Source organism: Solea solea, chromosome 21, assembly GCF_958295425.1.
Source record: "Solea solea chromosome 21, fSolSol10.1, whole genome shotgun sequence".
Classification (NCBI taxonomy): Eukaryota; Metazoa; Chordata; class Actinopteri; order Pleuronectiformes; family Soleidae; genus Solea; species Solea solea.
In genome coordinates, this window is record NC_081154.1 from 12,668,664 (window position 1) to 12,957,021 (window position 288,358).

A 288,358-nucleotide genomic window follows, 5' to 3' on the forward strand; every position below is an offset into this window, starting at 1 on the left:
GTCCAACACTGGATTTTTTGTTGAATATGTTTAATGAAAAACAACGTTTTCACAAAACAAGGAAACAACAATATAAACAATTATATGCACATTCAAATAAATGCACCCAGATATACCCCATCTATTTCTATTTTTTTTATTTTAAAGAATACTATATATATATCCACATACTATATCCCTCCCTTTCAGCTTTACCTAGATTGCATAGCAACGGTAACTGCAGTGGAAATCAAATAAAACAGGTGATTTTTTTAGGTAACAGTAATAATATATATATAATAATATACCAGATATAATCACTCTAAGTCATTAATCCTTTTGTTGTCACGTTAATGCAGTGCCAACTTAACTTAACGGGTTGTGGTTAAGGGTTATTTGCAATATTTATTCATGAATTATTTACCATATGCATTTATGTGTGTATTTTTAGGTATTTATCACTAGCGTTTTAACCTAGGCAGTTTTTATTCCCTGTATTCTTATTAATTAATTTATTTTTAGAATAGTTCGGCTCTACTTTGTAGCACCTTGGAATTTGTTTTTAATATAAGGTGTTGAACATTCTTTCCCACATGCCATGTAATGTTTCTTTATGCACTCTGGATTTGTGTCCCGGTGAATGGTTGCGTGTGGAGCGGTGAACCTGCAGAAACTGAATTGTCCAAAGGGGATAAATAAAGTTATTTGTATCTGTAACTGTAACAGACATAATCAAACTGTACATCTCTAGTCTCCATTTTCTCCATATTCTTTTCAGTAACAGTCGTTTTCTGCCCCAAATGTCATTATTATGTGATTTGAACATTTCAGTTGTGTAACAGTGGTTCAACCAGTCCCTCAGTTCAGCAGGGATGTGATAAATCATTTATAGATTTACAATGTCACTGTTTTGTGTTTGTTTTATCTGTGTCACTCTATATGTTTTATCTCTACCCCAGTGTGTAATTTAACCTGCACTTAACGGAAGTTTGACTTGATGTCAAATGTTTTTTGGGCCCTTGGTCGACCTGGTTCAGTGTTTTAACCAATAGAGAATAGAATTTGTCTCTCCCTGAAGACTTTGTCAGATGGCAGTGAAACAAGGACATCTGTTGGGAGTGTGTCAGTGAAGTAGCTCTATACTCCAGTTGTTTGAGTTATTTGAGACGTACTACCACTGATGTTTGGAATCATAAATGAACTTGATGAAGTTTTTCTCTTTTTACATTACAAGAATAAAAGTGACTTTGTTGTTGTATTGCATGGAAGTTGTTTAGTGGATTTGTTTCCAGCTTTAGTAGATTTACTAGATCAGATATCTTCATAGTTTGAAGCTCTGTGTATGTTTCTACTAAATGATTCAAACACCACGGACTCAATTAAAAACATTTTCATCTGTCCCTGCCTTATATATTTAAATGAGGCTGGAGGAACTGGATGATTTTCTCTTCTCTCTTCAACCTCCCTACAAAGTTTTGCACCCTAACAGACTGCCTTCAAATATGTGCTTTGTCAAATATGTTATTGTTATTATGTTATTTATGTTTTCTTGTCTGGTTGTATTCATGCGATATGAAAAAAATACTTTACATACATGTACAATATATCATGTTCAACCCTCTCAACAGTTTATACTGTACATATCAATACTGTATATAGTCTGGTAACTGTCTATAATGTACATTCTATTTTAACTTTTTCACATTCTATTTTAACTTTTTTACATTCTATTTTTTATTTTAAGGATATTTATTGTTAATATCCTTCTATATTATACTTTCACATTATGTGGAAATGCATGTTTATCATTTATTATGTTTACTGTCCCCACTGCAGGACTTGACTTATCTCATCTTATCCTGATCAGCTTTATTTTCTTTTGAAAACTAAAATTACCAGAGAGCAGTTCACAGAAGTTGATTTTATTTTTTTAGAATGATCAGTTTTTAGCTTCACAGCAGAGTGAAAGTCATTTCTTCTTTAAGCAAATAGAGTTAATTTATCAACAAAATACTATAATATCTTATTGTAACCTAAAAAAATAAATCCACGATTTCAACATTCAATGAACGTAGTGCCTTTCACATACATGTTGGATTACGAATACAATTATTTTCTCCGCCCACTTTAACACTACACTGTGGTACAATAGATACAACGACCTAATTTACTCGCGTTTTATGAACAGGACAAAGAGAAAAACCACAAATATTACATTCTTTTACATGTATCAGTCCAACAAGACAGCGAACACCACTCAGACTCACATTATTAGTAAAACATGGAATAATTCTAGAATAGTACATCTTATCCACAGTTTGCATGACTTTATTTTAAGGCATTATTGTCTTATACTTTAAATATATTCTATACTATATGAACATTTAGGCTCTTGGCGTGACATATAAAAATACATCTAATATGTAAGAATAAACATGCGCGTGTCTCTGATGTGGCGGACATTCACTTTAGAGGGAAATCAAACACGGATGAGGTGGCGTCACGACAAACAACAAAGTATCTCCACACTTTCACCGTCGAGCTCCACTGATCTAATAAACTACCACGAGTCTAAACACACGACAGACGTTTGACTCTCACAGCATGCATATGACGTCGTTGATTGCAATAATGTCACTCCAAGGTTTCTGAAAAGGAACCATAGGTCATTTCCTTTCACATACAGTAAGCTCCATGCGTCGTATAAAGTGATCTAGTAAATTGCACATACATATACAGTATAACCCTCACTGCACTTACAGTTATTTTATTGCACACAATTTCTTACTGGACGACGACGACACATCACGACCCTCATTTAACATTGAAGTGCAGATAAAAAGCACTTATGTACACATGAACACAGTGGTTTGCCTCACCTATAGTCACCACTGGACTATCTTGTTAATAAAGTAGCACTGGCCGTTAGACTCTACACCTGACAACTATTGCTGTAATTTCTAACACACACACACACACACACACACACGAGAGCAACGAGGCGACTTCGACTGTGCCACTGAAACCATATCACATGTGTCTTCTCTCTAAACACGCACACGCATTGTCTATGTTTTCATTAATCGCTTTCAATAAATATCTTAAAGTGCCTCTTCACACGGACTCCACATTTGCACAACATCTTTGGCAACTCACTAATGTCAGGATGTGAGGATTTTACACGACAATGTCAAAACAACTTGAAAATGGATCTAAGAGCAACATTGATCCGCTTTGTTGTGAACACAGCAGCAGCAGCAGCACACACATTTATAGGACGTCGTGATTGTGAGACTACATTTACTAAAGCACACTTTTGACTTAAATCTATCGTGTCTATGACACTACTACTCTACAGGTGTGTATGTGTGAGATACAGACAGGTGACAAATAGTGGGATGGCGGGTCACTTGCGTGTCATGAACCTTAGATTAATGTGGATGAATACCTCTGTGTCAAAAAGGTATTGCCTTAAAGTGACGATCAAACTGCTCATTGACCCTCCGTGTCCGGTGGATGTCGGGTGTCGTTAACCTGTAACTCTTCTCATTTGTCACCCGTCTGTATATACTGGGGTCACACAGTTTATTCACTCTCTGACTGAGGAGTCTCTCCTCACATCAGTGCTACAAATCAGACATGGCTTCAGATTCCTAAAGGCAGCAGACTAGTCCATTTTAGTCTGCTGAGGGGGTCAATTTTGACCTTTCGAGCGTTCTGATGACCCAAAATGATATTTATTTATTTTTTTAAATTTATTTTGTATTAAGGCTTTGTGTTTCGTTCTAAGGTAAAACTATTGCACATATAACAAAAAATACACACAAATCTCAAATGACTGAGTCTAAAGCTAAAATCTAAGTTCTTAAAGTACAGTGAGGAGCAGCTGCGTAGATTATGCTCCCTCAGTATGGCTTACTTTCCTGATTTATGAGGCTGGCCGCCTCCCTGGCTGCTGTCAGCCAGTTTGGTAGCTGCAGCGCTGCATCTATTGCACAGGTCCCTGATCTCCAGCAGGCCCTCGTTTAGGGCTTTGACGAAAACGGCCGAGCTCGTCTCGGTGTTCTCCCAGAAACTGGACACGCAGAAGAGGATGTGGTGCGACTGTGGGTCGTAACAGGCGCCGTAGCCGTTGGGAACCACGGGGCCGTAGCAACAGAACATCTCCACAGTGGTCGGAACCTAGTGGCAACAGGACACAGTTCAGTTAGCCAACAGGGAAGACCCATAACAATGTTAAATGCTCTTGAGTCCTGCACAAACAAAAATTAATTATTTATTGAAAATGTTGTTGTTTTACTGATCATAGACTCTTCCCCAAGAGTCTGAATGGATGGATGGATGGATGAATGGATGGATGGATGGACTTCAGTTGGCAGGAAACATGCTGTTGGTAGTGAGTTTATCTTTCTGAAAAAGGTACAATAAGCATCGTTTTAAAGTTGTTGTAAATTTAAAAAGTTGGTGGTTTACTCAAGAGAATCTGACGATTTGTAGTTAAAGGTACACTGTGTGCAAATAACTGTGCGTGTTACAGCTGCGTATCTCTCACCTCATCCTGCCCTTTCAAGCATTCATGCAGGAGAAACTAAGGTAGCCTGCAGTTATTATTAAAACTCAAAAGGTGTTTAGTTTGTCCATGAAAAACATGGTGGTCCTACACGGCGACCTCCATAGAGAAGACCCGCTCCTGATGTAAATAAAAAAGAGCTCACGTTCAAAAAACATCAGTGTCATTTTATATTCAATTTCTGCCAAAAGGAAATTCTTTAATCACAATCTAACACACTGTACCTTTAAGTGTTGAAGGAACTTAAAACATTCCCTTGTTTCTTCATAGCTTTATCAGGCCGAGGTATGTGATGTATAATCCACCTCTGATGCTCATGACACATTTAGAAGAAATGGAAGCGTATAGGCATGGATTCTCAGAGTGAAAAGATGTTAACTGGATTACTTGTTACCTGACTGGTGGAGAGAATGAATCGGTTACTGGCCACATACGTCTCATCACAGAAGATGTCTGGCTTCTCCATCTTGAGCTCCTTTGAGATCCTCAGAAGCCCGAGGAGATGATTGTCTATTGCCATTCCCGTAATAGCCTGAAATACACGTTTGTTTTTTAATCAGTGCTCATTAAATCTTTTGGAGGAAAAGTGGGCTTTAGAGTTTGCTGTTTCTCATATTAACAGTTTCTCTATACATTTGCCAACACGAGGACTTCTATCTTTCCTACTCCTCACACATTTAAATGCAACATCATTGTGCATGGGATGTCATTTATTATTAAAAACTGGTTTAAAATACTTACTGCAATTGTATAATCCGTCTGGGCTATAAGTGCGTCCTTCAGTCGTTTCATTTTCTCTGAATCCTGTTGGAGAATGAAACGGAAAACACATTTTTTCATTGATCCAATAACTCTGCAGGGAGATCATCTGTTTGGTGTGCCGATGCTGCCAGACGCACCTGTTTTAAGGCGGTGTGATGAGCAGTGATATGGGAGTTGCTCAGTAATTGGGGTCAAAGTGAGAAAAATGACTCACGGTGAAAGTGACCCTCTCGTCTGTCATGGACTTCACAAAGGCCAGGGCCTGGAGAGTTGCAGAGCGGATGTTGTCTACTCGACCTTGCTGGAAACGCCGCGTGGACGCACTCTCGTAAGTGGGCACGAGTCTTCCTCTGCATCTGAGAACATTAACATGGTCGAGGCGATATCAGCGCATTTAAACGGCTACTGGAATAAAAAATTGAAGCGCAGATATTTTTTTTTTTTACTTGAAAAATGCAAGTTGTAAGGCGACTTGTATAAATGCATCCGGACTCATCCTCTGCTTTTTGATGAACTCTTTCCCATAAGCTTTGAACGTGAGAACATCCATGTCGAGATTATTCACCAGCCTACAGAAGAGAAGACAAATGACGTGAGACCTCATGTCTTGGTAAAGACTTTGAATGAAATGTGGATATTTGTCCTTCTTGCCTCTGGAGTCTGTCTCCGGATGCTGCTAAGAGTCCCTGGATGTGTGGGCTGGATTTCCACAACAGCCTCTTTGGAGGAGGGAGCTCTCTGATGCTGGACGCACTCGCCATCCTGGAGGGACTCCCTGTTCTGTGGTGAAAAAACAACATTTACAGTAAGTCTTCAACATTTTATTCACTGTACAGTCACTGCCAGGGTTTTGAACTTCAACACTTTTGTGGTATTGACTGAATGTTAAACTTCCACTGTATGTAATGTTGGATATCGGTTATCAGTAAAGAGTTAATCTCATCAGCATCAGTGAGCCAATAAGCATGCAGCGTGCTGTTTGAACAAGTTAAAACTGGAGACTAGAGACAGACAGAAGAGGAGGAAGATGGGGATTAACACGTGTGTGTTTCTATGTTGTGTTGTGAGAGTCCTGCTCTTATCAATCAATGAATATCAGTACTGTATTGAACATTTTAAATCAATACCCAGTCCTGTTCGTGCCTTACTTACATATATTTCATCAGGTATTCAGAGCACTGCACCAGAACTATCCCCTCGAAAGGTGAGTGCTCGCACACCACTCCACAAATCCCATCCATTCCTATGACAAACTGAGATAATCTGGATTAATAAAGAGAGCAAGCTCTTTTTTCCGTTGAGAGGTAAAGCGCCTTGAGCATGCTCCTGTACCTGCATTGACTTGTCATACCAACGGTTTGAGCCGCTTTTCTCGGGGCCGCCGCCGTGCAGCATCAGCAGGGCCCTGTTGGTGTCACTGGGCACGAGGCCGCTTGGTTCATCCAGACACACCACGCACAGGCAGCTCTCAATCTGAGCCAGAGAGTCTCTGTTGGTTTGATCTGCGTGGAAGAAGAGGAAGAAGAGAAAATACTGTATTCTCTATATTTTCCATCGGGTAATAATTTACGTCGTTCAACGTGTTTAAGCTGAGACCTTTAGTGAGCACATCCCTGGCTTGAGCCCATTCTGTTCTCCCATCGGATGTCAAAATACCAAAAGGCGGAAATCTCTCTTTAGGATTTTCCGTCATTTTCCAGATCCTCTCCAGCTGGGACAAGATCTCTGTCTCATTGAGCTGCTTTCCACATGCGACGACATCCAACACGAAAAACTAGAGAGGAAAAATATACATAACATACATAACATCATGTTACGTCCACATATTGTTATTATGGTTTTGTGTCACCAAAATAACATACATGTGAGACATTAGAAACAAAAATATCACTGGGCTTTGTTGCTGCGATTGGTCAGAGATGCTTTTTGATGGAGATCGCGGAGAAGTGGAACAGTCAGTCAACAGTAATTGAATTTAACGCCTGTATCTCCATAGGGACGGGCCCTTATGTGCTAAAGATTGATAGTTCCCAGAAGCATTTCACTGTAAGACTGCCCACTAACTGTGCCTTGTTGTGGCGTCATTCATAGGCACAGCGTGACATTTTGTGTTTTTCGTAACAAACACAAAATGTTGATTTTGCATCCATAACCATTTCCCTAAAACCTTCAGTCTTGTGTCACACACACACACACACACGCTCAGACCTGCCTCTCTCATCCCTGTAAAATTCAGCCACTGATTATATCAGTCAAATGGTTTCCTGCAGCAATAATAGTCATTCTCCAAATTTGTGGAACAGTATTTGTTTAATGATTTCCTTGCCCTTTTTCTGCAAAACGCATTACATCATATTGTTTTGCAATAGTGAGTTTGTTAAAAAGAAAAAAGAAAAAAACAGCTTTTTGCTTATTTTAACTATAAAAGGGCCAGAACATGTCCTCTGAGTAAGTGTTTTAGCCCATTTTTATAACATATAATATAATAACTTTCAATATCTGGCAGTTATTTACAATTTACTGCATGTTAAAATAGTGTAACAATTCAAAATGATTTTTCTAGTGCCACTTAATACACATTACCTTTGCATTGCATTTAGGTTCATGGAAAATGTTGCATTGTCAAGTAAAATATCAAAAGAATAAAAAAAATCCTATTTCATTGTCTGAAGTGAAGACGTGTACTGGCAAAATGAATATTATATTAAAATATCCTCACATTCACTCATATTTTCTCTCAGACTGAGCGTCAAAAGTCTCATGTATGGTGTTCTGACCTGAGACCTGCAGGCCACGACGATGTGCTCCTCTGCTGACGAGGCTGCCTTCACCTGCACCTTCAGCGTGTCTGTCTTCAACCCCGGGTAGCGGTAAGAGGTGAAGAGGCGGTAGTACTGCTCCATGCACAGAGGGGTTCCCGCTAACTGGCCACGGCCCACATCCGCAGGCAGCGCTCGCCTGGCAGACACAATCACACAGCTTCACATTACCTCTGAGGTCTCATCGTTACTCTTTCTCTTTCATTTCCACCCTCCATTTACTCACTCTCCTCTGGAGACGTGGTAACTTACTCGTCAATGAGTCTTTTATACTCCAGCAGCCCTTTGATGAGACGAGCTGCAAATCTTACAAGAAAGAAAAGAAGACACAGAGTCACTGTAACCAGCCAGTGATTATAATTACAGTACAGTCTGGTCTCTCAAAGGGGCGTACGGTAATCACATTATGGTAAATGACTGGATTACAGCTGTGGGTTTTTCTGTGTTTGTGAGAATGAAGCATGTCTCTGTGTGCGAGTGGGCGCTGTGGGCAAATAGGGAAACACAGAGCCCGTGTCAGATCTCATGTTGTGTGTCATTTGTCTTGTTGTTATTACGCTCAAAGCTGGATCAATACAAAAAGGAGTCAGCAGCAGCAGCAGCAGCAGCAGCAGCGGTGCACCACACCCCAAGACAAGGCCTGACACAGAGAGAGTCTCTGTGGAGAGCTTGGCCCTGTCACTCCCAATCTAATAAGTGACTGTGTCAGTAAATAACCAGCTGCTCAGGGTGCTCTGGAAATATTCACTAAGTGCACCACAGAGCTGACAGAAGTTAATGGTGAGTTATAGGGCTGGACGGACTGGTGTAATGTCTGCTTTGACCATGGCTCATTTAATAACAGGCAGGGATTTGGCCCGAGACATGATGCCAGTGATTCTGTCTGAGTCTGTGATGCAGATGTTGATCTGAGTCTGTGTCTGCGGAGGAAACCATAAACCCTGTCAGCAGCAACAGAGCTGGACCATATGTGTATGTTTTGTATTGTTCGTGATGAAGTGCAGGAATCAGTCGTTAAACATTACTGTGTGGTGTTTTTTATTTTTTTCCCCCACAGTGCCTGAATGTAACTGCAGAAGGAATTTTACTGAGCATCACATGATCTCAACAAATCTGACATGAGGTGCAATTATATGCCTTCATTTAAGTCTGCTTTGAAATCTGTCAAAGAAACAACCACTCAGCCTTTGGATTTCACTTCTATTAATTGCAACACATTTGAGAATACATTTGCCAGATTTTCCATCACCAGACGTCAATGTAAACTCAACATCATTGGTTTATGCCAGGCATGTCCAAAGTCCGGCCGTCCTCGGTCAGATTATGTACGGCCCGCAGCTTTTGGTTTAATAATGTATTATTTATGGCCTGGTATGGAGTTGTACTTTGAAACTAGAGTCCCAGCTGTGACAGTCAGATACAAGATGTGAGTTGAATTTCTTCATCATTTTTTCACTCCTGCGTGGCTTAGATTTTGGTGACATTTAAAAATGATAATTGTGTCAATGAAAATAAGATTATTATAAAACAGTGCATTTGTGTGTAACGTTTACTGCTAATAATAAAAAAAAAAGGTCTGAAGGAATTCTTCACATTATCAAATGTTTGTTGTTTGGACGCCCCTGGTTTCTGCTTTGTTGATGGACAAAGAAAGTAACTTGATGTTTACTTGGACTCATTTTGCAGACAAAATCAATTAATTAACCAAGAAAGTAAAAGTAAGATTAAATGTATTTGTTTTTAAATGCTGCATTTGTTGCATCCTGGTCTGTTGTGGCAGTTTCCATATACATATATGTCTGTCTAAATCTAAAACCCTTTGTTGCAGATATACATTTTTCACCTCTTACACTACATTTTTGATAATAAACTTGATTGATTATGCTGTCACATACAGTTAATTGCAAATTTAATTGACTCATAATGTGAAAATTATTATTATGATTCAGCACCTACCTCAGGGAGTCTTTATGGTCTCTGAAAGTCTGTTTGGGAAACACCATGACAGGACTGGAGTTGACCGGCAGAGCCAACCTGTTGTTCAAATACATGTCCTCAAGCCAGTAATCGTAGACCTGAATATAAACAAACACACACACAAACAAACAGGCAATTTGTGTTGTTTTGTAAAGTTTTTCGACTCAAGTCGTTACTTTCAAAGTGGAGACCTGTGGGCAGTAGAGTAAAAAAGCCCATTACAGTGTATCACTGCCAGATGAAAGAAAGAGTGGGAGAGAGTGTCAGTGTGAGAGTGGGAGTGTGATGGATTTCACTGAGCTGGATGAGTTGTGGACTGACCGATGAGATGCAGGAGGACAGACAACAAAGGATGAACAGAGGCACCATAAATCTCTATCGTGTGCTGTTCCTCTTTTTTTTCTCAACTATTTTATGAACAGTTCTTAAAATAGTGATGAGAGGAAGCCATGCAAGATTCTTTTCTGTCCAGTTCATGCACCTATATGGCAAAAACCACTTGTTTTTACCCAGTTGATGGTCTTGTCCCGTCTCTCCAACAGCTTTTTCTGGAGAGCCTCTCCAACTCCTCCAGGAGCTCCAAACTTCTCCACAATGGCTTTAGTTTTCATGAACTGCTGCTCTGTGACCAGGTGCTGGACACACCTCAGGTACATGTCCAGGGTTTGCTTCAGTGGCGGCACCGGGACCTTTGGCAACACCTGGCGTCACATAACAGGTGGTATAAACAGAGATGAATGAAAGGACGGGAGCTGCTTAGCATGTCTTTCATTAAAGAGGTGATTCCCTCACGTCTTTTCTTGACACTTTTATTATTTGAAACACAGTTAATAATTGATCTTGAAAGCTTCGGGGCCTGTTTGAGAATAATTTCCATGGCCACCTGGGACTAGAAAACATCTTCTTTTTGAAAGGATGAAAAATGCAAATTGGTTATGTTTGAAGTTTGAAGTCTAATCATTTGAAAACTAACCTAATATGATAAAACTGACCAGCACACACTGGAGTTAAGTTGTAGATATGAGTTCCAGGAAATGGAGACTTAAGTTCTTAACTGCGAAGATAAAAAAGATAAGAAAAAAAAAGATAAATGTGAAACTTCAATGTTTGAAAAGAGGTTTCATAACACTGAGGGATCGAAATCCAGGTTGGTCATTTTTGATTCCCTAGCGGTAAATCAATGAAATTGCAGCAGCCCACGTTGCTGCGTTTTCAGCACCATGGACAGCGACAGCTGACAACTTGATGCGGGATGAGTAAATGAATGCAGCAACAATAAGAAACTAAAAGATATCTTTTCATACTTGGCTGCCTCGGTCTCTGGACGTCTCTCTCTCCAGAACTGGCATCTTTGCGTTCGAGTCCACTCAAGAAAAAGTGTTGTGGAAAACTCTAGAAGTGGAATGAATTCAGGATTCCCTGCACAAAAATGTTGAGACATTTGATAAAGAGAGGATCAAGAAAGTAAAAGCTCAATAAACAAAAGTAGAGCTACTGACAAATGGAGCTCTACGCGGTGCTGTCTGACACAGCATGGCTTCCATTCCTCCTCATTTCGCAGCCTAATGTAATTTACTGCTTGACCTTGAGTTCTATAGCTGCGCCTCTTCGCTCACCACAGCACACACATTTACATCTTCGTGCAATTTCGTCTTTAAAAGTGAAAATTCAATAAAGGATACATCCCAGGAGAATATTTGTACTTATTCTAAACGCAGGTTTTTAAATTTTTAAAAGATTTAAAAATAAATATCTACTATTAGAGGAAATGTGAAATTGTAAACATAGGAAAGCAAGTAAAATAAATAATGTTAGGAAAACTTAGACGACTTTTTAGCAGCTTTACACAAACACAAAACTCGACTTTGTTTTGGTTTAGAAAGAAAAGAAAGTTAGTCGCCTACCTTATCGGCGTGGGACCCATGAAGTGTGTGTTGAGTCGCCTCCCACGTCCGCGCCGTGAAATCCCATGTTCGAGTAATAGAGTTCCTCTCGTGCCTGCTGCACTGCTCCCACGTCCCCACGCCTCACCATAAGGCTGCGGCTCCACATTAAAGCGCGCCGTGGAAACGTTAAAAAAAGAAGAAAAGAAAAAGGATATGCTGAAGGTGCGTCCACCTACCCACCCTCAAGCTACGAGGCTCCTCCCATCGACATCTATTCGAGAAACATATGATCTGACAGCTAAGCCCCCCCACCCCCCCCCAGACACACACACACACACCCAACCACCCTCACCCACATGTGATAATAATGTTCAGAGGCATCAAGAAAAGGTTCTGATTCTGGCTTTGTCATTGGTGCAGGTCAGCAGGAATGACTTTGCTCCAGGAGCTGAAAGTCATTTAAGACATGTGTCAGCCTGACGGTGCGCAAAAATACTTGGATTTGTTCATGTGTGTAGTTTTTATCTCATGGTTTTGTGTGTTTTCTCTTTATTTCTCAACTTCCTCTTTTGTTGTTGAAGCAAAACTGGGGGAGATCAAATTGTCTGTGCGTGCCAGCGTTCATATAAATTCATCCAAGACATATTTTGTTTAAATCGGAGCAAAAATGAACAAAATATACATTTCCTCTCCTCTTTTTTTGGTTGAAAGAAGGATGTTTTTGTTGCGTTGGTATTAATCCAGCACTAAAAAGGAAGCCATCACTGTCACAGATCCAAACAAATTTATTAAAACGACAGAACAGCCTACATGTATGTTCATCTTAAAGATATCTTGACAAAAACTGTTCATACATTACTTACACACATACACACACGCGCGCGCACAAACGCACATTCTCTCAGTTTTAGAGGTCCACGTAGATTTTTTTTTTTAACAATTTACATTGTGCATTTTTATCCACATATGTACAAAATCCATTTATTATCATGTAGAATTTCAACCAACAAAAAAACATGAAATAAAAATAAAGCACAGGCCCATTTTTTTAAAGAAAAAGAAATAAAATGGTCATAAAATAAGAAATTGAGGCCTTTGATGTCTAAGTTGTCGAGACTAAAAATAGAGGCTATTTTTGTATAAGAGGGGGAAAGTGTGCTTTTTATAGTTGGTCCCATATAATCGTGTACATGAATCCATTTATTTATTTTACAATACTGAGACACAGAAACCTCTCACAAAACTCCACGTCCATGACAAACGATACAGAGACTCGTTGGACACAATGAAATCACAGTGAGAAATCAAAAAATAAACTTTGGGGAAACGCGTCACACAATCGTGATTGTGGTGACCGGGTGTTTATATTGCACATCGGTACTGACATAAAAGTTTAAAATCACTATAGCCAAATCTTTTTCAGGGGAATGTTTCAGGGGCGGTAAAGAGCGAGACCCGGTCTAAGTGAACTCCGGACCGGACGACTCTTCTGACAATGACCGCTGTGCTCGGAATGGGTCGAACCCGTTTTCATCTACTGCCAGACAGTTTCCAGCAGCACTGTAGCCCTTCTTTTTAGCTCTCCTCTCCTCCATCTTGATAGTGTCGTACAGCCCCTGCGGAGCCTCCTCTAACAGGTTATCTCTCTCGGAGTGGGACGGTTTCATTTGGCACACGTTGCGCAGCAGCAGCAGAGCTGGTGCGTAAAGCACATTGACGAGACCCATACCCAGATTGAGTTGCACGAAGCCGAGATTGTGCACTATCTGCCCGGCTACTATAGGACCCATAGCATATGCAACAGAGTACGAAATATCCGCTATAGCATAAATACTACCGTACACGGAAGAATGACGCATGTCTACTAGAAACGCCAGTGTGGGCAGCAGCGCAGTGTCTACGAGTGCAATGCCAAAACAAATGCCGCACAACGGCGCAATGAGCTGCCCAAAAGTTTTGCATGCGGGGACTGTGCAGGAGCTCGCGCCTATGATAACCATGCCTACAGCTCCGTAGAACCACTGTAAATGTGGATGCTTCGCTGCCAGTTTCACTGTAATGTACACACCGAGGACGTGAGGGACGAAGGCTGGTAGCCAGGTGAGGCCCATCTCCCACTGGGAGGAGTGCATGGTGCTCTCCATCCAGTTGGCGATGGTGGGTTCGAGAAAGGCCAGCGGGATGTTGCACACTGTGAGCGCCCCGGCCACCACTGCTATGTACGGGTCAATCATGAGTTTGTATATGGGCGTGCCGACCGGCATGTTCTCTCTAGTCCTGTTGGAGAACGGCTTAATGACGGTCAGCAGCAGAATGCCGTCCGCCAGGCAAATGCATGCCAACACGATGAAGGGAACTCTCTTGCCCACAAACTCATACAGGATTCCCCCGAAGGGAGGCGCCACCAGACTCCCGAAAGAGATGAACGCCAGAGCGATGCCGAGCGCCCTGGTTCTCTCTGCCTCCTCCGTGTACTTGTCAGCAATCATTGCGAGTCCGGACGTGTCCGCGAAAGCAGACCCCAGACCCTGTAAACTTCTGGCCACAAAGAGCGTGGCGTAGTTCTCCGCGAAAGCGAAGATGCAGGTGGATACAAACATGACCGTGAGTCCAATTAAAAGCGGGATGTCATATCCGACCCTGTCTATGAAAGTTCCCGACAGCGGGTTGACCATCAGCTGCAGAATGGCTTTGGACGCAAAGAGCACTCCTATCTGGACATCTAAATTGTTCTTGTTGCTTTTGTCTTGGCTTGTGCTGTTGGCTGCTGAAGTGTTGGGGTGCAGGACGACGTGGACGTGCTCTGACTGCTCACTCTCCAGGTCAGCGAGATAGTCTGGAATAATTGGCACGATTACCATGTAGAGCATATTGTCCAGCAAGAGAGCCACGCAAACAATCACTAATATGATCCGTCTCTGCCGGTGAGGATCCCGCATCGCGGTGCCTAATTGCTTGGTCCTTTGGCCCATCTCGGACAGTTTTACGGCGGCTGATTTAGCCAAACCAGAGGATCCTCCTTGTCCATCCATTGTGTGCTTTTATTGTTTTTTCTCTTTTTGTGTTAGTTTTAAAATAGTTCTTGTGCTTCTTCTGTCCGCTGCCACTGATCTCTCAGCACCTCTGGTGACTCATTGGTGTGTCCTCGACATGGATGTGATGCTCGCTGTCCTCACTCCGCCCGTGCGTAAAGAAGGAAGAGGCGCACAGGAACTTGGCTGCTTCATCAGTGGAGAAGCGTCTCCTCCGCTGCCTCAACTTGTCCTCGCCTCAGCCCCGTCCGGTATTGTTTCATGATCATCCGAGGAGTGACGTGATGGTAAGCTCGCAGACTTTCTGCACCGCGCAGATGAGGTTTCGGTCGCTAATCTCACATGGCAACGTTTTGTCTGGAGCTGTTTTCTCACTTATTTGAGGAACCTATACGACGCTCCAAGACTCTCACCTCTGTGCTCATGTCTCCTATCACCTGTGGCACTTTTGCGCTCAGCTCTGAGACCACCACTGACTTCGTGGTCTTTGGTGCACATTAACCCGCAGGTTCGGCGCTATACGTTACACCATTATTTTCTCTCTCCCTTTTTCAACAAGAGCTATGACGCATGCATCGCCAGCTTGCCCCCAAGTGGATCCCTTCGTCACTTGCCTCATTTATGTTAATTTCCAACCATGGCAGCAATCACTTCAACCAATAAGAGCCAGTAAGTTCACCACATCCCCTCAACAAGAGCAGGGAAGGAGGAAAAAAAAGAAATGTATTCTTAATATCCACTATGTGATTCCTGATTTGTTGTAATTGTTGCAGGAAAATGTAACATTTCACAGTCATGAATTGGCATCGACTGTATATGCACGTGTTACACGAGTTGGGATATATGCAAGATATATGCAATGCTAAAAGTTAATTTAAAACACATTAAATCACATACCCTATAACACTTATCTTTAGAGGACTAAATGGCATACGGTCACAAACCTAAATATCAAGAAAGATTGTTTGAGAGAAGTAAATTATCAGAGACAAAATGCAGAGGATCAGTAAAACATTCGAGTGAATTTACTGACTCAACTTAAAGAGTTTGTTGTTAAATATAACAGAAATTCTGCTCTGGAATCATCAACGAGCAATTGCTGCAGGAGCTGAGGAGATTTCAGCACCACGAGTCCGTGGACAGCTCCCTCAACCACGGACCTATCAGGAAGCCTCTGACACTTTTTCACCACTTCATCACTTCATTTACGTGATTCCCCAGAACAAAAAAAACACAACAACGACAACAATTAAAGTATCTTTTAACAGAGAATAAGACCTGTGCGTGCAGCTCGTCAGTCCTGAAAGCACAGTGCAGGTCATGAGGAGAGTTCCTCTCTTAATTTGGCACAAGACACAGGCGACACCTTGTGGTGGAATTCTGAAAGTACAAGCAAACTCCCACGAAAACAACCCCAGTCCTACCTAAACTAGGTAATAGGATCCACTAATTATTGTTTAGCCTATTATAATTGCATGGCAGTTTACATTATTTGGCAGCTTCGCATTTTATTTCCCCCCAATGTAGTATTAGTAAAATTTGTTAGTGTAAAAATACTTGTAGTGTAAAAATCTTTTCATCTTTTAAAAAAACAAACAAAAAAAAAACAAAAAACATTTATATACTGTGTATATATGTATACTGTTCACTTAAATTTTTTAAAAATTTTTGTATGCTTGTTATGCACCAATGACACCAGAACAAATTCCTTGTATGTGCAAATCGTACTTGGCAATAAAGCTCTTCTGATTCTGATTCTGATTCTGATAATACTACACTATAGTTTTCAGGATATTCTGTTTTTCTTTATGCATTTGTCAACAATAAGCTATAAGTCATTTGTATTATAAATGAGTGTGTGGACTTCATCTATCAGCATTTGCCAGTAGAGGGCAGCACAACACTTACAATGACAATGACAAATATTCATGATCTAATAATGTAAAGCCTTATTATATTATAAACAAAGGTTTAGCAACCGTATGACATTTTTGGTCAGTTATTACATCACTGACATTTAGTTTAGACATCATTGGCTGCTACACAAAGATAATGCTGATTTACATCCCACAAAACTGCACAAATACACAGATTAAATGCACAAATGAGGCTTCCATGAACTAAACCGGCCAATAAAAGTGATCACAGTTGCAGGTGCCATGTGATGGTTGGACGGTAATCTAGCAAATTAAAAACAGGGCAGATAAGTAATTAGATCTCAAAAGTTCTCCAGCTGTGTCTTGTATCTGCAGTTTGTGCAGCTTATGAAGATGATTTTCTCTTTTATAACATACACAATCTATGAGTGTAACATAACTATTCAAGCACAGTCAGCAACACAGTCCTCACTCGTCTGAATAAAAAGTGTCACAGTCAGATGTAGTTATTGGAAACATGTTTGAGGAGCTCAGCGTGGCTATATGTGTCTTCTCCTCTCTTCTTCCTGTGGGCTTGATGCCATTACTGCTGCTGCTCCTATCTACAGATCTGACTGAATTAGATCACTAGTCCAGTACACAGCCTCGTAATCAGCTGTCGGTCAGAGGGAACGCTCCTTCCAAGAAAATGGTGCTAATCTGCTGGATTCTTCAGTCCCAAGAAAATAAAAATAAACCCTCACCATCTCAAATAATCACACAGGAAGTGTGTGATTATGTTCAGCGTCTAACACCTGAGAGGACATGAACTGAAGAGTCACCTGCAACTTGAAAAAAAAAAACTATATGATCAACAATTTTGACATAACTTGGCACAAACTTGAGTTTTCCCATGTTCATTTATTAAAAAAATCTCTTCCTTCCATACTCCGAGGATGCAGCTGCTTTCCCTTCTGCACATATTCACACACTGATGACCTGTGATGAAGCACAGCATCAGGGCTGCTGCTGCTAATAAGTCTGCAGTGAAGGCATGAAAACAGTGCGTCGCTGTTCTAACTTTCAGGGGTCAGCGGGACTATTTCAGGTGCTGCTTCATTAGAGCTGACTCCTCCTCTGGTTAAAACTGGTGTTGAGTGACAGTGAGAGGATTTGGCCTGCTGACGACTGCCTGGCATGAACGTCAGTCACCTGTGAGGTTAGTGTGACACACTTGGTCTTATTTTTGGAGTGCGTGTGCTGAGCAGTTCAGAGATCAGCAGGAGGGCAGGCGTCTCTGCAGCATCACTGTCCCTGGAGCACTTAATGTGGCCTGCGTTTAGAAAAGGACAAAAAGAAATGTGGACATACCGTATTTGAGGTGTGGGGAAACACTGACAATATAATGCAGAAAAGGGCAATCCGATTAATAAATAACACAGGATATAGAGACCACACAAATTAAAAACAAATTTCCAGATCTGATTCAGTTTAAAACAGTGCCAACAATATTCAAAGCAAGACAATTTATTTTACTATAAAATAAAGACATTGTTTTCAGAGAGACAAGGGAGGATACAATTTAAGAGGGAAACTACATTGTGTTGAACATTGAGAATGTAAAATACGTCAATATTTGGTGATGGGATAAAGTAGTGCATAAATAGGAATGGGGTATAGATACATGTAAGTTTATACTTCTGCATACTCCTTTTCAAACATGTGACGAGATGTAAATGCTGTCATTGTAAATGTTGCCTCTATCTAAAGAATACAAATACATGGTGATGCTCATTTTTATAAATGTGGCTGCATTTACTTTATTCACAAGCATGAAGAGAGATCAGTCTTTTTTCTTTTTTTAGATTAGAAAGGCTCAGCACGAAAATGTTTTAAAGAAATCCATTGTCAACATGATTACATAATAGTTCCCAGTTTTCTTTTACCAATCGATCTATTTAACTATCACTTTCCATAATAATCTAATTTGAAAAAATGATTGATATTACATAATCTTAAATGTCCACTGAGTAATATTTATTTTTATTTGGCAGAAATTAAAGATTTTTCATAAACGTACAATTACCTGATTGTATTAATAGTTTATTATTAGAGTTTGAGCACAAGGTGCATAGAACCCTATTGAAACTGTAAGGGTTATTCTTATTCTTCTGATTCTTCCGCCCGCCAAATGAATCGCGTTTGAGGCCCTGAACATACCCCAAAACTCACCAATTTTTGCAACCGCATCAGACCTGATGAAAAATTACATCTATAAGTGGTCCATAGTAGAAAAATAAAAGCTTTAAGCGTAAAATGGTAAAGACAGAATTAAAAGATAAAATGAAAAGCCAGATGAAATAAAATAGTAAAAATACATCTCTAGTTAAAAGAAGGCATTTTAAAGCCAAGTAGTCTAATGTTCAGTGGCATATTTATATGCATTAGAAATATTTAGTGTTAGTGGCTAAAAATAAGGAAGTTGTGAGATGGGGGCAAGTAGCAGCATCACCATCGACTGTAGCATTCCCTGCTTTAGAGTCCAATTTATTATATTCCCTTTAAAATCTTGTACAAATCCATATAGGGTTTGAGTTTTCTGGTTAAGATCAACCGAACACTTGGAGCAGTGTCAAAAGGTGCCAAGTCTACAGTAACAGATCAGTGCAATTTGTTTTAAAAGAATTCCACATCTTTACGTTCAAAGCACTAACTTGTCAAAATAACACTCATCACTGAAAAAATACAAGTAAACCATAAAGTTAAGAACAAAAGTTTTACTTGATATAAAGAAGGCAATAAATACAAGTTTTCAATGTCTAACATTACCGGCTGAAAGTAGCAGTGTCTGCTACTGTCGGAGAAAAATACATGCATATCATGACAGGCCGGGTCACAAAATCAGATGGATCCTTGTCTGATTTTGGAAACTGCACAGCCATGGTATGCCACTCAGTCAGGATCCGTGGCCAGATTTCCTCACACACAGAGAAGAAGGAGAAGGACGAAATGCCTTACCATGTTACGAGTCGACTCAATTTACCTTGTTCTCTGTTGTGTGAAGAAGACCCAGCTCATAAAACCTTGACTGATTTAAAAATTAAGCAATTAAATAACTCAAACATTGATGCTGTTGGCTGAAACAGGCTGAAAGTAGCAGTGTCTGTATTTTAGTGTGGTGATGCATCACATGTACAGTGTTTTGTCATGTGTGGTTGTGGGTCAGTGGGGACGGAGGTGGGTTAAAGTTCATTTAATTTTTTCTCGGTGACCATGTCCTGATGGGCAGAGTGATGTAGCAGCCATTGAGGCATGTGTACAGTTTGTCAAGGTCCAGCATCTAACAAAAAAAAAAAAAAAAAGAAGAATCAGCAAACTTTAGTATTAAGTAAATATGGATTAAACAAATTGAGTACCACCTGAAAGAACATACCTGAAGCATCCCGTGGAAAAGGTCAGTTCATCTTGTGCGAAGTCCTCATAGAAGGGTCGGTTCATCTTGGGCGAAGTCCTCGTCGTAGAAGGGTCAGTTCATCTTGGGCTAGGTCATCACCGCAGCCATCCAGGATGGGACTTCTCCAGGTCGTGGTGTCCAACATGGAGTCCTCTGATCCAGGAATGTGCTGCAGCCTTCATCTCTTCAAAACAAGGAAGAATTTGATAAGTCACAAGAAAACAAAAAAGTAAACAAATGACAAATCTTCAGGTAGCTCACCTGGTCAAGTGTGACAGGTCCTCACATCCAGTCAGAGCTCACCGATGGATGCCCTCCCTAACCTATACCTGCCTTTCCTGTCCTACACTGACAGTTACAAGCAATCTTTGCCAGCCATTTGGGATGACGCTAACCCCAATGTCTTGGTTGGCTGCATGAAAAACTATAAACCTCCCAGTTGCTCAGACAAACATTCCTTCTGATTCCGTAGCCTTGCCACAAAAAGGTCCTCTGCTGAAACCCTCATTTTGCTAAGCATGAAATCAATTCCACTTTCCTGTCCTCAGATCTAATTTTCTCTCCCTGCAGCCTTTCAACAGCCATTGCTGTTGTAACATCTGCAAGAGGCAGCAATTTCACAATTCAGAGCTTCTTGTGTGTTTAGCAAGATGTGGCACCAGAGTATTGACAAAGCAGACACCTGAAAATGCTTGACTCCAATTGAAACAAATGCTTCACCATCTACAAGTGATGTGATTTACACTACAAACCTAACCATTCCAATCCTTTGTTTCGGAGGAAGATAAATGCATATCATGACAAGCAGAGTCACAAAATCAGATGGATCCTTGTCTGATTTTGGAAACTGCACAGCCATGGTATGCCACTCAGTCAGGATCCGTGGCCAGATTTCCTCAAACACAGAGAAGGGGAAGGACGAAATGCCTTACCATGTTATGAGTCGACTCAATTTACCTTGTTCTCTGTTGTGTGAAGAAGACCCAGCTCATAAAATCTTGACTGATTTAAAAATTGAGCAATTAAATAACTCAAACATCGATGCTGTTGGGTCATGCAGAGAGCTTGCGATCTTTTGCATGGTTTCCCAAACATTTAGAGGTCAGGTTACTAACCCCAAAAATGTCAAATTCAATCATTTTCTGTCCTAAACTGATGAACCATTTGGGTAAATTAGATCAAGCATTTAAAAGGTGTTTACATTGTTAGTAGTCTAATGACACTTCTTACCCAACACATGAAGACGCAGTGAATCAGGATACGGCTACCTTTAGCAGATGCAACAGCAGCAGTGGGTGGTGGAAGGCTGCAGGGAGAAAAAAATTTGATATGGAGACGAGTTGGAGGAATCATTTAATGCATAGCTCAACAAGAGTTAAAGCGGAGAGAAACTTTAGGGCAAATCTACAAAAACCAGAGGAGGAACTTCGCCAACACATCTAAGAGATAGCAGTTTCTCATGCAACCAACTAAGACATTGGGATTAAGCATCTTCCTAATGACTCTACAAGCTGCCTAAATTGTGAAATTTGAAAGAAAGTCATGGCTAATAACGGACTACAGACATTTGTTAGCTGAAATAGCTAGTGTATGGTGAGGTGTTAACCCTATGCTCTATCAAAAATCCCACTTTGGGCAAGCCATAAAATCCTATCATTTCAACCAGCTGCCAGCTTCGCAAATAAGAGGCAAAAGACCACTTTTGTTTACACGTTTACATGATCACTGTTAACCACAAAGCTCCAGACACCAAGTCAATCCAAGAAACAAATCAAATAAGGAAAAATAAATTAAAAAGCTGCAGCTGCTCACTCCTGCTACAAGAGGGTACTTGCTCAACAGTATTTAACATTAAGCCAAATTCTGTCTGATTTGTCTGAATTCAGCCCACAGAATAAAAGTTTTATTTCAAGTCCTCGTATCGAAAGATAAAAAGTTCTCACATTAGGCACAACTTTCACTTAGATAATCCAAATTGTCTCTCTGCCAGGTTTGTGTCCTCCTAAAGAAAAGAAACGCGCACTAATCCTGCAACCTACAATCTCATTTATGAAAGAAACTATGCAGGATAGCCCTGCATCCCTAAGGCGAGTAACGTATAGTTTTGCAGGGGAAGATAAAAATCCCCTGCTGGGAGGCCTCCCAACATGACGCGCAAAAACACTATGAACACGAAAAGGTTCAACTTCTTTAGAGGGAAATAAACTTGGCGAGTGAGACAAGTCAGCATTAATATTGAATTTGATTTCAGTTAGCGACTACAAAGGCTGATGGCAGTGCGTAAAGTTTAAGACTTAATGGATATTCAAAAGTGTGCCAACAAATGCCAGATTTAAAGTATATCATAACATTATCCATGGGCTGAATAACACCTACAATCTGTGACTACACTTGCATATAAAAAGTTTAGCTTCATAATCAAATCAGTAACCAGTTATCTTATCAAAGCAATTACCAGTTGAGAATAAAGGAAAACCTGGTATAGCTCATCATAATCAATTACTACATTTTTACAGCATTTTGAAAGAACTTAAGCTACAGTAAACGTTGATGCATTTACTACATGATTCATCAGCTTCCACGTTTGTCAACAGTCCAAGTTGCAACTATGATAACTGAGATTCAAGACCAAACTTACATTTTTAAATTAAAGCCATTTCAAAATAAGGTACCAAAATTTCCTGTAGAAATCAGACGCCTCAAGACTAATCAACTTCAAAATCATCCATTTAAGTTGAGACAAAAAAAAGTGACTAAATCCGACACACAGGACAGACAGACAGATACAAGACACACAGGACAGACAGACAGATACCAGACACACAGGACAGACAGCAAGAGAGACAGACACAGAGAGAGACCGAAAGATAGAGACACAGAAAGACAGACACCCCGGACAGACAGGCGGACAAGCCACAGACCAGACACGAGACAGGCGGAGACCAGACACACGAGACAGACAGCCAGTCTTGCAGCATACATTTTGTTCAGTCATCTCACACACACACACACACACACACACACACACACACACACACACACACACACACACACACACACACACACACACACACACACACACACACACACACACACACACACACACACACACACACACACACACACGAAAACTTAGTAGGAAAAACAGATCAGAAATGATAGACTGGCATAAACACCAAGTACAGTCATGACACAGTGGCCATGAAGAATCAAGATTAAGGTCAGAGCAGGTATAGTAATGGCACGGCGGCCAAGCAAGAAAGAAGAACTGCACTTAACATTTGAAATTTTACCGTAACTAAAACGCAATCTAATTAAGATGGACATGCAGGGATGTCGGTGCTCCTCTTGACTGATGCTAGAAGGAAAGTACAGGTTAGTTCACTTACTGTGCATGGACGCGGAAGGCACCCATGTTTGCCTATGTAAAATGACTATACGCGCAAGGCCAGACGTACAATAACACAAGTAGACCATGAAGGCGCGGGCACAGTTAGCGATCATTGCCTACTTGCAATTAAGGGACGTATGGCCATACAAAGGCAATGGCAGGGCTGCCATCCAAAGCCAGGTGCTGCGTTTGTAGATCACAAGGATCTATTTTAACGTTCTAGGGCTAACGGTAGATTAATGGCCACGATGGAAAAGAGAGAGAAAAAAAAAAGGCACAGCGGCCAAGAAGTCTAAGCCTTGTGACAGAGCGTACAAGGCACAACATTAATTTTACTCCTACCATTTAGCTTTAACTGTACACCAACATCCATTTAAACCTCATTTAAGATCTGGTCCTCCAACATCACTATATTTTAGTGCTAAAGAACAGTTTCCCTTTTAGAAGTGAGGAAAGGCCAGAGAGCCAGGACAGATCGACACGGCGGCCAGAAGAGCGATGGCCCGTGGCCTGCGTGTGACTTATCGTCTTAAGAAACAGTTGGAAAGAAAAAGTGGTTAAGGGCACAGTGGGAAGGCAAGAAGACGCCTCCATAGAGAGGTGTGTTCACTTTCAAAAAAACACACAAGTTTTCTTTTGTTTATTTCCCTACTCTGCCAAAGAAATAAAAAAAAAATGGACTCACCCTTTGTAGACAGACCTAAAAAGGAAATGTTAGTGCATTATAACTTATCAAGCAGCTAAGCCCTTCAAGACACCATATCTATTTTAATGTGAACTGCTGAACATAATCATATTCTCAGACCATCTTAACTATTCAATCCAGGCATCTCAGTCACACACAACCCATTCATTCAGAGAGAGAATTACAAACACTCCATCAGTCACCTCATTCTTTCAAATCACTTGCTCAGCAGTTCCACAAAAATATAACCAACAAGGACCAGATTTCAGACCACCCAATAAAGTGGACAGGAACATAAAAAAACCAACCTGTGGCAAATGCTCCATGTACAACCCTCAGCTATTTGACAGATGGAAAGCAGGAGAATAGAAAGAACGTGGCCATGTTGGACAATGCAGAGAGATGTAGGCACAGCGGCCAAGAAAGAGTGGGGACACGGCGGCCACCCAGAATTAAATCATGACACCTACTATTTGCAGTCTTCATGAAGATCAATCTGGGGGAAAAAAAACAAACAAAAACATGTTTGAGTCCAGTCTCCAGTCTTGACAATGTTCAAGTTCATACCGTTACAGGTGTAAAATAACTAGAGAAGGTGTTCTACAATGTGTTTGTATGAGGTACAGACAAGGTTCACCCAGCCTGAGATATAAAGACTCACTTTCAGTGAAAACATTGCTGCCAGCACAAATTCTATTCTAACAGTGAAACAAAGAAATTAACATAAGGGATGTAGAATAAAGTTGATTAAGATTTAAGGAATGCCTTTTAAGTTCAAGTATAGAAATGTCAGTACCTCATACAGACTCACACACTCACACACTCTTTAAAAACACAAAAAAAACTTATATTATACATGCGTGATTAAATGAATATGATATATTGCCATCAGTTAAATGCATAATAAAATTTAGCCATAACATTTTCAATGATGTAAATTATCTCTTAAGGTGTCGCTCACCTTTTTTTGACAGCCTCAGGCTTTTGTATATGGCGGGTCCGACCAGGTCTCCGTGAGCAGGAAGCAGGTTGTTCCTTTAACAAAAAAAGAAAGTTTGTATTTTAATAAATACATTAAAAGTTTAGAATTATAAAAGACATGTATAACCCTGTATCTGTGTTTAAACATAAAAAAAAAGTCTTTCCAGTGAATAACTCAATCGTAATAACCATGAGCAGAACAGTGAGTTAACATAGCGCAGCAGCCATTTTAACTTGTTTTTAGTCTTGTTTTGTCTATTTTGATAATGGATTGTTTAAGTGTTTGAGTTTCAGATATTCTTTATTTTGTTAAATGTGAATATTTCCTCATTTCTTTGCTCTATTTAAGCTATCATTGAAACCAAATAATATAAGAATATAACTGAAACAGTGAACAACATTTAACATTTTATGGACCAAACGTGAAAATAAATCACAGGTTAATGAAAATAGAAATTAGTTGCAGTCCCATTTAAACCAATAATTTGCTGTAACTGCTGTAACCAGACAAAACAGCTGCCAATTCAGAACTGGCTCTCAATGAGGCACAGCTTGAATATTGAGGTAAGGCTAATTTTGAGCAAATAATTAAGATAAGATTAAGCCAAAATTGAGCCGACAAAGGCAGAGCTTGGCCACCATTGAGCTAAGGCTAATATTGAGCAAACAAATTAAGCTTAAAATGAAGCACAGCTTGAGCAAAAGCTAAAACTGAGCAAATAACTAAGGCAGAATTAAATATAGTCCCGTAAAGTTGGAAAGATATTGACAGATTCAGACTTTGCGGTTCAATAACGTGTAAACGAAATGTTCTATAAACACAAGTGTGGTCTCTTAATCAGAATTGTGTACTTAATGATCTTAACTGTAGTGTTACAGAAACCACCTCATACAAAGATGACCTTCCCATGGTCACACTACACCTATTATTTTGGACAATAAATGATTTAAAACAATTTTGCTGAATTTTTGTTTCAAATCAGTTTCAGTAGCTTTTCTACTGTACATTGTACAGTCACCAAAATCATCTCATACAAAGATGACCTTCCCATGGTCACACTACAACTCTTATTTTGGACAATAAATTATTTAAAACAATTTTGCTGAATTTTTGTTTCAAATCAGTTTCAGTAGCTTTTCTACTGTACATTGTACAGTCACCAAAATCATCTCATACAAAGATGACCTTCCCATGGTCACACTACAACTCTTATTTTGGACAATAAATTATTTAAAACAATTTTGCTGAATTTTTGTTTCAAATCAGTTTCAGTAGCTTTTCTACTGTACATTGTACAGTCACCAAAATCATCTCATACAAAGATGACCTTCCCATGGACAACAATGATTTTTAACAATTGTACTGAATTTATATTTCAAATAATTTTCAGTAGCTTTTCTACTGTACATTGTAATTGTTTGAAAACATTTTTTTTTCAAAACCAAAAGGTGTAGTGTGACCATGCTACATCTTTGTTTGAGGTGATTTTAATGACTGCAATGTACAGTAGCGAGGGCTTCCCTGTCAACATACTACACCTGCTAATCGTGGAAAAGGGGACTCAGCCTATTTATAATATATTTTTATTGAAGAAAAAAATAGCTTAACTTTTATTGAATCCAATGCTGCCAAAATCACTCCACACATTGAGGGTCTCTGTAACTGCCCAGCTCTATCATGCAGGGTAAGCATCTCTCTCATGCATTCCCATTCATTAAAAATCATGGTGTAAAGTTACCTGTAACTACTGACCTGTTACCTAGAGTTTTGCTATTATCAAACGCATTGACAAAACGATTATCAGTCAATAAAAGTATTTTTGTGTCTACCTAGTTCAGTGTGGTTGTTGGTGTAATATTCTGTAAGTACAGATAATGTAGTCGCACCAATGGTGCATTTTATATCTATAAGCACAGAAGTGCATTTGGCTGTTCTGGCAACCCTTTCTTTTTTTAAATTAATTTTCGCATTGAAATTACTACAGCCATAAACTGTTAATTTTGAAGCTTATTTTTACCAACAGCTGGGAATTTGTAATGGTAGTCTTTTAACAACCTGAATATTGACCACCCCACCCCTAAAAAGGAATTCACAGTTTTTCCTTATGCACTTTTAATGTAATTCAGTAAAATGAGTTCATCCATAAAAAAAAAATGATTTGAAATAAAAATTCATCAAAATTGTTTTAAAGCATTTTCCTCCAAAATAAGAGCTGTAGTGTGACCATGGGAAGGTCATCCTTGTGAGGTGATTTTGTAACACCACAGTTAGGGGCAGTGAACCTATTGATTTTTTTTGTCGAGCTCGTGTTTTCAGCGACGCACTTCGCAGACGGTCCCTGGGCATGCGCCTCACACCCGTCTCGCTGCCGCTGTAGGGAGACACACGTTATTCTTCCGGCGCGAAATTCAGGTCACCTGGATGAACATGTTATTGTAGCTCATTAAGTACACAATTCTTATGTTTATAGAACGTTTCGTTCACACGTTATTGAATCTGTCAATATCGTTCTAACTTTACCGAACTAAATAATTGGCCAAATAATTAAGCCAAACATTGAACTTACAATGACACATACCTTGAACCAAAGCTGAAATTGATTTAGCCAGGGCTAAAAGATAACTTGCCAAAAGTTACTCACCATTCTGGACGGGCCACCAATCTGGACCAGGTCGAACACGCCATCCTGGAGCGCCTTGCTGCGTTTTTAATACAGGAGCTGATGCACGCGACCAACTTTTCGGCGTCTGACGTCACGACGCGGTAGTTTCCTTTTTTTAACTCTTCTTTTTTAAAAGTTCCCTCTTTCTTTTTTGAAGTTTTTGTGTGGTTGGTGCATTACCACCACAAGTTCCTTCCTCCAGGAACAGTTTCAGTAGTTAAGCAGCGACACTTTTTTCATGTCTTTTTTTTCGTTCCACTGCTCGTGCAGCTTCTCTTCAAAGTAACATCACGAAACTGTTGGTTGGATGAAGATTAAATAAGAAGAGGAGGAGGAAGCAATCAGCGGTCATCAGCTGATTGAAAAACACCTGCGTGAAGACGAGCAGGTGTGTCTTGTCACCAATCAGTCTCCTCTTTATGCTTCTTCCTCTTCTTTTCTGAGGTTTTATGGCGGTTGGCAAACAACGATTTGGTGCATTACCGCCACCATCTGGTATGGAGTGTGGATCGAAATGTTGATCTAACTGAACTATTACCTAAAAGTAAAAAATAATAAAATAAATAATAATTATATATCTCTATATACAGATATACATACTACAAAACACAAAAAAACAACCACCTATATATGCATACATACACCTATTCATACACACACACACACACACCCTATATCCTCCCAATCAACTTTGTGGTTTTAAGAAATTGAAGGAATATCTTGTAACACTCACTCCGGTTCTTCCACAATACATCTACCAACTCCAATTCCTCATCAATGTCTCTCAACTTTTTAATCATTACTTCTCTCTCCCTTTGGTATTTCTGACATTGTTTTTATAACATGATGCATGGATTCCTCCTGCCCACAGTGATCACATCTGTCTGTATGCGTTTGTTGATGTGAAATAATGTGTTGTTCAATCCTGTATGGCCAAATCTGATCCTCGATATTATATTTTCCTCCTTCCTGCTTTCACCTCAGTCTTCACAACAAAACCCAACACATTCATTATCTTAGTAAATTAGTCATTAGTCCACAGTGTTTTTATTATTATTATTGTGAATGGTTAAACATGGACGGAGGAGCAGTGCAGACAAATGACGTCAGAAAGAAATGAAACACATTTTGTAGATTAAGTGCAATGCAGAATGAGGGGACTGTTTCATATACATAAGACAATAATATTACTCCAGTACAGGTATCTAAATGTCACAAAGATGTTTCCTTAACCTAACAAAATTATTAACATTCTATCATAAGAGCAAAGGATGATTTGGTCTCAGAGGATGTTGACTTTTCCTTTTATTTTGACTTCTTAATAACTGGGTCGACAATCTTTTGTCCAGTGAGGAAATGCCAAACACCGCCTCGGTAGAACTCATTTCCAAACGTGTAGAGGAGAGCGTTGAAGATGGGATTTGTCTTGGCCACCACAGGGAGCACCTGAGAGACGAAACAAGGACCTCCATCATTTTTTAACATACTCAATTAAATTATACGTTTGTATAGGTTACGGCAAAGTCCACACACCAGAAACAAACAAGACGACAGTTTCACCACATTCTCTACATTTTAGACTGTTAAAAAACAACTTCTCACCATTCGCAGCTTTGGAGACACAACCTTCACATTCTCAAAGCAGGCGTAGATACACATGAGGACATACGGGCCCCAGCACATCAACATGACCCTCAAGGGTAAATTGGTGTTGAACTAAAATAAAAAAACAAAGGCTGTTGCATTAGAGCAGACATCACACATATAAAATTAAAATTAAAATGACATGACGGAGTGGTTCTGCATGTTTCGTACTTCCTTAGCCACATTTTGTAGTCATGACACAGCTACACTTTCTCATCTTCTGTCTTTATACTTTATATGTGTCTAAATGTGGTTTGTGAAGCACACAGCATAAAAAAACAACGATGTTTCAACTATTAATTCAGGATAAAACCGTTCCAATATTTTTTTCACTTGATTGCCAAGAGTGAGATGAAAATATTCATATCAGTTTCTTAGCTGCATGTTAAATATAGAGAAGGTGATAAGGTGATCAATATGAAGGACTTTGAACGAGGCAGGGTCTTGAAACAGGGTTTGAAACTTCAGTTCAGTCACGAGAACAGCATTGGACTAACGTAAACACATTCACAATAACATTATTTCCCACACTGCCACTGACAGCTGTTCTTTCACACTTTGTCTGGTGATTGAAGAACAGTTACAGTGGACTGTGTCCTTTAGAGAAACATTTACCCTGTGTTGATGGACTTTTTTGAAGTGCTTGTGGATGGCGCTGTAGCACGACAACATGGTGAAGGCGGGGAACATCAGGTAGAGCAGCACCAGCGTGAGCATGTACGTCACATAGTCCCTGTTGAAAAGTATAATAAACAATATAGAACACTGTTTCTGACAGCACATGCTAATTTTGCTGATGACAACCGCAGCAAACTGGACATTCTGGCCTACGCGTCCTTTTCTCTACCTGTCCCCTCTGGTGTAGTCCAACGTGCAGCAAGTCCTCATGGGCTCAAAGTCATAAACGCCCCATCCCATCAGAGGAACAGCTGCCCAGAAGATGGACAGAATCCAGATGATGCTGCTCATTGTCAGCGTTGTGCTCCAGAAGAGCTTCTGCCCTACAGAATAAAAACACACACGGCGTCACGTGATGATGACAGATTAGAATAGAGGGGGGGGGGGGGGGGACATGCTTTACACCAGAAACAAAAGCAGATATGAAGGACTATAATACATTCAGTTATAAACCACTGTGAAAACTAAGAGAAATGCCAAAGCACTTTGTATTTACTTTATTCCAATTAATGTTTTTAAAAACATCATTGACTCTTCTACACACAAAATTGAATGTGGGTCATAACAAATAACTTGTATCCTCACTAGTGCAGTACTGGTGATATCTGTCCCAAGCAATGGCAGCCATGAAACTGATTGAGGCCAGAACTGCTATCATGCCCTGGAAACCATGATAGGAACATCCATCTTGTCCAAATGGCCAATATCTAGAGACAAGAAAGAAAACAATCAATACATAATTATTATTATTATTATTATTATTATTATTACAACAACATTGTTATTGTGTGAATATGACAGGCTGAAAATGCTAATTCTTTAATTCTAGAGAAAGATAAGTACTTTATTGATCCCCATGGGGGAAATTCACATTATCCAGCAGCTCTTGATATGTAAGTATAAAAACAGACAAGTATCAAACAAAAAACAGATAAATAGTAAAAAAGCGGAACTAAATAAATATCTATAAATGCAAGGTACATCTATCTGTCTGAGTGTTTATCACATAACTGCCCAACAGTTTGCTTGACAGGCTTCAAATTTGGCAGGTGACTCATTCAGGGCACCGTTGTGTGGCAGTGTTTGGATAAGAACTGCAAGAGATTTCGGTAGAAATGCAACAGATGCTCACTTTAAAAACACTCAATGTCAAAAAGGTTTGCAGCAAAAAGTGAACCAAAAATGACACAGTGAATAATGTGGATTGTGAAACGTAAAGGGCTTATTTGACCTGTGGTACCAGTGGCTCGTATCAAACACTAAGCCTTTTTTGAGGGGGGGTTGCACACTACCCATAATAAGTAGAGGTGAGAGGAAACTGTATGAATGTGGTTGATACCTGATGTAACTGGCATAAGCAGCTGTGAGACCGTTAATGTTCAGGCTGATGTCGGCCAAAGCCAGATTGAAAACAAAGAAGTTACTGGGAGTCCTCATCTCCTTCACTGAGAGGAAAGACACAATGCTGACCGCATTGAGGATGAACCCGAGCATGCCTGCAAGTGAGAGAGAGAGATTTAGAGATTTAAATTTCATTACTGAAAATTCTGAAACTCTCCATCATTGTCCTTTTAAAAAATACCCCTAAATCATGTTTGTTTGTTTTGTATAATGTACTGTTACTCTGTTTTTATTTCAACTTTAATTAACAGGATTTCCCTTGAAACACCCTAATGGACAAAAGTATTTGGCTACACCTGTTAAGTGTTGCATTCAGGTTTTTCAATCAGGCTTTGAGATAGGACCCTTATCTCCACTGAAGGACAATCTTAATGCTTCAGCATGTCAATACATATCGGATAATGCTATGCTTTCAACTTTTTAACAGTTTGAGGAAGACCCTTGACACAGAGCCCTGACCTCAACCCCATCGAGCCCCTTTGGGATGAACTGGAACACAGATTAAGAGCCAGGCCGTCTCGTCCAACATCAGTGCCTGACCTCATAAAACCTGAATGGGCACAAATTCCCATAGAAACACTTCAAAATCTTGAGGAAAGTCTTCCAAGAAGAGTGAAAGCTCTTATAGCTGCACAATGGGGAACCAATGATATCCACTTTAAAGTACTGCATATGTATTTGAATACATCATTACAGTCCCTGTTGGTGTAATGATCAGGCGTCCAAATACTTTTGTATTCCATATAGTTCCATATAGTGTATTTCTCTTTTACAAGGGAGACAATGGACAAGACAGCTCACTAGTTACAGTACAGATAAAATAATAAACAACACAAACTATTGTTGTTGATCTCAATATAAAACAACAGTCAAATTTATGTGCATGAGGGAACAGTAAGGTTGCAATTTGAGATTATTGTCATAATTGATTAATCTGCAGATTATTGTCTCGATTAATTAGTTGTTTGGTCCATAAAATGTCAGAAAATGTTGATTGAATGTTGAGGATGGTCTTGAATATCTTTTTTTAAATCATTTTGTTGTAATATGTATCAAAGGATAGACAAATACAATAAAATAAATAATAATAAAACCAAAAAAAACAAACGCATCACATTTAACAAGTTGTTTTAATTGTCAAAAACGACACTCAAACCAAATAGTTGTTGATTAGTTATACATATATAGTAGTAATTGATTAATAATTGATAATCTGGAAAACAGAATAATTTCGATTAAAACAGCTGCACATTTTCTACCAAAACACGTTTTAACTTTCACACCCTACTATGATCCTACTATTCTAATACATACTGCTGCTAATAACACTGTTTTTAGGTGGTCTGGTTTGTGAGAGTTATTTTTAAGTTTATTCAGTACTTTATCATTGAGTTCCCTTTAAAGTGCTACATAAATAAAATGTATTATTTTTATGATTATTATTATTTTATTGGACTTTGAAGCTTGACTCAGCATATCAGCTTGGACTTATCACTTATCAGCACAGTCATGTGACCCTCACATTGTCCAGAACTTCACTCCCTGACCATGAAGTAGGTCAGAACAACAGAAACATTTGCATTTTTTTTTGTTTTTTGAAAACAGAAGTGGGTTTGTTCACTTGTACAAAAGTTCACTTTGAAAGAAAACAATGTCTTTGTTCACATTTTTTAAAGCACTTAATGGTTTAAGGGTGAACTGTCCCTTAACTCGTGTATAACCTCGTGCGTAAACATGTGTGCATGTGTGTCGTGTCCACTCACCCCCGACCAGCAGCGCTGTGCCGAATGTAAACATATCAAAATCCGTGAAACCCTCCGGTAATGTGTACGCCGCCATGGTGAAAAGCACAAATTCTACTTTGTCTTCCTCTCGCAGTTGTGTCGCGGAGCAGTGTGTGTGTGTCACACTGACGCCTTTATAAAGGCTCTTTCACGTGAAAAAGCATAAAGAAACTAATCTTGGTTGAAAAAAAAAAAAGCCCCTCGACAATCCTCGCAGGAATGTCCTAACGAGCTCACTTCCTACAAACTCACTCTCAACTTTCTGAGCGCTAAAGGTTTGCGCCTCTGCTGCGCAGCGCTTTGAAGAAAAGGTCAGAAGTTCAGTCTGTGACTTGACTCTTTGTTTGCTGTGAGATAAATGACAAAGTTTGAATGAAGCTGCACAACAACAACAACAACAACACAGAGGAGAGGAACTTGCATCGAAGCGCTCGTGTCGTTCAGCAGCTGTGGTTGATCACAAGAGAGAGTGGAACCATGGGAAATGTGGTCCTTCACGAGAAAAGACCACACACACACACACTGACCCACTGACTGATAAATCAACAGTCTGTATAAAGTATATAGAAGTATAGAAGTTGAAGTTACTTTAGAAAAAGTCTTACTGTACTTAAGTATCAAAAGTTAATTTTGTGATATAAAATGTACTTAAGTTTAAGAAGTAAAAGTATTAAAACAGTGAGGAGTTGGGACTAAGACATGGTAGATCAGTGGTAGGGCGAGTTGTCCTCTAACTTGGAAGGTTGTGGGTTCAATTCCTGGCTCTGCTCGTCTATATGTGTCCTTACCATATAAATACCAATAAAGTAAAGTACAAATATGTGAATTGTGTACATTAATGCAGTATTTGTACTTTGTTACATTACAACACTGTAAATCAGTGTGCTGTGTGTTACAATTTCAATATTTATTTGATTTCTCAACATCCCCCCACCCCCACATTCAAATACCATGTATTCAACCAGATGCTTAATGTTAGTCAAACAGCAAAGGTATACAATTGCACTCTTTTGCTTTTAAGGAGTTCATTCTGAACCAACAATAACAGGATTTCACATCTTAAAGGTCCAGTGTGTAAGCTTTATGGCAGATTTCCACTTTACTCTATTCGGATTGGGTCATTTCCATTACTATGTTACCTCCTCATTGTGGGCATAGTCGTCTTAGCATGGCTGCATGAAACTACCATGACGTTGTTTTATACGCGACACAAACACAAAGTGATGAGCAAAGCAGTTGTTTTCAGTGGAACTGAATCATTGAAATCAGTTAATTAAAAAAGATTTCTCAACACTTTCACTTTTGTGGTGTGACCTGTGTCCTCTTCTCACTGAGCATCACTGACATTACAAATGTAAGGGTAAAGTAACTGCAATCAAGTCATAAAGGTCAAATAAGCCTCCAAATGGTATTATAAAAACTAGAGTTGAAAAAAGAGGACACCAGAAATTGACCTTTGGCTCTCACAGCTTTTAAAATCTAACATTTGTCTGATTGCACCACTAATCTGTCCACAGATTAACCACAAACTCATTAACTATGAAGTAATGATGTGTCCCAACGGACTTATAATACCCTTTTCTGAAACTGCACATATTGTCCTGACTAAAAGCTCAGTGCCCCCAGTGTCCCCCTGTTGTTTTTTTCTTCCAAATAAACTGATAATTTGTTCATCAACACGTCTGTCAACTGTCCTCAGTCCCAACAAGAGGCCTCTGGCAGTGTCAGTGTCAGTGTCAGTGTCAGTAAAGCAGCAGGGAAACAGTTTAACAAAGCGTACACGTCTGTTTATCTATCGCAGCTGAATGTGTCGACACAAAAACCAGGTCGATCCGGCACCACAGAGGACATGAATGCAGTGGATTGATCAGCGGAAAATGATTAACTGTAAACCTGAGGACGTCTGTTGTGTCTTTTTTTATTGACTCCGACATCTCTAACGACAGGCAAAGTAAAAACTTTACTTTTGTTTGCCCTGCCATGACTTGATGTGCTCCTCTCCAAGTAACAAAACCTTTGGTAGTGAGTGACGTGAATCTCTCACAGTAATATACTCACACCCTTTGTAGTGACTGTGCTTTGGCGAACAGTCCATAGCACCGTCATAATCTGCTGGTGTTGTAATGAAACAAAGGTTTCACTTATGAAACTGCATTTGCACACAGGCTGAGGAATGGGAGAAAGATAACTGCTAATGCTAACAAATGCTGTTCATTCTCTTTAAAGTATTACATGATTAAGTTTTGCAGCAGTCTGACTTCACCATGTCTTTCCTTATTTGGGGAAACACTATTTTAGAGGAAGATATATGAATAGTTACTCCACAGCACATGTAAAATTATTATGTAGAGAAATAAACAGCCTTATTCTTTATCTGCATTTAGATGATTTATGTAATTTTCTATTTACACTGTTTGAATGCTGTTTTATTCGCTTATTATATCTCAAAAATGATCATTTTTCGATTCAAAAGTGTAAATATGGGACATTTTATATGAAGTTTCTCTAAAACTCTACAGTGTACTGTACAAATGTCTGATTTGCAGTATTATAGTAGTCATAGATGTCTGAACACAACCTAGAACTTACATTTTCTCTAAATTCTCTGATTTACTGCTAGTTGTCATATATGTCCTGAGCACAATTTTATCAGTTTTATTTTGAAAACTGCATGTCGATATCTTTACAGATAAGCCTGACTCATTGATCCACAGGTTTTTTACGAAGAAATCCTTAAAAAGGAGGGCGTTAAATTTTGACTGCAGTTGCAGACTACAGGGATCATTTTTCTCTTCTCAGTGAATCTTATTTTAGTTTTATTATGAATTCTTTTTTTTTTTTAATTAACCTCCTCCCAATCTCTGGTCAAAGATGCATCACTCTGGAGGTCAAACAGGGTTTGAGGTTTTTTTTCCCTGGTCATCCCCCGGGGAAACATCCAATAATAAGAGACACAGAGAGATGACAGGATTAAAGGATTTGAAATCCTGTCAGACAACCACGGCTTTAAACCCCTGCACCTGTGAAAACAATAAATAATTGTCAGTGTGTCACATTCTAACACAGTTCCATGAAACAAAATCACGTGTTCATAGATCTTCAGAAATAAGAAACTGACACCAGCAACATAATGAATACAAAAATGATCAGTTGAATGAAACTGGTGTAATTCCGGTGTAATTACAGATGAAGATGAGAAACTCACTGCCATCTAGTGGCGAGTTGCTGCTAGGTCACAGTCATGAAGAAAATGACTTTTCTAACTATAAACCCAACATGTATCTGTTTTCCTTCTTTGAAATGATGAGCAAAAGTCTGACAGCATGAGAGACAACATGTGACAAACGCCCACTCCAACTTAAAACCTTAACATCCCAGATTTTTACCTTTATGTTTAACCTGTATTTAGGTGCTGTTAGTCAGTTCCGCGCATAATTAACCACCCAAACAACTATTCGAGATCAACTCCCTGACAATTTTCAGCGAAAAACGGTGCAGCCTATCAGCTTCCAGGAAGCCGCAGTCTAATCGTGTGAATGAAAATAACCCAAGTCCTCACCACTAATCCCTGCCCATCCTTTTTATCTCAGGACTCTGAGCGGTGGCAGCAGAGCAGTGTGGAGCCGTGAGCCTGCCGAGCAAACCACCATGCATCACCCTGCGTCCTGTTAGACCGACCAGCAGCTCCTTCACACACACACACACACACACACACTGTAGTTTAGTTGCATAGCAGTTAGTGATCTGCAGGAGAGGAAACATGAGTGGACACATCAGTGCTGCTTTTTGTCTGGCTTTAGTTTTCCTCCCTGTGCTGGGATCAGCGTGTCCTGCACAGTGCAGCTGCTTTTACCACAAATTAAGCGATGGATCAAAAGCGAGGTAAGGACAACCACTATGATTTGATTTGATTAACCACAGAATGCCACTTTTATATATTATATATTTGTCTTTCTAAAAGCTTCCTTCACTTTAATCACGGTGTGTAGTGGGGGGGATTAACTTGGAGTTGCTCTTTAATCTCCTTTGCTTGTTACAGAACAATAGATCACTACGTTCCTCTAAACTGAACTCTGAACTAATGTATTTTGCTTGTTGGTAAATTCACGATTACAAACCCAAACATCTTCACTATAGCTGTACTTTCTATAAATGTTTATGTAGCTGGATAATTTAACACTTCAAGTTTATATATTCTTGTGCACAGTTTTATTCTTTGATTCACATTTATTCTTTTTATTATTGGGTACAGTTGTCTTTACATTCTAATCCACCTTTTCTATCTTGTTTTAGCACAATAGGGGCGTGTCGCAATTTTAATTTCACCGAAATGCACCAAGTACAATCTGGTGTGACAAATCAACAAATCGTGTATCTTCTGTTGTCTTCATGCAGGAGTGTGCTTTGCAACGACCCAGAAATCACCGCGGTCCCTCCAAATTTCCCCGCGGACACGTCGAAGCTCCGCATTGAGAAGACTGCGATCACAAGGATTTCCGGCAACAACTTCCACTACCTCAACAACCTGGAGTTCCTCTGGATGTCCTTCAACTCCCTGAACGCGCTGAGCGTGGACAGCTTCCGGGGTCTTTACAACCTGGACGAGCTCAGGCTGGACGGGAACTCCCTCGCCTCCTTCCCCTGGGAGTCTCTGAGCGACGTGCCAAACCTCAGGCTCCTCGACTTGCACAACAACAAGATCTCCACCATCCCCGCCGAGGCCGGCGCGTTCATCAAGAACATCACATATCTGGACTTGTCCAGCAACAGTCTGACGACCGTCCCTGCCGACGTTCTCATCATGTGGCTGAGTGTGAAGCCGGCGCAGGACACCGATTCCTCCAAACTGATTCTCGGTGAGGAACAAGCTGTGACATATTAAGACAGTGATTTAAGCTGCCTCGCATGATGACCACTGCTTTGACTTCAGAGTTAGGGATTAGTCTAATTATAGTTATTGTGTGCAGTTTGTCAGGATGTCGGACTATTTCTATTTATCTATAAGTCTTAGTCTTTCTTGAAGGACAGACAGTAAAGGACAGTAGTCCATATGAGGATGTTAGTTTCATGAGTTGTTTCCTCTACAGGGCTCCATGACAACCCGTGGCTCTGTGACTGCCGGCTGTACGATCTGGTCCAGTTCCAGAAGTCCCCATCATCGTCGGTGGCTCTAATCGACACTAGGCTGAAGTGTGCCGACCCAGAGAGTCTGTCAGGAGTTCTTTTCACTGAAGCGGAGCTGCAGAGGTGCCAGGGCCCTCGGGTGCACACGGCCGTGGCTCGCGTTCGGAGCTCACTGGGCAACAATGTCCTGCTCCGCTGTGGCACAGTCGGAGTCCCCATCCCCGAGCTGTCCTGGAGCCGAGCCGATGGCAAGAAAATGAACGGCACAAGTGAGTTCTGCTGAACTAACTGCAGATGTGCTCGGATTAGAACACTCAACGCGTTAATGAGATTTAAGTTATTTGTGCCAATGGTCCTTAACTCACTTCTCCTTTCTTATTTTACAGTTCAGCAGGAGATTTCAAAGGAGGGAATTATTTGGTCCATCCTGAGTGTGCCGGCGGTCTCCTACCATGATTCTGGGAAATACATTTGCAAAGCAACTAACTTTGTGGGCACTGCGGACGCCATCGTTTCCCTGGTGATCACAGATACTTTCCCGTCAGAGGAGACAGGTGGTGGTGGTGGTTCTTCAAAGAGAATCAAAGGGAAGAAATCTGGTGGCATGGGAAAAGCAGCATACCAGGAGAAACTCATCGCCAGATACATTCCTCCGCCGACTACCACAGCCGGACAGCCCATCATCGAACCTCTCAACGGCAAAGGTGTGACCGGAAAGTACGAGATCGAGAGCTACAGCGTCTCTGACAGTGCTTCTCCGGAAAAGGGCAAGGAGTCAGACTCTCAAAGTCCAGAAGAGGAAGAAGAGGTTCTGAGCAACTTAGCAGCCAATGCCTCATCCTTACAGCAAGCTCCAGAGAAAAGGATAGTGCGCTCAGTGAAGGTGATTGGCGACACCGACCACACCGTCTCCCTGAACTGGCGAGCCCCCACTGCCAAAAACACCACAGAATTCAACGTCCTGTACGCTGTATTCGGGGAGAGAGACATGCGACGCATCAGCGTGAGTGCGGGGAAAAACCGGATCACCATCGAGGGTCTCGTACCCAAAACAAAGTACATCGCTTGTGTTTGCGTCAAAGGCCTGATCCCGAAAAAGGAGCAGTGTGTAATCTTCTCGACTGACGAGGCGGCCAGCGCAAGCGGCACTCAGAAGCTCATTAACGTGGTGGTCATAACGGTGGCGTGCGTGATCGCCGTGCCCCTGACATTGATCGTGTGCTGCGGGGCGCTGAAGAAGCGCTGCCAGAAGCTGCTGGGGCGGCAGTCCAAGGAGATGCAGGACTCATACGTGACATTTGAGACCCTCGGCCCTGGGACTAAAGCCAAAGGGATGGAGGGTGAATTTCTGACGAGGTTAAACCTCGACGAGTCCAACAGGCTGCTCTCAGCGAGGTCTAGTGTTGACTCAGAGGCCACAGCGAGGACCGAGGGGCCTCCCAATGAGTATTTCTGCTAAAACCCAACGTATGCCTCAACCTCCGGAGGATGCACTTTGTTTTCTAACAGCCTGTGATGATGACGATGATGATGCTCAGAGACACAGATTATTCTCTCTGTGTGTCTCCAGAGGGCGATAATATTTCAGCGTGTGGATATGTGTTATTATTTTACAGCCTTGTGGGAGTAAAACACCACCGATTAATGGATGGGCAGCAAAAAAGGGAAAATGCATTTCAGTATTTACATGTAGTTTCAATGTGTAGTAAAAAAAATCATGCACTTTTAAAGGCGATGTTTTGCAGAGGGAATCGTCTTGACTTGTTTCCCTATGCTGTAAAATCCAGATATTTTTTCCAATATGTAACCTCTGCACTGTGTTTAAAACTTTATTCAAACAATATTTAGAGAAATTATAATGTAATTCCGCAGTTATTAGTCTTTTTTTTTTTCGTATTTTCTATTTTGTTAATGTGCCAGGTTTTACCTAAACCACTGTACATTTTTATAAGGTAAATATGTGTGACCTGAAATATGTATAATGTAATATGTATATTATATTACATATTATAACGTAATGAATGTACTGCATGAAAATAAATATTTTTATACTGATAAATGTTTACAGGCTTCTTCTTTTGTCGTGGCATCTCAGAATGATATTCTGAAAGGTGTTATTTACCAAACTAAATGTATTAAATCTAAATCCACTCAGAGCACAGATTGTTCTGTCCTTGCCTGCGTGTGATGATGTGGAGAACATTCATAAAAATATTCATTTTAAAAAAACACACTCATAAAGGCTTTTTATTGGTAATTTTCTTCCTGATAATCCATATACATGTTAAACTCAGGTGTTTGAAGACAGTAAAGGACATTTAGAGAGCTTGTTTTCACACTTGCTTGATTCTGCCTGAACCTGCGAGACGACCAGTGTTGAGATTATTGAGGTCAGGTTACTGTCGCCTACAGACATCTGTCTCTCTCTCTCCCCCTCTGTGCTGCTAAGCCTGACGCGTCCGGCTCTGTTTATACAGACACGTCTCTCCTGTAACGTCAATGCTCGCACTTTTGTGGTGGCACAAATAAAGTAAATAAGACTGATGCTAAGCCTCTCTGGGGTTTATACCTGAAAGTAAAGCAGTGACGACATTGCTCACTGAACATGGGTTCAACAACACAAGCTGATATATATTGTTTCGTCTGAGCAGATTTTTCTTTTAGACTAAGTGGACCATCGCTATAAATATACCTTTCCCTGTGATTGCAAAGGTTATTTGTTGTCTTAAGTGTTACGTCAAGGAGGATTAAGGTAATAGGCTTTCATCCATGCAGGCCACGGGCATGTGCCGCCCTCACAGGCCTATTTCACATGCTCCTCCAGGAATATGGACGCCTTTCGTGTCACATTGCATGTCGTGTTGTTATTTTATCTCATCACCCCCGGATCGACAACCTGTCCGAGTGGCTGCTCCTGCACAGACGATAACTTAGGAAGGTAAGTTCTCAGTTTACCTGAATAGATTCATAAAATAGGTTTCAAGTAACCTCTCAAATGTGTGTGAAAACTGACAAAAACATGTTCCATCTCACCATCCTAGGTCTTTACTATGTATGGAAACCTCCATGGGACAAATCCCACAAGATATCCCACGCGATGCCACGAAAATACGGATTGAAAACTGCCACCTGACGGAGTTACCGCAGCAATCTTTCTCTAACGTGAGCGCCTTGGAGTTCCTTTGGCTGAATTTCAACGAGATCACCCTGATGAACATTAAAAGCCTGGAGGGACTGGACAGCCTGACGGAGCTGCGGCTACAGGGCAACAAGCTGACTTCAGTGCCGTGGACGGTGTTTCAGGACGTGCCCAAACTCAAGATTTTGGACCTGAAGCACAATCAACTCGACGTCCTCCCTGAACACGCTCTGAGACACCTATCTGCCCTGACCTATTTAGATGTATCCTTCAATCAGCTCTGTGTCATCACTAAAGATGTTTTTGTGAACTGGCCTCTTTACCAAAGAGCAGAAAAAGAGTGGGGGAAAGAAGGACTGGTGTCCAACGTGGTTCTAGCCCTGCACGAAAACCCCTGGTTGTGCGACTGCCGCCTCAAAGGCTTTGTTGAATTTATCAGGACGATCAGCACTCCCATCATTCTGATGAATTCTTACTTGATGTGCTCGGCTCCCGCCTCCAAAGCCGGCAAGTTTTTCCACGAGATCCAGTTAAAGTCCTGCATGAAGCCGGAGGCGACTGCCTCGGAGAATAACATCACTTTACCTCTCGGAGCAAACGCAACGCTCACATGCTTAGTCAAGGCTCGACCAAGCCCTACCATTCAGTGGATGTACAGTCAGAAGATTATCAGAGGATTTAGTGGTAAGATTTTTTTTCTTTTTAAACCACTATCCATTAAACTGTCATGTACCTGCTGTGACAGCACGGATGTAGTGAGCTATGTCTTAAATCTTCAGGCTTCATCTTGTTTATGTAAAGATGTGGCAACAACATACTTTTTAAGATGAACGTACCATTTCTTTATCAAACGTTAACCAAGTGGCAACTGGTGAGAATCTGAACTCCTGTTTTGACCAGAACCATGTCCACAGACACTGGTGTCCACTGATATGTGGCGAGCCTTATATTTTTCCTGTAAATGGAAACATGAGCTACAAAACAGACATCATTCTCTATTGAAGAAGACCTAAAACTAGCAATTGGGAACATTAACTCCTCAGGAAAATGTTCAAATCTAGTGAGAAGTGGGTTCATTTTCACATAGACCTCCATCCAAATGCCTTTCGTTATGTCTATTTAAATGTCAAGTCCTTCGTTCGTTATTTTTGCTATTTTATTGTGTACCTCAAGCCGGGAGTCTCTGCAAAAATTTCATTATGTCTCATAATGACAATAAAACTTCTTGAAAAGGGAGTTGTTTTTTCAACCAGCAGGGTTTGCCCTCTGGTGGCTATTCACTATATTGTTATTTCCTTATTTTCCTCAGCCAACAAACCACTCTGTTTTCTCCTTTCAGCCACCGAGACTCACATAGATGCAGACGCTGTCACCTCCCAGCTGCTGATTCCCTCTCTTCACCTGGCGGACCGAGGTATCTACACCTGCACGGCCCACAACTTCATTGGCAACTCCTCAGTGAGCATCGTGGTCAACATAAGCTCCCCCAACTCCACCACTACACCCGTCCCCATGTTGTCGACCGAGGAAAACGCCTACATTGACATACGCATCGCCAAGCAGACAGTGTATGGCATCACCCTCGAGTGGTACGCTGTGACCGACAACCCTGCAGAGACCTGGTTCACCATCCACTTTGGCAAATACGATTCGCCGAAGGAGATGATCTACATCGGCCCTGGCATCAACAGCTACTCCGTCAGTGACTTGCTCCCTGTCACCAAATACAAGGTCTGCGTGTCCCTGAAGAACCATCCGCCGAGGGAAGGCCAGTGCATCGTCTTCGTGACAGGAAGTGACATCAGTGAGCTGGAGCAAAGAGAGAGACTCATCCACATCGTAGTCATCGTGTGCGCCATGGTGCTGGCAGTGCCGGCCGGCATGTTTGCCTGCACCACAGAGGGCAGGTTCAGCTGCATGGAGCGCTGCCTGGATCTGTGGAAGAAGCACAGGCGGCGCGGAGAGAACCTGCAGGGAACCTTTGACAGCCTGCAGGCCACGAGCGAGGAAGGCCTGTGCAGGGACTCAGAAGAAAGACCAAAGAAGAAGGAAGAAAGGTGCAAAGGAGGGAGTCAAGCTCACCTGTACTAAAGAACTGCACATACATGTACATATTTGAGTGTAGCCCCAGATTGTGCCTCTCATGTTACTTTTAAATCACATAACTATACTTCAGAGATTCTCAACAGCAATAGTCAGTGTGATCAAATTTGAATTCTTCGACTCGCTTTGACAAGTAGAAGCTGTGTTCTACTGTGCAGGCAACACAAGGTTAAAAACAACCAATTTCCTTTTAAAAATAAAACATTAACATCTGTACTGAGGAATAGATAATAGTGAGTTCTTTAAATTGGTTTAAGGTGCAAAAATGGAGAAAAATCCCCAAAATTGCATGAAAAACTGGGGTTTCTTTCTTTTTTTGAACCCAGATACATCGTGTAGTGCTGTGACTTGAATGTATTTCAGAACAGACGCAGACACATGACCAGTTGAAAATGGAGGCCTTCCTCCCTCATTATACAGGGAGTTTGTTTTTGTCTGTGTGAATGTGCTTCAATGTGCTTATATGTATAATAATATCATAACTACTATATAAACTATATTTACTTTGTCAGTGTCTTGTGGACTGAACACAGAGACATCCACTCTGAAATTAAACATGTGTATAATCAACACGGCACAATGTCACTGCTGGTTACTTTGATATTAAGTTTATGTTTCAGTGGATTAATATCTCAAGATAAAATTGAAATGAATTTCCACTGTCTTAAGATTTGCCGTCATAAAACAAAAATCCTGTTGGGTGTGGATTAAAGGAAAGCCAAAGACGAATGCTGAGACATATTCTGATTTGTTTCCAAAGTGCAATCACTCAAAGGATTTGTTACATAAGCAGCGTTTCCCCCGTGCATTTATACGTACACTCGTAAGCAGATTAGAGTGATTTTTTTATCTGAATCCTTTTCAGTGGGACATGATATTTCCATTTAATGACAGCATCTGGACCTCAGCTGTGCGCACACGTAGTCGAAGAAAAGAGAGGATGTGAAAAACATTACTTTGTTTCTGTCACAGCATACAAATAAGAGTATTTTAGCCGAGTCATATCCACAGTGAATCATTTATCACATATGGAACTTCATTTAAACACAAGACAACGTGTGAATTGCTGCTAAATATGATCATGTAAAATACATTTTCTACACTATTTTTTTAAACTCAGAGTAAAAAAAGACCTTAAAACCTGTATATTGTGCATTTATAGTATTATTTGTTGAATGTACTCAGAAAACAAGTCCCTTTAAAACACGGAAGAACAAATCTAGACAAGGGGACCAACATTCTTTTCAAATATTTATTCAAAATCAAGACGATACAAAGACAATACAAAGATATCACTAGAGTTCATAAGATATATCATTTGTCTCAACTTATCTAAGACAATTAATGAGTATTACAGTTAATCAATGTGCCTACATTTGAAGGCATTGGAGAATGTGTGTGGACCCTAAACACAGACTCTATATTTAAATATCTCTCTAAAAGATAATGTTCAAGCAAGTTATTTACAATCTGAGCTTGAAAAATAAAAAGGTTTTATGACCACTTATATATACTTCATTAATATCCAATTTGATACACTGGAAATGAGTGTGTGTATTTTCATATACTGTATGTATATTCACAATGATGAAAATAATACAGTGCTGCACCTCTGCGTGTAAAATATATAAAAGCATTTAAACTCTACAAACACGCAGTCAGACGAACAGAAGCAATCTCCGCTTGTGTTACTGTGAAAAGCGACAGTGGCACATAATTTGTAATCATACAAAAAGAGCAACGCCTCAGCTCTCGAGCGGCTGAAGTAACACAGTAAAAATATCATATAACACACGGACGGGTCCTTTAGCACTTCATAACAAGCAGCGTGTTTGTCACCTGCGATATTTCAAGATTTGTAGTTCAAGATTTATCGAATGAATCTCTTTTTCTGTGATGATAAAGTGTCCAGTATTACACTTTCCAGAGAGTAATGTAACTTGTGTAGACAGTGAAGTCTTTGTTATCCTCTCCCTGGGTAATTTACAGTGGTGCTTCTTACTATTAGGATGACGTCATCCCTCCTCAAGATGGCAGTGTTGAGAATGATGTAGGACTGCACCAGTGGCAGACTCTCAGAGCTCTCTCCTCTCTTTATCTGAGCCAGGTCAGCTGAGGATGCAGTGGACCCTCCTCGTTTTATATCTCACCTTAAGACATAAATATTTGTAAACCTTCCCGTTTTTTGTTTTTTTTTAAGCATTAACTCATGAGTGATGTGATGTCCACTCAGAGCTTCCGGTACTAACTCTCGGACGACAGATGAGGTTAAGAGCGGCAGAGTCGTCAGAGCATGGACTGCAACCTGACACCACGTGTGTCTAACAGTAATAACCCTGGTTGCTCTCAATGATTTTCTGCTCCAGCTTCATTTTGAGCTCGGACACTAAAGCAGAGCTGATGTTTCCTTCTTTTCGCCGATTTGATTTCGCTTTCTTGGAGCCTTTGGAGGCCAGTGTACCAGATATTGTTGGGACCGCGCGGGGCCTCTCACTGGCCCGCATGTTTGATGGTGGTGGAGGGGGAAGACAAGGAGCGCTGGGGGGTGAGGGTTTTGTCCTAGGGTTGCTGCCGTCCCGCTGAGGACTCTCTGGGTCGCCGATGAGGAACTTGTCCGAAGGGTTATAGAACTTGATGAGAGGCATCTTGAAGGTCCAGGGCTGCTGGTCCCTCTGTCGCCTCTTGATGACGCGACGCACGGGCATGATCCTGTTGGACTTTGAGTTGCGCATGTACATAGCCGTAGAGATCAAGACAGTCACCCCTACCAACACGCTAACGATAACCGTGACCATGCCTAAAGCTTTCATCGGATTGTCCCTACTTTTCATTAAAAAGGCCGCCATAGGCCCCTTGAGAGGCGTCTGTGAAAAAGCACAAATGAAATAGTTTAAATCAAGTCCAAGCGACGCACTCCAGATGTTACTGCAGCATTTGCCTTGAAGCATGCAAGCGTGAGAGATGGATGAGCAAAGCACTGACAGAGGAGGCCCAAAACAACATGTCTAGCAACACTCACACATACTCACACATACCCACTCATCCGTCTCCTCTGTCCTACATCAAAGGACTGCTGATGCAAAGCTAACAACTGAGAGCAACACTACGCTAGTTTGTCTGGAATGTGTCTGACAGTGCGGCGCGTCACAGCAAGAAACGAGGATGACGACAGTTCATGAGACCAACACAGAGTGAAGAGAATGGCTCGACAAAAGGTGTTTTAAATCGTTAAAGATGGAATATTTGAAGTGGACAAACTTTTTTCTTTTCTTTTTTTTAACAAAATAAAGAAAACATAGAATAGTGTGCTCCAGTACTTCTTAAACAGACACAAACCAAACCAGTAGAAAAATAAATATATGTTTAAAACTTGGTACAGGGATCAGCAGTTTTTCACTTGATTCTGCGGATCACTTTAATATAGTTACTCTCCGGGTTGATTCTGGACTTTTTCACGGCGTTACAGTACAGGATTGTGGATATGCAGATTGTTAGTAAAATGAGGGACGTGACAATGCTGACACAAATCCCAAAAACAGTCAGTGGACGCTTGCTGAGGCCCATGATGTATGAAATAATTCGACCTTTGATCTGAAAAGCACGATACACAACACAGAAACAGAACCAGACGTTATCTCATCATGAAGAGTGACTGAATGAACACACAATGAAAACATGAGGAATAAAAATAATGGGTATCAATGTGAGCCAATGACAACTTTAAAGGATATTGCTTTGGTTTGTTTGTATTTCAAAACTCGAAAAACTGCATTTTCAATGATTTTAGAAATTCATTGTGTGCCTCTAATTTAACAGGGACCTGGCACACAGAGGTTCTGACTGAAAATGAACCAAAAAAGAACGTCACGTTTCAGCTTTTACTGACGACAGCAGCAAAGAAACTAGTTTGTGGCACCACATTAAAGTGCCACAAATGCTTGATAAATGCTTTATTGGCCATTAATGAACATGTCATTAGCAAGAGCCACGTTTAAGTGATTAAGCTGTGAAAAAAAAGAAAAACAGAGTTGTTCAAAAATGTCCATTTTTCAACTTTTAGGACAGTAAACTTAGTAGTTTAACCCTTAAGAGAAAATGTTGTGTTTTCAGTGAAACGTTTTACGAGACCATGGCAGTTACAAATAATCATGTTTACTGCAGAAATCTGATAAGATAAAAAAATGAAATAATACTATGCCACTTTACACTTAAGTTAACTTGGTTTTTTTTATGCTATGTATTGTGCTAGTTTTACATAAAGGCATATTTGAGATTGCACTGTATGGTGTGTGCAGAAAATCAGTTTATTCTAATTCAGATTTAGATTTTGAATTCTGAAGTTACTCATGTCCTCTGGATGTTTAAATGGCGTTAAGTTAATGCTCCTTTCAAATCTTTAGGACATCAACAGAGGAAGAGTTACATAGTGACAGAGAATGGTTTCATCTCTTCATGGGGGAAAGTTGACAACATTATCCTTTAAAGAACGTGAGGTAAAAGAAAAGTGAGGATGCTAAATTAGCAGCTGCGTAGCGTGACAGTAATGCATTTTTATCATGGAACTGCTTCAATCTATAGCGCTGCAAGCATGCTGCGAGTCAGAGCGGGTCTTACCGCCTCAGTGATGTCGATGTTGACCACGGCGGTCGTGCTGAAGGACGGAGAACCTCGGTCGCGCGCCTGGACCACCAGAGACCACTTGCAGTCCTTCAGCTTGGTGATGTTCTGCACGATCTCCATGGACTTGATGTACGGCTTCAGGTTGATCTCGCCGGTGTCAGTGTTGATGTCAAACGCGTTGTCAGGATCGGCCGTCATGATGTGGTACTCGATGACGTTGTTCGGAGACTCTGCATCGTCGTCCATTGCCTGTAAAAAAAGGCAGCAGAACAGCACCATTACCATTTCAGTCATTTTAATTATACACTTTAATTATAACATCAGATACATTCAGTTTTGGGAGGAAAATGTTTGAATATATGAACGAAGGATTATAATTTCGACATAATCTGACATAAAACATTTTTTCTCTGACATTGTAGGTTATTTTATGGATTGTAAGGGAGAGGCAAAAATAAGACTTAGGCTTCATCTTATTTCTTAATCTCTATATTTAGTGATTGTATTGGTGTGATACTTATTTAATTTTTTGTCCGATGCATATTCCAAAAATTGTTATGCGTCATTATTTATAATGTAATGCATAAAAAACACACATTCCATGTCAAGTCATTAATGTATGATTAGAATGAAAATAAGAAAAGTATACAAGCCTTGTCAAACATGACAGTTAAAATTAAATTATTAAATTATGCATGTATAAATGTATGAATAAATTAGGAAGTCCTGGGCTTCCAAACCACAGTTTTATGATATTTACAGCTGAGTTATAACCTACTGATGATAGGGTGTACTGTATTTCACTATCAGGATCAAATGGATCTATAATATTGATAATTATTAGGTTAAAATGTCAGATAATTAAATATTAATCCCAGAAAAATTAAGAAACTAGTAAATAGTTTTAAAATCCCTCAAGGAAAACAACAAACACTTAAACAGAGAAACATTTCACAAATCTGAGGCAAAACGTTCACTGCAATACTGTGCGCATCACACTGACATACTGTACATTAAACCTCTGTTGTATTGACATTAAATTGCGTGATATTATATATACTGTTATTGAAATACTGCGTGAGATACCTCCACTCTGACTGGCGCGCCAATGATCATCGTCTTCTCCAGGAGTTCACTGTCAAATTCCGGAGGGTGGTCGTTCATGTCGAGGACGGTGACGAAGACTTCAGCCAGACTGTACTTCCCCTCCGAATCCTCAGCCTTGACGTAAAAGTTGTATTTGGATCGGACCTCGGCGTCCAGGCTGGTCCACGGCCGCGTGGAGATGAGGCCCGACGACGGGCTGATGGCAAACCTGCAGGTTCACATAAAGTTCCGACAGCGTATGAGTCACAACCACAGCTGTGTGTCCATTATGAGCTCTGAACACATCTCACCTCCAGGTGTTTCTATGATGGACATCTTCAATTCACAGTGCAAGTGATATTTACTTCATAACCTGTGAATCTCAACATGAGTCACTCCCTAATGGATTTATTGTATTGCCGCTTCCCTTTTTCTTTTCTCTTTATCTCTGGGAGCATGTTGCAAAATATACTGATGTGTGAAGAAGAAAAGTCAGATGACTGAACGTGCCAGAAATAGATGATTTGTCTGTGTAAACTAATGCTCAAATAATCATTTAATAGAATATAAAAATCATAGAAACCCGTCTCTAAGAATAAGTAATCAGGAGATGGAAATAATGCTTTTTCTAAATAATGTTTAATTTAGTGATTCTATTATTGAGTCGATTATCAAAACAACAGCAGCAGGGATTACAGTAACACTTTACAACCACTGGGAATATGCTGAAGAATAACCGGATAATGTGTGCTTTGCATTTCTTATGTTTTTATTGTAGCTAAAATCTAAAATTTGAGGTATGCAACCTTAAAATCGTTTATCTGTGTAGGTGCACACTCTTTGAAACTTAAGGCCACTGTCGGCTAATTATTTTCCTCCATAAAATGTCCTTATATTTTTTTTCCAAACACAGAATTTGCAATTTTGACCATGTGACAGGCTGCCCCAGCGTTCATCCAGATTTTCCTATTCAGTGAACAAAGTCTGTTTGCCTTTAAATCCATTTTAAACAAGTTATTATAATCACATAATATTTCACACGTGAGGGCACTAAGGAAAGGCTTGGTTATGTGCCTCTTGTTCCGACATCATGCTCATACTGCTGTTTTATTCATCCGTCTTCTCTGTCTGTGAAAATTCACAAGTCGCCTGGCTTCTGATAACTTTCGCACAATTAACTCAGCTCGCTGCCTGCACACCGGCATAAATTCTCACTTTTCCCTCGCTGCGCGCTGCCTTGCTTTGCAGAGCTGTTTCTGTGGCTCCAGCTGTCACACTGCATGCTAATTGGCTCTGCCTATATGAGACGGGCCAGGCTGACTATTTTTAACCCTCCAATCCAATTAGAAGATTAGTCAGTATCTCGCAGCCATTTTAGAGCGAGGTGTTTGTGTAGCAGCGGGGCCAATCAAACCGGTTACCTGCTGACGTCCTCCGTCAAAGGGACGAGGACGCGTCCTGTTGTTGGAGTTTGATAAACACGCTGAATCTAGGAGCAGACTTAGCATAAAAATAGCTTCTTCCTCTGTGAGAGGTGTTAATGTGCAGGAGTTGAGCCTCTGATCAAAGTAAATACAAAATGGCAGGCGTGGAGTTTTTTCTGTTTTACTCACAAATCTGATCCTGATCCATAAATTGTGTATTTGACTTCACCCCAAGGTCCTGAATCTGGATCATGAGCCTAGAAGCAAAACATGGTAGAAAAGGTTAAATTAGAAGCACAATTAGAAGAAAAAAAACAAAAAATACTTTTCATTTCTTTAATCTCATGTATGGTGGGTGGGGCAGGCTGTAAGTCTCTTCCTGTATGGAGGTGTAGGTCAGCATGATTAACCTTGGGGTAAAATAAAGCTTTTTACTCCGCACAGTTTGGCCATATTGTCTGCTGCAGGATTTAAACAGTATAAGATTAGTAGATTAAAGAAAACGTGTAAATGCTATTATTAATGACACGCTGTGAAAGCATAAGCCAACTCGTCACGTGGAGACATGAAGGAAGAACACAAACAAAGCCAGAGAGAGCGGATGGGTCTGGCAGTGACCACCTGCTTTCACCTAATGAACTGCGCAGAGTAATACGCACTTATTGCAGGATTGGTGGATGGATTATATAATCCCTTTGGTCAGGGGGGGTAGAGCAGTGTTTAATCATGATGGACGTACCGTCACAGAGACAACGCTGGAACCTCCGGGGGAGTTCTCAGGGACTCTGGCCATGTAAAAGTCGGACGTGAATTTGGGCGTGTTGTCGTTCGTGTCCAGCAGGTTGATCAGGATGTCCGCCGTCGCACTGAAGTGCTCAGGAGTGTCGATCTCCACCGCCAGCAGCTGCACACACACAGAGGCAAGGTGTGATTGAATCAGTGCTGTCAATCAACTGATAGGTTGACAGACATTAATGTCCATTTTAAAATCACTACCACATATCAAAATGACCGTAGGTTTTTCATATAGAGTTGTTGTGTTGGAATTATTATGACATTTATGTGCAAGGGAGTGGTTATTACATAAGAAATAAATGGGTTTGTCAAAATGCAAAGTAACACAACAGTAGGATGATGTGATATAATTCCTTTTTGAACTACTTAACAGTTCATATATCAAAGAAGTGGACAAACTAAATTATAATAACTGATTAATCAAAGTTTTGATACAATCACTTATGTCCAACTCCTTATGCAGCAAGAGGAAAAGTCAGTTTTCATTTTTAGCCTGGACTGAAGCTGAAGAATCATAATCACCTTTCCTTTATTTGAAAATTCATACACAACAACAAATATATCAGAAAAAGGAAAGCTGTGTCATTTATCGTGAGCTAATAATAGTAATAGCCCTGGATTAAACATCGGTGAGTCAAACCTTAAAAGCCAGAGTTGTTCCTTTTTCATAGTCGATGCCAGATGTGTCCTCCACAATGATGGTCACCTGAGCTTCGTTGAGAACAGTCTGGGGAACCACTCGCAGCACTCGACTCGGTCCCACAAGCCTCAGTTTAAATTTAGCATTAGCTCCCTGCAGAGACAATGAACAGCGGGACGTAGGAACTGTGAATCATTTATAGTAAATATGAGTGTAGCTGCTGAGAAACCCAATAAAGAATGGGAAGGATAATGTTTCATGTGTGATCGACAAAGGCAGGATGGAGAGAGCAAACATGAGGGCATGATGAGTCTTGAGTGAAAGAAAAACTGCTGGTACTGTGTCTGTCCACAGGGGAACAAATGCAACATGACATTAGAGCACATTAATGTCAAGTGAATGTCTTTTATAAACAAATGTTTAGCAGGAGTGTGCACACAAATACATCAAACCAAATGTGGGAATAAATCTACCTGGTCGGAGTCATTGACGGTGATCTTAAAGCCGCGGAGGATTTCTCCCGCAGGTGGATGCTCGTACATGGTCACCTCGAACTTGCTCTGTGGTCCGTTTTCTCCATAAAAGGTTGGCGGGTGGTTGTTGAGATCCACCACCCGGACAGTCATCGTGGTGACGTCAAAGTCCAACAGCTGCTCGTTTGGTCCGACCTCAGACGCCTGAAAGAGAAAATATGGCGTTCAGTAAGTAAGAGAAGCAAATGCACGGATATCACAGTGTGACAAACGTTACCTTGACTATAATTTCATATAATTCGTTCTTCAGCAGAGATGGATAAGTTGTCAGGGTGATGCATCCGCTGGTGCTGTTGATGTCAAAGACGCCATCACTGCCTGAAAGGTGACGACAGAAGAAGTTTTTAATGCGTTTAGAGACGGATCACGTTTAAATCTCTGTGTACTCGTTTCCTTACCATTCATGATGGAATAGTGTATGGGGTGAGGACTGTCTTGATCTCCATCTTTAGCATACACAGTAAATATTTCAGAGCCCTGGAAGATCAACGACAATGACTTAATGCAAGTAACATGACTGCAGTGTGCACAGAGTCAAAGAAAAGGACTTACAGGCACTGAAACTTCATAGACGTAGCCAAAGTAAGGGGTTCCAATAAAGGAGGGAGGCATGTCCTGAGCATCGATGACATTCACTGTGATGGTGGCAGTGGAGGTCAACACCTGATGCTTCCCTTTGTATTTTCCTCCTCCATCCTGAGGAAAAACAATTATGAGGCAGAGAGGAGTCAGGATTTCATTGCATTTGTGGAAATGTTAATGTTGAAATAAACATTGAAGTTACTTTCCTTTTACATCTTAAATTAGGGTAAGGGTTTATCTTTCTGCATCCTTCTTGCTGCATGATTAAGTATACTGTTACACTACAGTATATAACAATGAAGGCATTAAAGCTGTTCAGAGCTGCTTTACATTTAGGTTTTGCCATTCACTTACATTCATACATGGCATGACATTATAAAATAAACCAAAATAACCACACTCCATGTGTTTTATGTGGGTATGAATCATTAGTAGGATGTCGGCAGTCAGATTAAATTTTAATGTTAATTATGTTATGTCTTATGTGTCCCTGTGGCATGTTAATGTCTTTTCTCAGCGAAGATAAACTGACTGATTTGATATCAATAATTAAACTAGCATTTCATATGTAGTGTCTTATTAGCTTCAACCTCTCAGTATCTGATTAGTCTACAGTGAGGTAAAGTGTGCGGAAACGTAAGACCAAAGTCCTCATGACCTTTGACCCTCAACAGATTCTTCAGATACAGTAATGAACGCCAGTATTCAATAAATATCATTGTATTTTTCTGATTTGATTACAATGCAAATGGAATAAATGTCAAAAATGTTGTTGACTGTGTGTGTGTGTGTGTGTGTGTGTGTGTGTGTGTGTGTGACACAGAGAAACAAACCCAGAGGACAACTGTGGCCTCTCACCTTTGCAACCACTGTCACAAAATGCGTTGGCGTGGTCTCGTAGTCCAGAGTCTCGCCTGGTTTGACTCTGAGGATCCCACTGTTCCCATCGATGATGAACTTGGCAAATGAGGAAGTCTGGGGAGATGTTTATGACAACGACAACAACAGATGCATGTTTTATTTTGGCTTTTGAAACACATTTCCACCAGGAGAGTGTTGTCTCACAGCTGACACATAAACAGACTGCATCAAACTCTACTGTAAGCTCCTCTTGAGCCTTCAATGCCTTGCTCAAATGTAATTGAAATTTAATCCACAAAAGGTAACACCATTTCCAGACTGCTCTGTGGAATAAGATTAATCGTTCCCCCTCCACACACTGTCCTATCATTTGAATGCATGTTTATTCTCTCCACACGGCAGCAGCACAGCTTGACTTCTGGTCGATCCCTCACATGTGACTGCCAGATACGAGTGTGACGTTAATGCAGGTGTGATAATAAATGATACATTTTTAATTAATTGCAAAGTGTAAATGGGGAAAAACTATAAAAGTGTCGACTTAAAAAAGCAAGTGCAAGCGAAAGGATGAAAATAGTAATAAGTTAAATAAAGGTTTGAGAAGTGATAAGCATGTTGGCAGACTTCCACACAGTGGGACAGGATGTAGATAGAAGTAAAGTCCATTTAAATGTAAATAAATACATTCAAATTGAAAACAAAAATGTCTTCACCTCAACATAATGTCTGTTTAATGTTACACAAATGCACTCAAACAGACCAAATGTTAAATCAGAGTAGTATTTCCTTTTCTATGTGTGTTGATTTGTTTTCTTTTTCTTAGTTTAGTGATCTTGCTCATTCTGCCGTTTTTTTTGCTTAAGCTTGTTTTGTTTTATGTCTTAGTCTTGCAATGTCAAATTACTTTGTTCAATTAACACTCAATTGGTGACTAAAGAAATGAAATGTGTGGAGATTCAGCCTGAAGCCAAATTACGACAGCGCCGTTTGTGTTTAGTAAAATCTTACAATCACAACTGAAATTGTTATTTTAGGTCATTTTTATGACCTTGTTAAAGCCAATCTGCTGTTTTTGTGCATTAATGCAAGAGTAAAGGCAGATGTGGTGCGTGAAAAGGTATAAATTACTTTTGTATTAATTAATACAAAGTAATTTCAAAATCAAATAAGAATTATATGAGTGAACAAAACTGAGTGTAAAACCTATTCTACTACTTCTATTCAATAAAGCAGTTAAATTACCTGTAGATGATACGAGACGCTGCCTCCTGAGCCCAAATCCTTATCTAATGCTTGAACTCTGTAGATGCTATTTCCTGGAGTGGTGTCCTGGTAAAGAAACAAGATATTTTATTGTCCAAAAAAAAGAAATCACTATTTATTATTTGCTTGATTGAGATCAATATCATAACACGTGTATTTTGTACTTCTGGGACATCAATGGTGAAAGGCGGGTTTTGAAATTCAGGAGCTTCATCATTGGCGTCAGTGACAAACACTCTCACGGTCTCAACAACCTGAAAGGACGAACAAAAACACACAAATGTAAATCACATTGTGAACTTGCTTTCAACGTTAATATCAATATTTTTTTACAAACTGAACAAAGAGATTAAATGTAAATATAGCCTGTGCATACATTACTTTTCTTTCTTGGAGTAAATATCACACATAGTCTATTTATATTTGATTGTACAATTACCACCTAGGGTTATACCAAAAACTGTGAAAATATAATGGCCTGTTAGTGAAGAGGAAAGTCCGTATGGACCAAAACAATGTCACAGAAAAATGTGAGAACTTACTTTATTTCGACCATCTGTTATGCTCACGAGCACTGCGACTTCATCTTGTTTCTGCAAATAAAAGGACACGCGTCACGCTGAGCCACACTGGTGACAGATTCTCGTTAGGGTCTCGTTAACAGTCTCACCTCCCTGTCGAGCTCCTGAATTAGAGTCACGTTTCCGGACTTGGATTCCACCCTGAAATATTCTGTGGAGCCCATCTCAAAAGTCAGACCGTATCGCACCGAGTCACCCTCTGGATCTGTGCCGTTCAGGACGTATATGTGCGCACCTGAGAGGACACAGATGACAATGTGTAATTAATAAAAGGCTTAAAAATCCTGTTTACATTCAGGTGTGAACGACACGTTTGATAATCTAGTCAGATGAGCCACCACCCTTATTGTTTTTCCTCCTCCTAAGTCTTGAGGCACGTCACAATCCAAAAGGTGTTACAGTGATTAGCCGGAGCCTCAACCCAGTGCCATCATTTCATCATCTGATAAATATCTCAAACCTGGACTGAATTTCACCCCACAGTGAAATGAACTGGACCTTCTTTCTTCTTAAAGTCACCGTCAGAGGTGCATGTGACACTTACCAACTGGCGTGTCCTCGGAGATGCTGAAAAAGGCCATATTCCCACTGGTGCTGCTGGGTCCATTATCATAAAAGTACGGAGCATAGTCCAATTGCCCTTAACAAATAAACATGCTCCGAGTTATTAGAGTAGAATGAAAATGACACAACCTTACAATACAATTTACTCCACATACAGTACACCAATAGATCTATGTATGGTTCACTTTGTAAGGGAAATACTATGTGGTTAAGGGATAAATGAAGTGTTAAAGGTTGCACTCACTTGCTAAAAAGGGCAGGAACCGAAGGCAGGGAGGAGGAGGAGTGTAGACATGAATTATACATACACATACTTCAATTTCTACTATCAAAATAAGAAACAAACACATTTAACCACACTAGTATAAGCAGCAGGAACAGTCCACACTAAGATGGACATGCCCTCTGAGTGTGCTGGAGGATTAACCAGATAAGAGCGAGGCAAGGAGTCTTAACCACAAAGACGAAAGGCGAAAGAAAAACAGCACCTACCAAAGGTGAAATGAAGCAGGAGGAGAAACAGTAAAGCATTTGTTTTCTTTTCTTTCTTCATCCTGGTGGGGAGGTAAGGCTTGGCTGGCTCATGTGGAAGGCCTGGTGGAGGGAGAGCGAGTTGTGAGTGTCGAGCCCTTCGGAGAGCGTCGCAGTCACTCAGGAGGAAGAGGCTGGGACGAGATTCTCAGGCACTAATCCAGTGACGCATCCCTTTCTCCGTTCCTCAGGCATCTTCCACCACACTGCTCCCACTCTCATCTCTCCTGGAAAACTGGAGAGTTCAAGTTTTTCACACAGTCTGTGAAGAGGTGTGACCAACACTTCTCTGCACATATGACTATGTTCACTCAGAATAGATCACAAGGCAATAACAATTTAGGTTGAGAACACTAACACAGTGGTAAGCATTGTGTTACAGTGAGGTAATATTGTGGCAACACCATCCTATTTCTAATGCAACCCCCAGCTTTGTAATAACAATGATAATAGTGTGGTATTATCATAATACCATGTTATTATCAAAGTACTAGCCAGGTAAATCTCAGTATTGTGAATTACTGGTTTACCATCAGTATATTAGCTACACATGAAAGGTAAAAATGTATAATTAGTATAATTAATTAGTCAAAATTCATCCTACCTGATGTTCTGCATGCATTTTCCATTGTTAATAGCAATCTATTACAAGGTGATTATTATGTAGGCTATTACTTCCCATTACAACACTATTATCACACGGAGGTCAGGTCTGGTCAACGCAGCCTTGATTACACTTAAATCACAAACTTCAAAAGTTCAGGTGACACACACACACACACACACGTCACTGATCTGCAGCCAATGACAACTCTGTTCACAAAAATAAATGCTGAATCCATGGATGGTACAATGTTTACAGAGAAGTACTAGTTTTCCAATTTGTTTGCTATAATATGTGGTTCTATCTGTTATCAATTGGTCTATAGGTGGAGTTTATTACAATTATGCAGAAACAAAACAACTTTATTTATCAGGGTTTTTTTGTTTCGTTTTTAAACTAAAACACTTTTAAAAAGCTATTCTGCATTGTTTTAATTCCGTGTGAGTGATACATTTGATAATCTGGTGAGAAGATGATGATTCTGACTGACTTTAGGCACATGTGGCTGCTCTCTTTGACAGCAGCAGCTCAATGACCAACACAGGTCTGAGCTGTCCTTGTGGATCTCTGATGCACTCATTGCCCAGTGATCTGTCAATCACTCACAACATCATGTGACCCAAAACGGTGTGGGGATTTTTTTCCGATGCAATTTTCACTTTGGCCTCGAAGGAGTTTTTTTTTTTTTTAAATAATAATTATATTAATCACATTCCGCTATGAGCAGGTATCATGTGAGTATATGTTTGGCTGCTGGTTCAGCGTGATTTTCTCACTATTAACTTACTCACTTTGAGGTGTTGACTTGTGCCTTCCCGCATTTACACATATAAAAATAGCACATGACGTTCAGGTGACACACTCGTCTATGTCACTGATCGGCAGCCAATGGCAAATTTACTCAGTACACGAAAATAAATACTGAATCCATGCATGTTACACACTTTATAGTGAGAGGAGCACTACAGTTTCACTATTTTCATTAATGCAATGTGTGTTATATACATATCTGCAAATGTTTTACAATGATATTGTGATCACAGATTTATTAACAAATGGGTAAACATAATGTTTGGTGTTGTCAGTGGTCTATACTTAAATGAGAAATATGGTCATGGACACAAAGTTATCGCAGCCATAGTTTTCCCAATGCTTAGGGTTTGATTAAATAAGGATGATAAGTAGAAACAATATGATTAAGATATTAAGTTATGAGCCTCTATGATTTAAAATGCTTATTGTACACAGTATGGTGTTGTTGGTTATAATTTCTGTAACTTTGTTGAGGTGAGCTATTTTGGCCAGGTGTCCCTTGAAAACATGGTTGTAATCTCAGGGGACTTTCCGTTTAAATTAAGATTAAAGAAATACAAGTATTTTGTTCTCTTATTTAAAAATGTGCATCATCATAGTGTGTATCTGTTGGTTTGTCAATAACAAACTTTAAGTGGATTCAGCTGATTATTAGCTGCTAAATATATTAAATTAAAAATGTAAATTTAGACTTGTAGGTCAGCAAGTAATTTGTAAACGGGAATGTTTTGAAACTACTTGTGAAAAACATTTAATTTTTGGTAATTTGGGTTAATATAGTAAAATTGTGTAACTATAACACTTGTAAACACTTTTCAATTAGCAGTAAATACCTTGGTCATCTATTTGAAAATGCCTGACAGAAGGTGACTTTTATCTGCAGTAATGGCAGATCGCATTTTCCATCTCATCCAATCTCACTCAGCGCTGTTTATCCCTCCCGTCTGTGTGGTATTTTCAATTCAGTGTCTATACATCATAACTGCCATAAACACGAACATGATCTAAGAGATTGAAACACTGGCTGGCAGCTGTGCCATCCGTGTGTATGTGTTTTAATGAAGCACCTGCATATTTACAGATGTTAGCATCTGCTGCAAGTGCCCTGGTTTGGAGGTTTAATTCTAGAGGAGCAGGCAGATGGTGGACAAGAGGATTACTGCTAAGCCTTTGTCATCTGCTGCCCCATACTGACTGTTTGCTGGCAAATACAAGGTGGACCCCCGCTGGTCCCTCACAAGTCATGGTCTCTCCAGAAACTACTGTTTGTATGCATGTACAAAGCAGTGTTAGATTAACACCAACATTTCATTACACTAATTTTGGATGCAGCTCATTATTGCTTATAATTCCTGCTTAAGTTTGAGTTTTGGAAGCTACTTTTGCACATCTCTGATCTCATTTGAAACATCACTGCCTGTTGCTGTTTATAGGCTAGACCTTGATATAATGGACCTTCTTCCAAGTGTGTTGGAGAACCTTAACGCAGCTAGCATTCAGCAAGCATCAAAGCTCGAAAAGTAAGGTGTGTCTTTTGTGGTCCATTGTAAATTGTCACCATCGCAACATGGTTAAAATGGTGGTTAAAAACAAATTGTCAATATGTTTGTTGCACTTTGCAAACAGAAGAATATAAAAGCAGTAGTAATTTAAAAGTAAATTTATTCATCTTTTGATTCTAAAGAGTTGTTTTGAATGAAGTTGCCATGAAACAAGTTTCTGATGAATACATGGACTAAGCCAACCCAGAAGTACAGAAATGCAATATCACTGTCATTAACTGTGAGTATAGTCTACATAGTGTGACATTTCTGTAGCATACGACCGATTCTTGAATCTTCATGGAAAATAAATAGAAAACATATAGAGGAATACAAAGGACAGGTTAATACACACAGACAGATCAAATCCATCTGTAAACCCACACATAAGCCAGATACTTTTCTGTGTGTTATCAATGTACAACATTTCTTTTCAACTTGCACTGGTAACCTGAACCACAGAACCCAATCCTCATCTTCACACACTTGCAAAGCAGCCATGTTTATTTACTAGTTTGATATGAACTGCCTCTAAAATGACATTTGGTGTACGCTGCTGGTAATAAAACATGGCTTTGTTCTGTTATGTGTAGAGTAAAACTGAAACTAAAGTCAAAGTTCTGCCATTCACTTTCTTTTGCCGCCGCCACCGTTTGCCAGAATCATCACGAGCCTCATGAAGATGTTCAGTGTGTCCATGTAAATCCCCATACACCTGCAAGATAAAGAAATTAACATACATTCTTAGTCCCATATGATGAATACATATATTTTCACAAAGTATGGTTTATCTGAAGATCCATTTTTCCTATGTGCTCGATGCCATTTGAAGTGTGTGGTCCTGTTTCCTGGAGAGACTTACGCGTTGATGGGATCAAATTTCTGTACGGCATAAAGTGGGTATGTTTCTGCCTTCTTGATGACTTTCTGTGTATCATAGAGAAGGAACATGCTGAAAAGGACCAGGCCTCCGTAGATGGCAACAGAGTATAGTCCAGCTCCAAAGGCCGAGGTGGGAGGCAGGAACATTGATCCTGGGAAAAGCCGTGAAATAATCAGCTCCTTAGGTTTTACATCAACTGTATTGCATTTTTGCACTAACTGTCCTACAGTGTTCAGAAACTGAGCTATCCAAGAAAAATAACTTAGTCATGGCTGCAAGATTTTTGTCAACACAGTAACTGCCACTATTTATACATGTTGAGTTGAATGCATAGTGTTTCGTAATGGAAATTAACATTTTAAAAATACATTTAACATCCAACCGACAATAAAGTTACACTTGCTTAAAAAACCTTTGAAAATATATAATTCTATAATTATCTGAGCTTCATCAGACTTATTCAGGAACAACAATATAATCTAAAAACCTGTAATTCATTGACTCCCTGTCTGTAGAACAGCAAAGCATTTTCACTATTAACTGTAGCACATCAGAGTGAGACTTTAAGAAGTGCAACAGAGCGATACTCACCAATAGAGGAAGCAAAGACCACTCCAAAGCCAACAGCCAGTGGGCCACCCATATTAAGGAACTTCTCGCTTGGGGCACACATAGCTACAGTGGACAGACCTCCCACAATGCCTGCTGTGTACCAGGCAGCCCTCATCATCAGAGGCCCTCCCAGGAGAGTGAGAGGTGCGATGACAGCACCCATGACACCTTATCAAATGAGCAAAAATCACAATCAAAAACAAAAAGTAAACAGACCCGTGCCATGCACCTTGATCTTTGTAGGAAGAATACAAGTGCAGTAATTTCTCACTGATGTTGTATGTGACTGCCATCTAGTGTTAAAAAGAGGCAACTACAAAGAAGAAATAAAACTGAGTAGAACATTACACATTCATATTACTCCACAGGACATTGTGCTACAAACCTGCATGCAGCATCCACGCGAGATGTTTGGGCACTGGGCTATGCTCATATGAAATGGATCGGACCAACATGCCGGCACCAATCATGGCTGCAAAAGTTGCTCCAATTGCCTGATGTCAGAGGAAACAGGAGCCATTAATATTAGTAACCTAAATATTAATATAAATAATTCAAATATCTTTAGTTATTAGTTATTATAACAAGCTCTTTGGTGTATTAGCTTCCAATCTGGTGTAAAAATAAAAATGTAGCATTAAATAGTGAATTAAAATCTTCATCTGTGTGTTATTAAACTTACGATCCAGGACCCCCTCATCATCAGACCCATAAGTGCCGGGGTCCTGCTCACAGCTACAGCTGACAGAGCAGTCAGTCCAATACTGCCTGCAAAGTACATGTAGGTGGAGTGAATCCTGTCCTTCACATACTGAGGCCAGATCCTGCACAAAGAAGGAGTCAAACAAAGGTTAATAGTGGACATATTCAAATTGACCTTTGCGTCAAAATTGAAAAACAACCAATAACCTGTCCCAAAAAGATTACCCACACTGCTTTCTCAATGGCCCCAACTTCACTGGACATGCCAAGTCCATAGTAACACAAAGCTCCAAGGCCAACTGCTGCACCTCCAGCCAGAAATATTCTTCCCATACCGTCGACTAGGAAGACAACAAAAATACTTTTATACATTTTTCATTATCTTTTCACATTGCACCATAATGCAAACTCAATTACTTAACTGCCATTGCCAGATAATGTTTAATTTGTGCCTCATCACAAAAAAGTCATTTTACTTTTTTTACTCATTTTACTAAGGCTTCTGTCAATGATAGTAGTTTATAGTTTTGAATATAATTTAAAGTAATTCAATGTAGCAAATTAATACATAATTAAATATGCAACTTGTAAATGTCACAGTATTTACTTCTAATGGCTGTATCTGTCGCTGGCTCAAAAGCAGCTTCTTTGATCTGGTCTTTGGCCATCTTCCCACGACGAAAACCAAATCTGGCCTTAGATGAAAAACCCTGGTTCAAGAAGAACACGCATTAACAAACCAGCAATGACTGATCACATTTTAATTCTCAGCTTTTTAAAAATAAAAAAATCGAATAATCTCAGAATGCGGTGTTTGGTGAACATATACTGTAAATTGCAGACATTTTTAATGTACAGATTTATGGAAATGACTAGGTTGTGTTCAGGACCCCAATGACTACTACTGTGAGCAACTTTCATCAAGAGTGAAGATCAAATGAAACCAAACGACACTAATTAATCAGTTAGTCATTGAAACATTTATATCACTGCCAATATATCATATTAATAAAGATGAGAAATAGTCAACTACTAATTGCTTTGCTATAGCCCTTGAACCTGGTTGAAGCTAATGTTCAATTCGAGACTTCAAACTTGCTTCAGGGAATAATATTCTGTTTACAAAACAAAACAAATGGACGCATTACCTCACATTTGCTATATTTTCTAGTGAAATATTGTTTCTTATGTAAATGTTCGATGTTTTTTTAATAGTTGTAAATGGTAATGCAGTTTCTGATGAACACTTGTGAGGTGGCATTCATGTGTTTACTGTACCTGCTGGGGCCTGATCACAGGTGTACAGGTCTTCAGGATGGGAGTTCTCAGGGCAGAGGAGCCCTGCCTCAGCACGGGATGGAGCCCGGCCATAGGGAGACTCCTCAGGCACGTCAGTCTCGCGACCAGCATGTTTATTGTCTACTATCTTGTATCAACCTAAAAGATTAAAACTGCGTCAGACACAGAAACAGTGTAATTCAATGTTGTGATTATAAATTACTGTCTGTCTGAGCACGTGACAGTCACAAACACAGTTAGGCAATAAAGTTTAAAATAACACTAAGGTAGAACGGGCAAAAAAGTGGACACAATCAAGTTTTTATCATCATATTACACAACAGTTAAGTAAGCTAACCGCTAGCCAACGTTAGCTCGCATGGTGCGTCAACGTCTATACACATAAAGTCCCTTGGAAACCGCAGCTATTGTAGTTTTTATTAAACAGTATAAACGAACTAAACATCACCAACACATTCAATATTCGACCATGATACGTCTCGATGTAAGTAGCTGTTAATTTAACACACTTACCCGAAGTGGAGCGTTTGTAGTTTACCTTCCTAAACACAAGTGCGCAAGATTCTGACGCAACTGTTCTGCAACCTTCCTGAAAATTCTCTCTACGTCATCTTAAAGCGACGGGGTTACATTGTAGTTGGAAGCGTTTCAAAGTCAGTCCGCGTTCATAAAACCTTGTATTTAAAAGCATAACCGTGTCGTGGGTAAACATCAAAGTAGCAATGTGATATTACTTTTCACCAAAGGGCTAATTTACACAGGTCTAAAATGACAAACACTGGCAGATCCTACCTGTTTATGTAGATCTACAAATGACTTATCACTTTTAAGCATATTTTATTTTTATGCATTATATATCTGCAGGCACATCATTTTTGGCAAGTCCAAATTTTAAATTCAAGATATTTGTAATTTACCTAAATTAAAGACAGGGTTACAGCAACTAGTCAGAATGGCAAAAGTAGTTTTGACTATTCAAACAGCACCAAGATAGAATTAATTCAACAAGTAGTTTTTTATTTTCAGGCTATTGACAGAATCTTAATTGCTTTACTGCTAAAATAAATTGTGTACTTTTACTTTTACTGCTATAGTCATTTTCTGGTAAGATACTCAAGTATGCCTTAAGACTTCTACAAACCACACACCTGCTCCTACAGTTGGGACGCACTAAGTGCTTTTCACCACTAGGTGGAGTGCTGCCACTTTTTTCCTCACATCAACTCCTACACAAACATAAACTTTGCACAAATAACTACCGTTTCAGGACAAAACCCTGTTGTTTAGTGGGACGTTACTTACATGTAGTGACTTAGCGTGTCTGTGAACCGTTACTAAAGACAACAAAGGGCAGGGCGTGTGGGTGTGTGGGTGTGAGGGTTCATATAAAGCGACGCGCCTCCTGTCTGAAACTTGGACCAAACTTTTCCCATGTGATTCCCAGTGTTGGAAGTAACTTGAGCTTCAGTGTGACACGCATCCTCCACAATCATGATTCCACCTGATCAACAGGTTTCACACACGTTTAATTGCTTTGACATTTATGTGCATTGGATTACTCTTTGGCTCACAAGTGAAGAAATGGAATTAGTGTCTGTCCGGAGTCGCTTCTGGAAGAAAGGCTGATCAGCTTCACTGATGAACCAAAGCGGGACGCGGCAGCTGATTGTTATGGTATGTATTACAAAAAAAAACCCCGAGCTTGACTTGAACTTTTTTGTGTCACTAAATCCTATAAGATTTCGTGGAGATTCGTAAATAACGAGGCTACTACAGAGTCAGTCTCGAGATGGGACTCACTGACAAATAAGTCACTTAAGGGAGATGATTTGCATGAATCCCCTTATAATGAAAGCGTGACTTCAGTTTTCTTTTGTGCCGAGACCTTGTTAACTACTGCATGACTTTAATTCCTCATTTAGCCTCTGTTGAACTTAATAAATGACTTACTTAATGGCAAGTTTGCTGCTCTTAATTTACAGCATCATTATGCATGCATCGGCTGTGTTTTTAACTGTATACTAACCAAACTACTCTTCCTATATCCCCAAATATGAAACAAATGATCAACTATAACCAATCTAGTTAAACAAAATAAAAATAGTAATGCACTTTTGGCAATATAATTTGATCCCACACAGTTGTGAGTGACTGCATTAAAGGGCTTGTAACCATAGCACCACAACAACTATTTGATGATATCAGATATGGATAAAAAAAATAAAATAATAATAATAATGATAATAATAATAATGTGTAACTTACCTAACCATCAAGTAAGAGGACACAAAACAGAGCTTCATTGGTTTCCGTTGGTAAGTGGCCAGAGTATACGACACAATTTTAGATGTCCTTATATAGACAATAATGCTTTCTTATCACAGTATACATAATGTGTGGAACCCTATTAAAAGATAAGTCCACCGTGTATCACGATTGGAGGCTTTCTGTTAGATTAACTTAGGCAGAGTGTACAGAAGATAACATAAGCTGATTGTTTTTATTTGTTAAAAAACACCAAAAGACTCCAAGAACAGTTTTTGTGACCTCGGACACACCTCTCCCTGCCTAAACACCCCAGACAGACAACTTTAGCTTTAATTACAACAATTTCATAGTTACTTTATAATCATATTTAACCATTATACAGTATATTGAGTTACAAAAGTGCACCCTATGTGGGAAGTCACTATATACGGCTACCACATAAATGTATTCTAATGGCATAAAATGCAGTGTACATTACAGATATTACTAAGATAGACACCACTGTATAAGAAAAAAAACATTTAACATTTACAGCTGACAAATTCCAATCACACAATAGTTAAGTGTGACCTAACCCGACTCTGCTATTATATTTAAAAAAATGTCTGCAGGACGGCTTGTTATTTTTGTGTAAGTATAAATACATATACTTATTTATACATAACATAAACACAGTAGATGTGAAATAATGTAAGGAAAAATGAAAACTTCATGCTATTGGTATGGGACATTGAGAGACATTCACATCACAGTCTCAAGCAGTATGTGCTCGGCTGAGTGGTGTTTAATTTGCCTTCGTATGACATTAAGTCAAAGGCAGCTATTAAAAGCGTTTGATAAATAGTGCGGTGGCGGTTTTGTTATGAGCTGATGATCAAACATGGCATATGCCTCAGTGGTTTGTGAATATTCAAGATTGTCAGCTCATGTGTGTATTCTTTTTTTACTTTACACAGCAGATGTAATAAGCCGAGATAATTGGTCTACATCTAATTTACCATATAAATGACAAAACCTCAGACCACTTATTTTCTTGATGAATTGATGTAGATTTTTCCTTATTTCAGATCCTATTCAGAGAAAACTACAAATGCTTCAAATATAGTGTTGTACATGTAAGATATATCTTTGTTAGTAAGCACTCCCTCATGTCTTATTCACTAATTCCCAGTGTTTGTTTTCATTTGTGCATGTACAGACAATGCAGAAAGTCAAATGCAGAACTACTATACTGCTACCAGGAAAGTAACTGCAATTCTTATTCACATCCTCTGTTCGTTCTCCTAAATAACCTGTGATTATGTTCACACAATGTGAAATGACAACAAACTAACAAACTTCCTCTGATGCAACCGACTGACCGACCAGTTCCAGTTCTACATGACTTGTAACATCCAGGGGCTTAGCCACTGACCCAAGTGACGTGTGAATGACCTGGGAGTTTATGTTCTGTGATCTCAATGCACAGCTGGGTTTAGAGTCACTCCTGTGTAAAGGGACTATTGTGGTCGAGGCATGCGGCAGGGTGGTGCAAGATGGAGCTTATTTTTCCTCCCGGTGAAAACGTGTCCCAGCGTACCAGCTGCTCACCTTTTCATTACAAGCCGTTCCACGTCAACAGTGCTCTACTGGAGCCCGAAACTTACCATTCCCTCCCAGAGAATTTCACAGGCAGCAGCCAACCATTCCCCATGTTTAGACTGTAGTCACTCAGACTTGCTTCTGTGCTCAAAACTCACCCAGGACAGAAAGCTGCTTTGGGATGTGAGGACCTGGGCCTCCAGATGTGTTACAAAGACAGACAAAGATTCACGCTCATCACACTCCAGAAAATCCTGTTTGTGTACGTGGCTTTTCACTTCTGCTGCTTGGTTTATGTCAAACACGACAATGTTGCAGTTCAAATGTTGTTCTGCTGCCCATGACTCTGCTGATTATTAGCAGCAGTTTTATAGATGAGTCAGGCCCGAGGCAAGGTCTGCTACCATTTAACAGTGATCCAGAAACACTGAGGATTCTGTTTGCCCCCTTTCAAAGCTGGTATAGACATCTGTCCTTTTACATTACACTAAGCACAGGTCTGAACACTCTCGATCCTTCCTGAATGCGACCCCAGATCTGATCACAGAAACATGTGGCCACATTCCTGAGCTGCATGACAATCTGCCCTCAGAATGCAATAGAATTTGGCCTCCTGAGCTGACGTCATCTGACCAGCACTTATCAGTGGCCATTCGTTTATTTATTTGCAACCACTGCCAAAATATTAACACTGCTGCCATATGATTTCCTCTTCCTCTGTCTCTATCACTCATGCATAAACACACAAACAGCAGACACATTTGTGCAGTCAGACATGGTAAAAGACACCATTTTGTTCTTGCAAACAGTAACGACATCCGTGTACAGCCGTCATTCATGTGATTGGATCACGGAGGACAGATGTGTTACCATTACACCAGGTCAGGTCACCCAATGAAACAGACCTATGCTTATTACACTTAGACACACTCTTATTTTCTCTTTCTTGTGTCAAGATCCAGGAACACTTTGTAATAAGGTACACAAAAGGCTTACTAATTACAACACACCCTTTCAGGTGTAAGGCAGGATCATGTTAACAATTTGTCAGGGCCCAGTCTGAGCCAATCTCAAGAGAATGTTCAAAGTATTTCCAAATAGTCATAATGAAAGCCTCATCTTCGTTAGACTGCCCACTGTCTGCCCTCTGCAAACTTATAAATGTACTGAAACTCCTCCAGGCTCACTGCTCTACTGGCTCTCTCCTCCAGTCTCAACACCATGCAGCTTCACGTTTCTCTGTATTTGGACATGTGTTGCCTTCAGTCTCAGGCAGTACGTTAAAAGCACAAAGGCATATTATGTGGAAGCAGCAAGTCATTAGTCCATCACCAGCTGGTCTACTGTACCAGCAGCACACGTTGAAAAGATCTCCTCCCAGTGCTGACATAGAGGAGCGGCTGTTTGGACCACAGACCACACTGCTACCTATCAGCAGGAGGCAACATCTATCACTGTAACACTGTGTCAGACACCTCAGAACCTTGAAGCAAACTCTTGCACAACAGATCAACAAGTAATAAAATGACTTTTTCAATTCTTTAACAACTATTATCAAGCATTCTTTGCTTTTGCTATTGTTCTCCTTTCTTTATTGATATAATACTCCCAATATATTGTTCTTCGGCCAGTTTTCCATAAGCTGACCTCTCCTGCAGCAATACTATTTCTACTTCATAATTCTTTCTGTCCCCTCCATTTAGAGGGACTGAAGAGAGATGCTGCCTCTCATCTTCCTCATTTACATTTGATCCGTACAACTCAACAGCAACAAAAAAAGGTGCACTGCATTTTCAGCAGGAAACTACTCTAGTTATGTGACCATCAGTTCTCTTGTTCACACTTTTTTCCGCAGTCGCTTCTGCAAAGACTGACTCATTCAGTGCACCAGTCTAGCGTGGTGGGTGGGCATGTTCCTAAAATGCACTGACGCTCTTAAAGATAACAAGGACTTCCTTGTGGGAAAGACTGGTTTAAGTTCCACCTTTCCTATTTTTAACTTCTCGAGATATGATATTTTTGTGTCAAGGTAAGTTTTTGTCTTGATGCGTTTGCACAGTAAGTAAGAAAAAGACTACACCAAAACCACAACTCTGACACAGCTTCACAGTGCAGCTAACCACATGCAATAATAGACTCTCAACTTCCTGATTTCAGCGAACGGTTGAAACGAACACTAACAGCGTTCAGACAGAAAGAATTGAGACCAAGCAGGCACTCACAGTCATACTCAAATGTGCAAAATGTGTAACTGACAGGTTGATGTGCATTTCATTTACAGGGTGAAACATCCCCTACAGCGAGGAATACAAATAACTGGAAGGCTCTTTAAGAAGGCGACTGGAGACTTGGGAGATTGGCAGAACCTATTAAGAAGAAGTCTGTAAGAGCATATCCGGACACAGCTACTTCCAAGAATGAGGATCAAATACACAATATCCATTGTCTTTTTTGTGGCACTTGTTATCATTGAGAAGGAAAACAACATTATCTCAAGGTAAGTCCATTTTAGGGAATCAATAGAGCGTGTTTTATGTTTTTCAGTAGGATTGTGTGTTTATTTTTCCCTAAACTTTAAAGGTATAGTACAAAAGGTCCTCGAGAAACATAAAATTGCTTCAGACGTGGAGTAAAATAACAAAGTAATTTATTTATGTTGATTTTAAACAAGTGTCCCTTGTAACACTTGCAGGGTGTCAGATAAGATGACCTTAAAGGAGACACCTCAGACTCTACTACAGCAAAATGGCTTCTCCCGCATAGTGCTAAAGGACAATGTTTCATTTTCTTCACTCAGCAAGATGGACTCAGCCCTGACAATGCGGCGTCTGGAGAACTACAGCAAGCACCAGGAAGTGACACCAAGAGGCAAGAAACACATCCTCTTGTTAGCCGCCACAAGGACAGGTTCTTCGTTTGTGGGAGAGTTTTTCAACCAGCAGGGCGACAACATGTTTTTCTTGTTTGAGCCACTGTGGCACGTGGAAAAGATGCTCACACTGGACACTGGAGGTACTAACGCCACAGCGTCAGCCAAGGCGTTCCGGGATGTGCTCCATCAGCTCTTACTGTGCGACTTCTCCTTCCTGGAGAGTTTCATCCAACCCCTCCCTGTGGACCATATTACCACCACCCTCTTCCGCAGGGAGTCCAGCAGCTCTTTGTGTGACGAGGCGGTCTGCAGCCCCTTCATCAAAGGGGTTTTTGAGCGCTATCACTGCAGAACCAGAAGGTGTGGGCCACTTAACCTCACCATGGCGTCCCAGTCCTGCCTCAAGAAAGAACACATAGCCATCAAGTCAGTGAGGGTGCGCCAGCTTGATACCCTTCGACCTCTTACTGAGGACCCGCGTCTTGATGTGAGGTTCATTCAATTGGTTCGGGATCCTCGGGCTGTACTGGCCTCGCGCATGGTGGCCTTTGCTGACATGTACAAAAACTGGAAGCAGTGGGCCACAGATGGGGATGAAACCATTGATGAGGATAAGGTGAGGAAGCTGAAAGGGAACTGTGACAACATCAGGATGTCTGCAGAGGTTGGCCTAAGTCAGCCACCGTGGCTGCGTCAACGTTACATGCTAGTGCGGTACGAGGACATAGCTCGGTTTCCCATGAGGAAGGCATCAGAGATGTTTGGGTTCACTGGAATCCCGTTCACTCGAAAAGTGAGACACTGGATCTTAAGGAACACTCAGGCGTCCAAAGAGGCAGGAGGCATTTACTCCACACAGAAAAAGTCTTCAGAACAAGTAGAGAAATGGAGGTTTAGTTTACCTTTCAAAATAGCCCAGGTCGTACAGGATGCTTGTGGACCAACACTGAAACTTTTTGGTTACAAATTTGTGAACAGTGAAGAAATGCTGACAAATAAGTCTATTAGTTTGATTGAGGACAAAGTGTTCAACTTTTCATAGACTAAGGAACATGCACTCCTGATGCCGGAAAACCAACAGTTCTGAAAACTCTTGAATTACTGATATTTATTAGGGTCTTTTAACCTGATACAAAGAGCTCTGTTTTCCTACTTTACTCCTAAATAGAGCTCTATTTTCACACTTTGTCAGTGTGTTATTTAAAGTGATTTCTCACTGGTTTAAATAGTAATGGCAAAGACAATGTTTGTTTGAACTATTAAAGCAAGAATTTTAAATGTTGACATGGGTATGATGAAAACAGAGAGCCAGAGTATCTATCTGTTCTTTGCACTCCGAGTGACTTTCTCTGTCTTATGCAGTGTCATTGGCTTGAGCTAATTTTATTCCTAAGGTAGTAATGCAAACTGTTTATACACCAAAAAAAACTTGAAATGACTTGGAATGCATTGCAATAAAGAAAGAAATGAATGAACGCAGATAAGCAAACAAAAAAGCTTTGTAAAACAAGGGCTATTTCAACAAGTATATTTAGTTTTATCTTGCCAAGAAGTCATAAAGACTCTAAATCTGAATGTTCTCCACAGGTTTTTTTTTTTTCCTCCTCTGCAGATTTACTTTTCTTACGCTGTACATGCAAGTATTTGACTGACCAAAAATTGTTTGAATTTGTCCTCTGGATTGTGAGGGCCCTTTCTGTAAAACAGATGTTTACACTGCTACTGTATGCATGCATTCCATCTGCAGCTGGTTTGCAGGATTGTGTGAGGTTTGTCAGCAGGTTTCGGTCTGTTGACACAAGTCTCTTGGCTGGTGATAAAAAGGGGCCCCCGATATTCTGGCTTGCCAGTCTATTGGATGATCTTCCGGTCTGTCAATTATGCATTTTTTTCACTAACTTAAAGGTACTTTATGTAAGAAATGTATTATATTAAGTCATAAAATGACCATGCTATGTCATTGAGGTTAAGAAAACTGGCTTCACTCATAACAATGGTGCAGGTAGTATATTCACAAAATAAATGTTTTATTTGTGGGCCACAAACTTTGCTTGTGCTTTGGTTGGGTCATTTTGGTCTGTTGCATCAACTGCTGCCACCCCGTCCAATAATGCAGCTCAGAGCACTTCAACACCGGGGATGCCAGCAGAGTGAGCAGAGAGCAGCTATATGTTAAGCATCAGAAACGATTAACAGCATCAGACCTTAAAGGCTTTGGTACCCCTCTGACAAATGTCCCGACCAGAGGAAGAGAAACATTAGGGTCTACAGTGGAGACGCGCAGATGGTTGAAAGTTGAGAGGAAGTTGAAGACAGACATGCTGGTGTGGATACTTTAATCTGTATCAGGAAAGCCAGAGCAGGAAGGCTGTTCTTGCATTATGTCATTGACATCTTGTCGTCACCTCCTATTACGTGATAATTCTCTCTTTGATCTCTGCCTGTTCTAATTGCGCTAAAATTAACCAAATAGGTTCAATACTCACAGAAATGAAACAGATGGTAGGACAGCTTGTGCACGTGCAAGGGATCACCAAGGTCACTCTGGATATCTGCAACACATTTTTGACAAAATATTTTTACTCATAAACAAAAATGTCACCTCATGGAAGTGCAGGTGGAAACAAAGTACATAGGATTCATGAGCTAGAGACCACATACACACACACACACACACACACACACACACACACACACACACACACACACACACACACACACACACACACACACACACACACACACACACACAACACACACACACACACACACACACACACACACACACACACACACACACACACACACACACACAGACAAAATGTTGTAATACAAATATACTGGGGCCTCAATGACTTCCTGTTTGTTTGCTGCTCAGTACCTGCTTTGTGCTGAAGGGGATCTATAAAAGACGTGCACAGATCATTTCATATAGCTGCAGTTGTCAAACAACCACACTGATTTCCAAGCATCTTCAGTGCACCTCTTGCTTTTCTGGTCCTATCTTAACCAAATGTTTAGGGTTTGTACACACTGGCTGGTTTGTCTCTGAGGTGGTGAGAAGGAAGGATACTGTGGAGGCAGCAGCCTTGACATCCAGTGTATTTACCACTGTGGGCCTGGCTATTTAAGTCTCTAAACCTAGTAATTACCCCAGTTTTACATATAATGTGGTCCAAGTCATTTTGGTCCACCTGACCCCACCCACTTACAGAAATACAGTTTGTACATCTCTTTCTTCTCTCTCTCTCTCTGTTCCCTTTTTACAATAACTTTTTCGGCCCAGACTTCACTTTCACACACTGCTCAGGTAACATGCATGAGTGCACTTGAATCAACAGATCATGATATGATCAGTTTGAGCAGGTTGTTTTACTTTTTGGCAAAAGTGTTGTCAGGTCTGCCGCATCCCAGCGCAAACCTAATGAGGAGAGGTTCAGCGTTCATAAATGGCTTTATGTGGGACGTGCGGAGGGTGGAGTCACTGTATGGTTAAGCAAAATATAGAATAACCACTTTCCACTGAATTAAAGCCTGCTCAACCCCCTCCAACCACCCCCACTCAGCGGTGGAATGAGGGCATTTAGGTAACCCCACCCTCCTGCTCTGTTATATGGTACCCAGCCACATCAACCAAACGGGGTTTGAATTAGGTTAAACAGCCTGAATCTAAGACCTGAATGATGCCATGCTGTAAGAGCTCTGACAAACAGGCATCATCGTTGATGTGGTTCAGACTCATTGCCTGGCTGCACATAAAACTGTGCTGTTGTAGACAGTAATGATGGTTCGGGAGAAGACATAAATCTAAATTCACACTAAATTATCTCACACAGAGGAATCCAATAAAATCAGGTTGTTGCATGTGATAATGACTGAGGGTGTATGGAGTGGGGAAAAGACTTCCATTGAGCAGCACTAACGTACGAGCGTACAACTGATGAATGACGAGCAGACGGATGAGGCACTTTTTGTCTGTTATGTAAAGTCATATACTTTCTCATCTTTGACCATTTCCCAACTGTGCATACAATCTATACAGGCGGATCTTCAAATTCATCAGCAGAAGCTGCTCAGTTGAAAACGTTGCATAGGAAGCACTTCTTTCAAATAAAAGACGCGGGGATTCGTCAGCATTTATTGACACAAGATCAAGTGTCAAATAAGTTTCTCGCCGTTATTAAAGCCAGACATTTGTGCGATTTAGTGCTTAACCAGAAAAGGGGTAACCTGGAGATTTATGACTGCTGTTAATTTCGTTTTTTTAGTTTGTTTGAACCACATGCAACCACAGACAGACATCAAACATCTAATGCGGTTTGGCTTCACTGCCATGGCAAGTTTCTCAAAGCAGTAAAGAAACGCCAGTGTGTCCTCAACACAAACGAACATAACAGCCCAAACGTATCTACTGTATGTACTGTACATCTCGTAACCTCCTTTAATCCTCCACTGAGCAGAAACTCAATAACTGAAGGCTCTAAAAGTCCTTGTTGGGCAATTTTGTAATAAAGACATTATTTTGCACAACTTATTGAAATACTAAGCTAACATTTTCTTTGTGACGTGACATCTGACACTCTTTTTTTGGAGCTCTCTGGATGGAGGTTCAGTGTGGTTGACCAACCCATAAAAGCTTTTGACAGAGCGGAAACGGATGCCTATTTTCTCTGGATTTAGATTCAGCTTAACACATGAAAAGTGACGGCAAGATGTGGATGGAGGTTTAAGCTGTCTGACCACTGCAGCCACTGAAATGTATTAAGAAAGATAATAAGTTTTGTCGTGAGTGTGACATATCGAGAGCCTGATTTTGATCCCAACTGTTTTCAGAGGTGTTCAGAAAATTATACTATTAAAAATAATACTACTTGAATACAACCAAAACTTTTTGGATACAAATTTGTAAGCGGTGAAGAAAAGTTGGGTGTTTTATCCTGATACAGAGATCCTTATTTTTCTGTCAGTGTGTTTTTTTTAAAGTTATTTTTAACTGATTTAAATAGTTATGCAAATATTGACATGGGCATGATGAAAACAAAGAGCCAGAGTATCTATATCGGTTCTCTGCAGTCCAGATTAAAATCTCTGTTTAACACAAACACTGGCATTGGCTTAAGCAAATCTCATTCCTTGTAGTGTCTGTGTTCTTGTGTGTAGTACAGTATATGAGCTGTTTTTCAAACATTCCGGTTCCTCCTTTCGTTAAAGTTTGGTGTACAACTCCATAGGCAGTAATGCAAGCTGTTCATAAATATATAAATTAAACGGCCCTTTGTGTCCAAATAAAGTAAACGTCCTCTCCCACTTGGTTTTCTCCTGATTTGCCTTTGTTTTCACTGGAACGCACGTTATCATTTTCATTATGAACTCAGTGTTTATACAGTGCACACTGCCAAGCCCTCCACCCAGTCCACCTAGAAAACCTAAAGTGCTACTTCCACCCTTAAACCCTAAGAATAGCTTAAACATTTCATGGGTTTATAGCACTGAGCCCCCTGCAAGAAAAACAATAGCTTTGTGGGTTAAGGAAGAGTTTAAGTAAATAGCAGAGGTCAGGTCAGCAGGTGGTGTAAACTAGATGACAAAGTTCTACTCTGATTCTCAGTGAATAGGTGTCATTCACATATTTACTTACTGTCTCTGGCCTTTGTTCTATTGGTGGAAATATACTTATCATGCATGTTTGAATGCAGAGTCACATTCCTTTGTGAGGGAATGTAAAGCCAGAAAAGCCAAATACATTTCTGTGATTTATGTATTTTTTTTTTCGACTCTGCAAGTATGAAAATTAAACGCTGCTGAGACAAAAGTTGGTTGTAAGGGCACTGACGTTAACATTGTGCATTTTCGTCATTCAGACTTATCTCAATTTTCCGTATTACAGAAAACGATCATGTCTTTCATTTCCTGTCTGGCGTGTAACTAAAGTGCACAGCTCAAATAAAAAAAAAAGGACCTACTGTAGGTCTCCAGTACAAGATATGCCACCATTTGCATGTTGAATGAAAGGTTTGTGAAGGAACTGCTTCCTCAGCTAGATCTGGTGAGCATACTAATACAAAGCCTCAGTCTTTCCTTACATCAATACCTCCTTTTGTGTCGAGCACCAAGCTAGAGCAAAGAGGTCCTTAAAAAAATTTAGAGCTACTGAATGGGTCGCTCCATTTGTCCCACTCTGATGGCTTTGCTCCAAACTCCAAGTAAGTGGCCTTCTACTGCCACTACAAGGCACAATAAAACAGACATTACAGTTTAGGGCTAACAGGAGCAGATGGAGTGGGGTGACTAATGAGGAACATCAAGCATTGGAAGAGAATCTCCTCATTTGCCATAAGATGTGGCACTTATGCATTTACCCATTATAGATTAATCTCCTGCTTCTACAGTGCAATGACAGGCCTTTTCTTGTTTGATATAAAAGACGCCATGTGAGCACCACCCATGTGACGCTGTTGCGTGGCTGCTGTTGATAGAAAGATCCAAAAAAGTGCAGAGAAAGGTCTGTACAGCAGACCAGAATGACCACTGGTTTTACAAAAGCGGGAAACAGAACTGCAACCATCCAAAGAGTCAAAATTGTCGGCTTTCATTCCCACCTTTCCGCTCACTTAGACGTTTGTTTCTTCTTAAAGCTACAGAAACAAAGACTCATTTGTGTTCCTCAAGGCACAACATGCACCACTGACTGAGGAATGGAGACGGTTTATTTTGAGTTCAAGTTGAACAGTAATTATAGACTGTGGCGTCCTGTTGTTGGACTCTGAATTTAGAGTTGCCATAGGAAACGTGGAGAATTTTCTTTTTAATATATTTATTATGCGCAGATCATTTTAATATCGGTCAGTGACAAGAATAGAGCTGTATGAAAGTTATGCCTATGTACACATCTGACCAATGACCACTGTGCCAAAAAACTGAACTCACCCCCATCATGTGTGCCACACCACAGGAGGCGAGCAAAAAAAACAGAAAAGTCAGCTTTAATGTTGCCAACCTCCACTTGTATACAGTTGTAAGTTTTGATGGAAATAAATAAACCACCTACTACAGTGTGAACTAAGTCTGTGCTAACAATAAATCTGTCAGAGCATGAAATCCCTAAATGGCTTTCTTCTCCTTTCAAACGGCCTCCTCTCAAAGTAGACTGTAAAAAGCCTTGAGAGAAGTAAACACCACAGGAAACAAGGCAGCTCTTTCCACAGTGGCCACTCGTTCCCTCTGATTTAGGCAGCAGGAAGGGAACATTTTCATACCTTTGCCTCAGCCATTTTGCGTACACAGAGCTGCTCTATTTCTAGCGCACGCGTTTGTGGTCTTACATGGTCAGACGATGCAGATAAGGTGCATTGAGAGGCCAAAGCCTCTAAAAAGCTACTATTCACAGACTTACTGCAAGTTTCTTATCTCAAAATGAGAAAAAAAAAAAACATGTATCCACATTGTTTTCATCAAATCTTAACCGAAGCTCAGAGGGGACAGAGCTTTTTCTGTTTGTGGAACAATCTCCCACTGCATTTGAGACATTGGTTTTATCTTTATTGTTTTATTGTATGACTTGTTTGTGTTTTTATACTTTCTGCAGTATTTTATTGTTTGTTCTTTAGGTCTATTGGGTCTTATGTTTCTATATTGTATTTATATCTGATGTACTGCACTTTGTTTCTGCTGTTGTTGTTCATAAAAGTGCTTTATAAATAAAGTTGGATTGGATTGTTCCCATCTCAAGAAGCATCTGTCTTTGCCTCATATAGGTCAAGCTGGTTTATAGTTCTACTTACAGAATGAATCATCACATTTGATACATACAGAAATATAGTTAGTTAATATGGACGAGGAAATGTGTTAAAAGTATATGGAATTGATACAATTGTTTATGTTTGCATGGAATTGAATTAAAATAAAACAGATATTTGTCTATATTTAAATTGTATTGGGATGGATAAGGTAACGTCCATATGCTAAGTGAAAGAGGGGGTAGAAGTAAAAACGTGTCTTATTTGTGTGTGTGTATTATTTTACATGTTCAAATTAAAGGAATTACTAGCTTAGCTCTCAGATAGCTTCACACAACTAACCACTGCAGGGCCTCTGTCCAAAGCCAAAGTGCACTGAGATGAAAAATGGCATGTGATAAAGTCATCCCAAACAATCTGCGATGCAGTTCGCCAGACAGGATGGAAACTTTGGTAGGACAACAGGACGGGAGCCACAAATCCCACACAGGACAACCACGGCTGGCCCCAGAGCAGTATCGCCTGCAGCTACACAAACATCTGCGTGGCACTAGAATGTGAAGAACAGGTGGTAAAGGCCAGAGCTCTTCATTAAAAGCCTGATGACAGATATGCACAGAATTCAAACGTGCATATGACTCACAATGTATGGTTGTTCTCTTTAACTACGAGAAGTGAGCATTTACAGCCAGCACTTTATCAAGTACACTTGGTTAAAACTTACAGGCAACACTGTTTAATTTGTTCAATTGCATTAGTTTAAATTGCATAGATTTTATTTCACATTTACATTTACCTCTGTGACACCATCCTCTTAAATGGGTGGACAGGAGGAGTAACCTGAACTACAGCTGCCCCTTCATTCCTGTCTTGGCCAAAAAAATGTTTAAGTGCCTCCCCCCCAGCTCCTATTTACCCACCTTCAACCATGTTGGTACTTTGTTAGCTTGTGCAGGAAAGAGGCCCTTCAGAGGGGGAAGACACACCTCCACACTTTTCCAAGGACGGGAGCTGAAATTCAAAGATACTAGAACGCCTAGTCTCTCAGGAACTAAGGAAAACTGTGTTAAAAGAAGACAAAGCTGATTTATTTATTTTAAGGGATCAATATGAATTTAAAATGCACAGCAGGGTGTATCATAACACCAGATTTTCTCATACGATACTAATTGGTGTATATATAAAGTGGCTCAAAGACAGATGTAAGATTGAAGAATGATTTACAGGTAAACACACAACTGCGGTGAACCCTGTCCTCTCCCTCAGTGTCAGCCTGGCTGTAGGTCCCTGCACAAATGTCAAAGGAAAAGGGCAAAAGGGAGAATGGATGGAAGGATGGAAGGATGGAAGGAAACATACATAAGATTGTTATTGACTGACCCAAACTAATTGCTTTGATTATATTTTCATTTATGCAGATCATTTTAGAGATAAAAGCATGCCACATAAAAGTGGACACCAGTGTGAAATTGTGCAGGTCAATTAGTTTCACTTTTCAATGAGCTGTACTTAAAGATAAGAAAGTCACAAAGAAGGTTAAGCTCTGTCATCATATGTGTTATCATGTGAGAACATGTACGTTATTTAAAAAAAAACTTGTATATAAATGTGTAACACTTCATGTAATGATAACTAAAGGCTTATGTATTACACTAAAATAGCTATGATATATAATGTACATACTGTATTATCTATCTATCTATAACCTTTATTTATACAGGTTATCCCACTGAGACACAGTCTTATTTTCAAGAGGACAATCGCAGAGCTAGAGACGGACAAGATTCCCTCTCCAGTGACTCTAAAATAATTTTAAAATCCGCTGAGGGAATCAAGAAAGATCAACAGCTTGAGACTCCGGTGAAGCTTGTTCCAGGTTGAGGGGGCAGAGTAGGAAAATGCCTTTTTCATCACCAAAGTGATGAAGTCCTGGGAACATAAGCTATGACTGGACTGAGTAAGTAACACGTAGGACGATAGATATGTGGGCAACAGGCCTAGGATAGATTTCTAAATAAATGCCTGTGCACAGACAATGATGACCAGCTGACCAGAGAGTACAAGGTGCAATGATGTGTGAGCAGCCTACAGCCTGTAGTGAATCTATAACATGCAACACGAGAAGAGCTTGAGCAGAGGCATTCATATAAATGATATCTCCATAATCAAGAAGGGGCAAGAAAGCGGCAGCAACACCAAAAAATGGATCCAAAAATAGCCTTTACTTTATACTGGTATAATATAATACATGAAATGAATAGTTATGTATAGACACTGAAATAAAATGTGTGTTGGTTTCTGTAAGCAAGCTACTAAGTCGGAATATACTCAACATGCAGCTGTGCTGTTTGTTTTACTTGGTATGGTCAATAGAAAAAGTGTTAAGAGTATAACATACATTTAGCTTTCTAGACATCCCTGTGGGAAAGTGAAGGGAACTCTGTTAAGGCGGAATTATAAGAGATAATTCATACGTTTATGTTTTGACTCGCACGTCAGGAAAGCAGCGTAAACAACCGCAGCACAACTGCAGCCCTTAAAACTACCCCAAAAACTCTCAGCTGACGTGCAAACTTTAAACACAAGGGAAATGTCCAACCTTCAATTTAGCTTTACAAGTAAAACCGAGCAGTCTCTGGTTTTAGAGAGTCAGTGATTTTCAAACAAAAAATACAGAAAAGCTCTGATACAAACTCCCTCGCTGCTATATACAACACTGTAGGGTTGGTTTTGACAACATGCTAACACTTTTCAAGGCAGACCACCGGAGGAAAGTGAAGTGAAACGTGTAACATCCACTCCTGGAAAGTGCACATGACATATCTGTTCTAAAAAACCTGTTGTTTTTCATTGATAAAACAGTACATTCCTCTGTTTGAAACATTTGCTGTATGAAATTAAAAGGCCAGGCTGCTCCTGTAGAGGTCAGTGTACTCCAACATACACGAGTATTCGCTGAAACTGGTCATCCTCCATGATTCCCAGGCAGACTAACCTCTCACTAACTTGTATTCTTAACTTCTCTGTGTGACATCATGATGTTCCTGCCTCCAACAGTGTGTGAAATGAAGTGAATGTGAATGAGTTGTAGTTGACTCCACAAGCTTATAAACAACGAAGGATACAGAAAGAACAACTCGTAACTTAGAGGTGGAATTGGGTGGTATGATGGGTCAGAAGCATTTTCTACTAATTGTCATAGGTTACAAATACGCCACATTTGCACAAAGGCAGCAGCTACTCCGAGTCTTAATTGTGACTGCTAAAAAGCGGTCATGGCTTCCCCCTGTCTGCCTGAGCAATCTGCATGGTGTCTTCTATGATTGCGTCCCGATTTTCTTTGACGAGGAAGTGTGAGGAATACCTTCAAAGGCATGTGCGCCCCACCAGCACTAATCCCCACTTAATGGCCAGCAGAAGCAACAGACCCCAACAACCTCACATCCTGCACAAGTCTCATGACCATAATTCCTTTGCCAAGTTTTAAAAAAAAAAAGCACTCAGCAGCCTAAATTAAAGAAGAAAAAAATAACTGCGTCATAAGTCTTTCACACACGTGAATATGAGACAAAATTTTAAAAAAACAAGGTGGGTGCAGTAGAAAATCCACACCCAGAAGAATATACAGCATATTAGTTTAAGGAACAGACACCCTATAATCTTTTCAAATACATTATAGAACAATAGGGAATTCAAGGTGTGAAAAAAGAAACAGGTAGTGGAAGATATACAGATTCAAAGTTAGTTTCTTTTTGTATACAAATAATCTATGAAATGCGTGTTTTGATTCCACGAGATTAATCCACAATATTTGATAGAATACTGACATCAAGATTTAAGCATTTCAGGGTCAAATGTGGTGGAAATTCTGATGCATTTCTTTTCAAACTCAGACAGAATGAGTGTTAAAATACACCTTCTTTTTTTTTTTTTTTTTTACTGGGCCTGTTTGTTTTCGCACAGCCAATAAAAACGTGTGCAGTGGTGATTAGTGATAACTTCCCTGATGGCAGGGCTGAGGCTGTTGAAGTGGTTTGTTCCACTGACGCTGAGAAACAGACGCAGCTCTCCCTGCTGGCCCCAGGCTGAACCAACAGACCGTAATTGGACTCACAACCCACCAATTTACAGAATTAAGGAGACATCAGCCTGTCTTATTCTGCTGATTTGTGCCCAAGACAAACACATTTTTACAAGAAAAGGTCTGAGGCTTTTCTTGTTGACAAAAAGTACAACTGAGGTTCTGATATATATATACTGTATATATATATACTGTATGTATATATATATATATATGTATATATAGGCATCACTGCTGTGAGGAATTTTGTGTAGACCCTTTAATCAATTCCCAATTAAATAACATCCATTAGGATGTAGAATACTAACGCATAGATTTCTGTGCAGAAAGGGGGGACCCCCCCCAATTAACGCTTTAGCGCTTCAAAGTCAAATATTTACACCAATACAAGCACAATTAATTGGGATTAATATAGTGAAGCATGCATGTTGTTGCTGCACACATGTAGAACAGATGCCACTGAGCCTTGGGGAAGCGCAAACACTTCACTTTCACGTCGCTGATCTCTCTGGCTGCTTTGCAATGATTTAGCATTTGTTCAAATTATTCAGACATCACAGTTTGTGCCATGTGACCTGTCAGTGCTCGTTACACGGCGGAGATGCCTGAGGAGATCTGACACGTCCAGGCCACTGCAGACACTCGGATGGCTTGATATCACTAATGTTACAAACAAGTTTAAGATGATGTGTTAAGAAATGTTAAAAAATTGGTGGTTTTGAATAAATTATTGATAAAAAAAAAACGTCTATACTGGGCAAAGTACTTAATAGTTGAAATATTTCCATAATTTAACCATACAAATAATTTAACACCTCCATGATTCAGTGCTTTCCAATGCGTTACTTATTTATTGATGTATATAGTTGAAGAAAGTAATTTATCTCTAAGGTTGCAAACACTTTGATTGGTAATTTCTGACTTATTTGTTCCCCCTCTTACAATATTTATGGCGTCTGAAATGGATATCAAGACAGTTTCCAGCTAATGGGAGAAGAGCTTACACTCGAGCTCAGCAAGGAGATCGTCTATTGGTCACACTGCAAAATTGTTGAATCTTTAATCGCTTCACCTTTTGGCTAATTCATAATTTAGTGAAGTGGGAGTGAGGTGTTTCGCTTTTCCGGGCTATGGCCCGCTAAGTGAAATGGTGTGGAAAGTGTGAGGTCATTAACCTGTGCCAGGTATGTTCTCTCCTAATAGTAGGGGATAATATATTCCACCCAAGTGTGACAAAAAAGAGCAAAAACTTTCTTTTGCTCTTAATATTAAGTTGATGTTCTTCCTTTTTTTTCCCCATTTGCATATATTCTTTTATTTTGAAATTCTGTTGTCCAATGTACTGTGAACGAGTGGAACACACACTTTTGACATCATTTGGATGATAATGTGATTTTTCATCCAACTCGAGAAACACACAGATATTTCATTTACAGTGTGAAATACAGATATTCATTTTAACCGTATGTAATGCATATGATCAGAAATGCAGCTCTGTAGATGCTAATTTTCTTTATTACATGAAACCAGTCAATTTCAGCTACAAAATAAAATACAGTAACCCTAAAACAATAGCTCAGTTTTCCATTGATAACCTGAGTTTACATTTATTAATTTTTGTGTATGTGTATTTAAATTTCTGATTCTATTTTCACTTGTACATAAAATACCTTATTTGTTTTATATAGTGTAATGTATTGTAATGTATAGTTAACCACTCCCTGTGCCTTTTTTACTATATGTATTTAATCATATCAATTATAGTTCTACGGGATAATGCAGATTTGTGTTTCCATAATATCATATCTTTTCTTCGCCTTCACCTCCTGCATATTATTTCAATACGTTTAATGTTTTCGCAGAGGCCCCCGTGTGACAGACGAGGCCATAACTCTGATGTTTATCGATCCTTCAGCCTTTGTTGAATTTATTTCTACAAGTCTATACAAATCTGTTTCTGTGCAGCCTATTGTACCAGAGGGGTTAATGTATTATACAAAGTGTTCAGATCAGGGATTAGATTTTCCCCCCAATTCCATCAGTCAATTCTCGGTGCTCTCCGGAGCATTCATCATTTTGACAGTTGCAGATAAGGCAATTATTTTCCTCGAGCAACTACAAAATGTAGACAAGTGCTTCTTTGACAGTGTGTCTGTTTGAGGGGGGAACACAAATATTATTCCACCAGTCAATGATGGCACACATTGCTTGCTACAAAGCGATATCCTCTGTAACACAAACGGAAACAGATGTTACAATCATTTGTGTGTCCTAATGCACAAGTGCATTTCTTCTTTTTTTTTTTTTAACAGTGGATTGATGCCCCACGCTGCAATTCAATAAGGCATTTGCTGTTGATTTCTGCCTCTGTAGTGAATACATATTGGCCATGACTGCTTATGTTCTAATTATCATTAAACACCAATTTGATCAATTTCTACATTCTCTGTTTAAAAAACAAAAAGGGAAACGGATAAAATGTAAATAGAAAATATGCACACTAACAAAATACAGCATAATAAAATAATAATATTTTCACACAACTGTGCAAAGAGTTGATGACAGTGGTATAAAAGCACATAATGGTCACAGTGCTGACCCTAGATCTGTTTACTCAGGATCGGACACACAAAAGTTGTACCACATCAAATGAGTCCTACATGAAGCAAAGAGCTTTGTGCAATCTGCTCGACAAACCCCTGGGGGGCAGCAGACGACCTTCATTTCTACAGCAGAGTGTGTGACTGCTTATGACTGACTTACACCACTGCCACCCACACTGCTGAGACTCAAGCCAGGGACATGATTCACTCTGCTAATAAAACCTCCCAGACCAAAGTTTGCTTCTACAATCAAATAATCAAAGATGTCAGAGACAGAAACTTCTGTTTCTCCCTCTGTCTTTATCAGATGAATCACCAGCAAGCTTGAAATAACATAAGGTCTTAAATCAAAGCTTGTTTCATGTAGATAACAAAAAAAAATAAAAATCTGTTGATATAATAATTATAATAAAGGATAACAGTGTGAAATTGCACAATGATAACGATTGGTGTTGTTAGTCATCACATAGAAAGACATTAACAGGCCGAATTGTGATGTGTAATTGCTAAATATATAGATATAATTGTAAACTAGTACCGCGCGCGGTTCTGAACGGGTTCGAGCCGACCCACGCGGGTCGCCGTGTGCCACGGCTCCCCGCGTGCCTCGCGCTCTCACCCGTTCATTCACCGCGCGCGGTACTAGTTATTTTCAGTAATAGTTATTTTCAGTACTAGTTATTTTCAACGGCGTCCCCACGCATGTCGATCCAAATTTCGGGGGGGATCAGGCAACGTATGGCAAAGTTATAGGGCACTTCCTGTTTAAAATGGCAGACTTCCTGTTCGGTCAAGTGCGTGTCCGTAAACGTGTTCAGGGAACTTCCCTTGTCTTACATATCAAGTTTTGTGCAGATCGGATAATCTTAGAGTTTACTTCCTGTTTCGGACATTCCACTTCCTGTTAGGAGGTCATCTCTTGCAGACATGCTCAGGACAGGTCCCTGGTGTCACATATAAGGTTTCGTGCAAATCGGACAACGTACGGCAAAGTTAGAGGGCACTTCCTGTTTAAAATGGCCAACTTCCTGTTCGTCTCTGGAAACATGTTCAGGGAAGGTCCCATAACTCACATATCTAGTTTTGTGTCAATCGGACAATGTAAGACTTTACTTCCTGTTTCGGGCGTTCCACTTCCTGTAGGGAGGTGACCTTATACCGACATGCTCAGGACAGGTCCCTGGTGTCACATATAAGGTTTTGTGCAGATCGGACAATGTACGGCAAAGTTAGAAGGCACTTCCTGTTTAAAATGGCCGACTTCCTGTTCGGTCAACGGCGTCTCCGTAAACATATTCAGGGAAGGTCCCGTAACTCACATATCTAGTTTCGTGTCAATCGTACTATGTAAGACTTTACTTCCTGTTTCGGGCGTTCTACTTCCTGTAGGGAGGTGACCTTTTACGGACATGTTGAGGAAGGGTCTGGGGTCCCACATACTAAGTTTCAAGTGGATACAACAATCCCTGTTGGAGCAGCATCAAAAACTATAAATGTAATTCTGTCTGCTGTCACCAGGGGGCGCTGTATTTGAAAATGAATATTTTCATATAGACGTGTTCAGGGCCGGACTGTCATCAATCCTTGCAAGTTTGGTTCAGATCGGACCAGGATTGGCAAAGTTGTAACAGTTTCTTTTTTTAGAATTTTCTACCACCACCAGGAGGCGCTGTTTTCAAAATGTACCGTTTCAGCTATACAGTCGTCTTCAGCAACTAACCATCATCAACTATAGCAAGTTTGGTTGGGATCAGACCTTCCATCGCGAAGTTATAAGAGTTTCATTGTCTGTTGTGAAAAATTATTATTATCTCCAATTTTGGCGCCCCCTATCTCGTACGCCATACAATATTTTAAAAAGCTTTTGATAACTTTTGAAGCTCAACTCGTCCACATTGATCTCACCAAGTTTGAAGGTGATCGCACAAAAGCTCTAGGAGGAGATAATTGAAATACAAGCTGTCATATTGTCTGCTGTCACCAGGGGGCGCTGTTTTCGAAATTGAATATTTTCATATAGACGTCTTTAGGGCCGGACTGTCATCAATCCTAGCCAGTTTGGTTCAGATCGGACCAGGATTCACGAAGTTGTAGCAGTTTGATTTTTTGTCCAAAAAATCCGACTTTGCGTCGTTGCCATGGCAACACCGTTAAACGATTTGTCGTCATATTGATCACGCATCATCTACCATGTGTTTTGACTGTTGTCACCAATTTTGAGTGCCGTACGATTATCTGTGTAAAAGTTATTCCCGAAATCGTAAAAAAACTTTTTTTTTGTGTATTTTCTTTCACCACAAGGAGGCGCTGTTTTCAAACTTCACCGTTTTTTCATAGACGTCTTCAGCCATGGCCCATCATCAATCATAGCAAGTTTGGTTCGGATCGGACCTTCCATCGCAAAGTTATAAGAGTTTTGTTTTTCTGATGCGAAACATCAGAATCATCACGAACTTTGCCGCCCCCTATCTCGTGCGCCGTGCGACATTTGAAAAAACTTTTGATACCGTGAGCTCCTCAACTGGTCCACAGGGACCTCACCAAGTTTGAAGGTGATCGCACGAAAACTCTAGGAGGAGTTAGTTCAAATACCATTGCTGCGAATTCGCCAAAATCGCCAAAAAATGGCCAATCAACCCAAGATGGCGGACTTCCTGTTGGGTTTGGATCATGGTCATAATGTAATTTTTTCTTCATCCTGACCCACTACACATGTGTACCGATTTTCGTGCATGTGCGATAATTGTGTTGGTCATGGTGAATTTTGACAGGTCGCTTCGCACGTTTTGGCCCCTCCCACATTCAATTTTTGACGCACATTCCCCGAACCTTTTTCAGACGTAAATTTACACCACGATTGATGCAGTCACAAAAATCTGTGAGTTTTGGGGTATGGGAAAGGCCTCAAAAAGGCAATTCATTTGGGGGAATAATAAGAATAAAAATAACTAGTACCGCGCGCGGTTCTGAACGGGTTCGAGCCGACTCACGCGGGTCGCCGTGTGCCACGGCTCCCCGCGTGCCTCGCGCTCTCACCCGTTCATTCACCGCGCGCGGTACTAGTTATTTTCAGTACTAGTTATTTTCAGCGGCGTCCCCGTGCATGTCGTTCCAAATTTCGAGGGGGATCGGGCAACGTATGGCAAAGTTATAGGGCACTTCCTGTTTAAAATGGCAGACTTCCTGTTCGGTCAAGTGCGTGTCCGTAAACATGTTCAGGGAACTTCCCTTGTCTTACATATCAAGTTTTGTGCAGATCGGACAATCTTAGAGTTTACTTCCTGTTTCGGGCATTCCACTTCCTGTTTGGAGGTCATCTCTTGCAGACATGCTCAAGACAGGTCCCTGGTGTCACATATAAGGTTTTGTGCAGATCGGACAACGTACGGCAAAGTTAGAGGGCACTTCCTGTTAATAATGGCCAACTTCCTGTTCGTCTCTGGAAACATGTTCAGGGAAGGTCCCTTAACTCACATATCTAGTTTTGTGTCAATCGGACAATGTAAGACTTTACTTCCTGTTTCGGGCATTCCACTTCCTGTATGGAGGTGACCTTTTACGGACATGCTCAGGACAGGTCCCTGGTGTCACATATAAAGTTTTGTGCAGATCGGACAATGTACGGCAAAGTTAGAAGGCACTTCCTGTTTAAAATGGCCGACTTCCTGTTCGTCTCCGGAAACATGTTCAGGGAAGGTCCCGTAACTCACATATCCAGTTTCGTGTCAATCGGACAATGTAATACTTTACTTCCTGTTTTGGGCGTTCCACTTCCTGTAGGGAGGTGACCTTTTACGGACATGTTGAGGAAGGGTCTGGGGTCCCACATACTAAGTTTCAAGTGGATACAACAATCCCTGTTGGAGCAGCATCCAAAACTATAAATGTAATTCCGTCTACTGTCACCAGGGGGCGCTGTATTTCAAAATGAATATTTTCATATAGACGTGTTCAGGGCCGGACTGTCATCAATCCTTGCAAGTTTGGTTGAGATCGGACCAGGATTGGCAAAGTTGTAACAGTTTGTTTTTTTAGAATTTTCTACCACCACCAGGAGGTGCTATTTTCAAAATGTACCGTTTCAGCAACATAGTCGTCTTCAGCAACTAACCATCATCAACTATAGCAAGTTTGGTTGGGATCAGACCTTCCATCGCGAAGTTATAAGAGTTTCATTGTCTGTTATGAAAAATTATTATTATCTCCAATTTTGGCGCCCCCTATCTCGTACGCCATACAATATTTTAAAAAGCTTTTGATAACTTTTGATGCTCAACTCGTCCACATTAATCTCACCAAGTTTGAAGGTGATCGCACAAAAGCTCTAGGAGGAGATAATTGAAATACAAGCTGTCATATTGTCTGCTGTCACCAGGGGGCGCTGTTTTCGAAATTGAATATTTTCATATAGACGTCTTTAGGGCCGGACTGTCATCAATCCTAGCAAGTTTGGTTCAGATCGGACCAGGATTCGCGAAGTTGTAGCAGTTTGATTTTTTGTCCCAAAAATCCGACTTTGCGTCGTTGCCATGGCAACACCGTTAAGCGATTTGTCGTCATATTGATCACGCATCATCTACCATGTGTTTTGACTGTTGTCACCAATTTTGAGTGCGGTACGATTATCTGTGTAAAAGTTATTCCCGAAATCGTAAAAAAACTTTTTTTTTGTGTATTTTCTTTCACCACAAGGAGGCGCTGTTTTCAAACTTCACCGTTTTTTCATAGACGTCTTCAGCCATGGCCCATCATCAATCATAGCAAGTTTGGTTCGGATCGGACCTTCCATCGCAAAGTTATAAGAGTTTTTTTTTTCTGATGCGAAACATCAGAATCATCACGAACTTTGCCGCCCCCTATCTCGTGCGCCGTGCGACATTTGAAAAAACTTTTGATACCGTGAGCTCCTCAACTGGTCCACAGGGACCTCACCAAGTTTGAAGGTGATCGCACGAAAACTCTAGGAGGAGTTAGTTCAAATACCATTGCTGCGAATTCGCCAAAATCGCCAAAAAATCGCCAATCAACCCAAGATGGCGGATTTCCTGTTGGGTTTGGATCATGGTCATAATGTAATTTTTTCTTCATCCTGACCCACTACACATGTGTACCGAATTTCGGGCATGTGCGATATTTGTGTTGGTCATGGTGAATTTGGACAGGTGGCGCCGCACTTATTGGCCCCTCCCACATTCAATTTTCGACGCACATTCCCCGAACCTTTTTCAGACGTAAATTTACACCACGATTGATGCGGTCACAAAAATCTGTGAGTTTTGGGGTATGGGAAAGGCCTCAAAAAGGCGATTTACTTTAAGGAATAATAAGAATAATAATAATAATAATAATAATCCTTCCAGTTTCAATAGGTTTCTTGCAACCTTGTTGCTCGAACCCTAACTAGTACCGCGCGCGGTTCTGAACGGGTTCGAGCCGACCCACGCGGGTCGCCGTGTGCCACAGCTCCCCGCGTGCCTCGCGCTCTCACCCGTTCATTCACCGCGCGCGGTACTAGTTATTTTCAGTACTAGTTATTTTCAGTACTAGTTATTTTCAGCGGCGTCCCTGCGCATGTCGTTCCAAATTTCGAGGGGGATCGGGCAACGTATGACAAAGTTATAGGGCACTTCCTGTTTAAAATGGCAGACTTCCTGTTCGGTCAAGTGCGTGTACGTAAACGTGTTCAGGGAACTTCCCTTGTCTTACATATCAAGTTTTGTGCAGATCGGATAATCTTAGAGTTTACTTCCTGTTTCGGGCATTCCACTTCCTGTTGGGAGGTCATCTCTTGCAGACATGCTCAGGACAGGTCCCTGGTGTCACATAAAAGGTTTCGTGCAAATCGGACAACGTACGGCAAAGTTAGAGGGCACTTCCTGTTTAAAATCGCCAACTTCCTGTTCGTCTCCGTAAACGTGTTCAGGGAAGTTCCCTTGTCTTACATATCAAGTTTTGTTCAAATCGGACAATGTAAGACTTTACTTCCTGTTTCGGGCGTTCCACTTCCTGTAGGGAGGTGACCTTTTACGGACATGCTCAGGACAGGTCCCTGGTGTCACATATAAGGTTTTGTGCAGATCGGACAACATACGGCAAAGTTAGAGGGCACTTCCTGTTTAAAATGGCCGACTTCCTGTTCGGTCAACGGCGTCTCCGGAAACATGTTCAGGGAAGGTCCAGTAACTCACATATCTAGTTTCGTGTCAATCGGACAATGTAAGACTTTACTTCCTGTTTCGGGCGTTCCACTTCCTGTAGGGAGGTGACCTTTTACGGACATGTTGAGGAAGGGTCTGGGGTCCCACATACTAAGTTTCAAGTGGATACAACAATCCCTGTTGGAGCAGCATCAAAAACTATAAATGTAATTCTGTCTGCTGTCACCAGGGGGCGCTGTATTTGAAAATGAATATTTTCATATAGACGTGTTCAGGGCCGGACTGTCATCAATCCTTGCAAGTTTGGTTCAGATCGGACCAGGATTGGCAAAGTTGTAACAGTTTGTTTTTTTAGAATTTTCTACCACCACCAGGAGGCGCTGTTTTCAAAATGTACCGTTTCAGCAACATAGTCGTCTTCAGCAACTAACCATCATCAACTATAGCAAGTTTGGTTGGGATCAGACCTTCCATCGCGAAGTTATAAGAGTTTCATTGTCTGTTATGAAAAATTATTATTATCTCCAATTTTGGCGCCCCCTATCTCGTACGCCATACAATATTTTAAAAAGCTTTTGATAACTTTTGATGCTCAACTCGTCCACATTGATCTCACCAAGTTTGAAGGTGATCGCACAAAAGCTCTAGGAGGAGATAATTGAAATACAAGCTGTCATATTGTCTGCTGTCACCAGGGGGCGCTGTTTTCGAAATTTAATATTTTCATATAGACGTCTTTAGGGCCGGACTATCATCAATCCTAGCAAGTTTGGTTCAGATCGGACCAGGATTCACGAAGTTGTAGCAGTTTGATTTTTTGTCCCAAAAATCCGACTTTGCGTCGTTGCCATGGCAACACCGTTAAACGATTTGTCGTCATATTGATCACGCATCATCTACCATGTGTTTTGACTGTTGTCACCAATTTTGAGTGCGGTACGATTATCTGTGTAAAAGTTATTCCCGAAATCGTAAAAAAACTTTTTTTTTGTGTATTTTCTTTCACCACAAGGAGGCGCTGTTTTCAAACTTCACCGTTTTTTCATAGACGTCTTCAGCCATGGCCCATCATCAATGGTAGCAAGTTTGGTTCGGATCGGACCTTCCATCGCGAAGTTATAAGAGTTTTGTTTTTCTGATGCGAAACATCAGAATCATCACGAACTTTGCCGCCCCCTATCTTGTGCGCCGTGCGACATTTGAAAAAACTTTTGATACCGTGAGCTCCTCAACTGGTTCACAGGGACCTCACCAAGTTTGAAGGTGATCGCACGAAAACTCTAGGAGGAGTTAGTTCAAATACCATTGCTGCGAATTCGCCAAAATCGCCAAAAAATGGCCAATCAACCCAAGATGGCGGATTTCCTGTTGGGTTTGGATCATGGTCATAATGTAATTTTTTCTTCATCCTGACCCACTACACATGTGTACCGATTTTCGTGCATGTGCGATAATTGTGTTGTTCATGGTGAATTTTGACAGGTCGCTTCGCACGTTTTGGCCCCTCCCACATTCAATTTTTGACGTACATTCCCCGAACCTTTTTCAGACGTAAATTTACACCAGGATTGATGCGGTCACAAAAATCTGTGAGTTTTGGGGTATGGGAAAGGCCTCAAAAAGGCAATTCATTTGGGGGAATAATAAGAATAAAAATAACTAGTACCGCGCGCGGTTCTGAACGGGTTCGAGCCGACCCACGCGGGTCGCCGTGTGCCACGGCTCCCCGCGTGCCTCGCGCTCTCACCCGTTCATTCACCGCGCGCGGTACTAGTTATTTTCAGTACTAGTTATTTTCAGTACTAGTTATTTTCAGCGGCGTCCCCGCGCATGTCGATCCAAATTTCGGGGGGGATCGGGCAACGTATGGCAAAGTTATAGGGCACTTCCTGTTTAAAATGGCCGACTTCGTGTTCGGTCAAATGCGCGTCCGTAAACTTGTTCAGGGAAGTTCCCTTGTCTTACATATCAAGTTTTGTTTAGATCAGACAATCTTAGAGGTTACTTCCTGTTTCTGGCATTCCACTTCCTGTTGGGAGGTCATCTTTTGCAGACATGCTCAGGACAGGTCCCTTGTGTCACATATAAGGTTTTGTGCAAATCGGACAACATACGGCAAAGTTAGAGGGCACTTCCTGTTTAAAATGGCCAACTTCCTGTTCGTCTGTGGAAACATGTTCAGGGAAGGTCCCGTAACTCACATATCTAGTTTTGTGTCAATCGGACAATGTAAGACTTTACTTCCTGTTACGGGCGTTCCACTTCCTGTAGGGAGGTGACCTTTTACAGACATGCTCAGGACAGGTCCCTGGTGTCACATATAAGGTTTTGTGCAAATCGGACAATGTACGGCAAAGTTAGAAGGCACTTCCTGTTTAAAATGGCCGACTTCCTGTTCGGTCAACGGCGTCTCCGTAAACATATTCAGGGAAGGTCCCATAACTCACATATCTAGTTTCGTGTCAATCGGACTATGTAAGACTTTACTTCCTGTTTCGGGGCGTTCTACTTCCTGTAGGGAGGTGACCTTTTACGGACATGTTGAGGAAGGGTCTGGGGTCCCACATACTAAGTTTCAAGTGGATACAACAATCCCTGTTGGAGCAGCATCAAAAACTATAAATGTAATTCTGTCTGCTGTCACCAGGGGGCGCTGTATTTCAAAATGAATATTTTCATATAGACGTGTTGAGGGCCGGACTGTCATCAATCCTTGCAAGTTTGGTTCAGATCGGACCAGGATTGGCAAAGTTGTAACAGTTTCTTTTTTTAGAATTTTCTACCACCACCAGGAGGCGCTGTTTTCAAAATGTACCGTTTCAGCTATACAGTCGTCTTCAGCAACTAACCATCATCAACTATAGCAAGTTTGGTTGGGATCAGACCTTCCATCGCGAAGTCATAAGAGTTTCATTGTCTGTTGTGAAAAATTATTATTATCTCCAATTTTGGCGCCCCCTATCTCGTACGCCATACAATATTTTAAAAAGCTTTTGATAACTTTTGAAGCTCAACTCGTCCACATTGATCTCACCAAGTTTGAAGGTGATCGCACAAAAGCTCTAGGAGGAGATAATTGAAATACAAGCTGTCATATTGTCTGCTGTCACCAGGGGGCGCTGTTTTCGAAATTGAATATTTTCATATAGACGTCTTTAGGGCCGGACTGTCATCAATCCTAGCCAGTTTGGTTCAGATCGGACCAGGATTCACGAAGTTGTAGCAGTTTGATTTTTTGTCCCAAAAATCCGACTTTGCGTCGTTGCCATGGCAACACCGTTAAACGATTTGTCGTCATATTGATCACGCACCATCTACCATGTGTTTTGACTGTTGTCACCAATTTTGAGTGCGGTACGATTATCTGTGTAAAAGTTATTCCCGAAATCGTAAAAAAACTTTTTTTTTGTGTATTTTCTTTCACCACAAGGAGGCGCTGTTTTCAAACTTCACCGTTTTTTCATAGACGTCTTCAGCCATGGCCCATCATCAATGGTAGCAAGTTTGGTTCGGATCGGACCTTCCATCGCAAAGTTATAAGAGTTTTTTTTTTCTGATGCGAAACATCAGAATCATCACGAACTTTGCCGCCCCCTATCTCGTGCGCCGTGCGACATTTGAAAAAACTTTTGATACCGTGAGCTCCTCAACTGGTCCACAGGGACCTCACCAAGTTTGAAGGTGATCGCACGAAAACTCTAGGAGGAGTTAGTTCAAATACCATTGCTGCGAATTCGCCAAAATCGCCCAAAAATCGCCAATCAACCTAAGATGGCGGATTTCCTGTAGGTTTCACGGGAAAGTCGTCATCGACTTTTTTGACCGTCCCCACCTAATGAACGTGTGTACCAAGTTTCGTTCACATACGTTAAACCCGACATGAGTTGACCTAATAGAAGTTTTTTGCGTGACTTTTTAGCCCCTCCCACTTCCAATTTTCCACGCATTTTCCCCGAACGACTTTCAGACGTAAATTTACACCAGGATTGATGCGGTCACAAAAATCTGTGAGTTTTGGGGTATGGGAAAGGCCTCAAAAATGCGATTTACTTTTAGGAATAATAATAATAATAATAATAATAAAAATAACTAGTACCGCGCGCGGTTCTGAACGGGTTCGAGCCGACCCACGCGGGTCGCCGTGTGCCACGGCTCCCCGCGTGCCTCGCGCTCTCACCCGTTCATTCACCGCGCGCGGTACTAGTTATTTTCAGTACTAGTTATTTTCAGTACTAGTTATTTTCAGCTGCGTCCCCGCGCATGTCGTTCCAAATTTCGAGGGGGATCGGGCAACGTATCGCAAAGTTATAGGGCACTTCCTGTTTAAAATGGCAGACTTCCTGTTCGGTCAAGTGCGTGTCCGTAAACGTGTTCAGGGAACTTCCCTTGTCTTACATATCAAGTTTTGTTCAGATCGGACAATCTTAGAGTTTACTTCCTGTTTCGGGCATTCCACTTCCTGTTGGGAGGTCATCTTTTGCAGACATGCTCAGGACAGGTCCCTGGTGTCACATATAAGGTTTCGTGCAAATCGGACAACGTACGGCAAAGTTAGAGGGCACTTCCTGTTTAAAATGGCCAACTTCCTGTTCGTCTCTGGAAACATGTTCAGGGAAGGTCCCGTAACTCACATATCTAGTCTTGTGTCAATCGGACAATGTAAGACTTTACTTCCTGTTTCGGGCGTTCCACTTCCTGTAGGGAGGTGACCTTTTACGGACATGCTCAGGATAGGTCCCTGGTGTCACATATAAGGTTTTGTGCAAATCGGACAATGTACGGCAAAGTTAGAGGGCACTTCCTGTTTAAAATGGCCGACTTCCTGTTCGTCTCCGGAAACATGTTCAGGGAAGGTCCCGTAACTCACATATCCAGTTTCGTGTCAATCGGACAATGTAAGACTTTACTTCCTGTTTTGGGCGTTCCACTTCCTGTAGGGAGGTGACCTTTTACGGACATGTTGAGGAAGGGTCTGGGGTCCCACATACTAAGTTTCAAGTGGATACAACAATCCCTGTTGGAGCAGCATCAAAAACTATAAATGTAATTCTGTCTGCTGTCACCAGGGGGCGCTGTATTTGAAAATGAATATTTTCATATAGACGTGTTCAGGGCCGGACTGTCATCAATCCTTGCAAGTTTGGTTCAGATCGGACCAGGATTGGCAAAGTTGTAACAGTTTGTTTTTTTAGAATTTTCTACCACCACCAGGAGGCGCTGTTTTCAAAATGTACCGTTTCAGCAACATAGTCGTCTTCAGCAACTAACCATCATCAACTATAGCAAGTTTGGTTGGGATCAGACCTTCCATCGCGAAGTTATAAGAGTTTCATTGTCTGTTATGAAAAATTATTATTATCTCCAATTTTGGCGCCCCCTATCTCGTACGCCATACAATATTTTAAAAAGCTTTCGATAACTTTTGATGCTCAACTCGTCCACATTGATCTCACCAAGTTTGAAGGTGATCGCACAAAAGCTCTAGGAGGAGATAATTGAAATACAAGCTGTCATATTGTCTGCTGTCACCAGGGGGCGCTGTTTTCGAAATTTAATATTTTCATATAGACGTCTTTAGGGCCGGACTATCATCAATCCTAGCAAGTTTGGTTCAGATCGGACCAGGATTCACGAAGTTGTAGCAGTTTGATTTTTTGTCCCAAAAATCCGACTTTGCGTCGTTGCCATGGCAACACCGTTAAACGATTTGTTGTCATATTGATCACGCATCATCTACCATGTGTTTTGACTGTTGTCACCAATTTTGAGTTCGGTATGATTATCTGTGTAAAAGTTATTCCCGAAATTGTAAAAAAACTTTTTTTTTGTGTATTTTCTTTCACCACAAGGAGGCGCTGTTTTCAAACTTCACCGTTTTTTCATAGACGTCTTCAGCCATGGCCCATCATCAATCATAGCAAGTTTGGTTCGGATCGGACCTTCCATCGCAAAGTTATAAGAGTTTTGTTTTTCTGATGCGAAACATCAGAATCATCACGAACTTTGCCGCCCCCTATCTCGTGCGCCATGTGACATTTGAAAAAACTTTTGATACCGTGAGCTCCTCAACTGGTCCACAGGGACCTCACCAAGTTTGAAGGTGATCGCACGAAAACTCTAGGAGGAGTTAGTTCAAATAGCATTGCTGCGAATTCGCCAAAATCGCCAAAAAATGGCCAATCAACCCAAGATGGCGGATTTCCTGTTGGGTTTGGATCATGGTCATAATGTAATTTTTTCTTCATCCTGACCCACTACACATGTGTACCGAATTTCGTGCATGTGCGATATTTGTGTTGGTCATGGTGAATTTGGACAGGTGGCGCCGCACTTATTGGCCCCTCCCACATTCAATTTTCGACGCACATTCCCCGAACCTTTTTCAGACGTAAATTTACACCAGGATTGATGCGGTCACAAAAATTGGTGAGTTTTGGGGTATGGGAAAGGCCTCAAAAAGGCAATTCATTTGGGGGAATAATAAGAATAAAAATAACTAGTACCGCGCGCGGTTCTGAACGGGTTCGAGCCGACCCACGCGGGTCGCCGTGTGCCACGGCTCCCCGCGTGCCTCGCGCTCTCACCCGTTCATTCACCGCGCGCGGTACTAGTTATTTTCAGTACTAGTTATTTTCAGTACTAGTTATTTTCAGTACTAGTTATTTTCAGCGGCGTCCCCGTGCATGTCGATCCAAATTTCGGGGGGGATCGCGGCAACGTATGGCAAAGTTATAGGGCACTTCCTGTTTAAAATGGCCGACTTCCTGTTCGGTCAAATGCGCGTCCGTAAACGTGTTCAGAGAACTTCCCTTGTCTTACATATCAAGTTTTGTTCAGATCGGACAATCTTAGAGTTTACTTCCTGTTTCGGGCATTCCACTTCCTGTTGGGAGGTCACCTTTTGCAGACATGCTCAGGACAGGTCCCTGGTGTCACATATAAGGTTTTGTGCAAATCGGACAATGTACTGCAAAGTTAGAGGGCACTTCCTGTTTAAATGGCCAACTTCCTGTTCGTCTCCGTAAACGTGTTCAGGGAAGTTCCCTTGTCTTACATATCAAGTTTTGTTCAGATCGGACAATGTTAGACTTTACTTCCTGTTTCAGGCGTTCCACTTCCTGTAGGGAGGTGACCTTTTACGGACATGCTCAGGACAGGTCCCTGGTGTCACATATAAGGTTTTGTGCAGATCGGACAACGTACGGCAAAGTTAGAGGGCACTTCCTGTTTAAAATGGCCGACTTCCTGTTCGGTCAACGGCGTCTCCGTAAACATGTTCAGGGAAGGTCCAGTAACTCACATATCTAGTTTCGTGTCAATCGGACAATGTAAGACTTTACTTCCTGTTTCGGGCGTTCCACTTCCTGTAGGGAGGTGACCTTTTACGGACATGTTGAGGAAGGGTCTGGGGTCCCACATACTAAGTTTCAAGTGGATACAACAATCCCTGTTGGAGCAGCATCAAAAACTATAAATGTAATTCTGTCTGCTGTCACCAGGGGGCGCTGTATTTGAAAATGAATATTTTCATATAGACGTGTTCAGGGCCGGACTGTCATCAATCCTTCCAAGTTTGGTTCAGATCGGACCAGGATTGGCAAAGTTGTAACAGTTTGTTTTTTTAGAATTTTCTACCACCACCAGGAGGCGCTGTTTTCAAAATGTACCGTTTCAGCAACATAGTCGTCTTCAGCAACTAACCATCATCAACTATAGCAAGTTTGGTTGGGATCAGACCTTCCATCGCGAAGTTATAAGAGTTTCATTGTCTGTTATGAAAAATTATTATTATCTCCAATTTTGGCGCCCCCTATCTCGTACGCCATACAATATTTTAAAAAGCTTTTGATAACTTTTGATGCTCAACTCGTCCACATTGATCTCACCAAGTTTGAAAGTGATCGCACAAAAGCTCTAGGAGGAGATAGTTGAAATACAAGCTGTCATATTGTCTGCTGTCACCAGGGGGCGCTGTTTTCGAAATTGAATATTTTCATATAGACGTCTTTAGGGCCCGACTGTCATCAATCCTAGCAAGTTTGGTTCAGATCGGACCAGGATTCGCGAAGTTGTAGCAGTTTGATTTTTTGTCCCAAAAATCCGACTTTGCGTTGTTGCCATGGCAACACCGTTAAACGATTTGTCGTCATATTGATCACGCATCATCTACCATGTGTTTTGACTGTTGTCACCAATTTTGAGTGCGGTACGATTATCTGTGTAAAAGTTATTCCCGAAATCGTAAAAAAACTTTTTTTTGGTGTATTTTCTTTCACCACAAGGAGGCGCTGTTTTCAAACTTCACCGTTTTTTCATAGACGTCTTCAGCCATGGCCCATCATCAATCATAGCAAGTTTGGTTCGGATCGGACCTTCCATTGCAAAGTTATAAGAGTTTTGTTTTCCTGATGCGAAACATCAGAATCATCACGAACTTTGCCGCCCCCTATCTCGTGCGCCATGCGGCATTTGAAAAAACATTTGATACCGTGAGCTCCTCAACTGGTCCACAGGGACCTCACCAAGTTTGAAGGTGATCGCACGAAAACTCTAGGAGGAGTTAGTTCAAATACCATTGCTGCGAATTCGCCAAAATCGCCAAAAATTCGCCAATCAACCCAAGATGGCGGATTTCCTGTTGGGTTTGGATCATGGTCATAATGTAATTTTTTCTTCATCCTGACCCACTACACATGTGTACCGAATTTCGTGCATGTGCGATAATTGTGTTGGTCATGGTGAATTTGGACAGGTGGCGCCGCACTTATTGGCCCCTCCCACATTCAATTTTCGACGCACATTCCCCGAACCTTTTTCAGACGTAAATTTACACCAGGATTGATGCGGTCACAAAAATTGGTGAGTTTTGGGGTATGGGAAAGGCCTCAAAAAGGCGATTTACTTTAAGGAATAATAAGAATAATAATAATAATAATAATCCTTCCAGTTTCAATAGGTTTCTTGCAACCTTGTTGCTCGAACCCTAACTAGTACCGCGCGCGGTTCTGAACGGGTTCGAGCCGACCCACGCGGGTCGCCGTGTGCCACGGCTCCCCGCGTGCCTCGCGCTCTCACCCGTTCATTCACCGCGCGCGGTACTAGTTATTTTCAGTACTAGTTATTTTCAGTTCTAGTTATTTTCAGCGGCGTCCCTGCGCATGTCGTTCCAAATTTCGAGGGGGATCGGGCAACGTATGACAAAGTTATAGGGCACTTCCTGTTTAAAATGGCAGACTTCCTGTTCGGTCAAGTGCGTGTACATAAACGTGTTCAGGGAACTTCCCTTGTCTTACATATCAAGTTTTGTGCAGATCGGATAATCTTAGAGTTTACTTCCTGTTTCGGGCATTCCACTTCCTGTTGGGAGGTCATCTCTTGCAGACATGCTCAGGACAGGTCCCTAGTGTCACATAAAAGGTTTCGTGCAAATCGGACAACGTACGGCAAAGTTAGAGGGCACTTCCTGTTTAAAATGGCCAACTTCCTGTTCGTCTCCGTAAACGTGTTCAGGGAAGTTCCCTTGTCTTACATATCAAGTTTTGTTCAGATCGGACAATGTAAGACTTTACTTCCTGTTTCGGGCGTTCCACTTCCTGTAGGGAGGTGACCTTTTACGGACATGCTCAGGACAGGTCCCTTAACTCACATATAAGGTTTTGTGCAGATCGGACAACGTATGGCAAAGTTAGAGGGCACTTCCTGTTTAAAATGGCCGACTTCCTGTTCGGTCAACGGCGTCTCCGTAAACATATTCAGGGAAGGTCCCGTAACTCACATATAAGGTTTTGTGCAAATCGGACAACGTACGGCAAAGTTAGAGGCCACTTCCTGTTCAAAATGGCCGACTTCCTGTTCGTCTCCGTAAACATGTTCAGGGAAGGTCCAGTAACTCACATATCTAGTTTCGTGTCAATCGGACAATGTAAGACTTTACTTCCTGTTTCGGGCGTTCCACTTCCTGTAGGGAGGTGACCTTTTACGGACATGTTGAGGAAGGGTCTGGGGTCCCACATACTAAGTTTCAAGTGGATACAACAATCCCTGTTGGAGCAGCATCAAAAACTATAAATGTAATTCTGTCTGCTGTCACCAGGGGGCGCTGTATTTGAAAATGAATATTTTCATATAGACGTGTTCAGGGCCGGACTGTCATCAATCCTTGCAAGTTTGGTTCAGATCGGACCAGGATTGGCAAAGTTGTAACAGTTTGTTTTTTTAGAATTTTCTACCACCACCAGGAGGTGCTGTTTTCAAAATGTACCGTTTCAGCAACATAGTCGTCTTCAGCAACTAACCAGCATCAACTATAGCAAGTTTGGTTGGGATCAGACCTTCCATCGCGAAGTTATAAGAGTTTCATTGTCTGTTATGAAAAATTATTATTATCTCCAATTTTGGCGCCCCCTATCTCGTACGCCATACAATATTTTAAAAAGCTTTCGATAACTTTTGATGCTCAACTCGTCCACATTGATCTCACCAAGTTTGAAGGTGATCGCACAAAAGCTCTAGGAGGAGATAATTGAAATACAAGCTGTCATATTGTCTGCTGTCACCAGGGGGCGCTGTTTTCGAAATTGAATATTTTCATATAGACGTCTTTAGGGCCGGACTATCATCAATCCTAGCAAGTTTGGTTCAGATCGGACCAGGATTCACGAAGTTGTAGCAGTTTGATTTTTTGTCCCAAAAATCCGAGTTTGCGTCGTTGCCATGGCAACACCGTTAAACGATTTGTTGTCATATTGATCACGCATCATCTACCATGTGTTTTGACTGTTGTCACCAATTTTCAGTGCGGTACGATTATCTGTGTAAAAGTTATTCCCGAAATTGTAAAAAAACTTTTTTTTTGTGTATTTTCTTTCACCACAAGGAGGCGCTGTTTTCAAACTTCACCGTTTTTTCATAGACGTCTTCAGCCATGGCCCATCATCAATGGTAGCAAGTTTGGTTCGGATCGGACCTTCCCTCGCAAAGTTATAAGAGTTTTGTTTTTCTGATGCGAAACATCAGAATCATCACGAACTTTGCCGCCCCCTATCTCGTGCGCCGTGCGACATTTGAAAAAACTTTTGATACCGTGAGCTCCTCAACTGGTCCACAGGGACCTCACCAAGTTTGAAGGTGATCGCACGAAAACTCTAGGAGGAGTTAGTTCAAATACCATTGCTGCGAATTCGCCAAAATCGCCAAAAAATGGCCAATCAACCCAAGATGGCGGATTTCCTGTTGGGTTTGGATCATGGTCATAATGTAATTTTTTCTTCATCCTGACCCACTACACATGTGTACCGAATTTCGTGCATGTGCGATATTTGTGTTGGTCATGGTGAATTTGGACAGGTGGCGCCGCACTTATTGGCCCCTCCCACATTCAATTTTCGACGCACATTCCCCGAACCTTTTTCAGACGTAAATTTACACCAGGATTGATGCGGTCACAAAAATTGGTGAGTTTTGGGGTATGGGAAAGGCCTCAAAAAGGCAATTCATTTGGGGGAATAATAAGAATAATAATAATAATAATCCTTCCAGTTTCAATAGGTTTCTTGCAACCTTGTTGCTCGAACCCTAATAATAATAATAATCCTTCCAGTTTCAATAGGTTTCTTGCAACCTTGTTGCTCGAACCCTAATAATAATCTTTTGCATTTCAATAGGGTTCTTGCAACCTTGTTGCTCGAACCCTAATAATAATAATCTTTCCAGTTTCAATAGGTTTCTTGCAACCTTGTTGCTCGAACCCTAAATATAAACATACTGCCTATATTTTGCTTTTTTATGTCGCAAAACTGTGACTCAAACTGATTTGAATGGAAAGTTAAGCATTTTCCTGACAGATTCTGCTCCTGTAATGATATCATACCTTTCATTTAAGTATTTCAACAGAGCTTTTGCCAGATTTGGTGAAGCAAACGTTGCCCGAATCTTAGACTTAATAAAGAAGAGATAGCAGAGGCAGAGTAGGAGGATGACGCAAGGCTGAACTCAGATCTGTCATCAGATCAAAGTGGGAACTTGTTCTCTCGTTGCTGTCAACACGTTTTAATGATAGTTGACCGGGCCAAGCCGCTCCTCCCTAAAACTTTCCCATACCAAGTGTCTGATAGATTCAAAGCTTAATCATTAACCTGAAATTAATTTATTCTGGGGGTAACATTGCGTTCAGTTTACAAGGGGATTTTTGGTGAAGGTCAGTTTCATGCAGCGACCACTTTTGTCACTAAATATAAAAAATACTATTTTATATGTCCAGAATCGGCTTTAAAATTAAAAGACCTTATAAAAATCTTTGAAAACATTTTTTAAACTTAACTTAACTTTTAAAACAGCAGTAACTATTCAACCCAATGTGTGAATAATTACTGAAAATGAATAATGAAAAAAAGAATGCAACATATTGAACATAACCTCGATTTTGCGCAGGAGTTTGTTTCCTATGTCGACTTGACAAACAGGCTTATTTTCCCTGTAATCAAACGCCGTGATTTATAAATACAAAGTAAAGAAGAAGAGGGAGCACTGTTCTGTACGTCCACTCACGGAGATAGAAAGTAAAACTGCATGCTTAAACATAAATCCTGTGAATTAAATATGAATCTTAGAGTAAACTATAACAGCCAAGAACCCCAAACAAAAGAAATAGTATTTTTATACAACAAATTAAACATTTACATGTGCGCTCTTATCTGTCCAACTCACATTAAGTATGTAGTTGTGGTGTCCTTCGTCACCTGATCTCCTACACTTTATCTTATTGAAAAGATTTCATACTCTGCACTTCTTTCCTCAAGGTTTCTTGCTGAAATAAAGCCTTAGGTCATCAGTTATAAGTCACTCGGGATAGAATGAAAAACTGGTAAATGAGTAACTAAAAGGCACGTGATTATTTTACTGTAGACAGCAGTATAAAGGTGACTTCTTTGGGGCCGTAATATAGGAAAAAACACACTTTACGACAATAACTAGGCAAAAAGAGATGAGAATGATGACTCAAATAACAAAAACAGTGTCATTAGTGACATGACAAAGGCTTCATGGTGCCATCTGAGCTAAGATACAGTGACAATAAATCAAACACAGAAAGAAGGCCAAAGCCTTTATGGGGAGTGCCACCCATATATTGACTGCACATCACAGCAGCACTCATGTTGTGTGCTAGATTATAAATCCCATTTCTAAATGATATATGGGACATTTGATGCCTCAGACGTGCTTCTTCTTTTTTTTTTTAAAGCTAAACCATGTGCTTGATGTTTTTTTTTTTTTTTTATTTACATTTACAATCCCTTTACTCCCCAAACTGCTCTAAAGTCAACAAAAGTTATTTGTAATAATTGCAATTCACATGAATCCACTTTACAATACAAGCCATTAACATTGCTACTGTTTGCATAAGTACAGGGTTAAACACTGTAAAACACTTGGAGTAGAAGTTGTACTTTAAACTATCTTACCCCCTTTTGTGCGAAAGTGTCCTGCCCATCTGTACGTCTGACAGGACGCATGGTGCATGTAATGAATGAGCCGGCTGCTATAGGCCTCTATAGATCTGAAAAGTACATTCGGGGGGAAAGAGAGAGGGAGAGAGAGAGAGAGAGCGCGAGAATGATCAGTCAACAGATGAGACGAAGACGATCCAAACTGAAGCTGGTATCAGCCTCTTTAAAGGGTCTGGAAAAAAATATGACCTTCATCCCAGCAGAGACCCTCGTCTCTCCCACCAAGGATGCAGAACTTTACAGTACGTCCATGCAAAATGTGTACTTTGAGTATGATTCTTCCAGGCTTAAAACTGACTTTTAATATAAGAAAAATACATCTGCAGTTTTCCTTTAAAACTATTTATGTTATACAAAGATACTAAGGAATTACATTTAGTGTTGTACAAGATGTGGTTTACATCGAACAACTGGAAGAAACACATCGCAACATCTTTCTTTAGGCCATAAAAATAAAAAAATTAAAATCTAAAGACTCAATTAATTAATGGTTCTTTGAAAACAATATTCTGACCAGATATATGGCATTACATTTGCAGTATATAAAGCTAATTTTAAGCAATTAAATACACACAATAATCCAAATGACTGTGTTGTTATTTAACGGGTGATCCGAGCAATAAAAAAAACAAAAAAACAACATTGTCTCTTTACAGTCGGCCTACACATTAGTTGTTTGTGAAACAAAGTACTTTGTGTGACAATGTCTCCGGGATTCATTTGCATGAGAAAAAAATATATTTGAAATATCCGCAGCATGGACTGTGGTGAAACTATTACTGTGTCTACAGTGACTTATGGGAAGTTTACAGTCAGCGCTTTAGAGCACAAACATACAGAAAGAAGAAAAACACACACACACAAGCACAATCCTTCAGAACCATTGATTCTGTTTTGAATGGTGTATTTCCTCCTCAGTCTAGATAGTCTTGCTACTGCCCATGCTGTTACTGCGGCAGGCATTTTCAAACTCTTTACATCCATTACATTCCACTAGGTAAATACCTAATGCTGGAAACATTTGTCAATGTATGCGCCTGGCTGAACAGAATAGATTATTGGGGGCTGAGTAAAATACACTGCATTTCCAAACAGCACTATGCCTGTGACATATTAAAACTTCACACAGGACTCCGTGCGGTTTCCCCCACACTGCACCAAGGATGTGTAATATTTCAAGGAAATAAAGCGGGCAAACAATAGTAAACATTCTGGGTAAAGAATAGAAATGTCAGTGTTTCAAATAATAACATGAGAATCCAGGCCATTTATGCCCCTGTAGCAACAATACTGTATGTGCCATTTTTTGGACTAGACTACTATTTAGACTATTTAATGAGCAAGAAACTATTTATATAAATCAAAGCACTGTTTACGATAAAACCATTGGTCTTTCTGGTTTTATGTATAAAACTTTAAAATGCCATTTTTATTAAAAGCTGTTCTTCTTCTCAACATTTTTGAAACATTTCTCATCAGCTCTCTGGTATTCATCGCTTACACCTATTAGGGATAAATGACAAAAAACTCTGGATTGCAGAGGAAGGTGATGTCTTCCATTAAAAACACATCGGAGCAGAATTAGAACATTGTTGTGGGGGAAAAACATTGCATTACCACTCTCTTCTATTTTGACAGAGCCTGTTGCAGAAGCATTTTGGAGCTTTTTTCTCCCCCCTTTTATTGCCACAACATTCAAACAGGGACTCATTTTGGAGCATGAACACACCTAAGTAGTAATGGGAAAAGACCAGTTTGAGCCTCATTAATTGGATTAGCACTTCTCTAAAATGGCTGGTATGAATATGCATGGAGCTGTGGGAAGTCTCCTCGGTGTGAGTTGCGGAAAACAATGCTGATTTTTCTTTCATTCCCAAGCGAGTGCACTGGCTTACACCACATCATGCAAAACATAGAGCAGAGTTTAAGTGACAGTATTGGACACAAAACATGGGATGACATTGAATTGTCTGTTTGCGCGTAACAAGGAGATATCTGGAAAAACAAAAAGTTCAGCAGTTGCAATCTTTTATTCACAGAGATAATGTAGTTTCCTGTGCTACTGGTCACACTGGCGCAACATTCTCATTTGTCAGACAAACAGCATTGTTACCTTCATCAGAAGAAAAACTCTGTGTGTGACCTTTTAACTTTGGACCAGTCCACCCCAATGGAGGGTGCTGGAGTAAACTTACTGTTTACAATTTTTTAAGTTTACTGAAAGTCAGATCCACAGTTACTGAAAACCTAGACTGGCATAACAGCATTGTCAAGCAAGTCATAAACAACAGTATGAAACAAAGGGTCTGTTTTAGGAAACACCATCCACTGTAGATTGTGAACATATCAGAACTGCCATTCATCTTAACATGTTTGGCCTGGTTTGATTGAAAACACTTGTATACTTTATGCATATTTAAAGTACTCTATATTAAAGCTTCCATGTACAATGCACTGACTGCACGAGGACTACCAGGTTAGTAAACGTCCAGTAACCTTTTCAAAGACTGTTTTTATGCAAATACAGGGATCAAAATGGAAGAATAAGAATCTGAAGCATTGTCCAATATTAAAATGACATGGAGAGGATTGAACAGCTCTGGTGCTGATTTTGGTTGACAGTTTCGAGTGTGCTGGCATTTAAAACATTGCTTTTACATGGACATAGTTTAAATCTGACATCAGCATGTCTCTTCTCTATGCCTCTTTGATCCTCAGTAAATGATAGAGAAAGGGACTCCTGTATCAGACCCTCTTTGACAAAGATAACCAATAAGAGTGGACGGGGCGATGCTGGGTCTCTTATTTGGGTGTGTTTCCATTCATTCCTTCAATATTGTATCCCCGGGTTCTGCTTCATAGGTTTGTCTATTGTTGAGCACTGAATGGAAGAGCGCAGGAGCGACTCCGCTTCCGTTAATTAGAGCTTTTTGCAGCTTCTGTTTCTTGATGAGTTTAAGTTTAAGCAGTGGGGGAAAAAAGAAAAAACAAAACATCCTTCTGTATTGCTCCAACCTCAGTCCTCCATTTTGGTCTCCGGGATATGAAAAGATATAGTTTACCAGTGGGCCGGGGTGTAGGTGGCTGCAGTGATGGAGCAGCCGAGGCAAAGACAAACAGTGAAAAGTGAGATTTGACACCACATTGAAGGGAGTATTACAATAAACGACAGGGTTCTGTGTGATGATGTGATATTTTATATTAAGAGACGCAATGATATTCAAGTGATGTGTAAAGGGTTAGGACATTTCAAGGACTATTATATGCATACTGACTGTGTAGGAAGCCCTGCTTGTCTTTACACATGAAATGACCAATTGTTGGAGCCGGTTTAAGTCATGCACGAGGAACAAGAGGTAAAAGAAAAAGTCCTGGGGTCTGTTATGACATGTGGCTATGGGTGCCCTTTTATACCTCGAGATTCCCTTTGCCTCATTAGTTAACACACTTTCTTAGTTTTGAACAATACCTTAGCTTGAGTTCTCCCAGCAGAAATCCCCCTGCTCAGTCGATATTTCCAGGGCCTGCAGCAGAGTTTCAGAGAGAGGGCCCTTTCCCCCCTGTCCTAACAGCTTTAATACTTGTAATTATCTCTTGCTGGGGGAGGCTAGAAATTGGATTAGGGTGGTGAGTCTCAGCTGAATGAATTACCTCCATCTACCCACTTGGTGGGCCACACACTGATAAAGTGCGGAAAAACGGATTTGGATTCAACCTTAGCATTCGTGGCTTCCTTGTGGAAAAATGAAATTTTCCAACAGAAGGGGCCAGTGTGCCAGCAGTATCTGTCCACAGCATGTTTCATCTGCTCCTGCTCTTCTGGAAATGCAATTACCTGCATTATCGGGGCCTAAACGGTGACAGTTTGGCAGGCTAGCATCTACTGCCAAAGGCATCATTTGACAGTGCTTTGCTGCATTCTGTATTCCTTCACTTTGAAATAATCCCCCCCCCTTATTTTCCTCCTGTCACTAGTAAAACAATATGCTGATCTGTTTTTACAGATAGAATGATGCTGCTGTTGGTGATTGAAACAAAAAATGCAAAAAATACTGTCGCACTTGATATTGTGTTGACATGATCGGTTTTGTCATAAAGAATTTGGCATTACATATTTTTCCTCTATCCTTTAACTTGTGTACACTCATGCTCCTGTATTTAGAAAATGTAATAAAACAAGGTTAAAAATATAATAAAAATGTAGTTAATGCCACAATTTAAAGCTCGGAGCCACAGAAGTACAGAACACTGGAGCGGAGAATAGAAACAACTGGAACAGCCAATAATAATGTTTTATTTCTGTACTGTTACCCCAGCCTTCACTTGAACGACTGCACATACTGTATTGGCTGATACTAAATTATTTAACAACATCAATTCAGCTAATGTTCTACATGTGTTGTTTCTCTCGAAAGAGAAAAGCCGGGCTCTTTCAGGAGGTCTGTTAAATCAATATGTGGGAAGGCTTGCCACTGTGGATAACTCACCTCCAATACATCACACAGAGCAGAAGTGAGTAATTAACCTGCTCGATTTTACGCTTCAAACCATCAAAACGCAGTGCAGATCTCGTGCTCTGTGCACTGCTGTTGGGAGGTATTTGCGAGATAAATGGATTTAAATTGCGATTTTATTACAAATCATCAAACACGTCCCTAAATGTTGTGTCTAAATGAAGCAAAAATTACCTCAGACTAAGCTGAACTAAAGAGATAATGCTCTCAGGAGAAGTTAAAGACCTCCACTTAATTTGGAGCGCCGCCAACTTTGTTTCCCTGTTGTTCATTATGCAGAGGCTTAAGATCGGTTTCATATTTAATTTCCCGCTGTGTCATTGTAAGGAATCAGATCAAACAGAGGACAAACTAGCCCTACATACCCAGCACTTGCTATCAGACACCCCCCTCGTCTTTTCCACTTCCCATTCTTTTAACCCCCCGCTGAGGACAATCCTTGAAGGTAGATAAAAAGAACAACAAAAGATAATTAAATCTAAAAAAGGAGGGAAAAATCTCTGCTTTCTCACTCAAACAGTTGGGGATAGATTTCAGCACAGTAAGGGTTTGGCTAATTTATACAAAGGCCTGATGGGAGTCCTTCAACATTTACACTCTGCCTGGGACATGGATGGGTAAAGAGATGCTTCCCTCCAGTTGTTACATCTTCCTATTTTTATAGTTTTACCTTATCACACTTACCAGCACAAATAAAACAAACTTTATTTGCATTTGTCCGATTGCAAGACCACCAAATGCCAAAAATTCATAATAACTCATGATAAGATTGTCAATTTACAGCTCCACTGTTATCAGAGGAGTAAAGATTTCTCTGACGTGCCTCGTTGTTCCAACTCAAACCTGCATCCCATCAGTGACAAATCTAAAATTATAATACAGTAATGCTTCACATAGACCCAGCTATTTAGGCATGAATTTAATATTCATTGCTTTTGCAGCTTGGTTGGTTTTAAGGTGCTATCACCCTTATCCACCCTCCTCCCAACCCCACCCACTCCCCAACATCGCTGCCATCTACACTCCTACATCCACCAAACAGGGGCAAATGGGAGTGACTGGGAAGGACACACACACACACACACACACACGCACACACATGCACACATCCAGCCATCTCTTTGTCCCCTCTCCTTCACTCATTTCCCCCATTCTCTGTCTCTGGCTGCCTCTCTCTGTCCCCCATCACTCTCCCTGTCCTTGTTTTTGATCTTCAAACGCTGGTAGGGATAATGACTACAAATCAGGGATGAAGGTGAGTGATCACAATGTGGCCCACCCATCCCAGCTGGCCTTTTTACTCCCTTCATATGATGCATCTTCCTGACTCTTTCTGAGAAGCCGCTGAACTGCAGCACAAGGATTTCCTATGGAGTTCACAGGGGGCTGAATGCAGTCGGACAGACTCGGGTGTTTAAGGCTTTCAGAGTGCTCGGACTCTCTGTGAGCAGCACAGACACAACTTAAACAAACACAACTTAACATGAGGCCACTTAAATTTAACAGTGTGTGTCTTACTGCCATAGTTAGGTTTGTTGCTTTTATGATTACTAACCAAGTTATTGAAGACTAATGAAAAACTGCAGCACTACACAAGCAATTTAATAATATTGTCTAATCCACTGGTTCCAAAACTTTTTATATGGGAGCCCACATTGAGAAGACAACGCCACGAGTGACCTAATTCACAATATAAACCATGACAAGAGTAATTCTGTGCTTCAACATCCATATCTGTCAAATTAGTCACAAACATAACACGTCCTGTGGCTGTTTCAAAGTAAAAGCACTCTATCTTTTTGGTTTCCTAATTGCAGGACCAACAGACACAGTGTTTCATACTTAAAGGGTCCTGGCATTCAGTTGAGGAGTATTTAGAAGTATATTATCCAGGGTACTTTCAGAATTAAGCCTTATATACTGTAAAGCAGCGCCACAGCAGACAAGCAAATACAGGCAGTTCAAGCAGACGGAGATGGAGGGTGAGACATGCCAGCAGCCACATGAGGCACCCTACTAGTATTTCTAGGTCAAGTGAGGCTATGAAAAGTTGTGGATTCATTAAACCTGATCTCCTACATCAGTGATTACCTCAACACAGAGGGTAAAGTATCTAAAGAGGTCATAACAACTTTCTGACAAATGTGCTATGTTTTTTTGTAAGATTGCACAAACAGCATGTAAGAGATCGTGTTTAACATTTAGCATTAACATTTTCAGAGCAGTGGTCGAATAGACGTCTATAGCAGTCAATGGCAGCCAATCAGTATGTTCTTATTATTTAGTCATTTAGTCATTTTAATATTTGGACATTTAATGTACTTTCATCTGATGTTTATTAATAGTCGGGGCTGAATTATTGCCTGCAGCAAGGATGAGAGTGAGATATGCAAGCGGGCAACAAGTATGAAAAAACCCTAAAAGTAATCTAACTAAAATGGCCATATTGACCCTACACCCTCTGTTAGAATACAACTTTTAGACATTAAGTCATACTCCATTTCCATGATCAAATGAAATTTGAAAAAACAAACAAACCCTCAATTCATGAAACATAAAGGCAGTGTGCTACCATGGAGATTTCAGTGTTATTTTGGAATGATTATCAACATGAAAATGCCACATGATCAGATTGTCCTTTGTTTCATCATCAAGGACACATCCCTTATAAATGAAGCTAGTGCCACATGCCAGAAGAAACCAGTAATAACCAACCAACCAGGCGGCATCAGTCATTGAGAGGGAGAAGAAGAGGGAAAGAAAAGAGAGGAACAAGGCATATTTATTAATTTATTTGTCATCTGTCTTTCAGCACATACTATAACGGAGGTTTTTGTAATTTAAAGTCACTGGAGTTAGCCGCCGGTATTCAAGTTTTCTTCCAAACTGGACTACGCCACAGTGTACACCACACTTTTGATGGGCTCCATATCATCCTCAACAAGCAAGACAAATTAGGGCATAGGAGCACTTCAAGACCACAGACTGCCAATTACAGATCACACATGCACAGACTTAAGAAGCAGGAAGTCCATGGCTGGTTGTTCCCACAGAGATCGATCTGACACAGCTATGGTGGGATCCTCTAGTCTCATTGATTCTTCTTTCTCTTTGTCACTCAGCAAACTTGTCAAGACTGCTAACCTGGCTGATGTAAATACAACAGAGGAAGACGTGCATAAAGCCATGACACTATACAATACTCCAAGAAGGACGTCCACCTGTGATCTATACCTGCTTTTACTGTCTAAAGACTGGTCACTACATTTGGCAATGTCTCAAGGTGATAGTCCATGATAAGAATGTGGAGGGTCTCATCACCATGGATTCTCCTGCATTAACCTCCTCAGTGGATAGTTGGAAGAGAATGAAAGGAGGAGGAGGCTCTTGACCAGACCTCCAGCTGAAAGCCTGAGAAGGATTGATGTGCTAGGTGGTGATCTCTTTTCTCATCCACACCTTCCTCACTTGCGGCCACTCTACAGATGACCACCCTCCTCAGACAAAGCAGGTCTTCTGCCCCTTCTTGAGGGCTGTGACTATCAGGGAGATGCAGACTGAGGAACCATCAGACTTCTGATGAACCTCAGAAGCAAAATATATAAATGATTATTTTTATGTCAATGTTTTCTTGTTATCAGCAACTGTCTTCGAGTCAACAGATCTCCAGACTAGTTTTCTCTAGATATCCTACATTAAGTTAGCCAGTTTTTCTGCTCCTCTCATGTCTGTTTACAGCTCACAACCAAATTGATTACGACATGGGAGGCTTTGACCAATCAGATCACAGTGAAGGTCAGCTGTTGCACTTAGGTATGAACACGTGTGGATGTGTTTTTAAACAAAAATAAAGACGTATAGATGTAGCCTAAATATGCACGACATGGCAGTTTCAGATGCAAAATTATCCAAACAAATGAGAGGCAATCATGTCCAAATGTTTAAATGCAATGGACATATAACAATAAAAGATCCATCCTAAATTCATTGAAACAGAAACAGGTTGAAACAAATGAAATGTAAAAAAAATGTATTCAATTAAAAATCACTGGTGGGTTTAATTAAAATGGAATAAAAACATGTCAACAAACCTGTCAAATTCTGCTACAGTGACAGTGGCGTCCGACCACTGGAGTCTAATTGACTCCAATGCAGCCTTTTCAAGAACTCCTTTCTGTTTAGACGACAAATTAAAAGTGTCCTCGTACCAGGAGTCCTATCCTTTCACATCATAAGTTTCTAATGGGCAGTTTAGATGATTCATGCCAATCAAACATCTGTTCAGCATTCCCCATGTCAAGAGGAGCACCTGTTGACCTCTACCTGACCTCCATCGGTAAGCAGTGTGGAGGGAGAGGGGGACTATGGTTTCCTATTTCAGGCAGGAGGACAGAAAAGACCAGGAAGAGGTATTTTTATGACCACTGTTTACCTTAGTGGAGGCCTGCCTCTTTTCATCTTTTTTTTTTCTCCTTAATGTGCCTGGCAAAAAAATGTTTCACTAGGGAGCAGGAGGTGAAATTTTTCTCATCCAAATGGATGGCAATTTCCCACCATTTAGCACCTGAAGGTAATTAGCTTGAAGAGATTGCGGAGTGAGAAACACGTTCATGGAACATTAACTTTCGTACATTCTCCAGTTGCAGGGAATTAATAGGAAAGATTAAAGTTTAAAGAGAGCAAATGCCATTACCGCACAAACCACCTCTCTGTGGCACCATCTTGGGCTAACTTTTCCCCCTCTTTATAATAAGTCTGTATTTCACGATGGCATCAGGGTCTGAATTACAATAGCAGGTAATAAGTGGTGGAAATGAGTGAGTTCTGCAGGTTTGCAGTGCGATTGTAGATGAGACAATGAAAAGCCTCAATAGCCTGCAGCTTCATTTTTCTCCATAACACTTTCCTGCCTACGTTCTGCACCTTCTGATGCGATATGCAAATGACCAGCTCTGCATCCTCCTCTCTCTCTTTCTCTGCAGCGTGTTAAGCCAATGTAAATGCAAACCTCAATTGAAGGTCTTAATAATAAGTTATTACCGCACATAGTGGGTCTTGGTAATTACACAGCATTTGTTTAAGCAGTTCTTTAGGCAAATCATTGTCTGAAAACGAGCTGTTTTTTTTTTTTGCTGCTCCAAAGTTGACCGCAGTAAGTGTATTTTTAGTATGATCAAAATCATACCATAAATCATATATTGGGGTTTAAAGGAACTTAAATTGAGACATGTTGGATTTTATTGTCCAGAAAATCCTATTCTGCTATCTGATTTGAAAAGTCTAGTCCTCCAAGCTCTTGAAAATCTATTTTCCACATTTTAATACCCAGCATAAGAGTCCTCATAATTCATTTGAGAGTGTTAAGCACAGTTTTATTAGATCTGAAACAAATTTTGGTGGGGGATCCTATAGGCCATTAACCATGGAGTAATTTTATCCTTGTTTCCTTAATGATGCCATAATGGCAAGTGAATTTCTTAACTAAAGACCAAAGAACATTTTGAAGGTCAGCTTCATCTGCAGACTCCTTCATGCGCTTCTCTGAGAGATTGGAAAAAGTCGGAGATTTTTGAGGAGTCATTAATAACGCTAAAGCTGAAGGCCTATTTGCTGTCTCGCTTTCTACCTTTTAATGTTACATTTTCTTCCCGGTCGTCCTCTCTTTTTTCTTTTATTCCCTCTGTTTTGCAGTGTCTCTCATGCAGAAAGAATGGAGTGCTGAACGAGAGGATAGAAATGGCAGTGCCGAGACATACAGATCCCAGATGTGGTGCCTCAATAATTTAAATTTTATGCCTTTGTTATCACTTTAATCATTTTCTTTATTCGTTTTGTTTCAGCGATCGGAGAAACAGTTGATAGGCCAAAATGCCAAGGGAACAATTTTTATTTGGTGTGTGGTGCAAAGTCTAATTAGAATTAGAATTCTGCTGAGCCTTGAAATGGTTGGTACTTTATCCTGATCGCCTTAGATATTGTTCGAAGTCAGTCATTTGTCATAGTAGAGCATGCTGGGAAGGGTGCTGCTAATCAAACCTCCATCTCCCCCCACTCTTTTTTTTTTTGCTGCCATTGCACCTCTGTCCAAATAAATGCTGTTGGGTAAGGATGAATGGACTCTTGGCTCTGACACTGAATCTTACAGGAGCTTGTGATTCAGCTCTCACGCCATGTTAAACCAGACTTCAACTTTCAGAAAAAAAAAAAAAAGAGGATGAAAAGAGGCTGCTCTCATGAATGCATTAAGTTACATCTCACATGTCCTACTTCTTTTCTGAGAATCTAATGAGGGCAACTGTAAATGATGAATGGAGGAATTAGGCGTGACAGGTGATGTACAACAGTATGAACTTTTACTGACTTTTTTTAAGGACTAGAGTTGTCCCTTAAATATTTCTGGTCATGTCACCGCGAGCTCAGACACATCGCGTGTGCTAATTGAAAAGAATCAATCAGTTATGGCAATGTCTCGACAAGGTCACTGATCCTTCTGGTGGGTCTCCCCTGTAAAATGACACACCTCTGAGCATGGCCGCTCCACCCCCTGAAGATTAGCCACATAAATAAATTAGACACAGGCAAAAGAAGCACTCGCTCCCGTGTGAAACCTCAGCGCTCGTGGCAGAGGCCACAAGCTGTGGTGTTTTTTGTGTCACTGTCTGTCAGGGACAGAGGAGTATTCTATCAGAATCCCCCCCCGCCCCCCCAGGTGAACCAAGGGTCTTTTAAGAAATTGAACCTGACAAGCGTTAACATTTAGATGTGTACCAATAAATGGCTTTTATGCAGACATATCCCAGTGGCTTGGTGGCACACACTGTCAGAGTCAGAGTGTCAGGTTGAGTGACGCTGTCAGAGACGAGGAAACTCTCACAAGGCGGAAAACATCTCTAAGTCCTTTAGTACAACCCCACTGTTGCCTATTTCTATGTGGACAAATACATAATAATAATAAATGTATTTACACTGTATTCGTATTTGCAGCAGAGTACCACTCAGTACAAGGTATAAAACACTGCATTTACAGTACATTTTAACCTTTACAACTACATAATAGTTATGATGATGATGACATTTAAGTATAATTATTACAACTTGCAGCTCAAATTATGAATCAATAGAATATGCTAGGGTTGATCTTTTCCTTAAAAAGATGTACAAAAATGATCACGTCTTTGTTCATTAATGGATATGCAGTGCTAACCTCAAAGAATGTCTGGTTTTCTCAGATCAGTTCGACACGGAAGAATTGCCTGGAAGCCACAGCCTCCCCTGGGCTCCTTTCTTCCAAATGTTCACAGATTACCTTTAAAAAAAAAAAAAGAAAAAGAAAAGACCTAACGTGGCAAAATGTGCCCTTAATAGCCAGATTCTTTTTCAGCAACAAGTTTAATTGGAAAGAACTAGAAATCACTTTGAACGGGCAGAGGGAAAAAAAAAAAAACGGTGTGACAAGATGATCGATTACCTGTAACTCTACCTGACACAGAAATTAGGGTTTTTTAATGATGGGCTGCCTCCTTCTTGGACATGAAATTCAAATGCTCTCCCAAAGTCTACCTTCAGCCATCACTTGTCTCTTGCGCTTGTACGCTCCAAACGCAGGCACTTTGTCTTTGTCACCGGAGAAAGGACATTGTTATTACTGACATGCCTTTGTATTAACCAATTTCATTCCTCCACAAGTAACATCTCATTGGCTGCAGCTCACTCACATTTATCTCCATTGTGGTTTTATACATTCTGTTAGAAAATTATTTTCAAAATAAGTATATTTGATTAGTTCTTGGCAGGGTATACCTGAATTTAAATTTCTTTCATACAAGTCTGTGAGAAGATAAACAACTAACTACAGTGCGGTGTATGGAGTCAGTGACAGGGTGCAGCCTCTCCTTCCTATCTATTTAATGTATTTTGACACTAAAATAACCATCCATGAAGGGGCACTCATTTACACTTCATAAAATCCACATATTTCTCATTTATGACCGTGAGATCTGCTTAATGTGACACTTTTCCTGATCAAATTATAAGATGAAGTGTGTCAGAGGAGTTGTGAAGCTCCGACTCGGTGGGAGGGGGCAGGTGTGTGTGCGTGGTGGGTGGGGAGGTTTTGAAGTGTTTGCAAGTCGGTCGCCTGTGAGAGTAGTGATGCAGCTCCCAGCCGGCTGTCCACATGGCTGGAGGTATTGATCCAGTTATCATTGCTAGATCATCACTATATAGACTCGGCAGCACAGAGAGACACTGGGACGCCGACTGGCCCAACCGATGGCAAGCTCAGTGACTGAGTGACTGCCTGGAGGAAGAAATCCAAGTTGTTACACTGTGGTGCGGACAAACACGAGCAAAACACATGAGCAGCATCCAAGCCAGGGCTGGCTCCAGTTTAGTTTTTTTTTTTGGGGGGGGGGGGGCTTATAACAACATTGTTATCACCCCTAAACCCACCCACCATCAAAAAAGCATCAAAGAAATACAATTTATTACACTTTTCAAGATTTAGTTCCCTCATTATTTACAGAATCTCCTAAAATATGTTTTGTTGTAAACATGAATTGTGGGCTGAACTATTTGAGTAAAATATAATAATTCTGTATGCAATAATGACATTTTAATTCCAGTTGCAATAGAATTTTCTAGGTCAAGCTTCAGTTCAGCATTTCTTTTTAACCATGTTATACATTTAAAAGAAGATGGAGTATTATCACATAAGATACCATCAATATCTCATGCAGGGATGAGAACATAACGATATCAAGTGTTTCTAACATCCATGTATTTCATTTTGAATTGTTCAGCTCTACTAAAATAAAGTAAAAATATTTACACTTTCATGTGTAAATATGTAAATTTACCCTATTCATTTGTTTCAGCATTTAATTTAGCTATAATTTATAACATGTTCCAGCATTCTCGAAATTCTGACAATAGTTATTAAGTCATGATTCCAAAAATGTCATGCACCGTAAGGGCACAAAAATCAATAAAGAAAAAGTCAATGCGGGTTCCAGTTTTCATTCGTTGGTGGCTAAATGGGCAAAGGCGGCGACTGAGAAGGAAACTGAACTTCCTGTTTTCTAGTCGACTAACTTGTCACTCAAGTGATAAAAGTTGTTTCAGAAGATTAAAAAAAAGTGCATCCAACCAGTTTATACTTGGAACATATTTAAGCATCCAAACAACATCACCGGGCTCTCAAACATGTAACGCTCGCATTGCCAAACCCTCTCAGAATAAAGACAGAACATGCAATAATAAGAGGAGCAAATTGCCCAGGACATGCAGGGTACGGCTCACCTAGAGCAAGGGCTATAAAGCTCACCTCGCCGAGTTATATGCTAAGGCCCTGATATTTCATTTGCTTGATCACTTTGCCTCATCATAATCACTTTTTATACAGATTTATTGCGGCGTGGGTCACAGTGCAGTGGAGGTGCAACGTTCTCCAGCTGTTTATGCCTCCTAAGAGCTTTCTGCTCGCCCGGCTCACATGGTCTTTGTCTTATTTAGAATGAAGAAAATGTGAAATATGACAGGCGATAGTGGCCTCATTTGTTCTGTAGATTGCCTCACACACACCTCCCCACATGTCGGTGAAAGTCTCGGTCTACCTGCGACTCATATACCCCAGTCCACCCCCACCCATAAGACAACCCCCCCGCCGTCACTTCCACCCCACGCACGACTGCCCCCCACCGTCCCCCAGCTCTCACAAGTGTTGTGTGTTGTCCCTCGCTTCCACAGTGAGGAGGAGGTGGGCACAGGCCCGTGGCGCACAGCCGCCGCCACCGCCGCTAGCATCGCCTCTGAAGGATAATGCTGTTTATTGCATTTGTCAGGCGAGCGCTGCAATACTTTGTAAGTCTATTGCCCACTTACTGCCACGTACTTTAAGCTGGTACTGATGTGCCTCTTTTGTGTGGTTCCGCTTGTGTTATTTGGCAAACTGACTCATGGCTGAAGGTTGAAAACAGTTACATTCTCCTGCTCTTTGTCCCCTCTCTATCTCCATTTCACCTTTTTATTTCTTCCATCCCCAACAAATATTTTACTCCCTCACTTCATTCACCCCCATTTTTCCCTTTTTTTTTTTTATTTGAACGGCTAATGATTGAGCTTGGACTAATGACTCAAAATAAGTAATTCCATTAATTTTTTTTTTTTAAGCCACAAGAGCCCTAGATCCCCGGGGTACTATTATTGATGATGTCATTATTATGTATAGGATCTCTCAGTGAATAATAACCCATTATCTTTCATTTTTCCTGTTTTTGTCACTGGATGTTGAAAAGGTTAGGCAATTTATTCTAATGTTAAAACTGTCAAGCACTTACACCGCCATGTCTTGGTTCCCAGTACATTCTGCACTTGGGGCCATGATTGGTTTTAAACTAGGCTACATCTCTGAACAAGCTATTCCCAGAAATCTCAATGCAATTCTTTTCTGCTGGGCTCTTACTGAACTGACTCCATGTCACACCGAGACAAAGAGTTACAGCCCTATTAGTTCATCTTATTGTGAATAATTTAGATCTGAAATGTGCAAGTCCTACGTACAACAAGAATATTACGCTGTTTAAATCTTCATATTTAATCTTGTGGTGTTACAAAAAAAAAAAAAAAATAGAGGAGTTTGATAATGATACACATATACTCCCACCCACAGACAAAGGAAGAGGGGAAAAATGCTCTGAACGCTTCAGTGCATTTAAATTTATACAAACTCTCTCCTTGACAGTGATGAATGTTACACTGTATTCTACAATATGTTTAATGCATAGGTCTGTTAAGTTAAGTTTTCTATTCCAGTACTGTGCAGCAGAGTCACCTCTATAGTGCACAATAATACCAACACCACAACAAGAATGCATAATTCAATATCTGCACTATGGGTGTTTTTATCTGGTAAATCACGTATTTTCTTTTAAGCTGTAAATATTCTTCAAATGACATATGGATTCTAGGTGAACTGTTTCTGTGAATTAATTTCATTGTATTTGTATAACCTTTTTAACTATGCTTAAAAAATACTGTTATGTGTCAAGAAATTGCCGTTTCCAACCTGATAAAAAAATCAACATCCATTTTTTTTGTTTTATATTGTTTTATAATTATTTAATATATATGAATTCTAACTTTAATATTATTATTGATATATTTTTTTACTAATATTGGGATAGAAATAGCTATTCTGTGGTTTATAATGACATAATTTTCTGCTCTTTTATTTCAGATAAGATACCAATACATAGATACTTTACGAACATTCCACTCCAATTATTTGACATATTGTATTGTTAATCTTTATATTAACACATTTAATACATTAAATGTGTTAATGTGATGTTTTATTATTGTTGACTACGTGACAGTTTACAGGTATAAAATTAATTCCCCTTGACAAATATTGCAATCCAATTTACACAGTTATGCATTGCACCAATGCTCTGAGAACGTGCACAATAATGAAAAGGTACATTTTGATATTTGATATAACTTCTATGGATGCAGGATTTTCTACTGTGTTGCTTTAAACTGCTGTTTTACAGGAGGTAAATATAAATACTTCTATCAGTGAAGGTGGGTATAAATATTACATTTACAACACCTCCATTGCACCAACCATAAAGAAAATCACACAAAACCAGAGAATTAAATAGAAACATATGAAAGACAAGATGATACAAATGACCATTTACCTTCCTCATTTATTTTACAACCCACTCTCAAGAAGAACATGTTCAGTTGCATTTTAAATCCCATTTTACTAGATTCTTGAGATAATAGGGCTGGGGAGACTAATTCAAAAAGATACGGTTTAACTGCCTCTTTCATTGCATCGGTCTGTGGTAGACAGAGTATGAGGAGTCGCATTACGCTGACATGCCTTCGATAACTTTGATAACTATAACGTCACGCCTTTATTATCTCCTCTCACTGTGTTTCTGCGTGGCGACGCAAAAATGTCAGCGCTGAACTGGCAGTTCGGCGAGGAGGCCCTACAGTGTGCGGGTTTACATGAGTGATAACGCAACTCTTTAATGTAAAAGTCCAAATTGTGAGCGAGTTTTGACAGTTCATCTGCATCACAGTGGCAACATGGCAAAACTGAAATGTAGTTGTTGTAACACATTGTTGGTGTGTTTGCTCAGGTACCATGCATGCACCATCAGCAATGAATGTTTGTATAGAAGAGAGGGAGCGGGGCGAGGGGAGCGGGAGTTATCTGTTCACACAATGCATACTCACTCAGGCAAAGCTTATAGATTCAGGTAAATGGATTCCATGTCAGGATATCACACTTACCAAACCTTTAGAGTGTGGCACCTTGTATCCTGGCCTGACTTGACGTTGACACAAATACTCTCTGGCCCATATAAAATAACCTCAACAGACAATGTTTCACAGATGACCCGTGACTACAGAAGAGCATAAGAGAGGTCAATTAATTAGATCCTGCGCAATAAAATCAGCTGGATGAGAGAGCCGTGAGCAACACGTCTGGAAGTCTAAGTTAACAACCAAGTTTTATGACCTTGATACTGATCCAATATACTTCCACATTGGCAGTGTAAATACAATTAATTATGGACACGCAATTAAGTAAAACCCTTAAAAAGTGTTTTGATTCAGGTGTTGTGAAATGGGTGGGCATATATTGCTAAATACAAACTTTTTCGCATAGGCAAACTTGAAGGTGACAGCAATAATTAGTGTTTTACAAGATTACACAGATGTAATTTATTGCGCGTTGAAATGAGTAAACCGTCGTAAATGTAAGAGGTCGAGTGTGGGGTGACCTTTTGATGAAGGGACGGAGCGGCAACGGCGGCAAACAAAGCCTGATTTTAGATTTTTCAGCAGTATATTCTCACAGCTGAGCACAGCAATTTACCGAGGCACGGCTTTAAATTTCACCTCAGTAACAACATTTAATATGGTCACCCATTGAGATCCAGAGCTGGTGTAATTCAAACACAGTGATCTAAGAGCAACAGTAGAATGTGCCCATGAGTTTACCTGCTTGGTTTAATACAGGGGACTGTGAAAAGTAATTCCGGTAGAATCTATTTAATGAGTGTGTTGGTGCACAATAGCACATATCAAAGGTCAATAAAAAGGAATCCTGTATATTAACCTCTCTAGATAAAATCTTGTACACTGGATTTTCCCCCCTCTAGTCTCTTGGGGTAGAATATTTTTTTTTTTTTACTTTACACTATACAGACCACCTTTAAGTCTGTTTCGAGCCGGTTACAAATTGCCCAAACACACAGAATCAAATGCCTCAGAGCTTATCAATTCCTTTTCCTGACAGTTGCACATTGAAAAACAATGACATCAAACTAATATGTCTGCGCTGCTGGGAACCGGCATCAAGTAAGAGTCATGACAGAGAGGAATAAATGGTCTAAAGCTTCATTTCACAAACAAAGCTGCCTGTGCTGGTAGTAATATATGTAATGGTCATTTCAAGTCGGGGGGAAAAAGTAGCAATATGCTGAAACATAAACACAACATCCAGGAATACCATGTATATGACACTCATTCCTACACGTTTGACATCCAACCCCTATATTTGCAGCGGCACAAAACTATTTTCCGCTTGTTTGTTTGTTCCCATGTTACACGGGGATGTAATTCAACATATTCCTCTGATGTTCGCGATGCCACAACACTCTGTTGAAGCAGCAAACCACGCCAGCGTTATATCCCTTCTTTAGTTTTATGAGCCATACACAAATGCAAGGTGATATAAGGGCTGTTGAACCCTTCAGACTAGGGTAAAGAGTCTAATATGTAAACAAAGCAGCTCATAGGCACACTGATTTACAGTGTGCCTATGCCACACTTTGCTGTGCTCTATGTTAAGAGCACAGCAAAGTCTTGCTCCCTGTAGAATTGGTTGAACTGCTTTAGTGACAGTACGGGCCCTGATGTATTTTACCCCTCACCAGGTTTTATGGCAACTTCTCAACTTCTGACTGAATATGATTTCACCACAGAATACGCCAATTTTTTTTTTCTACCCCCCCCCCACACACACACACACACACATACACCAACACAGAGCATCAACCCTCCCCAACAGGGAAAGCACCTCTGTTGTCAGAGATCAAGCATAACCTCAGACTGTTGATATGCCATCTGTATCTTCACCCCTCCTTAAGATTAAGTAAGGTAGGGTAACCAAGCCGCAAAAGGTTTTTAACATCTGCGCTGGGCTGCTGTAAGTGATACTGAGGGGTTATAATTAAAGGTTCCGACTGAGGGAACAGTGTTTAATGTGGAGCACCCCTCTGCTATCCATCTGAAGTAATGGGGTGCAATGCAAGCACCCGACTGCCACTCCCCAGGCCCCGTCTCACTCTCTCATCTTTACCCCACCTCTGATGGATAGGGAGGACCCGGGGCCAACTCTACAACCACTGCGACTGATAGATCTCTCTCCCCCTTGCTCTTGGCTTTCTTCTCATTTAGCTGCCATTGTGCAGCGCGTATACTGTAATGTGAATTATAGCTCGGGGAATGACTTATTCCAGATTGGGCTGTGACTTAATTGAGAGCACGTTAGAACGTGATGAGGACGATCTGAAAGAGTCCGAATGACAAATATCGCAGGCGCCGCGTTTCAGCAGCTTGACCTTTTCCAATGATAGCGGAAGAAAAATAAACGTCATAATGCAGGATAAATCAAGCGCAGATCATTTGCATTAACATAAAGATGTGCTCACAGGTTTGATGGAGCCTGAGGATGAAGTCTGTGATAAACACCAGGTCCTTATATGAACATAATGCACTCCAATGATGCACATATAAACCTGCATGCAAACATAATGGGCTGATGTGTGATTACCGTGATGCCTACACTTATAGCATTCAGGCTTTGTATAAGTATTTTGACTCTTTAGATGGATGTATTGTGTAATACAAGCAGGAGATGTTTCACATCCTCCATGCCATTCTCATCTGATCTGCTCTTATTTTCACAACGAGCGCAGGTTCACTTTGCTTCAATTGCTTCAAACGCTGTCGCTCATTTTTCATGTCTGTGCCAGACAATCAGTTGTGACAGGTAAATTCTGACAGTACAGAAAATCTAGCCTCAGTCATTAGAGTTAATATTATGTTTCTTTGGCAATCCCTCATCATTTTTGGGCCTCATTGACTATTTTTCTTTATAAGATATTAAGTATTCAAACCTCATTTACATCCTTATTTTTCAATTTGCTGCCGCAGTAGTTTAATTTATTCCATATAATTTCTTTTTCTGAGAGGGACATTAATCATTGCCTGTTCCTTTTAGTGCCTGTGGGATTCTTTTTTAAAATCAATAAAATAAAGGCTCTTCCTTTGCTGAATATGATAAAACATTTTGCCAAGGGATATCAGTGTCCCAGCCAGCCAGCCAGCTTCTTCCTTCGTGTTTTATTCATTTTAAATGCGAGGCTTGTTTATTTATCTTTTGGACTAATGCATGTGCTTGTCATACATACCTTCAGTACACAGACGGAGAGTTCAGTACATTCGGCTCCAAAAAAAAAAAAAAAAGAAGATGGAAAGGAAGAAAAAGGGGGGTGAAAGTGCAGCCAGTCGTTTTATCATTCCCAGCGAGTGGCCTTCCCCTTGATCATCTTCATAAGACGCCATGTGAATTTTTTTTTCTTTTCATTTTTAATAGCTGATGTGGGATAGTCAAGTGTGAAGAAGGGGGAGGTTGTTATAGAAATTTAACTATCCTTTACAAATTGATTCACACTTCACCAGCGCACAAGGTCCAGTAAGTAAATTACCAGGAGGACACAATCTTAATTCTCTTCCTCCGTGGCATTACTGCTCTGTCCGAGGATGATCACAGCATTAGTGATTGTAGACTCCAGTAGGACAATACGTGCCTTGGATTGTTCTGAAAATAGGGGGAGATTTGTTCTCCTGAAACTAGGTTTAAATACTATTTTTTTTTAAGTTAAATAACAACTGTTATATTTCCTTTACTCTTACGGGAGATTCAGCCGAGTTATCTCACCTCGCAGGCCTCGCACTGTCCCTCAACAAAAAAACCAAGTGAATGAGCAATCAATCATGGAAAAAAAAGTTTTCAAAGTGTACAGCTAAATGAATGGTAGAGCCTCACTTTAAATGGTTGCCCCCCTCACAGTCAAACTGCTCATTACTCCGGGGCGTTAATCTATATTAAATCATTATAAAAATGGTAGTCCAAAAGAGTTCAAGTCAGCATTTTTTCCGAACATCCACTCCTAATGACATCATTCTTCTGCTGTCATTAAGGATATTAAAAATTCATTAAGAAGAAAAGTACTGCTGAGTGGTAACAAATCAGTGAGCATTGCCCCTTCAAGACTAAAGTGTAAAGAGTGTGACAAAGTTTGGGGTGTATTTTTAAATGACACCACGTGACTTGGTGTTCATTCCAGGGAGGCTGTCACACAGACTGTAAGTCCATTTGTTGAAGCAAAAGACATTTCTAACATATCATTTAAAATAAACTAAATGTCTAAATGTCAAGTGTAGCACAGCAAAAGCAAGTGAATGCTCATATTTAATGGCATTTTTTGAATTTGGTAAATAACAAGCAGTAACTGAGAAATAAAGTTTGCAACAATAGTAATAATTTGATTTTCATTGTTATGAATGTTGTCTTCTGATGCAGTTTACTTCTGACTGCCACCATCTGACTACCATACTATTATGCAGTACTATTTTCAGGATTTTTAGAAGTCCCTAAGACTGTAGCAGGCATACTCACATTTACTTATCAGAAAAGCTGCTGTTACTTAGCCACATACAGTATAAGCTTTTCTTTCAATGGTCTGCACATGGCATAACTGCATCACACGCAATACACTGACTGTGAAAATCAAAAGGTTGTCACGTTTTCTTGAAAGCTAAAATCTGTGAACAAAATAAGGCTCAAAATGCTGAATTGTGCTGTACACATTACATAACAGGATGATGTATTTCCAACGCATGAAACACAACTCTGCTTACTCTTAAATGTCATGACATGACATACTGCACACCTTTTTTTGTCAGAAAACAAACCTTGCTCTGTTTTATTAAATTGAGTAAGGTAAAGCAGTGCAAGGATAGTTCACATTCTTCTCTCCTTTGTGGTATTTTATAAGCTAATACCTGCCCATAATGTGTTTGTACTTTACATCTCACAGTACTTAACATTTGCACTCTATTTTGTTGGTCAGGGCCCAGTGAGTATGTACAACAATTTCATTTATGCTATAGGGTTCTCTTAGCATTTTAATGGTTTCAACTGAATACACATCTCGTCGGATATATACTGTATACACAGTACGCTGCATTTTATCGATGTAAGCCTATGTTCAGTGCCACCACGGCCCATTGCTCTATCAAGTTTGCTATCAAGACGCTGAAGCTTCGGTGCCTCTAGTAGCCTGTCCAATTCATCTGAGTAAAACAAGTGAAGTCCTCGACCTCCTCAGTCTCTCAGCCAATACCAAACACATTACACTCTGCCCACGGTGCTATTGGTTTCTACAGTGAAGCCTCTCCACAGTGTCTGCAGTTCACAATACAGCAGCTTTCCATTAAAGTGCTGTAAACATTAAAGTCGCTTAGGTTGAATGACATTTTCCTAAACATGCACATTTCATATGCATGTCAGCACTGCACACAGTGCACATGACCTCACAAACTAGTAGTGGATACCTCTCACAATACACAGTCGTTCAACATGCACTAACTCACATTTGAGAGCCTGAAACCAGTAAATGTTTGGCCTCTTTGCTTGAACAATGACTAAGCTAAGTTATTTCAGGTCGAATTAGTGCCACCTCTAATGTAAAACTGTGTTTAACATGATGACATTGTGCCTACAGGTGGCGCTCTTAAAATCTTAATATTAAAATCTCTTAAAATGTTACAATATTTCCTTGTACAACGCTCCAGCTCATGTGCCCTCAATGTCATGGGCACTAGCTGTTTTTCAGTGAGTGTCCATCACCATCATCATGGCATAGATTTAAAGCAAATCAATCATTTATGTTATTTACATAACTAATTTAAAACCTCATTAGCCAAGTCTCTATTTTGGAGCAAAGCAATCATTGTAGGTTTTTTGGTTATGAAGTTAAATCCTCGACAAGTGGCAGTATTTTAGTGGACACTTATTCCAAAATAAAACCGCCAAACAATATTTGAGGTCATATGATATAAAGAGAGACGTGGTAATGACTGAGGAATGAGTTGATGCAGACGCCTGTATCGCGCAGCAGGACACACATGGACAGTGGAGAAGGAAGTAATAACTCTGATGAGATCTTAGCACGGCGATCTGATTCCAGTGTGAATTAGAGTTAAAGAGAGCTCCCTGCCGGGCTCATACTTAGGACAATCTCCTTCACTACCAGACATTCATTGTTAATATGACATTCCCCGAGATCCTGGCAAATAACAATCTCAGAGGGTGGGGTTTTGATGACTGCAAAAGAAGAAAAAAAACAAAAACCCACAGCCGTTCTGTGTTTTGCTTAATGTTCATCTCTTGGGAATTGCACAGTGGTATGGCACACATATGAGCTCTTTTAATTCTCTTTCTGGTCTGTTTACACTCAGAAAAAGAGCACAGACATCAGAGAAGTTTAGGGGGGCAGCTTATATTTCATGGCCATTATATTCTGTATTAGAATAAACAAGTAAAAAAAATATTCTACATTAATATCTATACTAGGGATGTCACCTTTATCCAAACGCAGTGTATAGAAGCACATCAGACCATCTGAATTAATTATGATGTGGTCCAGCAGAGGGTGCTGTGAGTGCAGCTTGATCTTAGGTCCAAATAAGGTTGTGCTCCTGAGTGGACAATCCGGACACCAAAGCATTTGAAAACAGTGAGGTAAGAGTAACAATATATAATGTCTTCATGTTTGTGTATACATGGGCAGGGGGAAAAAGTGACAGCCCTGGTCTACACCAAATGATATGCTGCTGAGAGACACTTGTGTTTCAAATCTAAACACAACTTCACATGCTACAGATGGACGATGGCTAACTCTGACATACGTCACGACTCGAGCCAAGTTCTAATCAAGGCCTTAGACTTCTGGGATAGTTGGAGATTTTCCCATTTCTTTCTCTTTACAAATTAAGTACATTATTGAATTACATTATCTGTTTTTGCTTGGGTCCCATTACTCACAGGGAACAATCTGTAATGATAGTCTATCATCAATGTGGTGGATCGCATTGCACCATTGATTACAATCATCCAAACAGCTTTTATGTTTATGAGAAAATCACACAAGACCAGTGTGCATCATATTTGCCCCTTATTTGGTTCATGCAATTACATATTTAGGCCTGATTACAGACAAAAATATACTATTGATCAACGTGTGCTGCACACACACACACACACACACACACACACAGAGACAGGCCTGCGTGGCTATCTCCTTAGCTTTCTCTATTGTCTGTAGTGGGACAAACAATACGGCAGAGCTGAAAATCCATCAGAGTTGACAGGTCCATTACACCCCAACATCAAACTGCTTTTAGTGGCCTGAACCCTTTTGTCCACTGTGTCCCACTTGAAGTATTACAAGCAAGTTGAAATATTACACAGAACAATTTGTCTGTAGCAAACACTGAAGTTTGAATTTCTAATCCCTTGTTGTTACAAGAAATAATGACTGCCACTGATTAAAAGTAGGAGCAACTTTAAAAAAAAAAAAAAAATTGTTCAGTATGTAATAATGAGTGGTATTAATAACACTTCACTGCACATACTGTTAAAAAGTGCTGAATTTGAATTTACAATGAGGAATACCCATGACATTCATTATGAGACACTGTTTGTTATTGTTGCATACAGGAGCGAGCCACTAAATCAGCTCCCACAGGACAACTGCTTCACCAGGTCGCACACTGCTCTGCTTACCCTTTGATATGTCTGGCTATAAATTCTGAGTGCTGCTCATCTGTTCGTGGTGAGACAGTCTGCTTAAATACAGGATTGGACATTTAAATGATTTCACTTGTGACAGGCCTGCTGTGACAGAATAACAGATTCTGCTGAACAAATAGGCCGTGGAGGCTGCCGGGGTCCCAGGGGTGGGCCCCGAGCCCTCAGGCTCTGTTTTGTAAAGGACTTGTTTCAGTATGGCAGCACTTCTGGAAACATATTGGTCTTGTTACATTGAATGAAATGCTAATTCTCACAGACTGTCTGGATTGCAGGTCTTTGTGTGTGTGTGTGTGTGTGTGTGTGTGTGGTCACACATGGCAGTGTGCATAAAGACATGTAGAAGTCATAGAATTTACAAATTATGGTTGATCGTTTTATATGACTGTATGTTGTAAAGAATTGTTACAATAAATAAAAAATGATGTTTCAGTTTCGTAGGTAAATGTACGGCAATATCTAATTAAGACTTTGTCTGAACTCTAAACTCGTTCTGTCACTTCATGCTGGCCTTGGATTAAAATTACTCATGGCTTATTTTAAGAGTGTGACTGGTTCTGCTTGTCCTTTGACAGCCTGCATAGGTGGGAGTCCCTGAAGGTATTATAAGTTTATGATGGCATGATGAGGGGAAGGCCAGCCAGCATCTGCTTAAAACAGCCAACCCAAGCTCTTTCTGAACTTACCTTTCTTTGTGTGGGGAATTGGACAAAAGCCATAGTTCCCTCTGGTCTGTCAAAGCTATTCTATAATCAACCAACCGTGGCCCTCCCCTTAAAGAATAGGAAGACATTATTCAGCTTCCTCCCTCTGATCTTGGGGCCACAACAAACCATATAAGCCATGGCTGACTGGTTAAAGCAAAAAAAAAAAAAGAAGAAGAAAAAAAAAAGGAGGAACACAATGTCCTCCTGTCAGCGACTGCAGATACAGAGGCCTATGAGCCAGGCACCATGTGACCCTTCGACCATTACCTCAACCATGGTGGTCAAAGCACAGAGCATCACCACCACACAGAGAGAGGCCTTGAACCTAAACGCTCTCTGCCTTCTCTGAGGTCATATGTCAAAAAGAGGGAGTCTGGTTATTTCAAACTAGAGCTACAAGTAAAAAAAAAAAGGTTTCTTAATCAAAGTTAGGAGCACTTGAACTGACCAAGTAAATGTCATGCACACTATAATAAGAACCATTCTGCCTGTCAGTTGCCATTTAAGGAGGAATTTCAAGAACAAGAGTGTGTAAAGGTAAAATGAAGGGCTTATTTTGTATGTGTGATCAGTAGATTGAAGCCACCACAACACTAGGAGCTGCGCTTAAGCTCATTTCCACGACTGACTGAAATGTAGAGACTTAACACTCAGGCAGAACATTTACTGGCTGGATGGTCTCAGTTTGCCAAACTGCATAAGGGGATTTTAAATTAAAGAGGAGGCAAAGTCTCAACACTGCTATTCTCATGAGGGAAGCCATATTGAAAAAGAGTAAATGGATGTGAATTCTGTAATACTTTCACTTAGCAGTAGATAATCCAGCGCAGGCCCATTATAATGACTACACTACACAAAAAGAACAGGGAAAGAATAATAATAAGAATAGTAGAATAAAAGAAGAAGAATAAGTTAAAATTAAGCCCATGAGATCTATTGTACTGAAGACTAATGCCAAAAAATTGTATTATAAATGAAAAAACATTATTGTTAATTACTTTTTAAGATTAGTGCTCATAAATGATGTCATACAACACAATCAATGTGATTTAACAGGTGTATTGTTGTCAAGTACTATCACACAAAATACCAATTTTTGTTGTTCTTACAAACCAAATTGAAGCCACTTCAAAAACTGTTATTATTCCACTGAGCAGCGTTGATTTTATAAGTATACTGCCAATGATTATGGTGTGAGGCGCAGAATGTTAAATAGGTAAAGAGCCCCGTGGCAGAGGCATTGGCCCCCTGTTACCACTTAGCCCTATTTGGCTGGCCTCACTCACACTCATAATTAAGACCCCCTGCTGTGAATATAAATAGCCCCTCAATCAATAGTGATAGAGAGAAATAAAGACAGAGAGACATGAAGACCATGGGCATATCTCAGGGGCAAACATGATAGCATTATGAAAGGAGCAGCTTGAAAGCGGCTTTTACTCTGACAAGGGAGCTAAAGCTGTAATTGTCCCTCGGGGGACCAGAAGCTCTTGTTATTAGAAAACAATTTCTCCCTCTAGGCCACCACTTCTTCTTCAGCCTGAGGGCACAGCGACCCCACGTTTCACTCCTCCACCCTGTTATCCTACAGTCTCATGTAACATCAATAAATTATTTTTAGAAGTTCAAAAGTTGTGACTTTTAGCTGTAATGACGAATTGAATTAATATTTTTTTTTCCAGGCAGATGAGTAATTATCAATATATCAGGACTTCCCAAAAATGTTTCTTTGCACCAAACCCTTGCTACAGTACGACTAAAACTGTGATCAGATTATGTGTATACTGTATCAGAATAAATGTTCATTAAACAGCCTAGGTGGGAAATGAGTTTAGTTGTCTTTCTTTGTTGACATGTTCCACGCATCCTTTGTTTTGGTTGCATCTTAATGTAACCGACACTGTTCTGTGCTAAACACACTGTACAGTACATCATTCCACAGATTTACCTCATTCCCTGGCTAATTTCAAAGGTTTATTTCCTGAAATGAATCCCCTTTGTCAAATGCATTGATCCTTGCAAATCTAGAGCAATATCACTGTTTGTATAATAAATTGACCTGTAATGTAGATTAAGTTAAGGGGGAGAAGAATGAAGGAGGGAGGGAAGTGAAAAATGCCCATTAACATTTTGCCTTGTGAGTTTGTGTGGTTAATTTAAAACATTTAAGGCTGGAAATGAGCTTCTCCATCAAATGTCCCACTTCCATTTACATTTCTTGCATACAAGTCAATTTGTGGCTGCCCCTCACCATAAATCATTGCCACGGGAATGCTGTGTCGGTACCTCTAGACATTACCCTGGCGCATGGTACTTAAAAAAAGCAATTTAGAACTCCATTTGCTCAAAAAAAAAAAAAAAAACAGTCTGCTTTCAGCAGACTCACACTTCTCCCAGCAAAATGAAGATTAAACAGCATTGTCTAAAAGAGTTTTATTGTATGTGAATGTCTTACAATTGTTGTATTTTTTTTTTTCTTTTTTTGCATGATGTATGTGTGTGTAAACCGGTTGAATAAACAGGCATTATTACATTATTACTACACTTGGAGGTACTCTCTCACAGAACTCAAGATATTTTATGACACGGGGAATCTAATTAACCTGTTTAACAATAGGTTTTCTATGGTTTTTGGTATCTGACTCATCCTCTGTGTTTTCTGAATACACTCCTCATCCTGTGGCACTGCAGCACTCTGGCAGAGAGAAAGTAGAAATAAACCCACAGGTCTGTTTACTGTGCTTCCATTCACCATCAATAATAGGCTGATAAAAGAGATGCTATCTGACCAACCAGAAAGCAGTGGTCAGTAAAATAGGTACAATATTGTGTCACGTATCAGGAAATAATTGATGACCCCCTTCAGCGGGATCTCAAACGGGGCACTGGGAAATCATTTTCAATCTATGGCTTAGCAGATGAAACAAATGCTCCCGGCTTGCTTTGTCAATTCTCACTCCTTAGGGTCAAACAAACAGCTTTTCCAGGGCCAGCTCAAAGGCTAGTGTACAGGCAGCCAGGCTGAAAATGTCTCTTGTCTTCCACAAAATGATACAATGGAGCATTTCATATACCAACAGTTTGTTATTTGTCATTGACAAAGTCATAATAAGAGGGGCCTTCATATTCATTGACCAGGTGACCCCTAAATTCCCAAAGCCTCCAGCTCCTTGCACACAGAGTCATGTCTCCACTGTGCTCTTAATAATGTTCTGGTCACTGTTAAAGGGGCAAAGAAGGGAGCATGTCAAAAAAGAAAAATAACAGTGAAACAAATAGTAGAGTAATAGGTTTGTGGTAAAAAGAAAAACATGATGCTACAAGCTTGCACACACAAATGCATGTATAGTAATGTGCATCTGTCGATTAATTGATTAGGTATTCATTATTCTATGAATAGAAAAATAATCAGGAACCATTTTGGCATGTAAATCAATTTTCAAAAGATAATTGATAATGATTTTTAATTTTTTTTTTTTTTTTTTACAATATATTCTTGCATTTTGTATGACCAAATGATAAAAGTTAAATTAACTAATAGTAAAAACAACTGTCTGTTACAAAAATATATGCGTTTTAACAAACGTACGCTGAAAACGTAACCGCAAGTTGGTGTTTAAATGGTCTGATCTGTTGTAACCTACTCAGCAGCTCCTTGACTGATTGGATTAGCTTCAGTGCTACAAGGGACAAAACAATGAAAGCTACAGAGGAAATATTCACACAGCCTGCAAAAAGGACACAGCTCCAGTGATGCTCCACTGCTGTGCCAATAGCTAATGAATCAATAAATTAAAATATTTACAATTATTTGTTGATGGAGTTTGCTGTAATTATTTGTTGATGGAGTGTGTCGGAACATACAAGTCAAAAATGATGTCTTAAATTAATCTAAATATACACAGTTGACGCAGTGCTCCATTTTATTTTTACGTCGCTACCAAAGAGGAAAAATCATCGCTGCCACGATTGATTGACAGGTTAAATTTCAAACTTGGAGCTGGAAATTATTTGACAGCGAGTCAGTCAGGGAAATGATGCTTCTAACTGAAGTGAAGATAGAGGGAGTGACTATTATTAAAGGAGAAATACGCTACAATACCCTGTTGAGTAGTAACATGTACATTCACAACTAGTGCTCTTTTCTAATCTGAGAAAATACCTCTCAAAAACTTCTCAAAAAAACATCCTGCTGTGGTGCAGAATTCCTCCTCTACTGCTCAGGGAACGCTTTCCATTTCTTCAGCTGGCTCGTCTCTGGCCGTGGGGTGGAATCGACCTGCCACGCGCTTGGGAGCCCCACATCTTACACACTTCTGTGTCCACAGGCCTCCTGCTCGCCTCTGTGAAACCAACAGTTTATTTTCTATCAGCGGGGCTGGGAGCATGCTCCGGAGGGGGGGAGCATTGTACGGCATTACCAAGACAATAGGGCCATATGGGGAACAGAAGGAACTCCCGCTCGCCTTTTCAGCACACGACAAACGGCGCAGCGTATTATGCGTGGCAGCGGTCACTTTGAGGTTATAGTTTTTAGCATAACAACTGATAAAAAAAAAGGGAAAGTCATTTTATTCCTATTTAGGACTATTATGGACACAACATAAGGGGGTGAGATTTATGGGTTTTAGGACAATACTTGTCTTAGTCAACACACTGACAGAGGCTTGGGGAGAGATAATAGTATCACATCATGTTCATCAAATCAACATCACGTCAAAGGCTGCTGCTCTGTTGATTTGTGTATGTTGACTCCGGGGCCACATGATATCTGATTATTCTATTCTTCCTGCTTCTTTAAATGCACATTTGACATACAATGGAAACCTGAAAGAATGATCCAAGTGAAAGGAAAAAAAAAACAAAAAAACATATATGTCGATTTATCTTGCTGACAAATCCGAGAGACACGAATATGAGCGTGTGCAAACAAACAAGGCAGCCGTGACGTCACATGCAGCGCGCTGCAAAATGATGCAATTATAAATGTCTGAACATCTTGTGTGTTGATTGGAGCATCACAGATCCTGTGATGGTAGACTGCAGATCCAATCCATTCTAGGTGTATGGCATCTTCACACACAGTCAGCAAAGCAGGAAAAATCATATGGTGAGGTGTTGCTTGATCTACGACAAGTGTATCAATGCCAAGAGACTTTTTTTCTTTTTTTCTGAGAGGATGCTTTAAATAGCCTCTTCAGTGAACGGCTGGATTCTCCTGAGATTGTGCGAAAATTTTAATGAATTCAGCTGAAGACATTTATTTAAAGTAATGTGTTTTTTACTTGTTGTTTGGTTTTTTAAAAATAATTTAAAAGTTACAAAAGATATGCACTTCAAATTATTATTGTTATCATGGTGTCAATAATTATGGGCCTACCTGCATGTAATGAATTGACTATCCTCATAATCTGACTCATAATGGCTTTAGGACACCGATGGGTCCTCTAAAGAAGATGAGAGCCTATTGATCCACAAGATAAATGCTCTTTAGGATGTTAATAGTCTAATTTGCTTTAATGATTTCTCCTAGCACTTCCCCAGTCAAGGACAGGATAATATACACTTAAAAAGGCATTCCAAGCAGAAGCACAGCAACTGGACGTTTCCTGCATAAAAATGTAGGGCATTTGAGTCGAATGTCTGAAATTGATGATCAAACCCGCCATTAGTTTGTCTTTATTTGCTTCCTTCCAAGGTAATTATCATGGATTAATGCTCCTGTGGAGTGTCATGCGAAATAACATTAGCCGTATCCATTTTCAGAATCACCTGCCCAGGCCCCTAATAAGCAGAATAATAATATCTTCAGGTTTTTCTTTGATGTGGCACTAAAGCACACACTGAACACATGGTCTGTGGGATGGACGGCTGATGCATTACTTAATTAATTAGCTGTCAATTACCAAACACAAATTATCCCAAAGATGCTAGTGACATGTATTGTAATTGTTAATTATTTAAATGACATGACAGCGTTCTGCAGATCTTTAGTGGTTGTAGAATTAAATATGGAATCTTTTAAATTGGAATATGCGATACTTTTTTTTTTATTTCAACACCTTCTGGTTACATCTATTAGTAAATCTTTGCTGTGACATTTTAGGATTTTAGCCCACAACCAGAGCAAATTTTTATCTCAGACAAAGGCAGTGTAGTATGACACACCAGAGACAAGATGAGCTATTGCTTTAGCAGTTTCAGGCATAAATGACATTGACTTCTGGGAGATGAAACTCTTTAACATGCTCTGCACCAACTGAGTCACATCTGCCGTTGACAAACAGCTAAGGAGTAACCTGAGTCTATGTTCTCTTTACTGGCAATTTTTACATTTTATCATTGAAGTCAATGAGCCAATCTGCAATTTACGCCGTGGAGAGTGGGATGAGTGTATTCAGAACCCGGTCACACACCCAATCTCCTACTAAAGAGCAGCGATAATGTAATAATGCCTCACTGATGTGCCAGGCAGTAATGGTGCTGAACATCTCCCATTCATCCAACACTACCTGATCATTGCTTTAACGGAATAATACATTACGGCTGGAAATAGCTGTAAACCTCCAACTTTATCTTGGGAATGTGCTCTCCTTTTTACCTCAGGAAACATTCCTGTCCCTCGGTAATAAAAGGCAGAGCTATCAGGATGAAATGAAAAAGAGATTGAAACCCTTCTGTCTCTGACAGGCAATGCACAGATTCACAGAATATGGCCTGCTTCCTATTTTGTAGCCTACAGGCTGTTTGTATTATTATGAAAATAGGTATTATGATCTTATTCTGTCTCCCAGAGGAAAATGAAACGCTGGAGATGTCCCCTTTTTTCCCCCTGTGACTGCAAAATAGGTTTGATTGACCGTTATTTCACTCCATTTCTTAGCCCTGTCAATTCTTCCTTTCTTGACAAATGACACTTAGCCATCTGTCAATAATAGCCCACGTAAATGTGCTTGAATGAGTCAGGGCACACCAATGTTATGGCTGTTCATTCTATTTAAATTTCTTTCTCTCACAATTATAGAGGGCAGAGGCAGTGAGGTATACTGTATGAGACCATGTTATTTAAGGATAAAGACACTGGATAAAGCTTTGCAATGACTGTGGAAAGACACTGGAGGCGCACAAAGGTGACAACAGCCATTAACCTTTTATCAGGCCATTTTGTAAATCAATGTCACTCACATTTAATAACAAGTGTAATCAAAGAAATTATGCAAATTTAATTTGATGACTCTTGCATTATGCAAATCTTAGCCAAATATAATGAATCCTGACACCTGACCAGTGCAGCATACAGCAAGGGTGGTTCTCATTGTTAGGGACTAAGTGATGACAATACTAGGAGAAAAAAGGGGGAAAAATGCACTGGAGATCATCAATTATATTATTGATACTAACAATAATGAGTCACTGATGTGTGCTCCTGTTCTGTGTTGTGCATTCGGTTGCCATAATAAAGGCACTTAGACGGCGATGTTTCCATATTCAAGCTACACTGGATGTTATTAAAAAGTCTTTGTGTAAATTTGTCTAGCGATTCATAAAATGTTCCTGTAATGGATTGAACACGCTGAAATACAAGAGTGAAAATAAATGACAAATGTCTGCCGCGGAAGCAATTTTCTCTGTATTGTATTAGTGACCAACATGTCTGCATGACCCAGCGACTCTGACAACAACCCCACAGACACACCGTTACAAGTGGTTCATAATAACAAGAGGACTCCTCGCGTCGGATGCAGTCAGCTGTTCACTACAACCAAATGTTACGGAGTAAAACAGCATGTCATGCTGCCATTTGACACGGTGAAATAAGATTAGATGAGATCCAATTGAAAGTGCAGGAAGTGCAGAGGCTGGCCTGTTCCACCTCACAATCTGCAATATACAAATACCAGGCAAGAGGAGGCGAACTGAGGCATGAAGAGTGACACACATACGTTCCTCTCACACTGGACAAGGGGAAAAAAAAAAAAAATCACAGACACACACCACTAACATCTGGCTTTTGGCTTCGGCATTCATCTACGGATCATATGATTTTGTAGTAGCCAAAGGTTTTTATCTTCTCCAGCTCAGATCGGCAGTGATGTAAAGATGACACAGGAAATCGTGAACATTTTTTTTCCATTTTCTAGCTGTGACGTCTTTGAAAGCTTGCAAGTACTGCCAACCACAGTATAACTGTACACCTTTTTTTAATCAATGGGCTACATACAGCTAGAGCAACTAGAGCTTGATAATAATACAATAACAATATATTGTTATATAATTTATATGTGTAACAAAGATTCAAGGTAAATTAATATAATGGCCATACATTACACAAACACACTTTGAGATAAAATATTTAATGACTGTTTAATGTTTTCTTTTTAACAAATGTGTGTTGCTTTCTGTCATTAACAATTTAAAATTCACCAAGGAGAAAAACTATTATAAATAATTTTACAGTCATATTGCCCTGGCCAAACAGGCATGCTAACTAGCTGTGATGCAGAGCCGCTGTGTGCTCTAATCATGACTGCATGAAAAAAAGGAAAGCCCAAATTACATTTTTAAGTGTCTCATACATTGAAAATTACAATTTTCACAACAAATATAAACAGTGGCTAAGATAGAGGTTAGCAGAATTTCAATTTCCTCTAGAAGTTTTCCCACATTCTCACAACAGCAGGCAATAATCAGCATAAATGCCATCGATGGAAATTAATTCTATGTGAAACACTGGATATTAGAGATTAATCCTGTTGCCTGCTTTTGAATGATGTTGCCTTGTATTGATTCCAGATTGTATTCTTTCATTCTATTCATCCTGTTTATTCTCAACGTGTGATCCTTAACAAAATAATGGCAAAATAAAATAAAATATTAGTTATGATAGATGATTTTAGAAAGGGGACGATAAATACATAAATCTAAATTAAGCTTAATCTATATTCCAAATCAATATATTGATCCAGATCAACAACTAAGATCAACAACAGAGCTTAAATGATAAGTTGATAAATTGATTAGACCAATGACAGAAAAACTAACTGGAAACATTTCAGCCAATCAAGTTTAAAGATATTCTGAAAACAATCAGGGTTTCAGCTCATAAAATGGGAATGTTTTCCTGATTTTCTTTGTGTACCATAAAAAACAAATATCTTTGGGGTGTGGGCTGGTGGTTGAACAAAATAGAACTGTAGATATTATTCATTTTGTCATGAAAATAATAATTTGTTGCAGTCCTCATAAGTAACTGCGAAAATGCAGATTAGAATCAAGTTCATTTTGCAGATTAGAATCAAGTTCATTTTAAGTCATTATCCAAAATAAAGTGAAGCGCTGATCACAGTTTACTTAACTCAGCTAAAGAGCATGTTTACACTGTCAGTTGTTTCTCCTCAGCAGGATTTGTGAGCCTCAGATGTTGTGTGTTACTAAGGAGTCCTTTAGTGTGCACAGCTCTAGGAGTAAAATGAGATTCGATCTGTCCCAGAGGTAGCCCATCAAGAGGTGGGGAGGTTAGTTGGTCGTCACGGCCATCTAGACCCTGGCCTGTGAAAGCCTGCCAGAATCAATGCTAATTATGCTGCCATCTGCGAGGTGCCTGTGCTAGGTTGACACCTGTTCATTTCTAAGTGACGCGCAGAAACTTCAATCAAGCCAGGAAACAAGACACTAACACTGCTGAAGAGGGAAGTGATTGGTAGAGGTATTGACAGTGATGATGGGTATTGGATAACAAACTGAAGAAGATAGGTGTCATAAAGCTGGACAACATAAAAAAAAAACTGTTTATAACATCATATCAGTCATTTCCAACCAAAACAGAATGAAGCAGTCTAAACCACTTTATCAAAGTTTCTGAGCTGCTACATACAGTACATCCCACCTGAACATATCTAACTGACCCTTCCACTTTGTTAGCACAGTCGCTTCCCTCCCGGAATCCCTACTCAGCCTATGTGCGTGATGAATGTCCCTGGGCTATAGCAACACTGTCCCTTTCCAGATAATTTATCATGCAGAGACAATCAGTCAGAGGACTTGATTAATACTTTCTGGGCGATCTTTTCAACTTTTGTAGATGATCTAGCTGACCACATTAGGCAGACTGTTTGCAAGAGGAAACTAATAAAGTAGGTTTGGCTGTTTGCTCACTGAGACCGGAGGCTTGTCAATTCTTTGCCCCTTGAAAGAGATCTGCCATTAAGGTGACATGAGAAACAAATGAGGCCAATTTCTCCTCCAATGTCCCATCTGATATGTCAATAAAGGCCCAGCAGCCGCAGGATGCTCAGAGATGGATTTTTCCTTGCAGCTAGACAATCAGTGGAATACATCTAACTTTCCTCCGATAGGTGAATCACTCAGACAAAACCAATAGACTAGTGTTAAGTAGCAACAGCAGATCTGGTTTCAGACAAATATATGAATGAGATTTACTTCTGCGGTTTTGTTTTCAATCTTAAAAGATAAGCTAGGCAATGCATTTGAATTATGTTTGTCTCTTGCTGGGTATAAAGCTGTAGCTGGACCAGACACCAACACCTCCTTTATGGCAGTGTATAGCAACAGAGGATTAAATCTGTGTTCTTGTTCAGTCATTGCTCACATCAGGCTGGAGCTGTACATGTAAGATATTTAGACAGATAAATCCCTGTTGGTGCTTCATGTCAGAGGGATTGACACAGATGACTAATATGACAAAACTAAATCTTCAAAGGTTGATTCGGAAATTGGGCAGGTGTTTTAGCAAAGAAAAAGAAAATATGTTATGTTTGCTATACTAATGCAAAATACCTGCAAAATAACTATGTCATAAATGGTGATAGAGAGTGGTCTTTTACCCAGCGTCAAACAGAAAATAGAGAAAATCACAATTAAAAACAACGTTAGTGGCCCACGTGTGGTTGTGATACTTATATGTAGAATTATAGCCTCATCGCAGCATCGATAGGCATTCATTAAGTATGCAGCTCGTAAAGTCAAATGTTTTTCAATAAATATCATGGGAACGAGGCTCGAGATGCTCCACATTCAGAGACTTACAATGGCAGCATATGTTGAGGTGGATTGAGTCCTCAGGCTCCAATCTGGCTCTCTCTCCCTCGGACTTAGAAGATAAATTATGTGGGCTATTTTTCCATTATGTTAATCAAAACACTCGCCATATGCATTACTATTATTAGATTGGTAACATAAGACATCCCGTTTCCAATGTGAAAATGAGAGGCTGAGCCTTAATTGATCACAAACACAGTTTTAGGATAGTCAAAGATAATTCAACAGCTGGCCCTGTTTATATCTCTTGTTAACACATTATATATGTTTTATGGGGTGTCAATTCATGTTGTTTCATATTACAACAGCAGCCTATTTACAAGGACGCCTCGGTGCATAATGAGAATCATGAATGAGAAATAAGGTAATCTTACTTTTTCAAATAGCAAACACACACAACACAATATCCATTCCAGTTGTTTTTCCCGAGCCCTTTGTGTGCCACTGTTGCGAGTGGAGAATGTAGTTTATGTGACTTTAAGTAAAACAAACAAAACAAGTGGTGAACCTCTGGCACTTAAAAGGGTCTGAGAATGTTTGCTGGCTCACCTGAGCCACACTAATTGTTTTTCAAGATACACATAAGGTCTCAGACACCATCTTAAATTCCAAGGTTGCACTTACACGCTGCAGGATGTCCTTGACTGGAGCCAGACGCAGGTCTAGAGAGGGCCGTTTGGCCAACAATGTCATTGTTATGGCCTTTGTCATCTCAATTAGCAGGCGGGTGCTAAAACACAGAGCTCTAAATGGTGGCATCAGTGTTAACCTGGGACACAACACACTGCCCATAAACCCCAGCACTTATGCCTACTGCTGACCATGCTGTTTGTCTCTCATTACCTTCTAGCAGCAAAACGGGGCCCAGAGGTTACACTAATGACCCACTCTTTCACAAAGTTACTGCAACTACTCTTGTTGCCTGATGGAAGTATTAAATAAACAATTAAGATATTTTTTTCTGTACAAATGTCCAAGCCACTCATTAAGATTTGTCAGCAACGTCAGTAACATCTGAATTAGTGGTACAGTGAGCCGCTAAAGACAAGAAGTAAAAAAGAAAAATCTTATCAATTACGGTGAGTCCGATTAAATTAGGATGATTTTAAGGTCAATGTATTTCTTTAATCAGCTGTCCCTTTTGATCATCCCTGGGAATAACACTCTTCAAACTTAGTCTTTGGTAATTGGTCCTCTTTACTGGCTCAATGTCTGTACTCTAACACTCATAGTTTAATGTCTCCAGCATTTTTCAGCACAGGCAGAGCACATAATGCTGTGCATGTTTAACAGTCATCTCCATCAGTAAGTGCAATTTCTGTACAGTTTGTTCCTGTGTAATGAAGTGAATTCTTGTTTGTATTCCCCCTATTTCACAAGGAAACCCACTCAAGCAGCTGCGCTGGAATTAAAGCGGCTAAAAATTAAAAACCGGCACTATCTTTAACTGAGTGTCACACTATTAGAAAATAAAATCAATTACTTGCATACTAAGTAGTTCGGTTTTTGTTATTTCTGATTTTACATTCAGCAAAAGCTCCCCCCCCCGCCTCATTGTTATTGTTTGAGTCTATAAGTGACCAAAACAAGAAAAAATGCAAATGATGTGCGAGACAAAATGGCTAACATTTATTTATCCTTGCTGTTCTCTTGTCTTGTTGGTGTCATTAGAACAGTTCGCTGCGTCCCATTCTCTCCCATTATCTCTGCTATCAACGCAGCACAGCAAGATTCCAGCAGGGCTATAAATACTTCCCCTGGACCACATACGGCTAGCACATCATCTCCCAGACACAGCTTAATGATGGAAAAAAATCTAATGTCTTTTTGCCCCCTTTCTTCTGCACATTCTCACAACACCATGAAAAGAAGTCAGTCAGCTTGCAGAAGTTACACATACATTTAGTAAAAAAAAAAAAAAATACATTTACACCTAAGTATCAGCGACATCTTAGAAGGTGTGAGAGGAAATGATAGATGTCTGTCTTGATCATTCACAGGCACAGGTTTTTGTCGATTGCATCAGGGTCACTGATGCTGGCTCCACAAATCCATTAGAGTGAGAATGCAAAGAGGACACTTTATCTGAATTCATTATAAATGGATCTATATCTTATGTTTAGGGCCAAGGACACGATTTGTATCACAATGCAAATATCTATCATTAAATGTTGACAGTTCATTTTTCCCAGCAAAGAAAGAAAAATGTTTTCTGTGCAGCACTCTTTCCTCGCTGTTCTTTTCCTGGTAACAACACCACCAAAGGAGCCAAAGCGGATTTGTTCTTCGAATTGAGTGGTTTGTCATAATTTCGTAAGTGGAATGTATCCAGTTTCATGATTTTCAAGTCCTGTAACATTACAGGTAAACAGTATGATTAATGTCCCTAAATAAAAAAAACAGTAACCTGAACATACACAACACACATTGTGCTTGTGTGCATTTTATAAAACTGACAAAAAAATCAGCAATACTTTTACTTGAATATAACCAAATGCAAATACGTTGTAAAATTAATCAACCGCCAATGAAAAGCAAAATAAAGACAAAGCGCTAAAACAAACCTCATATTCCATATGAAACTAAAAATAAGATACATTACTCTATGCCTCCTGTGCATTCCTATCAAATTACCACCATGTCACATGTCACCATGTTCATCATCTCCTTCATTCAAACTGACACAGCATCATTTTTCTGTGCACTCCCCAAACTTGTGTGCACTTTGTCCGGTGCAGGGAGTTGAATTGCTGAGCACACGGCTCGGCATGTCAGTCAAAGAGCAAAAGGAGCATCCCGTTGTGTCGCTATCTAAATAAGGGCCATAAAGCGTAGCTAACGGTGTCCTCTGAAACGTGCTCAGGTGGAAAGAACTAGACAAACAGAGACAGCCACCGCAGTGCTCCCTGACACAGAGGACAAAGTGAGGGCCTCATTTCCTCCCTCTAATCAGTGTTTACATCCACCCCAGTGCCAATGGCTGGTGACTGAGCAAGACGTGTATCAATCACCAAAGGCAACCTAGCTGGAGAGGATGCACTGATACACAACCTCACAACACACACAGACTCACACCGGCCTGGCAACAGGGACAGGAACACAGCTTTCATCTTAACCTCTTCTTCTATTGTGTCCTCTCCCCCTCTATCTCTCTCTCTCTCTCTCACTATCTCTCTTTCTCTCACTCACTCACTCTCTCTCTCTCTCTAATGGGTGCAGAGAAATTACAGCTAATTAAGGATGTAAATGGTGGCAGAGAGTGACTTCTAATTCTGCATTAAATTGTCTCTTACCTCAGCACAAAAATTTATCAGAGGAGGCAATGTCAACTTTTACTGGGCTGGGTTATTTGCATTTCTGCACACATTAATTCTGGGATGTGCAGCACCTACAGAGCCAAACAGAGGGCACGAACCACTTCCCATCAACTGGTAGGCTTCACAGTGGATGTTATTGCTCCTCTTGGGCTGGAGTTTCCTCTAGCAAGCAAGCTTTTTTTTCACAAATAAATGATGTACACGACACGCTAGGAAGCATAGCAGGCAAAGGCAAACACACACAGAGAATTCCAGTCTGCATGCTGCTGTGACTTTCTTCTCTCCACAGATGTTTACAAGGTCATGGCCATAAAGGCTGAATGAATGCATGAAATGCAGCTCAACGTAAGAGGGAGACGCCAGGGTAAGGCGCTGTAGCTGAGCATATTAATTATTTTTGCAGCCATACTCGAGCTGAAAGCTGCGGATCTGAGGCGCAGCCATCGACAGCGGTCTACACGGACCGCAGAGTCAGAGGGCACACCAGCAAACATGTGGTCGGTGCCAAGATGCAGGGTCTGAGAGCTGGGCACTGGGGACGAGCATGATTAGAGATTTATTACAGCTTTTCTGCAAGTCATGCAGTCAGCCATATGTATCAATGACACTGTGAGATATCCCAGCATAAATAGACCGACTCCATACTGTACATGCATTCAATACCTGAATTCTAACACATTAACACAACTTGACTAGAACTTTACAAGGGCTCATATATTGTGTTTGCCTGGCCATCGATTGACCCCCGAGTGAAGGACCTCATCATTCTCTCAGCTGTTCCAACGTCTCATCCAGCTCAATCCATTTACATTTAAGCACAGCTCTGCTCGGCCTAATTAGTTCCATGACTCCATTAGTCTACATTGTGGTCAATCCATTCATCACTTTGCATGTTAGTTAAAAGCCCATTTCTCTGATCCTGTCACTGTTCTCTGCCTATTACTGTTCTTTTTTTTTTTTCCCCAGAGAAAGAAGACTGAAGGGAATTATGGGTAACTAGAGGATGACGTCAGAGCAGGCACAAAAGGACTTGTTAATGACAACACTTGTAGATACTCAATTGTTTTACATGTTATTTAATAAATATACATATATTGGACTCAAAGTGGTACATATTCTGTTTAATCTGCATGGAAAAAGATAGGCTTCATTTAAATTATGGACAGAAATAAAATCAAGAGTAGAATAAAAACAAGAGAGGGGAGAAATAGACAGGGAGGGAGAGGGAGAGAGAGAGGGAGAGAGAGAGAGAGAAAGAGGGGTGTTAATGATCCCTGCATTGAGAGACTTGGCCCACCCAGTGGCATACTGGCACGTATGGTCCACTGGCTCCAAACTTGCTGAGGTCTAAAACTCACATTATGCCTCAAAAAAGGCAGGCAACCAGGACCTCAACACAATGAAGCTAATTATTTCTCAGACATAATGAGACATTATCATGTTTGATGTATAGTTTACATACTCTCAGGGTGATCTGTGCTATCAGGATGCAGTTTGCAAAAAACTTGCTTTGACAAAGAGGAAACAATCAGCTGGAGGTGCATTCCAAGAGTCATTTAGTAGATAAGTTATGTTGTCAAACTATGTGAAAGTGACCTCAGGATTTTATTATTTTATTTTGTGGTTGACAAATGTTCAGAAGCAAACATTAAGCACAGATTCTTGGAGAGGTTTGCATTGTGTTCAAGCACCTCTGCCGTTTCCTTGGTTGATTATATCCCATTGCTATTCACTTTACCATTGCCAGGTCACAACTCTTTACGTGTGCTATCTTCTAAGGACAAGGGGGGGTGGGGGGTAGCTCTCAGGATGGTTCAGTGTCTAGTACAGTCCCTGAGAGCAGAACTCATTTCCAGGCCAAGCTACTCCAGAGTCCCAGCAGGGAGACATGAAGCAATCTCTGGGCTGTGATGCCCTCCCACAGTACCCACTGCCCTTTCACTCCCACATTGCTCCCTTTCATCTGGAATCGGTTTTCCCTCTCCCCTTTTGTATGGTAGCTCCATCTGATCTGAATTTTTTTTTACATCTCTCTCTCTCTCTCTCTGTCTGCGTGCCGCAGTAAAAATATATATATAAATTCCTCTTCCCATGATGGATGAGCTCCTCTCTGAGATGTCCCAGCCTGTCCATCATGCCCTGCGATTAGGAATTAAAAATTGCAAACGTTTCGTAATAGCCACCCCCATTTTTCTCCAACCCCCTTCCCCACATCTCCACTCACTGCCACAACCCCGCCTCTCATCTAACCACACCTGCCACACCATCACTGCCATACCCAAAAGCCTCATCGACCACTGCCATCAACACCACGTCTACATGCAGCCTAACACGCTATCCCCAATTCAGATGCAAACACCTACATTCATCTAAGTTGGTGGGGGGAAAAAAAACATAATTTATTTTGTACTTCCCAGATAATTTACTTTTTTCCCTTTCCTTTCTACAGGAATTCTCCATTTCCCTATAAAATGAAAATTCATCTAGAATTACATCTTATGTCATCATTATGTTTATTAAGCGTGGATGATGTATATGAACAGCGCTGGCTTGCCGCTGAGTGCTTAATGATGCATAAGATTAAGCCGAGGCTCTCAGCTGCGCTGTGACTCCCCTCTGGTACCCATACTGCCGAGGCATGCTGGGAGTACAAGCTCCAAACGGCCATCAGGTGAAAGGAACTAACATCTCTCTTTTTGTCTATGTGAGTGAGACTGAATGTGCATGCGTGCACTCGTGTTTTGTTCTCACCCCTGAATGGAAGTGTGCTTCTCTCTGTGCACATGGTAAGATATGTGTAAAAATGGTGCACTGTCTCCATGCTGTATCTTATCCATCCACCGATATCAGAAATAACTTGCATTTGCCTTACTCACTGTCCTATAATCATACTGTTTTCCCTCTTTCATCCACCTCTCTTCTCTGCCCCTCTATCAATCCCTGGAACCCCGCTTTCTCTGTCCTTCCTCCCTTCATTTCTCTTCTCCCCTTTTCCTTGCCACACCACTGTTTTGCCGCAGCAGTCTATGACAAAAACATTATCCTTCTGCTGCTAAACAATCCAATAAACCTCTCCACAGGGAGGAAGTTAACCTCTTGTCTGTTCGACTGATGCCTTCCAGACCACGTGATGGCTGCCACAGTAAATTCAAATCATTAGTCTCCTTGCCCCCCATCAGAGAAAAAACTTCTATTAGTAATGGAGACCTCGTAAGAGACCTTCCATGGAGAGCACTGCCTTCCCAATTCCCAGTGGAGAAATCCTGTGCAAAAAACTAATTCTACTTTTAATAATCTGTCATCAAGACCAGAGGCAGTCATAAATTATGTGGGGACCATGTGCGAGAGCAAGCCACAAGAGGGAAATCAGGGTAGAAAATCAAAGCTCAACTTTGACAAACTTTCCTGAAGATAAATAATAACTTACAAACCGGATTAGTTGTTAAGTCACAGCTGAGCGCACAGTCAAGCCATTCCTATCAGCCAATGCAGATGAAGAATTTATAGGTAGAGCTCATCATTTGTTTTCCCACTCTCCTCCCTCTTTTTATATGCATCCCACCTTTTCTCATTCCTGTCTCCTTCAAGCTTATTATATTCACGGCCTGTTGTCACACCCTGGGCTGCTTTTTATCATTAACTCCCTGTGTGCCAAACCAAAGAGTGCAAGAGCAGGCATTTTCAAGATGACAGATTTTTTTTTTTGTTTGGGGGAAGGGCTCAGGCCAAAACACGTGACAGAGGAAGCAGGCTGCCTGGTTTGTGTTGTAAAGTAAATACAACAACACTGGAGTCTCCTCACAAGCTGCAGCAATTTGGGGCCTTTAGACCTTAATTGACCACTAAAACAAAAGAAATGCGAGAGAGAAAATTTGAAACAAGACCAAGGCGCTTTCAGAGAATGAGGGAAAAGGCCAACAGCCGCAAGGTTCTGCTCTTTGTTCCTGTGTCAATACCTCTGTAAACTATCGACATGCATCATAATCGTTCCCTTCTATCAAGTGCAGACTAAAGAACAATCTCCATTAGGTGACAGCACCCCGGCAGGTTGATAAATGCTCCCTGACGAAAGGGAAGGAATTGTGTAAAATAAAGAGGCATGTTCCAACAAGTCTTGTCAAAATGGTATTGATTTAATCATCTGCAGAAATACACATTCTTGGTTAGTGTAGCGTGCAGCGGAGATGGCAGCAGCAGCAGCAGAAGCTGGGATACGCTTTACAGTTGTTGACGCGGAGACGCTCTCCCTCATTGGCTTTTCAGGTGATGAAACACACGCTGAGCTGCGCTCTAATTTTTTTTCCCCCAGTCCCTACCTCTGTCTCTCTTCAATCAAATGTTATTCTAAGAAAGTGTCTGAAAATATCTTGTTCTATTTTTATTTATTAATGTGAGTGGGAGAGTTCATGTGTATGCCGCTGTGGCCAGCCATCTCCTTGGCCTCTCAGCAGAGTGCAGAGGCGATAGATAACAATAGCCCTCCATCATCTCGACACACCAACAGTATTCCAGTAGCTGGAGTGAGCTGGCCAGAGGTCTGGGAGTGTTTATTTAACATCAGGGTGTTGGAGAGTGTGTCTCACCTTGGGACAAATGGATCCCCTCTCCTTCCTCTGCTGGCCGTCTCAGAGTAAACACCATGGCAGGAAACTGGAGGTCTCAGTGCTCGGGAGTACAAGATCATCAGGCAGGCGGGCAGGTTCATCATTGGAGCCCTGCTGCAGGAGGGAATATGAAAACATACAACATGGTTGCGTAAATAACTGCCTTGCTTACATATGGTATCTTTGAAGTAAAAAGTAAGACATCAGTTACCAAAACAAGGGCTGAACGCTTCAGGGGAAAATCTAATATCTGGGATTTTTCTGACAAATATTGCAATTCAATTTGATTTGGGACATAATAATTTAGTCAAGATTCTTTTCAAAATTCACAATGTTAATAGATTTACAACATGATGAAGCATAAAAAGCTTGTAATTCAATGTCAAGATCTTATATAGATATAAGATATGGATATTAGATATAAATTGGTTCCAACATGTATGAATTAATTCAATTAGAACGCAGAATTACCAGAAATAGAACTTTTTTATTACCAATTCCGTGACTGTGTAAAATATTAAAAATTCTAGGACCTTGCTGTAAACAACTGCTGTTATTCACCTTTAACACAACTAGCAATAAATTGTAGTCTTTGTGATTTGCTAATTGCATTGTCTCACATTTGAAAATACTGAATTGTTCAGATCTGAACATAAAAAAAGGTAGAATGGCAGCACAAGCAGCTGTTTTCTTAACAATTGTAATCATTTAGAAGGTTAAAGGGCTATTATTATCTCTGCACAGGCCATCTGAGCAGTGATGAGGTGAACACAAATAACGCATGTCCCCAACAGAGGGAAGATGTGTGGCTGCAACCGCTGGGGGTTGAAGACAATCCCACAGTGACCTGACCTTGACATGTCTGAGTGAAATGGTGGCGGAGGCTAATACCTCATCATATAGAGTTTGACTTTGAGCTCACAGTGGTGGGCTCCATAAAACAAAGGATAACAGTGTGGACAAACAGTCGTAAACTATGGACAATTAACATACAACAAATAAAGAATGTGGATTGGCCAAGTATCTGATAAATCCAGTAACCATTTCTGCCTTTTCATCTGCGCCTTGCTTTTTTGGTACTGTGTCTTGGTAGTGAAGTGGTTTGCATGACCTCAACCCCAAAGCCCTGTGCATTTTGTAGTTTAATTGCATTGATGTCACTGACGATGTCACAACTTCACCTGCACCTCAGAAATCATGAACAAAGTTTGTTGGTCATGTCAACATTTATCAGGACTTCAAAAATGCTCTAAAATGTCCTTCACTTAGAAATAATATAGGATGAAAAAGGGGATCTATAGTTGAGAGATTTCTCAACACAAAAGCTAATAATGTGAATAGGACACAGTTCTTATCTGACAATAAAACCTCAGAGCCAATGGGATGGAATCATACATGACCGCATCATAAAACGTCTACATTACAAATAAATGAAATGTCCACTCCTCTGAAATCAGGACATAACTCATCATATCAAGCCATGAGTGACGCTCCAGACATTATTCAGTCCAGGAGGACAAGGGGAGAGGAGAGGAAGACACCCTGTGTGAGCACAGACCTTTATATATCACCTCCTGCTCCAAAGTAAGGACAAAGGGAATTAAGATGACTATACCATCAGAGGGAGAAAAACAGATGAACCAGACAGACCTGACTGAACTGTTCACTCACCACAAACTGGACAACATGCAACACACCACAGACAAGACTTTCTTTTTTTTTTGATCAATGACCATCCTGGTAGAGAATTCACAATCTGGTGGAGGGTTCACCCATACCGTATCCAAATCTATTTTTATATGATTCATATTGTGAGAATTATAAGTTATTGGTTTGCATTACAATCAAAAAGACTGCTGAATAACATTACTATTTTTCTTGAAGGTATCATGACAAACACAATGATGGCATACAGCAAGCACATTTTCTTTCATTTCCTTCATTGTGGCATGCATTAGTGACCTGCTGTTTTGAATGTACTATAGCTGTAACACTGCAAAAACGTGAAAGAACTGCATCATCAGATATTATGGGTTGGTTGGCCTATGCACGTGTACACATGTGGTATACTCAAACATACATGTGTATCTCAGCTATGACAGGTAAAGTAGACCATACATCACTTCAACCAACCTAAAAGTGAGTTGATATTCATTTTTAATGGATTTTAGATGAATGCATTACTTCTCCGTTCCTCCAACAGTTAAGGCAATGTTAATCTTTATGTCGATAATGAAGATGTGTGTGATATCAACTATAGTCGGAGTAATTAATAGGAATGTCAGTGACATTGTATTAATAGCATCGTGCATAGCATCAATTTAGCGTAAATTGTCGTTTTGACAAGCCATTTTAATTAAAACTATCACACAAAGAATTAAAGGACCGTGGTCGTCATTTTGGGAGACTATCAAATAATGTTACCATCTGGTATTTTTTGCATGTCTTATCCCTGCTAATTATAAGTGATACTCTAAAGGTTAGAGGCACTTTGGCAGCTGTGGTGATCACCACCATACTGTCCGTGCAATAACCCACAGGTCATTACACTATGCATAGTGGCGCTATGATGGCCTGCTATTATGAAAGACAATAATTATGAATGACCAGCACTTTGGGTGCCACTTAAATTATTCTATTTTTACATGATGTGATTTTTTTTTTTTTTTTTTTTCCATTTCATATTTCTAGTTTCTTATCCAAGTACAAGGTCAAGTGATGCACATGCTCAAACCATAGTGCACTTCAGTCTTCAGTGAGTGGTGATCTAGCCATAGAATCAATCTTCCTGACCACTCTCAGAGCCCAGGAGTGAGCTCAATATGGGCTCAATTCCTGTGGGCTGCTCCAGGGATGAATTGAAATAGCTCTCCTGAACAGTCGTCTCGCAGACGGTCGTTACAGGAAATGTTGCTTTTTATTCATCCAAATGCAGCAACTGTGCTTCTCCAGAGAGCACAGGAGCTCTCAGTGTGTCAGTGGGATTCACAGTTCTGCAGAGGTCGAACACAGGACTGAAGAATACAACCCACATAACAATAAGGTTTTTTGAAAGCGCTGTAGCAGCGTGACATTTTGAGACACGCAAAAATTCAAAATAATAACTACCTTGAATTCAACAACTAAATATCATATGTACATCTGTCCTGGAAAGTGGTGGAGATTACTGTTCTGTAATGTGTCTTTGTCAGGTATTACAATGAGAGTGTATGAAAACAGATTTAGATAAATGACAATATATATATTTATGATTTTCAGAACATTAATGTGTGAACTTTTATGTATCTTAAAGTCCCAAATATTTAGCAGCAAACGGACAAATAAATGTCATGTATATAGTGAAGCACAAAACTATGTGTATTTTTTTTCCCATTTTTGTCTATATAGTATACAATGTTTTTCCATCTTAGAAAATGGAGCATGCTTAGCTTTTTTGTTTTTCTTCAAGTTAAATGTTTTTGTTGCCATTTTAATCTGAGGATACATGTTGTGTTACATTGTGCAGATTATAAACCCTCTTGAAGCAAACACTTGACAAACCTATTTCCACTAAGAGTGACAATTGTCTGATATTTTATATAATAAATGATTAATAATGATTTCATCTGGAAATGTTGCAAGACATCAAAGGCAGATAGTTAAGAGCAACTTGAATGTTACTGTATTACATAAATATGTAGCTGGTAAAGTCTATTACAATAAATGAAATACCACTTTTACGTTCATCTCAGTTGCGCAGAAGAGGTATTTTAGTTATAGTAATAGACTTTACCCGTCACACTGAAAATGCTTGAACGCCACACACTAAGACCTTCATTTTAATTTAGCGATGGCAGCTCAAATACCGTTCTAATGCATTTATTTGACTGTTTTATGGGGATTTGTCAGATTGTCTAATGAAGAGCTAAACCTCTGAGTGAGCAAAGCGAGCAACAGATCAGTCAGGTGAGAGTGTGATGGAATGAGTAAATGAACAAGTGCAGCAAGTAATCGCGGCAAATGAGAGAGTGAACAGCCTGACCTCTTTGCTGACTTGTGTTTTCAGTCAGTCGTCCTGGTTACTATGCGTCATGCTTTGTTTCATCTGACGTGCAATTATTTTTTCCATTAAATACACAACATGTATTTCACTTAGTTTTTCTGAATGAAATTTCAATCAGAGGCCATTACAATCTTCAGACAGAGAAAGTTTAGAAAAATAACAAGACGCAATGGAAAAGAAAATAATGCTCTGTCAACGGAGATGGAAAACACAAAAATAATCATTTGCAAGAAGCAGGTGATGCATATGTTAAAGTGTCAAGAAGCAGAGAAGAAATTAATAGCTTTCTGCCATAAGCATTCTCTGATAAATATGATTACATTTGCATACTTCATTTTACTCTTGATCTGCTGTTGCGGTGATTCTTGTGATTCTTGTGCACCTGTTCCAAAAGGAAAAGTAATTTCCATTACTGCTCAAACATGAAACCAGTATTTGGGGTCTCATTAAGGACATCCCAATTGCTTATCTGTTGACGAAATAAAATGACCAAAAACAACACACATACTGTATGTACTAACCCTATCCCATACTGTAAAACCACGTTGGAAATCTGAGGATAAAAGAAATGGTGGAGTAACATGGTCATATGTCGATGCAGTGTTAAACTGGCTAGATTATTTCTGTAGTATAATATTGCAAATCAACAATTTGGGGAGATGTTGTGTGTTGGGTGGTGGATGGGTCTTCTCTGAAGTGTTTTGTGCCTCATTAACTTATCAATAAGGCAATTTGACACTGTCTTCTATTTCCCCTGATGAAGAAAAGCTGTCCAATTCCATTGTAAAGGCCTTGTGTTTGTCTCAGGATTGAACATGTGGCTAAAGAATCGAGTCCCGCAGAGAGAGAGAGACATACAGTAATCTTGATAATGTGGTGCACAGTTACTTTAACACTTACTACGTGCATCATGTTGACTGACTCCTTTTCTAAATAACAAGCTGTTTTAAGAAACAAATAGAGAACACACTCACTCATTCACACTTATTCATCATCTGAATTTATATTTTATAAGTTGTGCTCTTGAGATCCACAGGATTCCTAATAAATTATTATTATTATTTATTATCTTTAACAACCCTTAATTTGAACTGAAAGCTAAATTAAAATGCTACAATATTAGGAAAATAAACATGTTGTTAATAACACATTATTAACCTTTTTTACAAACTTTACTTCAAACATTTGATGTTTCTTTTCCAAAATTGAAATCAACACGCATATCCACGGTGTTTTTCTCTGGGCGACAATATTTGCACTTTTCCCCTGCTGTTTTCCAGTTCAGGATTCCAATTAACCTGTGCAAAGCGTGACGCCAATCACGGGACTCTGTATCGACAATGGGCATGAAAAGAATAATGCTGTTAGGATGATGTAGCTTACTGTGGGGGACTCCTCCCTCACTGGTGACAGAGAAGTTTGCTCCAGTCATTTATCAAGTCCTCTCTGGCCACCAAGGGGCTGGCGAGTCCCAGGGCCGCCTGCTGCTTGGGGGGCCAGCATGCAATATGTGCATTTTAGGCCTCTAGTGGGCTGGCAAAAACTGCTGATGTGCTCACTGCTGCTAAGTTTGATGGATTTGTTGTTGTCATTTGCTTTGGTTCTGTTCCCCACAACAAAACAAAGGGAATCATTAACTCTTTTGTGCTGCATGGGACTTTTATGGGTTAGGGATAATGCAAAACGAGATGGGGTACAGATGGGGTCAGCTGGAGCATTCTGTTGCTGGAGCTCTCCAGAATGGGGCGTTGAACATGCATGGATGATCCTGCATAGAGAGCTGATTACAGAATGATTTAGTGACCACTGATATCCCCTTTCTTCTCAAGCTCCCATCATCAGGCTCATTTCAGCCGCAAGAGTGCAACTGGCAGTGTTCACCACTTATATTTATAGCCAGTCGCTGTTTAGCACCTCATGCGATGTTCTGGCCAGACTCAAGACCAGGCCATTACAGTGCATCACCGTTAGAGGCTTGCAGTGTTTACTGATGCTGGCTTGGCAGACGGTTGCTCTCATTTAGGGCTGTTGATATGATTTTGATACACTGGGAAGTTAAGTGGAACTTTAAAAGTCAACACTGATTTAACCGCATTAGTAATTTCAGGAAACCGTGAAACAGATTTTTGGTGAGCTAATCACAAAATATTATGTGATCTTTGTATTAAATGGTCAAGCAATTTGAGGAGTAGAAGCTTTTCTCTGCATTATTAAACTAAATCAGGGGCCTAAAACTCAAAAAGACCTGGGCGCCAGTGAGCTTCTAGTCTGGTCAGGAGGGGGTCGGTCAAGTGAAAAAACTTCCAACAGTTTGGAAAAAAATTAACAGTTTGGAAATTAGAATTTAAAATTAGATATTGACAATCCATCATGATGTTGCAATTAAAAATATATAGAATGATAATACGCACCATTTAAAAGTAAGTATGCAAAATGAATCTGTAAAAAAAAAAAAACAGACAGATAAAATGGAATCAAAACATTAACTCAAAATAACATGTAGACAAATTAAAACACAAGAAAAGCTTATGTATATAGCTTATGTTTATAATTAAAATTGATAAGTATGACCTAATGCATTATTACTATAAAAATATTGCTCACATTGTTGGTTCGTTTTTTTTTATAATTTTAAAATAAGTATAGAGCCACAGGACATCAACAGGGGGCCGCATCAGACAACAAGATCTATGAAATAAAGATGTCAAGTTGGGCTCTGTTTTTCATAGTATTCAACATATTTGAACTATTCCCTCATATTGTATTAAGTAAAAGAAAATCTATCAATTACTAAAATAATCTGCTCATGAGCTGATAATGAACATAGGTTTCCATTTTATATTTTGAGTTGCTTCATAATGTTCTGCTAATTTTTTTTTCTATGATTAGGTGTCCCAAAGATGTATTACGTCAAAGAATTACTTAAGAAATTTCTAAAAGAAAATAAGAAAAATCACTTTTTGTCTATGTTCCCATGAAACAAATGCCTGGTTTACTTTGAACACATACATCTGACACACATTGGAAGTCCTGACAATTCACCTGACACAAAGCAAAATAACCAGGTTGTGTATGTTATAAATGACTGTGGATAATTGTACTAGTTCAGGCTAAATGTCCACCGTTTGTCAAATAAGATGAACAGAAATGGATGAAAGATCGAGAGCAGGCGGCCATACGGTTGCTAAACTTCAAGGTGAAGACTTACTTCCTCAAGGGAGAGTTGAAGATCAAGACAAATCCTCTTATTTTTCTCTGTCAAGTCATCACAGTCTGAGACAAAATACAAATTGAGATTGTAGCAATGGGCTGCGACAGTCTGCTGTTGACTGCAAGGGTTACGGGGGTGATTGAGTGTGTGTTTGACTCCCCGAGGCCGAGGGCTAACAGTACTCTTACACAGACAAGGTCGTCTCAGAAAGAAAGAGGGGGGGGGGGAGAGAGAGAGAGAGAGAGAGTAGCCTCAGCACATAATCCCAGTGTTCCTGACTACTATGAACACAGGTCCACCACAAAATTGATTAAGGTGGAAGACCATTACCTTGGGAATAAGATGATAAGGACAGATGGAAGTGTGCCATTGTTGGCATCAAAAAGTCACTGAAACTTAGCAGATCACTTCGACTAGTGTGTTTCATGCTGCCTATTGATGGGTCAACAGTCAGGATAATAAATTGATTACGCTTAATGTCACATGAACATCCAAGAAAAATGGCTATATTATACAGTAGCAATATTATATCAATATTGACCAGAGAGGCCCGAGCCATCCTTGATATGTTCTCCCTGCTCTCATCAATAACACAAAAGAGGAAAGTTATTTCCCATATAAACCTAATCTTTCCTTTTTATTGTATTTTAATGAAACAGACTTGGTACTAAGGCAGTAATTCATTCCATTTGTTATGTTTGGACAACTCATTAACATTGTCATCTATTTTCATTAGACTGAAATTTTAAGCTTCTTCTCCCTTGAGATGCAGCGCGTTTCTACTCCTCGGTTTGCATTAAAACAAATGTGGACCTGCTGATGCATTAGATTAATGTGCTCACTCACTGCCTGCTACAAAGCTGCAGTCCAGCTTGAAAACTAGACTGAGTTTCTCTCTTTGAAGCGTCACCCACAAAGGAAACATGGATGTGTTTTTCTTTCACTGTCAGGTCGATCAAGTTCGTCTTTTCATTGAATGGTATCTCACCAAAATGGACAACAGAGCTACAAAAACTATACTCTCCAAAAAAATAAGAGAACAGAGTTTACACAGACCAAATTATAGAATTATTTGCCCAGACATTCATTTGTCTGTTCATTTAGTGACTAATATAATCACCCACATGTCACGCATTAGCTGCACTCTTTTTGCCTGACTTTATTTTAACATCATATTGCTAATGAGTTATTCACATTTCCAGATCAAAATCAAAGCTCCTAATTCTTGCTGAGTCTGCTGCACCAGATCAGGCCACTTGCTAATTACAAAGTTTGCTTTTTTCCCCTGAATAAATAATGTTGATTAATTAGCAAGTCAAAATAAGTGAAGATGATCTATGTCGTATATATCACTGTCACAAAACTTACTGAAACGTTTCATTTACATTGCTTGACTTCTTAATTAGATGCATCCAAACTTTCAGATTTGATGGAAAATGAATAACGTGGAAGGTGAGAGGTTTCGCGGGAAACCTGCCAGCTAAAAATAATAAAGATGTTGGAGAAATGAAAGGAGGTAAACGACACAGTAAATCCACACACTTCTTTGTCTTTAAGACATTATTTATCCGAAATGTTAAGTTCATCGCTCAGGTGCATATACTGCTTCCAATACTTACACATTTGTATTATTTTGATGAATAAATAATGTGGTGAGTTAATGTTGCAACACGTTAATATTAATGTCTGTGAAATAGTTTTGCCTCACGCGGTGTAATATTTGCACACCAGGCGATGTGTCTGTGAGTGTAGGGTAAATAGATTTTATTCATAATTTAACACCATCACAAGCCAATGGCCTCCACTTTTCAAACAGTAAAATCGGAATATTTTAAGATTCACAGAGACAGGTTTTATAGCTGTGTGTCTGTACTATTTAGGACTGCTACATAGAGCCCAGGGCTACCAAGTGTTCTTGTGAGAGAACTGTAAACATGCAATGTTCCTTATCTGGACAACAAGTTCTCATATCATCCTCACTAAGTTTTTTTGTGTTGCTGGCTTTTCTGCTCTTTAATTAAAAAAAGAAATCAACAGTGAACATATACAAACTACACATCATCTCCATACCTGGTGTTTCATGAGGGGACATGTCCTCCATGAACAGTTTGCAGGATGAATACATTCCCATGGGCCTTCGGTGGATCTGCAGGTCAATTCCTGGAGTTGTCATCGTATAAGTCAGCGGTGGCAGATGCTGTAAGATAAGAAATACATTAAAGATTTAATACTCAATCTACAAGCAATGCTGGGAAATATCAAAAAGTTTTTACCTGTACTGGAGTACTTAAGCACTTCTTTTTCACTCTTTGCATTTAAGAGGCAAATACTATGATTTTTACTGCCTTTGTTTAATAAAGTCGTGGTTGCAGATTAATAATCCATAAAGTACTTGAAATTAGCCTTACCCTCACATATACGCAACATTAAATTTAGGAATGTAAGAATAATTAAAAAATTAAAATAAAGTGATGTGCATTATTCTCAGATGGACCATTTTGCATCATGAGTACTTTTAGTGAAGGTACTTTCAGCTTTCTGTATTTGAATAAAAACATAATTGTCTTAAACTCAGGACTTACAACACATTTGTGGTAGTGTGACTTTTATTTACTTATAACAAAGAAAGCAGTTGCCACTTGCTCACAAGTCATTTGCTCAATGCAACACTTAACAAGCAAGTTGTGTTGTGTTGTTGGTTATTAGCGTTTTGCAACTCTGTTATGCTAATGACGTAGCATTTCCAGGCGTTTGCTCGGCTAACAGGAGCTAAATAGCAGTTTCATGTAGCAGCAGACGTTGGTGCTGTTGTCTCTGCCTTTTCTATGAGAGCAGCTTTGTTTCTACTCTTTCAGCTTCCATTTGAAGTTTCACCATCACAAAATAAAATAACGTTTGAATTAGAGAGCTTAATTTTACCTGATGGCGTCATTGCACCTGGCATCCGTTAGTGTTTGTGTGTGTGTGTGCGTCAGTCCAGTCTGTGCGTGGTGCAGCTGTGCTGAGTGACCTAATTGGTTATTAGGAGAGCAGCCAATCAAGTGTGGTGTTACTTTGTAAACAGGAAGGCACACCTTTTATTTGTTTGTTTGTTTATTTATTTATGGTTTACAGCAGTTGGCATCTATTATGTTGCCTTCTTCTTTTTTTCACCCTTTCACCCTTTGTTTTACATTGCCCAATCCAATACAATCCAACTTTATATATAAAGCATTTTAAAAACAACAACTGCAACAGAGTGCTGATCATCATAGATAATATAAAAACATAAGACCTAAAAGCCCTGATGACAAACAATAAAACAGACAGTAAAGCAATACAATAAAAAGATAAAAAGTAAAAACAGTAAAAAATTGAATAAAATAAAAAGCATGAAGGGGCCTGTCTAACATGCAGAGGAAGATTGTTCCATATTCTCGGCGCGACAGAAAAAAGGCTCTGTCCCCTTTGAGCTTCCATTTAGTTTTAGGTACCTGAGGAGCAGCTGACCTAAGAGATAGGCCAGGAAGCAGCTCAGAGAGGTAAGGTGGGGCAAGTTTATTTATGGATTTAAAAACAAATAAAAAATTTAAAATTACTTCACTACTGAAAGAACTTCATTACTTCAAATGACTTCACTACTGCACCACACTACTACGGTCCAATTTTGTTGTGTTTTTTCTGTTTATTGTATAAATATGAATAAATAAATAAATGAATACATAGACTAGAAGAGAATTGGGTAAATCCCAGATTTTAAAATTATGTTTTTATTTAATTCTGTGATCATTTAGATTGGAATGATGTATTGACTATAACTGATACAACATGTGTACAATATGTTATGGTTTAGCATTGATTACAGATAGGTCACTTGACACCTTAACCTGTAGCTGTTTTTTCTTTGTTTTAAAGAAATAAAAAAATAAATGTTATTTTAAAGCTGCACATGTTTGTTACAACTTCTGGATGTGTTCAATGTGTTCCACGACATGATTGAGAAAAATATTACATTATATGGTCATTATAGTTTAGCTGAAACACCATATGTAATGGTGGCCTAAAACCTTTGCACAATACTACTGTTTCACTGGTGATGTAATGTCATGTAGAAAAACAAGTGTTATCATAATACTTGGGTGTCTTGTATCTTCAATGGTTGCACTTGTCATGCAGTACACACAACAGACCTATACATTCACCCAGGTTTGATAATATAAACTGGATTATCACCCTTATACGATAAAAAAGTATCATCATTAAGGCAATAAAATCAAGGCCAACGCTGAGAGTTATATCTTTGACCACATCTACTTTACATTGTTTTATCTGCAGATTTCATTTTACATCACTGCTTTTCCAAATGATGTTGGAAAGGTGCACGTGACAGAGAGAAATACTGGCAAATATGGCTATTTATCTTAAAAATGGCCCATGCTTGCTTGCAGTCACTATACCTTGGTCAGTGATATCTCCACCAAGACACCTTCTTCTTACTCAGTAATACACTGCAATTGATATTTAGGTAATTGATAATCCCTTTGTGAGTAATGTTGTCAATTTGGCCCCTAAATCCTATTTTGGTGGCCATCTGGGCTCCCTAAATTGCTCCTTTGAGAAAAGAGGTTCTAGGTAGTAATTACTCAGAAGTCATTTACTTTTAGAGGTGTTTAGTACTTAAATGCTTTGCAGTTAAAATGCTGACATAATGCCCAGACACTGTTAAAAATAAATAAATAAAGTCTCCCAAAAATACTGCTTGGCCTGACGTGAAGAGCATTTAGAACAGACATGCTGTTGGGTTTAAGATAAGTTGATACATTTTTATTTGCACATTTCAATTTGACTTGGATGGAATTCTTCGTGGTGGACGTGCGGGAAGCAGGTATATTTATTTATACAAATATTTGACCTGTTCAGCATTATTTCTGAGGGAACAAAGGTTGGGATTAATAGAATCCAAAACTTTCCAGGCTCTCTCTCTCTCTCTCTCCCTCCCTCCACGCAGATTACCTTTGTGATCTGTGTCACAAATGTGAGACTTTCACAAGCTTATCCGACATGCACTGTCTGTGCATTTCACTCACTTATTGCAGAGGCACTCTGTCAAATTGATTATCCAGTCAACTAATTCCCAGTCTATGTTTAGCTAAAGTATGATAGAATCATTGGGTCCCATGGGTGCAATTCTCATTTGTGTGTCTGTCTGTGTGACTGAGTGTTTATGCGAAAGAGGCTAACTAAACCGGGCCAGAAGCTGAATACTGTGCAATCTGGGACAGTTGTGAGTATGCTTCAGGGCTCATCACAGCCAAATCCTGGGATACAGACAATAGCTATAAAGCACAATGATCATAAAGATGCTGTTAGCCTGCTTCATCTAAAACTGATCATCATGTAATGCGGGATATTTACACAGTTTGAACACTGCTTAATAAAGGATATCCTTAGAGGTTTTATTGAAATCATGTTCGCTGTTATCTCGTACACTCAATTTTGTTTGTTTGTTACTAAGTCAAGAGGAGCAGAGGCAGATGTCGGACAAGAAATATTGGTTAAAATACACGTATAGTCCAAGTGATGTCACAAAATCCTCACTCACTCTCATTTATACTGTGCACACACTGACTGAGGGAGAACAACAGAAAGGATTTTAAGAACAGTGTCATGTGTCCAGTGTGTTGTTCTCTTCCTGGATTGTCCATGAATGGTTTTATATGTTTTATTTCTAAGATTGAAGCCACACATAATTATTCCACAGTAACATATATAAATGTGTCTATTTAGGCTCAAACTCTTTGAGCCTAAATTCCTGGAATCATTCATATTTCCTGACTTTTTTATGTAATCAGCTGACACAGTTTTGTTATTGTGAGCTTGTTGGCTTTAAGTGACTTTAAGTGACTGAAACCAAATCACATAAACAAATCTGTCGAGCTACATGATCTATAGGTGGCACTACTTTGTTTTTATTATTTTAATTCTACATTCATCCTACGAAGCCATATATTCTGACTCTTTCAACAAGAAAAAAAAGACATCATTTAGCCATACTGTTATTATAAGTGTAAATTGTAGAACAGATTTTTTTCTTTTATTACAGTCTGTGCACATCATACTGTACCTTACTATCTTGTTTTATTGTCGCTTGAACCACAACCTCACAGACTCGCGCATACAGGTTAGCACAGGTCCATAGGCGGGCACAGTCGGTCACACAAGGACACCTTCTTTATTTCCTATTGGAGCAGAAATATCTTTATTACATTATCTGGTGTGTCTGGCCAAGCAGAGTCCACGGAGAGGAGAGCAGAGGGTGAAAGAGGTCATGTAGAACCAGTCAGAGACACTGGCATGACACTGTGACATGTTAAGATCCCCTCCACTGAGCTGTGCCTTGCACAACAACATGAAACAAGGAAATGAACCACAAACATTTTCCTGACCCTCCCCTCTCCCCACTCCAGCGACTCAAACGTGCACACAACACACACAACCTAAAATACTTAATATGGATTTATGTTATTTTTCATCACAGTTTATGTCTCAATTTAGATTTCCATTTCCAAGAAAGTTGAATTATTTTTTGGCAAGCCCAAAGTGATGCAATATCTGCTGCAGATTCTTCAACTACACAGCAGCACTGTGGCCATGTGTTCATCTTGTTTAGTGCTAAGAACTGACAAGACTCTGCAGAAAGGGAATTATATGTCCTCCGCTGGGTCTTCTCTCTAAATGAGAGCCATTGCCCCTATTAGATAAAGGTTAATAGTCATTTGGTGAAGAAAACAGCTGATTTTATGTCTGATCCAGAGCACAAGCACAACCAAATAATGGTGACATTTGTTGTCCACCTCATGAGACCCTTCTTGTTCTCAAAAACCCTAAATATTTTAATTTTGGCCATGTGAAAGGATTTTATGTTCATTTGTCTCTGCCCTGCGGGCAGGAATCAATGACATTTGAAATAATTGTTGTTACAGGGGAAATCTCTGGAGGGAGAACGGGGCAAAACTGTAGAGAAGATTTGAGTAAATTACTGTGTCAGCTTCTATTTATTTGCGACCGGATTGCCAGAGGCAGCACTTCGAGATAGCCATTAGGAGTCGGGGCAATAAAGACAGAGCGTGTAGCCATTGTCGAAAAGTTAGCGTGTAATGCAGCAAGTTATCATCAAAGTGCTCCCTGTGGAGCGAGCACGGCGCACACTGGGGAGAGTACATGTGAGGAGAACCAATTATGGCTCCTCAAATCTCTCTTTCACAGGGGGAGAGGTCATAAATCGGTTGCTATAGTTGTGTACACTTACTGTATATCAGTCCATATGGAGACGTTTGTGTGTCTGTATCATTATAGGTAGCAGCTTTTCTTTAACTGCGTACACATGCTGTACTGTAGGAGGGAACCGTAAAAAAAGCTATAGGCAGAAAAAACGAACAAAGTTTAAAAGACAGTAGAGAAAAACTTTTATACCTTATATGTATCATATCTATCTATCTATCTATCTATCTATCTATCTATGACATGTCCCCAATGACTGATCATACACAATTACACAAAACGTTTAAAATGTTGAAAATAAAAACTTAGGCAACCTGGAGGTTCATTTGGGGAATAATGACCTTTTATGAACACTTTTCCTTTAAGAAGTCTTTTTTAGCTTCCTATTGTCTCGTTTATCACGGTGAGCTTATTATTATGTAACAAATATCTACTCTGTTACAGGCATATAGGCTCAGAACATTACTCTGTCTCGTGGGATATCCTAATTAAAATGCTAATTTCACGAACAATGCAAAAGCGCAAAATTAGCTGCAAATTAAATCACAGGAAAACGCTTCAAATAAAAGGCAAGCATGAACCAGTTAATCCCGTTTACTCCATTTAAAGCGAGTCCTGACCTCTTTAACCGCACTCCTGGTGTTATGAACAGAAATAACGGTAAAACAATGAATATGTAAGGAAGTCATAATCCACACACAAGACACCTTTTTAATCCTCAGCCACTCAAATATGGTATCATAACCAGTGGAGGCATTGACTTTTAAATCTGGGACTTAAGAGGGGAGGAGGAGGGGGGGTGAGGATCAGACAAAAAAACAGGAAGTGTAGATGAAAAGGGAGGCTGCATTAATTAGATGACGACGATGGGCTACAGCAGCGAAGACAAGGCAGGGAGAAAAGGGATTGAAACTGTTTGTAGGGTCTGCCAAACAAATGGTGCAGGTCCCTGCGGGAAAGAGATTATTATAGGCTCTGTGTCTGTCAAACATGTGAACACAATACAAAAAAGGAAGGGAGGTGGGGAGGGGAGGAGGTGGAGGGATAGTGGGGGGACCCGAGGCAGTGCTGCAGCCTCAGAGGGCCCACAAGGACCCGGGCTCTCCGCAGCAACACTGGCCCTGCCAAAGAATGTCTGTAATCCGCAGGCTGACTGAGGTGATCCCGTGGCTCTCCCCGGCAATGCAGCAAGCTTCCCTATTGTCAGCAATGCTCAAAGAGGAGAGGATGGAGGCCAGAGGGAGGAGGGGGAGGGCGGGGGAGGCAACGGGGCACTGGGGAGGTGGTGTCCCTTTCTCAGCCAGGCCTTATGAGAGCTCGCTGCCATTGTCCAAAAATTACAATTGCACTTTTCTGATCTTTTGTGCACTCCTGTTCACAGCGGTTATTGACTAAGCAGTTGGACATGGAAAGGATATGACCCCCACCCTTTAACCCTCCCTCCCTCCCTTTTTTTTCGTCTTTGGGGGGCCTCTGTGAACAAGAGAGGAAGCAGGTCGGAGGTTTACATGTGGCATTAGACTTAAAAAGGGTTTGTTGGAGGCTTATGCGGAAAAAAAGGGCAACAGAGAGGGGTGGAAGCTTCAGCTCCAACAAAGACAGCGGAAGACAAAATGAGCAAGAGAGGAGAAACTTAGGCGAAGATGAGGAGTATAAAGAAGGAGAAGAAAGCACAGACTTTTTTCCCTCAATGTTGAAGATTCGCCCCCCCCCCTCCTCGATTCTCCTCTCAAACAGATGCCAAGGCAGATGGCGGTGAATTAGCAGAAAATGGGCAAAGAAGAAATGAGACAGTATATTAGAGGTCCGGGGAGGACGGACATGACGAAATAAAGATTAAAGTGCCACTGCAGAGGGGAGGAAATCTCACCCAGGGGTTGTGGGAGGTCTGAGGTGTCAGCTCAGACACATAATGTATAACGGCAGCAGTGATGAGCGATATGCTCTGGGCCTCATGGTGCAAAAGACTCATCATACAGTAGCAGCAGGACACTGTGTTTCACAGTGTGGGACCTACAGGGTGAAAAACATCTTATTAATGTAATGATGAGGTGAAATTAAATTGAGTGAACAATGGGGACGCAGACATAAAAATGTAACTTGTGGCACATCCTGTATTTACATATAAAAGGACAGCTCCTAGGGATGATAAAAAAATAAATAGAAAATGCAGCATAAACGCTTTAGTTTCCTTTACACGCAATACAAGGTAAAATGATGTAATAGCAGTCATCAAATCTGAGTTTTCATGCTGTAAAAAAATGTGCTATAGTTTAACCTCTTTTCGGCCTTGCACTACATTCTATAAATCTATAAATAGAACGTAAGTCCCCAGCTATTTCTGCGGAGTATCCATTAGTTTGAGAGATTGACAGAAATAAAAATAGTGAAAGAGCCGTCTAGGTTAAGACTACACAACATTACAACCAGTAATTCGGGCTGCCTATTAGATTTATCTGTTGCAGGCTGAGGGAAAGCATGCACTTTGTCTTCAGACATGAAAACAGCATCTCAAGTGTTACAATTCCAGAGGGGGTGAAGTGGAATTGCTGTTTTTACATTTCTATATCATTTTTTTTCGCCCATAAGGAATATGGATAACAAATGAAATATTCAGCTCCAATGTCTGATTTATTTCTTTTATTATCTGCAAATATCACCCGGGCAATTTAAAGGATAGCTCGCTCCATTCTGGGCCTTTTCGCTGGGGGCCTGACAACCTATCAACTTTATACTGCATAAACAGGTCAGGACTGTGTGGGTGTCTTATATGTTGTACTTTAAGGTTTTGAGCTCACAGAATTTCTAAATAGAAACTGGAAGAAAAAAAAATAAAAAAGGATCCTTCAGGGGATGCTGCAGAACTCCTTAGCCAAGTGATGATACATTTGTGTTGTGTCCGTTTCTGAAATGGGGGAACAAAATGTTATTAATTTCAAACCAACCGGAGACCTCCATATCACAGTTTAACAGACTGTAAGTAATTTGACTCTCCTGGAGAGGATGATTGACTGACAGGTGCTCCAGCTCAGCCTTTTTTGTGTGTGGGTGAGTGTTTTGGAGCATCCCTGTGCTCCCGTTTGTCTTGAAGCAGTCAAACGGTATAATAAACCTCGGGTGCATGTCCTCTGAAGGGGCACTGGCTTCACAAAAAATGATTAGTCCTCCATATCTGACCATAGATACACAATTAAGAGCCTCCACTCAAGGCACTGAAGTGAAGGATGGCATTCAAAGACCTGCAGGAAAACCAAGGCACAATGAACTGACCGGAACACATGATGTCACATATTCAATACAGTTGGCATTCAACTATTTGATTGTGGGGGAAAAAAGTGTTTGAAGTTGAATATAGTGTGAAAATGTGAACCATCATTCACATACAGTATGTGTCCCATATAACATATATTAAACAATTGACTCTATTCTTCTTTAGGGAGTTTGTATGGAGACCAGGATCATATTTACTGGAGTAATATCATTGTCCATCATAGCATAACAAAGTTTGTCATATTTAACATCTAATAAATGTGCAAACCCAGTTTGTGCCAAAAATTAATTTGTTTGATTTTGTAAAATTATAATTTTAATGGTACAATAACAACATTATAATAGTATAGTAGTATATTTGTATATAGGGAGGTCATTATTATGGTAGTACAGTGTATTTTCAAATGCAATATTTAGCTAATGTTAATTATTGATTTTGATTCCTAAACACTGTCATGTGAAATTGCCATATTGATGGTAGTAATTATCATCACCAAGGATGTGATATTACCTGGATATGACTTTGGAGATAACAAGGTATTGTAATTGTCACACTATGACTGTTGTTACACAGATTAAATTAAAATGTATCCTCCTTTATGTCCCACGCACATTTTCTGTTGCCATTACTTGGTGTTTACTACACAAATAAGAAGAAGAGCATAAGAATAAGAAGAACTTCCCTATAAAAGAACGATTGCCAATAATTAACATAATGTAAAGTCTTATCATTTCAATATATGTACTGTAATGTAAAACTATCATTTTAATACACCGACAGACAGGTTTCCATTTACACAAACAAAGAAGCCATAATATTTGTTCCCCAAAGGAAATGTGTGATAAGTTTGATTGTTGTTGATCATCAATTGCCTCCTGCTAAGTAAACGATACATATACATATAAATGATACAATTAAAAATCCATTTCCTGTCGCTTTATTCGTCAACTTTTCCCACATCTTTGAGGCAAAAAGTATGACAAACTTGGCGGAGTAGAAAATGTTTTGCACTATGACCTTGAGAGAAACACTGTGCTGCAGGTTGCTGTGCCTTTAAGCTCCTTCCAGGTAGTCTTTCTGTCTGTCTGTCCCTCCTCTCTGTCTGTCTGTCTGTCCCTCCTCTCTGCATTTCCAAACACGCTGCATGGCTAAAGATAGTTATTCCACCTTGAACCGATCTACATCACCTCCCCAGAGAGCGCGAATATGAACCCCTCTTGTGAAACCTTACACAGTACAGCATTTCTCACTTCCTAAAAGGGGAATGGAGTGGCGCGGGATGGGGGGGTGGAAATATTCAGCAAGGCTCACTTTAAATCAAGATAAAAGACTGAAATGGAAAATAATAGGAGGAACAAACCCCTGGACAGACCAGGGCCCCTAATGGAAACACATGGCTGAAGGATGAGGTGTTGTCAGCAGCCAACATTGTGACTTTCCTTTTTGATAATCTGGCCTGCCATTAAATTAGAATCACAAATACCTCCTGACAAAGACGCATGTTCCGTCTCTACTGTTATAATAAAAAAAAGAGAATAAAAATTTGACTCCAGTGATGACTCCGAACACCACAAACTTCAATTTAAATTTACAGTGCCACGAAAAGAGAAGTGATATGCACTCAAAAATTTTAATAACCTATTAAGTTATGACTTCAATTTCATTTTATGCATATTTTCCTTGGGGAGGACAGCCATCACCAGAGAAAGATAGAAATTTAAAAAAGATAAATAGTGTCATTAATCTACAACATTTCTCTTTCATTATCCCTGAAAATGAGGAGTTATTTTTGCTCAGATCCTCACGTAATTAGCTCCTTACACTTGATTCACTAGCCAGAAAATGACCATGTTCAGAAAATTAAAAATTTGTCATTAAGTGGGTTTTAACATAATATCATTTATCTTTATATATTCCACCGCTGACAAGCGGCAGCGTTGGGTGTTGATCAGGTTTTTGTGTCAGCGCCAGTGAGCGAGGACTTAACATTACGAGTGGAGCAGGACTGTGGATGTGTGTTGGGTGATCAGGTGAACGCCGCCGCACTCACTCGGAATATTTATCCTACTAATGGTGCTGTTATTTGAAATATGGAGTTGCCATTTGTGATGAAATGAGAATAGGACTGAGACAACATATTATACTGTTACACTCTATTATGAAGACAGATGTGAACAGCCAGTCATGTGTGCATTTTGGTCTAAAAAAAAAAAGAAGAGAGAGAGCGTTTCCTTTATTTATACACTCACAGAGTTTCATGAAGAAAACAATATCATAACATTTGCTATTTTACCTCAGCTAATCAAATCAAAGCTGAGTAAAAATCTGAAAAAATATAAACCTTTTCTTTAAAGACCAAGATGGTTTGATTGTTGAACCCAGTGCCTTAAGTGGGTCATTTCTGTCCGGTACTTCTTAATTTGACTATTTTGAGTACAGACACTTCTCATGAGATGCTGGTACTCTGGTTATCTGTCCAATTCTTTATAATGGCCTGGAATAATCATTACTCAGGCTGCACTATTCTCACAAGACTCTAGTGTTTGTTTATAGGTGTGTGGAGATTTTATTTTGTATTATTAAACAAGAACAACATCTATCAGTGTTTAAAATGTCCACTCGACCTCTAACCTGGAGAACAGCATAATAACAGGACACCACGTACAATAGACTGTGCGCTTGAAGAGCTTAAAGTATTGTTGGAAATGCTAAGGATAATCTAAATATACCAGTTAAACACAGGTCCAGTTGTTAGTGAGGTTCACAACATTATTCAAATATTTATGTATCTTTTATTTACTGAGGATTTTCATAATGTAGTGTTGAATGATTTAGTAATACACGCCTCATATGGATAAGGGAAGCATTGGCACTTATACTTTTTATTTTTTTTCCCCACTTCAAGCACTGATTCAATGACACATGATACCTTCACTTGTTGGTGTTTTTCCTCATTAAAATAAAAATTTAAAAAAATCACTCTGTACTATATAGTTTCTCCATTTAGTTGTGGGTCCACTCGGCAACCACTGATAAAACTCATGAATATCTATATGCAGTGTGTCTTTATGGTTTGTTGGCTCTTGTTTAGATAATCTTATTTCTTAAATACTATAAGCAAGAGAGAATAAAAAAACATTCCTCCTTCTATGGTGAACTATTTGTGGGCGGGGACTAAAAATGGGTCATAATCTCGCTTTGGTTCTGACAAACATACAGAATATAGACAGTTTACCAACATGGGATGATGTTGCTGTCTGTTACAAAAGCCGACGGATGGAAAATTTGGTTTTCGATATTTTCCAGGACAATGTCAGAGTTAGACACGTTCACAAAAACAGGAGAAAATCCAGAACATCATTAGCTTGAACATGGAGAAGGCAGGACCCTCACTCACTAACTAATTATTCTATATCTCCGAGCTTTAATTAACAGAAAAACTTGACGATGGAGTATTGTAGACAAAATTCTTCACAACTTCATTAATTCAGAATGACTTGTTACTTACATTGCATTGCACTGCATGCACTTTAAACCATTGTCTCATGGAGTGATTACGTTTGCCAATGCTAACATTATCACTTCTACATCCAGAGTAAAATTAGCAACAAACTGAATGTTAAGACTAAGCAAATGTCTCAGAACATGATCACATGGTCTGAGGGACAAAAGAGGCTTTAACGTAATGCTACATCAACGTTTGTAGGCTATGGAGGACTATGGAAGCCACGGATGTTGACAGTGTGTCTCCTAGCAACCGAGACCCTTAAATGTCAGTTAACTGTTACCATGGGAAGCAGACACCACCGACATCTCTTCTAGCCACAAAAGGTCTTCAGATCTCTGTTAGCTGTTGCCATCTATAGGAAGCGGACAAACAATTTAACGTTATTAATATAAATAAAATAATCCAATACGCATCCATCGTCTAACGGATAAAGCACGACAGCTTCACCATCATATAGGAGTAAATAAATCAAATGTGAAAATTCTAATCCAATAACATCACATCTAAAAATGTTGTAATCAACACAGAGACCGATTTGAACTGGAGGCTGAGTTGTGTGCCGTCATTTAGTAAAGTTCAAACACAACAACATGTTGGTCATCATCTCGCAGCACAGCAGGCGATCCATTAGCATCTAATTGATCATCAGAAGGAATGGAAGGAAGAAATGGAGTTGATAATGGTTGAGGGAAACCATTTTGTCTCACTCCCATTACCGAGTAACAACATTCTTGTTTAGTTATTATTCTCCTGTGACTACGAAAAACACTAAGTGAGGAGCCACATGCTGCAATTTTTAGATTTGTCAAAACAAAACTTTTTTTTTTTTTTACAAAAGCCCAATGCAAATGTTCCGTTTATTCCGCTGACTGTAAAACACAGTGCAAAACTCACTCTCCCCGTTTGTACACTACACTCGTGCACCACAGTCGAATTGTTTTGCTTTGTGCATGATGTCACGGTGCTGAACCAAATTAGAGATACATGTAGTACAAAGGAGCCTTCACGTCAAGTGGTTAATGCAGGCTCCCGTCACCCATGCCTGCTCCCCTAAAGCAAAAGCACATTACTGCTATAGCTTTAAAACTAATAAACTCATTTCATAATAATATGTGCAGCTGGGCTGGTAATAAATCATTATGGGACTCCTTGTTCCCCTGATACAGTATCGAGGCACTGACCCCGATCAAGTGCTTGCAACAAATATTTGGAATTACAGGGTGGAGCTGATTAATTTCACCAGATTCTATGATTCATTGACGAGATCAATTAAAAATCACGCTTCTTTTTTTTGGGGGGGGGGGGGGGCAACGTGTGTGATATATTATAACTGTGAAAAAGCACATTTATCACAGGTAGGAAGAAACAAGTGCATCTGTTCACTGAGAGCACTTCACTGCAGATGTTTAAGTCATTATTGGAAAATGAGCATACAATAACTCATGTTGCATCAAGACATTACTCTGACTAAACGTCCAAAAATGTTACCGTGGTAAAGTCTGTACTCGTGTAGTTTTGTGACATTTCATTCATCGATAACTCCCTGAGGTCCAACACAAATCATGCGACACATTTATGTACATGGACATACGTGAAGGCTCTCACGTCCCCCACCCGACCACATGTCTCCACATAAATCTGAAAAGTCTTGCACCTTTAAGTTAGAAGCTAAAATGATGATGATATTATTTGGTATAGTTTTCACAATAAAAAAAAGAACAGTTGCTGAGTGTTCCTTAGAGTGTATGATGATTTCATTAAGATGGAGAATTAAAATAAGATACAGTTAAAAATTGAAGCTAATTGTAATGTCTTCTTGCATTAAGGGCTATAGCAGTTCAGAGTTTACTATATGGAACAGTGATGAGCTCAATAAGGACGCCTTAAAATGCCAGACTTCAAGATTGGTACCCTGTACGTGATGTTTTCTAAAACTAAATACATGGTAAAAAATATGTCAAATAAAACACTTGAATTTGGGATGTAGCAGGCAGATTTGGTGGAGCAGTTGGAGCATTTGTTGTGGCACCGTGCTCCTGTGTTGGTGCCAGGCCTGCTGCCACAGCAACATGCGAGCACTAACTTTTAGATGTTCAGTTTGAGTGTTTCAGTAAAAGTGGAACAATGGTCTTGTCATTATACAGAAAACAAATCAGTTTTTTTGGTTTTAGGTGAGGAGCTACTCATCAGATTTTGTTGGTGCTATTATTTAGGACAGTATAGATGTAGAAACAAAAGGAAAGGAGAGAAAGATATTGCTGAATTCAAACCATTCATAATTCCTCTGTTCCACGGCAGTTTTTAAACTAAATCTCCTCCTCAGTAAATACAAAGCTCAGACACATGGCGTTAGAAAACTGGGTGTTAAAGCTGATATCTTAAGTATTGGAGCGGGGGAGTCTGAATGGCACACGTTGGGGAAGTGTGAACATGGCAGTCAATCACTTGTAATAGCAGAAGGAACAAAAGAGCATCCAGAGGACGTGACAAACTCCAACACACACATTTTTCACCGGCCCCTCCCTCTAAAACAAAAAAACCGAGCAGCCTCACATGCGACTCGCATCCATTCAGCTCCCAGGGGTTCAAACCAATCTCTCTTGTCTCCAGCCAGTCTCTCTGCTTCAACCTGCAACAGCCATCAAACCCATTAATCCATCCGCTGAAGATGACTATGACTGATTTAGCCGCCAAACAATCAATTTGTATCTCTCTCTCTCTCACGCGCTCTGTCTTCTGGTGTGGATGTGTGAGATATCATGAAAAAGCATCAGAGGTAATAGTTCCACCACAGAGGAATAATAGAGCAATAAGACAATCAACATTTGACCTTGGAGGACAGCTAATTCTTCTGCCCATCTGTCTTAATTATTCCCCCCTGAAATGGACACAAAACGCAAACTGAACATTTCATTTGTTCTCCCATGACAATTTCATTTTTTTATCCGCTGCCTCAATTCTTTTTTTTGCTTGTTTGTTGGCTTTATCATGATCCAGCATTTCTTTGCAACATATACTGGACAACAAGCACAAGTGCAAACAGGGGAGTTTGGTGCAGTCACCTTTCAGGGCCAGTTCCTCCAATGATGGGATAAAAAAAAAATGAACTTGTTAATGTAGATGAAGATAAGTGGGATGTATTGATGTCTTAATACAAGTACAACATCTTCCTGCAACCTTCTATTAAAGCCCCTTTGATTGTGACTGGTGTTGGGCATTTAAGCCACAGCAAAAAAAAATGATGCAAAATCAATGCATTGGAAATGCAGATTTATTTCAGTCTCTCCTCAGTACCTAAAATTCAGACTTTCTTCAAAAACAATACGCTGTCTTTGTAGACTTTTTCTATTTAAATAAGGACATCCAAGTTCTTTAAACACCAGCACTGCTGCGTTTAGACACTAAAGAACTTCAAACCTGTTACAGGTTTATGGGAACATTTGAGCCACAATAATCAAGGAGGAAAGACTGGTATGACTTCAGCATGAAACATGTCATTAAAATTCCACTTAAATAAAATGCAAATAAATAATTAACTTCTGTTTTGATTTTCCCACCATTTCCTCTTTTTTTTTAATGGAGCATTTTCAGTGATTTTTTTTAACATCATTGGGGCAGTAATCACAGTGGCTCAGCACTGAATCACCATCCTTCAGCCACTGAATCACTCGGGACTAAAACTGGCCGCTGTCAGCACAGCACTGAGTGCTTTAGAGCAGCAGATGAAAGCACTTGTAGCTTGTCAGTGTCAGCTCGGTCTCAGTCAGTGGGAAGTTTTTTGAGACTCTGACAGATGATTCCACACGTGAGCGGTAGGTCTTTGTGTTTGACAGCGTCAGATGATGTAGAGGATGGCTGCTTTACCTTTAACTGTTCCCTCACACACAAGTGTTTATGCCTTGACATGCACGACTCTTTCCCTCAGTTTGGAGACTGTTATAATTATATCCTCTTCCCCATCATGTTGACATTTCATTTGTCGGGTATTTGACGTGTTGTTTTACCTTCTCTCAGTTTTCTCTTTTTTATCCTGTCCCTACAACCCATTTCTAAGAACTAAATCAGCTTGTTTTGTGTGTTTGAAAAACAGACTGTGGACAAATTGCCCAGAGAAAAGATTTGATCTCAGAGGAGAAACAATATTTTGGTATTGAAGATAATGTCTCAATTGTATAATTTCCCTCCAATGAGACAGATGTTTGCACTCATCGTTCTTGACCAGTTTTTATTACACTTAAACTATGCTATTATAGTTTATTATAGTTTAGAGTATTTGTTTCCAGGAATGTGTGTATGTAACTCTTTTTAAAAAACAACTTAAGTCAGAATCGAGTCAAATTGGCCCACATTTGCACTCACATAATTAAGTGCATAGTCAATCCCACAAATCCATTTCACTCACATTTGTTGTTCAACCTATCAACTTTCTTGTCTTTTAAAATTAAAGTATTCACTAAACTGAGTGCAATTAAACATGTTTATACTGATAAAGTACATATTTTGTCTGACAATCTCAAAGCATCGCTGCAAATTTAAAGAAAAAAACAAGCTCCACGCACTCCGTTTCTAGGAACCGTAATGATGGCTTCAGTGAGGAAACAGTACACAGGTTTTGCATAATATTCAGAGCAGTTCAGAGCCAAAGAGGGAAAATGCATTTGGCACTTTGGATCCAGACCATAACTGTGAGTGTGATATAACCCTGTCTGATGCCGGGGCTTCCAGCAGCCGCAGAGATAAAGCAGCTCATAGTGAGCCATGCGAGAATGCAAAGCAGGCCATCTGATAGCAGAGAGCAGAAGGTAGGAAGGAGGCATGTGTCTGGGAGAGGCAGCCGAGGAGCATTTGTCAGGAGACAGTGACAAAAGGGGGTTGAAGGGGCCTTGCTCGACGCTATTCAGAGACAATTTGTAAGCCCGGCTGTTGAAGCCAGGCCAAAGACTTGTGAACAGCTGGAGCTCCGCCGTGATTGATAAATGTGGGCCTCCAAGAACTTCATTTTGATATGAATGAAGACAAAGGCGCAACAACATTCTGTGAGTGTTTAATATTACCGTCATTAAGTAGCGACAGTGGACAAACGCCCTGTCCTCAGCTGGGGATACACAATGCCAAAAGGGAGGTCAGCACCCTTTGGAAATTAACATTTTTACGACTAAAATTGCCCCCCTTTTTAAAGCAGATTTGTGATTAAAAGAACATTTCATTTGGATTTAAAGGTTTGGATTACACAAAGGAATACTGAGCTGAAAAGTCACTTGTATCTTTTTTTACTTTTCTTTTATAACAATGCAAACGGTAAACATGATACTGCTTTGTTATATTTTTATCTTTTCATACTGTCGCTCGTGGAGACAGGCCTCGCCCTCATCACAGATCCATGTATGAACACTAACCTAATTACACTGCAGGCAGTTTGTCATGCTAATCACGCAATAACCAAATTTCAACACATATTGACACACGAGCCAGGGCAGGAGTTTCTCTGTCACAGGCCCGTGCAGATGTTTTGACCCATGCTCACATGGGTCATTGACAGCGAGGCTGACCAGCGATGATGTGTTCACTTATCAGGTTCACTGACTTTTAAACCTGCTCCAAACATCTTTATCGGCAGCTGATGCAGACGTGACCACGCTGCTGCTGCGAAGACTTTCAAGTTTTTTTTAAATAAAAATATATAAAGTAAAGCAATTTTCTCATATTGATTATGCTTTTTTTTTATTATTATTAAATAAACAGTTTTATCAACATGACACAGTATTTTCCATCTCTTTTACAGAATTGAGAGTAAACTATGTACAGTCATCCCTGACCTATTTAATGGCTGGATAGTGCCAAAGACCTACACAGGAAAATTGAAAAGTTTTCCATCATTAAGTGATATATATGGCTGTGACCAGAGTCCATAAAAATTGGGAATTGTTCTATTCTAATTTAAGATTCCATTTCAGACCCTCCTCACAGTGACAAAGGAGAACATCCATCCAGTAATACAGTTGAGAATTTGCTGCCAGGATTCACGATGAATGAGTGAATATTGATGAAGTTGAAAAACTCCGCCGGGTCCTTTTTTCTTTTTCTTTTTTTTTTCACATCACTCCAGTGGAGGATGGGATGGGAGGGGGAAGGGCAGGCTTTACACTGGGTTTCCATGGTGAGAGGCACCTTTCTCAATATTCAGAATCCCAGTGTTCTGTGCCGAGTCTCAAAAGGAGATCAATCTCACTTTGAAGCACTGGGGGCTTCATTTGTTTGTGAAGGATGTGAGGTGCTGCCTAAATGACTATGCCAATTCTTCAAAACCCACTTGCCGCTGACACCCGGTGCCTCTGCATTCATTGTTTTTGGGGCTCAAGTTCACAGACACATGATTGAATCCGGCCCGTTTTGGAAAGGCTCACTCAAGAAAAAGATTTAGATGCCTGGAAGTCATATTTGTTACTTAACTGAACCCCCGGGGCTCTCGGAGATCAGTAAAAGTGAACCATAAAAGACACTGAGGAGGGAGTTAAATGAAGGTTTGTTGAGGTGGAAAGAAAATATCAGCAATAAACGCGCGCGGCGTTAAAATCTGCAGACGACAGCAGCATTGTGAGTTTAGAGAATCTGTTTAAAGAGTTGGACAAGACGGAAGATGCAGCCAGAGGACAATAAAGCTAAAGTATATGGAGTTGAACAGGAGGAAGTGTGTCCTCGTTTTTCACACTGACGATATCAAATTTACTTGGCTTAAGATTTTAACACAAAATCCTTCATGTCATGCAAAAGATGCTTGGTTTTCACTGAACAAGCTGTAAACTAAAATACTTTTTACCAGCACATTTGTATGTATTATGTATTAGTCTCTGAACCTGAATGTTACTGTCATTTTTAGTTAATTTGATGTGTTTTGTTCTGTAAATCACATGTAAAGCGTGTTATACACCAAGTGCTGTATAAATAAAGTTTTGATTGATGGATTGATTTCATTCAACCTACAGAATACATTTAAATATTTGTACATGCTTATACTTATATATTCTCTTGTTTATTAAACCTGTTTTTAAGACGACAATTGTAGAATGTTATCAAATTGCCACGATAACAATTAACTTGGGGGTAAAAACACTGAATTTAATGTCATTTAATAAATTAAAAACATAGTATATTGGTTTGAAAACGTGCTAAGAATAATCTGTGGAGTCTTGACTCTTTGAAATCACATTCAGCTTCTTCATCCATGTCAAACTGTAAATAATAAACAACAGATACAGGGAACAATAGCGCCATAATCAGTGTACTGATAAGAGTCTACTGTATACAACTGTTCTTTTTGTGTCTCTATCATAATTAAACGCAGAATCCCCTGCCTGCACCGGAACCCTCGAATGTGAATACAGAAAACCCATGACCTTGATGTGACACTGATAACCGGGAATAAAAACGTCTTTTGCATGAATTCATAAATAATGTATTTTTTTCTTCTTCTGCACCTCTGTTTTTGGAAGACATTAACCACGATGTGGGTCTGCCAGTGGAGACCAGACATAAAGTAAGTCCTCCCTCAGTCACTGGTGCTTAAGTAGCAGAGCGTCAAAGCCATTCTTCCCCCAGTTTTAGCAGTGCAATGGCCCATGCGGTTCCCTCACAGTGTGTTTAGACGAGGACCCTCCATGCCTGCTCTGTTGTGCCTGGTTTACCAACACTATTGATTGCAGGTGATGTTCTGGACAGAGTCCATCTGACCTCTGGAGGGGCTTAAATACATCATTGTCCAGAGAGAGACCTCCTGAGACTCTGGTAATACTGTGTGTGCAGCCCCGAGCCTGGCTCCCAGACACACTGATGAAGTGGCAACAAAAAAAAAAAGTCTACAGGACACATGGATAAGCACTTCTTACCCATTTTCAGCACACTGCAAAATCTAAAAATACAGCCCAAGAACTGTTGGGCGTCTCTTTCTCGGTGAGGCAGTTCAAGAGTCGTACATACGTTTTAGACGCGATGCCATGGCCGAGCTGGTTTATGCACGCTGCGATTCAGATTCTCTCATGTCATAATCACCGAGCTGATCTGCTCCTGTCTTCTTGTTGCCTTGCTGCGATTTCTAATTGGCGTTATTAATCAGCAATCATGTTAACACTCTCTCTAATCTGTGTGGCAAGCTTTTGTTCCATACACACCTCAGAGCCATTGATGGAAATCCAATGAGACATAGGTTTACCTGCCATGAAAGTACCTCAGCAGCAGTCATCAACACATTGTGGGGACTGAGGGGGGGGAAGTACACTTTAAATTAATTAACATCAGACCTCTTGTAGCACTTCATTTCTGTAAACAAACATCCTAATATGCAGTAATTAATTAAATATGCCAAGCTTCCTTTCTGTTCCTCTTGTTGGTCTTTCTTCCTGCAGTTGGTTGTTTTTGGTTTATCTGTGGTCAGGGCGGGGAAGTGCAGAACATCCTGTCCTCAGGAAGGAGATTGTGCTTGGTCTCCTCAGATTATTTTTTAATAATCTGATAGAGTTAATTACAACGATGTGTAGACAAATGCACAGGGGCTCCTCGCTCCTAGATGTCAGTTTTGCCAAAACAAGCTGGATTTGTCCGACATTTGGAAAATGAAGAATCAAACGGCACACTAAATGTAAATTGGATGTAACTATTCACAGTATTAAGATATTTATTATCAAATACTATAACAAGACTTAACTTTTCTAAATCTTAAAGATCCAGTGTGTGAACTTCCGCCCCACCAGTAGGTGGAGAAGTAGTCACCAAGGATAGTCATCAGAGCCTTGACCGGGCTGACACCTCGACTCTCCTGCCCAACAGGCTTTTCAGCTGTGAGGTGCATGACCCAGACGTGTCCATGGGGGCTAAAAGGCTTATTTTAAAGCATACACATTGTTTGATACAAAGATAATTATTACATTTCCGCCTAAATGTGACACACTGGACATTTAAGGGCATTTTTGTTAAATTAAAATTCCAGGTTAGTAAAATTGCGTCAGTACAAGGAGAACGAGACTTCTGTTGATAATAACTGTCCATTCCACACACAATCCCTGTTGTATCAGCCAGCTGTGAAACATGTTTTTGGCCCTTGGCGTCATTGGTGACCATTTTGTTTTTCCTGTCTCGTGAGTCGCACTCTTTCCCCAAAACACAGACTTTCTGTTTTCCTGATTTCCATTTCATATCTGCAACGCTCACGCGCAAAGCTCCGCATGAGAGCCGCTCATGGCTGATGATTTTGAATCGATTTGCGATTCTCACAAACGAAGGGCACAAAAGGCTGAGCAATCAGTCCAAGGCTGGCTGCTTTTGGCCCAGAGAGAGGAGAGATACTCTGTGAGTGGAGGGTAAGCATGGCTGATCTGAATCATGAAGAATAATGTTTAGCCTGGCAGATGATTAGGGGATGTTAATTTTTTTGTAGGAAAGGAGGGGGGGGGATGGGGGCAAAGGGGGCTGGCACATTGGTGATGTCACTTTGGCTATTGGAACAATCTGGCACGGCCGGTCCTGGCGAAACGCTGCTCAATTTGCCAGCGCTCCTGCTCCATTTGCCTGTTAATGAGCACTGTTGTTGGAGGTACCCATGTGTACCATGTCATGAGGCGAGCAGGCAGCACCTTCACCTGACGCTCTGACCACAGAGGAAAATGGCAGCCGCTCTGACAGATGTTTTCACAGTCCTGGGGAGGGAGCCATGGGAGACCTGAGCAGTCAGAGGGCCTGGATGTATCTGCTACAACATGTGTCTGCATCAGAGTACATCCTGTGTGCACGCGAAACAGGGAGTCAGCTCTTTTCTTTTGAAACCATATCACAAATGACAAGGTCGTGTCCCTCAGTCTGAGGAAGTGAGGACAGTTACATTTTGTTATGGTGGTTTTCAACATCTTAAGGACCTTTATGGAAGATACATTTGTTTTCCTTGACTGTGTGTTTTTCATTTGAGCAAAAAGTACTCAAAATGTTTAAAATCGGATTGAATTTGTGAAATTTGTAAATACGTCACAGTTCATAGTTCACATTTTTATGAAGAAAATAAAAGAAAAAAGGTATATTTTGTGACTTTACATAAAGACTGGCAAAACAAGGATGTGTTGGCATGGAAAAAGACTGGGGCCTTGCATTGACATGGTATAAGACAACACTTTGGCACTGACACAGTTTTAATATAAATGTGGTGTAATTCTTTGAATATGTCTCATGTAAGCAGTGAATCCCAGCATGTTGTGTTGGAGGCCTCTTAAAGGTCTAAATCTACAGGTTATATGTGTGTGTGTATGTGTTCCCTTTAATTCTCTTTACACATATGAAAGTAGGTTTTCGTCAAACGCTTACTCTCGACACATTACAGGGTCGGGACCCTTAGGTTTGAACCACAGTGGAGTCACATTGGTTTCCATTCATTTCTTGCTTGAGTTAAGAAGTTTGTCACCGTGAACTTTACTCAAGTCAAGTCCAACATGCTTTAATGCACCGACTGGTTCACAAAAATTCCAAATTCGGAAATGAGTGAATATGGAAGGCTATGTGAGAAGTGAGGGCGGGGGGGGGTGCATTTGGGAGTTAAAAAGCTGTGGCTAGGATTTGCAGCTCTATAAAGAACAAGAGGTGCATTAACTCATGTGCTTAACAGAAACAGAATTCAGAGTTACTCGTACTTTTGTGGAATATTTCCATTTAATGACACTTTATACTACACTCGGAAGACAAAATACCCAACATTATTCCTCCTCCACATTTTTTAACGACAATAGTTAGTCGATAAAATATAGATTTTTATACACAAACATCGAGAACTACTAAAATGACACACTGGTATTGCTCAATCGTCCTCATCATTATACTGTATAAACTGCTCTAATCCTAAACAGTTGCAATGGTGAAATGGCACTTGTGAGACAATACATACACGATACTAACATTAGAATAGGAATATTTAGCACATAAATGCTCTGAGTACAGTGTATTTACAATGGTTAATGTCGGCATTGACTATATTTTGCACTGCACTGTTCAAATCCGAGTACGACACTGTCCTTGCAAAGGACTGTGGGAGAAGAGGAAGCCTCCGAGTTGAGATGAAGGTCAACAGTGGTTATTTTCCGACGCCACTGAGCGAAATGTGCCAATAGCCCGGGCTATACATTGTAGCACTATTACACAGTGCATCATTAAACCGATCCATAAAACAGACAAGCAAGCAGACCACATTTTAATGACAAAAGCACTGATCTGAGATAAGTATAAATATGATGTAATTCAGCGAGGTTTCACGCCTGGTTAAGCATGTACATTTTTTTGGCGGCCCACTAACTGATACTGCGTCAGTGCAATATTTCAGGGAGCGTCAACATCGCGCCGAAATTAACTCTCACTGATGTGTGAGCAAGTCCCAAGTCCAGCACTTCCAAACTGTCTCCTGATTATATCGAGATAGATCGAGCAAGTGGCGCACAAAACTCCTCACAATCTACAAGCTGTCCTGACAAATTTAAACGCTCCTCAGAAGAAAAAAATGGAAAAATCATTCGCTAATGTTTGCGCTGCTGGAAAATAGGTAATAGATTCGACGCCTGAAGAGTGTGTTTGGAGGCAGTTGGTTTTCCCTCTGCCTGATTACTACATCTCGGGCTGATAATATACAGATGTAAATATGCAGCTTAGAAGGCCCCTCCTCCTCCTCTTCAGTCTCTCCCTCCCTCTTCTCTTCCATCTGGCAGACAATAGTTTAAAATTCTTAATCCATGAGCAACCATTGAACATTAGTGAATTGCAAATTACAGATGTTTTACTGTCTCTCCCGCTTCTTTTTCTCCCCCCCTGTTTTGATCTGTGCATCCCACTGTCACTCAGTGTCGCGTACGCATCCCTCGCTCCTCTGCATTCATTAGACACCCTGTGCCATCATGGCGCCATATGACACTGTCATCATTTGGTAATTAAACCTTTGCTCGTTTAAATATGAAAAGCTGGCAAGGGTGTGATCATAAACAATGTTGTGCAAACCAGATTTTCCAGACTAAATGAGAATTCGAGTAACATCATGCCAAAGATGGATTTTTTTTTTCCTCCCTCCCCTCTCCCTCTCTCTTCTCTATCTATCCTCACTAGCTGCAAAACAAAAAAAAATGGAAAACAAACAGTGGGAAAAAAGTTGCTCTTGTGCCAAACACATCAGACTGTCACACATGGAAATTCATGTAAACAGATACTTTATTGTGAACCATAAAACAAGGCGGTTTAGACAAATGACTGCAGCTCTGTGTTTAATGTGACTGACATCATAAAAGGGAAGGATTTTTATTGCCAAAACCACACATTACAACGTCTCCTCTTTCATTTCCGAGGTCAACGCTAGCTAAATTCACATGGACACAAATAATCGGAATAAATATCATCTGAATAGTCTGGTCAATAGGCTCATTCGGACAGAAATGTCATTAAGTTTGATCAGTGTTCATGTGAACACTTGTTATGATCATGACTTTCTAGGGTTTTTGGGGGGTTTTGTTATCCCATGTTTGCTGCATGGCATATTAGTGCTTTTGAAATGGCAGATTGAAATATAGCAGGAGGGCGAGCAAAATATGGTCCGGAGTCAACAGTTTTGTTGTTATTAGAGACAAGGAATACTGTGGATTGAAATCGATTCGGCACAGTGAGCGGACGAGCACATGAGAAACAACCTGTGTTTGTCTTCTTCCACGATTTCCAGACAATCGGACGACTCTACACATGTCAAAATGGTTTATTCTGACTGCACGGAGTGAAGAAAATGTGAATATGAAAACACAACAGATGACAGGTGGCAACTTCAAACACAGGAACATGATGACAGCAGAGGGATTTTTAAATGCGGCCTTTAAATGATAAGCACAGGACATAACGGTGTTGCACTCTTCTGTCTCCTAAACACCGTTATGTGCTTGATCATGTTGGACCACCAGACTATAAAACCTCCCCAGGTGCCTGAGGACAGGCGTCAACATCTCCCAGATTCTCATCTACATTCACACGGGCCTCCATCATTGAAGATTTAGCCAAATGGCTGTGGAGAGGAGGCATGCCCGGACCATTACAAGCCAAACTCGTGGCTTTTTATTACCACTAAACAATCTTCCTCAAAGCCGTCCTTTAGCGTCCCCTCCGAGCTCCGAGCCCGGTGAGAAAGTGTGTGGGAGGAGGCCGTGCAGTCACGTTATGGCTTTCCATAGATCAAGGTCACAATTTTCATGATCATTACACCACTGAAGGTGACAGGGAGCATTTACAGAAGTGATCAGGAGCTTATGTGGGAGCTGCTCATCCGTAGATTTCTGGAGAGAGAGAGAGGGATATATGTGTACACACACAGCCTCACACACACACACCACAGACACACAAACTAATCAGCAAATCGCACTGTGCAGCTGACATTCCTCCATCATATTACCATATCATCATTACAGTGAGGATAACTGGCAAAAACAGAGGAGAGACAACTGGGCGAGGTAGAGGGGTTTCAAGAGCACTCTGTGCTTAAACCAAAACCAAAATCTAAACGTGAAGGAGAGTCAAAGAGTTCAAAGGCTGCCACCAGGAGGTGACTGCTACATTATGCATTCACACACCATGGAGGCTAACACATGTCAGCGGCCCACCGGACAGCAGCTCTGTTTCCCATATTGCTGACATGTGATTGGAAGCTGTTGGCTGTCTGGTTGGGACAGAGGCAGCTGGCGGGACACCTCCGAGCCGCCTCAGGCCCATCACACACACACACACACACACACACACAGAGAGAGAGAGAGAGAGAGAGAGAGGGAGAGTGAAGGACCCAGTCTCTCCCACAGAGATGAACCAAGGGCCTTATGGGAGGACTGGCTGGTGTCTGCTGCCTTTATCCACTGAAAGAGAGGTTTGTGTGGTGGTTGGTGCAGGAGATGATATCCATATAGTGTGCTTTTTTTATTTATTTTTTTTATTTTGTGTTTATTAATAATAGTTGTAACATATTTTGATGTAAAAACATTAAGATATATGATGAAATCATAATATTCCTGATATTATACATGTATTTCCTGTGCCCTCATACATATATATATATATATATATATATATATTATTTTTACAGTTCTGCAAAGCCTCCCCAGTCTTTGTTATAAGTTCCAACCAGAGGGGCACACATTTAACTATTCATGTGGAAAGTTTGATGGGGAAGAGAAGGGATTTAGCCCTTGTTCCCAGTACAATAAATGCAACATGGAGAATACTTTTTTGAAAATGACAAGATACAGTCCTATTTTTAATCGAGCACTGCGGGGCATATTTAACAATTACTTTCAAATCTGCATAATGAATGAGGAGCAAGAGTTTATTTTAAGACTTTTAAGGCTCTTTGTTCCCCCCACAACTTAGTGTGAATGCATGGGAGAGACAGACAGAGAACTATGTGTGAAATATGTGACATATTTATGCGAACATGGAGAAACGTTTATTACTACTGTTATTATTAACAACAGTAATAATACGACAGCATATGTGTGTGTGTCTTTTGTAAACATGTCTCTCGTTCACGTTTTAAATGCAAATGAGATGTTAATTTTTCTTAATGATTTGCTGCTGCTGCTGAACCTGAGGCGCGAGAGGAAAAGCTCCAAAAACCTCAACTGTCATGACTGCGTTTGTGCTCAGGGTATGAAAAGTAATTTAACAAAGTGTTTTCTAATCAAAGTAATGCAACCTGAGCTCACGTGCGTTTGGAGGTGTGTGTGTGTATTTTATTTTATTTTTTTTGGGGGGGGGGGGCTAATGACGGGACAGATCATCAGCTGAACAGTCAACCTGATAGAGGAAGAGTTTAATTGGAGTTAACACCAAACTGGATGCACTTTTTTTCTACAGTGAAAGTAGAAAGCCTCGGAGCAGCTGACTGATCCTCCAGTGTGTGTTTTATCACCTGATTCACGAGCCTGACAGCTGTAAACTTTCGCATTGACTTTTACGCCCATTCTTAATTTTTGATGATTTCCCATCAAAGACAGTAAACGGTTAAATTGACTGCATTAAAGTGACATTGTTCCCCCTTTTTTTTCCCCTTCTTCTTCCTCCATCTCACTGCAAGAGCAATGGTGTGGATTGAAATAAATACAGGTCTTGGAGAGGCGTCAACTACATACTAAACCACTCATAAATATTACAAATTATTTACAATAATCGCATTATTATTATTATAATATTTATTTCCCTGTCTTACTTTAAATGCAGCGTACATTTGTATTCTACAAATCAAACTGAGTTTATTGAAGAACAGTGACATTTTAAATCAATGCCTGTCACCTGAATGTGGAGGCTGGAGGTGTTTTGACGCGTCGTGCTCAAAAATAAATAAAAAATAAAATAAAATAAAAAGTCCAGGCCTATATGTATTGATTTAGTTATGTCTTGAATATGAAAGTTTTTTTTTTATTATGCACAAATGAAAGACATAAAATTAAAATGATAATACTCCTGTGATACACTTAAAACGACGAAAAACTGTTAATATTGTAAGAATATTGCATCACTGTCAGGATATACAGAATTATAATTACTAAATATTATGTGAGGACATTATTCGTTTGTGTGTGTGTGTGTGTTATAATTCAAAAGGCCACATACTGTAATGCTTGTGAAGAGTGAAACTGAGCAATGTTGATGTAAAGTTGGCTTAAGTGAACTGTACAGGAAACAGACGCACAGATAAATTGAATTAAACGATATTCGATGATGTAAAAAAAAAAGTGTGTGAGTATTATTGCTCTGCCATTGAATAAATACAAATAAAAAAAGCAACCACATAGATTACGTCCTAATTCAAGCCCTACTTTTACATCGAAACGACGGGATCGATGCAAAACAGCTGTAATGATCCAATTAATTATGGGCAAAATTAAAAGCAAGTGCAAAATCAATCTTTCACGGTGTCGAGGATGGAATCAAATTGATGCTCCATCTGTTCACGCCAGCAGGATTTGTAGCCCGGAGTGGACTCGCCTCGCTGCTGAAGCACACGCAGGACACTGTGGAAAACACAGTCTACAGTAGCCACACAGTGTCAGGGGCGAAGTTTAGTTTGTGTGGAAGTGGAGAAATGTGAGGAGGCTGCAGCTGAACTTTGAAAAAAAAAAAACAACAACTATATTTCAAGGTGATGTCTGCAGTATAAACAGAATAAAGATGTATTTGTCATTCTTTGGCATGCAGAAACACTTAGTCTGAGTCATTATTCTTAGATTTTGCGCAATATGCAAACACACCAAGCCTCGACTTCAGCCACAGATTCATCTAAATCTCCACAAACCTCCACACAAACCCCTCCCTTAAATCCAAAAGGATTAATATTCAACTTACAACCAGTGGTGTCAGGCAGCTCCCCCCCTACACTCTGCATGCAGGGAAACTCAGATCGATTGGTGACGTTGCAATAACGCGAGACAACGAGAACTATAGAGGAGGTGACACTTTATCCACCTTCTCTTCCACCAACCAACCAGCAACCAACCAGACAGACGCCCCGGTCATCCTCTCCACAGTTGCCCGAAAGTGTGAGCTCATGTTCGGCGTGTGGACCCTCTGTGTTCCCTCTTCCCTTTACTCCTCATCCTCCTCCTCCTCTTGCTGCTGCTGCTGCTGCTGCTGCTGCTACTGCTGCTGCCACCTCTCCTCTCTCCTCTGCACAGGCCATTAGGAAGCGGGGCAAAAGATAAATTGCTCTCTGTCAATACATTACACCTCTCCTAATGGGTGCACGCAGGCTCCAAAAACATTTTCCAAACTCTTGACATGCAGTGGCGTCGTCTTAAATAATGCAGCTGTGCGTCACGGTGGAAACAAGTCACCAAACTGGATTTGAATTCTTGCATTTTTGTACACCCCCCCCCCCCAAAAAAAAACTGGTACGTTTATTTGACATGTACCCAATTATTAAAGATAAAAGTGAACACACACACACAAACGTGCTATTGTTTTTTTCTCCCCTGAATGGCTTTTAGGAGTTCTCCGACCCCCGCGTTAGAGGCTGAATGGAGCGGGCCCCTCTTCCCAAAGAGAGAGGTTATTATAATATAAGGCCCACCACAGTGCAGTGCACACAGCACGTGCTGTTCAAACAAAGTCAATTCATTTGTATATGTGTTTAACATAAAGAAAAACATTTTCAGCATTTTTAGACACACACACGCCCACCCACACACCCACACACACACACCGTCCCCTGCTTAATTTTTGAAGCAGGGAGATCAAATTGTGGGGCGCAGGAGGGGAGAGCGTGAGGGAGGAGGAGGAGAAGGAGGAGGAGGGGGTGATGATGGTGATGATGGTGGTGGTGGTGGGGGTCTTAGAGGGTGAGAAAAAAAAGGATGTAGCTTTAAGGGAAATGTGCAGCCGGCTGTGAAATTACAGCCTATAGTGCTACATATTGTACCAGAAGCTCACTCCAAAAACAGTAACAAAAAGAGAAATCATCCCCTAACCTGACCAGGAGGCACACCGCGAGATGTGGCCTTCTGCCCCTACACTGTAAGACATTTTTAGTCTGTTCAACTTGCAAACGGAAGTTCACCTGCTGCCTTAGAATTGCAATTCAACTCAACTTAAGCATTATCCTTGTTTTGACTAATAAACTCAAGTTAATAAAGTTGAGTAAAGTGCAGTGGTATAGTTATCTCAACATTCTTCTATTAGTTATAAAGTTGATTCAACTTTCAATCGCTTTGTGGTTCAACTCGTTACAGCAAGTTCAAACAAATAAATATCCTGTATTTACAGAGATTTAAAAGTCACTTTCTGCATTATAATAAATTACAATTTCAAGTTGATACAACTATTTTATATTGACACAACTTGTCCTATCAAGTTAAGAAAATTTTAATTTCATATTTGTTTTAATTTGAATGTCTATTTTATTTTGACTGATGCTATCAAGCTTAATGATTTGAAATAATCACAATCGACTCTTGCAGCTCTTGCAGTCATTTATTTGAACCACGTTAAACAGCAGCTGAAAAAACAGCTGTGCTAACAAAACCAGCCAAAATGTCTAAACCACACCAAAAACAAGTTGTTAAGTATCATACATTTCCACATTATAATTTGGCCCAATGTGGTGTGGGTACTGGAGGTTCAGGCAGTATGTTGCTCCCATCAGCATGGCGAAGCCTGTGGGCACATCCTGTAGGTCATGAAGAATGATTGTCTCTTATACCACCACAGCCACGTTGAAGATTTTGAGAGCAAATGCACCGTGCCGAGATTCCTCATGTCCAATTAACAGTCCAACCTGCATTCCTCTCATCAAGGGTTTCTCCATGAGCCTGATGACGAAGATAAAGACAATTAAATTATCATAAAAGGAAAACATGTTTTTTTTTATTTTTATGAACGTCAAAATATACTGATAGAACAGTTGTGACATCTCATTATTTTATCAATACTTAAAAATTTTACAGACATAACCCCCCTTTAATACAGCCTATTGAGGGCCAGGTTGCTGCATCTTTCTTAAATTGTACTGTTTTGTATAACATGTACTGATGCTGAACAGTGGTTGAACCTTTATTCTGACAAGGTCTGCACTAATACTCAATCTCAAATAAGATTGAGATACAGTCTGACATTAGCCAGGCTAGTCCTCCATTTTATTACTGTAAATTCTGTGTAGAAGATTTTGTTAAATATGTTAAAGACTGACAGTTTCAGATTAGTCCTTGGTAGTTGGAATATTGTATATATTTTAATTATGGCAAAAAAAAAATCTGTATAAAAGACTAGGGCTGCAAATAACAACTATTTTCAAAATTCTTGATTAATCGTTGTTTCATCAATAAAATGTCAGTAAACATTGAAAATGTTGATCAGTGTTCTTCAAACCTGGAAATTATATTCCCAGTGAATATTCACATTTAAGAAGCTGAACAATCAGAAAACTTATTTTTTCTTATTTAAAGAAAAATACTCAAACCGATTAATCAATTATCAAAGTAGATGAAGATTAATTTATTAATCGAGTAATTTCTCCAGCCCTAGTAAATACATTGACTTACATCACACATCCTGATTACATCTGACGAATCCTCAGCCAGATCAAGTAAGGCAGCTGTTCTTTTGTGTTGGTTTGTGTCCTACACAAAAAAGGCAAGAGTATGTAAATGCAATAGAATCCTCTATAATCATCTTATTTTGGTACATACTTATAAGAAATTAGATTTGTTTTCCTGAACAGTCCATACCTCCTGTTGAAGACACTGTAGAACACTGCTCAGGTTTGACCTCCTCTTTGATGCCACCCCAGCTTTGTAGAGCTCCAACAGACTTGCCATTGTGGCATCTAGTCCTTCCAGAAATGACTCCAGCAGGTTTTTGGGACAACTCTGTCGAACTCAGCACTCAGCTGAAACAAATGACAAAATACAGAAAAGGGGGCATGAGAGAAAGAAATTGGAGCTGCATAAAGCTTTATAAAGACAATGAAAATACACTAAAGGCTCCTTGCGCACTGAAGAATGGACAAAACTTACATTTCCACTTCATTAAATGTCCATTCTTGCAGATATCTGAAAATTGGGAAAAACATACAGTATATTAATTGTTTATCTGTAGGCATATTACACAAAATTATCAACACATTTACTTTTGTTTTATGCAGTGTTGCTGTTGGTGACGGAGACAATAGACTGATTTAAATTAAAATGTAATGTAAAATCCTTAACTATATCATGAGTGTGACTACCAGTCCCACAGCATCACTGACCCTCCTCATACACCCTTTTTCTGCTGGCTAAGACACACGTCAACAGACGGAACCAGTTTAGTCTACAGCAACATTCGTTTTAATTCAATAGTGACTGACGGAAACATCAGGTGATTACTAGTGTTGTCAAAATAAAAATATTTAATTGCGATTAATCACATTAATGTCATTGTTAACTCGCAATTAATCACACATTTTTTATCTATTCTAAATGTCCCTTGATTTATTTTTGTCCCATTATTTTTCTCATTTCAAAGCTCTTATCAACATAGAAAAGTGGATCAGCTTACTTTCTGCAAATGTTTTTTTTATTTTAAACAATATTGGCATATACTGTAGTGTAGGGCTGAACAATTAATACAAATGTTATTGAAATAGCAATACAGCTTACTGCAATTTCAAATTGCAGGAGACGCAATATTTGTTCAAGCCAAAATGTGTCAAAATATTATTTTAGATTAATTATTATTACACATCTTATTCTACGAAGAGACATTACAAAGCACATATACATACATGATATCAGACATACATTAGCCAGCCGCAGGTGAATATCTCTGTCACCCTGCATATTTTTGAGTTATTCCTCTTATTGTGCGAGCCGCACAATAATAAGAGAGGCTGTGTATCACCCTGCAGTGCTGTGAATAAAGTGCAGTTCTTCAACGCAGACAAAGTCCCGTGATTTAGTGTGTTGTTGCCGTAACGAGCTAACCCGAGCTAAAGGAGCTAGCGGTCTTTGGACGTATCCTTACTACGGTTTGGGGGGGTCAGCCAGCTTAGTTGATAACACTGCATACATCATTACTTGGATGTAGGGAGTGCGGCGAGAAATGATCCAGGCTGTGTTGGATACGCAGAGCCCGCTTGGAGACGGAGGAGCGCTGTCATCCACTCAAAGCGTAACGTTCACCTACTACTCTTTCCGGTCTAGCTATATCCGGTGTAGTGTTGTAGTTTTTTTAACGTTACTAGTTGTTGCAACAGTATGTGAAAAAACTACAAATTTTGCTCGGCCAAAAGGAACGTTGATATCGCGATAAAAAAAAATTGCCGCCGTTAAAATGAGGTTTGCTTTTACGCCGCTAATTACGTGTTTAACTGACAACACAGGTTTACATTGGAAAAAAAAAATTAAAATTAAACGAAGGTCTGACGCAAATGAAGGTCTCATCTCTCCGTCTAGCTAAAAACCAGACATATTAAATATATATAAAAACGGACCAAATTGGTTAATGTTTTTGAATTATGTACTTTTTTAGAAAAGGCGCGGTTAAGGAAATTTGCCCACAATGAGTCTAACAAGGTCACGGTAGTTAGCTTATTATCGACTTCAATTAAGTTTTCAGCTACAGTTAAAAACTAAAATCTACATTCAAACATCATTTTAAACAACATTAAGATTGATTTACACATACTTAATCAAAAGATATATATAAAAACTCACCTTCGGTAAGGTAAATCAGTAGGAAAGTTCCTCTCCTTTAGGGGTCCTGCTGCTCCAACTCGATGAGAAAATGAGTCCGCCACTATTCACAGGTTGTTATCAGGTAGCGCTGCATATTATCCATCCGCCATGGAAAGTAGTCCTCTTTTGTTTACCACTTTTTTCTATATTTATAGATTATAGATTCATAATTGTGTACACAAAACTTAGCTGTATGTGCAGACAGGTCATTTTATATACCTTTAAACTTTGCCATGGTTTAAAGACGATTTTCTTTCAAGATTAAAAGTAATAGCTGCTTTTTTTTTCCATCTTGCCACCTGCCATCCCCCCTCCCCCCTGCTCAATGAAAGCCCGCCCTTTTCACCACCCACGCACAATTTAATCATAACTCAGAAATTCTAGTTAAGTGAACACATCAAGATCATCAATTGTCAACACAACATAGAACTTAAAGTTTAAATTCAGAAAACGTGCAAACTTAAGTTTAAAATCCAAAACTTGTCAGAGCTCTTTGAGTTAAATAGAAGTATTAATTTTACATAACTAAAAGGGGCTGTAGCGTTTTACAGTGTAAGAGATGCCCCCCTTACCCCCCAACCCCCCACTCCCAAACACATACACCAACCCCACCTGCCCCACCTCACAAACCCTCTCACCAAAAAGGCCAAGAGCAGAAACAAGGAAGCTCAAATGAGATATGTATTTTATTTTGAAATTATTGGCACGTTATTCAATTGTAATAACTTATTATTATTGTATTATTAATATTGTTGTTGTGTTATTGTTATTAGTAGTAGTAGTATTGTTATTGTTGTATTATCATCATTATTATTATTATTGTTATTGTTGTATTATCAATATCATTATTATTATTGTTATTATTTCAGGTATGCATATTAAATATTATTAAATAATATATATTAAATGACTAATGGCATCAATTTGTATATGTATATATACTTTTTAAATCAGGATTTGAGTAGAATAAGGATGTGTCTCCATTATCATGCACAGTTTAGATAGCTTTGCAGAATGTTTTATTATTTATTTTTGCCTTAGTTATTTTACAATATTTTACTGATTTATATGTTGTTCTTTTTTTTATTATTATTTCTTTCTTATCACATCTCATTTTGACGACAGACCACAGACAGAGCTGCACCCCAACTTTTACTTTTTTCTTTTTTTTTTTTTACTTTTTTTGGGGGGGGAGCACATGAGAGAGATCTGAGGAAACCATACAGCGCCATCTACAGAAGCTCGGCGGCACTGCTGCATGCATGCAGATCACTTTCACCTCCAACCTCCGGCCACCAGCACACACCGTTGCTCCCAGAGTTTTGGACCAGTGTGCAGTTGCAGTCATCATCGCACCGTCATCTGAGGCGTATTTACATCTGCAGCACAAACACACGTGAGCACACAGATATTCTGTTGTAGTAAGTTTAACATGTTATTTGTGTGTGTAATAAGAGGAAATACGAATGTGATCCAGGGCTGATTTCAAAAAAGGCAGATGAGCAAAAAAAAAATGTAATACTAATTTGCATATTTTTTGTTATAGAAATGAGCGATATTCGGGTTGTGATGAGAATATGTATATTCCAAGAGATCCGCTTCTTTAAAAAAAAGGGGGGGTAAAAAAATTGAAAAAATAAACGCTATTTCATTGATTAAAAAGTTCCAGGGCGAATTCCCAGCTGTTACAACGTGAAAATAAACTATGATATTCCTTAACTCCTTTTCCTATTTATCTCCTTCCTCCTCTTCCTGCCGGTGTGTCACAACCTGAGACCTCCTCATTTGGACCAACGCCCCCCCACCCTTTTTTTTTTTTTTAGCGTTGGCGAATCACAAAGTGTTGGCATCTATTGCCTTTGTCTGACAAGTCATCCATATAAGCAAAAAGGGGGGTCTGCAGAGGGGGGAGGAGGAGGAGGAGGAGGGGGGAGGAGAGGAGGGGGTGAGGAGGGGAGGGTTGCAGCTTTTAGAACCACAGACACAGAGAGAGGCTTCATTCCCAGCCCCAAAGATCCAGCCTCACGCATCCAGCGCGCAAGAGGAAAACACCGATGCGTGCGCAAGTGTCTCTGCGCCGCGTATGTGACGCGTGAATCAAGGCCACCAGGACTGAGGAGATACCCGGGCCCTTCCCGCTGCACGCTGGACCTGAACGCTTCATTCCGTTCAAACGAGAAAAACCGCGCTGACATGCTGTGAGAATTACACCTGCGCTCAACACAGGCTCTGAAAAAATACCGATAGACTGAGTGAGCGCGCACAGGTCCGTACCCAGTGAAGGAAGCGTTCGGTCATGCTGCGCACCTGCCAAACCTCCGCTCCAGCTCCGGACTGCTGAAGAAAAGAAAAAGAAAGGCAACTTTTGGGGGAAGAAGTTGCCATCACCTCGGTGTGCTGCAGACGTGGAGGTGGAGGGGCAAACTAAAGTCCCTCCATCGAGTTGAATCAACCCCTTTTTCTTCTTCACATTTTCATCCTTGATCGGAAGGCGAAACGGCGACTTCAGTTGATTATCTGTCTTTCCTTTACTATCCAATGGATATTCACTGCAAAACAGACCCCTTTACCGCGATGCACCGTAAGTAGCACAACACGAGTTGGTCTCCACCACACTGCAGCTCTTACATAAACAGTCAAGAGAACAAGTGTGTTTCATCATTTCTGCGTAAAAGAACACACAAAGGCCTGCGGCGGAGCGCAGAGCGTTTTTTTTTGTGCGCTAAAAAACAAACAAACAAAAAACCTTGCGCCTTTGCGCGCAAATTACGAGCTATAATAAACTGACACACAAGCGAAAAGAAGACGCAAACGTGGACACGTAAGGCTGCTCCTGTTTGTCATGTGAGGTCTCACACCTCACACGGTTTAGCCAAGAGAGACACTTGTCAGTGAAGAGCACAGCGCAGAGCAGTGATGTGCACAAATTAAACTTGTCATATAGTAAACAAAGAACACGCGTTGGCAGGTAAACTCCGGCATTTACACGTGAATCAGCCTTCAGCTTCCCGCGCTGTGTGTATGTGTGTGTTTGTGTGTGTGTGTTTGGGCCTAATAAGTCAGGACACTTTAGTTACACACATGTATTATTCACATTATCCAAATAACAGTGAGACCCACACCAGGTCCACGTGCATGTGTGGTCTGCTTGTAATTTGGTGCATGTGTGTGAATAATTGATGGACTCTTCGTTGACTAAATAATATGTAATATGAGTAATCAAACCCGCTCAATTATTTAAAATGAGCGTGCAGGGAAAATGAAGGAGCTTGTAACTTAATAACAATCATGAGCTGTTGAGGAAAAGGGGAAAACATTTAAATTAAATGTTTTTAAACACGTAAAGTGTATTTTTTTCTCTGTGGAAAAACTTCGATTAAATGCGTATTTTTATTCTTAATTGTTTCCATAAATGAAATGGCAGCCTTGACATTGTGTTTGATGTTGATTGGATTTAATGTTCATTACAGTAACAGATGAAAAAAATAAAAATGGAACAAGCTGCATGATGAGCATGTGTAGTATAGTTCAGGTTTTTTTTTTTGCTTAATTTAATTGAATTATTGCAAAGATAGCACAGCAGCTCATTTTAAATTTAAATTTGAATTAAATTAAAAAATATAGAAAACAACAAGCATGGACAAAGGACACAAACACGTGCGCGAGATTTTTTTTTTCAGTTTTGTTTTTGTAAAAAAAAAACATTAATTTCTATAGGTTTATTTGTTATAATATCTATGTAATTAGTTTGAAATCAAACAAACACTTATTTATCCATTTTTTGTCCAGTATATATATAATATAATATAATATAATATGTCCATAAATAAAATGTGTAGACAATTATATAAATTAAAAAAATATATTAATGTCCAATATTTTCAGTCAGAGTACTGTATGTTTTTAAATGGCATGTATTTTAGGTATTTAATACACTGCAGTTGTGTCATATTATACTACATTTAAGGCAAACATAATAAAAACAAACACACCAACACTCACCTGCTTCCTGTTCTCTCAGTGTGTGGAGCGACTTTATGTAATGTTACGTCTGTGTCTGTGCTGCTGTTGTATCCCACGTAGGGCACGGAGGTGTGAACCAGCTCGGCGGCGTGTTCGTGAACGGCAGACCGCTCCCGGACGTGGTGAGGCAGCGGATAGTGGAGCTGGCGCACCAGGGAGTCCGACCCTGCGACATCTCCAGGCAGCTGCGGGTCAGTCACGGCTGCGTCAGCAAGATCCTGGGCAGGTGAGGCGCACACGCAGGTGCAAAGAGATAGCACAATGTAGTGGTGAACCTTCAGCAATCTGCTTTTAATTATTAAATACACATATTTGACACTATGCTTTGAATTTCCATACATTTTAATTCGTTTTGAAGCACACATGTGGTTTGTTTGGAGTCATAACGCGCGTGCAATCATCCAACAAAAGTTGGACTTCTTTGGACACTTAGAAAAATAAATATACTAAACGCTTGTTTGGCATGTCGGCAATGTTGTGTCTTAAATATTTTTTCAAACGATAATGATTTGGCAGATACTACGAGACTGGCAGCATCAAACCGGGCGTGATCGGTGGCTCCAAACCTAAAGTGGCCACGCCAAAGGTGGTGGACAAAATCGCAGACTACAAGAGACAAAACCCCACCATGTTTGCCTGGGAGATCAGAGATAGGCTGCTGGCAGAGGGCATCTGCGACAACGACACTGTCCCCAGCGTCTCATCGATTAACCGGTAGGGAACCAACAAACAAAATGTGCATTTATGCAGATCACACCCCCATTTTTTCCTTAATTTAGTTGGATTAAACGGTGCTGAGCGCAAACTGACACCATTGGTCAGAGTATATCTACAGATATATATCTATATCTATAGATAGATATATAATAGCAGCAGCAGCAGAATATTGTTTGACCAACTTTGTGCTGGCCAGCACGTCGAGGCTGCCCGCGGTCTCAGAGGTGCAATTCAATCTTTCACACCAAACTCCCTCAACAATCAGCAGCAGTACATCCAGGACTGAGTGAATCTGTCGAGATGAAAACCGATCAATATTCGGTGACCAGATCCCGTGATGCTATAAAGCAGGCCAGTTTTCTTTAGCACATCTAATGTGCCGCACACACATACACGCACACAGGGAGGGAGAGAAAGAGAGGGAGAGGGAGGGAGGGAGAGAGAGAGAGAGAGAGAACTGTATTTTCAGCAAAATTTTATTCTGAAAAATAGACGAAAAATATCCTCAAAAAGGAAAATGTGTAAATGCTGCACTTTTGTAAAAAAAACAAAACAAACATCTAATATTAATATGATTAATTAAAATTATTTGTACTTCATTTTGTTCTCTGGAACATTTTATTTAAAAGAAGTGAACTGAATAAGGTAAACTGCAGGCTGATGTTGAATTATGTAAAAAAAAAGCCTGCATCACAAAAATCCTCCTAATTAATAAAAAAAAAATGTAATGCATTAAAAGCTCTTTCTGTTTGACATTAATGCTCCTGATTTGACCATAATTTCATTAGAAGAAATGATCTGAATTAGCAAAATGGAGGAAGATGTATATATATATATATATATATATATATATATATATATATATACATATATATATATATATGTCTATGTCTATCTACTTTCTGCACATTAATAATAAAATAATAAAAAATCAAGCTCCTGGTTTTATAAATATATACATATATATACATATATATATATATTGCAAAAGTCAAGTTGTTGTACGTCACAATTATGCAAACGTGGTGCATTTTATTTTGCCATAAAATATTCTCTTAAAAAAAACATGCATACAGTATAAGACAACTTATCAGAGCAAATAAATAATACAACAAAATATCCAGCAACACAATAATTTTCCCCCGTGTGGGGGGGGGGGGGGATCAATAAATGATTTTCACTTATCCTAAATTCAACATCTCAAGTCTCATTACTCATGCTGCACATCTTCTTAAAGGAAGTCATAAACAGCAGGATGGTTGGAGAGTGGCAGTTACAGGAGGACCCAGAATACCCCCCCACCACCACCACCTCACCCCACCTCCACCACCTCACCCCTCCCCCCCAACCCCCCCCACCCAGAGATCCCCGGTGATGAACTTTGGTTAAGAGGCACTGTTCCATAGAGCCAGCATCAGCATTACATTTTAATGAGCTGATGGGAGAGCATGGACAGCTCCACACAAGACATCTTTTAAATAGAGAAAGGCTGAAGAAAATTCATTTCATGCTTCGTGGCTGCTTAAAAAGCCCCATTTAAGGCGGCTCAGACACATGTATGTGATAAATTCAAAATGTACATTAATATCATTAAAAGAGCCTTATAATTTTCTTTTTCTTTTTTTTCACTTCCAATTAAAGCGTTTCTATGTTGGATGCGGGGGGGGGGGCGCCTTATGTGTCTTTGTTTATGTGGGAAATTAAATTGTGAACACAAAGAGCTGTAATTCTATCAGCCAAATATGAAAGCTACTTTGAATTTCTATTATGGCTTAATGCTGAATATTTTTTGCAGCAGAAGAAATGTAAGATTTCAATGTGCCACTCTGTAATGTAATGACACACACACACACACACTAAATGGAGCATGCACATAATGAGAAGACTGTGTGTGTGTATGTGAGCATTTGTTTTGATTTAGACGAAGCTAAGTATTTCAATACATGTTTGGATTCCTAAAGGAGCAGTGTGCCATCAAAAAAAAAAATATTTTTTTACTAAACATCATTACTTGACTCCACATTGTGTGATGAGACCTAAAAAGAAACATAAAAAACTGAGTCTTTTGTCTCATTATAAGGAGTTTTAATGAGGCTTTTCCATTAAGACAATTCAAAAAAAGAAAGGAAAAAAAGAAAAAACCACTGGAGCCAAAGTCTTTTCCAGTTGGGTGGCTCTGAGTGGGGCCAGCCGTGGGTTTCTGTGGCAGACAGTCTGACCTCAGGACTGTTGACAAAAGAGGACGCTCCATTTAAACACCTTTCCCCTGCATGCATTATTAAATGCTACAGAGATGGTGTTGTACTACACGTCAGGGCCACCACAAACAACAAGTAACACTACCCTGGCTGCTGGACATGAAAAAAAAAAAAGAAGAAAAAAGAAAAGCGCCTGGTGCTTGATATTATTGATTCAGAAGTAAAGCTATTTTAATATTTCTTCAGGGGATTTTCTGCAAGAGCCAAGCCATTAATTCATTCTCCCAAATTGCTTATTCAATATCAAGAACATGGATACCAAATAAAGTCTTTGGATTTATGTAGCGCACACAAGTCAAGGGGTCGAATAACTGTTATGGGGAGAAGTGAAAAAAATTAAAACGTCAATATGCGCCGTGTGGAAAAGCTTGTTGTTAGGTAGCTTTGCCTCCGAGGGGAGTTCTCTCTCTCTCTTTGTTTGTGACAGTGTTGGATTTATTCCTCTGCAGCCTTCTGGCACCAGCAGTAACATCAATATCCAAATCATCTGACATGGATACGCATAATATGGAGTATGGCAATAAAAGGAGAGTAGTGGGTGTTTGTTTTTTTGTTTGTTTGTTTTGAATCTAAAGATAATGTTGGAAAAATAAAAAAAAAAAACAGAACAGAAAAAACCCTTAAATGCACCGATTAATTAAGTTAATTCAAAGTTAAATGAAATAGCGTTCATATAACTAACTGCTAACTTAATGACCGCAATTCATTTGTGTGCGACCAACGTAATGACGTCATTTTTTAAAAGTTTGTGCAACCATTTATTTTCAGTGTGGCGCCCAGATTTTCAATTTTAAACCAAAAAATTAAAACTCTCCTCTTTTGTTTAATCTGTTTTATCTGAGCCATTCATTCATCTCATGCTACTGAATTTAAATCTGCATAGAAATAAGAACAAAATGTAACCCACATGTAAAAAAAACCTATCGACCTCAGCTGACCTCTCTCCCCCTGCACTCTAAAATAGCCCTCATGGCGTTCATGATGAATAGTTTTAAAGTTTACAAATTATTGTGACAGCTCCCTTTCTCCCCAAGTGCCATTCAGATTAAAGGAATCTAATGCTGGCGTAAGCTTGTGCAAGGCAATAAGGAACTATTGCTTTCCTGTCACATATAATTTATAGCTTTCTATTTGCATCTGTTTGCCCGTGTGACTAATCCCCAACTTTTTCTGCCCAAGCCCCGATCAATACAACCTCATCCACATTGGCACACGGGGGCCGCTGGTTCTACAGAGATGTTTGATCTGGGAAGCAAAGGGCTACTATACGGCCCCGGTGAGACCCCCCCCCTTTCCCTTCCCCTTCCACAGTAGGGGAGGAAGAGAGGGGGAGAGAGAGAGGAGGGAGAGCTGATTAGTGTGGGCCAGGTAGAGTCAGTGAAGCCGATCATTGAGGTGAATTGATGTGATTTCATGCTTTGTTTGCAAGATCACTCAGACCAAAAGTGCAATGAAGACTTTTCTCCATACCTCACCTTTGAGGTAGAACCACTGACCAGATCCCCTCCTTTGCCTATGAGTTGTGTCTGATATCTTAATCACACACACACACACACACACACACACTGCTATCTCCATAGCAACGGTTCACATAAAATTAAGGGCAAGTCTGCAGCTGCACCAGTGACAACCTGACCGCATCTGCTTCGTTCACAGGATCATCCGAACAAAAGTCCAACAACCTTTCCATCCGTCTCCTGATGGGACGTCCCTGTCAACACCGGGCCACACTATAGGTCAGTACATCCCATACTTTTATTTATATGAGAACCCACTCATTTATGATGACTTTTAATTGCCGTTTCCATTATTTGAATGGGTAAAACAGCAATTTCCATGAGATAAAGGTTTGATAAATGAATACATAGCAACACTCCAGAACAAATTATCATTATTATTAATGTTATCATTATTATTATTATTATTATTTTTACAGTACCAAGTACAGCCTCTCCACCTGTAACCAGCGCCTCCAATGACCCTGCAGGATCCTACTCCATCAACGGGATTCTGGGTATTCCGCGAGCCAATGGCGAAAAGAGGAAAAGAGATGAAGGTAAGAAAGTTTCTTGTGATGACATGTGGGGAAAAAAACACGACCTGAATTAATAATTAGCATGCAGAGGAAAAAAAAATCTAAAATGCTTTAAAAAAAAAAGAAAAGGAGAAGGAAAAGAAGAAGAAGAAGCAGCTTTATGGTATAAAATTCACTTTGCTGAGCTTGCAATTACAGCATTAAAACCTGCTTCAGTTCCAGTAGATGACCCTTATAAAACACCTAAGTCTGAACTCTGCTACACCGCTGTGTCAATCTGCCAAGGAGTCTTTTGATTTGAAGACACGACCTCCGCTGTTGTCTCCTGCAATTAATCTTTATGGAAGTGATTAAAGGGCTTTAGATAATTACATGTCAAGATGATGTAGCCAACCACCCAGGTCAGTCAAGAGAGCTGCTGTAGCTCTGTGGAGGGCTTTTCTTTTTTCCTTTTTTATTTTTTTCTTCCTCTCCCCTCTCCCTCAACTAAAGTGGCTCCACTTCTGCTGCTACAGAGGTAGTAGGTTAGTGGATATAAGGGGGCCTGAGGCGATGTAGATTATTGGTTCTGTAAGCAATAGGCTTCCTTAATGTCAGTACATAAGCAGCTGATGAGAATAGCTAAACAGATGCACTCGTGTTACGAGGCGTGTATGGGTATGGAGGGATGATGTGGCTGCTGGAAAAGGGGCAGTTATCTCAAACAGGGTGGGGAATGAGTGCCTTATTTCTGCAGTGCTCTGGAATGAGAGCTAATCAGAGCACGGCGGCAGTTTACATAGCGTCTTCTTTGTTCTGGTGTTTGTTGAGAAGCACCGGGGTTTGCGGGATATTGAGTGGAATTGATGTTTTATGTGTGTGTGGGGAAGGGGGGGGGGGGATGACTAATGACCTGTCAGAGGTAGATTTCCTGGCAAAGATATAAAAGCCAGCATGACGTGGACATGGCAAATGACATAATCAAGTCTTTCCCTATAAGATATGCAATCGCAAAGGCATAATGCAAACGTCTGGTATTTTCAAGGGTTCATTTTCAGCCGCTCGAGGACCTCTCATATTAGCCAGGGTGTAATGTCTAGTCACTGAATGATAGAATGCACACATTTCTATGCAGATTGCTAGTGAAGGGCAAAGAGGTATTAAAGGGCATAGAGAGGACTAAGGTATGTGTGTGTGTGTGTGTGTGTGAGGAGGAGAGCTGGCCTGTTTTGTGGAGGTCCTCCAGGTGACAGCGCCATGTTTCTATGGCTATTCAGTCTCAAATGATTCCCCTGATGTGCTGCCATTTCTGTGATTTAGGTGCTCGGCCAGTATTACAATAAAAGAGAAGAAAGCTCTGTGTGTGTGTGTGTGTGTGTGGATGGATGCGTGTGTATGTGTGTGTGCGTGTCAGAGTGTACTTGTACTGAGGGTGTAGTGGGGGGTGGGGTATGGAGTGGGGAGGTGGTTCTTATATACTCTCTCAGCAGCCAGCTGGTGCCTACCTGGAACCACAGGGTCAGGGATACTTTATCTTTCCAAAACATAAACCCCAGGCATCAGCTGCACACACACACACACACACACACGCACACATGGCTGCAAAAGCAATGTCTCGCCTCCAGCCACAGTTTGTAGGAATAGTATATTATATCCGAAGTTACCCTGTAGACACTGCTGTCCTGTTGCTGTCCTCCTTTTAAAGTGAACCGTACCAAAGGAAATACACAAATGTCATGGTTTTGCATCTGATACGCTGACATATCCTCTGAAACTCAACCCTAGAGCTATACCACTCGTTATATACATAAATGTATGTAATGGTTTGAGGCTGTGAAGGTTTTTTGTGATGTTTGCCACCATGAGTTATGTAAAGTTGTAATGGAAATCCAGTGGGAAAATAGTGAGTGCTTTTATTTTGAAATTTAAGATGCGGCTACAGTTTCTCATAAACGATAATGCGGGCTTAGTTAAGAGGGTGTAGTGTTTAAAGTAATGAATAGCCAGCAATAGAATTCATTCAATAAATTCACGATATACAATAAGATTTTTAAAGATCAAATATATCGCCACTTTGAAATCACGTCTCTGGTTGTAGCGAGGACTTAAGACACAGATGTCTTTTGCAACAACAGGAAATCCTGTTTTATTCATAAACTGTACATTTTGGAGTATGGGCCACAGAACCAGTGGGATTGATAATACAGTGTTTGGGGTGTATGCAAATGAAATAAAACCATCAAATATCCCATATTTTTATATGTGCTATCACACTGTTGATTCACAATTGCACTAAAACATGTTTGGAAATTGATAAAAATGTTTCTAACCAAACAAGGCAAGGACGCATTTTTTAGATCCAAGAGTTTATAAGTTAAAAATCTCCATGTTTCATCATCATTATCATTTCCAAAGAGATCTTTTTTTTTGGGGGGGGGGGCCTTGAGTTGTTTCAATTTCGCCTCGTTTGGTGTTCTGTGCTCCGCTCAGTGGGCAGTAGTTGACAGTCAGTAAATGGTGGGATTAAATTTCCTCACAGCACAGTGGCTCGCCTGAGTCCTATATTCAACTTGATAAGCCTCATGATGATTATGGCAAAAAGCAGCGACTATCACGGCGCTGAAAAACATGAACCAAAGTGAAGCAAAGGCAGGGGGAAGGAAAAGAGAAGAAGGGTTAGAAGAGAGAAGCAACACGAGCCACGCTGAAATGGATTGACCGCGTAGCCCAGAGTATTTGTTTTAGGCTGGAGCTGTGGCTCTCGGCCAAGCGGCTCCGACAGCTCCTGAGTTTCCAAGTCAGCAGTGCCCTTAAAAAAGGTCCCCCATTACAGGAGGGATGTAGAGATAATGTAGTGTGACACACGTTATGTACACTGGGTCTCGGCGAGAGGAGCTTCAGGGACACAGGTGTCATAAGAGCCATTAATTTGCTCTCGTCACGTGTTACTGCAAATTAAAAGTAGCATGTTACACTTGGCAGCCATTGTTGCAGATGGACCAAGAGGGGGAGAGAGAGGGAGAGAGAGAGAGAGAGAGAGAGAGAGACCCCTGGAGATGAGGTCTTTGGTGACCACAGCTGTCTGCATGTTTTACAACGTGACATACTGTATATTAGAATCTGCAGTTCTGCATAGAAAAGCTATTACCTCACACATTAACATCCACGCACCTCATCACTCGCCTCACTCGTGCATCCCAACTCTCCCCCCCACCCCCCCACTGCTCCTGACACTGTAGGCCTCAGAAAAGACAAAGGAGAAGATTCCGCTGCTTCACTGAAGGTGAAATGAAAAAAAAAAAAAAAAATGCTCATAAAAAAGCGTCGGATGTTTAAGTACAAAACTGCTTTCACGGGTGTTTTTGTTCACCTTCTTGTTAGTGCAGAATGTGTGAGCGGTGTGAATTGACCTGCGCGCACAGCTTGGAGGTCTGTTGAGAACATGCAGTGTCCATGAAGTGTGTCCGGTCTTTCAAAGTCATATCAGACGTCCTTTCAGGGCGTCGCACAATCAGACCTGTAGCTTAATTCTTAATTTCCACCGCTACGAATGCTCTCTCTCTCCCACCCCCACCCCCCCCCGCTTTGTGTCGACCTTTCTTGGTGATTTATGACAGAAATACCAAGAGAGAAATTTCATGATAAGACGATCATCATATATTTCAAGAGCCAACAACAATAGCGAGTGGCAGTCAGAATGGATGTGATTCTGTGCTTCAGTAGCTGTTGAATTAATTATTTCTCGTCGCTGAGCGTCGTGAGGACTGAACCGATGCGTGTGGATGGAGATGAGTGATGGAGCGAGCCGCCGTCACACCCCGCTCTGTGTATGAGCATCTGTTTTGGGGGCGAGAGGAAGAATCAACACAGGAACTCAGAGTGCAGCAAATGTCAGCACCAATGTGCAACCTCCAGAATTGGGTTAATAAAGTCCTTACAGGCTTTCGGGGAACATTGCGGCCTAATGTCATTATGGTCATTCCACATTTCTTTTTTGTTAGTTTGTTTTTTTCTGAATTCTTAATTGTGCCGGAATGTACGAAAAAATGTCCATCACATTTGATCAAAATCCCAGGACGACATCTTCATTTCACCTTGTCTTGTTTGACTAACACTTTAAACCTCCACATAATTAAATTGACATAGAAGGGATTCCAAGACGAGCTGCAAAGTCTCATATTTTAGAGGCTACAAATAGAGAATGTTGGGTGAAATAACATATATGAAGTTTTTTTAATTTTTTTTTATTGATCTAGCATCTAATTCCTCTCAGCACTAATCACAGCTTTGGTAATGTTGATTTCATTTATGTTTACATAATCAAAACATTCACTTAGAAAAAAACAAAATGCAGCTGAGTTCATCCAATTTGATGCAAATGAGTTTTAATTTGATTTCATTTAGCCAGGAATTGAATCAGGCGGGAAATTATTGTGAAATACCTAAGAGTGAGTCGAGGGAACAGGGCGCATATATGTATGTTGACGTGTTATTTAAACAAGGAGAAGACTTTTGGGAAGTGTGGGCTTATTTCCGTGACCTTAAGGCGCCAGCTAAACTCCTTGTGCTTCTAACAAGGACTTTTAATGGCATTAAAGAGATTTGACTCTCACTCTGAAATCCCCCTCTTTACAATTTCACTAAAAAAACTACTATTCATCCTTAATCTGCGCCGCATTCATGATAGCTATTCTGTTTTTGTTTGGCGGGCCGTCGATCAGACTCGCTCCCAGACACCGAGTTGCTCTGGCTAAAGCCTCCTGCTGGGGGTCGTGACCTCTGGGTGCCAAACCCGCAGAGAGCAGTCTGCTTTATAGAGCTGGTTATCTGATCTGATAGAGACTGCTCCCTCGTTACCGGAGTGTTAATACAGACTGATGTCAAAATGAATACGCTCAACTCCGGTGATGATCAATAAACAACCACAGAGCGAGATAAGCAAGCGAGTAACGTACCGACAAAGCACTGTGGTCAAAGATACGTGTCAATGCTCCGTAATGGGCAGATTTGGAAAGGTCTAAATATTGATTATAAGTGTTTATAGACACTTGAAAGCACCAGAAATGTCAAATTTCTCTATAACAATTTAACATGTGTGCATATATACATATATAAGAAAATAATCAAAGCTAAAATTGAAAGTTTGTGTGGGTCTCCTGCTCACACAAACACATTAACATACAGTAACTGCCAATTATTAGAACGCTAAATTCAGATGAAGTCATTTAAGATTTGTGAGCACCACTCCACCAGCGATCATAATCCACTTGACACAGCGCGTGAGCGGCTGCGAGCGGTGTTTTTTCACTCCTTCAGTGGGTCGCACAACTACTTGTGGCACTTGCCGACAACAACAGAGACACCCTCCAGGAGATCTGTCCTGTTTCTTATCACCACAAAAGCAACTTGAGCGCTCCTTCCATCAAGGTGAAGGGTCTTTTCGCCAAAGGTCAGGCCCCCATTGTTAGCGGCAGAATCCTGACAATATGATAATTTCGGACATAATCCCTCCTCTGTGGCTCCGGACGGACACGAGTCATAGTTTCTACCACTGGAGCACGTTGCAGGTTATTTTTAAGCACAAGTGTCATTAATCTTGGGTAGACAAAGTAGAACATGATTAATATACACATATACCGATTTATACCCTTTAACAAATCATAATGAGGCAATATGCTCCCAGGTAATTGTCATAAATGTCTCCAGAATCATCTTCATCAACCAAACACGGTTGTTGCTGATTTGTCAGGTGGGAATCAGTAGCTGGGAGGGCAAATGGGACTGTCCTCGATGTGAGTGGGAGGCAGAGTGTGTAGGTTGACCCAGGATGGTTTGTCTTGTGTGTGGGAAGTGTATTCTGCAGCAGTGAATGACAAATATGGTGGAGGGTATTGATCAGGCGTTGTCGCTTGGGCTGGCTGATGGAGAGTAATTAATGACTCTATTTGCTTTGGTAGCAAAGAGAACAATCGGGTTTGATAAAGTGACGAGCAGCGGCTATCACAGGTGAAGGCCATACAACATGAACGTGGCCGAACCCTCACACATAAGCAACAGTGCAGGAAGTGTAAATATGACGAAAAGAAAACGTGCAGATACGATAAGAAATGCAAGTCAAGGTTCTGCACAAAAAAATGGGGTTTGATTTTCTCAGTTCGAGCAAATATTTCATCATTAAGGGTAGTTAAGTTGGAACGAGCAGATGCAGAAAACACCTGGTGTTTCATAAAAACTGTTTATCTTCACAACAATTAACACCGAGCGTATCGCAGACGACACGTTTGCACAAGCGCACTTTGCATTACCGTAGTTACGCGACGGTTGGTGCTATGGGAAACAATTCCAACAGTTTCTGAAAGCTGAGAAGTTGCACTTCAAAGCCAATGTGTGGTTATTACGGTAAATTTACTCTAAAACCAGTGAATCAGCGTCTTTGTCATCAGAGTTGCCTGTACATAGTTTCCATTTTTTGGCCTGTTTTTGTTCATTGAGACAAAGACTCAAATAAAATGTTATTTTAAATGTTTTACACTGTTCAAATTTCAAATTTAAAAGAATCGGGTGTTCATGTACAACTACAGTGTTTTTCTAAATAAAACCTTTTGTTTTCTTAATTTTAAATTGTTAAAACACTATTTTAACCAGTAAATTGTAGTTATTCTGGAAAAATGGGAAAAAGCACTTACTCATGGACATTTTGAGGCTTATGTGTTAAAGGTTTAAAAAAATAAATCATGTCAAGTGGCCTTGGCCAATCACAATACAATCAAGTCTGGTACAATTTTCTCTTTTAAAAAAAGTACCAGTCTGCAACCAGCGAAAAACAAAACTCCTTAAAAATCTGCATACATCACAATGTGAACCTCAATCATGGAATTATGAGGTAACACAACAGTACTGTACTAATATTTATGTGCCACTAGAAATTCAAGCCGATTGAATGTACACAAAAGCAAATAAAATTGATTTTTATAACATCATAGACAAAGAAACTGATAATCAATCACTCACTAAGTCTGATCTTATTAAGATCAGTATTTGCGCAGATAACGATCCGGCGTATCGAGTCATGCGACGCTTGTAAATTAGCACCAATGCAGTAAAACTGCGCACTGGAAATAGAATGAATAATGAACACGATATTGTTAGCAATCTTATAACTTATTTATTACCAACTATCAGTGCAATTTAAGGTTACACGGACCGGCAAATAATACTGACACACACACACACACACACACACATGCACATGCACGCGTACACACGCACACGCCCACATTCTCTTTTATGGCTCCTTCTGCTCTTGGTGCAAGAGTCGGGTTCATCCTCTGGCTTCAGCCTGTGAAAAAAGGTCAAGCAGCAGAATAGGATGGCAATAACCCTCCCAAATGGTACTATCACACAGACATGATTGATCAATTGAATTCCATGGCAGAGAAAAATGTGGGATTAAGTAGAGTATTATACGCACAATGAGTTGAGGCATGATGTTCATTTCAAGTTCATTTCAGCTCCCTCTTGCCACCAGATCAGGCAATCAATAGGGGCCTTGCATATCATATATCACTGCACTCCCACTGAGGGGAGAACATAATCTGCAGCAAATTTAGAATGACAGATTTGTAAGGGAGCTGAAGCTTTCTGGGATCTGGGGAGGAGACCAGCAGACACAGCCACTGCAGCCAGGAGAGGTGGAGGGGGGTGATGGAGAAGAGGGGAGGGGAGGAAAAAAAGAAGAGGAGGGATGGAGGTATGGCAGAATGCTCTGTAAAAGGATTCAAAGTGTTGCACACAAGTGATACCCGAGAAAGCCAAGGCATCCCTCTCCCAACAGTTGGGTAATGAGGTCAGGAGTCGGGAGAAAATTCCTATGTTTGGAGAGCAGGATGATTGAACTAGAATGTAGGATTTTATTCAGCCTCTTGTCCTCCGCCGCTGTTTCCAAATGGAACCTCACACTCACAGGGAATGAAAGCAGTATTGAATTGTAGAAAGGAAATTGTGCTTTGAAGGTAAAAAAAAAAAAAAAAAAAAGCACTAAAATGGTCTGTCTGTTGTTTTCATTACTATACATGCTTTTACCACAACATGTATATATTTGCCAGAGGGCCTTTAGATCACAACGGTGTTAATGCTGAAGGGTGGGAGAGAGGATAAGGCAAAGTGAGCAGGACGTGGCCAGTGGCTCCCTCCAGGTGCTGAAAAAGCTGCATTCCATCCCTTTCTGTCTTCCTCAGATTCCTCCACAGAGGTGGTGGTAGAAAAAAAACGAAAAAAAAAAAAACATGAGAGGAATATAAAGTGCACATAGCTTGAAGTAAAGGCCAGCTTCCCGGGGTCAGTATCTCGACTGTTGCTCTCTCTTCTTGTAGATGGTTCAGATGGTTCTGGCCCAAACAGTGATTCTCAGGGTAGTGTGGAGAGTTTACGGAAACACCTGAGGGCAGATGCGTTCACCCAGCAGCAGCTGGAAGCGTTGGACCGGGTCTTTGAGCGCCCTCCATACCCTGACGTCTTCCCGACATCGGAGCACATCAAACCCGAACAGGTCAGTAGCTCTGCAGCTCACCGTGTTTTTGGTTTTTTTTGGTCGTTGTTGTTGTTTTTTTGCTTCTGATACACAAACACGGCGAAAACAAATGTGCATGCGATGCTCGATCAAGCTAAAGAAAAGATTTTTGTCACAAATATTCCCAAAACAAAGGAAAGCTAATTAAACAAACGCCTGAGATGGCCAAAGTGCTGGATTAGAGCTCAGCATGTATAATGCTGGGGGGATCAAAAGGAAAAACTCCCACACACTATTGATTTTGTGATGAAAAACACATTCTTTGTATCCCTTATAATTGAGAATAACAGTAAGGCAACGTGGAATTAATCAATAGATTTTTCTTCATTTTTTTTGCTGTGTTATTCAACTGCTGCTTCTTGCCTCTTGCCATTTACTTTCCAATTGTGTTGTCATATGTTGATGTTTAATGAAAGCTACCTTTATTAGAACATGCATTCATGAAACAAATGTGTGGGGGAAACATTTGCCTCGGCGTATTCTCACTCTCCGCTGATATTAAAGCCCTCAGTCGCCATCCATCATCTCAAACATCAAGAAGCATTTGGGAAACAGCCGCCCGCCCCGCACACCAAAACGACAGCCAGAAAACCACCGCTTATTAAAAGCTCTGGGCTTATTACAATGGATAACCTTTATTTACTTTCATTATACTATTAAACAACAAGAGACTATTAATTTCTCCCACCAAACTACAAGTTGGGCCCATAAAGCAAAAGCAGTCACCTAATTGAGTTCATTTTAATTTCTCTCCAATCGGGGCAAATTACGCAGGTGATAAATCAGTGGGACAGGCCTCACCTCCAGAAGAGGGCCTAATTTGCAGCTAATTACAAAACTGATTTCTACTGGAAGATCAATACCAAAACGAATTGGAAATGACTTGCAATCACAAAGAACGTCAGGGAGAGTATTAAAAGGCAGAGGGAAAAGGGGTTAGGCTAAAGAAAAAAGGGCGGGTGAGTTAGTAAGGGAAAAAAAGAGTGGGGGCCAAGAACAGTCCTGAAAAATCAGCTTTAATTTAAAGCAATATTAATCAGAGCACTTTTGTGGGTGCCTCACGTTTTTTCTTTCCTCCACTGGAAAATGTGGCCCTATTAGCCTGTGTCTGGGCTCTGTACTGAGGCATTAAAAACCCATTCTGGAGATGCAAAACTCAATGGATTCACCCCTCCCACACTTCTGCCAGCCATTTGGTCATCCTTTTCAGACCTATCTTTTCAGTCCCCCCCCCCACACACACACACACACACACACACACTCCTGCCCTTTATCTGCATGATAAAACGTCTGTTTGGCGTCTGAAGCCGCTGAGAATAGAGGAAAACATCCGACGTTGTGCAAGTGAACAGTTGTAGCAGACAATTAGAGTTTATCGGTGATAGTGGCAGACAAGAGCGGGGTCACAGCCGTCCCCCCTGTGGGAGCACTGGGCTTCTGTGGACAAACATTGTCAACACTCGGACTCCGGAAGTCTCATCTCATTAAAAAAAAAAAAACTGCTAACATCTGCCATGAGTGTCTTTTTAGTGGATTTATAAAAGGAAACATGATTGAAGACAAACTGGAAAGAGATTATTCCTTTTTAAATGGTCAGTTCATCCATGTCACAAAAAGACACTTGATTGAGAGTTTTAGATGCAACTTCTGCCTCTACCTCAGAGTTTAGTTGGATTTTCTTTGAGAAACCTTAATCATTTATTTATTTATTTTTGATGAAGAGACACTGGATTACTTTCCACAACAGAGATAATCCACCTGAAAACAGTAACCTGCATGTGGATTACACAGCGTATCTAACAGAGGCCTTGTCTCTAGACAGTGACGCTGCTGTTCAAGGGCTTTGCATCAAATGTCGGCGTATAAAGAACTGACACAATAGCATCACATTTCTGGAGAAAAGTCAGACCTTTAGGGCATGAAAATCGTATTTATACACATTTTAAACAGTTTTTTATTTACGATTGCAGCTGCAAGAAGGCCTTTTATGGCCTTTTTCAAATGATACTAAGAAAACCCCTCCGTTTTATCAAAGGCAATGCACAGATTTTACTTAACACCACTTAAGGGGGAGTTAAGGTGGACGTTACAGGGGTGGAGAACTCAAAAGCTCTGGCAAACAAACCCAGCATTATCTGCATTACTGATTCTTCTTTTCTTTTATTGTGATTTGGGTGAACTGCTCCTTTACGACAGCCTCTGAACACACACACACACACACACAAGAGGCAAAACTTCAAACGGTTTAACAGCAACAAAAGAGCAAAGGCCGTACAAGTGATTCAGGGATAAGAGGTAATGAAATTTAAAGGTGGTTAAGAGTCCAAATTTAAAAAAGCTAAAAGAGAAAAAAAAGTGTTTTTAAAAGGTGAATGGTGCCTCTCAAACAGGACCACATGGTGCGTCGGTAACAAAGCAGAACTGCTTTCTCCCTTGGCTGATCAGGGGTACGACTGCAGTCAAGCACAAAGGGCCAGCTGACGCCTTGGCTTTTCACTCATCTCAAAATCCCACTTCCTCTCAGACAATACCAAAATACATTCATGATATGCTTGAACTGCCACCCTGCAGCCTGGACACACACACACACACACACACACACACAATGCCCTCATACAAATTTATACTCGCACAGGCCTGTGTGGAGCGCTTAATGGAGGAGGAGAAGGGAGGATTTCCATCTAGGTATTGTTTGGTTGTGTAATGATTCAACTGTCCTTTTCCCAGGCTAATGAGTACTCGCTCCCTGCCCTGAATTCCAGCCTGGACGAAGTCAAGCCCAGTTTATCCTCTAGCGCCAACCCAGACCTGGGCCCCAGTGTGTCGCAAAGCTACCCTGTAGGTAAGATCAAGTGAATTTACAGTAACGTCCGTACACGCTGCCGAGCCACAGCTTCAGCTGAGTGGTTTTGAAGATTAATGTAAAGAGAGAGAATCAATGCCAAGCATGTTTGTGCAATTGACGGTGATAAAGGCAAAAGAACATGAGGAAATAAAAGCAACCCAAAAAGTTATGTGTGAAGACTTTTTTAATACCGTGGTGCCGCGATGATGTGTTTAAAGCTCAGCAGCTGTCGTCCGTCTGCTGCTTTTTTCGCTGAGCAAGCGGGGCGATGAGGATGATTAGGGGGTTGGTGGCGGACGGTTCAGTCACCGCCGGACAAGGACCTTTTGGTGTCAGCACATCAGAACTATGACTGTGTATCAGAGCAAGGTCTCCGCAACAAAAAAAAAAAGAAAAGAAATAATAATAAAAAAGAAAAAATAAGGGGCCACCATGCAGCACTGACTGCTTGTTGGCTGCTGCTGTGTTGCTCCCGTGATTTGTTTGCCAGGAGACAGTTTGTGTGTCTCAAAGCACGAGTAATGTGCCTCGGTAAATACACTCTGGCATTTCTGCCGCCTAACTCTAACACCATGATCATTTATTTCCCCCTCCTCCTCCACCTCCCCCCCCCTCTCTCTCTCTCTTCCCCCCCCCCCCCCCCTCCTCTCCGTCTCCTCTCCTTGTCACAGTTAATGACTGTCTGGCTAATTGAAATATTGTTTCGTTGTTGCCGTATTACCAAGAAGAAGGTTAAGTTTACTGAAAGTTTACGATGACTGTCGCGGGCCCCGAGATTAATACACAGAGCTTTTATTAAAATTCATATAATTATGCAGCAGCCATCAAAGGCAACGAGTTCTGCATGGGGGAGGACAGGGTGATTGAAAATTGCAGCAGCCCCCCTTCTCAGATGATATAGCCAAGCAGTCTTACGAGAAAATAAAGAGCCCTTTTCTCATTAATATGTGGGAGGTAGATTTTCCCTGTAAGGCAGGCCTCCTGAGAAGAAAGGTGTGTGTTTGTCCTTTGTGCACTGATGACCCTGGAGAAAGCAGGTCCGGCTCTGCAGGCAGCTTTGTCTGCACCTGGGATATTTTAGATGGTCCCTCTCTCTCTCTCTCTCTGCAGAGAGGCTCTGCTTCCTGTGTTACAGGTGCAAAGAAAGATGGGATTGTGTGCATTATCAGTCAGTACATTTCCATGCGCAGTTGGAAGAATTTAGATCAAATAATGACAAGACTTTTCTAATTGTATGAACTGTTGTTTTTCATTACCACAGAATAAGGCTTTAGAGGTTAAAATAAACCTCTGTTGACTGTTGACGCTAACTGAAGGCTACATAGGTTCTCCAACATACTATATTCTGCTGCAACATGCAACTTCACCAATCCATTTTACAAACTGTACCTTTAATCAAGCAATGGTTGTATCTTGAATATGCAGCGTGAATAGAATAGAATAGAATAGAATAGAATAGAACACAAATAATGCAACTGATGTGCCGTACATAGAGATTATAGCTATTGCTAGTTTGCAGCTCTTGTCCCGAGTTGGGCTTTTACATGAACATAATAATAACATTTACGTGGTCAAACGTGTTAAAACTACACCAAAAACACAGAACTACATGCTAACATTACATAACACATTAAAGTGTAAATGCATATACATACCAACTACAAGCTAAACTACATTACACACAATTATTATTGTTGAATGACAAATATAAGACATAATCAGTATAATAAAATATGATAAAAACTTGCCCAAACTACACTTGATAGTACACCAAAAGACAACTTTCAAGTCAAATAAACCTAATATCGAAAAACAATTGATAGAGGTACGACTCTCTTTCTTTTAGCCAGCACTTAACCTTTGTTGTAAACGGTTTTATTTCTTTGTTTGAGTCTAACATATACATGTAGGAGGAATTTGACCCTTAGTCACATTATCTGTCCGTGTTACTTCAGTTTTAAATGTCCGATTTTAGTGGAACGAACAAACAAAATAATACATTTCTTTCTGAGGTCATGTAAATGTACCGACTGTGTGTGTGTGCGTGCGTGCGTGCGTGCATGCGTGCGTGTGTGTGTGTGTGAGAAAGCACATTACTTTCTTTTGTGTCAGTAAATATACTATGTTTATCCAGAGCCCTTCTCTGTTGTTAAATCTCACTGGCAGTGGAGAAATAAAGCACGCAGAGGTCAAACTATTGGTCCAAACATCAATCTGACTTCCACTCTGTAATTAGTGTTTGGTTAGTGGCTCCTCTGCCTGTCTGGGTGATATTCAGGTGTGTGGTTTCTCTAATGGCTGAGTATCACAGTTTACTTGCCAGTGATAAGCCTAGCAGAGGAATTTTAAGCCAAGCAGAAGTGGCAAATTATCTACAGTATTTAGGCCCAGATCCAATTTAAAATTAATTGTGTCTTTACGGGGGAAAGAGTTGGAGATTACGCTCATCCTTAAAATGTTTTTTTTTTCCTACACCAATTAAAAGCCCCAAAGTTATTGATCTTGTTGATTTTATGTCCCGCAATTTGCATAATCTATTAAAAATGAATGATTAATGAAGTGCACTTTGCCAGAGATTGGGATTCTCAATGAAGTGAAAGACTTTGGCGCGATAGAAATCTACTGTGTCCTCTGCTTATCCTAATAAGGCTCAAAAGTACCTGCAAAGCAGCCTCAAATAAGAAAGGGATTTAAGGGCATTGTGCACATCATCGAAATTCAGAGGCAAGAAGCCACTTCCATTAAACCAGCCTTTTTTCTCTCTCCCACTCCCCCACATTAATGCTGTATTACCTGCTAAATAGTCCCTCTTACCCCATAAAAACACCAAAGGGTTCCATGAATATGTGGATAGGACAATTGCATATTGTGAGGTAATTTCTATTGTTGATATGGGAAGTAATTTCTTTGATGAATTCCCTCCGAGAGATGGATTTCATCTCAAGTGCTTCTTATTCTTGTTCATTCAGACTGCTTAAAATTCAAATAGTGTGGGCCGTGGGTGAATTTATGAATAGCGGAAGGAGGAGTTCAGAACTTTTTTGTGTATTTTGAGAAATAAATGGAGAGATGGCCCCGATACGGCCAATTGTTCACTATTTCTATAAGAAGCGCTCTGTATTTCCTGAAATTAGCCCGAGCCCACCTGTTTTCTTGACAGTGCTTCAGACTTCAGAGCCTCTTACGAGCGCCCGGGTGGATTCCCTTGAGCATTCAGTGGGAGTTTTACACAGCTCCACTCAATGACTGCATACTGAAGACTCCTTAAACATATTCCCTGCTGGGCCAGTTAATGGAGGCATCCAAAGACTTGAAGCCCAGTGTGTCAATGACACTCCTCCTCCTCCTCCTCCTCCTCAAGTGCTCGCTTCCATACGCTCCTTTGTCCCTCTCTAAACAAAACTTCACCCAACATCTATTCACATTTAAAATTCATTTAAGGTGAGCGAGGGTGAACTAGACAGAAAGGTATCAAACCCCGCCGTTGTCCAGTGAGCAGCGAGCAATGATCAGACCGCAAAGCTGCCGTCAGTGATGTGTGGCTTCGTGACAAACTGCTCGCCCCTCTTCCCACAGGGGAGAGCACCGGCTCAGGCATCGAAATTAATGCTTATTTCGTCTTCACAAAAGCAAACTAACCTTTGAGCACACATTTGATAATGAATGACTTTCAGTCGGTGTTTGGGGAATTAAAGCAATTTGGCTCTCCAAACATTCTTTACTTAGTTGTAATTAATTAGGGTGCTGAGATTTTTTGGCTCGTGATAAATTGCCCCATTCTGCATATAGCCTGGAAAATGGAGGTCAAAGATTTTTGGTTGTTGTTGTAGCAAACATGAAGGTGTCCCTGTCATGCTAAATTTAATACTCTTGCAAGCAAAAGAGTCGTTCACAAATGACTTTGTTCCTGTGCCAGATAAAGACAAGGACAAGCGGCTTCGCTGTTTGTGCTCGAAGAAACTGAGTTGATGGAAATGCAGAAGATTCGCATCAGGTTTCTGGTCACGTTGAGATAAAAGCCATGAATCTTTGTCTCCGGGAATAATCAAGTGATGGATTTTAGCAAACAAGAGTCAAACACGTATGACGTGATCTTTGATCAAGAGAATTAATCAAAAATGTTATATTTCTAGTTCACTAAAAGCAGGAAATACAAGTTTCAAGCTACTTTTGTAAATACAACACAGATCAACAGGTTTTTGTTTTAGCAGCAAAACCAAAAGTATCTTTGAATTGATTTTCACAGGCGAAAAAAAAGGGGCAGTGGAAAAAATAAATAGCTTGATTTTGCTGGTGTTGAATCCAAGCGGACTGTCAGAGGAAGCAGACAATATAAAGAAGCCCGTCTTTTAATGAGAACGTGGACACACATCTCTCTTGTAAAAACAACAAAGGCTAGGAAGCAGCTAATGAGACTATCATTGCTGTACAGAGAGTTCTCCGAAGTGGCGCCTCTCTGAAAGAGGGCTTTAACGGGAACATAAAGCAACAGTCACAGAGCTGCTGGCAGTCACTGCCAACTGTATCCCAGAATATACAAAAATGGGCCCCAACAGAGGCTGTTATTATCGTCATCAGAGTCAACATGTGATGAAAAAACACCGAGGGCTGCAACTGGGTGATTAAAAAACGAACGGCGAGTCCTTTGCATTTGTTAACTTAATGTTAAAATAACCGCTTCTTATTCAGTCACCTCTTAAACAAACAAACTACAAAAAAACAAACACAACACTGAGTGTCGTATTGTTGCTTTTTAAGGTCAGAAGCTGAAATTATTGATGCCCTGAACTGATCACTTGATTCAAATCGGGGCTGATATTGAGCAGGTATTGGCAAGGAGCGACCTTAGAGTCTCTTCATCTTTCGAACGGAACTCTGGAACTGTAAAGTTTGCACAAACCTTAATGAACTTTCATGTATGAGTGTCTCCTCTTACATAAGACAATTATGAAAAAGAAAATGATAAACTGCTTAACAAAAGGGAGAGAGCGTGAGAAGATAAGATTGGTTTAATCCCTCGTTACAGTAGAAGCAGCTTTGCAGGTGAAAATGACTTCGGTGGCATATTTGGAAGAAATCAGACGAGATGTTGGAGTGATTTTGTGTAAAAAAAAAAAAAAAAAGATGAAAGAAAGGCAGCGATCCCTCATTATGTGTTTCATCTCTTTGAAGCGGAGGAGTTAATGGAGAGATAAGTGTATTTACTTTTATTAAACATGTACCACTGCTGTAGCTGCTGCAATAATAATGAAGGAAGGATTGGATCAGTGTTTGCTGAGACACACAATTACACACACACACACACACACACACATTATGCGCACACTCACACACAAAGGCCTCAACCCTGCTGGACCCCCCACCTGCTGTACTCCCACAGCTCCTTTTGACTTATGTGCACTGGCTTGTGGCTAACTAATTCTTATTAGAAATGAAAGGTCCGGCATGACCTCACTCTTCTTTGTAACGCTGTTTAACTCCGTGGAGTCTGCAGCGCTCTTAACCAGAAACACACACACACACACACACACACACACACACGTCACTATAGGTCCTCATTCAACACAGCAGTCGCTGCTGAGGTTTGCAAGTAATAGAGAAACAGTTGTTCACCATAAGACTGGATTGGCTCTTTTTTTTCCCAGTCTATCAGGATCACAAATGCAAACGTGTGTTTTACTGTGCCATGTTTATTTTCTGTTTAATGTTACAGTTCTTAGAGTTTTCTTTAGAGTGTGACACCTTTTTGAACACGTCTTGTAACTGCCTGCAAACTGAGGAGGCTGCTCCACATTCAGGCAGCGCGATCAATGCTCATTTTACTGAACACTTCCTGATGCACCTCTGTATTAAAAGACTAGAATCAAGTAAAAGGAGAAAAACACTAGTTCAACAAGTCAAACAATAAAAGCACGGTCGGCAAAGTACGAGAGCGAGTGAGACAGTGTATCCTGCATAATAATAATATCTAATACTTAGTATTGCATGTAAAAAACTTTCAAATGTAAGCAGGACATATTAAAGGTGTAGCAAATCAAGGTGGAGCTCAAATGCTGTTAACCTGAATAGTAAAATTGCATTAAAATACATGAAAAAGTGTTCTTTTGTAACGATACTAGATGAAAAAACTCAGGACTGAAGCATCGTGCCAAGTTAACACACTACACCAGGAAACATGAATCTTAACTTCTGTAATCAATCAAAATCAGCTGGACCCTTTTGCCAAAAAATGTATAATTCACCCTTTTGTGTCTGTAGAGCATAATACTAATCCTCCTATTATCGGCTCTCAAGCTGTTGTACGTGTACCACCAGCGGTACGCAGGCTTCCTCTGGTGGCACTTGGAGAAAAATCAGAAATACTGTTCTACACCAGGCTATGGGATCTGAGCGGAGCTGAGGACTTTTGATTGGCGTGCATAGGAAATTAAACAAATCTAAAAAGTATAATAATACATGCAATAATAATTGAGGAAGAGGAGGATGATGAGAGAGCATATTTACACAACTGTATTTTAACGCTGGTGTTACTTCACGAGCTCAGTATTTCTCGGTATAAAAGGTTGGAGAACCACAAGTTCATCTGTTCAAAAAGTACAATAAAAAAGTGTTGCTGCTGCAGCTCTTCTCTGCCCCTCCTCCTCCTCCTCCTCCTCCTCCTCCTCCTGCTCCTCTTCCTCCTCCGGGTCTTGCAGACCTCCAGGCCTGCCACCCTGCCTCTTTACCAGATTTACCAGCTGTTTCACTTCCTGTGCCCCCCTGTGGCCCTCACTGCAGTGAGCAGGCCTGCAGTGTCTGGCAGCAGGTACTCCATTACCCAGAGGCCTCATTCACTCAATCTCCAGTATAGAAGTTGCTCAAGATTATTGTACATGTAGAAATGTTGTTTTTTTAGCCTGAATACGGCAGTGCTTTATAATCTCATTAGAGATGCAACAGAGCTGGATTCTCAGTGAGAGGCTGGAAACTTGTACTGTGTATGACAGACGTGTAGTCTGCTAATCCTATAGATTACAGCATAGACAAAACTGTCTAAGAAAGAGTTAAGTATTTATTCAAATGCTCTAAATTTACATTTGTTTTCCCTTTTTTGAATCAAGTGAAAGACATGAATGTTTCTATTCCAAACAACAAAATATTAAAAATGAGCTGTTTGTGTAAGGAGGAAATTAAATTCAAAATTCTGATTAATATTATTTATTGTTTTTGAATTATTAATTCAACAGCACGGACAACATGCTGCCTTGTGGCGTTTGTGATGTGCGTCGCGTTTTGTTGACTCGCTCCTCATTAAAGCTCCAGTGAGAGGATTTTTCCCCTTTGAGTCCTCACAACTGACAATGTAGCCGGAGCCTCTCCCGCCCCGGCCTCTGCTGCAGATTGGGGTTACGTGCCGCAGCCCAAATGTCCCTGTGGTCAGTGAGGACATCCCAACTGTCACCCTCAATTACAGTGTTGAATATCTGCACTTGGGTGACGCTCAGCAGAGGGAGTCTGTGTGTGTGTGTGTGTGTGTGTGTGTGTGTGCTCGGCCTTTACAGCCACAGCACAAGAGAGGAGCTTTATATGGGAGGGAAACGTTCCTCTGCAGCTCTGCTTCCTGCTCAACATGAGCTGCTTTCTTCGTTTCAGTTCACCTGTCGAAGAGCTGATCTGAGCTTTTAACAGCAACGTGGTGTTTGAATGTTTGCTGTTGAGCAGATTTCCTAACTACAGCGTAAGGAGTTGTTGTACTGACTGACTTGTGGTGGTGGTGATGAGTCATGATGTTCTCGAGAGGAAAGGTCATTCTGTGACTAACATGTAACTTGTAATGTCAAATGACACATTTATGTACAGTTTGGAATAATTAATACTTCCTGGTGTTTTTTTTGTTTATTTAGCTGAATCAGATTTGACACATAAAACATACACTTATTATTCATTATGGATATAATAATGCAGGTAAATAAGCGCTTATTGACTGAACCAAAGAACAAAAGTAGGTCGCTCCATCTCCACTTGCTAAAATATTAAATGTTGACATGTGCAAAGAGCCAATAATGTTATATATAAACACTATAAACACTACTTTTCCCCCCTGTTACTATGCTTTATGTTTCCTCTTATACATAAAAAAGATTTCCTTGTCTATGATAATTACAAAACAATGTTACCACAAAAAGTTGAGGAGAGGTTTGTTGACATATCTCAAACTCAAATTCAGCAGCAGTGATGGTGTGTTCTCTGTTTCTGTCTTCTGTCTGTACAGGTCGGGATATGGCCAACACAACCTTACCCGGGTATCCCCCTCACGTCCCCCCCACAGGGCAGGGCAGCTACCCAACCTCCACGCTTGCTGGAATGGTTCCTGGTGAGTGAGAGACCGTTTGGCTGCTTTGTGTTGTCATTAGGGGGCCATTTAACAGGTGGGCCCCAAAACGAACAGGTGTAAGAAGCTAAGAAGCACAGTGAGGAGGCTTTAGCGGGCAAATTACACAGTGGGGCGATGAATATTGACCTGCAGAGCTGCAGGCACACACATCTTTTATATTAGCTCTGTGTGTATGATTGGATTAGACAGGCTGAATAAGTGATCAGAGGCAAGGGAGAGGACGGTCGCTCTCTCCCTTCCTTCCTGCTTTCCTCTGGGCCTTATTGGGTCATTATCTCCCCACATGGCAGTTCTCACCGGCCATCGATATACAGCACAAGCAGCCATCCCCAGCCTCTGCGCTCCAGAGCATATCCCTTTCCCCTGCTCTACTTAACCCGCAGTTCAGGTTCACAGCAAACAGTTAAGGGTCAAAAGGCAGAGGCATGGGAGCCCAGTAAATATTCAAATCGCTGTCTCTCTGAGGAGGTCAGGCTTGTGTTTCACTGCCAGGAACATGGCAAAGATGCAGTCGCGGTGCCGGGCATGAACGCCTCTCCTCAGCTCCAGCATCAGCACACACATTTTCACCCAAAAGACACGGCCAACGTTTTGCTTTGGTGTGATTAAACCACACGGACAGGAAAACCAGTGGAGTGTGTGCTGTGTTAGCATATCATCTACCAATTACACAACCCGTCGCAAACCCGCGCTGTTATCCTTTTCTCCCCATATGAAAGGCCCGCCGTGACACGTTGCGTTATCTCCTCGGCCAGGAAGGTCATATTTCCTGTCACATCTGCTATTGTCTGTGAGTAAGCAGATAAATCTAAGAAAGGAAAGGATATCTCACTGAAACCTGGAAATTAGGCAATGGAATATAAGTGAACTTCGACTTAAAACACTCAAATATGTCCAATCTTTTTAATAAATCAATGCACGTACTCGCAGCGTCACATGATGACTCATAACTGTGTATATTTTGATGGAAATATGAGCCCAGACGGACATTTGCATCGTCTATTCATAAATCATAGAACGCTTTTAGAGGCATTTCACTGTGAAATGCCTTTTTTTTTCCTTTCTGCCTCTGTTCTTAAAAACTATTTGTACTATATGCAAATATAAAACAGTAAGGCTTTTTTTTGGACACACATATGCAAACAGTTGACTCAGTTTAACAGCTACCAGTAAAAATAAGAGGAGCTGTGGTTGCATAGCTGTGTCTGCGAAGTTCGGTTTTCTTTTTTGTCTTTTTTTAGCTTTTGTATTTTGACTAATAAACCTGTTAAATCATGTGGGTGGAAAAGCGTCAAATCAAACACACTTTCACTTTCCATTTCTTCTTATGTGGCACAAAGCAAAAAAAAGAAAAAGAAGATCAGGGCCTTAATCCCATGGCTTGTGGTTTTGTCTTACAATCCATTCATCCCATACACAACCCCTAAGATTTAGTGACAGCGCACAAAACACTGTTAAAGCAAAGCCATTTCTCAGCAGCTTCATATAAAAATCTTGCCTTTATTGTCTCGTAAAGGGAAAGAAACATGTTGAACCAACAGCGGTGCTCACTGACATGCTCCAAGTTACTTCCCCTGCAATGAAAATACTGTTGCAGGGAACACGAGAACTCAGACTGGAGGGCTTTCACGTCAGAAAATCCCTCCTCGACAGGCTCCAGAATTTATTGCAGCATATCAAAAATGTATGCATGAAACTGTTTATTACCACTGTATTTATTAGGCCAGTTTGGAATATAGTGCAGGAAGAAGAAAGGGTAGATATCCATAAATGGGACAGGGAAAGCCGCCTTCAGTGTCACATCCTGTATTGTTCAGTGTTGCATAACTTAAGTGAAATGAAAAAGAAATAAATTACTTGCTTGACTGGTCGCACACCGATGACTATCATTTTCCCCCTCAAATTGCATCCTGTTTTGAATGATGAGAAATGGCTGCATGTGAAGGGGTAATGGTTTGACGCATTGAAATGCTAATTGATTTGTTGTTTTGTTTTGCAGGCAGCGAGTTTTCGGGGAACCCCTACAGTCATCCACAGTACACGACCTACAATGAAGCCTGGCGATTCAGCAACCCAGCATTACTAAGTGAGTAGAGTGTGGACAAAATGGGATGAGATAACAATTAAGTGGCCATTTGCGGAGCCCCCTCCTCTCAGTTGTAGCCTTAGCAACCACAACTAGGCTCAGACTCTTGTGCACGCCGTTTCTCTACATTCTGGCGTATGATGCTCTTTCTTAAGCATTTCCAAAAACACAACAGCGTCAAGTTAAACAAACAAACAAGAGTGTATATATGTCACGCTGATTATACATTAACTAAACACAAAGTTTCCTTGTGTGGGAGACTGACGCAACAAACAAATAGGCCTAGTTCTTACCCTTAAAGCCTTTTCTTCTTATACATTAAACAATGAAAACATGTGGTTAACTCACGCTGAGGTACAGTATGTGTAAGCTGTTGCTTCGTTAAAGTTGCCAGACAACATTATTTTGGACATGTTTTGGCAGCAAAGGCACAAGCACGTGTTGACAGTGATGACATTAACGCTGGCGCTGTTCAATTCAAGTCGTCAAGACGGCGTGACAGTGAGGCAGCTCGATGGAACGCAGCCACCGTGCATTTGATTATTTACACCTGTGCTTTTTTTGTTTGTGCTGTGACTGGTAAAACAGTAGATGGGTAGATGTTTGTTGACCAGTATGGTTTTACAATTGCCGTTGAGGCTGGACATTAGTCCTCATTGTGAAAGCTTCTTTTCACAATAAAAGCAGAAACCTGCTTTGTGCTGGAATTTTACCGTAATCCAGGGACTAACAAATTCTCTATAAGATGATACATTCTATCCGTCTATTGCTAATTCTATAAGCACAAAGCTTGATGGGTGCAGTAGCGACAGTAACTATGGGGAAAGTGTCATATGTCAATGTTATAAATTGCAGTGAAATGTGTATTTGTTGTTACAAACAGTTCGTTCTTCTGTTAACTTTCAGGTTCCCCTTATTATTATAGTGCCGCATCGAGAGGCTCTGCCCCTCCCACTGCTGCCACTGCCTATGACCGTCACTAGTTACCATGGAAACCAAATCAACCTGCAGGACCATGGCCTCTGCCTCCATATTGCCCCCGTGTGAGCAGCATGGTCCACTGGACACTGAGCAAATGCGCATAAAATGTTCCCCGACTCACACAAAGAGCAAGTTATCGTCTTTTTTGGGGTGGGGGGGCGGATTTCGGAAAACAACTCCTCTCCTCGCAGCAGTTTTGGACACTTGAAGCCAAAAAAAAAAAGAATCTACGAGACACCACCAGAGACACTCAGAGAGGCTAATCGCAGTTGGTTTAAAAATAAAAAAAAAAAAAGGGAAGAAAAAAAAGAAAATGACTGAAAACAAAAAAATATCCTGAATTTATTTCCTCCCCTGTAGAAGTGTCGCGGTTTCATCCCAGCCTGGATCAATACTGTACATTCCTTTTCTTAACAGCTCTCAGCGAGGACGCTGTCCAGAGCTCCAAACGTAAGAAGCAGCCTCTCGCTTCTTTTCCTGCTCCTCTCCCTCTTGATTCAAATGGCAGCACGGTGAGATCAGAAGAGATTAGCAGCAGCACATGCAGACTGTGGCAGGCCGGGGCACGGGGGTTTTACTCTTTTTCTTTCTCCTTTTTCTTTTGTCTTTTCTTTAACCATCTGAACAGTCACCGACCAAACATCCAGCATGAGTAAATCGATCACTTTTGATGCCATGAGAAGATTAGGACACGTTCTCTGTGATACACAATCAAGATGTAAAAATGAAAATGAACTAAATAAAGGAGCATCGGTTTGAAAATAGAGGAAGCCATGACAATATATCCCCATGGCCTGCTATTCGGAAAGGTTTCAAGAAACTAGTAAATATATTCTTAATATAATTTTTTTATTTCATTTTTTTATAATTCCTAATGACTACACTGCAGACTGCTTGGCTCGTGTTTTACTACTTCTTATTTGTCAGGATACAAGAGGTCATCAGGCAAAAACCTTAATGTGTTTTGGGTTTTGTTTTTTTTTTTATTCTTTTTTTTAATTTTGCACTATTTTGGAGGTTCGCAAACACTGGAGTGTTATTATGCAGAAAAATGATGATGCATATTTGCTGTACTTCATGGAAACGACTGTAAGTCTTCAACGTCCCGGTCTGAAAAGGCAGTTACAGTTTCACTGTATTGTTTTCTTTGTGTTTTTTTTACTGTACTCCAAAACCCATTGTGTCACATGTCCTGACGTGCACTATATACTATGTCGTCACAGCTTTTTTTTGTTCAAATTTAAGTTGATTAAGTCTTTGGCATTCAACCACAGAAAAGGATATGACAGCCATCCCCGCGTCACATCAGTTTCGTCGTCATTTGCCTCGTTTGGGTTCCAGAATCATGTGAAGTCACTCCGACCGGATGATTCTGATGATTCTGATCATGTCGCAAAAGCAGGGGCGACAAACTTCAGCTCAATGCCTTAAACATGTCTTCTCCTCCTCCTCCTCCTCCTCCTCCTCCTCCTCCTCCTCCTCCTCCTCACGACTCCAGCTCCCTCTCAAATGTTTCAGGCCAAGTCATTTCCTTGACTCAAGCTGGAATGATGGTTTCTTCATCTGTCAAGTGAATGTATTTGCATTTGCCAAAGACTTAGATCTTGTTCATGTTTATTTACAGGCCGCCAATATGCATCACAAGAGCAGTATTATTATTATTATTATTATTATTATTTTTATTGTTCTTAATGTTATTATTAGGCTTCATGAGGAAAGTATATGTATAAATTCTATGCAGTGCAGAGATGGTCATCATATGCATATTCAGCTGTAAACCTAAAGGTAGGTGGAGTTTATTTAATTGTTATATTATTTACAAACGGTTCTTTTTGTAGAAGGTTTTTTCTGTGTGTGTGTGCGTGTGTGTGTGTGTGTGTGTGTGTGTGTGTGTGTGTGATGTGAAGACACTTCTCTGTAAATACAGTAAGAAAAAATGTCTTTCATGTTCATGGGTATCACCACTTCCATTACACTGGTCTCACTTGTACAATAATAAAAGTGTCTGAAATCTTTTACGCAAACGTGACTGCATGGTGTTTCTTACTGTGTGGTGTGAACCTGATATAAAGGAGATTAAAATGATCCCATTTTGCAAAAGTTGGTTATTTGTTTTGCTAATTTGAGGAAATTTGAGGAAAATACAAAAAAAAACGACTCCGTAAGACTCTCAGAGGATAAAAGTTGCTGTTTTCGCCATTTTAAATTTGAGTTTTAAACTGTTAAAGTTGCTGAGGGTTTTTTATATTTGCATTGTAAAGAATTTATCAATTTATCTTAAAAACAATAGATTTTTGACCCAAATATTTATATCGTAGATGCATTAAATGGCTTAATATTTAGATTATACTGTATGTTTTAACAGAGATGTTAAGCCAAATTATTTAAACTTAGGGTTTATTTCATAGAAGCAACCAATACAGTAATATAGTACATTATTGACTATGCATCAAAATACAATCAAATGCTGCATTAATTCACAAACAGCATGGATATAACACAGCAATAATAACAAAAATCAGACAATATGTCATATTCTTTTAGTCCAATCAGTGTTTTCCACAAAAACACATTCCTATTATGTGCTATCTCATAAAAAGAAATTAAAAACAAATTATTTTACAAATAATTTAATAGTATGATGTCAGTAAAGTATTACCTTTAATCAAATCAAAGAGATGGCTACGTCTCTAATTGATAATATTTGTCAAATACATTAATAAATTCATCACATGGAGTGATGGTGTATTTATAGATAAAATATTGAAATTGTTTTGCTAATAGATAGATATAGAGCAGTTATATCTATAAATATATCTACACATCTATTATTATAAGTAATTATTATTATTATTATTATTATTATTATTATTATTATAATAAACCCAGTGCATGTATACTTTCTGATCCACATTTATATCAAATTACAACTTTCTTATATTACTTTATTCAAATATCAATCACCACAGTACAATGAATACACTGATAAGCCCTTTAAATGTCCTTAAAGTTGCTGTATTGTGTCCTTGTGTATCATAAACAACGTGAGTTACAATCACATGTGGCCATGCTAAGTCCACATTTGATGTCTAAAATGATAAATAACTATTATTTCAGGCCCAAACAAACAAAATGCCACAATGAATCCGGACACTTAATCAGAGCGTTCTGTGATAAATGTATTTACTTTTTTTTCCCCGGTATGAAGATCACATGGTACACAGGCGGCTGGACGGAGAATGCCTCTGAATGTTTTCCCCCTGATTTGGATCACTGAGCAGCACATAAAGTGTTTAACCTCTCCTCGCTTTGTAAAGCTGAATTAATTTTTCGAGCAGTGTGCCTGAATTCAATTTGTGCTAAGTTGCAGTGAGAGACTTATGCATGAAATCCCTGTTAGAGCTTATATTCACTCTTTCTTCGCGCCGTAATCCCTCCGCCACCGTCGCCTTGAATGACTTTGTTATATCATTATTGATTTACAACAAGTGGACGCTGTCCTGATTAGCACTGCGAGATCAGCAGAAGGATTTGGACGGCGGGGAGCTCGCGATGAAGCAGCATGTACATTTGAGATGATGTCACATGATGTGATCATGATTCTTATTCTTCTGTTAGAAACCACAAAGTCACTTTGACCCTCTGGCAGTGATAGTAAATGAAAGTTTACTTCAAATATACTCAGTGTATAGTTTCCTCAACATTTTATCATTGTGAAAAAACAAAAAAGAAAGAGGATGTTTGGCGCCTCTGGGCCAACGAGGAGAGAAGAAACTCGCTTTTGACTTTGTAATTCAATTTCTCTGCCTGTTGTTTATTTCATAGCTCCCCTGTGAAGCATCAAAAGCTGATATTCTGTCAGCCCCTAACTGTCGTATATGTTTGTCATTCACAGCCCTTGTTAAAGGAGAAGGAGGGAGAGAAAGCCTCGACTCTCCTCCAGCTGAGAATTCCCAGAAGCGGAATTTAAGATGGGAAAAAATTTTCTTTTGTCACGTTCCTGTCTAAATTGGCATATCTGGCTCTCTTCTCCAAAACCAATAAACTGTGAACCTGGATGTATCTGTCAATCAAGCTCAAATTGACTGCAGCATGCCAGATGACAACGGCATCCCCCCCCCCCCCCGAATATAAATAAATATATATTATTTACTGTATAGGTGCAGTGGGACGAGCTGATTGGCTCTGATCAGCGTCTGTCTTTGCCAATCAACACCGAGAGCACAACAATGACACGGAAAAAATGACATATTTTATCTAAATAAGCATGAGAATGAAGCGTTTGGTGATCAAGTTAATGCACGAGTGCTGAAAACTTGATTTACTGTACTTATAAAACTGGCTGTTCTGCTGCTGTGATTCTTAATTCATTTGAGAAAAAAAAAAAAAGAGCAACATTTTTATACCCTACTTTTTTTTTGCTCTGGATCTGACTGTGCCATTAATGTTATTACTCCTCGATGGATAAGCAGTAATTATCTTTATGTGTACATCTCTCTCTGTAGATTGCTCCTGAGGAGGGAACAGGTTGGAGTCCTGCACGTGTGTGTGTGCTAATGTAGTTCTGACAGCACGGTAGAGAGGGAAAAGCCCCCGTGATAGGTGTTTTAACAGTGAACCTCATCATGTACAACTTCAAGCCACAGTGTCAGATCTCGGTGTTGACCTTTCGAGCCGCCTCGCACTAATACGTGCTGACTGAACACTCTGCGTGTGATTTTGTACAACGGCTCCTATGAATATGCTGCCGCGTGCGGCTGAATTATAATTTGGTTACTGGTGTGTCAAATGTACAATAAATCCTCAGGATGTTATCATTTGTAGTGACACACCAAGACGAAGGCGTGTGTGCGTGTGTGTGGGGGGGGGTGCTGCGGTGGAGAGAATATGAAAATGCATTTCACGTCTTTATATCCAAGTAGTAGTTTGGTACGTTATGAAAAGAGGGAATGGATCTGCTGCTTTATGTACTGTATCTAATTGGATTTGGCAATATATAATACGATTCTCCAGTATCCATCAAATCCTGTGTTAGACCTGTTTGTATGGCCGTGTCAGTGGGGCAGCCTAGCTTGTTATGATGCCTGAGCAGCAATTATGAGGTAATTTTTGACTCTTGCTGTGTGAGGCCATCCAGAGGATACTTGAGGGGAGGTTCCTAATGAGTGAGCATTGATTGATTGGACATAATAAGTGCCCCTGCTCGACGGAAAGAGAGTGTGAGAAAGAGAAAAGAGGGAGGGAGGGAGGGAGAAAGGGAAGAGAGGCAAGGGAGGGAGGGGTTACAGTGTGGTTTGGGCGACAGTGTTTTTTTCCCAAATGAAGCAAATGACCAGCGATTATATCTGAAAGCATCAAGGTGAACACCGCGCTCCTGCTGCCAAAGTAGGGTTAGCTGCGGCTCAGCCCTGCACCAAAACTCATTTACCCTTCACCAGTAAATAATTACCCTAATGGCTATTGTGTGATACATGATGCAATTAAAGCCTAATGCAATGCACCTCACTTAGTGAATGTGTCAGGTCCCACATAACAGGCACTGGTTGTCCTGGGCTAACGGGGCTTGCTACCTGACTGGCCTGTAATGGGGATATCCTCCAAAACAGACAGAAGAGCTCCCTAATCAGCTGGATCTGTCAGCCGGGCATGTTTGTTTGCAACCGGGGGGGTGGGGGGGGGAATATTCAGCACAATTTGATGCAGACTATTTCTGTTAGCAGCAGAGGAGGGGAATAATGGAAACGGGTAAGAAAAAAAAAGAGAGAGAGGGCACAATCATCAACCCCCATCCTTTCCCTCCCTGTAACCCCCAGCCTTTCCTGCAGCTTCCCTCACCCTCGCCACCCCCCATCACCACCACCACCACCACCACACTCCCAACACCCCAGTCACTGTCAGGCCAAACACATGATGAATTGCCCTGTCAACAGAATTCATTCAGGGACCAATTAATTCAGCAGAAATGAACTAGAGCCATCAGTCGCTGAAAAACTCAGAGCAAAGAGAGCAAAGTAGCTCGCTTTGGAAGAAAGAGAGACAGTGTGTGTGTGTGTGTGTGTGTGTGTGTAAGGGAGAGAGAGAGAGGGAGAGAGAGAGAGAGAGAGCAAGAGGGAGAATGAGGGAGAGGGTGCCAGGGGAGTGCAGTGGAAGTTAGCCTGACAGGAATTGGTCATTTAATGCTTTAGCGCACTGGAGACAGCCCCTGTCATAGAGGAAGCCATGACAGGACTCCCCTGGTACTTTATTTATTAATTATCCGGAGCAGCAAGGGGCATTTAACTGTCTCACTCCGGGCCTGTCAACTCGACTTCTTGTCATTCCACCTTCACAAACAGGTCCTTTGGAAACACACGCGAATCAAAGCGGTGGAAATGTAGACAAATATTTGTGTTGCGTTAAAAATTAAAATCAATCGTCGTGCAAAAAAAAAAAAAACAACTTTCACCGAGGAAACAACATCTGACTTTGGGACCGTGTCAGCTGATCGGCAGGGGAACAGAGCCAGTACGTCAGATAACGCTCACCTCTGGATACAAAAACAAGACCAACACAAATATAAACCCAGCATGAGGATACAGCAAGAGGTTACTCCTATTTTCATATTTACAAGGGTCCTGACCTTTGTCCAAATCAAAGATCTAATAGGTTCTTCCTTGATACAATGATCAGTTCAGCATCCTACTTTTAATAAACAAACAGGCAAAGGTGAACTGATGACCAAAACTTGGAAATGTTGCTGTTCATTTGAACTGTACTTAAGTTTCCCTTCGCGTCTTCACTGATGCAAACACGCCAGATTTGTAAACTGTAAACTATTGCACTGTTGCATCAAATGCAACAAACTCTATACAACAGATGTGAAATGAGAGAAATCAATAAATGATTTAGAAAGTGCTCTAAGAGCACATACCTCTCTCAACCAGCACTAAAAATCTGGATCATTATCTGGATCTGTACCAAACTGTATCTGTCCAAACATATTAGCGCTCTACATCCCTGCATTATGTCTTGAGATATTCATAAAAAAAACCTTTAAGAAAAACACCTTAAAAACAACAAATCCCTGTATCACCCTCTTAACCAGATCTGCTCCAGAATTTGACAGGGTTTCCATGGATCACGTCTCACACGCCCCCCAAGTTTCAAAGAAAGCGGTTCGGTCGTTTTTTGTTTAATCCTGCAAACAAAATACAAATGGCACTGAAAACAGAACGTCACCGGCAGAGGTAATGACAAAACACACTCACAATCTTGTTGTTTTAACGCAACAGAAACTTTTACAGAAGAGCAAACAGGTTTTTTTTTATTTCTACGACACAATGAAACAGTGCAACTGTTGTGTTTCTGGAGTGTGTTTGCTCTGCTGGAAACCCAATGAGTCCGCGGTTGACCTATTCAGTCAAAGGTTTGATCTTTCCCCCTTTGTGTTGTGCTGATCAGGTGGTAAATATTTGATGGAAGCCTTTCTTTCTGCACATTATGCATCCTAGTGTAACAGGAGGATGAAGCAGCAGCAGCAGCAGCAGCGGCAGCTGGGAAGCTGCTCATGCCATCAGGTATTCTTTACCAAGATTACACAACGACACACAGCCAACAAACAACCACACCTGACTGCCTGTTACCGGTGTTACAAAGAACAGGAAAGAAGCTAAGAAAGAAGAAATGTACATTTAAGTGACTTCTAATCAAATCCCGCCCATTGTCACAAGGTTCCCACAACTGTGTTGAGCTAAACATCCAATAAGTGTGTGAAATCCACACAGTGGCATCCGCGTCACCACCGGTAACGTGGCACCAATGTCTCAGCGAGAGCCGATCTTCTCTGTGCAAGTTTGAAACAAAAGGCGATGGAATCCAGAGGAAGCCAGAAATGAGAAGAAGAAGAAGAAGAAGAAGAAGAAGAAGAAGAAGTGCTGCAGTATATAATTAATTAAATGAGACTAATTAGGAACATGAGAGCAGGTGCCAAGCTATGGGCTGACAGCACAGACAGCCAGACAACAGGAAGGGGGGAAGAAAAAAAAAAAAAAACCTATGGGTAAGGGGTGTAACGTGACAAGAGGAGGGACAAAGCAACTTTCTGTGTTTTGTCACATGAAACCTCCAAGGAATATATGTGACAGAAACTGTAGACCTAGACGCCATGGGGGTCTCTGCCTTTGTTTAAGACAGATTTTTCATTTTGCCAATTTGAGGTTTGATGCAAGCGAGAGATGTTCCTGCTCATTATTTCTGCACCGTGGCTTTAAGAAGAAAAAGACCTGTACCTCTGAGAGCGTCCATGTCACTCATTTAGAGAAATAACTCCTGGTAACATGGGGCTGACACCACAGACTGCACAACTTCTATATATATATATAGATATATATATATATATATTTATACATAGACTAAAGGGACAAAGTCTTTAGTTTTGAAAAGCGTTGCAGAGGAAGTATGAGAGAAGCAGCAGTTAGCCACCAGGGGGCGACTCCACTGGTTGCGAAAGGAAGTCCATTTGAATGGATGATGAGCCCACTTCTCCGCTGATTTATAACATTAGACGTTAATGGTCTCTATTGCAATGTTTTTGTCTTCTTCAATTGCACATTCAAACCCTTTAACACCGAGCGTATTGCAGATGACACGTTTGCGCGAGTGCACTATGCATTACCGTAAGTATGCGACAGTATGTGCTATCAAAAATTACAGTGGCTTCTCAAAGCTGAGAAGTTGCAGCTTTTACGGTAATTGCACTCGTGCTGTTACTGGAAGCCGGCGAATCAGCGTCTTTGTCACCAGAGAGGAGAGAGTTGGAAAAATACCTGTACATAAGTTTCCGTTTCCATCAAAAACTCAAACAAATCTTATTTTAACTGTTAAAATTTCAAATTGTACACAAAATCTGGTGTTTGTGTACAACTACGGTGTTTTTTTCCTCAATAAAACCTTTTGTTTTTCTTCATTTTAAGTTGTTAATACACTATTTTAACATGCAGTAAATTGTAAATAACTGCCAGATATTGAAAGTTATTCTGGAAAAATGGGCAAAAGCACTTATGCACATGATCATTTTCTGGCCCTTTTATGGTTAAAATGCGGACAATATAAGCTTAGGTGTAAAAGGGTAAAAGGAAAATAGACAATGAAGTGTGTGGCACATATGAGAGGACACCAGTATGATTGACAGCTGGTAATATCATGACACTGGTCAAACTGAATCTTGAGGCTTAAAAATGGGAGTTTGTTTTGCAACCAGAAGACTATGTCCATTTTCTATTTACAATATATCGACGTATAAAGTAGATTTATACCCTTAGATATCAGGGAAGCCAGCTCACTAGATATTTTTAAAAGAAGACAACTTGAACTAGCTCCTTTTTATCCCACCCTGTGTTGTATTTTACGGTATACAAATGGTAAAACAGGGATTTAAACTTTATACTTTTCCTTTTCATTCCACCCTGTGTTGTGTTTTATTGTTGTATTTGCATCTCTTTTCTTTTTAAATTTAATTTTCCTTTTATTGCCACACACTTTGAGCTGCAATCCTATAAGTATGGCAGGTGCTGTACAAATAAAGTCTATTATTATTATTATTATTATTATACATTATTATATTAGTATATTATTTCCAGCATATAATTCTTGGTCATTTTCTGTTGATAAAAGACATTCCTGCTCATTAGCCCACGAATGCCAGAGTGATGTCACAACACATTCCATCACACTTTGTGATGTGAACAAGTGTAAAAGAGGGAAAAAACCTCTCTTCCTCCTCTTTTTTCCCCCCCTCACACAAACGCGGTTCACAACATTATGGAAAGTCCAGCTTGTGCAGCCACAGACGCTCAGAAGGGGCATCAGCCTATTTTATCACAATTTGCTCGCTAACCAGTTACAAATGTGGCATGTGATGACAATAATGAGGCTTGATGTCACTTAGCCTTTGAGTCGTGTGTGTGGAATAGCAAAGCAGGATGTCAGGGTGCTGCAGGTCCTCCACTCTGCTACTGAGAGGCTTCCTGCACAAGAGGTGACAGACACCTCGGTTAGAGAGAGAGCCGCCCCACTAACAGCATTATAAATTACTGTAGATCCTATTTGTGTCAGTGGAGGCAAGTGGGGGGAAAATTCAACATCAGCCTATTTATTCATTTACTTATTCCCTGGCTCGGTCAGGCTCGGTGCAGCCGCTGTGTGCTCCACTCTGCCTCAGAACAAATGCTGTGTGTTTACGGGGACACATGGGCATTTTATTTTAGAGGCACTGGTGATACCAGAGTCAATCAGGCCAGGAGAGCGTAAGCATCACAGTAAAAGTCATTCTCTTTCCATCCCTGGCTGCATGAAGCCCACATTTTTTTAACAACCATATAGTCTTGAAAGATCTTAGAGTGTAGATGGATTGTTTACATTTTTAGTAAAGTAAAAAGACATCCAAACATCCATGCTGCAACCACATTATAGGCTGTTTTATGCATTTCCACAAACAGGTGACAGTTGCTGGGGATGTTTTTGCCTTTCTTTAACCAGACCTCTATTAAAAACCTCTGATGATGTGACAGAAATAAATAAATAAAAGAAATACAAATAAGAGTCGTGAACAATCACGTCTGTGCTATAATGCCACTGGAAAACAAATTCCCCATGACATAATAAAGACATTTAGACTTTTATATTTATTAAAAATAATAAATGATAGTCATGTTAAGTATAGAGGGGGATTTTGTTCTCCACCTGATTGACTGTCCAAAACAAGATCATTAACAGCTTTTACGTTGAGTAATCAATAACAAGTGACGGAGAATGGATTTCAGAAAGGAGAAAAAAAAAAAAAGTAATTTCCCGGCTAAAATGACAAAAGAGATTTAAAGGAAATGCCGCTTGATGTGTTTGTGCGTGCACCTGTGTGTGCACTCACGGGCACAAAGATAAAACAACAAATACAGAGAAAGAGACGGAGCTTATTTTAATTATCATGGGATGGCTTGGACTGTGCATCATCATTAGTTTGACTAAATAGCGTCGGTCAGTGACTCAAGTAGTGGTAAATGGTACAATTAGCAGGCTGAGCAGGGAGAGGTATATTCAATTTGAAAGCCTTCTTTCTTAATCCATCTCGTGTGATCATGAAAAATGCTGAGCGGTAGGCTTTTACGCTCAATTTTAATCAGGTTCATTCCAAGTAAAATGTCAACATTGTAATCAAGAACTAGCACACCCCAGCAAAAGCTAAATGTCTGTGGCTGCTAAATTTAAATGTCCGACCGCTTTTATCTCCCCCATCTCCATCTTAATGTCCCCCCCTTCTCCTCGGCGCACATTCCTCTGTGAACCGTTTGGCACATTTCCTCTTCAGCTGGGCATATTTGATTAACAGCTAAAGCAAAAAAAAAAAAACCCAGCACAGATTAGTTTGAAACCTACGTAGCAACCGACAACAATGAATAGCTTAAGTACAGACACCGGGGAGGTGTTGACATGCTTCCTTAGCATGAATCTGTTGTTCCTTGTTCTACTTCTCCCCGTGCCCCACTGCTTAATCCCTCAGTGCACTTGCTCTGTAACCCCAGCAGGTGCAGTGGGAATCTATAAACACAGCTGGTGCATCTCAGCGTCAAAAACTCTCAGACCTGCCCTCACCTCGCACCTCACCCCCTCAAAAAAAACTCAAGTTTACTCAGAATACCACGCATAGCCCTGGTTCACGACGCTGGCAGATTCTTTAATCAAAGCTGCAGCCACAACAAGGGTTCATGTCAATTAATTACAGGTACTCAGTGTTGCTGTTTGGATTTTTTTTTTTAAAAAAAGAGAAATATGTCAGGGTTAAAAAGCCACTGAAAACATAAACTCTCCGAATTCTTCTCTGCTCTGAACCACTGTATATAATAAATATAAACTGAAAGGAGATGTTCTTTAATAATAATAGCAAAAACCCCAGAACATATTCACGCATATTCATATTTGAGAAGCTGAAAAATCAGAGAAACTAGCTTGAAATCTTGGCGATTCATTTAGTAAATGATTAATCGAGTAATTGTTTCAGCCCTAGTTGAGAAACACTTGAGCTCTGGGCTAAATCAGTCTGGACTCAAGACCAGTGAGCAGAAGAAACTCCTTCAATTGTATTTCTTCGCTTCATCTTTTAAAGCTTTATATTGAGAAACAATATTGAGAACCACTAACATTATTGGCCAAGATGGATGTGACTCTGCAGACTGGTGTCACTATGGTCATGGTTATATATAAAATCATGAAGTGACACTCAACAACAGCAAGAGTGAAAGAGAGTCTCTGTACGCCTGCCCCTTTTGACACAGAACTGTTCTTGTAAACAACGATTAGCATTTGGGTGTTTAACTTTGAAATAGTCATCTAACGTTGTCATTTTAGCCTCTCTGATGTATTCTCTGGTTAATCGGTTCATGTTTTGTAAAGACTAAAAACAGTGGCGTGATGAAGGATCAAGGAAAAGACCAAACAGAGGCATAATAACATCAACAACAACAACAACAACAACAACAACACCAACAAAAGCTACACACAGCAGCTTACATACTGGAATTGCATTCATAAAATCTGTAACAGATTCGATATTTGCCATATTCTGTTTGAAAGTCTGATGCTTGAGCGTTGAGAAAGATGGTGGTCACGAGAAAAAGAAAAAGAGGTCAGGAGAGCAGAGGCACAGTAAGTGACGCTGCTTCTGTGTTCCCTGTAATTGTCCTATTTGTGAGAGGTCTTATTGGTCAGCATCGAAAACGTATTGAATTTCAATCTTTGAAACACAATACGAGTCACAGTAGTGCGACATTAAGAAAACAGCCAGAGGCAGTGAGACTAAAAAGACTGTGTAAAATTAAAGATGTTGACGTACAGTTTAATACTATACACAGCAGCACCTGCTGTGTGGACCGACGTGTCACTGGGCGTCTCCTCTCTTTTCTAGAAACTTGATGACTCTGGATATCGGCTGTCTCATTCGCTCTGATTTAATGTTCTACTTGGCTTTGCATTTTAACTTGTTAAAGTGCCATAGTCTATATACCTGCCTGGGCACGTTAGTCCTGATTGCTTAGGAAATTTCACCGCTGCCTGCACATAATGAGAGTGGACAGAGGTTAGAACAGCTCAATAGAAGAGATAACCAGTCTTTGATCCAAACAGCCATGCAGAACATACAGGCAATACCGTCAGAAAATGTACTGTCAGGAATTTTGGATTTTAAATTACTCCTGATTAACCCGAATGGAAGTGGTGGAAGAGTTTGGCGGAGTTGGAGCAGACGAGATCGAGAAACGTGGAATCAGCTGCTCACGAAAACCAGTCAACTTCCCCCGAAAACAAACAAACAAACATAAGCTGTGTACATGAGTTGTCACATCTGAGAATGATATGCGAGCTCTTTGTAATGAGGGATTTTACTTGCGCACCTGTCACTCACTTCCGTCTAAGGTGCAGGAGGAGAGTGAAACAGCCCTTGCTGATCAAGATCAGTGAACAGTCTCATGTCTGCAGATGTCTGCTTTGTTATAATCAGGAAACATCTCTACGTCAGTGATAGTGAGAGGAAACAGGAATGAGTCCACTTTTCTGTGTGGAAAACTTCACCATTGGACAAATATTATGCATATTTTTGTTTTCTTTCAACTGTATTTTATTTTTCGTATTTGTGGAAGCAAAATCAAAACTTTATTGACAGCAGATGCATGGTCTCTTCCTGGTTTTCACTACGCCAGAGAGATTATTTTTCGGGTAAAAAGTGTTCCACTTTTGTCACTTACAATGCTTAAACTTAACAGCCTGTTTGTTTAAGGCCATTTTGAATCAACCAGGGCAAACTGCTCAAAGACAATGGAAACGTTTTCAATCGATGTTGGAAATTTTAACTTGGACTGAAGAAGTCCAAGTTTCCCCTAAACGACAATTGATCAGAAGTAAAGGAGCTGTAAAAGATGCAAAACTTAGACGATTTCCACATAATTATTGTGAATTCTTGATTCATTGTTCACTTTTTAAATTATTTTATTTATTATTGTATTTTTGTTAATCTAATTTTCATGTCTTCAGTCGTCTGCAGACGTGAGGAGGGAAAGTCTTTGCACATCAACAGCAACACAAATAAACGGCATGAAATTGAGGATAATTCGTAGGATAATTTTGATGCATCCGACAATTAAGATGATGCATCGTGTGAATTATGAGGAAAATCATGCTTTTAGGAAAATAAATATGGAATTGACATCATGCAATAATGACACAGTACTTTTAATTGATAAAAAAAAGGTATAAAATTGATATACGCGGAGAGGAGAACTTATTGTAAGCATTTATTTCAGGATGTTTGTCGAAAGTTTGAAAAATTGGTGCAAAATCATTGGCCCTTAATGCTGCAGTGTGTGAATTCTGGTAATTTTTATTGTTGATGATGTTATTATTCTGCTTCTGTTTGGACTTTGTGGTGAGAAATGATTTATATGCTGCACCCTTCACTTGAAATTGGGCTTTGTCAAGCAATACAATCAGACCTGACTGAGGGTGCGTTTGTGTATATTCATCAAAAGTGCACGGACGGGTGAGGGAAAACTGTTGAGCAGTAGAATTCACTTTTAAAATGTTGTGTGGAGCTGATCGTCTTAATCAGAACTGTGTGAACTCATCTGACATTGGGTGAATGTAGCAGACATTTGTTGATATTTAAATGTTACACACAACAGTTTTGAGATGATTCAGAAACTGCCACCCTGCAGCTGTCAGAGGAAGAGAATCTACAGGGACACTTCCAGAAGTTTCCATTCATTTACCATTTATTCACATACAGAAGAGTTAATTCTTATTTTTTTAAAAAGCTACAATGTTGGTCAAATAAGTTTCCTGAGTTCCCAAGCTCCACGATTACGTAATGTACATATTGAATCGTTGGAAAAAAAATTTGTTTAAAATTCAATTTGTCAATCAAATTTTGATCATATTCTCAGCGATTAATGGGCTGCAAATGGGTTTATAAAGATATAATTATTAATTTCCTAAAATGTCCTGTTATGTGGTAATTTAATTTTTTTTTATTCTTTAATCAGAATGATGCTTCCATGTTATTAAAACTGTAAATTGATATTAAACATTGTCTCATTTCCCTCGGCTCATGTATATTCAATAGGGTGAGCTTAGAAAAATTTAAAAAAAAGAAGAAAAGATTATTCAGAGTTGCCACCTCAGCCACAGTCTGACTGTGGCTTCCAAAACACCTGAGGGGAGGAATGATTTCCTCATTGCAAAGCTAATGGTCTTCATTCCTGTTAATCTGTGGCCCAGTGTTTTCCAATTTGGAGGGTGTATCCTCACTCTCCACTGTCTATTATGCTCCAGGGCCAGAAGGAGGCCACTTCCTGCCCATTCTGTGGCACTTGAATTAAATGGAGGCAACTTGATTGCTGGGAAACACGAGGCTCGGCGATAAAGCAATTAGGAGCCTCCAGTTCTTATCCAAAAGACAGCGCAGCAACTGCTCCATAGAGAATTAATATGTGTATAAGGATATTGTGTAGTCTTTTATTTGGGGGGGGGGGCTCTTTTGTGTGGAGAAGAGCCCCCTTGTCAGGGAGATGAAAACAAATCTGTGGTTAATAGGTCCTCCGTGGGCAGGAGACGTCTATTGTAGTGTCGTTTGCAAACAAGTGTGAGGACGGAGTAAAGTGGCCAGAAGGAAGGACACTGACAACAGTGTGGACAGACAGCTGATCTTAAGCGGACTGACTAGTTTCCTCAGAGCTGCTTCAACTTGATTCCAACTTATATTAAATCTTTGAAAAAGGACTTTCTCAGATCATCTACTCCTCTGCGATATCGTCAGTGATGATGAACAGAATGTGGCAATGGCTGGGCAATATGGCCAAAAAAGACTACAAAGGGAAAAATAAGAGAGTCCAGTATCAATCAGTAATTATCACAATGAAATGAAAAAAAAATAAAGATTAGGTTTTGGTCCTGCAAAGTATTTAACTGTGGTTTAAAACTTGGCCAGACTTAATAGGCCTAGGATTTAATAGGCCTGTTCAAAAAGCTTCAAAAGCTAAAAACTTTGGACACAGAAAGCTTTTAATCATTATTCTAGTGTGGGAACACACAGATATCAGTATCTAACATTGATTACAATCAACCTTTAAATATCTCCATATTTCCACACTAAATGTTCTTGAAAGCTGAGATGAAGGCAGTGTGGGAGGTCCGGAACATGACTACATTGGATACTGTGAAAAATCCCACACTCTAATTTACAAAGAATGCATTGTGTAATATAAGAAATGCAATGCAAGCTCATTTGTCCACTGCACAACAGCAAAAACCTTCACTCCAGGTAACTATATTAGTATTTCAGGGTCATATTTCAATTTATAACAATTGTTAACAATAGTATAACAAAAAGTGTGCACTTGGCTCAACAGTGAATTCAAAGCTAGCATTTAAGATTAAAAGAGTTTTATTGTTACACTTCTATAACCCACAGTGAAATGTAATGAGTCGCTCTAAGACTGTAAACATAGGAATATCAAGAAAGAAAGATAAAGGGAAAAAAAGGAAAGAAGGACATCTAAATCTATAAAACAAACAGCATGTAGCAAAAAAACAAAAATAAAAGTGAGTTAAAGGGACAAATTGTGCCGTTTTAGCATCAGTTGGACTTAAAGTGAACTTGTGCATTGAGAAACATTGTGTTATCTGTATTGATTATTGTCTATATTGTGTTATCCATGTTGTGTGTTGTCCATAGCTATGGTTACTGAGATAAGAGGTATGTCCTGGAGCCTTATGCCATGCGGATAAAAGTGGATAAAGTTAACATTTTGAACATTTTAACCAAAACTTAATTTGTCTTCATCCTACAGATAAAAAAAGATTCACTCCAAAGTTAATGCTTTCTACTCACTAACCATTTTAGTCAAAACAGACACCGGAATAGAATGATTTCTTGATCTTAATCTTTTTTCTTTTTTTTTTTCTTTGTAATTTGGGTTAACTGTTATTTCGTCTGTTCATTATAACCAAATTTCTTTGGTAAAGAACGCAGCTATTGTTCCAGGAAAACAACATAAAGGAGTTCATTTTCTAATCATGAGTGTGATGGCTTATAGACACTAAATGTTCGAGAGCAAACAATTTTCTCTCCAGCTGGTCTCTTTATAGATCATGAAAATATACTACTTAAATCAATGGGAGACATCCCACACACAATAGCAGCCCTGCTGTTCAATGATGACTTTTGTATTGGGGATAATATACCAAGGTCATCAATCATGTCATGCATCCTCCAAAAAAAAGGGGGGGGAGACACTGGCTGATTTGATGATTTAAAAAAAATCCTCTCTTTCATTCCCAAAAAGTAAAGTATAAAATATCTGTACATATGTATAAGAAACACAAAGGTTAAAGAGAGGAACACCAGACAACAAGGGAGTCAATAAGGCTCCAAATTCAGCGTCAGGCATGTGGTGAGGAGGGCGCTTTCACAGCAAAACACTCCCCGGTTGAGCTGAAAATGTACAATTGACCCTGTCTTCCTTCTTCAAAATGGTGCAACATTATAACCTGGGGGAATGTGTTGACATCCAAATGAGATAAGTTTATTTTCTGCGATGTAGCATTTGTTCCATCAGGCAGGGAGGCTATAAAGCTCGAAGGATCAGCGGGGAGTCGAGCTCAGCACATGTGGTGCGAACAAGGAGCCCAACGAAAAGGCTTGGCCACCGCCCAAATCTCTTCCTCTGCCTTCTGTGCGGGCCCAGCCTTGGAAAGCAGGAGGCCACAATATTGTGGAACAAATTTCCTCTAATCTGTGCGTGCTGGTCCCGGGGCTCCAGTGGGAAGACTGCTCTCCTGTGCCCTCCCCGCCTGTCCCACAGATCAGCCCAGTTTACCCTCCACAGTGCCAACACACTGCAAGACGGATGAGATGTCAGCGGGGGGGGGCTGGGTTAGGGCTGCCGGGATCTCAGGCTTAGCGTGGACCACTCATGTGTGCTCTCAGCAGGCCAAAGCTCTGCCCTGGAGAAAGACGCTGAGTGGAGAAGAGCTGGCACGGGGTGGTCAGATCCCAACTGCATCGTCACTGCCAATGCACATGCAACTTTCACAACTTTACAGCCTGGAACACATTATTATTGTTCTTTAAATTCAGACAAATGGAGGGATACTAAATAGAGGACTGAAACAGCGAAAAGTAACAGTTGCCTTTCGGTTTATCAGTTTTAGCTGCAATCCAGGGTTTGGAAAAATAAATTTTTCAGTTTCATTTGAATTATATTATTATATTATTGAAGGCTCACATTTGAGCTGTGTCCTGGTTAGAGAGAGGCCCAGTGACATATAGGCGGGCAACGCTATAAAAATAAAACTTAATTTGGCCCAATTGTATTTATTTTATTATGAGCAGGGGCAGGTAAATGCAGCAGTTAACGCAAATAAAATAAATATGACGTGTATGTTATTGCCTGAACATACAGTACATATCAATCACTTTAGGTAAGTGTCACTACTATCAAATTGTAATACAAAAGCATTTTGTTCCAGCCCTAAATGTAAACAATATAATACAAACCATAACACAGTTTTTAGGTGTAACCTGTGCCATTTGTCTAATTTAAAAAAAGATCCAAGGAAAGAACATGAGACATATCTATGTGCAAACACCCTTACACTTACTACTGAGGGTCCTCCTGTTGTCAAGGACTGCATTTAGATTAAATGTGGTGCCATAGGCGCTGATGGAGACAAGTCACATGCTTTGCTCGAGACTGTATCCATCAGCTCCCAGTCATTTTAACAGCAGCGTGCGGGGCTCCTCGGCTCAGGATTGATCGAGACAGAAAAAGAGTGGGAGTGATGAAATATATAGCAGATAATTATTAATAGTGCCGCTGCTATGGAGCTCCTGCAGTACTTTTTTTGTTGTTGTTTTTTTGCGAGGAATAAACATTGTTGATACCACAGGTTTAAGTGTTAAAACTTTGAACTGACTGATTTGTGGGTGAAGGTTTTACTTCTGATTTTAGGATGGATTATTGTGACAGAATCCTTTGGCTTTCCTTTCCATTTAATAACCAACTTCTTACATCTGTCTTTACCCAGTAATACTTTTCTTCTCTTATCCAACCTCTTGTGTTTCCTAATTTAATTATTTATTTTTTGCACAGGTTTAGTGGCTGACAAACTGATCGGTTCTTTTAAACCTATCTTGACTGGACTTTTTGCAACTTATTTAGTGTTTTTTAACCTCTGAGTGACTTCTTAAAGAAGCAGTGTCACACTTCACACTCAGTGTGAACGCCACTGGTCTGACTTAAAGTTTCATTTTAACTGTACAACCTTTACGTGACGAAGAATGAACAAAGCATTTCTGGTTGACAAAACCTGGCAGTTTGTTTTAATCCATATAATCTGTGATCAAGGGTTATAATAAAGACAAAGACACTACTAGCTTTATAACTTCTACAGTACATCAGAAATGTATTAGAGACAGAAGTCGACACTCCACTAATATACCACAAAATCACAGTTTTCATTGCTTGTACAACAATTTTAGAATTGTTAACACTGCTGCTTATGTAAAATGCAGCACTACAATAAACACTCCCTGAAGCAACTGACACCGAAACATTACCTGCGCCCTCTGTGGATTATAAGGGGTACTACTTCAATTGGCACTTATTAGATTGGATAATAAGCAGATCAATGTGGACTTAACATCCCACGTTTGAAAATAATATTGAATTTTGAATAAAAAAAAAGGTGACAATCCTTATTTACAGTACAGGGCTGCACTGTGTTCTGTTTCTGTTGTGGTCCTTTGAGGATGAAGTTGACTGCGAAGCAAACTATTTATCAGTCTTCATCTCTAGCTATAGGTTACAGGAGCCTATTCTTGGTCATTTTCCAGCCGCAAAGCCGAGCTGAGCGCCGCTAAGCACCCGAGTGCACCCCGAGCCATTTTCCATTTGCAATAAACCCCATTTGAAACAGGGCAGAACAACAGAAAAGTTGACTTGTTAACACGGGGAGGAGGAGGAGGACTTGTATGGTCTCAAATGAGCAGCCTGCAGTCTGGGGCATTTTCATGCATCCCGGGAGTCAGGAGGGGGGCTGGCAGGGAGGGAGGAGGAGGAGAAGAGGGGGGGTTGTGATTTCCATAGCAACAGTCAAGTCCCCAGCTGTCATGTTTGGGCTGAGATAGGTGCTGTGAGCATAGGGACCACTTAACCCCAGCCACACTTCAGCTGTGGAAGTTAAGATGCTGCTGAGTGTCTGTGCCTCACTTAAAATGCAAACTCTATACCCATGGGAAGGAAAGGGAATGCTTCAGAATTAACCCGGGATACATCAGCTATGCAGAAAGCCTCCTCGGAAATAATTAACCATCAATGTTTTTGGATGTCATTGAATGAAGCCCAACAACAAGAAAAAAGAAAGAAAGAAAGGAAGCACACAGTGAGCTCATCGAGCCCCACAAACAAAGCTATCAATGGTTCAGTCTATTGTTTAAAAAAACGTCATGGAACATCAAAAGTGTGTCTTCTATCGAGCTGGTAGAAAGACAGTCTGTGTCAGGATCAGAATGTCAAAAATAAAAGCCTCAATAAACACCATGCATCGCCATTTGCCAACCTGCATGCCCCATTCTCCGTAACAGCGATTCTCACCTCATTATTCTCTGTGTCCAGGTCACAGGGTTTATCTCTGCGATCACGAGCCGCTCAGAGCTCTTGATGCTCAAATGAGCAAAATGAGTCCAGATTAAGTGTGAAGCTACAAGCCGTTGGTCAGACAGGGAACATGGCTTTATTAAAGTGTTCAAAGGGAGATTCTTTAGTTGCTGAAAATACATCACAGGCTAATGTAAGAGCAGAGCATGTGAAGCAGTGAGAGGGGAGAAACAGTGTGTAGTCAAAGTGTAGAATGAGTCCATCGCAACCAAGGTTGTTTTTGTTGAGGACATTTATTTTGACTCCCTCTGGCAACAAGTTTGGTTTATTTATTTATTTATTTTATTTTATTTTATTTATTTGATGTCTATCGCCATCAAGAGGAATGCATACAATTTGTTGTTCAGATATTAAGAATTACCTTGGCATGGTCCGAAAGAAAAAACTAATTTGAATTGGCTTTTAACCCTTGTGTGTTGGATGAGTTGAATAAATAGATATATTAAGTTATTAGACTGTGAAGCTGTGGTTTAATAAAGTTTTTAGTTTGGCATTACGCTATTTTGTTTGTTAATATTGCCATTGTATATTCTTGTATGTGTTGTGCATAACCCAAGTAATAGTTTGGTAAATGTTTTTAGAACCAGACTTTACATTCTTAACAAAAAAATAGATGAGAAGATATCACTCTTAAGAATGTCCAGTGGTTAAGTCATTTCTTTAATATCATTTTATTCTCGTCAATGAATGTAAACAAGAGACATGTATTGTTTTAATGACTGATCTTTAGATCTTTAGTTACTTGTTTTGCTCTCGCCTCATGCAATCAGCTGAGCGTAGTTGTAGTCACCTGCAACCAGGCGCCTATTGGCCAATACCAGCTCATAGATGTTGTGTCTAAGTCGCCCCCTGGTGGATATTGAATATATATTCGTGCTTCCTTATTAGCTTCACCCGGCAAATCAGAAGACTAAGTCCACTTTTTATATATTGTATGGTTTACTTACGGCATACTTAAATTAGTAAGTATAAAATAGTAAAATGCATATCATGTCGTCCTATGACGTTACCCATAACCCATGTAGACTGTTCTCAGGGTTAATGCGAACTCTCATTTTCTTGGCAGATATGAAACATAAAAAAATAGTAATAATGGAGAATTAAATCAATCTGTTTTTGCCATACCCACGACAGAACGTGATCCTTGCTTTAACGGCAGCAAAACTGAACATGGTGAACTGCCTTGGGTCATTCCGTCTCCTGTGAGTTTTTTTTTTTTTAAACAGCCCGTCCGCAGCATAACAGATATTGCTTGCGACAGGCCAGACAAAATGTCCCTGTTGTTTTGCAAGGGAAAATGTGGCATTGTCCCTCCACGGCAGTCCCCTTCTGGGTGTGAATGGCCATCTAATCAAGCTCTGCCTTTCACTGCAGCTGGTTTACAGCGAGCAGCGGGGCTGACCTCTGAGGGGCCCGCCTCCCCCCCTCCCTCGTCCCCGTCCTCTGGGACCCTTCAACAAGCTTTAGAGGCCAAATGAGGTGTAAGTCTATTAAAAGGGAGTTTGTGTGTAGATCACAGTCCCTCTGGGGGTGGGAGCCTTTGCCTTGTCATTCAGGTGCGGCTAATTTCCTTCTGCTCCACACGCAGACATGAGGCCTGCCCACGGTCCTCATTGCACTGAGACAAGACCCGCTGCTAGAATTTCAAATGACACCTTCTTGCAGCAGGAAGCACGTGATTTATTAAAGCAGAGCAGTGAAACAAAGAGGAGGATCATATTCACAACAAATATGTTGAGTAACTAAATCACTTAATGCAAATTATCTTTAAAAACAAAGTGGTTTTTTTCTCCTTTATTTGCTATAAAATGGTCAAAAATTTGAGTGGATTTTTTTTTTCCTTTTTCTTTTTTTAGAAAGGTGTGAACATGGCTGCGGCGATGATAAATATTTGGTCCCGCTGACTGCTGCTTATTGAACTGAAAGAGAAAGAGATAGGCTGTGGAGGCAGACAAGGGAAAAGGGAATGGGGGAACAAGGCCACAGGCGATGCTTGAGTGAATACGAGTTAGAATTTGTGGCATAAATTGATTGGAAGTGAGGGTTGTCAGAATAACATGATGTTCTACCAATCAAGGTCCTATAAAGAGATCTGATTATCACAGCACCACAGAGGCACCTTCAACCCGGTAGATACAATCACAGCAGAGAACGCAAACACAGCACCTGACAGTTACACTGGACTCATTCACATTAAACTTGACACAAAGACAAGCAGCTAATTGGAGGCTGTTGACATAAACATATATATACACATATATATATATATATATATATATACACATATACATATACTGTATATACAACTCAATTGTTCCTCAAACATGTTTCATATTATGTGTTGAAATAGTCTTCATATCCAGAACAACCATCAATAAACAAAGGTTGTCCAGAAAAGCTGCGGCGGTCTGTAGCCAACATGACCAAGATAGCGATAGCATGAAGTTAACGAGTGAAACATCTGAAAGATTAGGACAGAGCTTTGGTGAGAGGGCTGACTTTATGTCCCTGAGGGTTTGAAGAAATGCGGCTCAAACCGTACAGGAGGAGCCAACCAAGGAGTGGCCGACGCGACATCAGCCCATAACGTGTTCAAAATTTGCAGAAGACAAACAGACCCACAATACGACTAAGAAGTGACTGGCACGGCACCACGGGGATGATACCAAACATCTGGTGTCTGCGGATCACAAACAGTAACTGACAGCAGAGAATTTGATAACAAAACATGAAGTTTGTCTTAATTAGTGCAGCAAGTTTCAGTTTAAAGTGAGGGACTACCTATGTCTACACAGCACAACACAGTTTCTGTGACATAATGTGTAAATGTAAATGGCCTTAAAATTAAAGGGTGATTCACCTTATGATCACTGAATGCTAAGGACTGGGATAGAAGACAAGCACATGATTACTCAATGTACTTTTTTTCACATGATCTCACGTCATTCAAACATCATCTGAAGATCAGACTGGGGCCTGGCAGGAGAATCACTGCAGAACTTCCAGACAATCTCTGGAGAATGTTCCGACTTTACTGCATGTCTCAAAGCAGCGCAGGGGCATAGAGCAACAGAATAAATTATTGACCACTGTCCTATGAGCACATTGTGTAAAAACACCACAACCTGAAAATACTTCATCCATAATAGACCTCTGCACACACCCAGGTTAATTCTCTTCAGGTTAGCTCCAGAATACACCGTATCAAGCAGAAGGAAAATGTTCCTAAAGATCAGGTCTGCACTCGTATGAATATGCACATAACTCACATAATTAAGAATACACTGACTCATCGCTGGACTCATGTGTGAGCCACCTTCAGCACAGACTGACCTGGTATTTGACTGAGGAAGAGCTTTTCCAAATCAAGCATTGACAGTGTTTGTCAGAGGGGACTGGGGTCAGCCGAGCAGCATTAACCTCTGGGAGACCATCACTGCGCAGTGCATTAGTCACACGGAGGAGGAGGAGGGATGTCCTGTAATAGATTATTGACCAGCGGGCAGCGGCCTGCACCACACCATGTGGTCCTAGCCAGCTACTGACCTCTTCATCACAGATGGAAGAGCCCTCCTGAAGTCTCTAGCAAGGCTAGAGGACACACACACACACACACACACACACACACACACCCACACCTTCACACACATACACTCCCATGGCAGCATAACCCTGGTGACTAATGACAAACACACAAGTAATATTCTCTGTTTGGTTGCAAGATAGTTAGCAGGACAAGGAACCTGAGGGGTATGAAACCACATTCATTCATCGCCATAAAATGGGAGTCCTTGGCTCATCAAATTGAAAGTGTTGGGGAAACAACAATTGCCTCCATGAACTTAGACTACCTAATTAAAGGCAGGCAATTTCTCTCCGAGAGTCACACTCAGGATCTTTAATTGAAATCAAAATGAATGTGGCTGGAACACACGGAGCAGGGTGGAGCGAGAGCTGGGGGTGGGGGATGGCGTTTCCCTGGTTTCACTGTCAGCTCATGTGACTTCATATTTGATTTGTCGAAAATACAATTTAAAATAAAAAAAAAAGATTTTAAACCCTTTAAAACAGAAAACAAGAGAATAGAGCAAATGACAAAACTTAACCCAGAAAGAGCATCTCCTAATCATTGCCAAAATCATCTGTGCTCTGTTTCCCTTTGGCTCAGCCTCGCTTTTTTTTCCTTTTTTTTTTTAATTGTTTGATAATTCATCTCCAAGCTCTAATTTACCCCCCATCGTCAGCACTGTATGTTCAACCATTGTGTGAGACATTCAGCTGAATTTCAAATGAGCTCGTAGCATATAAAGTCTCTCTTCCAGGGAAAGCACCTATTTATGGACATGTTTGTTTTTCATCAACATTTAACCCTTTGGGCGAGAAACGTCCGTATGCCGCCTTTTTTTTTTTTTTTTTTTCAAGCGCGGTTCAAGGAACGTCCTTGGGCAGGAAGTCACACTGTTTGAGTTAGTCTGGTGTCTCGGTGACTCCTATGGTGAAAATACAAGATAATTAATAATGTTTTACCATCAGAATATTGGACTCATAGGTCTCATGAAGCATTTATCTTACAGCTCTGTGTGAAAATCATCTTTTCAAGAGCATTTTGAGGTTGTACGTTGCCATTAAAGGAGTAAAAAAAATTATATTGTTTTATATTTTTTTTAAGTGTCGCATGAAGGTCATGTTTTCAGTGTGTTTTTTTTTATTCACCAAAATGTGCAGGTATATACAGGTTTTCTTGACAGGTAAAACACTAAAAAACATAATTGACTCTTAACACAGTTTTAGTAGAGTTCCTGTTTTTCAGTCAGTCAGCACAGTCAGATTTTAGTCGGACTAAGTCAATCATTTGGTTTTCTTAACGTCATGTTAGGCTGACTAAAATCAAGCTAGTCTTAGTCTGACTAACATACCTGGATAATGTGATTAGTGGTCCGATTACTCCTGCATGGATAGCTTAGTCGGACTGGAGTCAGACTTGGTGTTCTGCGCATGTACCAAAATGTCCTCCCCGTGCTTTGACCTGGAAGTAGAAGGAGACGACATATAAACTGCAGTACTGTTGCCGGAAAAGAACATTGGTGAGAGTGAAAGCTACGGAGAAAATGTACACTCGGACTCAGCAAGTTGTCCGATTGCCTGTCTTAGTCAGACTACGGCCTTAGCTCGATTAAACTGTGAAAGTAAACATACTGTGTGACTCGTATTCAAGGTAAACAACATACACGAAAACACGCAACAGAAGAAAGTATCATGAAGAGCACCGACAAAGTCATGTTGATTACACTTTTATATCTCTCTGTTCAGTCCGTCCTTCAAACCCCTCTATAAGGTCGCCGCCTGAACACTGTACATCACAACGTCACACAAGAAAAGGTGCAGACCAGTGCTGACTCAGCGACATGACAGCTAAAATAAAGTAACAAAATGACCGAGGTGTCATGGCAGGTTAGACTACAGGAGCTGATACTTTCTTTAACATTGTGAAAAAGAGGATTTCTCTTCAATATTTTCTTGAATTTCTGATATGACTTGTAATATGGTGCTGATGCAGGTAATGATCCAAATGTGTTGGGGAAAGTGTTGGTGTTGTCTTATAACTTGTTTTTTTCACGAGCTTTGAATGATTTGTTTGACACGGAATATTTGTCTTGGAAATACAGGCTAACAGACTATTTTCATACAAAAAATACAAAGCAACAGCAGCAGGTTAGCTCTGCTTAAAAACAGCACGGTGCAGAGTTGTTTGTTTTGCTTCCATCTGCAGTATTTAGCACACAGATATAAGAGTTGCGTAAGGAAGGTGAAAAAGCACCAACGTTTTCAAAAAGGTGAACTATACCTTTAAGAGAGATGACAATTAAAGAAATGCATGAACTCCTCCCATATGTTGAGGTAAAAATGATTTTCCATAATAAACTCAGATTTTTTTTCTTTTTTTTTGTAGTTTAATACACTAAATCCCTTAATAGATTCTCTATTAATGGAAACTGACCTCACATAGTGAATATGTTGACTCATTCTTTGCTGGTGACTAACTCATTTTGTTCAAAAATATTTAATTATTTATACACATACATAAAAACAATATTATACATGAATTAAATGAATGAACATGTGTTGTTTCTCAGAAACAGTGGACCTCTTTCTTAAATATGCAGCAAGCACATACAGTCAAGGGAACAAATACCCATGCACTCAAACAGCATTGAGAATATAAGGCTATCAGAGCATTGCACATTACATTGACTGGTGGAGGTCTTCACTGTTTAAGTGGAGCTGCCTGCTGAGGTTTTCCTCCCAGGCAGCAGGCCTATAAGAGTGGTAAGTGGCGGTGATGAGACACTGTCCCCTGTGCCTCCTTCAGCTGCCATTCCCTTTAAATTGAAACAGAGTCCTGCAAATAAATGCCACATTCTGAGAGGGGAGAACGCCAGAAAGTTGCATTTCATATAAGCACCCGTTGGGGAATTGGCCCCTGCACAGTCTGCTTCATTCGCTCTGCTTTTTGTTATTTATATGATGAAGGAACACAGCTACGTCAGGGTCATTCAGTGTTCATTTATCTTTTTATGTTGTGTTCTGAGGCGAGCTGGTGTAGCTAGGCCGCCTATGGCAGTGGATTCTGTGCAACATGAGTCACCTCCCATGACTCTGAATATCCCAAACAACCTTATACTGATGCTCTCACCTCTTGGTATCAGCCTGCATTAGCTCTACCGCCAATCAGTAGCTCTAAATTCTATCTATTAGACACTGGAATAGAAGGGGGTGGCTGTTAAGAGTATAGACCATGGTTTGTTATTCATGTTTGCCAGAAAACAGCAACTGTAAATCCTCTGAGTTGTTGTTGAGCTGGCTGTATTACCATATGTGTGCCATTTCCATGGAGTGACAGACACCCCCCCTCGGATCAAATGGGGACTATTGATCCTGCAGCACTCCATTTCAAGTTAATTGTGCTTGAAATGAGGTCCACACACTCAAGCATACCTGCATTGGGAAGGTTTTATTTATTTATATTTGTCAGGGAACCCGTGTCAGAAAATATTCAATTCACGTCTTATTCAATTTTGCTCAAAAAAGCCAGTTGTGCTGAAGTACGCTCAGAAAGTGGTTGAACCAGATTGAATCAGACTATGATCCTCGGTATAAGACTGCTGCTGCTATAGGCGACAATGTTTATGCAATACAATGCAGGGGATTGATTGAAATTATACTTGCACAGCAGTTAATTCACTTCATCAGTAAAAAAAAGCATCATCCGATTCTTGCAATATTCTTAGAAGCCGCTCCTATTTCATGTATGTAGCTTTAAACACCCTCTCCCTGACTGGTAAGTAAACCTGGCTGCAATATTTCAGCAGAGAAAAGGTGAAAACTGGCCTCCCCTTGACCCCCATTCCCAGTGACACTAACAAAGCACGGTCTAAGGTAACTAGGCATTTCGATCCTGGCAGAACGTAAGAGGCTAAGTCTGCTGAGTTCTTCAGTACTGCTCAGCCTTCAGTGTCATCATGTGCCAGATTATGATTTAGGGTACACAACACCGTCGACTAATCCCTCCAGGACAGCGGTGCTTAAAGCGGGGAATACGGAGAAAATGTTTGAAATATAACCAAGTTGAAAATTCACCCTGAACATATTCTTATCATGCATTATGTAAACTTCCATCCTGCAACAAAACTCACACGGACAAACTTAGAATAAATTAACTTGGACTGAACATGCACAGTTTCATATATCTGAGTGTAATCCCATGTTCTCCACAACACAGGCAGCAACCACTGTCACTGACTGACAGTGAATAATGGCAAACATCATGGCTCACTCAGCTGGCCCCAGGCCAGCGCAGCCCCATTTAAAAGAACAAACCCCTCCCGCGGTTTGTTTATAAGCCTATTCTTTTATAATAGTATATATAAATAAGTGAAACTGTGTAATGGATCGCATTAAACAGGCAGGCATATTGAGGCAGGATTTAATTTGCATGCCAGATTAGCTTGCTGTTGGTTGGGGCAGCGCCTTAGGGCAGCCTATTCATTAATAGGATCTAGTCTCTTCAAATCCATTAAGTCAATTGAACCCATACATAATCTGATTTCAGCAGCACCATGTAAATGTTGTACTGGGGCAGGCCTTTGCTCTCTTGAGCGCAGTGGTGTGGTGGTATTTGTAGATGCATCCCCCAGCCAACCAATAAAGTGAAATAGATACAGTACTTAACAAAGTGCAAACAGTTAGAACAGCATGTGGTATTAGGTTTACCACAAGCCCTTCATCTGCAGCTCCTTTTTTTGGCTATAGGAAGCAGCTAAACTTGTTGCATATGATAAAATGTTGTGACACTATGACACAAAACCTTTCCCGACCCCTAACCAGATGCTTTTTGTGCCTGAACCTAACCACAGTTCATGTGCCGTGTCTAAATGTAACCACATTCATGAAGAGATAACGATTATCATCATCAGTATTTACTCATTTTATGCCAAAATTGCCACACTGGAACATAGACACAGACATGAACACACCTGGACAATATCTGTAGTTCAGATGCACGATTAGAGGTTTTCACGATTCTCGTAGTTCTGAAACTGTCCGTCGCAGGGACCAATGAAAGATGATGTCAGCCTGCAGGAAACACCTGAGCATCACTGTCCCTGCTTCACACCAAAATGAATCATATTGAGTGTATGAATGTGGAGAATCTTGACATACAGTATTCTGTATACAGCCTAATTGAAGACTGAGGAAAAGATGACTCTGCAGGTAAAACTGGGAGAAACATTCATTTGTAAGGCTTTGCTTTTCGAGACAGTGTGTAGAATATTTGTGCGATGACGGCATGGTAACTTTATTTGAAAATATCTAGCTTGAAACAATACACATAAAAGCATTAAAACTGATTTCATTGAGATCTTTGCATTAATGGATCCTATAATAATGTCAAACAGAGAACGAAGAGGCCACTCAAGGTGACAAACAACCAGCTCGAGTTTTACTGCAGATTTAAGTTGATCGTTCCAGTTATGCTGCCTCCACCTTCACTGTTCCGCCTCTTGTCTTCGCACCTCAAACCTCATTTTCGGCTAAATGACAACTAGTTAGTGGCTCTTGAAGAACACGGTGAAGCATTTAGCACACATTTCTCTCAGGGGTTGTTTTAAAAGGAAACAGACCTCTAAGTAGAGAAAATAGTGAACTTCACAGTTGGCCAAATACTCAACTCCAAATAAATGCTGACACAATGTCTCACAGCACAGTGGTGCAATTATGTTTCAGGAATGAGTAATAAAAATTACATAGCATTTTTATGTCAGGTTTTTTTTAATGGCGGAAGACCTTTAAAATTATAGACTATAGAATCCTGCTCAGGCACTGCTAAAATATTAAAATTAAGGATCACAACGTGCACAATAATTACTTACATAAGTCACTATGTCTCCAATTAAAACTGTGTAACTTTTAAATATTAAGAAATGCACATTGCATTCGAACCATTGTCAAATCAGCTCCATAGGACTCTCTCTGTGTTTCACCCAGTGACATCAACCTCATCTACGCACTGTGTGGCTTTAAATATTAACCAACAAAATAAGATCTGTTTCCCGCAAACACTTCTTGTAAACACTTTTGAACCCTGCGTCCGCACATCATCAGAGGCAGTGACTTTCAGTCATGTTAGCAAACTCTCAGGGTGGTGCAGCAGGTCAGCATGTCCTAAATCCTTGTTTGTGAGGCTGGCTGGTCAGAGCTGAGGAGGGAACACTGCTGGAGGCATATGGAAGACAAGGCCCAACACAGACCAGGTCATGCCTGAGTGACCCGACTAGCCCCAGATTTACACACTGTACACACCCCAGCATCTGGGCCAACAGGGAGCTCCACACAGCTAAGACACACACACACACACACTCTATAGACGTCAAGAGAGGACAGGGACTCACCATGGGGAAATCCATACAGTTTATAATTGGGGAAGGCTACTGGAGGAAAAAGAGAACCATAACAAATCAACACAAGGGTGTATGAGGCTAAATAGACCTGAATGTCTAAAAGGCAGGTTTTAAAAAGCAGCAGATAAGATGTGGCGGTAGTTTAAATTATTGTTTATGTTTCTTGTATTCATTCTTAAATCTATTTAGTTTTCTTCTTTCTTTCTTTCTTTTTTTTACATTTTTAACAAGATAGTAGATCTCTTAAAACACCCAAATCCATGTTCACTGGAATCGTCATGTGGAAAAAAAGAAGGAGCATAATTGGATGGTTTGGAAGGTAAATGCAAAAATATTAAATAAAGCATCACAGTATGGAGGCAGTTAACTACCCCACACCTGAAGACTTCAATTAGAAAGCCTAAAGTGTACTACAGTGATTTCTGTGTCAGAGGATTTGTCACCTCTGCTGTGAGGGCTCCCTGCTTTTCAAAACACACAAATGGAGAAAAATTAAATCCTTGGAGGAGGATTTAGACACTTATATAACTCCCCAATTATAAAGTTTTTTTTCCCTTTATGAAGCCTCAGTGCCCTCCCTTCTGTTTATATGACTCACAAATATCTAATACTCAACTGTGTATAATGCCAGGATGCCCACATGACTGCAGAAAAGGCTCTTTTGCTTTCTGCCCGACTGAGTCAGGCATAATGGGAGGCTTGAAAAGCTGCGAGCTTAAACCAGCGCAGTCTTGACAAAGCCTCTGTGGCTTGCTGGGAAACTGTGCATCCCAGGGAAGTTGCCAAAAAACTAATTTTCAAGAGCACTCAGCGTGGTCTTAAGGCTATTTAATGGAACCACACCCAGGCTGGACATTAAATACTTCACCCCTGCATGGACAATTTGCTGAATATGACAAAGAAAATGATTACAGAGCGCTGCAATGACCCTATTTAAATCTAAGGGAAGGAGACAACTCAAAAATACTGCCACACTCGTGCCCTCGTGGGCTGCAGCATATAGAAATGTCTTCCTGCAACATAAGAACACATGTATCCCAAGTGGGAAAAAACATTAGAAATAAATAGAAAACACGGAGAGCATAACTACGATGATTAAGTCCAGAAGAAGGTGATAATGTCACATTATGGATGACAAGTATCTTTCAAAACTATGACAAATGATCTTATGTGGACTGTGGATTGCAATGGTCTCTCAAGAGTGAGACTGGGCTCTGATGTTGAGTGATAAGACCTGCTTTGCAAGTAGAATTTGCAGGCAATTGGTGGTGCATGGCACATAAAAGAAAAACATTAACACGATTAGGTGTAGTGACTAATTATTCAACAACTTTTTTGGTTTGTGGAATGTTAACAGAGGTTACATCACACATCAGAATGTCAAAAAGTGGCATCCTTAAACTGCTTAATTTGACTATAACATCATCCTCGAACCAGAACATTCAGTATTTCAGTGACTAACATGCTGTATATGACAAAGGCAATCAAAAATACTAATATGAGAAGGTAGAACCAGCAAATGTGTGGCTGTGACATAACAAAGAAGAACATTTGTTGACTTTTCATTGCATCCTTATTCCTCATTAAACTGAAAAACAAATAGTATTCTTTATGAACCTGGCTGGTGTTATGTTGGGGCAGGAAATGGCCTTTAACAAACTGTTGCCACAAAGCTTGAAACACAACAAGGCTTTACATCAAGTACAAACATGTTTACCAGTCTCACTCAATGTTATATGGAGTTCTTAAGCAACATCATACATATTCTCAATGTGCATCTGAACCTCTGTCAGCTGCAAAAGTGAGCAGGTCGGAACAATGACAGATGAGTGACTTAACAGTCAGAGACTCAAACTGCCGGAATCAGGCACAGCAGGTTCAAGAGTAATACTGATATGGGGGTCTGAAAACTTGCACTTGGATCCACTTCTGCACTCTCACCCTCTGTCAGTCCACTGCTCCATTGCTTATTCATCTTTTGTCTGCTAAATCCTTAAATGTGAATGTCCTAGCATACATAATAACATAATGTATTCAATGGCCAACTACTCAGAGTAGGATCTTCCTCCTGTGGATCTAAGGGCCTTGTCCAAACCTAAACCTAAATTAAAAGTTCATGTGTCCACATTGTGGGTCTTTTAGTATATTCTTAACTTATGCTACGTATAATGTATATACTCGAATAGAACTAAATCTAAAAAGAATGGCAAATATTACCTCACTTCAGATGACGTGAATAATATACTGTATAGTTTGGTTTGCAATTAAAACAAATTTAAAACTTTATCACACAAACTGTGGCAATACACAGAACAATTATCAAATGTACAATACTAGTGCAGTTCCTGCACACGATCGCTTGCATTTTCTATTCAAACAACGTCAAAGTTGGCACTGCACACACTGGTGTCCTTAGTTAGTCACCTGCCATGTCTGAAGCCTTTGAATTGACCTGTTGGACAGTTACGCGATGAACAGACAGACAGACAGACGTCCCTTGCATTTCTAGATAGATGTGCTTGAGGTAAGGATATATATTGCACAAAGAATGCCTGGTATTTTCCTTCATTCTCTTTCAAGATATATTTATGATAAACAACAATGATGTCGACTCACCAAGTCGTCCACTCACTTTTGACCCCTGTACCTGACCGCCTCAAAGCTCCCCTCCTTCCCCTCTCCTTATATTACACCCACCCTTGATGTACCTGTTTACGTGCTGGTGGGTGGTCCGGCTGCTACTAAAACAAATTCCCTTCCCCCCACGCACTGGCAGGTCCAGGTATTTAGAGAACCTGTTTATCCGATTTCAGGAAATGGCTAAAGCTGCCTGCTCGTTTTGCAGTTTATGTCCCGAGTATGAAAAAGAGAAGGATGGAGGGTGAGCACACAGAGTTCCCTGGCCAGGCCTCAGGACCACCTAACCTGTGGCTTCTATTCCTGCACCCCTAATGTGTGTGCGGGAGGGGGGATATTACCTTTTCTCCGACAGTGCTTCCCCATATTCCCTGACCCCACAGAGACATTACAGTGGGCAAATATAAAGCAGGGCTTCATGAAGCCTGAGCTTATCAGGGCTCTGAAAGTATGTGAGACATGCCTGGGAACAAAAGGCCGTCTCTCAGCCTGGGAGCAGGCCAGGGGGATCTCTTTCAGCAGCCACAGATTGCCCTGTGTTTTCTTAATTGACAGACCCTGGCCACATTTGATAGAAATGACATGCAGCTGGCACATTGCCGTGGCCGGGCAGGGAGACCACCTTTCAGCAGGAAAATTGTCCTCGATGTGCTTCATAAAGAAGTTAGATGGAGGTCTCGCGGTGTACGTCACGGACCGACACATGGCGCGGTCGTGCACTTGCGTGGGAAAAGTTGATTATTTCAGAGTGTGGGGTCAGCTCGCCTCATCTACACCCTCTAATGAGCTGTGGTTATGTCACCAAGTCACTGAGAAATAAAATGCACTTACATAATACAGTAGATAATGTACAATCTATTGATGTTATTAATATTTTTCTATGGTACTTTCACCTAATGTGGACATGCATGTTTATTATTTATTACCTTTATCTTTACTGTCTTTGCGGCTGTGATCATGTAAATTTCCCAACTGTGGGACAAATAAAGGACAATCCTATCTTATCTGAATGGAACAAACAACATCTATAGAACTGTATTTATTAATTATAAAAGTGATTATTCACAAAAATACAGCACTTTCTATGTAAGTGTATGGAAATGAAAGGGTTTAACTCTTTTGGCAAATGACATTGACACTAGACAATGTCATAGACATTTGTTTTTAGTCTCCCTCTAGTTATATACTGTATTTATATCTGCATGCACACTGGCTACTGGCTACACTGTCTAGGTGAGGATACATAAAGCTGTATGTTCCCTTTTCCCAGTTTGAGGAAAGCACGTCCTCCACTGGCCAGTTGCAGTACTGCATCCTCAACTTTCTTTTCTTTTTTTTTCTATAAACAGAGCTGTCAATCAGGACTCAGAGATGCAGCCATACTTCATGTTTAAACCTTCAAGTTTAAAAATTGGAACCTCCAACATTATGAGAAGTGTTTTTTTGCAGAAAATGGGGGGGGTAATTATGTAACAATAATTCCATACCAATTAACCTCTAAATCTTATTTTCCTTATGTGCGGTTTTAATCATTCATAAATGTGTTGGTTTTCTGAATTATTCTGTGCGTAACTGTGGTCATGATGTAACACATGTGTCTAACAGTGAATGTCTTGATCTTAACTACTGATTAGATTTAAAATTAATATATGCAAGAATCATTGAAAGCACTAATAAATACTGTATGGACTCTACCATTAGAATCTTAATAAGGACTGCTGCACACACGTTTACGGCGTCTATGCTAATGAACCTCAGTGACACGATCGTTAATGGCAAACGTCAACGTAAACTGCCCCCGAAAAATTCCTTTGTCACATCACGTGTTGTCGCGGTGTCTTGTGTTCATTGAGATGCTGGGCATCCAAAAGGCCTGAACTCCACAGAGAATAAGCGGGGGCCATATGGCATCCATGTCCCGAGCCCACTGTGATCCACGCAGGCTGATTTTCCCATCCGGTGTAGGAGAAAGGATTTCAGGGTGCCAAGCGGTGTTTGGTCCCCTGTGGATATTAGTGAGCCATGGAAGATAAGAAACTAGACGCCCCAGACTTCCACTTCCATCAGCAGATAAGAGGTGAAAAAGCCCCTCAGCTCCAGCTGAACCTCCACTGATCTACCACAGGCTTCACGTGCTGCCACTGCACAGCGGGGGGGGTTTTCCCCCCTTTTCTGTGTGCATCATTTATGATCATCACAAAAGCACATTTTTGATCTTATCAGTTAGTATCAGTCATATAATTTTTTTCAAAAGGGATCTTTGTTTATGGAAATGTCGTGGTCACATTTTATAGAACATCAAAAAGTACAGTTGCAGACGTGAAGCACAATCGTGTCGAAACCGACGTGTTGCCATAGATGTGAAACATTTTGATTTAAGTGTGCATTTTTAAGTTTAATTCAATATAAAATCTGACATCATAAAGTTCTATCACTACCAAGAAGGAACAACTTGCAAAAACGGTGCAACTTAATTGTGGCAAAAAATAAATAAATAAACAACATCCTTGCAATTTTAATTTAAAGTCACAATATAGTGAGTAACGTTTTCCATTATATTTTGAAATAGAACGGACTTCATTTTTACCTAGATTTCAGATTTTCATATCTAATCAAAAGCCAAAGTATCTCCTCTTTTTGTCTCAACTTTAAATTCAGGCCTGCACTCAAAAGGTGAAATATCATTAAATACTTTTATAAAAGTGTTTGGAGACTCTGAAGGACAGAAGGGAGATTGTGTTTTGTCGCGAGTGACTTATTGTCTTGTCTATAATGCATTGTTCTCTTGTGTCAGTTTGTGCTTGTCCTTTTGCGAATGTTCGCAAACACACAAGAAAAAAAACAATAATGTGTCAACGATACCAGTGTGTTAATGTGTGTGCAGACAGCTGCAACTGAGAAAACACAGCGTCAGCAGAAATTGGTGTTTACTGTACAGGCTTCATTTAATGAGTGTGTCACTTGAACATCACTTTAATTTCATTCAAACATCCAAATCCTTGTCAGTTGTCAGTGTCTTTGAAATATTCTTATATATTCTTATGTTATTTCTGTATCTTCTCAACTGGCCCAAAACATCTTAACCTTTAATTTGTTGACTGTAGTGTTGCCTCAAACTACTGTACACAAAACAATACAATTACAGTCATAACCATGTCTTATTTGAGGGTTATGTTCCTTTTATGATCAAAAATTCAAAATGAGAAGAGTATAATATGTCCAAAGTTACAGAGACACAAAAATTACAGCTTTTTCTACGGAGGAAAAAAGATGATAACAGCTGCAACAATACTTTTTTTGTGGAGAAAAAGTCTGAAATTAGTGATGTGTTGAATCTAAAATGCTTCATACACACAGGATCAGGAACACTGGCACTGTATTCTAAAAGGTTGGATGAGTCTCAGTTCCATGTACTTTATCATATTAGTTCAGGGTTTTTCCATAGCTTGCTTATTTTTATTTAATCACAAGTCATTCACTGCACACATAAACACTTCCGACTGCTTTCATCTCCTGCTCTCAGCAGGACTAATGTCACTGCCTCTGAACAGTGCACACTGCCAGCTGCACTCCATGTTTGCTGTGGTACAAGAACACGAGACACTCGGCGCTCCTGTAGGATTTTGAGGTCGTCTAACAAGAGAATTTGAGTCATTGGAGTTCAGCGTGTTTACACTCCGTCTTCAGGTTTATGCTCCTGACTGTCAGAGACTAAAGTACCTGTGCTAAAAAAGGAGACAACATTACTGCTGCTTTGTTCCAAGCTTTATACATGTCAACTGTCATTTTGACGCATGTTCACCTCTTTTTTTCCAGCTGATTTTGACTGACACGTCTCTCAGCACCTTCACAAGAACTGCTGTTTCAACTATGTTGAATGTTTCTGCTGCTGCTTTTGTTTTTCCGAAGCAGCCAGCAACACTCTCCTTAATCTTTATCTGTGATCTGATACCAAGACACTAATCCTCCCCTGAAAAGAACATTGATATGAAAACATAAGGTCATCTCACAACTGCTGAATAAGCACTGGAATAATGGGTAATTTAGAGGAAATATCAGCAATGATTTTGGTTTTTTTTTAAACTGTCCTTGTTCAGTGTTTTATCACAACCAAGTGAAACTCTGGAGATCCACTCTCTGGCTGCCTTTCCAACTGTTTTGTGTCTATGTTTTACCACTGCGAGTGCGAATCTTCAGGCAGAAGATGGGTCACAACTTCCCTCCCTTTCCCTGCAGATGCTGGTTGGGTAATGAAGTAACAACAAATTGGGCTGCGGGCTAATTTGGAGTGGCGTTTCCTGGCCCCTCTTGGCCCACCGAGATGTGTTTCATTTTCTCTTATCAGTGATTCAGTCATGTGGATTTACGCATGGACGCCTCTGTCTCCCCTGATCGCTGTGCTAATGGAAACTTCGTTAATGTCATTAATCTATGGGGCAAGACTGCTACTAAACACATATTTTGCTGTTTGTGCTCCATTTGTCAAATAATAGCACGGGTTTCCTTCATGTCTGAGTTTGCAGACAGTGAAGCGGGAATAAGACAGAGGAGGCTCTGTTGATATTTGGGTCGGAATTCTCCAAATTATTTATATAATACGAATCATTTTGTGGCCTCAAACAGCCACAGACATCAACGTTCTATGATGTAAGCTTTGTCTTTGTCAGATTTGTCTTTCTCTGTCTTCAATCAGATCTGCGTCTGCCCACAAAGTAAATTACGGGACGGCCTTTAGCATCTTTCAGCGTCCACTAAGCATAATAAGATGTGATCTGTGATTACAACACGGAGCTGAACTCTGATCTCTGTTGGCTTGGAGGACACAAGTTCAACACATTACTTACAATTTAGCAGGCCAGATTAGTCAGAGGGCAAAATGCTCCTGCCAGGACGAATCCTCATCATGCTTACTGTATGCGTGCTATTTTCCCTATTAGCTCATTTAGTGTGTTTATATTGCAGTCAAATTACGTGTAGCTTCAAAAACTTGGCCTCTGGGTGTTTCGGATTTGAGGAGGGGACTCAACCCTGGGTGGCTTGAGGTGAGGGGCTGACAGCATAGCAGATCTGATGTCTGAGAAAGTGGAGGGGATGCAACTTTTAAGCAAATGTAGATGTAAAATATGTACAACAATAACAATCGCACTTCAAAAGAGCGTGGTGACCCAAACACAGAAGGAGCTGCACTTAAACGTGGCGTTCCGCTTTGTTCGTGCACATATACACTGTCTGTTTTTACACACACTGAACTTGTTCGTTTGGCTAATTGTGGCATGTCAGCAACACGTGGAGATCATACAACAAAGAAACTGCCTAACCCATAAATTATTATGGTTACAAATTATTTATGGAAAAGAAAAGACACCACAGAGTGGTGGGACATTGCTCCCAGAGAACTGGGCCAACACATTCTTCACTCTGGCAGTGAATAGTTGAGTCACACTGGCTGTGAGGCTCCATTCATTCAGTGCAAACGACAAAGAGATGTCTTAATGAAGAGATAAACTAAGTGTGGACTAACTAGCAGTAGCGGAGCCAGAGCAAGTTGACCATGTGTTTCCTGTCCAGTCTGGGGTAAGAAGCACAGTAATTAGGACGATGCTAATGGGTCTGACAGTTCTGTGTCTCCAGAAAGCTTGAAATGTCGCGTTAATTAGACAGCACCCTGAAGACGTCTTGTGTGGTGTTGTCATTCATTCAAGAGGCTGAAAACAACACTGCTCTTCACATCAACCTCCACAAAATAGTTATTATTAAATCCTCACATTTAAACCCAGGTTTCCATCACTCCTGTCCCCTCGTACATCAACACTCTAAACACACATGTTTATTCATGTTGATTTTTAAAATCCAACATTATTTCCTGCTTGGTTGATCGACATTTTGATGGCCACGCTCACAAAGCCACTTTAATGTTGTCATTAGTTATGCTTCCGTGGTGGCCAAAAAGATGGATCCCTAAGTCCCGGGATCCAAGCGAGTTGTGTATGAATGGTTGGAGGAGATAAACTACATCAAATAAATGAGCAAAAAAGACTCATTCACCGATGGAAGACGAAAGGTGGCGGGGAAAAGAGTCTGTTAATTAAAAATATGAAAATGAACAAAATCTCTGACACAGTTTTGAGCCCATCTGAAGAGCTACAGTGATTCTCACTCCACCTTAAAATAACTTACGGCTGGAAAGTATCTTGAACCAATTATTTTCTGAGCAGGATCTACTTTTTAAACATACTGAAGATGAAGATATAAATAACTACAAATACTCTTTTAAAATACTATTTTATTCAGCTGGTTAATATGAAAGAAAACTGTTTCTAAATATACTGATTTCTCAAACACGCTGGTCTTATTTGTGGCTGCCTCAAATTAAGTCTTACAGAAGACAAATGTTGATATGTTGTACGTCCCTTGGCTATTTAAAAGTACGAGATTCACTTTACACATGCAAAAGGCCAAAAATATACATATTTTATACAACCACAATAAACACAACTTACTAAAGAAATATCTATTAACAGAAAACACCGTAATTAGGCGTATATTGTCTTAAACTTGAATTATTTGTGGTTTCTTGTAGAAAATATCACTAATATTTGACTTTTTTTGACTATTTATGTTTAAAACTTGCAATGAAGTGTTAAGTTTGAAGTAAAATCCTATTGCTAATGTAAGTGGGGAGGTTGTCTATAGTCTACTTAACATTATTTGCGTTCCATACCAAGAAAATTAAAAGAAAAGTGTTAAGTCAAGCAGAAAATGTGCCCAGTCTGCACGGTTTTACAAGACACTACAAAATCAGCAAAAACAAGTGCAGTGACAAAATTATAGTTAAAAAAGGGACCAGATTCACCTCCAATAATATCAGTTAAACTCACCAGTTTAAAACACAAGTATGCATGAAACATAACTAAGAGCATTGACTGTGCCATGTTGAGAATATAAGTCATGTATCACATTTTTTTATTATTATTATTATTGTTTTATTTGAAGGATTACAGTCAGTCGGCCGCTCTGTGAGAGAGGATTCTGAGATTTAACATAAATGTATTCTTTGTTTTAATAAGTACAGTATATTACATGCCGCCTCGGGCTAAAACTGCCTTCTGAATAAAACAAAATGACTACATTGTTGTGCCTGGGTATAAAATGATCAGTTGCAATTGATCAATAATTTGTGCCAGATTATTGGCAGGGAGACAAAATATGTTTGGCCTGCTCCGTTTGAGAAATCCCCCCATATACTCAATCACTGGAACAGAAATTGCTCCATGGTATATAATAGCACAGCAATGTTTCTTTCCCCCCCTGCAGATCAATGCTAATTGAAGTCATACATGATGAATGTGGTCTGATTTTTTTTTTAACCCGCCGACTGCTGGACACAAACAAGGGACGAGTCACTGAACCCTGAAGTGTTCTTATACAGATTATTACAGTTGAAGGTGAGACTGAGAAAGTTGCAGTTAACTGTTTTAATCCTCTTCATATGTGCTATAATACGGGGACAAATAATTATCCCTATTTTGCATTCATTTTAAAGAGGAAACAATGGCAACAAGACTCATTAATTTGGTCTGGTTCCTGCTAAAGAAAAGAACTTGCTTGGTTGGGCCACATGGCGGAACAGAGGCTAGCACTGTTGCCTTGCAGCATAAAGCCCCAGGTCCGACCAAGGGCCTCTCTGAGTGGAGTTTGCATGTCCTTCCCGTGTTCGCATGGGTCTTCTGCGAGTACTCTGGTTTCCTCCCACAGCCCAAAAGCATGAAGAGGTTGATTGGGTTGCGAGAGTGAATGGTTGTGTACCCCGCTTTTTGCCCCTAGTGTCAGCTGGGACTGGCTCTAGTGGCCCAGTGACCCTCATGTGGAGGAAAAAGCAGTAGACAATGAATGAATCTTGCCTTGTTTGTTAAATATAAACCAAAATGCTGGAGAAGCTCCACTGTGAGTTGATTCATGAAATACACTGAAATGTCAAGATTCTCTTTGTCTCCTTCTGTTCCATGTGACAATCAGCACAATCGACTAACAGAAGGAAGCCGCTCCGTCCTTCAAAAAAAAAAAAAAAACGCAACTCTCTCTTGTGCCAATTCAGCCCGTGGACCGGACGCACACAGCAGATGGAGTAAACCATGCCATCAAGTGGAAAATAGACCTGTTGTGCTGTCACAGAGACAAGTTACAATATAGTCTGCCTATCGGACCACCAGAGGAAACTGTGGGAGGGATGTTTACACCTAGCTGTTGCAACAAATAAATTCTTATTGTGCAGTCACTGCATCAGGTACATCGTGAAGCTGATGCTGGCTTTCGCAACTGTCTAACCAATCAAACATGCAACTTTCTCTCTTAATCTTAAAGATTCTTGACATTCAAAGTGTTATACTACATTGAAGACGTGACTGCACTGTAGCTTTGAAGTAATGCATTGCAGCTTCTGAAGCATCAGATGAGGCGCAGAAAAAGAAATCCTGACTCATTGCTGCCACCTTGTGTCACTTTGTCATAAACCCAATGAAGTAATGAAGCCACAACAGTACAAAAACTTCAGAGAAGTCTTTGCTTTACAATCACTCAGATCACAGGAAACGTGTTTACAGGCAAAGGCTAACATCCTTTTAAATGACAGAGGATATATGTAGTGAGAGAGTAGAATGTATACTGTAGTTACAGAGTCTGTCCACTTTTTCTGTCAGTTTTAATGTTAGATATTTAAGAAAACAGAAGGGACATTTCAACGGTGCTCCGTAACTGACCGACAAAAATCTACTAATATAAGAGACTTTAAACTTTGCATTCCCTTTGAAAACTGTATCCGACACCAGCTTGATCACTCAGTCACACACCTGCAATTAAAAAAACACTCCAACTACACAGCCTGTTGTATCACAGCACTTTCATGCTGCTTTATGTAATGGGAAACTAATGACAGTCATTTCTGATGGTGTTGTCTTTTTACAATTTTTTTATATAAATCTTGTAATGTGTTACAGGGAAATAGGATTTCAACACAGGTATACAAAAGGCATGTCAAAGGCTTAAAAGCAAACAGTCATGATAATAAATGTCTTTACTCATTTCAAATATGGATTATACAAGAAAATAAAATAATGTTAACCCAGTTACCCCAGTAGCATCTAGCCACAAATATACCTTTAGAGTAAAAACTGTTTTAAATAACAGTAAAGTATTGGTAAGTATTGACCTTGAGGTCTGTTGATATCCTGAGGAGCCAGGACATTATTTCTGAAAGACACACTACAAACAAAACTGCATTCAATTTCAGTATGTCATGACGGCAGACAAGAAATTGAGATGACAAACAGAGGACAAAATAAGCCAATGTCTAGACAGAACTATGGTGGTCAAGGGGTGGGAAATGCATGGATCTCGTTGAAGTGGACATTTCACTAGATAAACTGTGCATGCAAACAATAAATGTTTAATTAAACTCAAACATGTTTAAATGTTTCTAAATGAAACATAAGACAAGTGTTTTTACAATACCAGGTACACAATGTACCAAAGACAACAACAATACACTTTACCGTCCTTTGGTTAAAAAGGTTTTTCTATGATGTGGATACATTTTACTCACAATGACATTTCATCATGACTCGTTTATAGACGATGAGGACAAATGAATGTATTACTCCGATACACAACGCAGTGTTGACATTACAGTGATACGATGACATCATTTCTACCATATGGCGATAAATATTTTAAAAATCTACTCTGTGCAAGCATCAGGTTGTGTGTTTCATTCATTAAGATATATTTATTCCTAGAAAGTGCATTTTGAACTATGAATGGTGCTATTTTGTGACATTTATAGGATCAAGAATAACTTTCCAAACAATAAGCGATGACTTGTTATTTCTGAAATCAGTTTTACAAACCAAATTATTGTCCTTCATTTTTCCCTTAGATTAATAATGACTTACTCTTTCATAAGTAATATTACTACAAGTTAATTTGAAGGAACTCTGTCCATGCATTGTTAAGTTACACGCACGCACGCGCACACACACACACACACACACACACACACACAGGTAAAAACCTGTCCTTGGTCCTTGGCAAAGTCCTTATAGTTTAAGAAAAGTGCAGTGACATCTTTTGGATATGAGGCAGAAGTTCACGGCTTTCTTAAGTCATTTGTGTCATTGTTTTCAGTTCCATTTTCCCCCTTATTATTTTTACTTATTCACACAAAATTGAGTTCAACACATTCAGGTCTACCTGGACTGTCCTCATATATTTACAGCCATTTCCACTGTATGACCGCTTCCGAATGACCGCTGTCTTGCAGGAAAGGCAAATGTTGACTGTTACCTATACATATATATTTTGCACTCTATCTAACAAAAAGTATGAGGAAAAAAAATCACCATTCATCATTTTGTGTAATGGACCAGTCTGGATATTTGACAGCTGGACACAAACATGTCACAAGTTTGCCCAGTAGACTTACTGATGATATTACCTACCTACAGGTAGATGATCCTTTGGTTATATCTGGAGATTGATAATAGGAGCAAATCCCAGCACATCTTGAAGAAGAACTAGAGCTCGTTGTAAGGGTGGTTCAACGTCGATCACAACATTGCGCTTGCGCAGAGGATCGAGGCTCGACTCTGTCACATTGTGGCAGTGATTCACCTTCAGGGACTGTAGCTGCGGGCAGTACTCAGCAAGAGTTCTGTGAGCACAGCAGGCAGTGGACATTATGGATGGGTGCACAAATCAGATGATACATGTCAAAGGGTGGACACAAACTTTGTTGAATTACACTAGAAAGTAAGTATATACCTGATGGACTGGTTCCTGACCCTGAGGCAACCTGTCAGGTCCAGCTGCTCTAGACTCCTGCAGTTTTTGGCCACTTCCTCCACAGACTCATCCGTGATGTTGGCATTAACTGCCAAAGATAGAGACTTCAACTTCGAACACTTCTTGGCCAGGTAGCAGATGGCGTCATCCTTGAGCTGTCTGCAGGCGGTGAGGTCGATCGACAGCAGCCCCCTGCAGTGGTCAACCAGGCTGCGCAGGGACAGGCTGTCCACCCACTCGCAGTGTGCCAGACCAAGGTGCTGGAGATGCATGCAGCTCAAGGACACGGCCACCAGGGAGTGGCGGGTAAGCCAAACACACCCGCTCATGTCCACTTTCTGCAGATGCTGGTTCTCGCCGATAACTGGCAGCAGCTCTTTATCTGTCACCCAGTCTGAGCAGTTCTGGAGTGACAGGCTCTGGAGAGCTTTGCAGTCCTTTAACATGGAACAAAATGCTTCCTTGGGAATGCATAATCCAATCTGAAAGGTCAAAGAGCAGAAAGTAGACTTCATCAAGAACTGCAGGTCTTAGCAGGTGTATCAAAAAAGTCCGTTAGAAACTACAAAGCAGACTTGTGCAAGCATGAACTCAAGTCAAATCTAATTCACATAGTACATTTAAAACAACCACAGTTGACCAAAGTGCTGAACGTGCTTAAAATGTAAGCTACAAGTGCATACAAAACATATAATAGAGAAAAAAAACTATTGTATACATCATAAATATTAAAGAATGAAATAATATTCCACAATCACAGATAAAGTCAAGGTCTCAACTTGAATCGAAATCCAGTGGGAAGAAGTGTGTTTTTCTCTATTAATAACACTGCAAAGGATTGTTCAAGGGAGCTAATTTATAGAAAAGTTTAATTAATCTATAATTGGCTTTCTTATCTACTTTGTGCCACTTATCTAGTTTCAGGTCATAATGATGTTGTGCACTGTTAATGTAGTAGACAACTGGTATGCAAACAAAAAATATATACGTCAATTAATTGATTCATTTAGAGATAATTTTAAGCCTTGGTCCTCCTGTCTTTGGGTTTGCACACCCTGGACTTGCATTAGGTTGGTTAGAGGTGCACTGGGATACACGTAGAACCAAAGCTAGAGAAAACTGTGAGGCCTTAATCATTTAAATCATAAACATGACCATGGCATTTTGTTAAAAGCCATGTCAGCATTTTAAAGGTGAGTGTATTTAAGTTTTCTCTGATTTTGCTGTTCCTTAATTGATCTGTGAAACAGTGTTAATTATATTCTGATACACTCCACATAACATTAGAAAGAAAACCCATGTAAAACCACTTACCATATCAAAAGTCCTGCAGTTGGCCAGGTACACCTGGATGAGGCTGTGAAACTGCTTGCTAACCCGCTGCAGGCTGACCAGGTGTTGCAGCGGCAGATAATTCAGTATATGTGGAATAAGCACATCCTCCCAGGGCAGGTCCAAGAGATGGCATCTGCAGAGGAAATGCAAACCTGTGCATTTACAGCTGAACTTTGACACTGCAGACAACAATTACGAACAAATATAAATGTCAGTGACGGTTTTACAAAGTGAGAAACCACTAGTTAATATCACATTAACAATATAGAGTCTTGTGTCAGTGTTGTCACGGTGGTAGTTGATAACACAGACGTCAGCTTTCATAAATAAAGAGGACGGCTACCTTGTCCAGTCACTTGCCAGTTGTTTTAAATAGCTGTTAGCAGAGGAGCTAGCTTGCCGGGTGGCAACCAACCGAGCTGATTTTTAGATTAAAAACACCATTATAAATGTACTCACCTTGGAATTTTAGCTTCTTTACTCATTCTGAATCGGATTTATTGCAATGAGTTTCTCGGAAATTGTTATTCTTCACTTAAATACCAAAACGACGTGTTTTGCTTTGACATCTTTGCAGGCGTTTGAATGCAGTGTTGCCCAAACCCGATGCTGCCTTCAAGTGCTATCACAAAAATCTGATTGAAATCGGGAAGCATGCATGGATAATCCCGCAAAGTTATTAATGTAATGTACAAAATATGGGTATAATTAGGTTTATTTGGTTTGGTATGAGACAGCCAAGGTCCAAAAATTTGAGATATTGCCATAATCCTACAGGTAAAATAACATGTAAGTGATGCAACATCTGCTAAAATCAAATGTTGCTATTTATGCCATACAACGCGATAATTGATTCACGTACACGTTCAATTGCAATTTAAAGTGTTTTCAAAGTGATATATAGGTCAAACCAACTGCCGTTAAAAGACAAGGAAGAAGAACATAGATTTAATTTAAAAACAGCTATACGTTACGAGGAACAAGTGAACGCAGCATTTGTAATTTTCCGGGTATGGTGCTTTTTCATTGAGGACATTTAGACATGTCACTGTGGTAAATTAAAACACGTGTATAAAAGATTATATTAATCGCCGTGACTCCAGAACACATTATCTGCTTGGAAGTGATAAGTCTACAACCTCAGGAAAGGACAGTCCCTGTGAACTACCACTAGGTGGTACTGGGGTAGTAAACCAAATTATTTTCCTATTAAGGCCTAGTGTCCTTTGTAATGCATAATAAATCCTTTATCCTGACCCATAAACATATCAAGTGAGTTCAAGTCACATTTATTTGCATAGCTCATTGGAAACAACAGTAGTTAAGATACTGCTTTCCAAAAACAGAGGGTTTTGACAAGGCAAATAAGACAAGATGACATTAAAACAGTGGCATACACTATCAGACTGAATCAGGATTGAAAGCACTATTAAAAAAACAAACACAAAAAAAAACAATGGTGAGAGGAGACATAATGTCAACAGCTTATTCTATAACATCTAATAATTATGTTGAATAGATAACCCAGCAATTCACTTTTATGATAAACAACTCAGGACTTCTTTTTATGCATATGTTTTATTTCATAAAACTTGAGCAAAGAAAAAAGATATTTGGCTACCCATCTGTGGGTCCCAAGTCAGTCTATGACTGATTTTCAACAGTGTAATTCATTGATATTGTACTCTGGGACTATATAAGTAATAGTTCTTATATAAAGCAGCCAATATGCTGCTGTGATCTCCTACAGGTGTCAACATGTTCATTCTTAAATATTTAATTTCCAGATCCCAATTAAGCTGCCACTGTTTTAACAGCCCGTCTTCCTGGTGTAGCATCCTGCCAGCTCACCTCTGTCCAGGAGAACAATGAAGTCAGTCATGCTGAACAACTGCTGACCCGTGAGTTATGTTTCAGTGAATGAGACGAGCTAACAGGATAGCTGAGTGAGTACTCACTCTTGACTGCCAACAGTCCCCTGTACACACTACAGCACAAGCATGGCGAATAAATCAGTCTATGATTTCTCTGCTGAGACCCTGGATGGACAGCTGGTTCCGCTCAGTAAGTACAGGGGTAAGGTGCTTCTCATCGTCAACGTTGCCACCTTCTGAGGGTCAACAATAGAGGAGGTAATATTCCACAACAGCGCTGATTGATTACACACAATCTTGTAACACGTGTCATCCCTAATAGAGGCCTTTGCTTTTGTGTCCTGTTCTCTCAGTACCACCGACTGAATGCACTGATGGAAATGTTTGGCGACGTCAACTTCACTGTCTTAGCATTTTCCTGCAACCAATTTGGTCTTCAGTCACCTGGTGGGTACAACCGGACCTTTTGAAATGTGACAGCTTGCTGATGTGGTGGTACATTGTACCATGAGAAATGCAGTAGCAGTGTGTTGTAATGTAGAATAAAAAACAAACAAATACTTTGTTACTGTACTTAAGTACAAAATTAACGTATCTGTACTTTACTTTGTTATTTATATTTCTGGCAATATTTACTTTTACTCCACTACATTTCTTAAATACCAAATAAAATCAGAAGAAGAAGAGTTAGTAATGGTCTGTATAGTGTTTTTTCTAGTCTTGATGAGCTGCTTTACACTACAGTTTTGCCATTCAGCCATTTACAGACTAGCAGAGCCAGGAATTGAACACACACCCTTCCAGTCGAAAGACTACTCGGCCACCACTGATCCACTATGGCTCAATCCTTATTCCTCACTTTTTTAATACTTTTACTTTTACTTCTAAAACTTAAGTACATTTTATATCAGAAAATGGGCATGTCTATAAAACAAATGTCTAATGACACTTGTTTTTTTCAGAGGTCAATCATGAAACCCTCAATATATTGAAGTATGTGAGACCTGGTGGTGGATTTGTGCCAAAGTTTCCTGTCTTTGGCAGGGTCGAGGTGAATGGATTAAATGAAGAGCCTCTTTTTTCCTACCTAAAGGTGTGTTTGTGGGTGTGTGTTATATAACATGAGATTTATACACATATTTTTGTTGCCAGACGTGCACCTGTTAAATCTGTTGTCTTTGTTTGTCACAGGAATCTTTGTCATTTGTGAACCCTGTTATTGGAGACATGAAGAAATTCTACTGGTCTCCAATCAAAGTTAATGACATTCGGTGGAACTTTGAGAGGTTTCTAGTTGCTGCAGATGGCTTACCCTTCAAGAGGTAACGTTAGAGACCCAAGAACTCAAGTTAGAAGCAATTTATTTCCACAGTTATTCTAATGTTTTCACTTTTGCCCTAGATATGAACTTCACTGTCCCTTTGAGAAAGTGGAGGAGGACATAGCGATATTGCTGTGAGTGACTTTCATCTACAACACCAGTGACAGTTTGACGATCCCCCAGTAAATGCACATGTGCACCTGAGCTGGATCTGATGGAAGAGGAACAGGACTCTGAGCGTCAGTGCATTCTATTTGAGAAAAGTTCCCTTCAGCCACTGGATGAGATTTCATGTTGACATCACATGTTTCTTCACAATATGCAACTGAGAATAAATGAAAAACTATAAAAAAAATAAATCAAGTAATGATGGTTGCTTCTGTTTTCACTCCTAGTATGACTGTTTTCTGAGTTGGGTATTTGAAGCCTTAACTGAATATAACATATCAGATTACTTCATGACAAATAAAGGCCTTTTGGTCAAATGACATGTCAAAAATGTATTTAAATTATCAAAGTAAAAGTATCTCATACTATGACTTTTATGACATATTTATTATGTGCATGACATCATTACCAAATAGTTGAGTCCAGTCCTGAACAGTTTTTACCCCAGAGCCATTGTCACACTGAACAATGATTTCAAAAACTTCCCAACATGAGAAAATACAGCACCTTAATGTTTTTACTGCAGAGATAATGTGCAATATATTGTTATTCTTAAGTGAAATCATTATTTTTACTTAATTACCTCTCTCAAATCTTTACGTCGGCACTGACTGAATGATGGTGGGGTTAAATTAATGTATGTTGGAATGTGTGAATGTATATATTTATTACTTATTTAATTTATGAGTCCACATCCTGACAGTGTACCTGAATTTCATTGTATATTCTAACAATGGTAATACAATTTAGAATCTAATCAATGCAGTACTACAGTGTATTCTGATAATTTATTAAAATTAAAATGTCATATTTATGAAATTGGCCATATGCATAAAGTATAAATCTTCATCTTCTCTATGTTGTTTAGCATCTCCAAATCTGAAATTATGATATTAAGGGCAGAGATATAGAATACACAATACATACTGCAAAGTCGGATAAATGTAAATAATGGCTTAAAAAGCATTGGAAAGGAATATGGCAAATCAATTGCTTTATTTAAATGAAAAATGAAAAGTTTAACATCAAGAATATAACTCTGTTTGTTTATCTTATTGTTTTTAATTAACATATAAGCGGTGTTGTGCACTCTGGAACAATAAGTGGCAATCTACATCTAAAACGGTCATTTTTAGCATTCCCAAATAAACCAAAGAAGAAGACTACGGACCTTACGCATGCGCACTTATATTCAGTGGGTCGGACAACAGTCGCTTGTAAACATGGCTGGTGTTGGCTTCCGTGGCTTGGCCCGGGCCCTCTGTAAAGCAAACGGGTCTGGCGTTCGGGCCCTTCTGCCGGGATGTAGAGCTGGTCAGTAGTATGTTTATTAATCGTGCAGTGATGTATGTCTGTGGAGCTGTGTGTCAAAATGTAAAGTTAAAGCCCCCGAAATGGACGTAACCTTGACATGCTAATATTAGCTCCTGCTAGCTGAGAAGCTGATTTGAATGAGAGTGGACGGTCAGAATAAGGTTGTCACGTCATTTTGCTCTTTATGGCTTAAAGAAAATCCACTTTGCTGGTTCTCATGCATGTATTTGTTCTTAAGCCTCTGGTGTAACAAAGGACAGCCTACCTGGTGGTTTTCCGGAGACCCCCGAGGAAAGAGCTGCTGCTGCTAAGAAGTACAACATAAGGGTTGAGGACTATGAACCATATCCTGACAAGGGAGAGGGGTGAGCAGAAGTATTCAATTCATAGTGGTGTAAACTCTGTGTCTGATTGTGTTGCAATAGACTAATGTCTATTTTTTCCTCTTTTTAAGATATGGTGATTACCCAAAACTTCCAGATAGATCTCAGCATGAGAGAGACCCCTGGTACAGTTGGGACCATCCAGATCTGAGGAGGAACTGGGGAGAGCCGGTAAGACACTTATGACTTTTCTTCCTGCCGCTGAAAACACTTTAAATTTATTAGAAACATTTGCTAAAATGCATTACAAACACATTCCTGTCAGTTGTCCATGGGCAGGTAGACACAATACAACAAGTGCATTGGTACAGCAAATTCAAATCTCTAACCGCTTAGTGAATCCACATGTTCAAGCCAGTACAAGCACTTGTTTACCTCCCAACTCCAACCTTAGCTATTTCATTTGTATGTAGAACAAGATGTAACTGTCATCTTACGTACATCACATCATCATCATACATTTTTAATTTCTACATCAAAACAATCAAAAATGAAATTATTGATGTGTACTTACTAACTATAACCATGTACTGGATCATTTGTGCATTTTTGGCAAGTGTCGTTGAGCATGTTGGGTGAGAAATAATAAAAACAACAATGTGCATGTCATTCTGCAAGATGTTAATCTTCTTGCCTGTCCTCAAATATTGCATTCATCAAAAAACGCACTTGTGAGGGGATGGATGTTAAAACATGGCCCCAGTCAATAAATATCTTAGTCACAAGTTGAACAGAGGTTTCTGTCAAATTGGCTTAAAGGTTTAACGCTCACATATTGATATTGGTATGTGTCTCCATTATTTGTCTACACTTGATCTCAAAGTTTTTCTGTCTTCTCTTATGGCACTCTGATATCAAATGTACATTTATTACTAGTAATTATTAATACAAGTCAGCAATCATGAGAATGCAAGAATGTTCATGTTTCTTTGTGTCCTAAATTGAGACAGTGGTAACATAAACTAAAATTTAAAGTGCATGCATACAGGCACTGTGTGGCACTCCACCCCAAGCACCACCACCCTGCTATTATTTACTCCATAACAAAGTAAATTTACAGTATATTGTTCACAACTGTTAGTCAGTGATTGTCTGCTGTCTTTCCATTTTTAGATCCACTGGAATTTTGACATGTTCATCAGGAACCGTGTGGATACATCTCCCAGTCCCGTGTCCTGGTCCACCATGTGCAAACAACTGTTTGGTTTTGTTGGGTTCATGCTGTTTATGTTCTACGTGGGAGAGAAACTCCCATCTTACCAACCTGTTGTAAGTACAGACAAAGGCTTGAAATTATTTGTTTGTTTATTGCAAGGGAAGTCAGTTTTCAGTGGGTGTAAAATTACCTGGTTCCAATAATTAAACTGTAATTAGATTTAAAAGCAGAGTTCGTGTCTGCCTTAAGCTTGCCACACTGGGTGTCTGTCAACGAATTCTTCAACTAGAAATGGCACTCAGGAGAGTGCATACCTCTGCCAAGGCCCAACAGTCCCGTAAATTCAGTCACACCTTATAGTTAAGCAAACTCCTGCTTGTTATCTAAACATCCTTAACTAAATTAACTTAGTTCTTCCTTTGCCCGACCTGATTCCTCCACAAGGTTTTGTGAAAATCTGTTATTTATTTATTTAGTGTGTAATCTTGCTAGACGACAAACAAACAAAAAGGCATGGGTGAACACATCACCTCCTTGGTGAGGATACAACAAATACCTTGTAGTAACGATGTAATTTCAGACTTCAGGTATCTTGCGACTGCTCACAAAATGGTTTGTTTAATGTGTTACCTTTGCTCGTAATAATTATACTTATTTTCTGTCAATTGGTTTCACAAGGAGCAAATGCATTTGATTGTGTCCTCTATTTCGGCACATTTTAATGGAAGTATTTGTCTGTGTTGCAGGCTCCGAAACAGTATCCCTTCAATGACCTGTACTTGGAGAACGGAGGAGATCCTGAAAAGCAACCAGAGGAAGTCAAAAACTATGAAATCTAATGATTTAAAATCAGACTCTACCTGTGTATATATATTTCTGTCAAGAATAAAGACGTATGTTAAAAGTTAAAATATTAAGTGTGGCTGTTTCTTTTGTTTGTGAAAACAACATAAACCATTGCATCATAGTTCATTCTTAGACAATGCAGTATATCCATATTATATATATATTATGTAAATATTTAGGTTGGTTCAGCTGTGACACTGAGGTTACCTCGGGCCGCCGAAAATTAGGTTTAATCGTTGTCGGCTACCGTAGTGCAGTGACAACACGGCAAAGCACTTTGGTCAGACTTCGCCTGTGGCTAAGCTGTTAGCACCTAAGTTGCTTCCCAGCTTGTGGATGCGGACAGTCAGGCTGTGCTAGGCAGTTAACGTGAGTTGTTCGTAATCTCCTCTTTGTTTTTGTCATGTTGCTGTGTTTAAATTGGCCTGGGACACCGTATTTCTACAGAGATGTGTTAAGAAGGGTGGTGGCTGAAATCTAGCTCGCTAGCTCACTGCAACATCGGCTGGAATTTAAAGACCGACACAGATGTAACATGAACCTGCAGGCTCTATTGCATTTTCTGACATTTTCCTCGTAAAACAGTGTGGCTGCACAATTAACAAATCCTTTGTACAATATTTTAGTTATAATTAATACCTGCAGTCAGGCTGTGTACATCGTTAAATAAAGCTAGCTAAAATGCAATGGTGGCCGTACGTATTAGCTCAGTGGCTACTGTTGCTTGGCGACAATTACACTGTCAGTAATAACTACATTAAACATGCAACAGCTGAGTTCACATATAAGTAATACAGTAGTAATAATAATAAAATGGTGGCTGATAAGTGCTTGGTCAAAGGCTTTGTTAAGGGTGTTCCCTGTTTCAGGAAATAGTCGGAGCTAATCGTTCAGCAAGGGTGGCTCCCTGATACAGATAATTACTGTAATTCAAAAAGTAGGAAAATGTGACATGAGCAATCAGTTTTGTGTAACTGAAGTCAGGCTCCGATTATCCGGATACGAGAAACTCAGGGAAAGGCTGTTAGAGACTGTTAAGCCTTAACACCTTTTGCCCACCGCTTTATGAATGCTAGAATATATAGAATTATTTTACTGCTTTTTTCCATCTAGACTACCCAAGACCAGAAACTAAGTCAAATGTGGGTTACTTAAACAAGGACAGTGTAAAAACTGTATTAAATAGTTTCACATACACTACACACCTTATTAGTTGTTTATTATTTATTACTTTCTATTTGTAGCTTAATGCTGAAGAAATCAAAGCAGTGTTTTCACTGAATAGTCCCAATCGACTGCTGTTTTATATCCATATTATGGCAAGAACCACTCAGCTAAATAAAGAGACACACAGTCATGAAAAAAAACACCAAACGCTATGATGAAATTGGCTCTCATGAGGATTGTCCCAGGAAAGAATGCCCAAGAGTTACCTCTCCTGCAGCGGATATGTCCATTAGAGTTAACCAGTCTCAGAAACGGCAACATTCATTCAGAGGAGACTGCATCAATCAGGCCTTCATTGTCAAATTAAAAATTTAAAACGCCATTACTGAGACCGGAACCCAATTGAGATGGTTTGTAATAAGTTGGCTCACAGAGTGAAGCCATAGCAGCAGAACTATTTCATGTGACTACTGCATGGAACAGAACGCCATGAGTGCACCAAGTTGTTATCAAAGCAAAAGGTGGCTCCTTAAAAGAATCAAAAACATATTCCAGTTTTTTTTACCACCTTGTTGTTTACTACATAATTTACTACATAATAAGGCTTCTGTCATAGTTTTGATGTGTTCAATATTAATGTACAACATGAAAAAAAATAAAAGACAAATCACTGAGTAAGAAGGTGTGTTCTTCTTTGATTTCTATGGTAGAAAGTATTCATATGGATGCTTATAAGAAGATACACTCAGTTGTTTAGGTTGTTGAAATATTTTGCATTCACATTAAAACTAAATATGAATTTAAAAGTGGGTTACAAGAAGCACAATTTTCCCTCCAAAGACATCACAGGCCAACTTTGATTTTGTGGTTGTGTGTTTCACAATTTGATATCCTTAATTAAAATAAACTTAATTGTGGAAAATGCTCTGCAAAGAATAGTATTGGCTTTAATTTTAATGAGCTCCGATTACCTGTCCAGGAATTGAAACTTGAAATAGAAGGAAGATGAGGCTGAAGGAGATCCAGAGGATGGCCCACCAGGCGTGGAGTCCTGCAGGACACCATCCTATCTACCTGGCCTTAGGGACATCAGCACAACAGCTGGATGCCTCATTCAATACCACAGCTGCCCTGGAGATTTTTGAGGTGGATTTTTCTGACCCCTCTCTGGACATGCATCTAAAAGGGTCCTTACCCACCTCAAACAGGTAATCAAACATTTCTAATAGAATAATATGACGTACTGTTGACAAGGTTGTCAGCCACAATTCCTCTTCCCCTGTCCATATCAGTTTTAGCTGTGACCGAGTCTGTAATTTGATATCAGTGATGCACTATACTTCTCATATCCCACAGGTTGCACAGCATTGTATGGGTGAACTTTGGAATGGGAGCAGATGGTACTGGAGGCAGACTAGTTGCTGGCAGTGAAAATGGCTCATTGACTGTATATAACCCAGAGGATATAATGAACTCTGGAGCAGAGGCAGTCGTGGGACAGTGTGACAAACACACAGGGCCTGTTCGAGCTCTTGACTTCAACCCTTTTCAGGTAAATTACTGCAGTCCAATGCTTCTGTGCATCTCAATATACTTAATACTGGAAAGGGTTCATAGTTTGTGGTACAGTGTTAGACATTATTTTACTGCTTTATTAATCTTTCTAAATGGCTTCTTCTCAGAGTAATCTGCTCGCATCAGGGGCAAATGATTCAGAGATCTACATCTGGGATCTTAACAACTTGGGCAGTCCAATGACACCAGGAGCAAAAACTCAGGTGGGTGCATGATCAGGAGATGACTGGTTCTGTGAAGTAAAAGATAGTTAGTTCAGTCTGTGTTTTCCTGTCTTTGAGAAGAATTCAAGTTTATGGTTTCACCTGTGTATCTCAACTTGAGCATTGTGGTTGTTACATGAATCAGGTTTGTTTTTGACAGCAACAGTCTCTGTTTCTTTTTTCAGCCTGCTGAAGACATCAGTGTTGTGTCCTGGAACAGGCAGGTTCAGCACATCCTGGCCTCTGCAAACCCCAGTGGGAAAGCAGTTGTGTGGGACCTGAGGAAGAACGAGCCCATCATCAAGATCAGTGATCACAGCAACAGGGTTGGTGGCTTGAAAAAATAGTTCAATTGACCAAAGACTCAAGAAGCATCATTGGCCACATTCCAACATTTTTAAAAGTCTGAACATTTTACATCTGATTTATTTTCTGTTCTTACACATTTGACACTATACTACAATCAATACACGTATGGCTTGTAAGGGGAAGCATTCATCATGAGAATCTTTTAAGCCTCACTGAATTTAACTCTATTGCACCCTGTAGAAAATTCCTTTTGTTATTAAAGTCTCACCTGTCATGTGATTACAGATGCATTGCTCAGGAATGCTGTGGCACCCAGATGTGGCCACTCAGTTGGTGCTGGCCTCTGAAGATGACCGACTGCCAGTCATCCAGATGTGGGACCTGCGTTTTGCGACATCACCACTCAAAGTCTTTGAGAATCACACAAGGTAAAGCTTTTACACTTATCATATCATGCTCTTGTGTGCTGTTTGTTCCTCTTGCAGAGTGACCTGCATGCACCCTCTGTTGAAACTTTCTTAAAGGGGAATTCTGTCGATATCCTGGAGCCAAGCGGACTCCGAGCTCCTGCTGAGTAGTGCTAAAGACAACCGAATCCTGTGCTGGAATCCAAATACTGGAGAGGTATTAATGGCAGCTCTGTTATTCCTGATTCTTCTCTCCTCTTTACTGTGACGTGATGACGATGCGATGGCTTGTCATTTCTCGTTCCCTTCACTGTAGGTCATTTATGAGCTTCCGACGACAAACCAGTGGTGTTTTGATGTCCAGTGGTGCCCCAGGAATCCAGCCCTGCTTTCTACAGCATCATTTGATGGGAGAATCACTGTGTATTCTGTGATGGGAGGGAGCTTGAAGGCTCAGCAACAAAACACAGTTGATAAGGTAAGGGCTGCTTGGTCTTGCTATGCTGTAATACCTAATTCCCTGTCCTGTGAAGTGCATTATTTGTCCACAAGATGGTGCTAACGTGAAGGGATTAACAGAGACTGACAGAACATAACATTGAATTTGAGAGATTACCAAATATAAATATAAATAAACTTTTCATCTCTAAAATTTCACAGAATATTTTCACATACTTGACTGACCATAAATCCAATAATGAGGATAACAAAAGCTAAAAAAAACATAATTTTGTTCATCCGTTTGACATAATAATGATAGTTTGCTTGTGATTGACTAACCCCACGTGTTAATGTTTGTAATTAACATTTTAACATTTTATTTAACAGATATCATCCTCTTTTGACACAATGGATCCCTTTGGTACAGGGCAGGTGTTGCCTCCCCTGCAAGTCCCTCAGCCTACAACACAGGACACCATAGTTCCTCCTCTGAAGAAGCCACCTAAGTGGGTGCGCAGGCCAGTTGGGGCTTCCTTTGCTGTAAGTGCTACATCAGAATATACATGTAATTGTCACATGAATGGAAAAAGTCAAGTTTTTTGTTTTTTTTCTTTCTACTCTGATGTGGTGTTTGTTTGTTTGTTTTCATCTCTCAGTTTGGTGGAAAGCTTATAACCTTTGAGAATACCAAGCTGCCTCAAGCGCAGAGCCCTCAGCCTGTCCCCAGGCAAGTGTTTGTGAGTCAGGTTACCACGGAGACCGAGTTCCTCCAACGCTCCAGGGAGCTGCAGGCGGCGCTGCAGGCGGGTTCCTTCAACAACTACTGCCAGACCAAGATTCAGAGTGCCAAGTCAGATGCTGAGCAGGACATATGGAAGTTCCTTCTGGTGGGACCCTGCATACTGATATTCAGACATAAAGATAAATCTGTCAATCAGTGCTGCGCTGTTGGGTTTTCAACAATTTACCTCTCTGTGATTACAGGTTAATTTCGAGGATGAAGCCCGCATTAAATTCCTCAGACTTTTAGGTTTCAGCAAAGATGAGTTGGAGAGAAAGGTGATCTATGTGATTACAACTGCAAAGCATATACTGGTCAATCATCCTGTGCCTTTGCTATAAAAAAATTTGATTTTATTCAGATTTCAAAATGCCTTGGAAAGAATTTTCAACCCAACGGACATGGAGTAGACGCCAAAGATTTAGCAGAAAAGATGCAGCGACTTTCCACTGAGGTCAGCAAGTGTGCTCACAAAAAGTCACTTCTTAAGTCTTTATACTTAATTAATTGTAGCACCTGTTAACTGTGAAATGTTCTTAAATTACAACTCCAGAGATCTGATGAATCAGCTGCTGTAGGTGATGAGAGAACATCAGGGTCTGTTTCACCAGCAGACTTCTTTAGTCAGACTCCAAAGGAAAACTCAAACTTCCAGATCCCTGTATCATGTGGTAAAACAGTCTTCCTCATTTATTATGTGATTTATAATTACACATATTAGCTCTGGTAATATATTTCATACCTTGTATTTTCTACACTCCGGTTGCTTTGTAGATACTGATGGGTTGATAAGCCAAGCGCTCCTGGTTGGCAACTTTGAGGGAGCAGTCGACCTTTGTCTGAATGACGGTCGCTACGCTGAAGCCATCCTCCTGTCCATCAGCGGGGGAGAAGAGCTGCTCAAGAAAACTCAGCAAAAATACCTGAGCAAGCAAAAGAACAACATCTCAATGGTGATCCTTACATTTGATTTATCAATCATTTTTTTCTGTTAAAAATAACGGCTCAAAGAATGTGTTTATTTGTTAAGTTAATGTAGTTTGTCCTCTACTCTAGCTTATATCATCAGTGGTCACCCAAAACTGGAGAGACATAGTGCAAAGTTGTGAATTGGACAACTGGAAGGAGGCTCTTGCTGCTCTCCTAACCTACGCAAACCCTGAAGACTTTGCCCGTCTCTGCGGTGAGTTTGCTTACATTGAACACGCTGCAACTTGCCTCACCGTGCCCTTTCTACAGTACTTGTTCTACCCGCTCAATTACATTTTTCTCTTTTCACCCTCTCTACTCTTGATAGATACGCTGGGAGGACGGTTGGAGCACGAGGCGACAGAGAAGCGATGCCTGCAGGCCTGCTTGTGTTACATCTGCTCTGGCAACGTTGAGAAGCTGGTGGAGTGTTGGGCCTTGCATAGAGACTGCTCCTCCCCTCTTGGTTTAGAGGTTTGTTCAAGGCTTGACTGATAAAGCAAATTTAGTTTAAGCTACATTTGTCTAGAGTCAAATCTTTCAGAGAAGATACAAGTTATTACACTAGGAAAATAGTATCTCATTATTTCTATTTCATTGTACAAAGCCTAAAGTGCATGTCAGAGGGATCCGTCCTCTGTTAAATAAATAAAGAATGGTTGTTTTTTTCCATCATGAAAAAACTATTATGGAGTAATTAAAACTGTTATAGCAATTTGAGAAGAACCTGTCATATATTTTTTATGGCACATAGCACAAAGGTGAGAGAAGTGTTGAATGTCACAATGTCATATGCTGTGTATTATTCTGCAGGATCTGGTTGAGAAAGTAATGATGTTGCGCAAGTCAATCGAACGCCTCCGCAATAGTGAGGTTGCAGTTCAGAGCCCCATCCTGGCTGAGAAGCTAACCTGCTATGCAGGCATACTTGCTGCAGAGGGCAGTCTGTCCACTGCTATGACCTACTTGCCTGAGAACTCAGACCAAGTGAGTGACCCATCGTCCTCTTGCAAAACCCCAAATACATAGTTTTCCTTAATGAGTAACATTTGTGTAACTTTTCTCTGCAGTCTGGGATCATGATGCTGAGAGATAGACTGTTTCATGCTCAGGGAGAGGCTGCAGTTGGACCGCAGCCTCCAAATTCCTTCAACAGAGTTGGTGTGTCGACAGCCAAGCCTGCTGCTCAGACCCCTGTACCAAAAGCACAAGTTATGGTATAAATGTATTATTTGTATACTATGCAAATTTTTCTCCAATTTGGTTTTAAATTACAAGATGTTTATTGTTATTTTTTGTTTATTATTATATTGTTGTTGTTTTTTTTACTTGCGATCTTAGAGCCAATACCAACCCACTGCCCCCGCCCAGTTGGCTTCACAATCGCAGCCTCCTATACCATCTATTTTCACCCCAAAAGCTCCTCCAACCAACACTGGGCCTGGTTTGCCGCCCTCTTCTCATGTACCGCCGCCCTCTGCAGCTCGTCCTGCCATGGGGCCCTCCTTCCCACAACATCATCCTCCAGCTCCAGGTTTGCCTGTTTGTACTGCAACTAGAAATTAATAAAAAATTTCTTTGATGTAATTCTACTAACTGCTGTCTTTTCTCAGGTTTCCTTCCTCATCAGCCATTCCAGCCAATGTCCATGGGCGGACCCTCTGCTTTCCCTCCTCCAGGTCCTTCTATGCCAGCTGCTAGCTTATCAGGTCCTCCACTACCACCTCCATCATCCGCTCCTGGTGGTCTTCCCCCCATGCCCAGCCCCGGGGTGCCACCAACACTCTTCATGCCATCAACCTCCTTACCTTCAAGCTTCATGCCGCCCAGCTCCCAGCCAGGGGCCCCAGTCCCCTTGTACCCTGGCGGTGCTCGCAACCAGGGACCTGCTCCCCCCATGGCACCAGGTCCCTATGCTCCTCTGGGATCAGGGTATCCACAGGGAGGCCCCGGAGCCCCTGCTCTTCCTCCTCCTCCTACAGGTACACATGATGTTGATCACCTTCTAATAAAGAGATATTGTCATAATGTCAGATTTACAATTACAACGCAATGCAGTTATTAGCAGGATTTTGTTGCTAATGGTGGATTTAGCTGTGATTCCTTATTTGACTTGCAGGATATTTTCCCTGGCTGAATTCCCAGTGTGACCATGAAGGTGACAGGGACAGGGTTGGACATATAATCAAAGTGTATTAAAACATGCAATTAAAAAGAGTTAGTGTCATAGCAACACAGTATAATATTGCATTGAATTACACTATTTATATAGGATCTCTTTTTCTCGTCATTTGGTGTGTTTGGTGTTGTTCACTTGTGTTCAGCAGGAACAAAGCATTTTAAATTTGCACTTTAAACATAAACATATATTAGATGCATATGACCATTCAGCATTGTTGCTGGAGACGGACCACGAGAATGCTGCTTGAACACTTTTTGAACAGCAGTATTTGCTGATTTGTTTTTGCATAAACTGCTAAAGCCAGTAGACTAATGTGACAGTGCCGCTCAAAATGCTTTGCCCTCTTGACTAAACTTGGCTCAAAAAGATTGTGTTGACAATATGGGCAATCTTTGGCTGCATTGGCATGAACACATGAAAAAAAAATGTGCTACTTGTTACTCACCTATTCCCACTCGTCTTCTGATTCAGGACCTCAGGAAGGCTGGAATGACCCACCAGCAGTCAGAGGTGGACCCAGGAAGAAGAAGGTATTCCCACATGCGCTTGAATTGAATTGTCCAGCTCCTGTAACACAAGAAAAAAAAATTAGAATAATATTCTTGCTTGTATGTGTTCTTGTTACTAGTTATTGTGACAACAAACCCAACAAACAGTTTTTACCACTTACCCTCTGCTAACTGAAGATCCAGAAGTGCAGTTCAATCATTTATGTCATCATTCATTTTGAAAGCTCCACTATTTAATGTTTCATTGTCAACAATGTATTCAATTACCACATACGATTAAAAATGGGTTGTGGGCATTAACAAATCCACAGAGAAATATCCTCCTGCTCTTGCCAACCTGATTTCCAGCCAGTATGTTATGTTGATAACTCGCCAACTAGTCGTTAAGATGTGGACTTCCTCTGCCCCCAAATTACCTTTTAATTAATGCAGTGTATTATAACCTGCCTCCCCAACTGTCAATATGTTACTAATGTTTATATGCAGATGCCAGATAACTACACTCCACCGGCCCCCATCACGGCCCCCGTGATGGGCTTCTCCGGGGACACACCTCAGCCTCACGACCACACTCAAGTCCCACCCGGAGCCCCACAGGAGCCCAGCGTGCAGGTCAGTGTGTAATGAGGTGCCGCTCTTTGAATTCTCACAGCAAACACCTTTTTAATTGTGTCTTTATTTTTTGCTCAGCTCCTCCAGCAGCTGCCGGCAGAGAGAGTGGAGCAGAAAGAAATCCCCGCTGAACACATGGTCCTCAAAACCACCTTTGACAGCCTGGTGCAGCGCTGCCAGTTTGCAGCAGGAGACCCCGTAAGTCTTTGCAGCACATTTGTGGTAGTGTTTTGCTCCTCTTATTGTTAAATTTGTAGTCATTTTGAAGAAATATGAAAATAAAAAAAAAAACATGTTTTTATTTCAGCAAACAAAAAGGAAACTGGATGACGCAGCCAAACGTTTGGGATACCTTTATGACAAGCTGAGGGAGCAGTCGGTAAGAAATTACACACATACACACACACTTGTCTATACAGGTATAGGAAAATATTGTGTTTAGTATAATTATTTTAAAGGAATGTTACCCTTCAAGTTTAAGAGAAAGGCTGGCAATTCAATGAGCAAGTGATATGTTTTTTTACCTGATCTAGATCCAAACCAAATTGTACTTGTTAGTGTCATTTCTTGAGAAATGCTCAAAAGCAACAGAAAATACAATCTCACAGTGTTAAAGGAAGTGGAAAAACACCCAACTGCAAAGCCCTGTGGTCCTGAACCTGCTGCTCCTAATTGGAAGGCAGCTGTTATTAGTATAATGCTTCACACCTATGTTAAGTTCACCTGCTTTTTTCATGGCAGACATTTTGTGATTTGTTTAAAGTCAAGACTGATTCAATAGCAACATTGTGCTAGTGAAGCTAGCTGTTTTGAGTATTGAAGTATTGAAAAACTTATAAAACCTAATCATTCAGCTCTAAGACTCACACACTCCCTCAGTCAGGTCTGATAGTATTGCTTGACAAAGCTTGTTTTCAGATAAATTACACATCTCAAGACCCAACAGAGGTAGAATAATGACATCAACAAGAAAAACCACGAACACTTAAAAACTGCAGCTTTAACTCGCTGATGTGCCTCAATTAGCACTCAAATTTTGAAAGATCACTCAGACAAAACGTGCTATTTAAAAGCTTGTTATGTTACAATTGGCCATTAAACGTTCATTATCTCCCCGCTGATCTCTCAGCTCTCTCACAACATCCTGAACGGGCTCCACGAGATCAGCCGCTGCGTGGCGAGCCAGAACTACCAGCACGGCCTGGAGGTCCACACCCAGGTGGTCAGCAGCAGCAACTTTAGCGAGATCTCTGCCTTCATGCCCATCCTCAAAGTGGTCATGACCATCGCCAACAAGCTGGGAGTCTAACCCCGGGGAACTTCAGCAACCAGATTTCAGTGTTATGATATTGTTATATATGTATTTATTTCTTTTTGACCTGATGACGTGCTTAACTACCAATAATAATACTGATATTGATCTTCACTCCATACATGTTCCTTCCTGGAGGACTTGTCTGATTGGGGCAGTACGGTGGACCTTTTTTTTTTTGTAGTAGTAAATGTTGCTGTGGTCATTTTACAAAAAGATGAATGTATGCTGAAAGTGGTGATTCTGTTTGAATTCCAAATTGATGTAATATACAAAGCAGGTGGTGTGAAGTTTGAATCAAGGTGGCATTTGTACATTTAGATTAACATAGTGCTTTACATACCAATGCGGTTTTTTTCCATCTCACGTCATCAGCAGTTGAAAACGTATGGGATTTGAATACATGCGGTGCTGCAGCTACAGAAACACAAGATCAGGCACAAGGGGGACTCACATTTGAGTTGTGGTTATGAACCATCTGTTGGTGTAGTTTGTGTGTGTGTGTGGGGAGAGAAAAAAAAAAGTATCGTTGAATGAACAAGCATCAAAAGCATAAAAAAAAAACACACTGTAACATAAGTACTGATTGTTCTCTTCACCTGCTGTTACAGATTGTGTCCAGTTTATTGTGCCATGAGGTCAGAGCACAGCATTTCAGCAACAATTTCACTCGATGGTTATCATGGTTTTTTTTTTCTTTTTTCTCATTGAATATTAAATTAGTCCTATTAGCGCGTTGATTACTGACAGTTTGTGTGAATGAATGGCCGTTAATGACTTTACTCCTTTCATTGCTGACTTGCTCCTGTGTGCATGTTCTCCTTGTGAACTCGTTCACTCACATGACGGTAGACAAGAAATATTTATTTGCTGTATTATGTCGGAAAATGAATTAACATCCTCACGTCTCCCGTGTGTTAAAGATGCTTTTCCTATCACGCTTCATCTTTTGTAACTCTGAATGATTTTTAAATAAATCATACTTGTCGAGATTATGACACACAACTGAAATGAACGGTTAAATGAGCTGAATGCTTTGAGGTGTGTAGCTGGACATAAAAGCTGGACAGTTTGGTGTATCATGGCAGCAGAAGGCAGGAAAGTGCCTCGGTGTGCTCATTTTGGTTGCACAGATATTTATACAATCCACGTTGCTTACTTTACTCATTTCGGTATCTTTTTTTCAAATAAATTTCCTCTTCTAATGGCTTGCGCTTTGATTCATTTCTTCAGACATATTGATGAACCTGGATCATGGTCATTCGATCACCAGCCTCTGATGACACAACATTCTGGATGTTCTATCAATTTGTAAATAATATATTTCTCAATGTTTGTTTTTTTTTCCCTGTTCATTAATTAGTTAATTTTATAAGCAAATGTTTTATTTCTACTGAGTACTCATACTTTATACCCAGGGAGTGTAACATGTGTACGAAAATTGTACGAAAACACATGAAGGTTAGTATAAAATTACAAAATTAAATGTGTTTCAAACTCTACTTATCTATTATAAGGGTTTTTAAAATCTTATAAATTTCATAAAAATTATGCAATGCTTACACATGATTGCATCATAATTGCATACTCTAAATGTGTATGTATACATGTGTGTGTATATATATACACACACATATTAGCTAACTACCACAACACTGTGCAACCTCTCAGTGTGTAACAATACACTCCTCCATGTACTCGCTGAAGCTTTATATCACTGGTGTAAAACTAAATACAAACTTGAACGATAGTTTTCAGCAGCAACAACAACCACAGATACTCAAAGTGATGCTCAGTTTTCCCATTTATATTAAAGGTACGTGAATGCATCGAAGTCCGCACTTTCCCACCACACATTGATGAAGGTCTTTCGTATGAAGTAACAACTTTAAAAACAATCACTTCCCGACAGTGAGAGTTTGTAGCAGGCGCGCGCGCAGGTGGGTCACCTCGCGCCCCGTCATTGGTCCAGCCGGATCAGAAGTCAGGACCTCGCTGCTGATTGGCTGCGTGGAATCAGACGCTGCGAGTTACATGGGGTGAGTTTTTTTTTTTTTTTTTTTAGGTTCCAGGCCGGAACAGGCTGTGTGT

At 40.2% G+C, this 288,358-nt stretch overlaps 13 protein-coding genes and 2 long non-coding RNA genes across 29 annotated transcripts; 7 read left to right on the plus strand and 8 right to left on the minus strand.

The window, feature by feature from the left end:
- Positions 1-1,885: 1,885 nt before the first annotated feature.
- On the minus strand, positions 1,886-12,233 carry LOC131449063 (choline O-acetyltransferase-like). Its single transcript, XM_058622019.1, has 15 exons — positions 12,012-12,233; positions 11,412-11,526; positions 10,617-10,808; positions 10,087-10,205; positions 8,383-8,436; positions 8,089-8,269; positions 6,908-7,085; positions 6,644-6,813; positions 6,464-6,564; positions 5,963-6,091; positions 5,758-5,880; positions 5,526-5,667; positions 5,291-5,353; positions 4,944-5,081; positions 1,886-4,161 (listed from the first exon to the last, which is right to left on the minus strand). Exons 2-15 carry the CDS (start codon positions 11,454-11,456, stop codon positions 3,895-3,897), a joined length of 1,902 nt encoding a protein of 633 aa, XP_058478002.1. The 5' UTR covers positions 11,457-11,526; positions 12,012-12,233; the 3' UTR covers positions 1,886-3,894.
- A 541-nt stretch (positions 12,234-12,774) lies between these two features.
- On the minus strand, positions 12,775-15,708 carry slc18a3b (solute carrier family 18 member 3b). Its single transcript, XM_058621204.1, has one exon. The coding sequence runs from the start codon at positions 15,023-15,025 to the stop codon at positions 13,454-13,456; it is 1,572 nt and encodes a 523-aa protein (XP_058477187.1). The 5' UTR covers positions 15,026-15,708; the 3' UTR covers positions 12,775-13,453.
- A 2,746-nt stretch (positions 15,709-18,454) lies between these two features.
- Positions 18,455-20,936, minus strand: LOC131448175 (uncharacterized). Its single transcript, XR_009234163.1, has 3 exons — positions 20,597-20,936; positions 20,315-20,519; positions 18,455-20,221 (listed from the first exon to the last, which is right to left on the minus strand). It is a non-coding gene; the product is annotated as an uncharacterized LOC131448175 (long non-coding RNA).
- A 3,222-nt stretch (positions 20,937-24,158) lies between these two features.
- Positions 24,159-28,357, minus strand: LOC131448176 (uncharacterized). Its single transcript, XR_009234164.1, has 3 exons — positions 28,035-28,357; positions 25,373-25,446; positions 24,159-24,907 (listed from the first exon to the last, which is right to left on the minus strand). It is a non-coding gene; the product is annotated as an uncharacterized LOC131448176 (long non-coding RNA).
- A 726-nt stretch (positions 28,358-29,083) lies between these two features.
- On the minus strand, positions 29,084-33,995 carry rgrb (retinal G protein coupled receptor b). The gene is made up of 7 exons (XM_058621149.1): positions 33,542-33,995; positions 31,717-31,873; positions 30,963-31,084; positions 30,547-30,700; positions 30,315-30,432; positions 29,658-29,771; positions 29,084-29,501 (listed from the first exon to the last, which is right to left on the minus strand). Exons 1-7 carry the CDS (start codon positions 33,615-33,617, stop codon positions 29,361-29,363), a joined length of 882 nt encoding a protein of 293 aa, XP_058477132.1. The 5' UTR covers positions 33,618-33,995; the 3' UTR covers positions 29,084-29,360.
- A 3,178-nt stretch (positions 33,996-37,173) lies between these two features.
- Positions 37,174-40,710, plus strand: lrit1b (leucine-rich repeat, immunoglobulin-like and transmembrane domains 1b). The gene is made up of 4 exons (XM_058621223.1): positions 37,174-37,444; positions 37,958-38,418; positions 38,650-38,955; positions 39,073-40,710. Exons 1-4 carry the CDS (start codon positions 37,323-37,325, stop codon positions 40,143-40,145), a joined length of 1,962 nt encoding a protein of 653 aa, XP_058477206.1. The 5' UTR covers positions 37,174-37,322; the 3' UTR covers positions 40,146-40,710.
- Positions 40,711-41,514: 804 nt separating this feature from the next.
- On the plus strand, positions 41,515-44,045 carry LOC131448733 (leucine-rich repeat, immunoglobulin-like domain and transmembrane domain-containing protein 2). The gene is made up of 3 exons (XM_058621454.1): positions 41,515-41,624; positions 41,728-42,509; positions 43,165-44,045. Exons 1-3 carry the CDS (start codon positions 41,515-41,517, stop codon positions 43,914-43,916), a joined length of 1,644 nt encoding a protein of 547 aa, XP_058477437.1. The 3' UTR covers positions 43,917-44,045.
- Positions 44,046-45,207: 1,162 nt separating this feature from the next.
- Positions 45,208-166,812, minus strand: LOC131448221 (cadherin-related family member 1). Of its 8 annotated transcripts, XM_058620483.1 has the most exons (23): positions 165,216-166,812; positions 162,189-162,303; positions 158,156-158,282; positions 148,812-148,946; positions 104,622-104,716; positions 73,070-73,135; positions 57,370-57,471; positions 56,858-56,953; positions 56,403-56,548; positions 56,275-56,325; positions 55,897-55,986; positions 55,712-55,798; positions 54,467-54,583; positions 53,579-53,722; positions 53,425-53,503; positions 53,244-53,344; positions 52,967-53,170; positions 52,494-52,646; positions 51,798-51,962; positions 51,248-51,315; positions 49,635-49,863; positions 48,543-48,797; positions 45,208-46,792 (listed from the first exon to the last, which is right to left on the minus strand). In XM_058620483.1, exons 4-23 carry the CDS (start codon positions 148,934-148,936, stop codon positions 46,250-46,252), a joined length of 2,916 nt encoding a protein of 971 aa, XP_058476466.1. In that variant the 5' UTR covers positions 148,937-148,946; positions 158,156-158,282; positions 162,189-162,303; positions 165,216-166,812; the 3' UTR covers positions 45,208-46,249. The 8 variants fall into 8 exon arrangements, with proteins under 8 accessions (XP_058476466.1, XP_058476468.1, XP_058476465.1 ...); XM_058620485.1 differs by lacking the exons at positions 162,189-162,303; positions 165,216-166,812 and adding an exon at positions 159,005-159,159 and having other exon boundaries at positions 148,812-148,943; XM_058620482.1 differs by lacking the exons at positions 162,189-162,303; positions 165,216-166,812 and adding an exon at positions 159,005-159,158.
- On the minus strand, positions 60,471-64,518 carry ghitm (growth hormone inducible transmembrane protein). 2 transcript variants are annotated; one of them, XM_058620493.1, is made up of 9 exons: positions 64,376-64,518; positions 63,842-64,000; positions 63,171-63,273; positions 62,793-62,904; positions 62,544-62,685; positions 62,247-62,355; positions 61,841-62,029; positions 61,229-61,400; positions 60,471-61,081 (listed from the first exon to the last, which is right to left on the minus strand). In XM_058620493.1, the coding sequence occupies exons 2-9, from the start codon at positions 63,971-63,973 to the stop codon at positions 60,994-60,996; spliced, it is 1,047 nt and encodes a 348-aa protein (XP_058476476.1). In that variant the 5' UTR covers positions 63,974-64,000; positions 64,376-64,518; the 3' UTR covers positions 60,471-60,993. The 2 variants fall into 2 exon arrangements, with proteins under 2 accessions (XP_058476476.1, XP_058476477.1); XM_058620494.1 differs by having other exon boundaries at positions 63,842-64,014; positions 64,376-64,482.
- Positions 64,546-72,029, plus strand: chst3b (carbohydrate (chondroitin 6) sulfotransferase 3b). Of its 2 annotated transcripts, none has more exons than XM_058620492.1 (3): positions 64,546-65,536; positions 69,993-70,208; positions 70,509-72,029. In XM_058620492.1, the coding sequence occupies exons 2-3, from the start codon at positions 70,129-70,131 to the stop codon at positions 71,623-71,625; spliced, it is 1,197 nt and encodes a 398-aa protein (XP_058476475.1). In that variant the 5' UTR covers positions 64,546-65,536; positions 69,993-70,128; the 3' UTR covers positions 71,626-72,029. The 2 variants fall into 2 exon arrangements, with proteins under 2 accessions (XP_058476475.1, XP_058476474.1); XM_058620491.1 differs by having other exon boundaries at positions 64,548-65,536; positions 70,404-72,029.
- Positions 166,813-193,582: 26,770 nt separating the features above from the next.
- On the plus strand, positions 193,583-223,397 carry pax2b (paired box 2b). Of its 3 annotated transcripts, none has more exons than XM_058621575.1 (10): positions 193,583-193,947; positions 195,450-195,615; positions 195,906-196,103; positions 200,021-200,100; positions 200,301-200,420; positions 208,751-208,926; positions 211,675-211,789; positions 220,044-220,145; positions 222,166-222,252; positions 223,178-223,397. In XM_058621575.1, exons 1-10 carry the CDS (start codon positions 193,905-193,907, stop codon positions 223,297-223,299), a joined length of 1,209 nt encoding a protein of 402 aa, XP_058477558.1. In that variant the 5' UTR covers positions 193,583-193,904; the 3' UTR covers positions 223,300-223,397. The 3 variants fall into 3 exon arrangements, with proteins under 3 accessions (XP_058477558.1, XP_058477560.1, XP_058477559.1); XM_058621577.1 differs by having other exon boundaries at positions 200,352-200,420; XM_058621576.1 differs by having other exon boundaries at positions 223,159-223,378.
- On the minus strand, positions 195,471-269,341 carry fbxl15 (F-box and leucine-rich repeat protein 15). 3 transcript variants are annotated; one of them, XR_009234229.1, is made up of 6 exons: positions 269,198-269,341; positions 268,718-268,871; positions 267,383-267,885; positions 267,061-267,272; positions 248,888-248,997; positions 195,471-195,607 (listed from the first exon to the last, which is right to left on the minus strand). XR_009234229.1 is itself a non-coding variant. In XM_058621579.1 (5 exons), exons 1-4 carry the CDS (start codon positions 269,221-269,223, stop codon positions 267,083-267,085), a joined length of 873 nt encoding a protein of 290 aa, XP_058477562.1. In that variant the 5' UTR covers positions 269,224-269,341; the 3' UTR covers positions 195,525-195,607; positions 267,061-267,082. The 3 variants fall into 3 exon arrangements, 2 of the variants coding, with proteins under 2 accessions (XP_058477562.1, XP_058477561.1); XM_058621579.1 differs by lacking the exon at positions 248,888-248,997 and having other exon boundaries at positions 195,525-195,607; XM_058621578.1 differs by lacking the exons at positions 195,471-195,607; positions 248,888-248,997 and having other exon boundaries at positions 265,449-267,272.
- A 1,367-nt stretch (positions 269,342-270,708) lies between these two features.
- gpx9 (glutathione peroxidase 9) lies at positions 270,709-272,300 on the plus strand. The gene is made up of 5 exons (XM_058621581.1): positions 270,709-270,870; positions 270,966-271,059; positions 271,575-271,705; positions 271,804-271,934; positions 272,014-272,300. The coding sequence occupies exons 1-5, from the start codon at positions 270,739-270,741 to the stop codon at positions 272,069-272,071; spliced, it is 546 nt and encodes a 181-aa protein (XP_058477564.1). The 5' UTR covers positions 270,709-270,738; the 3' UTR covers positions 272,072-272,300.
- A 976-nt stretch (positions 272,301-273,276) lies between these two features.
- On the plus strand, positions 273,277-275,865 carry ndufb8 (NADH:ubiquinone oxidoreductase subunit B8). The gene is made up of 5 exons (XM_058621580.1): positions 273,277-273,415; positions 273,654-273,780; positions 273,870-273,969; positions 274,912-275,067; positions 275,701-275,865. Exons 1-5 carry the CDS (start codon positions 273,280-273,282, stop codon positions 275,791-275,793), a joined length of 612 nt encoding a protein of 203 aa, XP_058477563.1. The 5' UTR covers positions 273,277-273,279; the 3' UTR covers positions 275,794-275,865.
- Positions 275,866-276,049: 184 nt separating this feature from the next.
- Positions 276,050-287,472, plus strand: sec31b (SEC31 homolog B, COPII coat complex component). 2 transcript variants are annotated; one of them, XM_058621572.1, is made up of 26 exons: positions 276,050-276,169; positions 277,947-278,175; positions 278,324-278,519; positions 278,650-278,745; positions 278,931-279,071; positions 279,340-279,482; positions 279,579-279,678; positions 279,778-279,939; positions 280,290-280,442; positions 280,559-280,789; positions 280,887-280,961; positions 281,045-281,137; positions 281,237-281,354; positions 281,458-281,636; positions 281,740-281,866; positions 281,981-282,126; positions 282,466-282,639; positions 282,723-282,869; positions 282,994-283,186; positions 283,266-283,634; positions 283,772-283,810; positions 284,306-284,364; positions 284,830-284,955; positions 285,034-285,153; positions 285,263-285,334; positions 286,085-287,472. In XM_058621572.1, the coding sequence occupies exons 2-26, from the start codon at positions 277,973-277,975 to the stop codon at positions 286,262-286,264; spliced, it is 3,642 nt and encodes a 1,213-aa protein (XP_058477555.1). In that variant the 5' UTR covers positions 276,050-276,169; positions 277,947-277,972; the 3' UTR covers positions 286,265-287,472. The 2 variants fall into 2 exon arrangements, with proteins under 2 accessions (XP_058477555.1, XP_058477556.1); XM_058621573.1 differs by lacking the exon at positions 283,772-283,810.
- Positions 287,473-288,358: the final 886 nt, after the last annotated feature.

Bases quoted from the DNA above. Each gene is read 5' to 3' on its own strand.
- ghitm (XM_058620493.1), bottom strand. From the start codon at position 63,973: ATGCTGGTCGCGAGACTGACGTGCCTGAGGAGTCTCCCTATGGCCGGG. The intron at 62,905-63,170 runs GTAAATACTGTG...TTGTCTTCCTAG, and splicing joins GACAGATACAGCCATTAGAA to TCGACGGTATGGGAAGAATA. The intron at 62,356-62,543 runs GTAAGTTTAATA...CTCTGACATCAG, and splicing joins TGATGAGGGGGTCCTGGATC to GCAATTGGAGCAACTTTTGC.
- LOC131448733 (XM_058621454.1), top strand. From the start codon at position 41,515: ATGGACGCCTTTCGTGTCACATTGCATGTCGTGTTGTTATTTTATCTC. The intron at 41,625-41,727 runs GTAAGTTCTCAG...TCACCATCCTAG, and splicing joins ACAGACGATAACTTAGGAAG to GTCTTTACTATGTATGGAAA. The intron at 42,510-43,164 runs GTAAGATTTTTT...TTCTCCTTTCAG, and splicing joins GATTATCAGAGGATTTAGTG to CCACCGAGACTCACATAGAT.
- rgrb (XM_058621149.1), bottom strand. From the start codon at position 33,617: ATGGCGGCGTACACATTACCGGAGGGTTTCACGGATTTTGATATGTTT. The intron at 31,874-33,541 runs GTGAGTGGACAC...TCTCACTTGCAG, and splicing joins CACAGCGCTGCTGGTCGGGG to GCATGCTCGGGTTCATCCTC. The intron at 31,085-31,716 runs GTATCAACCACA...TCTTGTCTCTAG, and splicing joins GCTTATGCCAGTTACATCAG to ATATTGGCCATTTGGACAAG.
- ndufb8 (XM_058621580.1), top strand. From the start codon at position 273,280: ATGCGCACTTATATTCAGTGGGTCGGACAACAGTCGCTTGTAAACATG. The intron at 273,781-273,869 runs GTGAGCAGAAGT...CCTCTTTTTAAG, and splicing joins TATCCTGACAAGGGAGAGGG to ATATGGTGATTACCCAAAAC. The intron at 273,970-274,911 runs GTAAGACACTTA...TTCCATTTTTAG, and splicing joins GGAGGAACTGGGGAGAGCCG to ATCCACTGGAATTTTGACAT.
- sec31b (XM_058621572.1), top strand. From the start codon at position 277,973: ATGAGGCTGAAGGAGATCCAGAGGATGGCCCACCAGGCGTGGAGTCCT. The intron at 278,176-278,323 runs GTAATCAAACAT...CATATCCCACAG, and splicing joins TCCTTACCCACCTCAAACAG to GTTGCACAGCATTGTATGGG. The intron at 281,355-281,457 runs GTAAAACAGTCT...GTTGCTTTGTAG, and splicing joins CCAGATCCCTGTATCATGTG to ATACTGATGGGTTGATAAGC.
- slc18a3b (XM_058621204.1), bottom strand. From the start codon at position 15,025: ATGGATGGACAAGGAGGATCCTCTGGTTTGGCTAAATCAGCCGCCGTA.
- chst3b (XM_058620491.1), top strand. From the start codon at position 70,129: ATGAGGATCAAATACACAATATCCATTGTCTTTTTTGTGGCACTTGTT. The intron at 70,209-70,403 runs GTAAGTCCATTT...TAACACTTGCAG, and splicing joins GAAAACAACATTATCTCAAG to GGTGTCAGATAAGATGACCT.
- pax2b (XM_058621575.1), top strand. From the start codon at position 193,905: ATGGATATTCACTGCAAAACAGACCCCTTTACCGCGATGCACC. The intron at 211,790-220,043 runs GTAAGATCAAGT...CTGTCTGTACAG, and splicing joins GTCGCAAAGCTACCCTGTAG to GTCGGGATATGGCCAACACA. The intron at 220,146-222,165 runs GTGAGTGAGAGA...TTTGTTTTGCAG, and splicing joins GCTTGCTGGAATGGTTCCTG to GCAGCGAGTTTTCGGGGAAC.
- LOC131448221 (XM_058620483.1), bottom strand. From the start codon at position 148,936: ATGATGAACCTGCCCGCCTGCCTGATGATCTTGTACTCCCGAGCACTG. The intron at 52,647-52,966 runs GTAGATTTATTC...TTGTCTCTGCAG, and splicing joins CCGTCAATGACTCCGACCAG to GGAGCTAATGCTAAATTTAA. The intron at 46,793-48,542 runs GTAAGACCCGCT...GCTTTTTCACAG, and splicing joins ACATCGACATCACTGAGGCG to ACGCCTCTCAAGGGGCCTAT.
- LOC131449063 (XM_058622019.1), bottom strand. From the start codon at position 11,456: ATGCCAGTTCTGGAGAGAGAGACGTCCAGAGACCGAGGCAGCCAA. The intron at 8,437-10,086 runs GTAGGTGCTGAA...CTTTCTTGTAAG, and splicing joins GACCATAAAGACTCCCTGAG to ATTTGCAGCTCGTCTCATCA. The intron at 4,162-4,943 runs GTAACAAGTAAT...TGTTGCCACTAG, and splicing joins TCATTCTCTCCACCAGTCAG to GTTCCGACCACTGTGGAGAT.
- lrit1b (XM_058621223.1), top strand. From the start codon at position 37,323: ATGAGTGGACACATCAGTGCTGCTTTTTGTCTGGCTTTAGTTTTCCTC. The intron at 37,445-37,957 runs GTAAGGACAACC...GTCTTCATGCAG, and splicing joins AGCGATGGATCAAAAGCGAG to GAGTGTGCTTTGCAACGACC. The intron at 38,956-39,072 runs GTGAGTTCTGCT...CTTATTTTACAG, and splicing joins CAAGAAAATGAACGGCACAA to TTCAGCAGGAGATTTCAAAG.
- fbxl15 (XM_058621579.1), bottom strand. From the start codon at position 269,223: ATGAGTAAAGAAGCTAAAATTCCAAG. The intron at 267,886-268,717 runs GTAAGTGGTTTT...TTGACCTTTCAG, and splicing joins ACTGCAGGACTTTTGATATG to ATTGGATTATGCATTCCCAA. The intron at 267,273-267,382 runs GTATATACTTAC...CTGTGCTCACAG, and splicing joins GTCAGGAACCAGTCCATCAG to AACTCTTGCTGAGTACTGCC.